Raw genomic sequence first — 283,287 nt, 5'->3', positions numbered from 1 at the left:
GGCTTTGCCTGCGGCTCGCAGCGTGGCTGGCCGTGAAGGGAGAGGCAGGAGGAGGAGATCCGCAAGGGGAGGAAGGTCGCCGAACGGCAGAGAGGAGGTGGAGATGCTGCCGGGCCCGCCTCCCCCCCCCACCCCCCGCCCCGTTTGCAGAAGCTCCCAAGCGCTGTCTGAGTTGGATTTGATTCTGACGAGTCGGAGAGTCGCTGAGGAGAAGGGTCTCGGCAAGGAGAGGGGGTCCCGGGGCACCTCCCGACCGCGGCGGCTTCGCTCCCACGGCCGCCTCTCCCCCGGCTGGTTCTCCCCTGCGAGGAGGGGAGCCGTGCGGCGGCCGTGCTACGCAGCCTCCCCCTGCGCGCTGCTGAGTCAGGAGTTTCATTACGGCTGATTTTAATTCTCCTTTTTCCTCCTAAGCTTGTGTTTCCTCCTTGAGCTTTTAATCGGGGGGGCGAGGGGGAGGTTTCCTCGTCGCTATCGCGATAACATCTCTTGTCAACGACAAATCTGCCACACACTGTAGATGTTAGTAACTAGTCTCCTCGTCTCCTCCACCTGAGAAAGTAGCTGGGCAGAGCTTTGCCAGCCATACAGCATCCGTATCCGTTTGGTAATTGGCAATTGTAGCGACTGTCCCCCCGTTTAAATCTGTAGCAGAAGCGGCGGTCACTCCCAGTACACGTTGTTATGGCCACCGTTTTAACCCTGTCTACTAATAAAAAAATCTGTAGTTTGAGCTAAAGAGCTGCTCTGTGTAATTTGAGACTGCGTGATTCTTTGTGCAGAGAAGGGTCATGTAGCACTCAGGACACAGCCCACAGCAGTCTGAGCTGACAAAAACTGTCGCATTTGCGGTATTTTCATACTGTTACAAACCACTCTGCTCATTTCCTGAGCAAACAATTTTGCTCTTCTTTTTTTTTTTTTTTTCGGTTTAACCATCTAGTTTATGCATTCTGGTTTATCGGTTGTAATTTTTAATTTTATATTGTTGTTTCGTAAGACCTCAAATATGTTCTCTCATGGCATTCTACAATGTCCCTTAAGACAGGGGAGCTAATGCCCCTTTTTGTCTTCTGCAGGCTGAGTATGTTCATATGAATATGAACCAGCTTTAATATGTACTACAGTGGTACAAGTTAAAGCCAGACTGGACTTGCTTTCCCAAATTGACTGTTTTCATACTTGATCATCTGAACTACATTGTTGTACGGTAGATTTTACAACCAGGGTAATTAGAAGTATAATGGCCAAATCTTGTGGCTCACAAACCTAAAAAAAATTCTTCTCTCTCACTCCTCACAGTTAGTATTAACCCTTTGGCTGAGAATGGTACTTAAGATTTTGTGCAACAGCATTGTGGAATGACAATTTGTGAGCCTCTCACCAGTGCTCCTGGAAGAAGAACTGTTTGGTTTATGGCAGCAGCACTGGCACTGGTTTAATGCTGCTCCTTTCCTGCCAGTTCAGTTCTGTGAGCCGCCTCTAATTTAAGTGACAGCGCTTATAGAGAGAGTGCTGTTGGCACAAAGGGAGCGGGAATGATTGCTCGGGGGTGAAGGGAGCACCAAGGCTACTTGCCCCTTTTGGCTACGTTTGGTTAGACAATTCATCTAGAGCGTGAAGCTGCAGTTCAGTCACTTGAGCGCAAAGACCAATTTAACCTGGGAAGTGAACTACACATTGGGCTTGCCCTAGAACATAGACAAAACCCCCTCATACATTCTTCTGCAATTGTTTCAGATGGGATAATCATTAAATGATTCCAATGTAGCAGCCTAAGCAGGAGGCTGCAACATACTGAATAGATGCAGCTGCTTACCACCACCATCTCTGCAACTAGAGATTCCTTCTGGTTTATGTTTGTATATGAACTACCAAAACCAGTTTGTGGACCGCCACCTAGGCTTTTAGGTGCTATGGCAATACAAATATTTAATAATAATCAGGCAACTTGAAGATAATCATGCAAACACATTAAAATAGCAAAAAAAAAAAAATTAAGCTATTACAGATACCTTGATGTTCTCACATCATACAAATGGAACAAGAAATCTTCACTTGAAGATGTTACAGAGCTGTGTTTTTAGCTGATAAGGATGCAGTTCAATTACTGCAAATTATCAGGTAGAAATGAAATTCTAAAATGTGAAAAATGAATGTGAAATTCTTCAATTGTCACCATTTGTGCCTGTTTTGTAAAGCTATTTGGTTTTTCCTTATTGGGTGATTTGCATAATATGGTATGAGATCTGGTTATTTTGACTTATTTTTATTACTGAATTCTTAATACAAATCCTTTAGAACATGGAATTGATTTATATAAATGCTACCACTAATATTTTAACTATCTTCAAAATCAAATTCAGATGTTAATCCGAAGTTTTCATGCTTTCTTCTTGCTTCAGCTTTTTATGTCTCTATGAATCAATTCTTCATAGTAATCCCTTTTAGCTGTCCATTACTTTTATCCATTTACTTCATCATTTCTTATCCTTTAATCTGCCTAACACTTTTTATCCCCTCACCTCATTAACAGTGTTTTGGTAGTGCGGCGTTGCTTGTTTTTCCCCGGTCCCGGGCAGCTCCAGAGTGCCCGGCTTGGGCGCTGCTTCTCGGCGGGACTGGGGCTGCCGCGATTCCTGGGCGCTTCTGCTTTCTGCACACCGGGGCAGGCTGGCCAGGTTCTGCCATCAACGCGAGGGGCGAGACAAAGAGGCAAAGGAATTGTCCACTCCATCCGTGTGGTTGGCTGGAAAGCTTTAATGGCTGCGGGGAGCTGTGGTGGAGAAGCCACAACTCGCTCCCAATGCCACGTGGATGAAAATGGCGCCGGGACCAGGGGGGTGTGGGATTTTATAGGGGGCAGGACAGTGGTGACGTGGACCACGGCAACCAACGGGAACGCAGCAGGGGTGGACACGGGGCTCTGGGGCGAATGGGGATGTGGGGATGGGGTAACTGACAGGGAAGTTTCAGGAAGGGACGGGGGGTGGTTACTGGAGTGATGTGGAGAAGCTCCAATGGCAGACAGCCTGGAGCGAACCATCGCGGGGGGAACGGGAATGTACAAAGGGATACACAGAACCGGCTAACTAAGACATATCAGAACCCCTAATCTGATCCCAACCCGGGATACAACACAGTAGGAAGTCAGTCCTTTTGTTATTTTACTTTTCTTTTTAAAGTTGGTCCCCTTTTCTCATTTCTTCTCATTTGTAAGATTTCATGTACCTTTAAGCTAAAAATTCCAATTTTTCTCATATTGAGAACAGTGCTCCTTTGCCCATGACATCTGACATGCCTCGCATGTAATTTCTGGTGTTTAAACTATAATGATAACAAAAGTATCTTTCTCTTAATTATTTGCACAATGTAGTTAGGAATTAGCATAAAATATATAATCCTTATAGCTCAGTTAATGGGAATCAAAAACTTTGGGACAGAGAAGAAAGCAACTTTCCACAGTCTGTATCCACAGAGCTTTGAAAATACATGTCTGCTCTTGATGAAAGAACAGTTTCTCTCCAGATCATCCAAAACAGAAGTGTAAATGCAGCACCCATGCCAGAGACATGACAGATAAAGTCTCTGGTGAGGAGCCACAATTTTATAACAATTCCTTTTTTATTATTATCATTAGCATTAGCCTTGGCCAAGCTTCTTGAAACAAATTGTAAAATCTGAAGGGAGCACTCTATTGAAAGATCTGAAGTACATAAAGTACTATGGGCAATAATTGCCATAAGCATGTGCTGCAAGTGAAACCAACCACAGACCAAATAAGACTTTTTTGAATTGTTGATAACTTGCCATTATTTTTTGTTCCAAACATAGACATTAGATGCAAAACCTCTTAAAGTAAGGGATATTATTGAAGTGACCCAAACTAGATAAAGTTCACTAAATATAAGTGCCTCTGAACACCTCAGATTTGATATGCTTGTCAATGGAGTACTACATGTAAAGGTTATTTTTCCACATAAAATGGAGAATGTATTTTCTTTCTGTTTATTAGAGGAAGCATGTTTAGTTCTCTAAGACCATACCTTGATAATATATGCTTTTACTGCACATGGCACCACAGCAGCCATTTCATATATTATATCTGGGTCTTCAGTTCATACTCAGTGTTAAAGGATTTAGACCTGCAGAATGTTAAGCAACCATAGCTCTCAGTAATTTCTTAAGCAGCAAAGAGACCTCAGCATCTCATATGATCAGACTGTTAATTGCTAGTAATTATCCATCCCCTTAAGCTTTCTAGCCACAATTTTAATTGCAGAAAAAATATTATTAGAGGAGCTGTAGGCTTACTTCAGTCACCTTGGATTATTATTTCAGTAACATGCCCTGAAGATAGAATTGCTTCTAATTCAATTGCTTTTCTAAGAATTATCTCACTTAACTGTCTGGGAATTCAAGGTCCATTTCCATATTTGCTATATTGTTTTAGTTTAAACTAGTAATATTTTATTTTACTTTCAGAACACCTTTTTTTTACTTTCAGATTTTATTTTACTTTCAGATCACCTATATCTGAGATATAGGCATTTTTACTTTAGAAGCCATTTAATTGATTTAAACTACCTGGTCTTATTTGAAGACTGTAATGAAATAACTTCTGGAAATACAACTGAAGTACTAGAAAGTTCAGCAGACTGGATATATTTCCAGGGCTTTAAGCTTTAGCTGCTAGAGAAACTCTGGTGCCTCTTTTTTTAAAGTACATAAAAAACCTCACTAGAAATAATGAAAATTGAATTTTGCAGGATGTATAGTTTAAAATGCAATGCCAAAGTTTTGAGTAAGACATATTGGTCTTGCAGAGATATGTCAATAGCAGAGGACAATTGCTGCAACTTGTAAACAATAAAAATGATGAAAAATTATTCTGATAAGAGGTGGGTTGGTTTTAGCGTTTTCTTCCTAAGTGGCACTAATCTTTTTTGATCAAAATGAGACTGAATTTGTTCTGCCAACAAGACACACTCCAAAACAGATTTAGGGGAACTGGAATGAGCAAAGTTCATAAGAGAATAATCCCTAGGTAGAAATTTTATAAACATCTCTAGAACTTAAAGCAACCTGGCACATTTTATGTCTGTGTTCAGTGTATTGTTATTTTATTTAATGTAGCACTGATTTGGAGAAACAATTCATTAAATTATTATATTGCTCTTCAAAGAGAAATTCGACTGGGGAAAGATTTTTACTTAAGTAATTTTTTCATATCACAGTCGTCCCATGAAACTTTACAGTACAGCAAACTTAGAATCCAGTGAAGAACCACAACACATTTTATTTAAAACTAAGTTTTAATCTGGAGTCCTGTGTGATCACAGCATCTTTCCATGTAGAAGTATGTGAAATTTGTTGGAGTTTTTAGTTTTGGGGTTTTTTTTAATAGGGCCCCTGCCCCCCTAAACTGCATCACATTAACTTACTAGAATCCCTGTTGTTGAGGTTTGGCAGCTGTCAGCTGAGTTTGGCAGCTGTCAGCAGCTCAGATCAGCTGCAAAGCTAGTTACTGCAGGAGATAGAGCAACTTCTGCAACAAGAACTTCCATATTCCCTATTACTTATTTTGTAAAAAAGGAGCCATTTATTTCTCTACTATTCCCCAGCCACTGCAGTAACAGCAACTTACAAAAAATGAAGAAAAAGAGATGAAGTGCTGCAACTGCTGCAGTCTACTTCTCTCCCTAACAATGACTGCTACATCTACCTCATTTGTGATTTGGAAGGGATCCTGGCCCGCTCCAATTCTCTAGCAATGGAAACTAAGACAGAATTTCTTGTCATTGCCAAAGCTGAAAGGAACATATTGATATTATTTCACATATATATTATTACAAAGGATGAACCACAAGCTAGAAAGGTTAGCAAATGTGGAGTAGAGTGTAGAAATAACACAGAAGAGAGATGCTTTGGAAGGCAAGAGTACTCCAAAGGACACAAATAATGTCTCTTCAAGAGGAAAATGCAAATACCATTATGACTTCAAGTGTACCACTACTGAAGTGTTATTGCAGCTTCTCTACTTCGTACTATATGTGTGGTAAAAGAAGGTACAGCTTAGCATGAACAGCAGGGCAGTAGTAGGCCCAACACAATACTAAGAATGGTGCCAGTGTAGCTGCTAACATTAAAAAAAAGAAGAGATGGGAACTCCTTATAATCCTCTTTCTCATCGTCCTTGACTCTCTCCTAGGTAAATCGACATCTGTTGTCTTGACTCTCTTGACTGCTGAGTTATCTCTCATCTCCCCACATTCCCAACTGCAAGAAGCAGTGTGACACAGCACACCAGCGATTCATGCCAGACATGCACTTACATTCCTCATTTAAAATGTACCATTCTCAAGCTTCATGTCTGGTTGCAGTATCCAGGACTTCCCTGCTCAGAAGCATCACTGGGAAGGAAGCCTGTCTTGCTTTAATGTGGGCAAGATCTCAGATGAGTATTTTTTATAAACACCTGTAAAGTGCCAAAGACTCAGCGGGGATAACATTAATGGGGAACAGAAAAATTCTTTTCAACTTCAATAATACCAAGAACATCTGAAAATTACTTTTCCAATTCAGAGGTAATTCACAGGGGAATTCAGCACCCAGGCCACTTTCAGTGGCAGAGAAGTGAATTGCCAAATGTGTCACAAAGACACTGACAACTAGACTGCATAACAGAATAATATGGAGGAAGAATTTTAGAGTGGTCAAATGGCATGAAAACCTTGGACAGAGAAATGCAAATGCTTTTTTTCTGATCAATATACAGATCTAGAAAAATCTCCATGAGAGATGTATAAACAGGGAAAAGAGTAAAATGAGAACAGGCCCCAAATGCAAAATGATATTATTTGAAGAGCAAGTAATAATGCAGAAATGTTAGTATAATTAAGTTACAGACTTAAACTGCTGCAAACATGCAGTGTATGGTATGTATTCTATTAACATGCTGAATGTTGTTTATGTAACTGGGAATCTTTGTGCTCATCTTGATAATAATTTAAAAATAAGTTAGTTTGTTTCTCTACAATGTAAGAAGTGGGATGGAAGTTATGGAGACATAAATTCCTAGTTCCAGATCAAACTACAGAGGGGAAGAAGACAGAAGTCCTTATCCTGTAGCCAGACGTGCTGTCAAAGTATTGCTGTTAGGCAAGACTGTATGTGGCAGTGCCACCTGGTGACTGATGCTGGGACAAAGTCCTCTGGAATTATTATCTAGCACAGAGACTTATTGTATGAAATAATAAATTTTCCTTACTTTTCCAAAGCTCATTATGTGAAGTGCAAAACTGACATTGAAACTTCCAATTTATATAAACGTAACAATATTTGTAATGTAAACACTGACAGAGTATTTGGAAACTACAGTGCTTACACATATGAAACAGAAAGGGTTCTTGAAGTAAGGCAGCATTTTAATTAGCCATAGCAGATAAATGCAGTTTAGGGAAGAGAAAACCCAGAAATACTAAAATTAGCCTTCCTTCGTGGAGAAGATCAGCCATCTCAGCTTCCTTATTTCCTTAATGACACAAAGTCATACATAATTAAGAGGCCTATCCCAGTAACTCAACTAGGTCATTTCTCCACCTTCCCTCAGAAAAGCCTTGGAAACAAGAATCAGGAAGACCTTCCAAGCATCCAGAACTGGGTATGAGGAATGCTGAGTATCATCCTTCTGACTCGTGTGCTGGTATTGGCTAGGGAAAAATTCTTTTTCTTTACAGAGCTTGTAGGGAGCTGGTTTGGATTTGTGCTGCAAACACTGTTAATAATAGCAGAGACGGTTTTTTTTTTGTTGCTGAGCAGTGCTTATACAGAGCCAAGGCCTTTTCTTCTTCTCACACCACTCCAGTGACGGGGCTGGCAGTGCATGAGTAGTTAGGAAGGGACAGTTGGGACAGCTGATCCCAGCTGACCCAAGGGATATCCAATACCATATGACATCATGCTCAGTATATAAAGCAGGGGGAAAAAGGCGGGAACAGTTGGAGTGATAGTTGGAGTGATACTTGTCTTCCCAAGTAACCATTACACAGGATGAGACCCTGCTTCCCTGGAGATGGCTGAACACCTGCCCATCCTTGGCAAGTGGGGAATGAATTCCTTGGTTTGCTTTGCTTGCCTGTGCAGCTTCTGCTTTACCTATTGAACTGTCTTTATCTCAACCCATGAGTTTTCTCACTTTTACCCTTCCAATTCCCCCTGTCATCCCTCAGCAGGGGGACTGAGTGAGCAGCTGTGGGGTGCTTGGCTGCCAGGTGGGGTTAAACCACAGCACCTCATACACTAAAGAGCCAAGAGATCTGCATGAGTGAGTATGGACACTGTGCAATAAAAAGTAAAGGAGGTATTTGGCCAACATTTCACAGTGACAAGCAAATCCAGTTATGAGCTGGCTGAACCTCAGGAAGGAAGCATTGCAACAGCATACCAGGCACTCAGGTCAGGTACTGACCTGCACCAATCCAGCTTCCTAATGAAGCAAACGCCTGGCAGGTTATCAGCCCAACCAACAGGTATGTAACTGTATTCAAAATCCATCTGGAAAAGGAGCTCTACCATGATCAACCACAGAATCTTGGAGAGGACAGAGACGGCTCAGTTTATTGTGTTTCCCCCCCACAGTCCCAACAAGGAGCAGCAGTTCTTCAGAGATATGACATTTTTTTCTCTGCAAGTAGATCAAATTACTCAAGACACGTTTTTGTGGTATTCTAGTACCCACAAGGTCTTAACAGAACCACCCTGCATGCATGCCTCTGCAAAGGAGTGGAAATTACCTCTCATTACACCTAAGTCCAAGAGGGTAATAAAACATTCAAACAGGAAAAAGAAACATTCTTCCCCAGTTTATCACCTCTGTACTTTTGTTTTCAATTCATCCTAGGCAACTTGTCTTCAAGTGCTCTAATAGAGTGCAAAGGCTTAAAAGGGGGAAGGTAAAAACAAAGTGGGTGGGCTCACAATGAACCGGTAGGTCATATATGTGGTTAAAGGAAGGCAGTACAAATTTATGGAAGCAGAAACAGAGACATACTTTTACTTGGCCTAAGTATGCAGAAGCTAAATATATAAAACACTAATGCACAGACATCATCCAGCTATTTGTGCACTCTTTCTGTGGAGCTTTCTACAAAATAGCTTTCTACAAGTGTGCTGGTGTATTTGAACTGTATGGGGAAAAAAAAAAGTCATGTAAAGAAGACAAGAGTCATAGCTAGGACATTCCTTCATTATTCTCTCCCCTGAATTTGTTGACTGTGCAAGACCCTACTCCCCCCCTTCCTTCCTCCTGCTCTGTTCTAGGCAAATGTTGAAAAAATTAAAATGTTTACTTGTCTCCTAAATACAGCTAAGGAAAGAAAATCACTTGAATGTAATTTCATGCAAAATTTCATTAATCTCACATGTCCTCTGTCTTTTCCTGGTTCAATACAACATTTTGTCTAGCTTTAAGTAATTGATACAAAGAGTCCTTGCAGCCTGCAGTTACCCATTAACTCCTTGGTACCTCATCACAGAGAAAGACTGCATATGTCTGAACTTCATCTTAATTTAATAAGGAAAGAAATTTAGTCATTGTCTAGTCCTGAACTTTACTCATTGCAATATTTACAAGACAGACTTCCATGCAGTAGGCTTAAACCAAAACACAGATCAGCTTTGTCTTTATTACCTACATGTTTAATGACTATTTGTGGACTTACAAAAATATTCATGTTATACAATTTCTGTTAATCAACAATTAGAATTAGGAACACATAAGGACTCCTGATTTTCTTTGAAAAGATCTGGTTTCTGCACATATAGACAAACAAATCACCAGCTTGTTTGGACATATTAATATTGCTACCCTTAAAACTGTTAAGTTTTTTGTTTGGTTTCCTTTTAATAAAATACTTAATTCTTCCATTACTCAGTAGATGAACTCCTGCTAATAGTGATCAGGGCACATTTCAAAAGTTTGAATACATAGCCAACTTTAAATCATAGCTCTTCTGAAAATTCTCAAGACAGTAAATTAGTGTAGTACACATGGCCAAGCATCTTCCAGCCAGAATTACAACATGCTGGAGTTCAGGGACATTTTAAAAAATATTCATCAATACTTCTAGAATATCTGACTTGGCAAAATAAAAGTCTTTACAAAGGCTGACAACTTGCTGCTTTTGCTGATGGGGCAAGCAAAAATGGTAACTGGGAGTTTCCTCATTACCTTCCAACATCTACTGAATTGTTAAGACATGATTAATTAAATCTTCTTTTCCATGCAGTTCCAATGAAGGCACAAGTATTTCCAGCTATATGAAGAATGTATGTGCATTGGAACACATAGGAAGTTATTTGTAAGGCTCCAGCTTTACTAAAAAAAAATTACAACCATATTTTTTCTGGAACTCTTGCATTGATGTAAAACAATTAATTCACTAGGCCAAAGCATGACAATGTTTTCCAGTTATAGCAGCCTTACACTCCCACTTCTGCAAAGTAAAAACAACAAAAGAAATCAGCTGCTCACATCCCTTTTCCATACACATTTGTTTGCTCTATCATTCAGCCCTGAGCCCTTGCAGACAGACAAGGGAAGAGACAAATGGGAAGTGTGCTCCCAAGAGCATTTGGTGACACTACACGAGGAGGGTCCCAGAAAGACCAATCTCCTCTCCCCAGCCACAAAGCAAACACCTCAGACTTCAACCAGCATAAACAAAGTATCATCCAGATCCATGGTCATGGCCAAAAACTTTCCTCAAAGTCAACACTATTTCACTTATTTGGGCTTCTAATCAAGTCCAAGTACTGTTTTTACGCATCATGCATAATGCTTAAAATAGGGGCATTCCTGAAAGGATTGTAGCGTATGCAGCACGCACAATGTGCTACAGTTTATTTTTATAGCACAAAAAGGCAGGCATAACCTGTATCAATGACTTTCAGTCAGCTCGTAAAAAATGTTAATTTAAAAAACAGATTTGAGTTAGAAAGGTAGAGTAGGTGTTCACACTTTAAGTGGGCCTGAAATAATTTGAGGATCTGTCCCAGCAAAGCTGGTACTCAGTCCCTGCCAGCCCAAAGTTGAAGCAGAAACTTCAATCTGCTTATCAGTGTGAATTATCTCTCCTCAAATTTACTTGTTCTACTACACCACCAGCACATCTGGAGATGCAACAGTATTGCTTTTTTTACATCCCACAATATTTGCAGTGTGTTTTGTTTTACGGAAAATTCAAGAAAAAAAAATTAAGAGGAGAGCATGCAAGCACATTGGATTAATCACTCCCCTTTAGAAATGCCCCCATTCTTCAACATCAAAGTCAATATTTTGTTGGTTAGGACACCTTCTTAGGACAAGCATGCACAACACAGTCCAGTGGCTGCCTGTTACAATGCAACACGCAAAGAAATCTTTTAGTGTGGTCCTTTCTCTGACGTGCTTGGCTACCTCTCCAGCCTGAATTTTCAAGTTTTTGCTTGACTTTTCTAGTTCAGAGGTTGAAGTGAGGTATCTAAATGAATATTTAATTAGAAAGAAGACTGCTGACCAAAACATCAAGCAGAATGCCACAGATTAACAATGGATGAAATGAAAAAACAGAAACCCATTAAAATACTTTTGAATTAATTTGCCTTTCTACCTTTATGTAAAATTAGCCTCTGGGCTTCATTTGAGAGAATTTTGGGTCTCTGAAAAAACTTAATGCATTAATTCAGTCTTTATAAGCCTAGGTGGTGGGAAACAAATATTTGAAATAAACAAGCTGTCAGGACAAGTACGTTCTCCAGTTATTAAAAGACTGGAAGCCAGATATGCAAATAGCTGCAATCAACTACCTGACAATGCTATTCTTCAAGAGTATCTGTATGCTTGTAAGTTCATATTCTCCTTATATGTAATACTACTGTTGAGTCCAAGCCCATCCTAATTTTACAAATAAAAATATTAACGTGGGATTTACACTTCTCTCAGTATCTTCCCAGTCAACATTTTCAGGTATCTTTATGCACTACAGAATTTAGTGTGTAGTTCCTTACTTGTGGGTATTAGGAAGTCTATAGAGATGCTTCTCCATATACATCCTGATCTTTTGTCTACCAGGATGAGCAAAGCTGGACACGTTTTCACAAACACTGCAGAGCTGACTTCAAGTAATCAAAAGTAAAGCAATCTTCACAGCAATGCAAGGGTGATGCTGACCAACTCCTGTCAAGAGGACAAGGATACATACCTGGCTGAACAATGGCACTTTATTCCCTATGCAGAATGGAAAGTTTACTTGATCTTCCTCCAACATGTCACTGAAAATAAAAGTTCCCTTCAAACTGTTTCAAGAACAGATGCCATTTCCTTGAACTGTCTGAAGAAGTTCTAAAAAGCAAGAATTGGGACAAATTTCAGTTGCTTGAAGAAAAGCTCGAACTGCAGTTCAAACTAGTGTGTTAGACAAAAAACACTGTCCATATTTCTCTCTTTCAATGTACAGCTTGAACTGAAAGTTTCTGCTTTTCTTTCTGTAGACTGGTTGCCATTTGAACACATTAACTATGAAACCTATAAAGGTGACGCCTTATTAGCATGGGCTTGCTTATTAATAGAAAAAGATGATACAAAAGAAAAAAATAAAAGTAACTCTTGTGCCATAAAAAAAAAAACAACCTTTCTCACACAAATATTTCTACTCCCAGCTGAAATAATCCAGACTTCTCAGATGTGGCATTCATTTCGTGAAGTAGCTGAACAACAAATTATTAAATAGGCTTCAACCAGAATAAATAGAACATTTTACAACACCCAAGGTTTCAGAATAGCCTTCTCAAATTTCTGCCAACCAAATTCCAAGGATCTATTTAAATTTGTATGATATTCTAGGTGATGTATTGACCCTTTAAACAGGAATGACAATACAAGGGTGATGTTTATGCAGAATTAAAGTTACATAAATTCATAGATGGAGACATAGCAATTAAGAGTCAGTGGTGATAAAGCAGACTGATCTCCATTCCTAATCATTAGCAAGTGTTAGGCTTAAGCTAAGTTTTAGATTTTGAGGCTGGGGAACAATTCTGTAGATCAAAAACACTCTATGAACTTTTAATACGGCAGAATGATAGCTGTCAAGCTCTGAAAGATTTCATGTCTTTGGTTGTTAGTTTATTTGTAAGAGAAATTATCAATTACTGTTAAATTAACATTTTCAGGTAAGTGAGGTAGAACTAAATACTATGAAGTAAGTATTCTGTGTTTTAAATAGTTATTTAATGCTTCCTGTTTGCATGAATATACAAGTAAACAAGCAGCACAAACATATGCATCAGGGTATACAGCTGACCCTCACAACAATGGCACTGTTGTTTTTAGGAGACTGAACATTCAAGTAACACTTAGGACAGACCTTGAACTGTGGTATCGTCATTTCAAAAGATTTGTCTGTTATTTGTCCTGAAGGGTCTGCCACTGTTAGTGTCACTGTGACATATGGGTACTTCAGAGACCTGCAGGTGTCAGAACTCATCGCAACTCCCAGTTTCCATTTCATATCTACAAACTACAGAGATGAAAATTATTGGAAATAGTGTCACAGACAGAGATCTACCCCCACATTGCTATTCGCTTGGAAGGATAGTTCACAGACAATACACGACATCTAGAGATCTTATCCAAATGGAAAACTAACATTCAGGTATTATTGTGACTACAAATCATCTGCCCTTCCCTTTAATGGTGAATAAATAAGTAATTTAGTAAGTTATTTCACTTTATCTGTTTTCCTTATTCAAGTACAATCAACAGGCAAGTACACTTTTCTTAAAATTCTAGTAAGAGGAGCTTAAGCCACAGAATTCGCCCAGCTTGTATATTATGCTTGTGGGTTTTTGTCATGTTTTCTTTTTTTTTAGAAGTATCTAAATCTAATCAAATAATTCAGAATAGCAATAACAGAGAAAAATTATGTCATTTCATAACTACATTTTAGATAAATCAAAGCACATAACAGATACATTTCAGACAAGTAAGTTATAATTTTTAGCCTTTTGTAAAGAAGAGCCTTTAGAAGTTTATATCATACCTCAGAAGAAGATTCTCCTCTCCTAATTCTATACTCTTCTAAACTCAGAAAAAAATCTTGAAATATAAACAGATTGCTACTTTTTCAAGGAAAAAGGAAATGCTGGAAACTGACAGAAAGTATCTTTAAAAATAATGTTTAAATTTAAGGGAGACAAAGAATATGCTGAGGAGGGAAACAAAGGAAGTCAAGTGCTGGTGTTAACAACTTTAAAGAACAATTTACACTTAAAACAGATTTACATAATGAGCCAATTCAACAGTCTGCCAGACTGACTGCCATTCATCTTCCCTAAGAGTACTGCAAACATGAATTTTTAAAAAGGTAGAAAATGTGACTTTATCATCCAAACAATAATATTAGAAAATTCTCCAGCATGTAGACAACCTTTATTGTATATGCTGCTTTATCTGAGTAGGTATTTGGCAACACATAAATGTGCACACAGGTAGGAAAGCTTTCTGCAGACTATCTACCACTGCCTGCCTGACAACACAATACAACACACACAGTGAGACACTGACATTTCTGAAATGTTCAACATCAGCTCAGCTGCACTTTGTCCTTTAGTTACCTGCCCCACTGTGGCCGTATTTCTTGCATCTTCTGACACAGCAATGGCTTTGCCCTGCTCATTCCACACGTGACGAATAACTTGAACTGCATGTTTTGGCAGTGTGCTGATGCCACTACCCAAGGTGGTGACAAGTTCTTCTGTAGAGAGGTTGTTTCTGGCTGCTGTGCTATAATAGATACATCCAGAGACCACTGCATCAATTTCATTCTCCACCAGTTTAATACAATGCCTCATTTCACCTCAAAGAGACAGCTTTTATTTCTACTTTACATGTACTTTAAAACAATTCATTAGCCCGTGATTACTTTTGTTACCAGAATGTTAATGATCTTTTGTATCCATGTGTAAAAAACAACATGACCTTAATATGTCTTAATATGCAGAGGCCTAGCTTCGCTGGGCTCCCACAACATCCAACATCAAGCCAAAAGTAATCACAGCCTCCAAGTGCGGTAGCAACTGGAAGAAGGCTGAAGTCAGTGAGGGGTCTGTGCATAGAGCAGTTAAACAGTATCATTACTTTAGAAACTCATTTAATTAAACACCCAGCAGGTGGAATTGAAGTACCACCATAAGTAAGGACTTCTAGGTCACAGTATAATGGTTACTAACAGAAGTCAAATGATGCCTAATTCAACTGAAAAGGCAGCAAGTTCAAAAAATTGCCACTTGATTTCCTCTACAGAAACAAGTAAACAAAAAAATCCTGCTCTATGTTTGCTCATGCAGCTTCACTCCTCTTAAAGAGGCATTAATACAAGAGAAAGTGAGTTGGTCCTCCAAGTAGCATGGTTGAATATAACTCCAGACGTTCTATTTGGTAGTTGGAAAAATAGTACTTTAAATTTCTATTTGTATATTTTCCTGAATTGTATTAAAATTACATAAAATGTTTAGAAACTAGATATTAAAAGAACTAGCAAGATCTTGAAAATTTTATCTTTCTAAAAATATAAAAATTTATCAACGAAAAATACTACCTAAAAACTCAACTCATGGCAGAATGCAATATTATAAGCTCTATATACTTCAAAAAGACACCAATGCTGTTTTCTGATCTCAAAGAAACAAGAAGTTTTTAAAACACACTTTTTCCAGGCAAAGGCCCAGCTGACTTAGCTTTAAAAGTGAGCTTAACTTCCTCTATCTGGCCACTAGTTCTAGAGCTTGCAGACAGCATCTCAGAACAACTTCCTATTTGTATTTTTTAATTCTAAAAAGTGATACTATATATTAAGTAACTACACTTTTTAATGACACAAACTAAGCCCAGATGTTCTTTTCCGTGTACTGAGACTTACAAACTTTTGCCCTTTTCCCAAATCAGTTCATTTTATATTGACATTTGATATAACTTTTCAATACCACCATTAAGTTGTGATGGAAGGAAAAAGAAATGGTGCAAAGTAAATTATTTTGTGCTTACCTAAATAGAAATGAAAGAGTGTTAGCTACTTTTGCCAGGTCACCAATAGTAATGTCAACCCCCAATGTCTGAATTCTCTAGAAACAGAATGTTCAAATAATTACAAATAATAAATTATGCATTAGTGAAAGCATCTTTGTATATACAAACACACAAGAAACACACACAAGAAACCCCACATCAAGTTGGGAATTCTATCCTTAACAGCAGATACACCTACTATTCTTGTCACAAGGGCTGGTGTGCCAACTTACCTGACACAATTCAGCTGTATTTACACCTGGGATCTTATGGTTCAGATGTTGAATTATTTGTTCACACTGTGAAAAAAACATGTTTGAAGACATTGTTGATACAAAAATGGACAAAATGAGTGAAGAGTGCAGAGTAAAGACTGAAGTAATTGAAATGACTGATTTTAAAATTCCATCAAATCCAAGGAAAGAAAATGAACCAAATCAAGACTTTAGTTTCTACCTCACTATTGCTCATGTGCACACTGCAGTAAACAACCCAAATGTTTTTTAGACCAGTTACCTTGATATATCATTTAGACAAAATAAGGTTTTTAGAAGTCTTCTGTGATAAAAACATAAATTTAAATCAAACCCATTGCTCTTAGTAGGACTGATCTGTTTTATGAGTCAAGTCAAGGTACCACATACCTAAGGTTCCCTTTGCATCACACAAAATCCAAAAGAGCTTAAAAAAAAGGCTTCCTGGAGTGCTAAAAGCCCTTCCCCATCCCATTTATCGCCCTACTTACCAGCTCAGCAAAAAAGTCTTGAGGTATTAAACGAATCTTATCTGCTGCACCACCATCATCTGAAAAACAGTAGCGATCAGAAGCAAATACCTAAATAAAGTGTTACAGCAATAAATCAAATCTTTCTCTGAAAAATGCCTAGGCCATCACGCATGCACTTACCGTCATTTAACTCAATTAATTTTAACCCACACGTTCCTAAAGAAAGCCCCGGCTGCCCGAGCTCCCCACTCCCTCACCCCGAGTCCCCCCGCCTCACCCAGCGCCACCAGCGCGAGCGCGAGCGCGCCCGCGGAGCCAGCGGCCATGGCGCCGCGCGCCCGCCGAGCCCCGGCTTCCGCCACACAGCGCTCGCCGCGCTGATTGGCTCCGAGCGCCCCCAGAGCGAGGCAGCGGCAGCGGCGCCGCGCTGATTGGCTGCCGCGTGGGGAGCATGCGCTCCTCCCGCCCCGCTGCTGCTGCTCCCGCCCTCACGGAGCGGAATGCGGGACCCGCCACGGGAGGCTTGGGAAGGGCACAACAACCGCCACGGAGCGAGGCACGCTCGCTGGGCGCAACGACTTGTTCGCCGAGAGTGGTTTGCTGACAGGGTTTTCTTGGTGCTCGTTGTCAAAGGCTCAGGTACGCAGATCATAGAACCATAGAATGCTAAGGGATTGGAAGTGGCCGTAGAGATCATACAGCCCCAATCCCCTGCCATGGGCAGGGACACCTTCCATTAGACCAGATTGTCCCGTCCAACCTGATCTCGAGCACATCACGGATGGGACATCCACAGCCTCTCTGGGCAACGCATTCCAGTGCCTCACCACCTTCGCAGTAAAGAATTTCTTCCTAATATCTAACCTAAGTTTCCCCACTTTCAGTTTGTACCCACCCATTCCCCCTCGCCCTGTCACTACATTTCCTGACGAAGAGTCCCTCTCCGGCTTCTTTGTAGGTGCCTTTCAGACACGGGAAGGTTGCCATGAGGTTTCCACACGACCTTTTGTTCTTCGGGCTGAACAGCTCCAGCTTCCTCAGCCTGTCTTCGCAGGGGAGCTGATGCCTGTTCGGTGTGCGTGTTCCACAGACGGTAACTTGGTACCGAATGACTGTGCTTTGTACAGGTGGACTGTGGAATCAGCCCATACGCCTTCAAATAAACTCTGCGGTTTGGGGGCCACTTGTGTAGGTAAACTTCAGCTTTATAGGGAAATAACCACCTTTTGTAAAACTACAAACAGAACTCTGTTGAATAAGCATTTCAAAACGATATTAATTAAGTTTGAACTGTGGCTGGAGTACTAAGGCAACACTGACCCTTCAGCAGTTTCACTTGTCAAAATAATATTTTTACACTTCTCTAGTATCAGTTTTACCTTTGCTTTTAACTTTTTAATATATATAGAGATAATAATGTTATAATCTCAGTAGATCTCTTCTGAGACAGTGACAGTAGTAAAACATAACTCATCCCACAGTAGTGCTAACTAAACCTATGTATTTTCAGTAAGTGTTAATGAAAGATTTGATGCCTATATAACTTAGATCAAAGTTACAAGGTGCTTATATAGCTTGAGTTATATCAATATAACCTAAATCATGACTTTTTGTATATCTATATAACCTGATATATCAATATAACCTAAATCATGACTTTTTATGTATCTATATAAACTGATACATATATAACCTGAATTATAGCTTTTCTTTACAATGTAATGGCCAGTATATGGTTAACTAGTTACTTAATGCTGAATATGCAAAAAGAAAAAACTCACCAGGTGGATAGCTTTAGAGATGGATAAATATAGTACTAGTGAAAAATTGGCAAGTGCAAAGCCAATTAGCCACAAAACAAAGAATTTAGGCCAGTTAAGACCAGACAGACCAAGGAACACCATTAACTGCGCATGCTATAAAGACAAAGTTGAAAAGTTCACATGTGAAGAAGACCTTGGAAGCCTTCATCAAAGACCCCTGATGACCCCCAAATTGGGGAGACACAAGCGCAGTGCAAAAGAACGATCTAACAACCATGAGATCATACGGTGTAAATTAGTTCTGGTGTGTATGTGATGATGCTGTAGTGACACAGTGACACTAAACAATACTTACTGTATAAATATACCACAGCACTTGACAAAGGTCAGTGAGTTAGTTGGAGAAATCCCCCTCACCACCAGCACTGCAACAAACAAATAACTGCTCTGTATACATTGGTCTGTGGGGATTTATTTCCAGCCTATCTTTCAGGCATCAGAATCTGTAATATATTTCAGGAAAAGACTAATCATTATGGAACATGGTGTGTTTTTATAAGCTTTATACATTTATGACCTGTCTGATCTTGGCCTCTCCCTTCTAAAGTATCTAATTAAGTGTGCAAATTATTTTGAGTAGTCTATGTTTTTATGACCTCATGGTTGTCAAAACACTGACAATGTATGCATCACTGAGCTATGTCTCTGATGCTGAGGATTTAACAATCCCTTTGTTCTTAACTTACCTAACTCTGATACATGCTTTATTATCTAGAGACCTTTAAATGTATTACAATTTCATTAAGTCTCTCAGTAGTGCCCTTAGCACTATGACTAATATTCATTATGGTACTTTTCTTTCTTACTTTCTATCTCCAAAATGTGGAGATAGGAGCTGAAGTTTAATATCTTGGTGATTACGTAATTACAAAATCATTTGCTGAAATTTTAAAATATTTTGGGTTTATTTTCATAGGCAAATAAATGTGCATTAAATTTTAAAATTTGGAACAGAAGGTGGTGAAATATGAATGCATTTTAGCTTATCTGCCTATCTGTGGAAAAGAGGCTGACTCCAACCTGTCTACAATCTCTTTCCAAATAGCTGTAGAGAGTGATAAGGTCCCCCCAAGCCTCCTTTTTTTTCCAGGTTAAGCAACCCCAGCTCCCTCAGCTGTGCCTCATAGGATGTGCTCTCCAGACCCTTCACCAGCTTTGTTGCCCTTCTCTGGATTCACTCCAGCACTGCTGAACTGCAGATTCCAGGATGGACACAGTACTGGAGGTGTGCTCTCACTCACCAATGCCACGATGTGTTCCTTTATTTTGAGCCTTTCTGAAATAACTTGAAAGAAGGCATAACACTAAAGGCACAACATCTGGTATGTGTATGTCTATAAAATGTAATCACACTGTATATGCTATGTATGAATGAGATTGTGCTTCATTTTAGTCAAAAGGCCAAGAAATGCCATGTTTAAAGGTCCTGAGATGGGAACTATGATGGGATTTGTAGCTATAGAAGATAAATGTTGTTTTTAATCGTGTTTAACACATCTTGCAGTAATTTTCAGCAAGACATATGGGGACCTCACCAACCAAGTCCTTCCTGCTACACTGAGGTCTTCTCAGGCAAGATGAAGCCAGGGAGCCAGGCACCCATCTTTTCTCTCTGGCAAACAGTGCCAGGACCTGTGGGAACGGCCTGAAGTTGTGTCAGGGGAGGTTTAGGTTAGATAACACAACAAGTTTCTTCATCCAGGCGGAGGTTGGGCACTGGAAGAGGCTCTGCAGGGAAGCGGTCACAGCACCAGCTTCGCAGTGTTCAAGAATCGTTTGAATACTTTCAGGCACACGGTGTGATTCTTGGGGACGTCCTGTGCAGGGTCGGGAGTTGGACTCCATGATCCCTGTGGGTCCTTCCAGCTCAGAATATTCTGTGATTCTGTGGTGTGGGGGTAATTTACTGCCACTGCTGCTCAGCAGTTGCCCTGACTCCCTTTGTCCCGCCTCGGCCCGCGGCCTGCCCCGTCCCCCGTGAGCGTTATTTCGCTGAGCGCTGCCCATGCCTTCCCGCCGCGGTTCAGCTTAGCTGCTGGAGGCCGCTTCGGAGGGGCCGGTGCTGGAGCGCTTGGCGGGCTCTCCCCGCGGCTCCGCCGGATCGTCTCCAGCCCCGCCGTGCCCCGACACCGAGCGGCCGCGCCCCCCGGCGGCTGCGGTGCGCCCCGCAGGCCCCGGCGGCGGCGCGGGAGAGGAACCGCCCGTTGCCCCGCTGGGAGAGTCCATTGCCGGGGGAGCCAAGAGGGCGGGGAGAGGGGAATCTCCCGGGTCTCGCCGCCCGCAGCACTCCGGGGACAGACGGCGGCCCCTGCCGGGCGCGCCGCCTCGACCATCTGTGCGAAGCGGCGCGGCGGTGCGAGCGGGCGCTGGGCGGGAGTTTCCTCCTTCGCCCGCCCCCCCTGAGAGGCGCGGCGCGGTGACGCGGCCCCGGGTCAGGGCTGAGGCGCGGCGGCACCGTGAGGCGCTGTCAGAGCCGCGCTGAGAGGGTCCGCCCAGCTCCGCACCGGGATCCGCCGCCGCTGCCATGGAGCCCCATCGCTGGCTGCCCCTGGAGGCCAACCCCGACGTGAGTGCCCGGCCTGGGCGGTGGGGCGCTGCGTGTGCGCGGGGGGCTGCCCGCCCGACAGCCTGCCTGCTGTGGGGTTGGCGGGAGGATGGCGGAGGGGACAGGGCAGAGGGCTCCGGGCCGCGCCGGACCTCATCGCCTCTTAAGGGATGGCTGGTTAGTGGCAGGAATGGAGGAAGGTCTTATCCCGTGGATTCGATTGGGTCTTAACTACCTTCTGTTTTCTGCTTTCTTTTCAGGTCACGAATCAGGTAAGAAGCTTTTATTTGAGGTAACCTTTAGTCTCTGCAGCTTTGGGCCCATCTCCTCTCGTTTTCGTGTAGTAAAGACTCCTTCTTCTCCGAGGAGAGTGCCCCCTTCCTTCACCACGCGTGTCTGCGCTCAGTCGTCTCATGTCAGACCGTACTGGCACCTCTCCCGTAAAAATACTATATAAAAGAAAAACGAACAGTAAAAAGATAATAGTTGTGGCCTAGCTATTACTGTAATAATATAATAACTGAAATCTCTGATGTTTTTCAAGGTGGGTTTTAATTCACTAATTAGTGGTTAAAACATTAATTTATATGTAACATGTGCCAGGTGTGGACCTGTACATGATGGCTTTGGGCACATGTATGGATCTGCTTGCATTACTGTGTTGTAGTCTCATTCTTCTTTGGCTGACCATAAAAATAATGTAATTTTACCGTATTTGCACTTATCTGCTTATTAATGACAATATGTGCATGACTGGTTGTTGCTGTTTTTGTTAGTGTGGTAGAACCCACGCTAGAGAAAGGAAGCTTGTTTTAGTACACAAAACAATGCTCCCACTAAATAAGCTCTAGCTGAAAGGAAATCACACATACTCTAACCCTGCATCATGTTCTCAGTGACAATTTTGAGCATAGCATTAATGGTCAGCTGTTGATTTCAGCAGACTTGTTGATAATGTTAAAGATGGTTTTTAAGCCAAAGGGCTCTGAAACTTCAAGCAGCAAAGTTGTATATTGAACGATTTCAACAACTATATTGTTGAAATATTTTGAAAACTGGGAATTTCTGTGTGTGAACAATGTTTCATTTGGGTTTTTTGTTGTGGTTGCTGTAATATACAAGCTACAGGAGAATGAAGGGTTATTTGATGCTGGGTCATTTTGTGTTTTATATTTTCCTAGGGCAAATAATTTTACAATTCTTACAGTGTTGCTGCTGTGGAATGATTTGAGAAGTCTATAATCCCAGTCTCCTGAGTTAAAATTGACAACCTTTCCTGGGGGCCCATTTTGAACACGTGCTATAGTTTCCTATTTTTTTTTTTTTTTTAATTTATTTTTTTTTTAATTTTGAATTTCAGAGACTAAATTCCAGTTTGGAAGAAAATAAGTGAATAAATAACGTGTAAGAATTTCCAATTATCTAACTTTTTCTTCTGACTTTCCAGATGGTGAGATGAGCTCATCATGGTACAAATTAAGACCACCTTTAAAGTAGAAATTGAGGAGAAAAAAAGTGACTTTTTTAATCTGAAGTATCTTGTATCTCTATGTGTTTATGTTGTTTGGAGAAAATCTTAGAGGAATATCAAATGTACAATTTTAGGTGTGTTTAAAATCCATCTCTTATGCCCATTGGTTTTGCATTGGTGATGGATGTAGCAGTGTAGATGATCATGGATAGTAAGAATTTGTACTTACAAGGATTTTCTTGTTACTGTTTCTGTGTAGAAAAGGCCACTTGAAACCAATTCGACTTCCTCCTTCACTACCGGTCTTGACTGAGCAGGGATTGTTATTATCTAGGCTGAGAGATGTATATAAAAAAAAAAAAAAAAAAACCAAAAAAACAAAGGTGGGTGTTGAATATGAATGCACCTTGCATTATTAATTGTTGTTCTTTTAATCTCATCAGTACAGTGGTGAACTGTGTAGCAACAGGGTTGTTAGTCATAAGTTATTCATATCCTGCTTGTGTTTAAAACAACAATAATAGTAATTTGAAATTCTAATGAAGTTGTTAACTAATTTTTTGAAAATCCTATTGAGGTAATTGCAAGGATGGGCATTTCTTTTAGTACTCTGTACTGTGCTCTGTAAAATATTCAGAAGTCTTTAGCATTAGAAAACCCCAATGGTGTGTCTCTACAAACTAATATTTTTGTCTGGTAGTCATTTAATACATGTATTTGGACAGACATCTAGCCAAGTGTTTCTTATTGGGGTTGTTTGTTTTTTGTTATGTGGCTTGTTTTAGTTGAGTGTTAGACTATCCCTAATGCATACTATTTTTGTTAATGTTAAAGTTATTGCTAGGTATAGTAGTGGAGTCTTAAACCAAAAAAAAAAATTCCAATGACCTGTAAGATGCATAGATTCTTAGTGTTAGATTATAATTAGAATTATCATCAACTGCTTACGCTGTTTTGATTATTTTACCAATCATTTTATTCCCCCTGTTAAGAGTAACTAGTAAGGAAGTGTACTAAGTGCAGGTTCCTTTGCTTTTAGTAGGTTCTGTGTCTTCTCTGGTTTTGAATTATAGGCTGCAATTTTGAGGCTTTCAATCTTTGTGGTAGAAAGTCAGAAAATAATGGAAAAAAAGGGTATTTCTCAATTAGAGATAAGTGAAGTCTTTCAAAAGTATTCCAGAAGTTTTTCTCTATCTGGAAATGTTTATATTATAATACAAGTCCAGGAATTTCTAAATCCTTAATCTATATAGAACCTCTCTTTGTGCATATGTGTTAAAATTATTTGAAGATTCAGAAACTGGCGGCTGAGGGTAAACAGGAATATTCTTTCTTAGCTTTAAAGATTTCCAGTGGCAGTGGAAATGTGCCACGTGTCTGTAGTGATGTTTTCAAGAGAGAAGACAGTCATTCAATGCAGCACACAGTGCTGGTTGTATGAGTGAAGTCAGGAGTTAAATGTACCATACAGTGCTAACTTACTGTCACAGTACTTTTTTTTCTCCTTCACTTCTACAATCTGACAGAATGAATTGTTGTCTACCTCTGATACAGAAAGAATTGATGATTCAGCATTTACAAAGCTCCATTTTGTGTACAGTGATGACAGGGAATGGTTTCTTCTCTTTGACCTTCCTTTGGGGGGGCCTGACATGACCGGCACTACCCTCCTTCCTGGGTACCTTATGGGATTTTCCTGAGAGAGAGAGCAAGAAAATCGTGTTTGTCAATTACCATATATATGATGTTTGTATATCTTGTTCCCAATTTCTTCTGAAAATATTAAAAAAAAAAAAAGAGACTGCATGTAAATTTTTTGGAGTGAAACAAGCTGATTGTTCTTCCTTATAATGTTGCTTCAGTCTGGCTTGCAACCACAATTGATTGTCTAGGAAGTGTAGATAAACAAAAAGTATGGGTAGATATTTTTCTTGATGTCCCACCTTTTTTCAGTCTCTCGTCTCTTCATCTTACACATTCTAAGAAATATCCCTGCTTCCTGGATAAGATAACATTTCAACTTGTGCCTTCATTGTATCCAGATAAGGGTAGAGTAATTGACTGTATCTGATTATGAAACTCAAGCACTGCCTTCAGAGTTTGACTGCTGAGTGTCGGCTGTGGCTTGAGTTTCTTTTGCCCCATAGGGCTTAGTTGCTGGTTCTTAGTTACCTTCCAGCATTATTTGTAAGTCTTTGATCCTACTTTTTTGGGGGGGGTTGGGGTTTTGAGTTTTTTAAGCCATTAAAGTGTTGAGAGTCAGCTGCGTAAAGAAAAATTTTTTAGCTCATGAACACTGTTGACAGCTGTGACTTGAAAGTTACAGGGACAATAAAGCTCACAAAGCATAGAATAAAATGGCAGAAACTGGATACAGCCAGTCTTTATCCATGTATGGAACACCTCTCTTTAGGGTGTCAGGCAGATACAGAGAAGAATTAAGTATCTTGGAAGCAGGCCTTAGTCTTCCTAAAAGGTCTTTTAATTTCCTGAACTCTGAAACAAACTATCCCACAAGCTTTCCCAAAGAAAAGCCGTAGTGATCAAAATAATTGAAAGTGCAGTGCACACAATTCCTGAAGTGCATTGGGAGGTAGCGCTCATAGATGAAGTACTGAGGTACTGTCTTGGTGTGAAAGGATGTTGGATGTGGAGAAACACAGATGTTCTTCTAAAATGCCTAGCTAAGCTTACTTTTTTTTTTTTTTTCAGGTGAGGGAGTGGAGTTTAACTCTTCTGTGCTAAGCAGAGGGAAAAATAGTGGAGATAGTGTACATACTTGGAAAACAGCCTATTATTCCTTATGTAGCTTCAGAAAGTGGAAAACCAGGATTAGAGTTTGTCTTTCTGTAAAGACAATATCCCAGAAACTCTTCCACAGAGCCAGCAAAGGGGGAATGTTGAGCCTGTGATGTTGTACAGCAAAGCATAAGCACAAGGATAAATATGAAGGAATTCTAAGTGACCATTGTGAGAGCACTTCCTGAATGGCTCCTTCTACTTTAAAATACCTCCAACTATGTAACCCTCTTACTGAGTTTAAATAGGTAAATATGTTGCACAGGGAAAATTGTCACTTGTTTTGGGGTTTAGAATACTATTTATATGAATTATCAAAAGATTGCCTTAGCTCAGTCTTTGTATGTTCTTCAGTAATTGAAAGCTAAGAAAACCATGTCTTTCATTCCTCTACTTGTACTTGCCACTTCTGGTCTTTCTTATGATCATTTTTGCTCAGTTTCTTAGTTTTTGTTATGAGGAAACCCTTACTGTCTTGAAGACCAAGTGGAAAACAAGTGACAGTTATTTTTGCATTATAAGATATCTTGCTGCACTGAAATGCTGTTTCCCACTTCAACATTTTTCTTGCTTAAAGGACCAGCAGAGACAGTAGAATCCAATGGTTGTTTCAGTAAACTGTTAAAAAAGAAATGTGTATAACAGCTTATTTAGAAGAGTGGATTGATTCAGCTCATTCCTGTTACGAGTAACGTTTTAGATCATGGAAGCAGGTCTGTTAAGTGTTTTTCACAGAATAACACAGTATTCTGTTTTGAATCAGTGTCTCAGTATCAGGACTCTGCTGGAAGCATTTTAAAGCTCTTGCTCACTGGTTTCAGAGGAAGCCTGGGTCAACTGGTTCATCCAGATTTCTGAGTGCTTTTTTTTGCAAGGCTGCCTGTGGGATGCCCTACTTGAATATGTACAGCAGTGCTTGGGCATACTGAGTGTTAAATTTCAAAGCTGTTTTAGTGATATGTGAAAAATATATACCTCTCATTTTGAAGAACAGGAACACTAACTGTGAGTCAGTGTTTCCCTTTTAGACATCATAAAGTAATGAACACAACTGGAAGGATAAGAATTTTGGGGATGTAAGTTTTCTCACGTTTTTGAAAAAAAAAATTTGCAATGGGCTGTATTGTTTGAACTTTATTATGGCGTCCTAAAGTACAGAACCTGACGATACTAAAGAATTTGTATTAAATTTTGATTTTCCCAAGGAAGTCTATTATAATGGGTCATCTCTTGTTTAAACAAGATCATACTGTGGCCATTCTAAGTGAGGAGTAGTTGGTAAAGAAGAATAATGCATCTTATGTAAGTTCCAGCTATCTCTTTGCTTGTGGTGTGCCTTTTGACCTGCTGTACAGAACTAAAGTTTTTACAGCTGCTACATATGACTGAAATGATGCTGTCTCTAAAATGTACTGAAAAATTACTCCTTCATTTTAATTCTGTAAATGTCATGATGAAAGAATGAAGAAATATCCAACAGTGATCCAATGTAATGATCCAATAATAAAATATTGTTTAGGTGGTTCCCTTATTTCTGAAATAGACTTGTTTTTGTTGCATGCTTCTAGAAATGATGTGTAAGGAATTAAAAGCAAAATATTGTGCATTTGTATTTTTAATATAGATTAATAAGAATTGGATACTTTAAGAAATGAATAATTTTCCCTTTCTTGATGATGATTCAGTTACATTTTATTCAGAGCCTTACTACTATTTAGGGAAAAAATTACCTTCAATTCAATAAACTGCCAAAAATTCTTCTGCTTTAATGAAAAAGTTAGAAAATATTGATTGTCTTAATTGCTTTATTTATATGTTGTCCTGCCAGTTTCCTAAAGCCATAGGAACACTTCATTTTTGCAGAGGAGAGTCTTAGATATAGATGATATAGAGATGCTTTAATGCATTCAGCAGAAATACAATAAAATGTAGATGCTGTGGGTGTTTGGTTTATATTTGTGCTTAGAAGAGGATGGCAGCAGTTGGTTCTTCTCACAGAAGCTCTCTTGACTTCTGCATCTGAGAGTTTTGTTTCTGCGTTTTGCCAGTTTTATGTTTTCATGGTTCCAACTTTTATATAAATACCACAGAAAAATGTGGAAAAATCCAGGTCTTGCCTATAATGCCTTAGTATTTAAAATGTGATGTTCCTGAACTATTTGCAGAAGCTGTCCACCTTTAATTGCACTTAAATGTCAAGCTCCTATTTTGTTTAAGTTTTTGTCCTCACTTTGTTTTTACATGCAAGTGACAGCAGAAAAGCACATTGCTGCATAGACAATATTTCAATTGTGCATTTATTACATAAGTTTATAACAAATTTCACCCTTATGTTGTCTTATCCCCCTTACCCTTTCTGCAAATCCATAAACCTGATAGATCAAATCTTCCTACTGTCTGTAACTGTGTTGGCAGAAGTAGGATTCTAAACTCACATTACAGATAACTGCTTTGCTTTTTTCAGTTAATAGGCTGAATTAGTGGTACCAGCAATGAAAACAGAATAGCTTATACCACATGCTGCGTAGGTAGAGTGCCTAGAAGTGCCTATTATAATGTTTTTGCTATTAACCAACATTTAGACATACAGATTTACAATTTATGGTCATTTAGAATAGAATGAGGTAGTCTGGAAGGGGCTTTTGAGTTCTGCAGACCAACCATACTCTGTTAAAAACAAGTTGCTCAGCAACTTGTCAAGTTCTGAATTTCTCAAGACATAAACTCCACAGTCTCCTGGACAGTTTGTGCTAGTGTTTTACTATGTTTGTTATTTTTTAAATTTATTTTTAAATGCCTTCCTTATCAAGTTACATTTCCCCATGTTTCAGCCTCTTGTTTCTTACGGTGTTACTGTGTGCTGCTGAGATGAGTCTGTCTCCATCTTCTCTGTGCTCTCCCTTAGTTATAGACAGTAGTAGTCAGGTGAGAAAGAAGGGCCTTCTGGAATACTGGGGCAAAAAAGACAAATTCATAGGAAGTGCAGATAAGGGTGAGGGTATAAAGCAGTTTCTAAAGTGGCTTTTTGTTTACTAGTTAGCTGGACCAGTGAAAAACCATAAAGTGTTTTTCAGCAAGGTCTTTTAAGATAAGAAGAAAAGAGACAACCAAAACAATGACAACAATCTGTAAAAATAATGTTGTGAAAAAGTGAATACTAGATACAGATGCATGGGGGGTTTTGTGCTGCTGTTGTGCTGCTTCCTGAGCTCCTCTAAGACTACTGTAATATAGCCAAGTATTTTTATTTTTTTCTTTTATAAGGTGAAGGCTCAAAGACCTATAAATTAAGAATTGTCAGCGGTGTGATAAGCAGTGTCTGAGAAAAAGATTCTGATACTCTCTTGTTCAGATCCAGAGAAATATGAAGCTGCTATTTTATGTTATCTTGCGTACACAGTATCAATAAGTTAAGAGAAAGTGAACAGCTGAAAATGAATGAGCCCTCAAAGAACCTTAACTGTTCTTTACAGTAGGTATTTGTAGAATAAAATTGCTTGGATAATCCCTAAATAATTGGAAAAGAAAACAGCCAAGATCTCTCACCTTTTTAGTCAGTGACGTCTAAAAAGCGTAGTGAAAATTCCTGCTGTCCTAAAACAGGAATGAATTTGTCTTCCCATTCGACCATCTATTGTTCATCTGTTACCCATCTGTCACTCTGTCTTACACAAGACTTATTCAGCATAGTTTTAAAAATCTACTTAATAATTTTCAGAAGAATATTTCTATCTTTTTCCAGGCCTGAATGAAACCCTCTTGATGCACAGAGAGATATCTTCTTTGCCTATTTTGAATCTGTCCTTAGTATTTTATTTTTGGTTTATGATTCTACAGTAGACTTAGAATGGTTGTGTGTTAACATTGCTGCCTGTCATACTAAGCCTATGCTCTTGCTGTTCTCTGTAGTGCTGACCATCATTTTTCATTGTCACTCTCATTGTTTACTGTAAGTTAAAATTTCTCAGATTGTAAAGTTTTTAGGTGGTATGGTAATGTGAATAATGAAAGGTGTCCTGTATCAATGGAGTTTTAGTTATCTTAAATCTTAATTAAGGAGTTTGAGTAAACCATTCCTGGGTTTAGCTTAGCATTTTGTGGACTTTAAGTTTAAAGGGGTTGGTTTTATTTTTGTTATTTGGTTGTTTGGTGATTATTTTTCCCCAGTGGTGTAGGAAAGGACAAGACAATCTAAACCACTTACTTGTCCAGTAACTTAATGGGATTCTTTATCATTGTCTTTTCTGGTTTGTGGGGTCTTTTTCTAGGTGAGTGTTGTCTTTGTTATTTTTGGGTGTTTATACCCTTATTTCATGTAATATTGCAACATATCAAATGATACTGGAATGGAAAATGGAATTTTTTTCAGTTATGATACTTTTCCTGCAATAAAAATAATAGATTAATCACTAGATTAATAAGAGAAGTACTGGAATTTTTTTTTTTTTTTTTTTGCTATTCACAAAGTAGTAATTATCTTCACAATATAGATGGTTAGAATAGAAGTTCAAAATACACTGTCTTTTGTTTCATCAGTTACTAAATGCTTAACACTTCCCCTTTTCCTCTTGTTCATTCATAGATCAATATATGCCACAATTAGTGTACAATTAGTTTTTTCATGTAATTGTGAATGGTCACTGTGTGTGTATAGTAGCAGCAGTTCCTGAATTCAGTTAGGTTCTTCCAGACTGACAATAAAAAGATTTCAGATTGTCTTTGACCATCTCTGTGGTTATTAATTCTGCAGCTGTTGTTGTGATGCCTAGTTTACTTGAGTATAAGAATATCCAATTAAAAAATGAGCATCCTTCAAAATATATTACTCCATCATAGTTTGAAGGGATTTTTCTTGTAGAAGCTACACTTACTAAAGTGTGTATCTTATGGTTTTGCTCCTAACGTCTTTTTGCTTGTAGGAACTCCAATATGAGCACTGGTGCCAGGTATTCTGAAGTCATGGAGTCAAATAATATCGTATGGAGTCAAATAAAGTTTGTTCATATGTGCTCTGACTAATGGCTCTGATGATTTCTAGTTAACATGAATATTCAGTAAAAATAGATTCACAAAATCTTCTGTTTTGTGATAGAACACTTAAAATGGTTGAAATGCTTTGATGCTTCAGTAAATAGTGCTGGGAGTGTTTCCACTTCCCTTCCGTAAAGACTATCTAAATAAGTAAAACATGGGGGTTTTGTGTGTGTTTGTGTGTGATTTATTCAGCCTTATTTAATAAAACATGTATCTCTTTTATTCTCCTTAAATTTTAAAAAGCATGGGTGGTTTTAATGTATTTCACATTGTGGATACTCTGTTATGCTTCTGAAAAGATGAGTGTTCTTGTTTAATATTACGCTTTTTTTTTTTTTTTTCTTTTCCAGTTCCTGAAACAGTTGGGTATACATCCTGACTGGCAATTTGTAGATGTTTATGGTATGGAACCAGAACTGCTTAGCATGGTACCAAGACCTGTATGTGCAGTACTACTTCTCTTTCCAATAACAGAAAAGGTAAATGTTTATTTAATAATCAGTTAATTGCTTTTGTCATAAGTGAAATGGGAATGAAAGCTTAAATCTTGTACTTTGGTGTCATACTAGAATCAAGATGAGACTCAAGCTTTATCCAAGAGACTTCTTCATTAAAAATAGCACAAAAAATGCTTGTTTCAGAACCTTCTTTTGATAACCTTGCATGTATATTTCTGATTTCAAATCAGAATGTGATGGGAAAAGTTAATTTAGAAGCAAAGAGAAATATGCCTCACACTTTTCTATTACAGCAGTTTATAATAAGCACTGTGAAATGGCTTGATTTGCTAATTTTAGCAGAAAGCTCCAATAGCATAAGGAAAATAAGAAATAAGGGGTAGGACAATATGCAACTCCTTTTTGAGTTTTTGTCCTGTTACAATGACAATCCTTCAGACTTAATCCACTTTCGTTTTGGTCATCAGTATTGATGTGGCTTTCACTTGGACAGATGGGACATACTATTAAGGTGAAAAACAATTTCCCCCCTGTCTTTCACTATGTTGGACTTTGCTTAAATCTTCAATGTGCTTATTTTGTGTCATCACATGCTTTTATATAGTGTGATTCATATTGATCTTTCAATTTATAACAGTATTACATGATTGTGATAAGGTCAGCCAAAAAGATTGAAAAGAATCTGTCCACAATTCATTCTTTTAATATGTCTCTTAAAAAGAATGTGTAGCTTATAAGGACAAATCATTTAGCTATTGAAGCTTAACTTCTAAACAAAAGGTCTTTAAATAGATAGGAGTGACAGGTCAGTCTTCCTACACATTATGTCCTATAAATCTCTGCATTCTCAGTTTTTCCAAAACAGCTATGCAGGCAGTACTTTTCAAGCTTGATTTCAGCCACCTTGATAGTTTTGAGCCTAATCAAACTTTGAACTCACCTGTCCTCAGGAAATGTCCTTTCTGTCACCTTTGAAGCATTGTTTTCTGTGTGCTGTCATTTCTGTCTGGCAGTTTGAGGTACAGGTCTGACTGTCACTTTTCTTTTGACTCCCTGCTTGTGCAAACCTTTTTTTGAATCATGCTATGGGAGCATTATCCCATGGGAAAGAACCTTGCTCTTGTTCCAGAAGGTGTATCTGATTTCATCCTAAAGAAACGTATGACAAACAAAACCAGAGAAACAACATTTGCCCTGTTGCATCAACCAGTCACATCTGAGCACCAGCCAAGTGTTAAGCATGTTAATCCTTCTGAAACATCAGGGACACAAGTGTTTCTATGAACTGTTTAGCCTGGCTGTGTGAACGATGAATGTTTCATGGGAGCTCCCAATGTTCTAAAGCTTTTGTTGGTCAATGTGAACTCCACAAGACCCTTGAGCATTATTTTGTATTTATAGAGTAGCTTTTTCCTCCTCAGCTCCTTTTCAAAATGGCCTGTAAAATTACACTTTTATTTAATTTATGATTTATTTGTTTCTTGGCTGTGTCTACATTTATGAAAGTGCCTATTAGCTTTGCTGCCTTTGTAAACACTTTTCTCACATGTCTGTCTGTTCTGTCTGGAAGTTCAGTGGTTTTTGTGGTTCCTGTATATCAATTTCCTAGAACTTGCTTTTAGGAAAAGCTATTCTTGTTAGCATTCAGATAATTTTAGGATTGTTGTACACTTTAAAGGTCAATGGCTTTCTTACTCTGCATAGTATGTTGTAGACAAAGGGAATATTGTGGGTGTCAGCATTTTGGGCCTAATGAATTAATAGATCCAAATTAATCTAAATTATGGGATATAGCTTAGGTTAGGAGGAATCTGTTGAGATGATCTGGTCTATCCCTTGCTCAAAATTGTATTTTTGATATTCTCAGCACTTATTTTTTCACTTATATTTATTTTTTCTGTGGATTTTATTTTGGTTGGGAGGGAATGAATGGCAACTGTATTGTTCACCGCTCTAGTCTGAACTTTTTGTCCAATTAAACTCTATGAAACTTTTATCTCAATGAAGGCTATTTTTTGTTAGAATGGTTTAGAATGCTCTTGCTATTACTTAGCCTATTTAGAACATTGACACAACCTACAGAAGTGGAATATGATGCTGGAAGTTTTTTGGTTTTGTTTGTCACTGACAGTAAAGACAGCCCAAGGGAAATTTCTCAGGAGTCTGTAGGAAGAGTTCCTTGGTAACATTCCGCGTTCTTACTTTACTTTCATCATACTTGTATAAAAAGCACATCTACTTCAGAATTCTTTTTTTTTTTTTTTTTTTTTGTCCGCAAACCTACCTAGTAAAAGAGGCAAAGGGGGAAGCAATGACTGGAACATTTGTGGATTTATTTCTTTCTTTTTCTGTCTGAAATTAAAATTTAACAAAAGAAAATAAACAAAAACCTCAAATCCAGTAAAAAAAAAAAAAAAAACATAACAACACCCCCCCACACACAAAAGAACCAACAAATCACAGCCAGCAACAAAAAATAAAAGCACAAAATCAACACGCTATTGCACAGTATAACAGGTTTTAGTCAAATATGATCTTTATAAAACAAGTACTTTAGATTGTTCAGTCAAAGTAAATTCTCTTTTTGCTACAGCATATAAAAGTTTACTTTGTGAATATTACTTCAGAAGGGCCTGTTTTGATGCCTTGGGTGTTACATAGATCTTATTTTATATTCCTGGGAAAAATGAAATGTAACAGTGTAATTTTTAAAGAATGCTTCATGATGATTAGTCACCTGAAGTATTATGGTTTTCTTGATAGCACTTTGACACCTCTGTCCTTAAAAAGCCTTTAGTTGCATTGAAGAGAGATGGTGACATGAGCTCAGATCAAGGAAATACTTAAAAAAAATTAAAGTTGTTTTAGATAACACATATTCAAAATGATGTTTCAAGTGTGAAGGCACTGGGTTAAGAAACAGTATAGGGCAGTTCAGGTAAATTTACATATACTTATTGGACCACGTGTTAAACATTTCAAATGGCAGTGTTAATTAGCTGTTGTATTCTATAAGTTGTTTTGTCTTGAATGATGTTATGTTCATAATATTTGTGAAATAACTGCAGCTATTTGTCTATTTGTGTCTTTAACTTTCCTTTTAGTATGAAACCTTCAGAACAGAAGAAGAAGAGAGGATAAAAGCTAAGGGACAAGATGTCAAATCATCAGTGTATTTCATGAAGCAGACCATTAACAATGCTTGTGGGACAATTGGGCTAATTCATGCTATTGCAAACAACAGAGATAAAATGAACTTTGGTAAGATTTTCTTGGTTTGGTTTTTGTTGGCTTTTCCCTTTTTTTCCTCAACTGTGGGAAGCCATGGAGGGAAGGGTATGTTTTGTACTATTCTCTCTAAATATAACCATTCTTAAAGGCTGAAGGAGTGCATTTTTACCTATAATTACAAAATTATTATTTTATACTAATTTTTGAACTAAAGTACTTGAAACATTGCAAAGTGCAGTCAACTCTCTGTGTCTTAAAAATACAGTGCATTTCTATCTTCAGATCTTTCATTGGATTCTGTAAGGTGTGAATGAAGTTGGAATTAAAACATGACACTAATTATGTCTTTTAAATTTTTTTTTAAGAAACTAATTCTTCATTGAAAAAGTTCCTAGAAGATTCATTATCTATGACTCCTGAAGAGAGGGCCAAATACCTAGAAACCTATGAAGTTAGTATCATGTGTTTTTATTTTTATTTAAAATGGTGTAAGAATTACTTGCATGAGCAGGTACTGTCCTTGGGGGTTGACTTGGTGAAGCAGCTAAACAAATTTGATTTTACAGTGAGCTTGTGATCAGACAGTTGCTACAAAGGAAACTCTGCTTTGGTATTCTAGAGTATTCCTGCCTGCCCATAGCTCAGTCAGCAGAACAGATTTTGTCAACGTTCTCATCCATATTATCCCTATTATCTCATCCCTGGCTTAGTTTAAAATTACTTTGAAATGCATGGGAAATGTGTGCATAATCTTTTCTTTTTATGGGTTCAGGATATAGTTTAATGGTCAATTTAAGCTGATCTGGGGCTATTGCTGAAAGGATAGTCCTTTTGCTGCTTCTTTTAAATTTGTGCCTTCTAGTCATATCTCCATGCCTTTAGCAGTTGAGGCACACAAAGAGCTGATTTGGCTGAAATATGATCTCCTTCCCCTACCATCCTAAACCATGAGATGAGCTAGCTGATAATGTGATAAGCCACATCATTAGTGCTGTTTGAAAGGATGTGGCAGAAACATCTGGCCAGTGGTGGATGGAGAACAGTGCTGTTGTCCTGATGGTAATGATGATCCTCTCTCAAAATTAAAACCTTGATGATTTTTAAGTCAGAGTTCATTTTAGTATATTGTGAAGCCCTCAGGAATATGAGTGTTAACATCTGGTTAAAGGAAGTAGTAACAAACAAACAGCAGAGATTTATGACATTTCTATGGAAATGTTGGACACAAAATGACTGATGAGAGCTTCTATCTAAATTATTTTTTTGTGCTCAAAATGATAGGTAAAAAAATGATTGTAGTGTTTTCTGTGTGCAAAAGTGCCATTACAAACTCTCAGATATTTGACCTGAATTGACTGTTATGAAACTGAAACAGTGGTCTTCTGAGATCCTTGAAGGTGAAGATGATTTGTTTATTTTCTTTATTTATTATAAGCACTGAACAAAAATAGTTACATCTATGTAATTGATAAAATGAAGTGCAAAAATGGTTCTTACAGCACTGAAAGTCTCTCATTTAATGTCTGATTGAAATATATTTTAATTTTAGGCTATTCGTGTCACTCATGAATCCAGTGCCCATGAAGGTCAGACTGAGGTATCCATTTTTTAAAAAAGTCTTTTTTATAACTACTTTGAGTTGAATATAATTGACATGAAAGCAATCACATATTAAAGGTTTACAGTGAAATTGAGATTATTGCTTGGTTTTCAGAATGGTCATTAGTGTCATTAGTCCAAAATTAAGTGGCATTGCAGTGGGGAAAACCAAACTTGAAGCTTGGGGGCTTTTTGTTTGTTTGTTTGTGGGTTTTGGTGGTGGGGGTTGTTTGCATTAGGTTTTTTTAGCTCTTATCTAATATGAAAGATTTTTCTAAGCTTCATTTCAGAGTAAAACAGACAGAAACTTGAGGTTTTCATGTTGCACATTTGTAGGTAAGACTGTAAGATTCATAGTAACCATACAAGTGTATCGAACATTTTATGAGCGTTTGGAAAGTTATAATTCAGGAAAAGAAATAGTCCAGTAGTTAGTTTGCAGCTGTGTGTGTGCTGTTTGTATACAATACAAATTTGGATTAATTCTCATTCATATATACATTTAGAAGTATTTATGCCCTAACAGATTGTGTGATATGGAAAAAAACAACCTGATAGCTGACAAAAGAACCCTGAAATAACCATAAACTTGAACATTCAAGCATTTTTCTGCTTCAATGATACTAAGTCAGTTTTCCATCTTTCTGGTTCAGATTTCAGTATCTGACAAAAAAAAATAGACTGTATTGTTGCTAGCATTGCTTTGATTGACAAAAAGAGAAACACTTCTATGTTTGGCTGTGGCTCCAGTGACTCATCCATTTTCTCTTTTTGAAGTGCAGTAGGTAACATTTTCTTTTTTTTGGGGGGGTTTTTTTTGGGGTTTTTTTGGTTTTTTTTTTTTTTTTTTTTTTTTTTGTGCAGTGACTTCTGTACAATGTAGGAGAAAGCAAAGCAGTCCTTTCTGTTCCCCCTTGCCCTGTCTGGAAATGGAAATGATGAGAATTGCTTTAACTATTTCTGTTACAGATACTCAACGTCCTTTGTAATATTTTATTTTAAAAACCACACCACTCTCTCTTCTTATCTTGTTCCCTAAATTAGCCAAGGTTCTATATTTCAAGAAGAAGCATCAGAACAAATTTGTGGGTTTTTTTCCTTTTCTAAGTAAAATACTCCAAAAATCTGGTCTGTTTTTTTTTTTCCCCAAATGAGTCCATTTCTAGATATTCCTGGCCAGCTCAGAAAGAGTGATTATCCCAACAAATTGCTGAAGACTGAATCTTTTCCTAAGATCCTTGTGAAAGAGAAGCTTCTTTAGTTATTTTGATGGGACTGTGAGGTTCATGTAGGGAAGGATCTGTCTCTGCATTTTTCTGGCAGATATTATGGAATGACTGAGAAAGAAAATACAAGGGCTATGTGTTTTGAGAGTCTTCATGAAGATTCAGGAAGCACCTAAGTGATGATAGAATCTCCTAATAATGGACACTTAACTTCTTGAACTTCCACTAATTAATTTGTTTCCTGATCAAGATAACCACAATACAAAAGATTAATAATTGTGTGGAAAGATGAAGACTTCTCTTCATAATAAAAAACTACGATTGTCTTAGCAACCATGCCTAAACACAGATATTGAATAGCTAGTTTTCTTGTCAATAATTTATTATTCCATTTTTTATAACTCTATCTGTAAGCAATTCAATATGGCTATTCCTTAGACTAGTGAAATAACTTTTTCCTGTCTTTTTGTTTCCAAAGTTGAAATAGTACAAAGACTGTATACATTTCCCAGGATCATTTTTTCAGAATGCTTCTCATCCATCAACCAAGGAGGGAAGAAACAAACAAGTTTTGTTACTGGAACATCAAATTGCCTGGAAATCCTGTCCTACCAGATGGTAGTTAAACAAGGCAGCAAGGCCTCCCCTTTCATTGGTACCTAAGGACTTGCTTTATTTTAAAGTAAAATTCTTCTTAAGTGAAACCAAATATGAAATACGAATATGCTGAGAAGTGTAATTGAGCAGTAGAGTGAGTTAATCTCTTCTTCCTTCCATGGGTACATTTTAAATGTCACTGTGTACTCTCCATGTAGGGGTTGAAGGAACTGATAAACAGCATGATCTTGCAGGTGCTGAAGTTCACCATATGCAGGTCATATGAGGTTGTTAACTTGTCCTGTGGGGTGAGTTGAGGATTTCTAGCACCTTTTGGGAAAGAAAGAAGAGAATCCTATTTGTCTTGCATATCCATTACTTGTTACGATTACTTTCCTGAGAATTTAAAGTTTCTTTAAGAGCACTGAAAAGGAACAAGGTTGCCTTCCTATGACTGGGGTTTTTGACCTCCATGCACCCCCTCCACTGCCCAAATACTCAAGGCATATTCTATAGAAATCATTCCTTTGAGTAAAGTGGCTTATTTAGTTCCTTAATGATAGTAAGTGCTGTATAGTTAGTGCTTTGTGAACACAAGCACTTTCTAGGTCTTTACAGATCCTTTCTAGGTCTCTTACAGATGTAAAGATTAAAAAAACATGCAGGCCTACTTTTTCTTAGTATGATTAACTTGGCTTGTGTTCTTCATGAGAAAAGCCCGCTCTATGGGTAGTTCTGTCCCTTAGATAGGTATTGCATACTACTGTCCACTCACGTTTTTACAAAGTCTTGCTAAAACTTACCTGTGTTAGACAGAATAACTTCCAAAAGTCAGATGGATAGCAGTCAGTTCCACTGATTTGTTTAGGAAAGAAGGATGTTTCCTTTCACCATAAAAAACACACCATCATACGGTCAAGATAAAGTTAAATTTTCTGGATTCATGAGCTGCAGAAGGTTGAAAAATAGCACAGTGTGCAGAGAGTATTATCTTCTGATTATACTGTTTGGTGGGTTTGGTTGGTTTTTTTCTGGGTTCTGATGTTTCAGATATTTGAGGATTCGGTCTTTAATACTTCTGTAAAGTCTCTATTTGTTGATTGCCCTTGACAGTCATGCTATGTCTTCACAGACTTTTTTATAATCTCAGTGGCTGCTTAGTTTTTACAGTATGCTAATGCATTTTCTGCTTTTTTCTGTTTCATGTGCATAAGTGTTTCTAACCTCAAAATAAATCAAGCCTAGCTAGAAATAAAAATCAGAAGTAATAGCATAAAGCAGTACTATCTTCCTAATATCTGTATATTCTGTCATCTTGTCTGGTAGGTAGGATTTGTTTCTGTTTTACTATAATCTGTAATCAGATTTTTTTTTTCCTCCTAAATTTCATGTGTTTTAGAGAGCTATTCTTGGGGAGAAAATACCCCACATTAGGCAAGATATTACTTGTAATGGGCTTCGAGATTCCACATGATGACTGCTGGAATTTACAGTCATCAGTTTGCTTCTGGGATGTATCATTACTGTGGGATCTATTTGGCTGAACATGAGGATGAATTGCTAAGCAAATGGATTGAAGCTGAAAACTATAGAATGTTCTGCCTTGATGGGTGCTTTAACAGGCTTTCCAAGTTTGATAGGTGTGTTTAATTTATTTATTTAAAAAAAACCCCAACCACTTTTCTTAAAAATCAAAGAGACTGTTTTCCTTCAAGGAAATTAAACTTTCAAGAACTGTTAAGCAGTTTTCATTTTGATAATTCATTTCAAGTGTGCTAATTAAAAGGGTTGTAAATTTGCACTCAATCCTCCAGGCCAGGTTTTGGACCAGGTTGTGTTAATACTTCTGGGCTGTGTGGCTCCATGTCTCACTTTATTGCTACAGTAGAGCTAATAAATAGCAAAAGCAGTCTTATGGGTACTTTTTATGGATACTTCCATGTAAATAATGTAGGTCTGTTTAAAATTACTTAGGTAGCAAGTAGTAAGATCTGGGAATGGTTCCGCTGAAGTGGCTTGTTGTCTTCAAGGGTGGTTTGTTTCTGGTCGTGTGTTCAAATACCATAATGAGGGCAATTAATGTAAGATTCCTGTAACAGTATTTCTGTTGAAGTTTATGATGATGAAGCTTACACCTTCTTAAATGGCAGGTATTTCATATCCAAAGCTACCAAAAAAAAAAAAAAACCAAAAAAAAACTCTAGCTCTTTACCTTAAAGCTTCATCGATCCAGTGTACTTTTTTCTGTGTAACAGTTCCTGAACTGCAGCTATTGTTGAGAGTAGAATAGGTGCCAGATACTCAAGATCCTCTTTATTCTTCCATGAGTCTTCTGCTGAGCATAGACTTCTATTTATAATATCTAGGATGTTTTAAGATGTGGAAAATAGAACTGGCTTCTTTGCAGAACTGTACATACTTTTAAGCCGATCCTTATTTTATTGCTTTGTGCTGAGCTGTCTTTGAGTTTTTCCTTTTGTTTTGCATTTGGGGTTTTTTACCAACTTGTTCTTCTGATGCCTTCTTGAGCAGTTCGTAAGCTTTGAAACTCTGTACTGCCACACACCTTAGCATTTCGGGTACCTTCTTACAAGAAAACAAAACCACCCTCTCCCTTTGAAAAACCACAACCCTTCAAAAATATTAAAATGACAAACGATTTGTGGATCTGCGTTAGCTGGCAAATCAACAATGATCAATTATAACTAAGTTATGGCAATATTTGAGGGAGGAAAAGTACCAATTTATAGCAGTGATCAGCATGAGGCTTTCAAAACAATTGTAGTAACTATTTGCAAGTAACAGAGCAGAAAATATGAGGGGAACATTTTTGAAAACAGGAAAACATGTTATTAAATGAGAGAAACCTCCAGGTCTAGAGTCTTTTGCAGAGTAAATAAATTTTGAAATTGGAGTTGGGGAAAAAACTTACTTTTTATCCTACCCTCTCATCGGCAATAATAATACAAAGTTACTATATAGTTGCCTGGGAGAGTAGGAGAGGAGGAAAATGCAAAGGCACGCCTTGTGTAGAAATAAGCCAGTAGAAATTGTTTAGCTCAATTAAACAATTACATGCTTCAGGGAAGTTATTCCAGGAATGAAATATTACCTGATTCTTTAAATAAATTACCTTTTTAATATGTGAAAATAATAATGTAGAAGATACTTTCATTCTGCTGGCATCTGTATTACTGGCAACTGTATCCAGTACTTTTGCAACTGTGCTTCATTACAGCTCAATTCTACAGTAAGGAAAATGGCAATCTATGCCACAGAAATCTTTTAAAAAGATTAATTAGCCTTTAGGCAAGGAACTAGATCTGGAGAATAATTTGTATTCAATTTCTGCATTTCTCAAGGCTTTGAGATGCTTAACTCCTGTTCAAGTGTTATTTTGGTAATAGTATCTGAAATTTTAGCCAGCTGTGTGTATCTGTGGCTGTTAAAATCATTTTGGATTAGCAGGTTTCCTACAATATCTTCATGGGCTTCCCAAACAGCTTCCTGGAACAGCTGATCCTGTAGCCATGTAGGAACTAATGCTGGCACAGAGGGGTTACAGGCACACTCCTGGAAAGAGAGGAGAAAGTTTAACAGACTAGACTTAGATCAGCTTTTGGGAACCGCAAATACTCAAATAATTGTGCTGTTAAGTGATTGGAAGGCTGTTTGTGTAACATCAAGGTATCACTAACTGCTGCCAATGGCTTTCCATATCACTTTTTGATGTGAAGTACAAGTGATGGGGTGAACTTTATGTTATGTCATGTGGTACTTGTGGCATATGGAATCACTTTTGTGATGAAGGTAAAACTTATTTTGGACAGGGCAGTTTTAGCAACATTTATGCACTACTGCTTAGCAGAATGCGATTTGTGGTCATTGGGAGGTTTACTTGTTTAAGTGTTACTACAGCGTGGCTCAAAATGCTGTTTCAATCAAGAAATAAACACAAGTGATATAGCCACTTAAAATACCTATTCTGGATATTGGTTAGAGAGTAGTAAGAACTGTGTTGGATATTAGCTAGAGAGTAATAAGAGTTTTTGATTTTGTTCATGACTGAAATTATTAGGAGAAAATTAAGGGCTCTTACATTCATGTATTTTCTTTCCTCTTCCTTAGAGTCTGATGAGAATGTCCATCTAAACAAACTTTAATATACAGTATTTAAGATTAGTTGTTAAGAAGAGGAAGATAGAAGAAAACAGAACTGCAGAATAAAATATGTCAACTATTAAGGGAGGGCAGAGAAAACATTTTGTTCTGTAACTCCTCCTGTTTGGGTTATTTTAGTACACTTTGTACATCTATTTCCCAGCTGACAGCTTTGGCTACTAGAATTATGTTGAGTGAAATAGGGCTCAGAATTGAATGGACTGAGGTGCAGCATCTGAGCTGCTACTTCAAATGGAAACAACATTCTTACACCTCATTAGACCCTTTTCAAAAATATTGATTAAAAAATCAGCCTTTAAAAACCAAAACGGGTGTTTATACAGAGAGAGTCAAGAATCACAAGTAAGAACATGTCTCAGATGTTCACAAAAAGCTGAAATACTGGTGCACATCAGTGTGTTTACTTAGATACACTTTTTGTTCACAAGTATGATCAGGAATGTTTTTAACATGGATTGAAGTTGGCAGCCTCTAAAAACACTACCACAGCTTGATTTCTTCTTTAACTCAAAACATAACTGCAAACTGTAGTCTGTAAACTTGTTTCATGTGCCTGGAGAACCATAATCTTGCTTGGAATGCACAAAGTTAGACTTTGATCACAGTAACAGTCGTTAACATTGGCAAGAGCTAAGTAGAATCAATGCACTCTGTTCCCAACTGCTATAAAACTTGAACTTTCAAAGATCTCTGGTTCCCTGGGGCATTACAATTTATTGTTAGAGAAGAAACATAAAGAGCTTCCCTTTTGCTCCTGCCAAGAGCATATGGTAGGATTTTTTTCTTGAATCACCCATATTCCTTGATGTTTCTTCTGAATAGTCCATAGTCTTCCAAAGAAACATTTGCATCTTGAGAGAATATAAAATAAATTCTGTAACTGTTTCATCCATGATTTTTAACTTAGCATTAGAGAACAAGCATATAATCTCTCCTGTAAAGGTGGTGAAGTTGCCTAAAAATTTTAGGTATGGCTTTTTTTCTTTTACAGTCTACAAAGTAAAAGTGTAAAAAAAGAGCTTACAAGAATCATGTTAAATGTTTTAGAAATTGTGCTTGGTTAGTCTGTGGTTTTTTGCATTGCCATGTTATCTAACATGTTAATGTTTGAGACATGCATTAATCTTATTTCTATACTGAGCAAATTGCTAAAAAGGTATTAATACAGTAGAATTGTTATCCTGGATCTTTTGCTTAACCATAAAATCTGCATGAAGGAATTCTGATTCCTAGGATGAAACATAACTATAGAGGATATTCGCACCCATAAAGCCACCCATGGATTTAAATAACAAATCTATAAGAAACAAATAACACAAATGAAAAAAATGTTTCTACAGTTTTGCATCCAACACCTCTACCAATCAACTGCCATAAGTTTGTTTGGTTTTCTTTTTTTTTTTTTTTTTTTTTTTTTTTTTTTTTGTTTGTTTGTTTTTTTTCATCTCTCCAATCCATAATGCCTCCTGTGCTGTTCTTGAACCATCTGTAAGAGACAGCAAGCACCAGGGTATAGCCAAGTGTGACAGGTGATGGCTGAGTTCACAGTCAGCCTCTTGCCCTTAGGCAGAAGAGAAAATTATTTGGCTCTCTCCTTTTTTTTTTTTTTTTTCCTTTATCAAACCACTAATTTGGAAGGAGAAAATTAAAAGAATTTACAACTCTTAAGACTTGCAACATTTTACCAATATGGCTGAAGCTAGACGGTGGGCTAAAACCACTCAGAGAATTGATGTTGCATCAACTGACTTTGCTCAAGGAAGCACTCCAAAAATACAGTATTTGGTGTGCAACAGTGTTGTTCAATTTATTTCAGAAAAAAATATTGTGAAGGAAAAACTATTGGGAAAAAAAGTAGCTTTTGAAGAGCTCCCTAACCTTTGAAATTTTATTCTATTTTTTGTGATTAAACTTTTTTTTTTGGTCACAGAAGTCACCATTGTGATAATCTAGCTTGACTTTTGCCTAACATAGACCATAGAACTTTAAGTCTTCAGGGTGAGATAAAATTACCAATAATTTTGGAAAGATTTTTTTGGGGTGCTCTGATCTCACCATTTTTCTTGTCTTTACCCATATTTCTAGCTAAGTAATGCTCTTGGGATATTGTCCATATTTGATCATGTGTTAAACTGGACTAACTAAACTGAATGATGCAGATGTTGATCTGCTAGCAGATGCAGCCCAGTTTGATCTGTAAACTCAGTCTCAAATAATATTGATGTTGATAATTGTTGGCAAAACGAGTAGATCTGTGAGGACTGGAGTTTATGAATCTTAACTTTTTAAGAATTTGCATGTTGGTCAGGTTTTTGTTGCATGTAAGGAATATCTAGTTTGGAACGAGCTTTTCTTGCAGTTGAAATATACACAATGTCTCTAGTTCATGTGAATTCTGTGGTGTAATGTTGGAGATGAGCTCATGAAGCATCTTCTGCCTCTGTGTAATTCTTCCTTTCAGACTTCTCTCCTCTCTCTGTCTGCTTATCTTTTTATAAAAACTTGAAGGAACTTAATGTCTCTCAAGATTTCACCACCACCATCAACACAGGCTTGAAATGCTATTGAGAAGTTTAAAACCCTTGTGAAGGAAAGATGAAGAAGAGGGTTTTTTTCAGATAGTGGAATACATAGATTTAATTTGCATGTAAAAAACTCAGTAATGGTAATGACTAAGGAAGAAGAACACTTAGTTTTAACTGTAATACAGACCCTTTAAAATATTGTGTTTAATTCAATAATAAGCAATTATTTAAGAAAAACAAATCTTCAAAAGGTGGTGGGGGAAAGTGATTGATAGATACTAAGTACACCCTCTCAGAGAATAATCTTAAACCCTTATATTGCCCATTTGGCTGGAAAAGTTGTACATTTTGTTGTTGCTTCAACCATCTCCCATCTCTGCTTCAGGGATTACTGTATGGGAACTGTATAATGACCAGTATATTGGGAGGAGTCCCTGCACGCTTATGGAACAATGCAACTGGGCAGATGCAGAACGTGTGCCAGGGCCTCTGATCCCAGGCTTGTGCCTATGAAACAATGACCAGGACTGAAAGTATGCTGTCTCCTTCTGTTTCTCAAGCTTCCAGACATGTTGTTATGCAGTTAAAGCTCATTTTATGTCTGTCCCATGTCCCAGTGCAGCTGGCATTTCTTTATTCACAGTGACACAACCTCAAAACGGAGGAAAGGAGAAAAGCCCCTGTCCCAGCACAGGTTGTGAGCTGATAGGCAGGGAGGCTTCCAAAGAGGAAGGTAGCATGGGCTTGAACTTTCCACTGCAAGGATGCTTTAAACCTGAGTTTCCAGATAGGTGAATTTTTGTAGCCACTAGCAAGTTAATAATACGTATTTCTGTTCAGAAATGGTCATGCAATACCAGATGCTGCTTTGTCCTGTTAGGTCTTCAGTGCGTTACACGTGGACTGAAATAATTTGCTGGATTGAGTTCCACAAACAAGATGAGCAACAGATCCCTGTTTCTAGAACCTGACAGGTTTGGGTGTGAACCAAGCCATGAGCTCCTCGGCACTATCAAACTTAGGCACTTTTAGGTATGAGCAAAAGCACAGCTCTTGGTGCCTGACAAACTTTGTATGTGATTCCTTTTAGATCTTAGATTTTAGTAACAGCTGTATATAGGAGTGAATTTTGGATTGGGGCAGATGGTAATTGCCTGAACGTTTTCTGGACCTACTCCATGCAGCTTTGAACTTTTTTATAATGTATTTTTTTGCATTTCAGACAATAAACTTGATGTGCTTACTGGTTTATATGACAATAACATTCAATTCTATTTCAGGGCTTTTGTTCTACCACTTCAGATATTTAACCTATTATAATTTTCAGCACAGGAATATGCTCCTGTGATCTTTTCTTCGTGTGAAGTTAGACTAATTCTCTCTTTTCTGCAGTTTCTAGCTGTTAATAAATTTTGTTTGAATAGAGTGTTTCAAGTTAGGATTTGTCTTCCATATTTTAAATTAAATATGAAATGTATGACTGGTATTCTTTATTGGAGATGTGTATCTAACATTAATTTCATAGTAATACTGACATGTAATTTTAATTTAATTTTTTTTAATATCCATTTGAAAACAACCTCCATTCACATAGCTTAATTTGTGCTTATAATAATGCATAGAATTTTCTGGTTATTACAGCCTTGTTAATTAGCCATAATCTAGTATTAAGATTGCTTTTCCAGAATTCCTATATATTGTGTGCTGAAATTCTGCTCTTACAGATGCAAAAGTATATTTTCAATGGAGAGGAAGTTTCTTGTTCTCTTAGTTGATCTCACTAGGGGACCCACTAGTACAGGAAATAAAGGATAAAAAGATTCAATGAATGGAAGTAAAAATCAGGACAAATACCTATTAGAAATACTAAAATATTAGTTGCCCTAAATGGCATTCTATGCTGTAAATTCAGTTTTGGAAAGCTGAAGTATTTCTTAGTTTTGTTACATTCAGGCAAAGGGTATTTTAAATATTTTCTCATTATTTTAGCAATATTGGCCAGAAAACAAGTGCAATGAAGAAGAATGGTAGAAGTATAGACTTGTGGTAAAAATTGTAACAAAATTAAAACAAGGCTCTCTAAAGAAAATCTTTCAATGTTGTGGCTATCCCTGTACTGTTAAGCAATTCTTAAATTTGGTATTGTTCAAAATCTTATAAACGGTTTCACAGTAATTATACAGGAGTCCTAAAAAATAGGATTTTTTTTCAGAGCAAAAGTATAGAGTTTAACAGTTTCTAGTAATTTTTTTAACTGTTTCTCACTAAAAAGATACTACAATTCAGATTCTTGGAAGACTTATCAATCCTATCTGTTATGATGGCAGCAGCTTACAAAATTGTAAAACATACAAGTGTCTCTTGCCTTTTATCATGAACTGTCTAGTCAGCAAAGGTCTTAAATTTCTGCCTGACAGCAGGTTCTAATCTTATAGGTTCCTCCTTCCATTGGAAGGTCTGTGCACTATGAGGAATTCTAGAAGCAGTCTTTTATTTAGTCATCTTTTAAAATTTTCTTAAGCAAGCTGAGAACAGATAATTTTTAAAGCCATCTGATACGTTATCTAAACATAAAGTGACTCATTTTAGATCAGTTCTTCAAGTGAAGAATATGAAACAACCCCAGTCAGTAGTACAGTTAAACTGTAATAGCCATTAAGCTATTGTAAGCCTTTCTGTCTTGTAGCTGTTTTGCCATTTCTTAATTCCTTTTTATTCATGTAGTTCCATTTTTGGATTTTAGGTTTTTTAGTTTTGTCCTCTTTTATGAGGAGCTGCTGAGATGTAGGAGGTGGATCAGAATGCTTGAAATTAAAGAAAAAAACCCAAACTCTGACAAACCTGTGGAAAACTGTGTTCTCTTGACAGGTTATGAGACTTGGTAACATTCCATGTCTTTGAGCTTTACAGTTAAGTTTTACTGTACTTGATGCTTGTTCTTCATTAAGAATTGCTAACCCTATCTTCCTTCTTTAAGGTCAGCAATATGGGAGGAGAAAGAACCAATTCATTGTCCCACTCTTGATAGGAAAAAGAAGAAAAGAGAATTAAGATTAGTTGCTTCAAAAATAATAAATAATGCAAAAAAAAAGTAAATAGTTTTGACTGGCACTACAGTGACTTATTTTGATTAATAAGAGTGAAAATAATTTTTTTTCAGAGAAGCTATCTAATGCTTGGTTTTCACAGTCCCTTCTGGAGTCATTCCACTGAATGCGTAATTTGGGACATACCTTAAGGAACTGCAGTATCTGTTCTGCCTACCCTAACCTGGCAGGTCTCAGGGCAGATAAAGTGGGGTGTCAGTGATGAGTTACTTTGTTAGCTTGTGGGTCTCTGCAGAGAGGGGTTGTAAAACCTGTACTAATAAGTAGTCTGCCAGTGACATGGAAGACAATAGCAAGTGACCAGATTGCAGCCTTCCAGGTACCTGAGGGGAACCTGCAAGATAGCTTGAGAGAGACTATGCAAGGGCATGTCTTGACACGACTGAGGGGAATGGCTTCAAACTGAAAGACAGTGAGCTTAGATTAGACATTAGGAAGAAATTCCTTACTGTGAGGGTGGTCAGGCAATGGAAAAGGTTCGCCAGAGAAGTTGTGGATGACTCATGCCTGGAAATGTCCAAGGCCAATTTGGGTGTGGCTCTGAGCAACCTGGTGTAATGGAAGGTGTCCCTGCCCTTGTGGGAATTGTAACTAGATGATCTTTAAAGTGGGCCCTTCCAATCCAAAGCATTCCATGATTCTTTTATTAAAATACACCTCAAAGCTTACAGGCAGTGGAAAAAGATCAAGAGATAGTAAAGCACAAGACATCAACACAGGACAATCTGGATCGCCCTTTAGATTAGCTTCAAACAAAGGAGTGTTTTTCTGAGGCCAAATAAAAGCTATGTAATTAGCACAAAAGATTAACTTCATTTCTTGAGAGAAGGCAAGGAGTTCTCTGAGAGGCTCTAAATAACACTGGGAATTTTTATATATTCCAAGATAATAGGGGATGAAATGCTGAAGATGAGCTTCTGGTTTGGCATTGTGGCCAGATGAGTAATGTAATCTATTGTTCATGTTATGTCATCGTTGAACAGGACTAAGAAGGTTGCATTTTCATTTATTATGACTTCTAGTAAACTGTATGAATATGCTGCTTATCATCTCTGTAGCTATAGACAGGATTGATTTATTTTTTTTATTTGTTCTGATTTTTTTCAGTAGTAAAAATTGTTAAGCTTGAATGTTTGTTCTTGTTTTATGAGTATGCTCTGATCCAAGCAAAACTTAAACTTGTTTGGTCCTGTGGCCTGTGTGGTACAGAAGATCAAAACTAAATCATCACAATGGTCCTTTCTGGTCTTAATATATTTACTATAACTTTGTCAGTTGGAGCTGAGAGTCATTTTTAATACTTCTATGGTCTTTCTTCTAATAGTAACAATTTGAATGGTTTAACATAGTCCTACTGCTTCCACGGATACTAAAGGGATCCTGAGTGTTAATGGCAGTACTGCCACTGGCCTGCTATTTTAGAAGAATAGGTGAAAAACTTAGGAAGTTGCATACCTCACCACGGTAAGCTTCCCTTTTCCTTTGCTTTCCTTTTATGTTAGACATGGAACAGTAAAGAAACTCTGGGTTCTGTTAACATAGTTACTTGATTCATCTTAAATCCCAGAGCAGCACAATCTAGCTTTCCCAAATTGCCAAAGAGCTGTTGCTCACAGCTTTTTTAGCTGTAGGTAAAACTAATTATTTCTCTGTTCTTAACTATTTCTTCTATTAAATGATGCTTAAAGCCCTTCCCTCCTCACTTTCCAACACTCTGTCTCTTGAATGAGTCAGTTAATTTGTGTTCATATTGTGAAGTTCCCTGGGTGTGAATAACCTCTAACTTATCTGACTATAAACTTCAGGTTTGAACAATGTCTTTGCTTATTTGCAATGTTCTTTCATCTTCTCATTCGAATTCAACACATTCTTGATTATTATCTTTGTGATTTGAGCAGTTAAAGGACAGTATACTCAATAGTGGGCACTTTTGCAGTTGCTATTTGCTGCAGTTGCAGGGATGCTATTTCAAGTTTAAGTGGGCTAAGTATGTTCTTTTTTAATGTTTATGTAGTCGTCATCGTCCTCGCTGTCTTCACCACCATGCTCATCGCAGCCTCAGGTTAGCCACAGCAGAACGAAGGCCTCACCATTGTGTCACTCTGCATCCCTCTCCTGGGCCAAACGTAATCATGTAGGTCCTGCAAAGGCTCCCAGTCCGTCAATCCGTCTGCGTCGGTGGCGGCCCTTGATACGCCTTCCATCTGTCGGGCTTCATTCTGTTGTAAGTGTAGTCCATCTTCAGTCTTTTCTTACTCTGACACCACAGGCCTTCTGCCATGTAGCTTCAGTCTTCAAGGCATCATGTTTTGTTGGGGTCTTTTGTCGATCATTCTTAAGATTTCTTTCTTCCTGGTTTATTTTTTCCCTTTCCACCACATCAGACAGCAAAAGTACATCATTCTGTGCTTTGCTGTCCAGGTGTTTTTTGATTCCATACATATGCCAAATCATTTTCAAAGCATAGAAGAAGTTTACCTTTCATGAACCGGCGCGCTTTTTTGCCATAGGTTCCACATCCAGCCTCTTCTTTTCACCTCATCTTCATGATCTTTCATTTGGATCTGCTAAACCAAGGGGCTTCTAATTTTTTGCCATGTGGTATTATTTCTTCTGTGTTTGAGACCTGGCTTTAAGTTCTCATATCCTAAACCTAGTCTCCTTTTCTTTCATTAACTCTTGGTTAATGGTCCCTGGGTATTTCAGTAATGATAAAGTGTTTCCTTTAATCCCAAGAGGCTGGTTACTTCCGCACTTGACATCTTATTTCTTCATATAGTTTGTACGCAAACATTGTAGTTGAAAGGGAAGATGTTCCATTAAGAAAAGCTTGTCATCCAATATGTAAACGTTTTTCCTCCTTCACTCACAGACAACAAATGTATCTTGAAAATCTGGAAAAAAATTGTATATGCAGAGTAGCCAGTACTTCTAAATGGCCTGATGGCCACCAGCAGAAACACTGAACTGAAAGAGTCTTTTAGTGCTATTTCGTCCTGCTTTTAAGGAGTGATCACACTTTTAGTGCACACATGAATAGCAAAATAAATCTTGGTATGTAGAAGTTAATGGTCTTAAATGCAAAATTGGGACATTGATTTTGTTTTTATCTTTCTTTGATACTCATCACATTTCACCTATGTTCCTAGAAATTCTTCTTTGACATATGTGGATATTTTACAGAGGTTAAATAACTACTCTAGCTGTGGTCCAAATAATTTTCTTTTTCATTCAGATGTGTCTTTGCACATATGGAAATCCCTAATGTTTTGCTGCTATTAAATTTGGTGTCAAATGCTTCCACTTCTTTATAGCTTTTTTATTTTTGTCCTGATAAATATCTCAAGATGAGGCCTTTTCCCAGACTCCTTTCTCTTCATGTGAATAGTAATTGCTTTTATTAAGTATCTAGCTCTCATGTAATATTCAGAATTATGGACCATTCTTGATGTTATCATTTGGAGCTAGTTAAATCTTCTGGGATCTGAGGAGGTGTGAAGTTAAGTAGAGACTTAAATTCTTCCCAACTCATGCTTCTTACCCTTCATTTGTTTCGCTGACATTGAGAAACATCTGACATTTTACCTGGGGATTTTATTGTCTAGCAAACCTTGGAAAATTTTGTGTCATGTTTCTGTAATTTGAAACTTGGATCTTGTTTGAATTTGACTTATCTATGCTTGTTGTTAAGAAAATACTTATTGAAGGAGACTTGAGCTTGAGTGTGCCTGCCTAGAGCAAAAGCATTCATTGAACATGAGTTTACTTCAACAGTAAACACAGTGACTTATCTAAGACATTACAGCATAGCCTGTTGTCATTATAGCAGAAAACCAAGCTGAGAGTTTTGTTTACTTCAGAAAATATCTGAAAATGAGTCCTCATCTACTAGTAGTGAGCATTTGCTTTAAAAATGTTCAGAAAATTAGTTTAGCTTTCAATACATCTCTATTTGGCAAAGCAGAAGCTTGCTGCTAAAAGATTTTAAAATATTATACCTCAATTCCCCTTATGTCCTGTCTTCATTCAACAGATTAAAATTGCAAGGCCTATACACAAAGATTTATCAGTGAATACTATATAGTCTGGTGTGTATTGGTAACTAAACGTTGTTCTCATCTTTACACTTTTGTATAACATCCCTTACAAGAAAATTAAGAACACACAACCTATTTGTAAATTAGTTCAATATGCAAGAAACCAGACAGCCTTTTGGCATTAAAGTTGTCTCTGTTGGCTTGGTAAAATTTGTATGACAAGGTAGTATTTAATGTCATGTCAACAAGTAGTATTAGTACAGCTCTTGATATTCTGCTAGGTGTACAAAGAGACTGAACTGCTCAGTGTTGCATAAGGCCAGTGTATGAGAAATGTATGAGCATTTTAGTATTGCTTTTATTAAGGAACCTATGCTCTTGAATTTAAGGGAGGGGAACATCTTGTATATTGTGTTTAAAATAGAGTTGAACTTTCTTGTAGTTCTGAGTACATTTCTACTACTAAAACATTGACAAACAGAAAAAAGATTGTTTGAAAATTTAGAGCAAAAGTTTTGATGCTGGGAGACTTTTTCTAGGCTCCTTAAATACAAGCACTTTTCCTAGTTGAAAACTTTTCTTGACTTCAATAGTGGTTGACCTTAGCTGAACACCAGAGGCCCATCAAGCTGCTCTGTCTCTCCCCTCCTTTGCAGGCCAGTGCAGGGAGAAAATAAGAAAAAAAAATTCATATGTTAAGATAAAGGCAGTTCAGTAAGGCAAAAGCTTCACATGAAAGCAGGGGAAAACAAAAGATTTATTCTGTACTTCCCATCAGCAGGGGATGTCCAGACACTTCCGGGGAAGCCAGTCTTCAGTGTGTGTAGTGGTTGGCCAGGAAGACAAATGTTGCAATAACTAATGCCTGCCCCTTTTTCTTCCTCCTTTCTCTTAGCTTTTATTGCTGAGCAGACCTCATATGGTACAGAATATCCCTTTGGTCATTTTGGGCCACCTGTCCTGGCTGTGTGCCCTCACAGGATTTTGCCCACCCCTCTCCTACTGGTGAGGGTGAAACGTTGGAGAGAGGGCACCGATGTGGTGCCAGCACTGCTCAGCAGTGACCAAAGCACTGGGGTGTTACCAGCCCCTTTCCAGCTACCAAAGCAAAGCTCAGCGCTGGGAGGGCTGCTCTGGGAAGCTCCATCTCAGCCAGACCCAATACATCTTTTTAGAGTAAGTCTCTAGATGAGTTAAGAATAAATATTAGGAGGGGGGAAAAAATGAAAATACTGTCCTAAAGCATTCTGTACAAATCTGATAAATTGCAGTAGATGTGGCAAATTTTTAAGATAAGCTAACAGCATGCTTGTTTAGTAATGTTGACTTTTCCTCCATCCTTGTAACTTTCTTTTCCAGATCATCTAGTCTTTTAGTGTTTCTGTTTGCCTTAGGTTTTGCTGCCTTTTATATGTCAAACTCACCGCAGTGTATTGATTATGAATAGAGATGTCACTGTTTTGTGAGAAAAAGCCAGAAATAGTCTTGCTAAAAGCTTGTGACCATCATTCCAATGGTCTTTGTTTCAGTTGCAGTACTTTAACTGAGGCCCAAATGCCTTTCACAGTCCTACACACTATATTTGCCCAAGCACATCCCATGCGGCAAAACAGAAGTTACAGATGTCTGATGTACTCAACAGCAATTGCATCACTTTTTTCCCTTTTACTTTAGAATTTATTGAATCTAAACCATATCCAGTAGTCTTTTTTGGATCTGTTTTTCTTTGGCTTCTTGTAATACCTTGTGAGTGAACTTGGATAGATAAACCTCTACGTTTTTTTCTTCTCTTAAAACCATAGGTGCTTTTGTCATGATCTTTCAATTGGATGTATCTGATTTTTTTTATTCCTGAAGGTTCTTTAAAGTTGTCTCTTCCCTATCAGTCTTCAGTACTCTTCCGTAACTTAACAGACTCCTGAGGTCAGTTTCTTGACTTAACACCAAATGACTTCTTTTTCCTTTCCCAGTCACAACCTGTATTGCAAAGCATTCTACTAAACTGGTTTGTGAGGCTTCTTGCTTTGCTTCTTCCTTTCAAAAGCAAGTCATGTAACACTGAATCTGCTCTTATAATGTGGTCTTTCATAAATACATTTTAAGCAGGGTGTGGTAAGGCTTGTTCAGTGGGGATCCATGAGAGCAAGACCATTTTTTTTCTCAGTTGTAAGTTTGTCCTGGAAATTATGCTTTTAGGAAAAGAAACCAGATGCACATAAATTTGACAAACAGTTATGTTTTTACTTAGCAACATTTGAAGATCAAAGGATTTCAAATGCAAAATTGAAATACCAGCTTTTAGATTGGGATAATGGTCTAAGTGCATTTCAAGATAAACTGTGGAGGTGATGAACTATATTCTATTAGGCTGATATGATTGGGCAAACAGTGATATGGGATGTACAATTGAGTTTCTGAAGGTTAATGCAACAACTAGAAAGACTGGTTTAGTTCATGAGGAGAGGACAGTATGCACTGGTGAAAGGTAAAACTAAAGGAATTTCTTAGTACGAGAAGGCATAGGAAGGGTTATCATTTATATTGTAAAATCTTTGGGAAACACAGTTTTAATTACAGATTTGATACCTGCTAGTGAAGAGAGGAAGAAATGTAGAGGTTCTGTTTCAATAGCATGAACTAATGGGTATTGACGTGAGACAAGTCAATTCAATTGATTTCTTACAAAGGTCAGCACTTGTTTATTATTCAATTTGAATGTCCAGGTTAGCAGAGAAGGCAGTCAAATCCTCTGAAAAACTGGGACTCTGATATTTAAGTGCTTTTAATGTGGTATCCAGAATTAGAGGGCAGACAACCTTGTCTGTCTCTTTTGTGTGTGTGACTGAGCATTCATGAAAATATTCTGTATTATTATCATTGAATGTTGCCTTAGTTCCTTGGGAAAAAGTTACATTTGAGATGATGTTCTCAGAACTGTCACTGAGCACTGAACCTGTATTTTTCTTCTTTAAATCAGTTTTGAGTCTTCTGCCTTTTTTTTTTTTCAGCATGTTTTTAGTTTGGAGAAATAAATTGGAAAAATTACGTCTACTGCCCCAAATAACCAAAACTTACTTCTTATACTATGATTGCAACCATAATGTAAGCTTTGTAAGGTACTCGAGATGCTGGTATTCGTCCTCTTTCTGTCTTTCCTGGGTAGGAGAGGAGTATAAATTTCCTGTACTCAGCATGACAGCTCTTCAGAAGACTTGAAAAATGAGTCTTGAATCCCACAGGTTAGTTCCAAATTCTGATTAGACAATCACATAATTTAGACTCTCGTGTCTTTCTCCTTGTGGTCCTTCAAATGTGCTTTTTCCTTTTTCACACTGACTGGGGTTTTAAGTGAAAAAATCTAGAGGAACAGATCATCTGAGCACTTGATTGATGTCTGTGTTACTGTGGTTTTTGACAAGAAGAGCAATCAAGAGAAAATCATCTGTGACTGTTCTAAGCAATACTATGTCGTGATAAATGTGCGGGAAGACTTTTTAAAGCTCTGCTCCTTGTTCTTTTAAGCATTGACATAGACACTTTATTAGAAACTTGAAAACTTAGCCAAAGGTGTAGCTTTTTGAGGAGACCACAAAAGGCATCTCCCTGGAGCTGACATTCCCATTTTTTTTCATTCCTTTGAAATTTAAAATCTTCTGGTTCAAGAGTTAGAATTTCTAGGGCTTCCCAGTGAAGTGGAAATTGGCCTGACTAGACTTTTCATGTGGTGTCTATGTGTGTGTGAGTGTGCTTGCACACATATGGATGTGTTGGGGGTTTTTTCCCGAAGGAGGGGAGAGGTGGAGGGATTTTGAATCAGATTTGTCACATTGGGAAAAACTAATCCAGTTACTTGTTTGCTTAAGTTATAAGCAACAGATTTTTATAATACAAAGTTTTTAGGTGACTATTCAGACCCTATTGTTTCACTGTGCTTATGATTATGTAAATATTTTTCTGTCAAAAATTATTGAAATCCTAATTTTTCAAGAAATGTAACAATCAACTCTACTGCTATCTAGATTAGATGAAAAGAAATCTCAATAGAAGGAGACTTCTTACATTAGAACATATGGTAGAAAACTTACTAATGGCATAGCATTTTCATTCTCTCTCTGAGGTTGGGGAATTAAAAATGTAAAAACACAACATTTCTCACAGTTTATGGCAATAGCACAATGAAAGCATGTTATTTAGTTTAGTCTTCTACAAAAACTCAGCAGGATTCTGTGGGAGTCCATCTCTAAGTAAACTTTATGAAAAAGTCAATCATGCTTTTTTTGATGGCTTCCTTATTAATCTTTTTTCTATATATAGACTCAGCATTCCAAGCATGCCATGGTGTCTCTCTAGAGAAAGGGTATTTATTAGAATTTGACAATGAACTTAACACCCAAAAAGGTCAAAAGGGCAACTATATCTTTTTCTAAATGTGGTCAAAATCAACTCCTGAACATCTCAAAGTCCTCTGAAATAATGATGTACTCTCCTACTTCGTGTCACCTTGAACCCAGGTAGAGAATGTTCAGATGTAGGCATCAAATTGTTAAGCCACCTCCTTCCTAAAGTGACACTAACTGGCAGTGGTCTTCCCCCTAACCCAGAAATTTCTTAAACCCAGATTTCTTAGTTGATATGTTTAATTTATAAGTGAACAGCTGTGAAGTGATACGTCTCTGAAGGGAATTAGGTGACAATTAGGTGAGAAGCATGCTCAGCCTAGCCTGCCTGCAAACTTTTGTAGCACTACAGTTTAGATGTCTGTTGGGTGGTCAATAGCAATAACAAGATGCCATTGGGCGTTACTTACTGTATTGTGTGGTTTTATGGAACCTGTGGTCCTTTGAAATTTGCAACTGGAGTAGTCAAGTTCCTGGGGCTGTTTGGTTTTGCTAAGTCCTAGCTCTGTTAGACCTTCTGTGAAACAAATTATTGAAGGCCATTTCACTTAAGACTGCTTGAATTTCTGGTGGAAAGATCCGTTTGCCCCTTTGATAGATGTCTCATCTTCAATGGCCAGAATGCCTTTTCTCCATTCTAGGCTCTCTGAAACAGTGATGAAACAGTGTGTTTGTGCCTTTCACACTTCTAACTGGTCATGGAGATAAATGAGAGTGAGGGCAAGTTGTGTGGGTTTTTTGTTTTCTTTTTCTTTTTTTCTCATCTTTGAGTTTGCTATACAGAGTTTCTGTAAGCTGTTGGCAGTTGCTCCACTGCATTCTTTGGCCTTCTTGATGTATTTGAAGGACTTGTGGTGACTTCTTGTCCTTCACTCTGTTTTTCTGGTTGTTTGCCAAATTTCTTCAACTTATATCATCTTTTCAAGTCTTTGTTCATGGCCATCATCAAAAAGGAAATTTTGAACCCAGTCTTTAAAAGACTTTGAGGTTCTACAACTTATTTTACACTGTAATTTTTAGCAAGTTTTTACATTTCTGGAGTAGTTTAGAAAACTCATGTAAGCCTAGCATTAATTAAAAGATGAAAGAAAATTACATTAAATACATTTTCACACAAGTCAGATTCTTGATAGTGAAGAAAACCTGAAGTCCTTTTTCCCATTTGCTCAAAACAGTATCACCTTAAAATGTGTTCAGATGCAGACTGGAGAGACTGATGAGGAATTAATGCCATCAGTTGCTATTGAGCACAACAGTGGCAATAGAGCTTTTGGCTCAGAAATGATGATAGATCTTCTGGCTCACAGGTTCCAACACCACTGCTCAGCGGGTGCTGGGAATGTGTGTTGGTGGAACACCATGCTGTGCATGCCCACAAACTTCTGCAAAAGCTTTTGCTGCTCGCTGTAGTTGTCATTACAGTACTGAGCTAGGTAGATCTTTACGAACTAAACATTTTTTTATGTTGTGTCACCTGGTGCTGTCACTGCACTTCAATCCTTACTGAGTGTGATGAGTATGATGCCACTTAGAAAATGCAGTCTGGGCACCTCTGGTTATTACTTTCCTCCCTACCTAAGATGTGTATGTTTTGACTGCCTGTGAAGAGGAAACTGGTTACCTGGGTTTCACTTATGAGGAAAATATTATTTTGATCAAGTGAATATTTTCAGCTCTAAAATATTACAGGTTCTGAGTTGAGTCCTGCATCACTTTGTTATGGGAGATAGGTTACTGAAGGATTTGTTATTTATAAGAAAGTCTATTTTTGATGTTTATGTATTTGAGCTGATTTTACTTCTAATTCAGTAATGAAAAATAGAGCTTATATAGAGTTATAATCAGAAATACTTCCAGATACTTTACTGCATGGATTCTTACTGATATAGCCATTGCAGACAGTTTCTTTGTATTCCAAAATGTTCCTCACTTGACTTCTGCCATTCTGTATAGATCCAGAATGTGCTTCCCAACTGTGATTTCTTTTGTCCAGGTATTTTGCATATTATGATCATACATGCTCATTAATCATATAGCAGTAAGAATTTAATAAACACACTTTCTTTTTGTCTTGTTTTGTCTTGCAGGCGCCAAGTATAGATGAAAAAGTAGATCTTCACTTTATTGCATTAGTTAATGTAGGTGGTCATCTCTATGAATTGGGTAAGAACACTTTTTATCCACTCTCTCCATTTGTTAGAAACAAATGCAAGTAGTGATGCTGTTAACTGTCAAAGTTTCAGAGAGATTTCTTGATATTATGTAGGGCTTAGGTTCACTTCAGCTGCATCTTAGGGGTCTGGGGATTTCTTTCAAACAACTGCAGCCTTCTTCTTGGTTTTTGGGGGGTGTTTGTTTTTTGGGGGTTTTTTTTGTTGGTTTTTTGGGTCTTTTTGTTTTCCTTCCCTTAACTCTATCCTGTTAAGATAAAATGGTACAGAATACTAGACTGCATCCAAACTTCTTTTATAAGAACAGGAAGCAAGAAAAATGGATAAAAACTCAACATTTCACAGGAATCTGTGTTATTTATGTTCCTGAACTGCTTGTGGAAGTATTAAATTAACTGTGTGCCACTTCAGAAATGTTAGCTATATTATTTAAGCAGTGTGATACTGTTTGAACTCAAATTAGGTAGTCAGGATACTAAGAGATGTTAACACTCTGCAACTTCTTTGTAATAGTCTGATATTTTTTCTTCTAGTTTTTGTGGTCAGTAGACAGTTAACTGTGCAACAGTAGTCCTTATTCTTTGAAATACAGCTATTTTTTCCCTGTTCAGATTGTGTAGCACTTAGTTTTGCTCAGATATTCTCTAATGACTCCAATCTTAAATATGTTGCTGGGCAACTAGGTTTTCCAGCAGGCTCTTCAGAAATCCAGCAAGCAGATCAGCATTTAAAATCTGCAAGTCACTGATCTTTCCTAACCTAATTTTTGCAGTATTTTATGGTGATAAGACATTAATCTTTTGAAAATCAGCATGTAATTAAGCAATGCCCTTAACAGGTGATAAGCAATCACAACATGGGGCATAAGCAATATATAAGAAGTGCTTATGTTAATATTAAGTTGATCTAAGGGTATTACCAGGGATAAGTCATAACCAATAGGCACACATTTTTGTATTTTATGATGCTGTGTATCTGTCAGTGGACTAGATCAAAAAGGTAAGTACTGTAGGATGCACTAAATATTTAATGGCTCTAAATTTCAAGGCATAAGGGATGACTTTCACTTTTTTTTTGGTTTTGTGCTACTGTTTCCTTGATGCATTTTCATTGTCCATAAATTTATGTTGCTTAAAAAGGCAGACTACATACTATGATGACCATGTTTACCCATTTTCTGTAAGTATGATGCAAGAGAAACCCATTTGAATTTTTCCTAAAAAGAAAAAATGAGAAGAAGAGGCATTTAGTTCTGCTGTACAGTGGAATGTCAATAGTACTCTTTCTTTTGTTCTTAAAATAACTTCTCTCTGTACCAGTATAAGGAAGCAAAAAAACCCCAACTTAAAAGTAGGGAAATGGAAGGTTTTTCAATTGATTGGAAGAAGGTTATTCAATTGACTCACTGGCTTCAGATAGTGTGGGCAGCATGTGGGCTTTGGCATGCAGAAAATGCTAAGGAAGCACATGGATATTAAATATATGTGATTTTTCTGTCATAGAAAACACATTATTTATAGCCACATGAAATTAAAATGTTGTTCTGCCAATATGGACAAAAGAAAAAGCGCCAAAATTAAGGTAAACTTAGCTTAGAACAGTGCATTGCAGTTCTGTTTCCCTGGCATTTTCTGAGGGTTTTGCCTTGTATCTTCAGCCATGGTAGTTACAATAATGAACAACATCTTGTTCACATAAATCCAAAAGTTTTCTAACATCAAATCTATTTTTAGTTATGGAAAATGTAGTTTGGAATTGTTGTCAACTTTGGTGGCATCTTTGGGGAGGGAAAAGCCTTTTACAGGGAAGACAGAGCCAGAAGTGATTTTGGTTTAGCAAATATTTAAGATACCCTGAAGTAAGTTTTCATACTGTTAACTCGTTACAAGTAACCTGAAGCATATTTATATGAATGAAATTCTTTTTCAAATGCTGAGAATGACAAGCATTATTCTATTGGAAATGCAAGGGGAAAAAAAACTATAAAAGAAAAACAGCCCTGTTTAAATAGCAACCCTGTGTAAAAGCTGTGAAAATACTTAATACTTAGAGCTGTTGGGTTTGTTTGCTAATTTATTTTAAATGACAGAAACATTTTCAGTGATGCCAGACTCTTCAGAATGGTGGGTTTGCTACTCTGGTCTGTGTGGAGTCCCTGATCACAGCTGTCAAACAGCACAGACATACAGCTGTCTTGTCTGCATAAATCTATCAAGCGTAGCTGAAATTTTGCTACTCTACTTGAAAAACTGAAGTACTATACCAGCACTAAACCAACAGCAACTTACAGCTTTGAAGTTTTTAAATTAAATATTGAAAAATATTTCATAATTTTGATTGGATTATTTTTTAAAAGCAACAGACTGTATATAATGATACTGGTAGAAGCAGTCAACAGTGGAGAGACCAGCAAACAGCAAGCTGCATGTGTGAACTTTATGAAAAATGAGTTAGCATTTTTGAAAGGGAAGTACAAAAAATCTGTTTAAATAGTTTTAACTGGAAAAATGAAGCTTTTATAATTTTATAAATGTGTTATTCAACCCACTTTGTCTTTCAACAGATGGGCGCAAGCCATTTCCAATAAACCATGGGGAAACCAGCGATGATTCTTTTTTAGAGGTAGGGATACAGAAACTTCTTAAGTGGTGTTATATGAAATTCTTGCTGTATTTCCACAAAATTTATAAAATAGATATATGAAAATACCTATACAAGTTTAGCTATATTTATAGTTGGATGAGGAATACAGCAAGTGGGATGGTGAGGCCGAATTAGGTTTGAAAAGAGATATTTTGTAACACTTTTTATTATAACATAAATATCAGAAGGGTTGACTATAACACAAGATCAGACTGTCTTATCTTCTGTTCTTAGATTTTCATATACTCCTGCTCCTTTCAATTAGTACATCTAACAAGAAGTTAGCAGATTGAAAACTTATAAGTTTTCATTCTCTTTCCTTTGGTTTATATTTTAATAGGTGTCATGCTAGACAGAAGTTGATTTCTTTTCTGACCCTTGTTCTTCTCCACTTTCACAGCTTCTTTTGGGTGCTTCTTTGTGTCATGAGCTGAGAAATTAATTGGGAAGGGATACACTGAGTTGGGAGGATAAACTGTCATCCCCACAGAATGCTGCAGAGTTGAAGTTGAGAGAAGGCAATGCATAGATCTGAGTTTTATGATATCCAGATTGGATTAGCATTACAAAAGGAAGAAACCAGAGAAACTAAAACAAACAAAATACAAAATTATTTTATAGTTTAGAAGCATAGACTAATGTCTGTAAAGTTTGCAGATAATTTGTGCTTGCTTGGACAGGGGAACAAATTGGATAAAGCTTTCCTTATTCCATATGTATCTTTTTCCTGTTTTTGCTGATAACATGTGTTCACCAGATTGCACCCTAAAGCTAGATGAAGGAATTACTTAAAATCTTCCAATTACCCCACCCAGCTTAGATTCATCTTGAAACAAAGGAAAAATTTTTGAAGGCAGCAGTACTAGTTAAGGCAAACTTCAGAGATGCATTTAGTAAGTCAGATAAGCAGCACATCTGCTGCACAAAGTAATATTCAGTCACAAAAATCATCATTGCTAAGGTCCTTCGTAAAACTTTTGCTCTTTTAGGCTGCCTATATGAGCACTGTAAGTAATCTTGAGTAATGATAACTCAACCCAAAACCCAGGATGCAACAACTCACATCAGAAATACCATTTATGTAGGTTTGTCACACTATTTAGTAAACCTTTATGGTTTATAAGCATAGTTTGGATAAAGCATATCTTTGTATTTCAGTTGTATTTTGTTTGTTTTTTTGTAAGAAATACGATTTAGAGTGTTCTTCATTTTGGTTTACTTTGTACTTCTTTCCCCCCTAGGATGCAATAGAAGTTTGCAAGAAATTCATGGAACGTGACCCAGAAGAATTAAGATTTAATGCAATTGCACTGTCTGCAGCTTAAAAGTCTTTTCCAGTGAAGCAACTTTATTGCAATGGATTGTAAGAATAAAACTGTTGCCATATGTTAATAGTACAAATTTTGATACTTCCCTAACATCTTGACTAATTGTAGCATACGTGGAATAAACTTTGCATTTGTCCTTGCTATATTTTGCTGCTTGTTCCTACAGCAACTTTGGGTATTTCTATACAGGCATGCATTTTGTGCAAGATTTCTATGTGGTGGGTTTTTTTCCTTCCACCCCCTTAAAAGTTTTGGGACTTACTGTCTGTGATATTTCTTCGTAATAATGATGAGCTGCTTCAGAGCAGGATTATAATTTGTATCATGCACAGGTAACATTCTGAGTGGAGTATGTGGTATGGTGATGGCTGAAAACTTGGAGTATGAGGCTATCTCTATCTTTTATTTATAATGGTGCAAGAACACTATAAGAACTTCTTCAGGTGACTCAAGTGACAAAAACATTTTTCAGTGCATTATTTATAAATAAATATGTGGAAGAAAATAGGCAGAAAAAGGACTATTACTGTTGGTGAGCACTAACATTTTTAAATTATCTTAATGTTTACATTTTGAATAAAACTTCACTTTGTTTCTCAAGTATAATAATGTTAATAAATTGTCAAAAAACTTTAGTTAAACCAATGTTTGCTATTTATATATGTGGAAAAATGACATGGATTTTTCCCCAAAAAAAGGCACATTAAGTAATTCAAATGGTAGGACTGTGGAAGGCACACACAGGTGAATACGGCAATGTGAAGTACCTCACCTAACTGAAATAAATGATAGAAAAGTGATGATTGTTGTCATGAAGTTTTGTTTAGCAACAACAAACACACTGGAGAATTTAAGGCAGGCATGATAGTCATATACTTTTCTCCTCTGTAGGAACATCTATTGCAAGTTTGTCAGGTGGCATTACTGAATGCTATCTGATAGCCTTCCCCCCTGCCATCCCTCTCACTCCACCCACTGATCTTAAGGTACTATTGACTAATTTCTGTACCTGAATTAGTAACATCATGGTTCTTTTGAGTTTGATCTTCTTGTTTGGTTTTGGGTTTGGGTTTGGTTTTGGTTTTTTAGCTAAGCAATTTTAACACATTAGGATTCTTGTGAAGCTTAGGGTTAATGTGTGTGGTTTTGACAGTCCAGAGAAATATTCCTTATTCACTCCTTTGAAGTGGAATAATTTAGATTTGCTTCCAATCAAACCCGCTGCCAAAGGAAACTGAACCCTCCACATCCCAGAGGGTGCTTTCATTCTCTATCAATTGTCATTGCAGGAAAAATGAATGGGGTTATGCCAGAAGCACTCTGGCAGAGTTTTCCTTCTTTATAGAAAAGAAAGAGGCCTGTGAGTCTGTCTTATCACTTAAGAACATCTTTTGCACTCTAAAGAAAAAGTTGGAGTGTCTGTCTAAAACATGTCACCTGGAGAGTCCAGTAACAACAATAGTCTGTTTTCTATAAGTGAGCTGGTTGGAAAAACGAAGGAGAATAATAACACTAATGAGCTTCTATTTTTGAAGTTTTTGCTTTTTCACCCTAATAAAATGCAGTTTATGTTAACTTGGTTTATGTTGCTATGCTCATTAATGAAGCCCTGAAACTCGCTTTTAAATAAAAATCAGAGGCTTTAGTAACCAAACCATCTGTGTTGTCTTCTTGCTAATATCAGCAAATAAAGGTTGTCACCACTGAATTGGGATATTGCATATTTTAAGCTAATGGTGACTTGGATGATTGCCTCTCAAGTAAGCCATAGTTCATCTAGATAAGGCCCTTTTAGGATAGGGGAGAGGGTGAGGAGAGAGAGGACATGCAGTTCAAAGCTGTTAAACAAGCTACATCAGTTGTTTACTCTAGGGAAATGGTCTCTTCATATATGATCTTCAGTGTTCAGAAGATTTCAGTGGGTTTAAGTAATAAATGGTGTGTCTCTGTTTTTGTGCAGCTGTTTACTGCAAATTCCCTTCAGAAATGGACCTCCTTGTTGGGTTCAAGGACTGACTAGACAAATTCAGGTCAAAAATAATAAGGTTAGAATAGTAAATTTGGGGTGGGATTTTCTGTGGTCACGCTGAAAAATACATCTTGAATCTTAAGTAAAAACCTATAAATAAGAATTCTTAATATTTTGGCAATATTGTAGTTTTGCTTAGCATCTACATAGTCTTCAAATCAGTTGTTCTGCAGGGTAAGGTTTCCTTTTATTTGCAGTGTTAATTTGAGTTTATTAATATGTAAGATGGTACATTGTAGTGAGCACTCTGTGAGGTGCCAAAGGAAGAGCAATGCACTAGTTTTTATGCTGAACTGTATGTATTCACTGCATGGTCTCTTGGTAGAAACTGTGAAAGACTGCACTGCAGAAATTCATGTCACCCAACATGTACAGTGTAACAGCTTTCCAGAGCTTGTGAGACCATGCTTTGGCACAGGCTTTGGCACTATCTTGAGGAGCACAGGAAGTAAAGGGATCTACAAGCTGCTGGAATATCTCTGTCATTGACATAACCTGTATAACATGGATAAAAAAGTGAGGTATCAACATTGGCTGACTTGTAAAGTCAAGCAAGGTCCTACTTAGAGGCTGATAAACCCAGCGGACCCCATGGTGCTTTTGGCTCTGCGACACCCCAATGTCTGCATCATCACCTGAGCTGTACGATCTGCTTATTAGCTCAAGCTCTGTGGGAAAATAACACTGTATTTTCTAACTTGTGCAGATCTGCCAGAGCCTCAACACCTTTGTGTGGAGGAGCATGGCTTGGCCACGAGCATGCAGTGCCAGGAAATTCCTCTTCAGCCTCTGCAGTCTGCACTGGCTGTACACACCATCTTATGGAAATGGTGTGTGTAGGAGTGAGGAGGTGATGCATGCTCCACACTTACATTAATTTTAGCTGAGTGGAGCTGGTGTGCTATTAAGCACTCAGGATTGTTCAAGCTCTTTTAAGTATATTGGTGCAAGTTTTCTTGTGTTATTTACAGATATTTTGTTAAGAACCAGTACAATGCCCTTTCCTTTCAATTGTGGCTGCATGATTCAGTTAAGGGAAGATGAAAGTTGTTTTCTGACATTGAAATGTATGTTTTGGAAAAAAAAGAGACTTAACAGCCCACACTTACAAAATAAATACGGTCTTTCCTTAAAGAAAGAAGCCTGCCTTGGTAGAAAATATTGTGTCAAATATTTGTAGAACTCTCCTTGAAAAGCATATGACGTAAGCTGTTGCTTGACTTATCCCTAGGAGCACACACATTGAAAGGGTTTATTTTTGTCAAGTAGAACAATATTACGTTTGCTACTTTTGACAGCAACAATTAGCAGTCATATCTGGTATATGTAATCTTTCTCTGATCTAGGACTCTGGTGACTTACATTGTTAGTGCAAAGGAATAATAAAACTATTTTGGTTGCTCAGGCTTACATAAATAATTTATCTGTGACAGTTGATTTAAAATTCACTTTGAGGATGAGATTTACATGTTGGAACTTTTTTTACTTAGTGAGGAACTTAGACTTAAAAGTTGCTGTGATCCATGCAGTCTACTTAAACACTTAATCAAATTACATGATTACTCAAATTACTTGAATTACTTGATATAAAACATTAAACACTTAATTTGTAAGAAAAGTAATTTGATTTGTTATGAAGTGAAATAAAGCAACCAGAAATAAGCGAGAAATGTCTTTTTTTTTTTTTTAACATTACCTCTTTTGGAAGCCTATTTTATAGAATTCTTAGTTACTGTCTCCTACTTAGGGACAAGCACTGTACTCTTAGATAAAGTGAAAGTCCTTAAAAACTGGAGAAAGGTTGCTGTAGTTCTCCAGAAAAATGTTTGGTAACCTCAGGTAATGCAAATTGATGTGAGCCAGCAGTGGCAGCTGATACATGTTTTATTTAGACATTTTTAACCTTTGTAATCATGGATGTTAAATAGTGAGATGAGAGGGTTGTTTTCTGATGTTCAGACTTCCCACTCAAGAAAAATGTAGATTCTTAATTTGTATTTGGTCTTGTGGCTGATCTGGCTTGGAACAGGAAAAAAGGGTAAGGAAAAAAACCCTCAAAATTACAGCTTTTATATTATTCCTTGCTGGCTTCATAGTATAGATGTCTCAAATTATACCGTGGTGAGGAGCTAACTACATAACTTCTATACATTTGTAACTTTAATAAATGTCAGATATCTCCCATGGAACTTATTTCAGCCAGAGTCACTGCATTTTCCCTCCTGAGTCTAACACCAGCAACACTGATTTCCATATACTGCAGAAACTGATGGCTCACAGCTTCTTGGCTTATTGATCTCCTAAAATTCTCCTTCCCGATTCTGAGGTTTTCTGTAACAGATGATGTGTTCTCAAGTCAACATCTCAGAAGTGAATGTAGTACAAAAGCTTTAAGTTATCTTTTCTCAGTAGTACTTTAAAAATTACGTATGTTGTGCCATGGGCTATAAAAGCAAAAGATGTGTGCAGCAACTGAGTTTTACTTACAGAGAAGACATAGAAAGAAAAAACGCTACAAAAAGTTCAAGCAGGAAAAGATCATAGAATCATGAAGGCTGGAAAACACCTCTAAGATCATTGACTGCAACGTTAAACTAACATTGCCATATTCACCACTAAACCATGTCCCCAAGTACCACATCCACACATTTTGAACACTTCCAGGGATGGTGATTCCCCATTATCCCTGGGTAGCTTGTGCCAACGCCTGACCGTGCTTGCATTGAAGGAATTTATCCTTATATCCAATCTAATCCTCCTGAACTTGAGGCCATTCCCTCTTGTCCTGTTGTTTGTTACATGGGAGAAGAGATTGAGCTCCACCTCACCACAGTCTCCTTTCAGGTAGAGAGACAGCTTAAATACAATGTCAGAATGAAATCTAGTAGTCAAAAAATCCCAAATAAACCAAAGCCAAAACACAACAACTTAATGCTGTGGATTAGTATTACAGGAAACGGCTCTTTTCCCTGATACTTAATTTTTCTGCTTAGCACTTGTCCACCCCTGTATTGGAAGAAAGGATTCCAGTGTGTTCAGCCAGGAAACCATCTCCCTCCTGCGCCCCGTGCTTCTGTCAGGGTGGATGACCCTTTGCTGCAGCGTGATCCCAACCTGCCGCACGTTTGTGGTCACTGCAGTTGGCAGAGCCCAGCGCAGCTCCCACCCAGGCCCACGGTCTCAGCCGTACTGAGACCGGGCTTTAGCTCTCAGCCTGGGATAGCGTCTGGGGTGGACGAGTCGCAACAAATCTGTTGCAGTGAGCCGGGCACAGGGACACGAATGAGCCAGATCAATAGGCACTATTGGGTAGCGTGAGCTCAACCAGAGTTGAGGCCAGCGAAGCTGGGGAGGGAAGCAAGAAAGCCGAGCCGTGTGGCTCGAGTTCAGCCGGGGCACCTCCGCCTCGGTCACTTTGTACGAAAAGCGCTCGAAACAAAGTGTGGGTCTCATGTCTCCCGTAGGTGAGGAAAAGGCTCCTAACTTCGTCCCCAGACGGGACAACGCTGCAGAGTGTGGAGCCGCTTCCCCGGGATCGCGGAGCTGCCTATGGCTGGCCGGGGAAGCCCCTTCGCTGCGGAGGTGAGGGAGGCGGCCCGGGCTCCCTCGGCTCCCTCGGCCCCGCCGGAGGGAGGGAGGCGGCGGCACGCTGGGCAGTCCCGGCCGGGCGGGGCGGCAGGTGGCGGGGGCCGGGCGGCGGGACCGGCCCTGAAAGGTGCGATTGTCCCCAGCTATTCCTGGTATGCGCCGGGGCGGGAGCCGCCGGGGGCGGCCTCCACCGGCCGGGAGCGCGAGGGGCGCCGCGTCCCGGCGGGAGAGAGCCGCCACCACCGCGGGGGTGCGGCCCCTCCCGGGCCTCCGGCTGCCCCGGGGGTCCCGGCGCTGCCACACGGCCCGCGGCTCTTGGGATTCCTGCGGCCGCGGAGCGCCAGCGAGCTCCCGGGAGGGGGAGTTCCGCGGGGAGGAGGCGGAGGGGGAGGAGACGGCGCGGGCAGCGTTAAAAGGAGGCAGCTGAATGACAGCGGCCGCTGCCGCGCCCCCGCCCCGCCGAGCACCGGCCGCCCCCCGCTCGCTCGCTGCTGGCCATGGACGGGAGAGAGGACGCGGAGTACGACTTCCAGGCGGCGTTCGCCGAAGCCCGGCGATGGCTGGAGGTGAGGCGTCTCTCGGTGCTGCTGGGTGCCAGCCCCTCGTTACCCCCGGTCCCTGCCCGAGGCAGGGGTCCCGCCGCAGCCTCCGCAGGGCGGAGCGCGCAGCGCGCTCCCGCGGGGCTGCCCCGCCGTCCGGCAGCAGCTCCCGGGACGCGGCCCCAAACCTTGATTCTTTGTCGGCAGCTGCGGACTGCTATTTTTAGAAAGTATCGTGGCAACTTGCAGAAATCTGTCTGTGCAGTATCGCCACCGCCCCCTCCTCGCAATCCAAATTAAAGGCTGTCTTCGTTGCCCTCCTGTCGTTAAGGCTTATAATTTCTTGCCATCTTGTAAATTACTTCTGTAGCGCTTGCTCCGAGACAGTCTGAATTAAAGACACTCCTTCCTGTCTTGAAAGAGTGCAGGACAGAGAGCAACCTGAAATTAACACTCATTTTCTTCTCTCCTATTTTTAAACGTGATTGTCTGACTGCACATAGCGCTTGATGTAAATATCCGTGTTTCTGTATGATTACCCGAGTCACACCGGTGCGGTACGTGCTAAAGCATGGGGAGAGAGGTTGTTCCTGGATGTACCTAAGTATTGACCAGGGCAGCATCGGCTGAGCGAACGAGGCTGATGGCTTGGAAGCTGAGAAATGTTAGGAATACTCACAGCCTCCCTTAGAGTCGTGGTGTGCTTTTGAAGAGGAGCTTTAGAGTGCTGGTTTAGATGTATTTTAACATATTAAGCTTATTTCCTTGTGCATAGTCACTTAACATTAAACTTAGTGTTGTTAGAACCACTATCACAGTAACTTCGGAAGGAGAGAATATTCAAAAAAAGATGTTTGCTACTTTTTACCCCTCATCTTTACAAGCTTGTCGAGACCTGAGTTCAGGTTTCTTTGTTTCCTCTGTAAAACAATGACATCTAGTGCTTAAAATCTATTGAGAATGTTGAACTGAGTGCACCAAAGGCAAGGGTATCGTAAATGACCTCTACAAGTGTCAGTTTTGTGTCCTCTGTGAATGTAGGTAATTACAGCAGTGCTGGATTCCCCATGTGTCAATTTTGTAAGAGCTAGCTGTGAGTTTAAGTAATTAAACCATTCCTCTCTCACGTATACCTTTCTTGCATTGCTTTCTTTAAATTGGTAAAGCTAACTTTAAAAAGTAAGCTTTTTACTACGGTGATGTAATGTTGTCTTTGAAAATCCTATTTTAAGGGTTTGGGGATTTGTTTTAATTATTATTAGACTTCATGTTATACTGGCTGGTTGTACCATTCCTACAAAAGGTTTTGTATCTCTGCCTGCCAGTAGCATGTGGGAGCTCTAGCGAAGAAATGTGAGTATATAGTGTGCACTGTTTGTGTAGGGGGAAAAATATGCTCAGCTTCCCCCTTGCCCAGTCTAATTTGTGTGGCTGTCCTTTGATACGTGAAAGCTGTTCTCATTTTAAAGTAACTTTTAAACTTACCCCTTGGAGAAGCATTTTACTGCAAAGCAAATAACTTGCAAACCTTAAGGTACTGACAAACAGGATGCTTGGAATTCCATAATGTTAAAGGAAGATGTAAATATTTATTTCCTTATGAAATGAGGTTTGTGTTTCAGAAGAACTGTTGTGTTTCTCTGCTCTTTAGAGCCAGATGGATTTAAAATCCAAGACTAACCATTTCCGTTGTTGTATGGAAGAGTAATGACATTTTTAGGGTAATGAGGCATGTCCCAAGGTTTTGTGACTCTTGGTGAAACAAAGTGGTGTATACATGATAGCAGAACTTGGTGAGTCCTAATGATTAAACAATTAGTTTTGAAGATGAGGCAGTTTTTAAATATTTACACACTTGAACTTCTGATGTTTTGGTAAGGTTTTGTGTACCAGCTTCTCCCTAACATTAGAGGAGATGAAAGCACACAGACACTAGCTACTATGTATTTAAAGGAACAAGCCAAAATATCTTTGTAAACTGTTACTCTTTCCCTTTGCTAATGAAAGCTTTGTTAACATATTTCTGTATTTCAATGGAGAACTCTATGGACTCTGAGACTTAAAAAAAACCCTCCAACCTTGAAACTGAGGGCTTTTTAGTAACTGGAATGAGCAGCTGTATTTGTCAGATCCCAAGAGGAGTAAAAAATACCCCAAACCCATGAAAAAATATTACCCTGTATTTTTTTTGAATTTTTTTGGTGAGAGAAAACTGTGTCCTGGTCAGGTTCCTTTTCTTCCTGTTCCCAGCAGAATTCTCCATGCTGTATGGCAGCCACTGGCTCATGGCAGCTTAAATATTTGTTCCTAGTTCTTATGCTACCAAAAAAAACAAACCAATAATAAAAAAAAAACCACCCCCCCCCAAAACAAACAAAAAAAAAACCAAAAAAACCCCCAAAAAAACCCACCCCAAAACCAAATAAGCCCTCACTCCCAACAACCCAAACCTCCAAACAACTCAAACCAAAAAAGTGCAAGAGCTTGATTAAGAATAATAACAACAAAAAATTGCATCTGATATCTGGTGTTACTTAAAGGAAGACTTTGTTCTTTAATTCAGGTTCATGTTGAGGCATATTTTATGATAATGCAGACAAGGAATGTCTGTAGTCTTCACAGTGCAAAGACCTCTTAAAGTGTGGTCCCCAACCTCTTGTGTTTCATGTGTTGGGAGCTGGGAGGGGATGTTGCTTGTTAAAAGAGTTGGAGTCACTGGGAGAGCTGTCTGTTGAGGATGTCTACTTCTTTGGGGGAAGGAATGGTCATTTTCTGTACAAAACTCGAGCTCTTCTCAGCTCTTTGTTTAGTGGTGTTGGCTTCTTGCATCTGAGACTTTTGGCACTTTCTGAGCTCTGCCTGGAGCAAGTGGTGCTGATCAAACTCACCCAGCCTTCATTTGGCACCTCAGCTGGGCAAATGGTGCATGCTGAGAATAAAACACTGGACTACCACAACTTGGCAATAGTTTTTCAAAGAAAGAGAGACCTCATAGCAATCTACAACTTCCTCATGAGGGGAAACACAGGGCAGACATTGATTTCTCTCTAGTGATTAGTGATGGGACTCCAGAGAATAGCATGAAGTTGTGTCAGGAAGATTTAGGCTGGATTTCAGGAAAAGGTTTTTCACCCAAAGGTGGTTGGATGCTGGAACAGGCTCCCCAGGGAAGTAGCACCAAGCTTGGCAGAGTTCAAGAAATGTTGGGACAATATTCTCAGGCATGTGGTGTGCCTCTTGAGACTATCCTGTCCAGGGTCAGGAGCTGGACTTAATTCCTGTGGGTCCCTTCCAGCTCAGGATTTTCTCTCATTCTATGAAAGGTAGAGCTTGTTTGCCAAAGCTAGAAATAGCTGGCTTAAATTGTTTTACTGTGTTCTGTTCCATATTATAACTTAAGCAAGCCAAAAGCTGTTCCTCCAAACCAAAGCATTCTTCCCCCAGCTATTAAATATCCCAGACTGCCGAGTCTGCTCTCCCACATCTCGAGGCAGAAAACCAGTCTGGCTCTCCCTTTCTGCAATCCACCACTAAGTTCACCCTTGTGAATGGAGACACAGTCCCTCTCCCCCAGCATGTTTCACTGTTTTAGGAGTGATGCCCCTTGAAGAGTTTGAGAGGAAAGAAGTGTGTGCTGTTTTCTTGTAAAATGTCTCAGCTTTTGATTCTACTTCTGTGTTTTAAACAAATTCTAATCTTCTGGTGAATGTCTATGGTTTAAAATTATTTGCTAAAGCAATTTGAAACCTGACCCATGAAGTCTGTAAATCTTTAGTTAAAGTGCCTTGAGGCAAATAACGCTTGAATTTTTTTCCCCCTGAAGTAGTCAAATGTACAGATCCAGTCTGCGGCAGGGTGGCCAGCGAGCGTGTGCCTGAATGAATTGTTGGAGTGAAGCAGCAAAGCTGTAGGAAAGCATGTGGAGCAACTTCAACAAATCCACTGAAGTGAAAAATGGGTGTTCAGCCAAGTAACTATTAATATTACAAATTATTACAGCTCTTCCTATGAGCTAATATAATAACTCCTCTCTAATAACTCCTATGGAGTTGTAAGTCAGGTATTCTGAGAGGTACTGATTTCATCAGAGTGTGTTGAGAGTGTCAGAGGACTCTGGAATCCTGGAATTGTTCCTCACGCAGGGACACTGCAGCAGAAGTTCTTCCTGGTTCTAACACTACCCAGTGATGATGGAGAGAGCTGTTTTACCGTGAGGATTTCTATAGCAAGATAATGTTTTTATCAATTTTAATAGACAGTGTTAGGAAAAGAAAGCCCAGCTAATGTGGACAGCAACTAAAGATACCTCTGCTACTCTTGTCTGTCATGACCATTAAATAGGTAGTGAAATTGTCTAATTATTTTGAATGCTGATGTGTATTGACATCCACAATAATGCATTGTTATATTACAGTGGAGGTTGGAAAATTATTTTGGGCCTTTTTTTCCTTCTTTTTCCAGGAGAAAACAAATATGTATATATATGTGTATGCACCCCCTGCCCCCACCCTCTCAAACCTGCTCAGAAGATTGAAAAAGCAGATTTGCAAAGTAACTTGGTAGAAAGAGTCTGCTTGAGGATAAAACTTGAGAATCAGGACAACTTATTGAAATCTTTTTGGCTTGAACCAACAGTATAGCAATCAAATTCAGGGAATGGTCTCTGACATATGGTCACCAAATGTTTCTTTTTATTGAAGCTGTTTGGAGTTTGCATATCTACTGTATATTTTTTATGGCTTCTGCAAATGCATCTAGAGGTCTAGCAGTGATGTTTTCCCTGTATTTGCATAGAGATCTTACCTTAGTGATGATTTTTTGTTTCTCCCTCTTTCATCCTGTAGCATGAATCTAATGCATACAGTCTGGTATGGGAAGAATAACTGTGGAGATAGAAGACTAATTTCACTGTTCAAATCCTCTTCTTGTAGGTACCTTTATTTAAGTTGAACTAATAATTATGAAAAAAAAAATTCTTAGTTCTGGGTTATATATTCTTGGATAGTCTGTAGAGAGCCACTCGGCATCCTAAATAGTGCTAGAATGAAAAGGCAAAATCTATATATTCTGTTCCCTAAACCATGTTTAATACTGGGTAATTCTGTCAAGTCATAAAACCTGGGTGGGCTGGTTTCTGGAGAACTTCTTACAGCACAGCTGCCAAAGTCCTGGCTCACGTTTACGTAAGGGGTGTATTTAACCCTGCTTTAGGTGGATGCATCAATATTTTATTACTGTGTGTATATTCTTGGCAATGAGTATTTCATGGAATAAACCTAAGTGTTGATCAATAAATCAGAAGTTGATGTATAAATATTAATTGATGTATAAATGTACATGTTGTGAAGTAAAAACTGTGGGAATTTTAATTCTGGAAATATTATTCTCTCTATTACCTGCAGACTATGAAAGTGCTGTGGTTAAACGCCATATAATAGGGTTGGCAACAATGTGTTAGAGAGAGAGGGTGCCAGTAATACCCTTTGATCTGGCTGAATACTTTTCTCTCTGTTTCTTTCTTTCTGTCCCCTTGCTTCTAGATCTCAGGAAAAGTGTAATATGCTTGAGAGAAAAATGGGACTAATTTTTGCTTGAGAGTAAAGTCTGTTTCCTGGTTTCTGTAAGGTGGGTTTATATATTTTCAAGTCTATATTTGGAAATTCTCGGGGAAAATCAAAAATCTGTCTTCACATAGTCCTGTGTGCATAGCTTTGAGCCAAGTTCACAATGTAGTTTCCTTTATGAAGCTTCTCTTTGTAGTTTTGAGCATTGTATTGAAATTTTGCATGAAAGCAGCATCTGCAGGCACTTTGAGAAAGAATTAACTTGTTGATTGTAGAAGTGGGTATGTCTTCTATACTGGGGAAATGCATTGCAGCTTAAGGGGAGCTACAGGCAATTCTGACCAGGCTTTTTTCTTCTGGTCTGTATTTTGTGGTTAGCAACTAGAGTTAGTTGTGGCATTACTTTTTGTTATTTTTCTCCTGTCCTTTTGTTTGTTTGTTTTCTGAACTGTGTCCTGATCTTTCTGCAGTTTTGTGAGGCCAACCATTATTTTCTGCCCATAGTTTCAGGAGAAGATGAGATGAAAATGATTTCCATGTTTAGCATGCCTTGCCCCCCCCCCCCCCCCCCACTATGGACTCACTTTTAGCACCTTTTCTTTGTCAGGCACTTTTTTTGGTCAAAATTTTAAAGTTTATAATGAGCACTTGTGCCCTTGCTGAGCTTTGGAAAACACTTGGGTTTTATTGTGTTGTAAGAACCAGATACATTCCAGCTGTTTCTTGTACCTACCACTCCTCCACTTTAAAGTTCCTTTATCCACTCCTGCAGGACATTTTTTAAAAACAAAACAAACCCCGACCTTTTCTGCTTTCACAAACCTAATATAACTCTTAACTATCATTTTCTAAACGGGCTTTCCAGCTACAGCAGTTTAATGAAAAACAGCATGTGCTCTCAGACTCAGTGTACTAGAAATGCTTCTGCTGGTCTAAGGTGTGCTTGACACACCTCACTTATTATCCAGATTATCTTGGGAGGAGTGTTTTGGTTTTGCTGTTTTTCACATTTCTGAATTCTGTCAATCCAAGTGAAAATCTAACTTTAAAGGAATGTAGTGAATAAGTTACTTTAAAATAGGACAGGTTCTGTTGCTCTTCATGCTGTGAGCTTCTGCAAGGTGTTGTGAATTTAGCATTTATTATTAGTGCTAATTTTTTATTTTTCCAGTGAAAAGAAGGATGTGTGGATCTGACTCAGAGCATGCTAGCTTCCAATTGGATACTTAACTGTAAAACTTTCATTTATGTTATATTGAGTAGAGAAACCTAATTTCAACAGTGTTTTCCATTTGCAGTACAAAACATCTGGGATTATCTTAGAAGGGCATGAAGATTATAAGACTTGCTTTATATTTTTTTGACAGTGTTGGCACATGTTGTGCAAATGTTGGCACATTTTTTTGGTACCAGCTCATGTGAAAGTTCTCAGTTTTGTTTCTGGATGTGATTCAGCTTTCAGTTGTTACTATTAGCAAAGAACACAATATACTAACTTTGGGAAATAGTTATTACTGTGTTGGCCAAAAAAGTCAAAATCCTTGTAATGTATCACAGATTTAAAGGAGTTAGTGTAGCTGAGATCAGTTCAGCTAGCACAAACAGTGAAATCTGTTGTTTGAGCCAAGTTGTCCTCCTACAGTAGATCCCACGACAATGTGGTTTTGTGTTAGTGCTGAGATGTTATCCCAGCAGGGTGTCATTGAAACTCCCGTGCTTGGCTTGTGCTTCCCCTGCCTCCTTTTGCTGTGTCAGTGGTGTTTGTCTGATGCTCTGGTGAGTTGGCTCAGGGGAAAATCAGTGTTTTGTGGTATTTGGTATTTGCTTGGCTCCTGAAAGGCAAGAAGGGCACCAGTGCTCCAGCCAGGGAAGAGGTAGTGTTGATGGAGGTGGTCTTTTGGCAGCAGCTTGCTGTTGGGTTGCAGCTGACTAGTGGGATGAAGAGAGGCAGACACCTGAACTCAATGAGCCATCTCTTTCCCTGGAGGTTTCTCAAGTCACCTGCTTCTGCCCATTGCCTGGCTCTCTTCTTTACATGACTCAGGAGCTGTTTGCTAGGTGCCCAGGGTTGAGGTATAAGCTAGACACCTGGATTAGGGAGGCTGGCTTCTAGCCATAAATAACTTCTTCAGGATGAATTTCATAAGGTTTATAAATACAGTTGGAGCTGTTTTAAATAGAAACTCTGCCAGGAGTTTCTGAGCCAGAGCATTTGAAAGTATTTGATATGCTTATGCACTGACTTCTACTATGGAAGAAGCAGCCGTTGCGTCTCACTGAGGCTGTGTTGGCTGGGAGATGGTCCTGCAGAGGTATTGGGATATCTTGCCCAGAACTTCAGCAGTCATCATCACCTGCCCTTCGCAGGGACAATCTAATCCTGAAACCCAGTTCCAGTGTTATTTATAAATTATTTCCTGGAATTGCTTTATTGACCCTGCTATTTGTTATTTATTTATTACTTTTTTCCTTCAGGAAGGAATGGAGAAGTCTAGCTTCTGGAGTTTGATCTGAGATTTTCTGTGTGGTCAAATTACCATGTTAGCTAATAAATCAAGATGTGATAAAGAACAGAAACAAGTGTGGGATTCTTTTCTTCTTACTTTAAGGAAGTGGATGGAAAACCAGCTAGTACACCACGGGCTCCAACGTGCCTTTTGTGCAGCTGGTGTCAGAATTTGGGGATGCTGGAAGAGGTGGATGGGTGCACCGTGTCAAGTCTTTTTGCAAGAGGAAACCACATAGCCTGGGTCAGTTATGGCAGTACTGTCCCATTTGCTGCTGCCTCCAAAAATAAGGGTCCTATTAGTTAGTATCTGTTTGGCATTGAAAGAAAGAGAATGTTAGACTTGATGATCTTTAAAAATGTTTTCTGACTTTAATGATTCTGTGAAGCCAGATGTCAAAGTGGTTGTGGAGGAGGAAAAAATAAAGATCCAGGTTTGACATTACAGCATTGGAGGAGTTGTGTAGCATTACCTGTTGCACTGCCTTGAAATGCTTCTTTGGAAACTATTTAAGATCAGGTGAAGCAGGGGACAAAGGCATTACTGCATTTTTGCTCTAGGAAAAACATTTTCTTCCCTGTGTCACCATGCTCTGTTTGCCTAAACAGCACCATTGACACTTGATGCACCTGAAAATGTAATCCTAAATGAAGCGGGGCCAGACATTTGGTTGCAAGTTCTTTTACAAATATAAGGGGTTGTAAAGAAGTGACATTGACTGTCTTAACTAACTACAAGGGTCTCACCTTGGTGTGAGTGATATATGTGTATGGAGGGGGGTGGTTTTGGTTTGTTGTTTTTTTTTTTGAATGTCAGGTGGGCATCTTCATAGTGAGTTCTCATCATTCAATAAAAAGGTTGCTTGTAGTTGATCTTATTCAGACTGAATGGAAATGGAGTGAGGATGAAGGTGTGAGCTCCAGGTAGAGATGGATATCTTTCACAGACATTTGCCTGATGCTGTGGAGGCAAAAAAAATCCCTGATATAATAAACATCAACTCGATGATTATTCAAGAGGGTATTGCTTCACAGCTACAAGTCTTATGTATGGATGAAGTTTTCAAAGACAAATCCCCATTAAAATGCACAGACTGGGTTGCTCACTAATGACCTAGCTTTCATGTGTCTGATAAAATCCCAAAGTCCTCTGTAACTTTGGGGTAAGTCTGGCAAAGTGATCTCAGACTCCAGGAAGGTCTGCATGTCAGGTGTCAGTGGAATAGGGCTGGGAGCTGTGCACTCTGAAGAAATGACAGAGAAGAGAGGCTTGAAAAGGGACGAGGAGAAATGTGCACCTAAAGTTATTTGTAAATAGCTACCTTTTCCTTCATGAGTTTCTTACCTTGTAAGTATTTAAATTGTGAAATTTCGTAGAATGTGCCAACTTTTAAAATCTGTTGTTTTCTGGGTTTTTGCATTTGTTTTGCATTTAGCTATTTAAAAGATTGGAGGAATGCAGTCTCAGACTATTCTAAATTTCTGAATGTGCTACTACACTTATTTGAATTCTTTCACATATTTTAAAATTAGTATCTCATCTGCTTTACTTACCATGGAACATAGAAGCCTATTGTTATACCTGAATGAAAAATGCTTATATGTTCATGCTTACAGTTCCTTTTTTGTTTTCTTCTCTTTTTCCTCCACAGCTAAGAATTTCTAAAATAGTTTTTTTTCTTTACAGTGGCAGCTAAAATCTTGTGTCATTTCATTTTCCAGTGGAATCTTTGATCTTTCCTTGTGAAAACTCTCTTCCTTTGGAAATGATAGTAAAAATGTGAATGTTCTTTCCCTAAACATATTTAGATATACCATAGTTAAGAAGAACAATGCTGTTAAACCTTGTGGGATTCTCAGCGTAATGGTTAATTTTTTATCAGAACACAGAATATTTACCATGTGCATTTCAGCAACAGGGTTTGGTGTGTGCATGCAGGCAGGTCTCTTGCAAGACCCAAGCTGCCTGGTTGTGGTAAAGAAGTGGACAGCTGGAGCAGCGGCTCCTGGCACCTCGGCAGATGTGGCTGGGAAGCTGGCAGTAATTCGGTTTCCTGTGTCTGGTGCATTGATGGCTTAGATGAGATCCGGCCATGCAGATTTCCAGTGGTGACTCATCTGATTATTTTCTCTTCCCTCTGTGATTAGCTGAGGAGGCAGGATAGAGGAGGATGTCTCTCTGGAGGTAGAAGACTTCTCTGTCACGCTACATTTCCAATATGGGGGAATGGAATGTGGAAAGGATATTGGTGTGTCTTGGATGTTTATAAAGGTATTCCAGCCTTCCTTGCTCATCCTTATTTTGTGTTGTTTCCTTAGGGTGTTATCTCTAACCCAGCTGTGCCATGGCTGTAGCTTGGCCATGTCTTACCTTTATTTTTGCACTGTTCTGGAATATGGGAACAGGTGACTCTTGTGCACACTCAGCTGAACACACACTGATCCTGGGGGTAGGATGTGGAGATGTAATCTGGATTTCCAGGTTCTTCTCATCTCAACCTCAGTGTTTCTGCACTCAAGTAAAGTAATGTAGTTGTCTTTTTTTTTTTTTTTTTTTTTTTTTTTTTTTTTTCTCCTCTGGAGGCAGGAAATATGTATTCCCATATGGGCAGGGGCACTTTTCTGCAGATTGCTAGTGGAGGCAATGTGAAGTGCACCAATTTTACCAATTTTTTAATCTATCAATACATAAAATGTTGTTTAGGTTGCATGTAGTGGTACTAATTTTTGACAGAGATGAAGACTGAGACTTCTACATGCTTTGACTGTGTCTGCCTACTTGATTTAGGCTGGCAATTGGAAGCAGCATGACTGCTGTCACACAGAAGTCCATGTGAGCCAGTATAGGTCTGGCAAGTATACCCACAGCATTATGCAATATAAATATCCTTTGAGATTAGGTTGCTATGCATTAATTGCAGCCAGACATAGCTCATTGTTCTTTTCATCTAAAAAGCCTGGATCTTGCTCATTTTTTTTTTTTTAAATGTTTTGTGAGAGAAGATTTGAAGTATGAAACTTGCTTCAGTGCTTTTATCTGTCAGGAAGACCTGCTTACCCAAGTACTAGTATATAGGTGCCTGTAAAAATACAATGGCTCTTCATTCTTTCAAGAGCTTTATAGTCTTATATAGAGAATGCATCATCCTTATCATGAGAATTGTCTGTTGTAAAAGCTCTTCTTGAGAAAGTTGCTTCAAACCCTCTCATGTTTAGGGATTTGTGGATTTCATATGCCCTTTCCTTTGTTAGATGTTAATGCCATATTATAAGAATTAAAATCTCTGTATAAATGTTAGTATTATATATCCCCTCCTGTCTACTTTTAAAGTAGTTTTAATCCTGGGATTTGGAAGGAAAATAGGAACATAAGGGACATGCAGCTAAAAATCCATCCCATGCCTGGGACCACTCTGATAGACAGTGTGGTGTATTGATGATTGTTGTGTACAATGAGGAAGATTTTGGGGATTGAATGTTATTGTAACACCAGCAATCAAGTAGTGAACACAGCTGCCCATTACATTATGGTGTTGTGTTCCTCAACTTAGTAAGAGAAGTTTTTGTCATCTTCTCAACTTCTACAAGCAGCTCCTGTTTACTGGTTCCTAAAAGATCATGTCTTTCTTAGCATGGGTTTTATGGTAATGATGCTCTCTGGTTTTCTGCTAAGAAAAATCTGATTTGATATTGAATTCTGAGTTGTGGGGTTTTGGGAGATGCTTAGAAGTAGGCATGAGGTTTCAGTATGAAATAGAAGTTCAATTGTTTCCCAGTTATAAATTCCAGGATGCTTTCTACTTTACACTAAATTTGACCAAGATCTGTTGCAGTAGCTCCCAGTGGTCACTAAAACATTGCCTCTGCTGTTATTTCATTGCTATGTGGAATTTAAGTGACGTGGTTTGGAATATTTGCACAGTGCACTTCTCTGTATTTAGCTTTTTAGAATAATTGGGCTACAGCAGTGTCACAGGAACACAGTTTTGATAATGTGGGATTTTTAATGACCTCTGGAACATTGCGTAAGTACTGTTAAGTCATAGCTGTCAGGCTGCAGTTGTGAAAAAATCTCTGAAGCAATGGCTAGTTTCAGGGAGAGAGTTCCCCAGCAGTCAGAAAATTGGTATAATGCTATTTTAGGCCTTAAAACCCCTTGCTTCTATTAATATTTTAGGGTCAGTGGAAGCTTGCTGATGATGCTTGTTGCAGATATCACATGCTGCAGTCACAGACGATGGGGAAACTGCTGCATAGAGCAAATGAGCAGCTCATGTTCTCCCTCTGCATAGATTCATTACTTGAACCAAGTTACATATATGCAGTCTGGAAATACTAGAGGTCTTTGATCTTTAAAACTTAATGTTTGAAAATGTAAATGATGTGCTGCTTTTGATCTGCTTCTTAAATTAAATGGTAATTGTGAAAATTACATTTGGCAGTTTTCCACTTAAGGGCTTGTACTTCTCATTTCACCCTATGTTAATTTTAAGCTGTAGGTCCTTGCTGGTTTTCTGTCAGTGAATTCTGGTAGGGGGGTGATCCTATGTTTCTGCATGGCCTAATTATCAGCAGCATGTGTATTTGGTGCTACGACTTTAACATGCAATTCCTCTAAACACAGATGCCAGGGACTGCCAGTTCTGCCTGTGTGTCCATGGCTAGGGTAATGAGAATCACTAAGGCTGATCAGAACACTATGAGAGTTTGAGCTGTGTGTGCCCAGGATGGGAGGCCCTGGCTTGTTCACCTAAGGTGTGAGGAAATGCTTGGGCACGTGCTCCACTGCAGTCTGGGGATGGGTACATCTGCTGATAGCAAAGTAGCAGAAGCTTTTTATCTGTGTGCTTCTGTGCTCCTGGACTACTTGCCTTTCCAAATTACTGGCATCATCTAATCAAAAAACTACTGGATAATTTAGGGCTCCTAAAATGTTGATGAAACTCATGCAAAGTTCAGTCTTTTCCTTGCATCAGCTTTCTAGTGTGTAGAGGATTTGTCTCTTATTTACCATAAAAGATGATAAAGACCTCTCTGTCTTTGTCCTGTTTTCTTATGAAAGGGGCCTTTGAAGTCTGAGGGCCACATCAAACTGCAGCAAGTAACTCACAAGTTTATTCAGAAACTTTTCCATGTAATAGGTTCTTTTAAGCTCCTGTTGGTTTAAAGCCAACTCAAAATCAGCAGCTGAACTGAAATGAAGCCGCTAATTACCCCCTTAGCAAAATCACTTTGCGTACTTTTCAATTATTAATATTTGTTTCACTCTGCAGAGATTAAATTTGTGGGGGAGAAGGTTCAATGTTGTTAGTACTGAATGTTTGCCACAACAACTTTAAGATGTACTCGTGGCTGGAGGAGGTTTTCTGTGGGTTTTTGTTTTATTGGGTCTTTTTAGGAAGAGGTAAAGATTCTTTGTTTCAGATCCTAAACAGTCTGTAGAGTGAGGTTTTCTGTTTTGAATATCATCATGTGGACCTTCTGCTGTAAATCCTGCTACAGTCCCTGACTTTGTCTTGCTTCCCATCTCCTGTTGATTACCTTTAGGGATGTTTGCATTGAGTTCAGCATCATGCTGAATTAACATATTGCTGATTTTGCTGATTCTGTTTGTCTGTGTGCTGGCAGATTTGAGCATTCATCTCCAGGAATTTGCATAGGATGTTAAACAATCTGAGTGCTTTAGTGGCGCCCATCAGAGTGAGGAAATTGCCCAGCTGAGGTGAACAGGAACATTGCAGCAGCCTGCCTCTGAATTTGAATTTTTTCTTTTAAGCCCAAAATAGAAAATATTTCCAACTGACAGTAAAAATAGTTGCCAGGGAAAGTAAATTTTAAGTATCTTGCTGAGGTTATGGAAAGCATTTACCTTGTCTTTGTGCTTCAGAGTAACCTTTCTTTATTAATTTTTCTCTTTTAGTAAGTAATGACTTGAAAAACCTTCCAGATAAGTTTTCAGAATGAAAAGGAGCTCTCTTACATTTTTTTTAAGTTGGAAATTGGATGCTTAAATTTTACTTCTCTTTGTTGAGATGTCGAGGGTTTGGGATTGTACTTTTTCTAAATTTCTCTCTCCCAAAATGTTCATTTGGCTTCTGCAACCTTTTAGGTAAGGAAGACTTGTAGAATTATTAAACCCCCTTCCCCTCCCCCACCTCCCCACTTCACTTTTACATGTGAATTAAAATTATCTGATGGAAATATTTGTGTTGGGGGCACAGGGTGCCACAGAGGCCATCTATCCCTTCCTGCTGTTAGGACAGAGAACCCCACCAGAGAAAGCTGGCTAGGAGTGGGACCATGCAGTCTGTGCAGCACCATTTTAAAGATGTTATTTTAAAATATCATGTGATGCTGAACTTTTTGTTTTCACTGTTCCTTTGTAGTGATTAAACTAATTTGAGGTCTAATTAAAGCAAGTCATTAATTAAAGCAAGGAATTTTTGAAGTCCAGATTTTTTTCCTCAAACTTGAAGAGCTTGAAACAAGTGAATTCCATAGGTGCCTAAGAGCAGAAAACTTGTATTTCTGGTGAATGATGTAGCCAGTTTTAAACCTCTCTCACTGCTCCTTTAAGGCTAGCCCAGAAGTAAATAAAGTAAAATAGAAGACCTTAAGCTTCAGACCAAAGATTTGACTTTGAATGAATTGCTCAGGATGAAAAAAGAAGTTGTGGGTGTGTTCTGTTTCATGGAATTTAAAAAACAAACAAACACAAAGTAGTGTCTGCAGTCAGGAGAGCTTCTTTCCTGGAGCCAGACATTCATAAGCATTCTGGAGGTCTTCACTTATCCCAGTGTAATTTCACTTTTAGCCCTGTTTGGGGGGTCTCACAACCTCTGCAGAGTGGAAGGTTTTTCTAGAGACCAAGGCTACAGAGCTGCCATGGCTCTGTAACCCTTCGTGCAGCCTTCTCTGTCAGAGCATGAGAGCCGAGGGCTTGCTATTTCCTGTAAAACTGGGTAGGAACAGGAATCTGATAGTACAAGTCTCCTTCCTTTTTAAGGTGTGAGGATCCCATTTCTCTTGTAACCAGAAAAATAGATAGTTAAAACAGCATTATGCCTAGTTGTATTCTTCTTTCCCTCCCCTCCTACTGACACTATAGGAAAAGGCTTGACGGTGACATCTCAAGCTAAACTTGCCCCTCAGGGGCTTGGTTACCAGCAGAAATGTAGGTACTTGTTTGAAATCTTAGGGAACTGAAAGGGCCAAGATTTAGGCTTACAGAAAAATAAGTTCTTATATGATATGTACCTACAGGAAGCCATCAGATGTTGTCCTTCTCAATTTTATGGTAAGTAATATATGCTGGGGTTTGGCATTAGAGGTTAAATGATGTTTAAATTAAACACTCATGGTTGGATAAAATGGGCTTAGACAGGCTCTACTTTGTTTTGGTGCTCTAGAGATAATTATTTACAAATTGCTGAGCTAAGGGGCACAAATTAATGACACTCCAACATCTTAAAATATCCCTTACTTTGTCATACTGAAAAAAGTGTATTATGTGTTCAGATGCCATGAATTTCACAGATGCTTCATATATGTGAAACAAGACAGAAGGGGAGTTGCTGTTTTGTGTCAGTTGCTCTCAGTTATTCTGAACTGCTGTGTATTTTTGAGTAGCACAGAGATCTTTACAATGTTTGCAAAATTACTTTCTAGGAAAAAGCTGCAAAGAATTTTCTAACATAGTATTTTCCCCATGTAGGGTTTTGTAATGTTTTTAATGGAGGTATGGGTATCACAAGTTTACTTGCAAAAAAATTAGCTTGATGTCAAAATGTTTACTTCTTAACCCAGTTTCACTTTGTGCTAACTTTTCAGATTTTTTAAAGTAACAATGTCTTCTATTGCAGAGTGTTGCAACTTTCCAAGGATTCAGAAGAAATTTTGCAGGGATTCTCAACTTACCATCACACTGTTTATGAAGGAAATATTTTGTTTCATAATAGGATGTTTTCAAATAATGTTGAATATATGTTTCAGATTTGTTTTATTGTACCCCTTTGTTTTTGGTAAAATGTGTTTTGGATAGTTACATTGTAGCCTTCTTCCTTCATGGAGGTAAGAATATTAACAAGCCTTTTGATTGTTTTTTGGATGTTATTTAATTTTGGTTTTTTTTTCAAAGTAATTAAATGGAAGATGGGTAATTTACTTTATTGATTCCAGATCTGTCCTTTGACATCTATTGATAAATGTAATACAAAGACTGATAGTGACTTTTCACACACATTTCTTTTGATCGAGATATATATTGGTATGAATTTTGTACATTTTAAAGTGTGGGCTTGACTAGTGCAAATCTTTGTCCAAAAAAAACCTTGAAGGGCTGCCTCTAATTTACTAACTTTTGACTTTCCTATTTGATTTTTTTTTGAGGTTCTGGTGCCAAGTGTCATTACCATGGAACATTTAGGCCTTGGGGCTGTTTCAGTTTGCCAGGTTTCTGTGTAATCATCCTGAATTCAGCAGCAATGTTGCACAGGATTGCTGGAAGCAGCAGTGGAACTGGAATTACCCAGGCTCGCAACTTTTCCAGCGTATATGGGTATGGATGAAGGCAGGAGATCAAGGTGCAGCAAATATCATGTCCCTGTTGCAGACCTGAGGCAGGGTTATGCAAAGGCTGTGCTAGATATTCTGCCAGTGTGGGCTGGAGGGGCTGGGGCAGAAATAAAAGTGGCTCTTCTCATCTTCCCACCTCCCTGTTTCTCATAGGCACACATGAACAGCACATCTTCTAGGGTTCTCTACTTTTGTCCTGTTTTTCTTCTGTTTGCACCTCTGGCAGCAAGGCTGTGTTGAGGTTTGTGCGTTCTTCCTTGAGGTGGCAAAAACATGATTTTTTTGTTCAATTTTTTTTTTTAATATGCATCTTAAGTAATACCTTGAGCAGGTGGATTCATGTGCCTGTGACCAAAAGCTATATAATGAAGTCCAGACCTGCTTTTACTTTGAATATTTCCTTCCAAAAAAAAAAAAAAAGTTATTATGTGGTTACTGGAGGTTCTTCAAAGAAAACCCTGCTGTGGTTGTAACTATTCTCTCCACTGGTACCCGCCTTATTCCCACATCACTCTGTCATTGCAGGTGCCCAGGAGGAGCCCTTTCTCCTTCAGAACTTGTAGGTCAGTCATTTTTTCTAGTTGAAGACATCTTCCATCAAGGAAAGGGAAAACAGATTTTTTTATTGGTTATCTGACTATCATGTAGTCTCTGTGGAAGTATAGAAAATGCCAGTGGTGCATAGGTCTCCTTGGCACCACCACCCTGCACTCTCTCATCTCTGCAGGCATCTCCAGTGTTTCCAGGGTCACTAGAGAAGCACAGGTGGGCCATCTCTAAGCAGTGTAATGCTAAAAACCTTGCACATATAGACCAATCAGTTTCTTCCTCCCTACCCCCTAGCAAGTGATAAGATTCAATACAAAATAATCAATACAAAAGTATTAATTGGATGTACCCTTCAAATTCTTGTAAATCCTATCTCTCTTTGTATGTCTTCTACCACAACATTAGAGTTACAGAGCCTGGTGTTTGGGTTATATGTGGTAGTGTAAGCGCTGCTTAAATGTTGTGCCCTCAGAGCTGGCAATTATCCTGATCTGAATAATTAAAGGTACTTGTGGGGGTAGTACTTGTGTTAGTCCCCTCCACCATGCATATACTGTCTTTCTTTTCTGTTGCTTTAACAATGCCGTGTCATAGTAGGCACTACAGGTTTAAATTTCTGCTTTGGCACTTAAAGTGTATGTCCTAAAATAAACTGATTTATTTGTAGAGATTTTTTGCATCTAGGTTATTGTGTGTGTTGAGCAGTTGCTGTGAAGTACCTAATTTCCAAAACACCACCCAAACTCTCCCTGAAACTCACTTTGTTCTCTCTTGTGCCTTAAATCATGGAGATACATACATGCTTAACTAAGAACTTTTACTGGGTTTGGTATTTAGATGATGAGACCAAGTGAGTAATAAGTTCTTTTATGTAGAAATTGCATATATGGCTCAAGGAAGCTTAGGGTCACGTAGTTCACGACTACTCTTTTGTAAAATTGGATTTTCTTATACCTAGACCATTCCTAGCATATCTACCTATCTCCATATATTTTAACCTCTTAAAAACTGGTACTTAACTTTCCTGGTTAACTTTTCCTCCCTAATGCATGACAATCTTCTTTGCTGTGAAGTAAATCGATTAGTGCAAATTTTGCTTTGATACATTTGGAAAAGATGTGTTCCCTCTCGTCTCTTCTTTGCAATAACTAGTCCTCGTACTCCTAAGTGTCTTTTCTTGGAGCACAATATATGAAATAGCATGAACCAAACTAAGAGTAGGATACCTACTCCACCAGTGCAGACTGGTGAATAACCACTTAAAGCAGTGTCATTACATAAAAGGGTATGAGGGGGACTGACTACAAACTGACACTGAGTGTTAAAAAAAAAGTTAACGTTGTGAGATGTACAGGAGTATCCTATTCATGTGTTTGGTTGCCCTGTTTTAAGAACAAGAATTTGTAGCCAACCCTGAATTTCTCTTGCTGAGCTTTGCACCAGTGCTCCAGCTTAGGACTTGAACATGGAATTTTTGTCCCATGCAATTATTCAGTTTGAGTTTGTAAATAATATGGTGGTTGTCCATCACCTAATTCTGTCAAGAACACACTAGAGTTATTTAAAGTAACTTGTCTTGGCTCCAGTTTAGTACCTTATCCCTTATACCTTTCACTGATGTTAATGTATGGCATATTTAGAATATGATTTCTTTCCTATATAAAGGAAAGAAATACTGTCAAAATTCAGTGTAGAGTCCTAGACTTGTACATAATTTAGAGCTGGCACAGTAGAAACTTGCTCTTGACATGTGTGGTCTTCTGATTTTCATGTCATGGCCTTTTAATCACCTTACCTAGATTACATTTCCACAGTCTGTCTTTAAATAAAATAACAAGGCTTTTTTTCCAGTTGCATAACTTCAGTTCATCTATAGCACACTTGCTGCTTTTCTTGTGTCAAACCAGTTTATTTGCCAAGGCAAGGAAAAAAAAAAATCTTTTCAGGCCAAAGTGTTCCTCTCTTTCAAAAAGTTATGTCCTTGTGTTGGTGTTAAGTCAGCAATATTTAATACCCTTCTAGAAGCTAAAGTTGGGGAGAATAGTCTAAATGTTTTTCTAATCCTTTTTCTGTTTTCTTTCTCATGTCATCACACCTCAAAAGGGGATTTTTAATTTTTTTTTTTCAGTTAGTGAGACTTTTCCAGACCTTTGAGTTGAAGGCAATTGTTAATGGCTTACAACATGCTCTAGAACAGACAAGAACTTCAATTATGCAAATTCTTCCAGGCTTTGCCATCTCAACACTTATACTCTCAGTGCTTGTTTTCCCAGTCCTATGCTTCTCTGAAGCATCTGCCAGCTCTTTAACTGAACATCATAACCATCTTTTCATTATGTTTATTTACTTCCATCAGGCCTGCTCTGTCCTTTCTGTTTCCTCTAGAAGGACCATAGAATTTCTTCTGTACTTTGTCTTTATTTACTTTTTAACCTAAATTTGCCAGACTCTTTTTTTTTTTTTTTACTAGTTGTGTGAATTTTATTAACTTCTATTTTTGTGAATTGGTTTTTCAAACTTCCTGTTTAATCATGTTATACTTTGGTTTAGGCTATTCAATTTCTCATCATATTTTTTTTGACAAAATACAAAATTAAACTAACCCCATAGTGCTTTATTTATTCTTTTTGAGGGTATTACAGAATCTGACAGATGTTCAATCAAACCAATAAAGCCTTGAAACCACTTGCAGGATACTGCTGGGTGGTCTCTATAAAAAGAGACCACAACTAAGGCTTCCTCCTTATATAATTCAAAACTTCTATATTTATTAATAAAATTTTTAGGTGGGAAGCTGAGGTGGTTTAAAATGTCTTATTTGAAGTAGTTCCATATTTAGTAGTTCCATATTTTTAAAAAGTCAATTGTAATTTAAATCCTGCAGGACACTTGTGGTAGTTTATATGACTCATTGTTTACCATCCTTGCTAGCAGTCTAGGTATCAGTTACTGGAGGTGCAGCAACATTTTGGGGGGTCCACTCTGGTTTGGTTTCCAGCAGATGATGGTTTTAACTGGGGCAAAATAGAATGTGTGGGGATGCTTATTGAAAGAGGGAGTGTGTGTAAACTAGCAGGCTGTCTTGGGACATCTGTATGGTGGAATAAGGTGCTATGCTGGGTGTTAATGGCTGCTTGTTTTGTAGCTGTAGCTGAGGATCCTTTAAGATTCAGTGGTTTATCTACCTTATATGGTTGCATTTCCTGTATTTACTCCAGTAAAGGTGTGAAGGCAAATTTCTATATGTTTCTCTCAGCAGAAGTAAAGTATTCAAAGATTAAAAAAAAAAAAAACTATACATGAAGGTGAAAATAAAATTAGCTATGCATGAAGGTGAAAATAAAGTTGTTGCATGCAGAACAATAAAAAAAACTGCATTAATTTTAGTATTGCTTAGAAAGAGCACAGTTAATGGTGAAAACATACTGAGAAGAACTGAACAAGACTATTTCTTATGTTTAGAACTACAAGAGGTAGGTTCTTGGCATAAAAGTGGACTAGCTGATTTTAGATTAGGGTCTCTTCCCTAGTTAGACATAAAGACAAAATTAGCATTTAGTGCTGAAACACGTATTGTTCACTGTGTTCCTTAATCAGAAGAGTTTTCTGTCTGGGAGATAGTCTGAATTCATACTGCTGATAAATATTTGATCAAGTACTTTATCATCTCTCGAGCCATGGGGAATCAGCAAGTCTGGTGGAAATCATATAAGCTGTACATGCAATTTTATTTTGAAGTGTGACAGGTGTTATGACGGCAAAGGGAGAGAAAATGTTCTTTGAGCATTTGTGATAAGTACAGTACAGGTTCAAATGTTAATCTTCAAGATAAGGTCTGAGAAGAGACTTCTTACCTAAAAGGGAAAGAAGTTTGGCAGAGAATCATGATGGACACCTTCTCTTTCTTCTTTTCCCTTCAAAGTGTAGCTATAACTTAAAAAGTGATGTTTTGCTGCTTTCAAGAGTTTGCCAAGCAATATACCATCCTTCATTCACATTCACACTTTCACTGATGTTGAAGGGCATATTTAGAATATGATTTCTTTCCTATATAAAGGAAAGAAATACTGTCAAAATTCAGTGTAGGGTCCTAGGCTTGTACATAATTTAGAGCTTGCTAGGCTACTGTAGAATGTTTTGAAAGTGCAGCTGACTGGAAAAAAATAAGTGCTGTCTAAAATGAGTATGAATAATTTCATATCAGTGGTAGTCTCTGTTTTGGTATGTGCTGGGTGTTTTTGCTGGTATCTGTCACAAAAACCTAAACCAATTAATTCTCAGAGATGATTTGGAACATACAGAGTGTCTAGATCCCCCAAAAAAACCTAGAGTGTGTGTATTTATGTAATAGTCAAATGATGCAGGTTATAATAAATGACAGGATGGTAGAAACATGATGGGGGGAAAGTGTGGAAACTTTGTGTATGTTTCATGGTGTAAAATAAAAGTGATTTTCCCATCATTTCTTTTCCCTGGATAATTGCAGATATTGAAAATTCTTATTCAGCTGAGGGCAGTGTTTTAAAGAAAAAAATTATTGTCAAAATAAATGCCACTTTATAACAGCAGAGGTCAGAATATGTCAAGAGATATGAGATCAGTTTTGCAGTGATTCCCAGCTGGTGTATGAATTCTCACTTGCTATCAATGCAGGCTCTCTATCTGAGGCACCAGGCTTGGAGAATACTGTCCTGCATAAGATGCATGAGTTTTTAGGAGCATATTCATGGGTACATGCCTTAGTTAAAAGGCATTGCATGCATTTATCACTTTGGATTTATCACAAGTTAGACTTGTGTTCAAGTTCTTCTGGATGCACACCTTCATATGTTGTGTAGTGCAAACAAAGACATCTTTACGCAGCCAAGTATTTTAAAAAGCTTGGAATATAGGCTCAGGAGGAAGTGGTGGGTGACATTTCGCCTTTCTGTAATGATTTCTGATGCAAGAGAAGTCTTTATGAAAAGATATGTTGCTCTCCCTATCTCTGTTTTTTACCATTTAATTATAGAGAAGGCTGGAACACCTCTGCTCTAAATATGAAAGTACTGGTATCCTCCCTCCCCACCCTGCAAACGCGCTGACATACCTGGTACGTGTCACTACGAGGCTGAGGATGATGGGTGGGATGGACAACTAGTTTAACTCAGTGGGATAATTCCTTTGTTAGTCTTTAAATGTTGTGCAAGTCATGTTTGAATGCCTCAAGTTGAAATGATATTCAACTTCTTGTTCTAACAAATTATCTGAGTATGTATGACCAATAAAACACGTGATTTTGTGATGCCCCCAAAACCAGAATTAAATCTTGCATCTGAAATAGCATCAGAGCTATGAAGTATCATTCCTTTCTCTCTGGAATTTTGAATTTAAAAAATCCCCAGAGACATCATTCTGCTTTGATAAAGCAGTGGGCCTAATGTTAAAAGCACTTCCCAGTTGCATGTGTTTTTTTTTTTTTTTTTTTTTACGGTAGAAGAAACATCTTTGTTATGAGCATCAAATAAAATGGTAAAAATTTTCAGGTAAATCCCAACCACTTACTAGATCAAGCAGCAGAAATTGGCATAACTTCTTGCAACATGTATGGAGTAAAATGTTGAAATTGGGGGCAGTCTGTGCTTTGTCTGTTGCTAGGCAAAATTTCAGACATTCTTGGTGTCTGCATGCCCTGGAAGACAGCTGGCCACATAAACCATTGTGGCTCAAACCCGAAATGCTTGAGGCATCTTGTCTATCGTGGAAGAATATCTGTCTTCCAGGGCATAGATAATTCTGTCTATGAAAAACTCTATGGATTACTGATGGTATTTCTCCATTTAATGCCTTGTTATTTTCAAAGACAAAATCAAGTTAAGGTGAAGACAAAAAATGCTCAAAGAACATGCATCTGCTCATAATCTAAAAAGTAGTTTCAAGGTACAAACATACTAAATGTGTAGAAAAGAGTAGTCTTTCAAGACTGTTTTTATAGCTCTGGTTATGTTTTCTAGTGCAATTTGCCTGCTTGTGTGTCACAGCTTTTTTGTGTGTGTTTTGTGGCGCTTTTTTAATCACTGTAGATGTATCATTAGGGGAGATTATGTGAATATCTGTGAACTAGCTGATTGAAAACTGTTTCTTCTACACAGGACTTAAGGTCAGAGTGTATCTTTGAGAAAGGATGTATCTACCATATGCAAATAAATTGTTTAGTACACTGCTGACATGTTTTCCTCTGAATAAGAACAAAAAAAATTTCAGCATGGAATTTTCTAAGGATATAAAAAGGTGGATATCAAAGATTCACATTTTAAATGCTTAATGGGTTGAATATGGAGACTGTGATGTAAATTTTTGCCTCTCCCTTGCAGAATATGGAATTGTTTACAAAGAGTCATGAACATTTCTGCAAGGATGTCATAATAAATACAAGCAAAGTATAACTTTATGTAATCAGGGGGAGATGGACTGCTTTTGATTAGTAATTAAATCCTACCTCTGGGCAGTGTACGTAGCAACTCTGTGTAGCTGCCATGATAGTCAATCTTATCTTGGGCTCCTCTTCACACCCAGGCAAGGAGGCAAGCACTCTGTCAAACCAGTCTGGCTCCTCAAATAATTAAATAAATAAAGCTGCATTTGCAGAGGAGCAGTAAAATGGCTGGAGGAAGTGTCATGCTGGAGGTGGTTGAGTAACACCTGGGTCATGTGCAATGTTCACCCTGGATCAGAAGTGGAGTGATGAGTGATGATGTTGAAGAAGAAAGGGGGATGGGAAGGGGGAAGTCTTATAAGAGTTGGGAGAGCAGCAGTTGCCAGTCATGGCTTTCCTTCTGGACCTCCGTGCTCTTCACCTTAACTCTTTAATTGTAGTGCAGCAATTATCCCTGTGTGGGACTGCGTGTGACTGGCAGCTGATAGTGCATCTACTATCTGTGGTTTTGCAAACCATGCATCAGAGATCCCTGGAGAATAGGAGTTGGCTGGTGATACTTGGCTTAATAAATCAGCTTTACCAAAATGTTCAGATAGGAAGGACATGTGACAGGGTAATATGGTGCTTAAAGAGGGACCTTCTCAAGTCATGTTAAATTGTTAAATAGGGTGAAGTCCTTATTTTGAGGTCATTAGTAGCCTGATCCCCGATTTCTGCTAGCAATGACCATTGATTTCTTTTGTAAAGGCAAATGTATCTCAAACAGTGAAAGAGTTTTGATTTTTTTGGAGAGTGGGGAAATATATCTATAATTATTCATAATGTGTGGTTACTGTTCAGGGTGGCACTGTGCCTGCTGAGAGATGATGGAAGGGTCTTGAAGGAGGTGTAGCTACAACAGGATCCTCTGAAAAGCTGAAAGCTGTGTGTTCCAAGCCCAAGAATATATTAATTTCAGAGTTCTCAAAGTATAAAAACACTTGACTATCTTGCTACTTATTCACCAAATATTCCCTTTTATTTAAATGCTCTGAAAGGGCAGCATTCATATTTTGGAACTCTGCAAACACCTAATCAGTGACAAGCATTGGTCAGCAAAACTTGCTGAGCCTAAACTTCTTTATTCCTTTGCCCAGACTGATACTCTGCCTCATCTAGTTGTTCTCCTGTCATCTTTTCAAATGCACGCCATCCTTTTGTGGCTCCCTTGGACTTCAATTTCCTCCACAGCCATTTTTCCTCCTCTAACTGCATTTATTTAATTTCTGTGCCAGAGGCGATTTCTTTCATCTCCTGCCAAGGAGAAAGGCTGCACATAAGCACAGGGCCTGTGGTCATGTGTCGTACGGGATGTCTCCCATTAGATGGTGCTGTGCAGCAGCGGCACTGGCATCTGCTGGGATATAGGAGCTCACACCTGGAGGACATCATCCCCACGAGCCTTGGGAAGGGAGCATTTGAGAGTCTTGCTCCCAGTGTAGTAACTCTTCCATGCACAGTGCTTTCCAAATAGCCCAAGATAATTATTTGTATGTGTTTGTATTTCTTTCAACTCTGTGTTTTAAAAGTTTCTAAAAAAACAGCTAGGAAAACCCTGAAATAACTTTTTTCTTGGTGTCACTGTTCTATGTAGCTTCTCTCACTGCTTACCTACTATCATATTATATAAAATGTAAATGTAGTTAAGAAAACCCCCAGCTACCAAACAGGAGCTTTTCAATCTTGCTTTTATTTTTATTTAGACAGGTCAAATCAGTGGAGTTATTTTAAGCTAACCCTTCCCCCTGAGTTATTCAAATTCCAGAGAAGAGCGTAGTATTTCTCCACCTGAAGTCAGCATTAATTTCAGTGACTTCCACCTGATTGTTTATTTCTACATAACTGCTGCTAGGTAATACTGGAATTTCCAAACTGTGTTGTTTAAGATCTGCAGTTAATGCCAAGTGCCATAATTTACTGGGAAGTGATGTTGTGACTGCTTTTCCCGGGTCTGGACATGCCACTAATTGCCTTTACGGAGTCATTGACCCTGTTAAATGTTCATTTCTGCACAATTTCTTTTTTCACTGTTCATCTGTTTCCTTCTTAATGAGCTAAGAGAACCTGGTGAAATGGCTTGGAAAGCAGAGTGTGTAGTAGAGAGAGCTATAAAAGTGAGGGGATGTGGGGATAGGAGGGAAGATGCGCATAGAAGGCTGTTGGTTTCCCTAACCCCGTGTGCAAGCAAATGGGCATAGTGAGAGAGAGAGAGAGCAGGGGGGAGTGTTGGTGAATGCTTTGGGCTGAAGTGGACTCAATGCACGTCTCAGTATGTATGCTGCTCAAAGTACTGCTTCCAGTAAAGGCTGAAAATTTTGAAAGGATTGAAAATTCTCTAGTAGTAACAAGAAACTACTTTCATGCATGAATAACCTTGCTAAACATGGGAAAACAATTGTATCTAAAGGATTTCCCCTTTGTGTGCATTTTTTTTTTATCTAATGACTTTTTTCCTCCTCCTGCTGAATGCCATTTCAAGACCTTGTGGTTAGCTCTCTGGTTTGCTCATGGTTTGCTCCAGAGACCAGTGCTGGTCTCTGGAGAAGTATTTAAAATATATGAAAAATCAAAGTATTGAATACACCCAGGATCAAGGCAGTAAATTTGTAAGAGATAACTGTAATCTAGAGCAGAAGCATGCTCTGCTCTTGGTCATTTCAGCTGGTATCTCTATATGTCTCTGCCAGTTATCTAAATAATCCCAAAAGGGACCCACTTGCAGATAGCACCAGAGTTTTAGCATGTTTTTCTTAATCAGCGTAAGCAAAGATATTGTTTTCTTTAAGGTCGTTCCTGTAAAAATAGATGCCAGTGGATTGAGAGCCTGTATTGAAATTTGCAGCATAGACTCCAACCTGGAATTATAATAGTAGTAAAACTGAACTTAGAAAATACAAACATCCAAAGGCTTTTATAGTTTGCATTTATCTTTTGTTCTAAATGAGCAATACCACATATTTAGAAATTCAATTACAGTGAAATGGAGACATTATTTAAAATACTAAATATAAAATAATAGATTAAAATGTTAGACAAATGTTATTTTATTACATCTACAGATAAAAAAATTCTAATCTGGTATTTGCTTTAGTCCTTTTTTATGTTTGCCCTAGACAAATATGATTTTTATTATCATAACATTTTATCTGTTAAGATTGCAAGTAATGCCTCTATTTGCCTTGAAGCTTTTAAAGACAATTTTATTTTTTTTCTTGTTCCTCTGAAAGAAAACTGCTACAGTTGTCATAGGCCCTTTTTTTTTTCTCCTTTAGCAAAAGAAATTATACAGACAGATTTTGCATAGAGGCTTTTGGGGCAGAAGTCTTTACTACTGCTGTCTGAACTTGAAGTTTTTTATGAGGGCAAGTGACTCCCTATCCCATCAGTCACATACAGCCTGACTGCCAGGGCACTGAATCACTGGATCTTTGGGTATGCTGAGCCTCTCAAGAATGTGCATAAAGTCTGAATCTTGTCCTTCCATTATCCTCCAGCATGCTGTGGCTCCAGCCCTTCTCTGATGCTTGGCCTTCCTGTTTCAGTTGATTTGCCTTATGTTTCAGTTGATATGCTTATTTTTGGGGAGGGGGGAGAGGTGGTGGGATGTGTGTGAGAGACTTATATGGAGTTGGGTTTATTTACTATATATTTAGTACTATATTGAAGCATAAATAGCCTGGATGATTGCAGAACACTTCATAAATGCAGACCCTTCACATGGGTATGAAGAAAAGAGTGGGAATAGAGGCTCTGGTGCAATTTCAGGATAACAGGAAAATCATGTGACTGGACTGCTCAGCCAGCCATACAAAGCCTTGTGCATCTTAAGTCTGGAGAAAGATATTGAGAACATACTGATATTCTGTCCAGGACAAGCTTTTTTTTTATGGCCCTGGTGGACACTACGCAGGATGTAGCTGTGCATGTATTCATTTATCCAGCTACAGCAGCTATGAATGGATTTGTCTCTTGATTTCTTAATCCCCCAGTTTGGAAAGGTGTTAACAACTTGAGGACCAGTGCAGTGCTGAACATGTAGATGTTTCAGAAAAAAGAATAAGAGATGGTGTATGGAGTTACTGATTTTTACAATGGCGAGTTCAAAATCTGTCTAGCTTGAGAGTGCATATATTATAAAACATGGTCATTAAAATAAGTAGTGAAATTGGAATTTCTCCTTGTAATTTCTTCTGTTATCTCAGCTGATGACTTTTATGGAAACCATTCCTTCATAATTCTTGTTCCTTGGGTATGTTTAACTATTTTCTCTGTCAGAAAGAAGCACTGAAGTCTAGTACACTACTGTTTTACTGTGAATTACTTGAAAAAGACAACTTTCAATAAACCAGGTTTTTACATACTTATGGAATTCAGTGCTTGCTTTTTGCTTTTTTCAAGGGTGAGCAGAATGTTTAGATGTATTTTTCTTCATGACTGCTTTATCCTTTTCTCTGTCTAAGGAACATTTATGGTTAAGGGGCCTAATACCACCATTCCTTTACCACAAACTATTATATTAGTATGGAGCTCAACTGGCAAATTTTAAAATACTAATGTTACTATTCTGTTGCCTTGGGAAGGTGAATAAATGCCTACTCTTATTTAACTGAAAGTAATTGTAAATATATATAAGAAACTGAATGTGTGGTTAAAGTTGAAATCATCACGCATCACTTAAGGTGGCAGCTTTAGAGCTTGTGTGCATTTAAATGGTGTTTACAGAATTAATAGTTTCCCAAGAAATCAGGTGTAGCTAGGTAATTAAAAATAAAATGTCAATGATTTCTTTTTTTTTCAGAGATGTCTAGTCATTCAGATTTCACTTTGCATTGGCAAACTTTGCATTACTGGAACACCTACCTCCATCTAGTTGATGCTGCCCATATCTACACATACAGTAACATTTTTTTGTCACACAAAGTAATGCATGGTGGTTTTCCTAGTTTGATAACTGTCAGTGCAGTCATCAGGATAAACAGCAGTAGGCTTATTCATCTTGTTTTCCTTTGTGGGATGATCTTGTTTGTGGGGGGAAAAGCTTGACTGAATGGATTGATCCCAAATGTTTATCCCTGCTCTCTTTGCAGCATTGTTTCACCAAGCCAAGCATTCCACGAACCATTGAAAGGAAAACTTTGCATTCATCCTTCAGATTGGGTTTCTATGTGTGATTTGACAGAAAAGCTGAAACAAGCAGAGTATAAGCATCTGATGAGCGTAAATCTGTGCTTTTCACACCTACTACACCAGTAATGTTTTCCCTTCTTGCTCACCCCTTATTGTTTTTCTTCATCTTTTTTTAAGAATGTAGCTGTGTGTTATTTCAGGAGTCTTGGTATGTTTGTCCAGAAGGCATACCACAATAGGACCCCATCATTATGTTGATGATAGAAAATAACAGTTAAGAATTTTTTTCCAATAATGAACCATTTCCTTTTATAAATATCTGTTCTGGTTTGCTATCAAAGGCAGTTTGGACTGAAGACTGAAAAATATCTACATTCTTTGAAATGCAATGATGCCTAGGGATTTGGGGTATGGGGTTAAACAGGGGAGTACAGCCTTGCACTGAGCCACAGAGAGTGAATTATTCCAATTGAAAAACATTACTGTTCTGGAGATAGAGGGACATTCACATGGTCCAGCATAAGTGATCAATGGCAAAAATATTCATCTCCTTCCCCCTTCTTATTTTTGCCATTCAGTTAGATTATACAACACATTTATTTGTAGATATTTTTCTTAATCCAGCCATCACAGTTCTTTTCCTCAGTGGAATCATGCCTGTCATGGGTTTTAGCTGTGGGAATTTTAAATTAAGAGGTTTTTTTTTTTTTGTAGAAACCTAGGTCTTGCTCTTGACCCTTGTGCAGGTTAGGTTGGGCAGTGTCATCCTTTCATTGCTGGAGAGCTGAGTGGGAGAGCCTCTGTGGGTACCAGATTCTTGAGTGCTTGTTGCCTGACCCCTCAGGAGTTTGTTGGACTGTGAATTAAATTGTTGATCAGAAGGAAGATAGCAGCATATTTCCCACAACAGCAGCATTTTTCCCACAGTGATCTTGCCTGCTTTGGGCCTGGCATCCCTGCTGCTACTAGAAATGAAATGCCAATAGTATTTTCCTGTGGATGGGAGCTGTGAATGCCCATTCTTTCTGTGCATTTTTTCTGGGGCTCAAAATTCAGGGAGACAGATCCTGCTCTCCTCAAAAATGAGCTGCTCTTTTCTACTGCTTGACCTTGAGAAATCTAGTCATTGCTATGATTGGGCTGCAACACCAAAAGTTTTCTACCCAAACGGCTGATTTTTCAACTTGTGTTCAAGACTGTGTACAGCAACCCTCTAAATATGGCTCCTACCACCCTATGCCCTCTGGGAGGGATTTGGAGAAAGAAAATTACTACAGGAGAAAATTGAGGCAATGCTATGGGGTTTTTGGTTTTTTTTTTTTTTTTTTTTTTTTTTTTTGTTTTTTTTTTTTTTTTTTTTTTTTTTTTTTTGTTTGTTTTTAAAAAAAAGAGGGAGGAGATTTAAAAATTTGGGAGGAGATGACTGGATAGGAAGACTGCAAATGCCAGGCAGCACAAGCTATTTACTTCAAAGCATAATGACAGCATTTTCTGGTAGCTACCACAGAAGCTATTCAAACACAAGCTTATGTACTGCATGGCATTTAAATTGAACTGCAAATAGCCATGAAAAGGGAAGGTAGTGAATCTGAATGTAGGAGAGGGAAAAAGTCCTTACTGCCTTTTTTACTTCTTTTTTTTGATATTGCTCTTCTTTTGTGATGGACTATAAAAATCTCTCAAGCTGAGGTATGACATGTTTTGACAATTGGATATAAAATGCAGTGGACTCAAAACACTGTTTGAAAACGTGGTGTGAATCTACTTCCAGACCTGGTCACGCTGTACAGATGCCAGCACACTGGGAGTTGCCTGCATGCTTGCTTGCTGGCTGGGGTGTTGCCAATGTATCTCCTTATGCACCTTGCAGGACCAGTACCATTCTTTACTGCATGAAGGCATTTATAGCCAAAGGAGTTCTGTAAATGGAGGAATGCAGTGCTGGGGTTATTTAAAGATGGAGCCATTTGCCATGTAGTTTGATCCAGATTTTTGGTAATGGGCAGGGAGAAGAAAGGCCATTGGAAAGGTAGGAATTCAGACATTCATATGTATGTGGGGTGATTTGCTCAGGCAGGCATTGTGACAGGAACTGGCAGGTGTAGCCAGAATTCTGTACTGGGGATGGCACCATTGCATCACTGTTGCATCACTGTCCCACTTCCCTGCAAAAGACAGCCAGTCCTCTCTTCAGCACGCAAAATTTGTCTTTTCTTGCTGCAGATCATGCTGGGGACCTGAAATTGATCTGATCAGTGTTGATCTGATTAATTGCCCTCTGAGTAATTGTTTCCCCAATGAGATTCTGATTTAAGCCTTTCTTCAGACAGTTGCTACTATCTGTAGTTCAGTATCTTGCATATTCCTTCCATCCCTAACCTACATCCTTGTATTAGGGAGCTGTGTGCTTCAAGCTGATGCAAGCAGCATTTCTCTCAAATTGGCACACAGGGACCTTGCATGGTGTGAGGTGCTGTAGTCTAAAGGCAGGGTGGCAGAGGAGCTCTGACTGAGGTGGAGAGAGCAGGCTGGATGGCGAATACCTGTGCCAAGGTTTCGCTGAGATTGCAGGCTGGGTGTGGTACAGCACTGCCTCCTTGTCTCTGGGCAGCTAATGCTGTTGAGATGGAGAACTGGTCAGCCAGCATGCCTGGGTATGTGATAGGATTCTTGCATTGGATGGGGAGAGTCCAGCTTGGCTGTTTCCATCACAGCAAAGTTAAATTGAGAAACCTTCCAGTCCCTTTGCTTTGAGTTACGTGTGGTGGTAAACATCGGCTGGCCTGTGGTAGAGCTGCATTTTTGCTAAAGCCATTCAAAGCTGTGTAAACCATGGAAACAGCTTGATATGGACTCCCTTAGTATTTTTTTTATATTAACACTGAAAGAATCTTTCAGCTTGGGATAAATTGTAAGGCAAAGGAGCCCTGCCTTATGATCAGCTATATTTGGCCTCCAGTATAGCAAGCCAAAGAAATGTACTCAATGATTATTTTGGTACTTGGGCATATAATCAGCATATTCGGTGCTATGTGCTTTTTTGTTCAGTCCATGATGATTTTGATGTCGTGCCATGCTCAGAAGTGTTGATCTTTGGTTATTTCTTCTTGATTTGTCTCCTGCTACAGGAATCACAGCAAAACTGAAAACAAACTAGCCCTCTGCGTGTAAGCATTTTTAAAATGTCTACATTTAAATAGAGACTTGATATGCATACTCTGAAGAAAATTAGTTGGACCTGGCAATTGCAAATTACCAAAGTATTCGGGGACTCTGTCTTTCAAAAACAAAATTAAACTGGTTTATAGCAGTAATTAAATTTGATTTTATGATATAGACTTTAATTATGTCATTGCTCTCATTCTATCAAAAAAGCAGTGATAGAAGCAGAATATATTCAGCTGAATGGAGGCAAGAAAAGAGACGTATCATTTGGAAAGCAATGTTGTTCAAAGATATATAGAAATCACTCTTGTAAGGTATTTTCTTTTTTATTTGGTGGCTTACATGGCTAAGTGGTTGAAGAATTGTTCAAAATCAATTCTGCCTATTACATAAGAGTACCACTCCCAGTATAAGCAGTTTTAATGAACAAACAGTGACTCAGAAATCATAGACATAGTTTGAAGATGTAGTATCTTAGGGTGGAATTCACTTTGTCTTATTTAGGTTCTTAAAAGCCAGGGAACTCTGAGGCAGTCTGTGTCTTTGCATTTTTTTTATGATACCTGTTTCCTGGGTAGACTATCATAGTTACAGCTGAGCTTGAAGCTCTGCACTGGGTATAAGCCAGATGAAAGTCCATAATGAGAAAAGTCCTCAGTCTTTGTACAAAAGCAGATTTTAAAATGGAGCACTTACTTTTGTGACATCAACAAATTCAAGTTGTTGTGCAACTTGGAAAATGTTTTGGTTTCATGCACCAGTGTTAAATTGTTCTTTGAGAATACCTTCTAATTACTTAATTATTAGTTATCCTTTGAAAGTCAATATTAATGAAACCTAACTTGGCAGAACCAATGCTTTTATTTTAATATCAACAAACCATGTAGTTGTCAAAATCAGTGGGTCACAAGATTGTTCTGACAGTTCCATCCTGTATAGCAAATCAGTGTTGATTGCTGCAGCAGCTGCACAAATAGCTTAGTCAAAATGCTTCCAGTGTAATGTCTTCTAATGTAATTTTAAGAGGTCTGCAAGTCTAATAGCAGCATTTACAGCCTTGTACTCAAATTGGACTCTGGCTGTTCAAGGAAACAGGATTATGCTTTGCAGTGTGGCATTCTTGTGTTCTAGAGGTGCTACTCTGAAGTGTAATTTGTCTTCAGTTCTTCAGTAGCAGATGTTCCTTGTCTTCCTCTGAAAGATTTTTGAGGAGTTTGGGCCTTAGCTACATACTGCAATTCTAGAACTTTTATTTTTTTTTTAAAGGATGGATTTCACTGTGAAGGTTGATTGTGGGTATATAAGACATTGGAGGATTTTGGGATGGGTCCAACTCTTGTTGAGGGAATACCTCATCATCTATTGCATGTGTGACTTGCCGGTAAACTCTCTATAAACACAAACACTTTGACTGTGTAGTCCTGTAGATGTCAGTGACAACTCCAAAATAAGAATAACTTTAGTATTCTTAAAATTTGATTGGAGTTTGAAACATAGCTGTAAAGTTAGATTCCAGACCTACAGCCCTTACTACAATACAGTTCTAATGTATGACATGTAAATGTTAAATTTCTAACTTGCAGAATGAAAGGCATAATATTAAACTAGGTATTCCTATTTCTCGTATTCTCTATAACCTAGGGAACATAAATATTTATTTTTAAGGTTTCCATGCTGTTATGTTACATTGGCTAGCTTCCTAAAATTTATTATCACTAAATATAAAGGTTTGGAAACAAAATACCATACCATATATGAGATAAGGGTAGTTTTCAGATTCTGTGTTTTTTAAGTGATTATAGACGATTATATTTCTAAGATACAGCTTCTAGTTTTCTGTAGGAACAGACTGTTATATGAATATTGTATAAAGTGCAGTTCTCCTAGGGGAATCACTATCATCCTTTCTTTCCCTGAATTTTGAATTTTTTCTTATCTTGAGTTGGTGTGCCATCATTAATTTTCTATTTGTTACTAATTGTTATATTTTAGAAAAAAAACGTTAAACACAGAAGAAGATTTGTCATACCTAATTTTCTTCTCAATAGCATCATAGCATTTTAACTTATAGCATTTGAATGAAAAGAAAACCTATGTTAAAGCTAATTACTTAATTTGTAGGATTTCTGGTGTTAGTGTGCATCCCTCTTGGAATTTAGAAAAAAAAATATTAGGCTGATAATGTAATAAATCAACAGATTCTAAAAGAACTTCATCCTTTCCTTTGCACTTTTTACCAAGCACAAATAATTTTTTTTTTAGTACTAATTTCCTTAATTGTTGTGGTAACCAGTAGCTTTGCTCTGGATGCATGCAGGTTCCACAGCACTTTAAACTGTGTGTCTGAACTCCTGCACAGGATTAAGGATGGTCAGGATCCCCAAAGGGCAGTTCATAAATAGCTGGTGGCTGAGCATGGTGACCTCTAAGCTCAAATAAATACAATTCCTAGTATGTGATTTCTGTTTCCAGCTGGCATAAAACCTCTCTTTTGGACTGATGGCAGAATAATATGTCCTTTTTTGACTTGCATGTGGGTTATTAATCTGGGTTTTTAGAAGAAAACTGTCAAATTTCATCCCTGCAGGGAGTGTATGCACAGGGGGGATCTAGTAGTGGCTCCAAGTGAGTATAGGCTTGAGCAAATACTTTGTTTTTTTGGGTTTTGGGGTATTTTTTGAAAACTACTTTGCTGAAAACTTGTAGTCAAGTCTTTTGTTTTTGGCTGTTTTAAGTCCTTTATTCACCATTGTTCTTATTCACTGCTTTTTCACTCTGAATATACAAATGAGTCCCATTAGTATAGTCCTGCCACTTGCCAAGGAGTGGGAATTGATGTGCACGTGGTAATGCAGACTTGGAGTGGTTCTTTAGTCACACTGCCTTAGGTGCAAGTGGCATGAAAAAGACCCGCTATTAAAATACTTTGTGCTAGATATCATGAGTATACACGCTGTAACATGAAGTAGGAGATAAAAGACTTTCTCTCTCTTTTGCATTTTTGTTTGAAATTTCTTTTATGCTTCTCAATGTCACTGGTATTGCTTTAGAAAATAATAAGTATTCCCACTGAATTTAGCTGAAGATTGACTTATACTAGAGGAAACTATTTTAAGATGTTGGATCTGACTTCTTTTGAGGCATGAAGAACTGGCTTTTAAATACTTGCATCTTTGAAATCAATGTAAGAAAATAATAATATGAACTAAGTGTTAAATCAGGGTTTTTTTTTTGTTTGCTTATAAAACTACTACTAAGATTCTCTTGCTAGTCCTGTTTTTGTCTGTGTGTCCAATTAATTCTCAACTCTCATTCTTATAGGTGGTTACCAGGCAAAGCTTTGAAACTGAAGACTTTCGAGCAGCTCTAGAAAATGGAGTCCTATTGTGCGAGTGAGTATTGACATACCTATATAAAAACCCTTCAGGTTAACATCAGCTGACCTCTTTCCTTCCTGGCCTCTGAATTTTTTTGGTTTTTTTGGAGTGCCAGAAGTATTTTGTAGTAAATATTTTTTTTTTTTCAATAACTATTGTTTTTCATGGGAAGTAAAAGCAGCTTTTGGACATATTCTTTCCAGATCCACATGTTCTGTGCTTTGTTCCACACACTTCTTTGTGGAATACTGAGAGGATCATGCTGTTGTTGATTGATGGTTTTGGTTATAATGCCCAGGATATCTCTGGGCTTTCCCTTCAGCTCCTGCAAGCTGGTGTGGCTGTGGCTGGGATCAAAGCACTCTGTTACCCCTATACCCACTGTTGTTGTTTGGGTTTGGATTTCTGTCCTCCATCCCTGCCCTTTAGTGTTGATTCTATAAATCCTGAAACTACCTATTCCTTTCACAGAACTTCACACTCAGCTTGTTTTGGAGCACTTTCTGTAAGAAACTTTGTTGTGCTTATACATTGTAGGCTTGGCAATGATGAGACTTGCCTGGTTTCGTTGCTACTGAGTCAGAGGTGTAAAATGTCCACTCAACAGGTCTCATCCGCATATCTTGGTACTTATTGGAACAGGTTTCCAGGACTGAAAGTGGTGCTAATCCCTTAATATTTTAAGGAACAGCAGTTGTAAATGTCATTAGAACACAAGTGCAAGAGAAATCTCATTAGAGAACTACCTGGGATGCTAAAAACAACAACAAAAAAACCCCCACAAAAACCAACCAAACAAAAAAACCCACAAATCTCAGAGCCACTCTAAAATCAGTTCAGCAAAGCTAACTTTCAGAAAATATTTGTGAAACTTCAGTTCTCTGAGCTTCTTCTCCTCTATATAATTTTTTTTCTTTCTGTGAGTATTGCCATACTTTCTGTCCCTGCCTTCATTTTGCTTTGGACCCTTTGTCTTCCCATCTTACCTTGCTAGTTGATTCTGAAGTTATCTGTGATATGGGGCATGAATTAATTTTCAATAATATTGTACAGCTGGATGCTTTATTTTCATTACTTACGTAATTAAATGTTAATGAGAGTGAATGTGGTAATAAAAATAGTTTCTACTTTTAATAAGAATGTATATGTGTAGTGGGATGTATATATTGTATTCAGATGTTTAAGAATTGGCTATTGACTGATACATACTAATCTTGATATCTTCATTGTTGACACTTACTTGGCAAGAGAATGAGGATCCATCTGCCAAATGCAAGTCAGTAAAATTTATCTGTAATTAATAATAATGCAAGAAAAATATCCTGTAATTTCTTCAGTATCTTGGTTTGAAAAGACAGGTGTATGCTAAGGAAGGCAGGAGCCTCTCTTGAAATTGAAACTGTAAACCCCCTTTATCCAAATTATTATAATTTTTAAATTAAGGGGCTCTCAGGCAAAGATATGGGCGTAAGAATAACAGTTCTTTATTAGGAAAATTAAAATGGAGTAACAGAAAACAACACTGACAGAGTCAGAATATAACCTGACACCCTGTGGGTCAGGGTGTTGGTAGCAGTCTGATTAAATTGTGGCTGCAGTCCTCCTGCAGTGACAGGTGTGGTTCTGTTGAAGCAGTGTTCCTGTAGAAGGGTGGAGTTTTCCTCTGAAGATCCAGTGGTGGTGTAGATGGGCCTGGTCTTCCTCTGGGAATCCAGTGGTAAAGAAAGCTGCCCCTCTGGGAATCTGGTGGGAAAAAGCTGCCTGTGTTCCATGTCTCAGATTTTATCCAGGTAGGAATGCTTGGCTCCTCCCTCTGGGCAGGGCTTCTCACAATGGAATGATGTAATTTTATCAATCATGCAGTGACACTCAGTGGCCCATTAACAGAAGATAACTGCCCCACCTGGTTCTAGCAGATGGCAGTAGAATACACACCCCCAGCCACATCTTGCATTGCAACCCAAGACATTCAGCTGAGCAGCTTGCCTTAGGAGGCATGCAACTTTCTTTAAAGGAAAAGATGCCCTATTATGTTGTACTAAAATAGCTGTTCTCCTGTGCCATAATTTTAAATCTGACATACTTGAAGTCCAAGGAGGAGTGATTTTCATAGAAATTCTGTAGAAACAGGAAAGAGCAGATGGCAAAAATGTTCACATGTCCAGTTTTCACCAACAGCAATATAGTGCAAGATCTCAAGTAATTGAGACAATCTAGAAATTACATTGTCCATTTCCTTGGTTCACCTGTGGCATGGCTGATTTAGGTGGATATATTATCTCTGTAGATTGTAGATCTGACTTAAACAATAGCTGATAAGACCTCTACTTGCACCACATATTCCTATAGCATCCAGTCAGTTTGTTTGTCCTTCTCAATGAGTAAGTGTACATGTTGACTGAGTGATCAGTAGTTGACGAAATAAAGCCTTTTACATTTTGCCAATTCTAGTGTGCATACACTAGAGAAAGAAATTCACTGCAATTTTTCTGGTAACATGCTACTTCGTGTTCTTCAGTAAAACAAATCAAAAATTATGCATTTGGAAGATTTAAAAATTAAAAAAAAAAACAGGGGAGGAATGCAAATAGTTTTTTAATTACACCTCAACAGACCACTTTTTTGTGTGGGAAAAGTAATCAAATGTGTCTTGTTTGCTAAATAACTCAGTGTTGTTGAAAAATCTCAGGACCTGCAGTTCTTTTTTTTTTTTTTTTTTTTTTTTTTTTTTTTTTTTTTTTTTTTTCTGCATAGATTTAGAAATGTATCCTTCATTCCAGTGTATAGGGGTAAACTGTTCTTTGTGTTTATTTCCCAAATATATTTGCTGCTTGAGCAAAAGACACTTTTCCCCCATACAGAGTTTTAAGTTCCAGTTCTTGTTTCTGCACTGCTGTGGGTAGATCACAAAGCCTTGCTAATGCTTTGTGTGGGGTAAAGGGTCTGGCCAGACAAGCAGCAACAAGAAGTGAAAGCAAATAAAAAAATCTTCGAAGGTATAGAGGCAGGTGAAGTCTGCAGGGTGTCCCGAAGTCCCTGTTCTCCACTGACCGTCTTGTCCAATGTGTAATTTGGTGAACTACAATATTTCCCTACCTCCATTATTGAAAACCTGGGTATAAATTTGAAAGGAATCCTGTGCCTCATCTTCACTGCAGGATAAGGTATGCATTTGGGCTTATGTATTCAACAATGATGTGTTAGCCTGTCCTATCTTCTCAGCTTAATTATTAATTTTATGTGAAGAGCGATATCAGGTACAGTCTCTTCTGACTGAGATGGAAAATGACTTGTGCACGTAAATTTTACGTGCCAAAATGATTGCTGCACACGGCATACTGGACTTGGTAGCATTATGAAAACTGAGTTCCTTACAGGAATATTAGTGCTATCACACTGAACTCTGAAAATCAACATTCTGGTACATTTTTAACATCTGCTCAGAACCTTTATGAGAAGAAAATCTATAAATAGGAAATTTGAGTCTATTTAACATCACCACCCTTGTAGTAGAAACACAGATCCTTTTCTGCCCACGCCTCCTCAGGCATTTTCTTTTCTTTCTCGCTTTGCTGTTTCCAGAAACCTCTTTGTGTGTGACTTGTTTAATTTTTGCTTCTACAATCTGTTCTTACTTGTCACTTCTTGGGAGTGTTAATAGATTCAGCTCAAACTCATTCAAATCATGTTTCGTGAAGACCACATGCAAAGTATTTCTTAATAAGCATTGATGCTCATGCTTAAGTACAGTAAATTATTTAACAGAAAATAATATGACTTCTTTTTTTTAGTTTGATTAACAAGATCAAACCTGGCATTGTTAAGAAGATCAATCGTCTGCCAACTCCAATAGCTGGCTTGGTAAGTAATGGCATTGAATCTAACATCTGGTGTATAAACCAAGTGATCTTTGTTTTTAACGAGTTTTCAAAATTTTAGCTCAATTTTCATTTTTTTATTCAAAATTGTACCATTTCTATGTTATCTTAGACCACAAAGGAAACCTAATCTGTCATTTGGATCTGTAACTTCGGTCATTCTGTCACTGCATCAAGCTTCATCATCCCCAGATGTATCAAGCACTGGCTCCTGTGCACAAACCTCTGTGGCATTACTTGTCTCTATTTAAAGGCCACCATCCTATTTTACATTTAGAAGCCACTTCCGATATCCCTTTCTTAGGGAATGGGCAAAGTAGGAAATGTTCTGTGTAGTTAAAGTATTTTTAGAACCTGTTTCACTCCACCCACAGCAAAGCTTCAGCTGCATTAAAATAACTCTGATGATGCAAAGATCTCTCTTCAGGCTTCAGCTGAGGGATTTGCCAATGTTTTGGCTGTAAATCACATTGCTGGGGGTAGAGGTGGGAGATGTATGTCATAATTTTCACAGGAAATGTAAAAGATTTTCTCTATGCTGTTTGGAAAATTTGCTGCCCAGAGACTAGATTAAGTTTTGTAGCCATTTAGTATCAGAAACCCTTCTGTGGGCAAACGAGTTCAAAGGATTCCTTAATCTCTTTTTTCACTATGACAACCTTGTTGGCTATTCATGTCATTTAGGGTATCAAGGCTATTTAGTCCTGTCACAAATGCCATTGGTCCCATATTAAAAGATCCAGGGTGAATAGGGACATATGCATGATTCCTGTGACAAATGGAAGATCCCACCTTATGACAAACATGCAACATCAACATTAGGGAAGATTACCTGGTTTCTTAGTAGGAGTAGAATGCAAAACTTTTCTAGATACTTTTATTTATATGTTTTAATGGGATGAGCCAAAAAAACATTGGCTTTTGCTGGTCACCCATGTTGCTCATTAGAAAATAAGTGTAGTTAACTTGGCTGGAGGTCATAAGATCAGGTTAAATTGCCATAAGTTATTGCACAAGCTGAGAATGTGCATTTCCACATCAAATGAATGTAGAAAGTATTAATTGCCTTTGTTTCAGACAAGCTCAGGTATTTAGGCTTGCGAATAAGACTGCTGCACATTCTTTTGCTGTGAGGCATACAAAAGAATTAAAATTAAACCAAAATAATTCTGGGGAGGACAGCACAGTTATTTGATCAGTGGTTTGATTGTCTACACAGCCTCTGAAGTAGCCATTAGATTCAAACCAGAAAACCATAAGCTAGATTTCATTTTTGTGGTGATTTAAGTGTTGTCTTGAATAATAACTTCAGGCACTCTTGTTTTTATATGCATTTTTTATTTCCAGATGTAAAAATGCAGAGTATTCATTTGGTGTGTAATTTATATCTTACTTGTAATGTATTACTGTTTCTTGAAGTTGTTTCTAGTTCCTACAAATCCTCAAAAATAAAGAGGTGGAAAGGTGAATGCTTCTTGTAAATCAGGCTCACCTAGTGTTATTGTTAAAACACAAAGATAGTAATTGAGAAAGCTGATGTTTTGTGTTAACCTGTGGAAAAGGTTTTACATAAACACTTCAGTTTCAGAAGACAACAATTAAGAAGATCATATTGTGATGGTTTCAGAAGATGGTGGTTATGGTGACAATAGTTGAAGACTGGTTTTCACAGACTTGAGAGGAACCTTCTCAGTTATACCAGCTTTGAAGAGCCCAGGTTTCATCCCAGCATGTAAAACTCAAAAAAAAAAAAAAAAAAAAAAAAAAAAAAAAAAAACAAACAAAAAAAAAAAAAACCCTAAAAAATATGTGGATTTGCATTTATAAGAAAGCAGACATTGATACCTGACAGGCTCAGGATACTGTGATTGAAAGATAGGTTTTAGAGATAGAAAAAGCTTACTAGGAGATTCGATGGTAGGCTTGCTTGACATGTTCTGGAAATATTTTCATTGCTTGTAGGTTGCTTCTCCCACAAATTTGCTTCTAGTATTTTCTGTGGCTTCATAAATGTTACATATCCTTCTGTGGCTCTCACTTCTGCTGTCTTCAAAGCCTTTGAGTCTCACATTAATTGGTCCCCAGCAAGCTTTCTTGAGATCTAGAAATCGCTGTTGGAAGGGGTGAATTTCTGTTTCTCATTTTTCTCTCTTTTTTTTTTCTGTCTTTTTCTTTAAATCCAGATGGAAATTTTAATATTGAGAGATGTCAAGGTTTTTTTCTAAAACAAAAGGAGATCTGATCATGTTCTTTCTACAGCTTCTTCATGCTCCTCTAGACTTATATCCTTTAGTCCATTTCCAAAACATTTTATGCCTTTATCGCCTAATTAGCATCCATTTCTCTCCTGACTTTTCTGATTCAAAGGAAACAAACCCCCAATGATGTTGAGGGTTTTGTGGCAGTCTGATTATCAGAAGGAAACAAATGGTTTGAAAGACATCTTGTTTCTCCTCCCCCCCCCCCCCCCTTCCCTCCCCTTTGTTTTTCTTCCCCTCCAGGAATTCCTTGAATTTTGGTTTTGTTCCCTAGGGAGTTAATATATTTTATTTCCATATAAGTGTGATGTTTAAGCATTGTATTCATGTCAACTATTTGACAGGGTTTTTCAGCAGTACAGAAATATGGTGTTGAATAGATGTCTTTGGTTGATTCTCCAGAAGGGTTTTGTTATCTCACTTCTATATCACACTTTATCTCACTATCTCACGTTCATGGTTATTTTGAAAACAAACTGTTTCAGTAAAATAGTAAGTGAAGACCTATAGGAATAATGAAACATTCTGTTCTATATGGGATATTGTGTGCTAGAGTTTTTTTGCTTTGAGTTAGTGTGAGATGCTGCTTTTAATGAAGTCAATGCGTTATTGATTTGTTATGTCTTGTTTTCTTTTATGACACCTTACTTATCATAAGGTCTAATAGGGACTTTATGTTAATAGGAACATTTTACACAACTCAGATTCAGCCTTAGCTTTTACCTTTGATTATACTGCTGCCTAGTGATTTTTAGGTGTGGATTGCAGTGGTTCATGTCTAATCATGATGGAATGGAAAAATAAACATATGTGTTTTGAGGATTAAATACTGAAATTAAACTTGGTATTCAGTTAATGAAAAATGCTTAATTGGTACCAGGAAAGCTCAAAAATTGTTTTAACTTCTCCCCAGCTTGGCATGGCATGGGAAATCTGGGCTGCACTTTGTGTTGGGAGGGTTTGTAAGAACTCTTTGGGAAGAAGAGTTGGATCTGGCTATAATTTGGTATCCCTAAAACAACTTTTTGCTTTAGCCTCACTGTTCCAGTTCTCTCCTGAGGCATATGTGTGAGATGTAGCCATCATCTTAGCTGCATTTGCCTGTTCACTTCTGTTCCAGTTTGGAAAATGGAACTTCTGGGGGTAAGACAAGTACCAGAGTGGGTGTAGGGAAGCTGTGGTCAGGACAGGTGACTGAAGAAATGTCCATGCAGCTTTTATGGTGGTTTCCTGGACAGTGAGGTGTACCAGCTGCAGGGTGCTAAATACTAACTCTAGCAGTAGTGTAGAAAGTTGCCACTTGCAGCAAGTTGATTTTTAACAGCACGTGGCAGACTTTGGAGCCACTGATGTTCCCATAGATTTCCTGAAGGGAGTTAACTGGGATGTAGTTGTTGGGTTTTTGTGCTTTAATTTTGACTATTTTTTTTTAAATGCCATTTAGGATCTTTGCACTAAAATAGTTTCTGGAATATTAAAATTTAATTTCTGATTATATTTCAGACTGTCTAAAATACAGTTTGTATAAAGAGCAGTGCACATACTTTTTCCCAGTATAGCAGAGGGGCAAGCAAACCAGTAGAATAGCAGGTCCTGAAGAGCTCAGGTGTTTCTGGTGGGTATGGGAAGAGTAACAGAAAGGTCAGAGGATTGTGGAAGCTGAGATTTCATTATGAGCAGTAGAAAAAGTGCAAACTGCACTTTCTTACTTTAAAGATCCACTTTTTTTTTTTTTTTTGTGAACCAGAGATGGTGTTTAAAGAAAATTACTCAAATTGATAAATCTTGCTGTGTTCAGATCCTGCAAAATTATTTTGATTACAGTTCTTTCGTAGTAGGAGCGGTAAAAATAAAATGAATATTTAACAAAAGCAAACAGAGAGGAAAGCTTTTTTCTCAAAAAATACAGAGTTTTCAGCTTGAATCCCAGCATGTGAAGATGGTTTGAATATAATCACAAGGGGGAAGATTTTGTGGTTTGGCAGCATATTTTCCAACAAGGCTTTGCTGAACAATTTCAGAGATGTATCTCTGGCTGCAGCACCATTGCTCCCCAAAAACCTCCTGTTTCCAACTCAGTTGGCTAAACACAGAGAATCATAACCTGGAATGAAAGTCACAAGATGCCATTAGACAGTTGGAAGATGAATGAGTTATGTATAGTTTATGCAAACTGAACATATCTGTCAGAATAATACATTGGTTTTTGCTCAGGAGGAATAAGTGTACACTCTTCAGCAAGGCAGAATTTTAGTGAAGGTAGGCTTCCAGCTGAGACCAGGTGGTGAAGCAAATTCTGAGGTAGGAGCCAGTGTCTCTTTTGGAGAGGGGTAGCAAATGGAAATCTTGCTTTTACCCATTTTTGCCTTGCAATATCCCAATCTGGTCTTCTAAGACCATCTATTTTTTCTTGCAGCTCCTGTGAATAAGGTGGAAGTGCAATGCTTTGCACTATGTTTGGGAAGCTTTTTCTCACATTTGAGACATGAGGGTTGTGATCATACAACAGGGCAGAATAGAAAGCTATGGGGTTTTTCAGAGCTGTAAATGAAATGACATTAGCACTTTGGTTTCAAGTTGATCTGTGATTTCAAACAAGGTGAGATGTTGCTAGCTCAGTTTTCAGTGTGTGTGCTGGATGAAAATGAGCAAAAAATGTCATCTTCATAAAGTTCTTCAGCTTTGGAAAAGGGATTTTTAAATGAATTTTTGTTTCCTTTTCACACATACAAAAAAAGCTGTGCATCTCTAGGCAGTCCTAGGTTTGAAAATGTTTATCTGAAATACTGTAGAGTGGGATTTTTTTTTTCTAGTCAGGAATTAGGGTTCCTTTAGGGTGGAGAGCATCTTGATGCTTTGCCATGCAGCTTTTTTCAAACATTTATTTTCCTGATTCAACAGGAAACATATCCTTCTGACAGCTGCTACTCCAACATCATTGCTTCTCTTTAATGCAATGTAATATGGCACTATTCTAAAATGTGCTTATTGAATGCATCAGGAGGTATTAATACCATTTGCACCAAAGCAACCACTGAAACAGTGTTCCTTAGGTCACTGGCATATACCTTCTAAACCAGGAAAGTAGGGAATAATAAAGGTAAAAAGAGAGAAATATGATAGAAAGCTAAACTAAAATGAAAGGGAAGATAAAGAAAGGGGTGGAGAACATAAAAAAGAAAAATGTTTTTCTGTGCTTTTGTGCCTAACATTTTGCAAGCCATGGAACCGCCCTGGTATTTCCTTATCTTTTGTCATCAAGGAGAGCTGGCCAAAATTTCCTTTTCTGTGGGAAAATTTTCTCAACAGGGTGATGGGGTTTTCTTGGTGTTCTGTTTTTTTTTTCTTTTTTCCTTGTGTAGCAGGGGAATGGTATGCAGGCGACATTTTTACTTTATTATAGGACACTTTCAAAACAATTTTTCAGGCAAAGTTCATACTTGTATATATTAGTTCAGGTGTATGTTTTATTTAGGACTTAGCTACAAACTTCCTTCTCTAGATTACCTAGAATCAAATGAGTTGTCTTTTCCACTTAAATTTAAGAAATCTGATGATATATGAGAGGCTTAATTTTATTTAAATTATTTTTTTTCAAAGCACCTCTGCTTTCAAAGTTCATTCCTTCATGCTGATTTTCTCTTGCTGTTCACCTTCTAGTCTTTAGTATAGCCTTTATACTTTATATTGGTACAACTTTTCTATCTTCTTGCATTATCTATTTTTTTAAATTACTATTTTTTCATCTTAAACTCCTGCTCTGTGAATTTTGACTAGTATGGGCTACAATAGTAATAATGGTATCTTGTCTGCTATGAGAAATTGATTTAAAGAAACGTCTCATTTCCATTCCTCGTGAAAAATGAGGAAGGGCAAGTACACAAATGCATGGAGTAATTTATATAAAAGCTGCTGTTGTTTGCTTTGCTTCACTACCAAACACCAGAAAATATAGACTTAAATTTTCTGGTTGTGTGGCAATTAAATCCAAAAATGCTTATAAGAAATAGCCTCATAAATTTTGGTCAAGATCTGACTAATGAGCTGATAAGCATTTGATGTGCTCTGTTTGCTTTTCTGACCTTTTTCTTGGTTTTTTCAGTGATGAGGGAGTAATACTGAGTGATGTAGTGTTGCTATTTCTTCTGAAGATTTTAAGTCACCTTTTTGTAGACTAACAGAACACATCACAGCCAGTGTGGTAGCTATGGGCTCTGTTTCCAGGCCAGGTTCTATGGCCCTCTCTTGTGGCTGATCTGGGTCATGGGATTTTGATTTGTCAGTGGCATGTACATTCAGAAGTACAGGGTGAGTGCATATGCAGCCCTGCTAAAAGTGAAGCTGAGCAAGTCCTATTTGATATCATTCACCAGGAAGGTGATTAGTTTGGTATTGTTTTTCATAAGGCACGGCACAAGGTGATACCTGTATTTTTTTTTTTTTTTAATTTAAATGTGTAAACAAAAAGAAAGAGGCATCATTACCTGTTTTCTGGATGACTATGCCCAGCAAGTTGTTGGGAAATTCAGAAAGACAAGTATTTTAAGAGACTTATTACTTGGCATAATCCTTACATGAGGAAAAACTTCTGTTTTGCAATAGCAGTTGGTGTTTCTTATGCATGAACTTCAATAAATATAAAACCAAAGAGGAAGAAAGTGAAAGTGGGTATGACCTACCCAAACTCATGCTCTGCATCCTATGTGCTCTCCTTTATAATGCAGTTTATATGTTTAATACAGGCTCAGGGACACTTTGGATAGTAGGAATGAGGCCAGGTTCCTCTTTATAGTAGTAGTTTTCTTGTTCAGTGTTCTTATGCTGCACATAAAAAAAAGTCTCAAAATTGTTATTTTCCTTTTTCTTGTGGGGAAAGGGACACACTATACCCATCTTTGAAAAAGTAGGAAGGAGGACCGTGGGAACCATCGACCCATCAGCCTCATCTCTGTGCCTGTTTAGATCATGGAACAGCTGCTCCTAAAAGCTCTGCTAAGGAACATAGTGAACAGAGACATGATTTGGGACAGCCAAGGGTAGGTCCCACTTGAACCAACCTATTGGCTTTCTGTTATGGAGTGACTGCATCAATGGACAAGGGAAGGAATGCAGACATGTCCTAACATCCTTCTGTCTGAACAACACATCCTTCTGTCTGAACTGGAGAGAGAGATTTGTGGATTGTTTGGTGGATAGGGAATTGGTTTGACGGCTGCATGGAGAGGGTAGTGGTCATAATTGATGTCCAGAGGAAGATTAGGGACAAGTGACATTCCTTGGGGATTCTTGCTTGGACAAGTTCTATTTAATGTCTTCATCAATGACACGAAGGGATTGAGAACACTGTCACCAAATCTGCAGATGACTCCTAGCTCAGTGGTGCAGTTGACACACCTAAAGCATGGGATGCAATCCAGGGGGACCTGGACAAGCTTGAGAAGTGGGCCCATGGGAATCTCAGGAGGTTCAACAAGGACAAAGTGCTGCACCTGGGTTGGGGCAACCCCCCAGTATTAATATAAGAAATGAGAGCAGCTGTGCAGAGAAGGATTTGAGGTGCTGGTAGGTGAGAGGCTGGGCATGACCCAGCTAAGGGCACTCATAGCCCAGAAACCAAATGTGTCCTGGGCTGCATCCAAAGCAGTGTGGGGAGCCATGCCAGGGAAGGGATTCTGCTCCTCTGCTCTGTTCTGGTGAGACCCCACCTTCAGGGCTGTACCCAGCTATAAGGACATGGACCTGTTGGAGCAGGTTCAGAGAAGGAGCACAAAAATGGTAAGTGGCTGGAACACCTCTCCCATGAAGACAGGCTTAGAGAGTTGGGGTTATTCAGCCTGGGAAGAGAAGACTCTAGGTTTCAATATTTATAGGAAGGTTATAAGAAAGATAAGGACAAACTTTTTAGAAGGCACTCTGTTGTGATAGGACAAGGGGTAATGGTTTTAAATAAAAAGATTTAGATTAGATGTGAGGCAGAAATTCTTTACTGTCAGGGTGTGAGGCATTGGAACAGCTTTTCCAGAGAGATGGTGGATGCTTCATCCCTGGGAACATTCAAAATCAGGTTGGATGAGGCTCTGAGTAATCTGATCTAGATTAAGATGTCACTATTCACTGCAGGGAGGTTGGTCTAAGTTTATATTTAAAGTCTTTTTCAACCCAGACTATTCTATGATCTTGTGTTATTAGTATGAGAAAAAAATGTTTTCACCTGGGAATTGACACAGCACTGTATTTCAAATGTGGCCATCAAATAAAGTGTTAAATTTCTTACATAATGTATTTTAGTGAGATTTTGTCAGTGCTCAGAAAATTGCAGTTGGAAATTAGTAACTGTGTTTCCATTGGCAACTGAAACTTCTGAATTTTACATTACTTCAAACTCCTAAGCAGATGTTTCTTCAAGTTTGGGAACACGATGGCCACTGGGATGAAAATTCTGTTTAAATAGAAAACCAAAACCAGTTTTGTTTTTTTAAAATGCTTTTGTAAATTTATGAAGCATTGCAGAAACCTTATTTTTAAATAGTTAAGTTTAAGAAAAGTCTTGCTTCTTCTTATCTAAGACGTTTTTAATGTGTCAAATCTTGGAGTACTTCACAAAGAGTTCTTTACCATTGCTTCAGTGCTACACCTAAAGATAGTAGAGTGTGGTTAGTGAGAGTTTTAGTGGCTTTTGTGCTGAGTCATAGTAAGTCATAAGCAAGTCGTAGTAGGATGGGAATGAAATCTTGACTTTCAATCCAGTTCTCTCATTAATCTCACTGTAAACCAAAAAAGGGGTAAATTAGCAAATGTCAGGAGTGATGCCAGACCTGATGGGAATGTATATGGAACTATAAATCATTTTTGGTACTCTTTCTGCTGTGTTATGGGAAAGAGAAATGTGGCCTCTATGGAAAAACCTCTAGCAGACAATTAATAGAAAAGGATTGTGTGCTAGAAAGGAAGTATGGTTATTAATAGTTAGAGATGACATTGTTCTGTAGTCTTTCAATGCCTGATAGTGGGAGTATGTAATCTCAGCACTGGTTTACTGATGTTTTGTGCCCCTCTGCTTGAAAACATATGGTACATTTCAGCCTTAGCTCTGAATTTCCTTTAATTGTTTTCTGTTGCTGCCTAAACACTTTGAAATGTAGGGTGTGGAGAAAGAGGAGATTGATGCAAACTCTTTGTGAAAATTTTAGTAGCTGCTCAAGACATCAATCAGGCAGAGTGAAGCCCAGACATGGGGTTGAACTTGACAGGTTTTTAGGTGAGTGATGGTGAAGTGAAATGTGTCTAGGAGACATAAGTAAGGAGGAAGTGTATGGATGCAGACCCCAAGAAATGGTGGTTCAGGTACTTGTCTTGGCCTCTTGTCACGGAGTTAGTTGTGCCTGCTGGTTGCTTTCTGAATCAAAAGCAGTATTTTGGGATGCTTTAAATGAGATCAAGTCTTTCAAACCAATGCTTTTAGTCTGTTACTGGGATGAAATATCAAAATGCTAACTAATTAATTACTTTTAAAAAATCTTGTCAACTCACTATAAAGTAATATGATTGGCAGCAAGAACTTTCTAATGTGGAAAATTGTCACCCTTTTTCCTGCTCTAAACCAAAGCTCTGAAAAAGTATTACCCTTTTTGCATCAGCTTGCCGTCACTTAACAAAATAGATAAATATGGTTGCCAAATGAATTCCAAGAAATTTCCATTTATCCATTCAGTCAGCTGTAGTCTGTGGTATACTCTGTTGTTTGTATGCTGGTTTTATTTCTGAAGTAACTGATGACTGTGTCTGTTTGTCAAGAAACATTCTTTCCTAACTGGAAAAAAAATGTCAACCATGTAGAAGAAGTACACACCTTAACTCATACTTGTGATATTCATAATCTGATTTCTCCTTCCTTTGTGAAGGAAGTGCAGATTTGACATTCCTTTCACCACTCAGTGTTTATTTGTGTTAAATCTTCAAAAGGTGGACACTGGAGTACCTTTCCCCCCCACCACCTCTGGCTTGTCAGGTATTTATCAGTGGGAGGTGTTTAAAATTTATGGCAGTTTTCAAAGAAAGTAGATGTTAACTGCAGTGGTGATAACTTTCTCTGCGGTATCCATGGTGGAGTGGTGCAGCTATGCTATTTACCCTTCTGCTTGGTACAAAATCCTCATACCACATCTCCCAACGCCTGCCTGAACACCTCCACACCCATGTGTCTGTGCTGAATCACCCTCCTCCAGTGAGGTGTGTGAAAGAATTATTAACAACAACACCAGCAACAAGTGCTGCCAAATGCAGGGCGCTGACCGAGTTTGCTGTCTGTGTGGCAGGAGGATGGGGAGGGGCATGAGGAAGCCTGGCACTGATGCAGGAGTTCAGGTGGGTTCCAAGGGAGGTCATCTCCAAACCCACTCATTGACAGCTTCTCAACAGCATGGGATAAGCCCACGTAGGGCAGGAAGAATTAGATGCAGTACTAGGATGCTACTCCTGTTAAGAAATAAAAGATGCCTGGCTCTTGAAGGAAGCAAAGTTAAAGGAAGTTTCCAAATGCTCTCTTATGAAGAATGAAGTACTAAATAATTGTCCAAAAATCAGGGACTACATGAATTGAGGATCTGAGGCTCTGTTTCAAGTCCTGTGTATGAAGAAGCTGAATTTCACCTATATCAAGTTGTTAACCTGTGTGAGCAAAACAAAAAAACCTTATGTATACAAATAAAAAAAAAAAGGGGGGGGGGTGGAGGAGGAAAGCAAGCTCTGCCAAAAAACTTTGTGTTTCATGAACAAGAGGTCTTTACTTCTTTTATTACTCATTAGGCTTCAGGGGAGTTTCACCTTTAAGTGGATTACTGTCATTCCAGTTCTGTGTAGTGGGGTGACTTGGCATTGGAGTATTTAGCACACTTCGCTTGCAGAGTCTGTTTTGTATAAACTGTTCCGGGTGTAAAGCATATCACTTGAATTATTTTTTTTTTCCCTTGACTTTTGTTGGAATGCAACTAACTGGTGGGAAAGTTAAGTCTTGTCTAAACAAGGAAATAGCCCAGGCTAGTTCTTCCATACTGGCTTTCCAAATCTATACTTTCGTTACAGTATGAATGCCTCTGAGTGGATTAGCTCTATTAACAAGGCTTGTCTGCCAACATGCTGTACTTTAGCCCTTCTCCATTCCAGGTAGCCTTATTTGGTAGCAGTGACATCCCAGAAACACACCTGCAGTTTACAACCTGATATTCACTCTCTTATCAATAAAAGGCTCATTTGGTACACATTGTTACTGTGATTTATGTCTTAATGTCATAGTGAAGGTTATGCTGTAGCACGGTTAGAGATATGAGCCTGGGAGGCATTTTGAGTCATTGCAGACAGTTGGTCCTTTCTTATGTTAAACACCTTAAAGGCTGTCAACTCAGAAGTCCTGTTTAAAAAACCCAACAACCAACATTAATTTCTCTTGTGTGTTTTCCTTAATCCAGTTATTCCCATTGTGAAGAAACTCTGGAGCTCAATGCTGCAAGAGGTTGCAGGCAATGAGGTGGGCTGAGCAGAGGTGTCTTCTGCTGGCCATTACACATGGTGGTGGGCAGTGCCAGGACCTGAATAACAAGTTTTGGGGAGGATCCTTCAATACGCACCTTGGTCTTACAGAGATCCGTAACCTGCTCTCGTCACTGCAGGTGGAATTGAGGTTTGGGAGACGGACCTTTTTGTCCGAAACCAGAATTATTCATTCCCCAAGGGTGCTTCAAAATGTGGTTTCCATAATGGTTGCAATGGTAAAAGGGAATGTTCCTTCTCTTCCTGTCTGATCTACAGTTATTGATACTGGCAACACCAAGGTAACTGCAAAGTTTGTGCACAAAGTTCCATTCCTGCATTCTCGCAGCAGGAGCACCTGCTTTCTGAGAGGAAAGCTGGCAGTGAATCATTAAAGATTTTATATCTCATGCATAGAGCTGGAGCAGGGAATCCCTGTGTCAAGGATCACAGTAATTTATTGCTTTACCCAGCGTGGAAAAGCAATGAAGGACGCGCAGAGGGGAGTGGCAAAGCAATTAACGCAGTTTCTGATCTTTGGCCAACGCAGTGCTCTGTGCACTCTGTTATAGGTGGGATAATTTACTGAACAGAAGCCCTGAGGTCACTGTAAGTCAAATTATGTCTGCAGGATGATTTGTTTTAATTACTATTTTTAGTTTCGGGGCCAAAAAGGGAGGAAAAAGGCAGTTCAGGTATCCTATCCACTCCTCCTTCTGCATTCAGTTCAAGGTTGAAACTGTTGACCTTGAGAGAAACACAGAGAGCTGTAGGAGCTGGGATCACACACTACAGATGAGATGGGTGGTTAATGGGCAATAAACATCCTGACATTCAAGGCCAAGGTGGTAATGGGGAGTTCCTGGCTCCCAGGCCTGTGGTCAGAACACAAACAGGGTTTGTGTTCAGTCCTTTTCCCTCCTATCTTCCCACCCCTTCTGCCCCCACCTGCACCCATAGCCGGAGCTAATAACCGAAACGTACCTCCGAGGAAGAGCAAGTCACCCAACTTGTTCAGCGAGCTCCTGCTGTAGGTTCTTTCCTTTTACCCCACCTCTGAATATAAACAATGTGTAGCTGTATGGTGATGCTGCTGCCAAACGCAGCTCTAAATTCTTCATTAAACTGATTTGAGACAACTTGAGTGGACTGTATAATGCTGTGCCTATGAAAGTTATTTTTTTTGAAAAAATACCAGGTTTGTGTGATGGAAATTGCCCTTACTTAAGGGAATGAGGGTGCTAATAAAGAGGGTTTGTCATGGATGCAGAGTTGAAAGCTGTGTCTCCTTCAAGATGACTAAATGTCTTGATAAATGTTATACTAAGGAAAAATGCTTGTTAAATGTGATCTACTCAAATGACTTTCAGAATTCTGTAGCCAAAAAAATGCATCAGTCTCACTTAAAATGTCAAAAGCTTTTGTTGCTAGGCACTATAGGTACTTGGTGGTGTTTTTGGTTTTTTTTTTTTTTTTTTGAAAGCCTGGAAACTGAAAACAACTTCTGATGCCAAATCACGGTCTGGATAACGGTGTACCACTTAGTGCAAATACTCTTCATGGCCTTGCAAGCATAGAGTACCATCCCCTTCATACACTGAAAATAACTGCTTAAAATCCTCCCCAAAGCCCACAGAAAACCCACCCAAGCATGCTCCTCCCCAAGTCTCCCGTCCAAACTAGAGCTTGAATAGCAGTAGAAGTAAGCAGTTTGATTGAAACAATGGGTATTTGTATCAGAATAGGAGACAAGCTGGAGTACTGTCTTTTATTGGCTGATACACTCAGGAAAAACATTAAAGCAACATGTTAATTAAATTGTTTTTCTCCCTGTTGCCAAGTGATTTGAAAGATGTGCCATAACTTGTATGCCTACAAGATTTCATTGTGTTTTGGTGCATATGCAGGGGTTCAGACAAACAGTTAACTAAGGAGAAGAACAGGTTTACCACACAGCATGACTGCACCCTAAAGAAAGCAAATGTATTTGCACACTTGTTTCAATTAATATTCCTGTCTCACCCAGATAATCATGATAATGAGGATTTTTTTTCAAAATAAAATTGCAGTTCTATTACACAAGCTGAATTTAGTGTGATGTCACGTTGCATGTAAGTAGTCAAAATAGTATTTACATGCTCTTATGAGGAGACCTCATTTGATTAGCTTTTACTTTAGACATTTTAAATTTTTTTCTGTTTTATACACTCCACACTCTATGCCTCTTCTCAGGTAGGTGACTTTGGGGTTTTCTTCCTACTTAAGGTCAACCTCTTTTTGATCTTTTCTGCATCTTTTGTCTTTTCTCTTACTTTACTGTTGCTCATGCTGACTTTTTTTTGTCTGATTTAGAAGTGCTCTTTGGTTTTTTAGGTGTTGAGGAACCTCTGCATTTCCTCACTGCCAGCACCTCACCAGCGCTCTGTCTTTCTTTTCAAATTCTTGCAAAGGTGACACATATTAGGAGCTGATCACAGGTGCAACACAGAACCGGTGCCCAGTGCCTCAATTTTTTTTTTCTTTTTTTTTTTAAGTTGCTCTTTAAAATTGTTATTTTTAAAGGAAGGTGTCCATATTCTTGTGTTTCCCCACAGAGTTACCGGCATCTTTCTTTGTGGTCTAGAGGATAGTGGCAATGAGGAGCCCTGCAGCAATGGCCCCACTTTCCCCCTCACATTCACCTGCTCTGGCACAGCCTCCCTGCCCTTGGCCTAGGAGCAGAAGCAGCACTGAGGACCAGCAAGTGAAGGAGAGGAAAGACTCAGCTCTTTCCTCTCCTCAAGTCCATGGAGTTGCAGGAGTGAGAGCTAGTCCTGCTCTGCTTGGATACTGGAGGGAGGGTGTGGACCACAGTCTCATTTTCAGTGTAGAGATGATATCTTGGCTCGTTCAAAGCATTGGTTAGAGGGCAATGCTTTAACAACAGGCTAAGGGAAGGGTTTGTGTCTAGTGATGCCCCATGGGGACCAGAAAGTCAGGTACAGAGCTGGAAGTGTACAGTATTGTTTGCCTTTTCCCAACAGCAATATTTAAAAGCCTGCTTGCGAATGACCTGCTTCCCACTGGCAGCTCCATCTTTCCAGTATTATGACTTTGCAGAGCTTTTGGGTGCGGTTCACTTTGAAGTTTGAGGCAAAAATGGAATACTGAAGGGTAATAGCTCTATCTAGTCAGTGTTGTATGTTGTGCATTTAATATAAGTCTGTACAGAATGTGGAAAACTCAAGCCGTGCTAGGAACATTTGAAATGCTCTGCTGTTCCATCTTGCCCACCATTTGGGGATAAAACCACAGTCTCATTCAAACCTCCCCACCCCTTCTCACTAAGACACTTAGAAGTAGGAATAGCATACCAGAAATGAATTACACTTGAATTTTGTGGTTTAGACTTCAGGCTTTATTTTTGTTGTGATTTAAAACCTGTAATTCTGTGATGCTTATTCCAACTTCAGATGCTCAGGGAAATGTATTAATTTAATTCTCTTAAAAACATGAACAAAAATTAACTTGATGATTTTATCCCTGTTAGTTCAAGAGCTTTCTCTAATAATGATCAGAACCTTATGTTTTCTGCAAAAAAAGTATTTGATCTATCTAATAATGAATCCTTGCTTTTGAAATGGGCAGCTCTTCTCTCTGGTTTTGCTTCTTTTGTGCTCATAGGTAGCACCAGTATTGCCTCTCATAATCCACTTTATTAGTATAATGGAATCAAAATCTCCAGTTTGTCTTAAGTCCCTCCCCTTCCCTTATCCTCATAATCCTTTTTCTCTGCTAACTTGTTTCTTTCATAAATTTAAATGGTCTGCTTGTGTTTACAGAGATTGAGAACACCTTAGTGGCAGAGGAGGGTGGTGGATGCAAGTGTGAACCTTTTTCCCTTAAGCACATCTTGTCAGTGACTTTTGTCACCTGGAGATAAGTCCAGGATTTTGAGGTCTGGTTGTTTAAATAGAACTATTTTTGTGAAGTATGATGAGATTCAGATTCCAGTATGTCCTTTGCAGCTGCAGTGGCAATGACCATTAGTCCTGTTAAAGTACAGTTACATTGGTAAAAGGAACGGTGTAATGGTTTCTATATTTGAGTGGATTAATCACTGAAAAATGTTCCTGTTCACATTTCTAATGTTAAATTTAATTGCAAGGTTGATAACTTGTCTTTTTTTTTTCCTACTTATTTCTGTGGTGTTATTTAAAATTCATCTTCCCATTCATTATTCTGGTAGCATTTAAAATGGCTGCTAGCTATTTTGAGATCTGTGGCTTTGCTGATTAACTGTGATGATTAGTGATGGTCAGGAATAACTTGGCAAAGACAGTATTTAGAAGTGCTGATTTGCTTAAATGATACCTTTCTGTGTCGATATCCAAACCTGATAAATACCCTACTGGGTGTGTCATCTCTTGGTGCTGTGAGGGCCATTTCCAGGCCCTGACTGCAGAACAGCTGGTGTTGGGGCAGTAACTGTGAGATAGCAGGCGTGATCAAACTTCTGGCTTGGGGGCTGAGGGAAGGAAGATTTTGAACCATGTTTTATCCTGCATGTGTGCACTGTAATGAACGATGTTCTGCCTTCTGTTATTTCTCCCTGCTTCTGACCCCATTCCTGACAGTCTTGACTCCTGTCAGTGGGATGTTCTCAGGGGCTGTATGTGTTATTTATCAGGAGGTTGATGCTTGATAGGTTTAATTGCTGAAACACCTTCAAAATTAATTCTCTCATGTTCCAGAAATTTGGTGGTTGTGCAGCCAAGCATCCACTGATGAGCAATTCCTCTGCTTTGTTTTTGTTGCTCTCAGGGTGTAGACGACATCTATTTTTCTAAATCTGACTCTTCTTCCTTGTTTACTTGCACAGTGTGCTCATTTTCAGCCTTGTGGTTGACATAACCCATTGGTTTGGGAGTTTGCTCTGAGTTGCTGTGGTGACTGGGCAGACCAAGCAGACCATGTTGCCTTCACTGATGTTGGTATCAGTTCATTACCTTGGAGTTACTCATTCTTTCTGCTCTGCTGCTTTCTTCTTGTGCCTTACTTGCCAGTTTCATAGACTCCCTAGTCCCCTGAACACTGACCTGATGGTTGTTTAGCAAGTAGTTCCTCTTCTTGCAATGGGACTGTAGTCTGTGGCTTCTTCCACGCAGAGGAAACAATGCCTTTTTCAAGTCCTTGCCAGTTTGGTACTCATGTGACACTCAAATATTAATTTAATAAAGTTGACACATCTAGACAGCTTTCCCCATATTGCATGGAAAGAAAAGAGGGGCATTGCATGGAAAGGAGAAACAAATGCCCCTCCTGAGACTGCATCTCGCAGCATGAAGCTCTTCCTTGGGCAAATGTGCAGGGACCTGGGCATAGGTGAGGCTGCCTGTCCTCCATCCTTCCCAGCTTCCTCCTCTCATCTTGCCACCACATTGTGTCCCCCATGTTGGCCATCATGTTGCACCCCCGTGCAGCAGAGCAGCCCCCACCATGGCACATCACATTGGGCCTTGGGGCATAACCTTCACGGTATGAGACACCTGGGATCTTTCAGATGTGGTAAGGCAGAGCCCGCAGCCTGCATGGGGAATACCTTGTTCAAATATTTTCCTTGAATTAAGCCATGTTTACAGACTGATAAGAAATACTAGAATCCCAGGGACCTTCAAAACAGAAGGTTGTGGGGATTCTTGGGTTTGTTTTACTTTCTTTATTAGAAGCAGCTGTTATTTCCTTTGTAGATTGTTTTTTAATGAATTTTAAATGAAGGAATAACTGTTACATCCAGTGATTATGTGTCAAAAAAATGTAAAGCATATTAAATTGCTAAAGCAGAGCTTCTCTATACTATGAAATTCTGATACCAGCACCTTGACTTACAAACTCTTAATGACAGGACTGTGTGTAGCTTATGAATTAAGTAACTTCGTGTACCTTTTCCTTTGGCTTGCAGCTGAAGGAAGCAAGTGCACAAGAGGGCACATTCTTTTGTTGTTGATAGCATTCCGCTTTAACGAGAAGGAATTTCTTGCCTATTGCCCACTGTTCATGAAGTGGAAAAAGATCTCAAGTTGTATAATCTCTGTATATATCATTAGATTTATTCTTCTTTAACATTTCTGTCATGGGTCAGTCCGTCTTGCAGCAGGTGCAGAGAGTGGGTGCTGCACCTATATTTTATAACAGATCGGTGTGAAGTTCAGGAGGGGGTGTGGGAAGGGGAGGGACTCAGAAAGAAACCCCCCCTCCAAGTGAGACAGCAGCAGCAGCTCTGAATACAGTTTGGTTTCTGTCTCTCCCGAGCTTTGCTCAGCAACCAAAGCCAGACTCCAGGTGCAGTATTCCCTCATCAGTCTGTGAGCATAGAAACGGAGAGTCCCTCCTCTTCTTCCTTCCCTGCCAAGAGTTTCTGGGTGGTGAATGTCAGTAGCTGGAGTTATTTTTAAAGGCAATAGGTGAGGCTTGTCGTGCAAAGCTAGGAAGAGGGCGTTTGTTTGCTGAGCAGAGCTGACATCAAAGTGGAGATTGCTGCCTACTGGCTCACTGCTGCCTTATGCCAGGTAATCTTTAACGTACCCCTCAGTCCCTGCCATCACAGCCCAGCCTGCCTGTGTGCATGAGAAACGACCAGCGTTTATGATCCAGAAGATTGCTTTTCCAATTTCATTTATGTGAGCTGGACTTTGACATTTAAAGGCTAGTACTAATCATCTTGCAAAACCTGCTTAGTGCTCTTAACTGAGCAACTGCTTTCTACTTCTCTTTGCAGGATAATATAAATGTTTTTCTGAAAGCGTGCGAAAACATTGGACTGAAAGAAGCTCAGCTTTTTCACCCAGGAGATCTTCAGGATTTGTCCAATCGAGTTACAGTCAAGTGAGTTTTGTGGTTTTGTTTTCTCCTTTCCTTTCTCCCTCTAAGCTCTTTCATAGTCTATTTTTTTAATGTTTGCCTATGGAAAATTCTTATTTTAATCTGGTATGAGCAGTTCTGAATACTGTGGTGAGGGTTTAAGCCTTGTTAAAGCTAAAGGATTAGACTTGCAGAAATGTAATTTAAAAAATGAAGTAGTATTATAATAGTTACATTACAAGGAAACTAATTGTTAATGAATATTTACAGCATTTAATCTGAGATGGAAACTGTTCATCTTATTTTAGACTTGGAGCAAAATTGTTAAATGATAGCAAAAGCATCACTTTTTTTTTATGATTTTGATTACCGGTGTAAATCTGAAAGGCTGAGGTGGTACTTCTGATACTTATCCAAATGGATTTGAGGCATAGCTATAGTGTTCCTAAAGGACTGCTGGTCTTGCCACTCCAAGTATTAATTAGATGTTTGTCTCTGAGTGTCACATGCCCTGTCAAGGGGTGTATGTGTGTGTGTGAGTAGAAATTAAGTACTGAATTGCATGTAATTGGCATGTTTATGGAGATGGGACTTTTCCTGTGAAATAGCAGAGGCTTGGTTCTAAAATATATTTAGTGGATTTTCATATTTTAAGACTCCTAGTAAGAATTTTATTACCAGTTTCTGAGAGATTAAGGTGAAACTTTACTGTACAGACAGGTGTTTTAAGATAAATGAGTCGAGGCAAAAAATCATCCTAGGGCACACTGACTTGTTACAGTGTTAACTTTTTATTATACTGGGACAAAAGGGTGAATTTATTGTCTCCAAAAAAATAAAATCTTTAGTGGGTTTTGCTGGAAACCTGTCAGGTTAAATGTGAAGGATTGATTCCTGTCTTACATTACCAGTTTTATCAAAGAGGAACAGGCAGTAATCCTTCTGTAAATACAAGGAAAAAAATACCGTGAAATGACATGTAGCTGCTTTAATTAGAAAGAAATCTCTTATAGGTTGGTCGAGTGGTAGCCTGTTGATGTTTTCTCTGCCTGGTTTCAGAATGAAAGTTCATACTGTTTTAAGGTCTGATATGTGAGATGGCAATGTGTTTTCAGTCTTTGACTCATACCCGAAACGTAGTTTCTCACTAATCTGCTGTTTAGGGACTTGGCACACTTCCAGGACGTTGGTATTCTGTCTGCCAGTTCCTACGTCATGCCAAAAGCTGGAGGGTTGGTAACCTCTGCCGTGCTTAAATTACTTACAAAGCCCTAGCAAAAGTTGTTTTGGTGGAGGTTTGCTCCAAGGGTATGGCTGGGAAGGGTTGGAGGCGGGCAGGAGCTGGTGTTCAGCGTCAATAGAGACAAGCTGGAACCCCAGGGAGGTCGAGGTAGTGAACTGTTGTGCAAGGTATGTTGTCCAACTCGTCCCGATGTTAAACCGCGGCACCCAGGAGAGGTCAGCCGTGAAATCCATCCAGTGGGTCTGTAACCGAGGCTTTTTTTGGGTCTTTGAGCACCGCCAGTTCCCTTCCCAGCTTTGTGAGCAGAAAGTAAGGCTGGAATTTGAAGTTGTCACGAGGCAACAGTGGTTTTATATCATACCTTCTCAGCAATGGTTTAATTAGTGTTTTCCAAAAAAGCAGATTTAACTACTGAGTGCTTCTTATGGACAGCAGTGTGGGGGGTCTGGGTTAGAGTCAAAAGAGCTGCCAGCCATACAACCATGTTCTTGTAATTTGTTTCAGTATGAGTTTTCTTCTCCACACATTATATATCATATGACAGTCCCACAGTGTGTATTAAATGCTTCCAGAGTAATTCAAAACTTCTGTATCTGAGCATGCTGTAAAGTGGTGTCCTAAATATACTAGTACTTTTGATGTATTTAGGAGGTTGGAGAGGGATGGGAGGCAAGTTTTATTCCAAGAAATGAAGGAAATAAGTTACACAAAGATAACTCTCTCCATTGAAAAGTTAATTACAGAAATAATTTTATTACCCAGAGAGCAAGCTATTCTTCAGAGGATTTTCAGATTTATATTTGTGTCAGGAGAGAAATGCTGTCTGATCAGGAATTTTATCTGATGTGTCTTTTTTATTATTTAATAGAAATAAATAATTTCATACATTCAAGATGAATTACAAAGGTCTTCAAAACTTGTAGGATGCCAGGCCACAGAAAAGGGATACTATTTCATGTCTTGCTTTTGTCTTATCCACTGTTAACTCTAGTTTCATAATTAGAAGTAAATAATTTCTTGTCACCAGGAAGGAAAACTTTTCATCTGCTGACTTATTAAAAAGATTACGTTTAACTTTTGGATTTCTAACATTCCTAAGCAAATTCATTTTGCTGCTATCACCTGAGGCTAATTGCCCACATCTTAAAGCAGCTGTGATGTGTTGTATGGGATAACATTAATGTGTGCCTGAAGCAGTGTATATTTTGACACCACAAGAGGACTGCTGTGTTCTGCTGTTGCACCACTGTTAGCACAGGTTTTTTTATCTACTCAAAACAGATTAAATAAACTGTTGCTTAGAAAAGTCAGCTTAACAGGCTGGGGTGGCAGAGAACAGGGTGCTGGTAGGACATGCATGTACTGGCAGGTATGACAAGGTGCTTGATTTGCCTTGGATGTTGAAAACTGGTGAGAGGAAGGTACCATTAAAAGGGTGGGTCTGCTTCTGCTGCTAAGAGGACACGAGAGCTGTCATTTTATGTAAGAGCAAAACCAGTCTTTCACACTGGCTGGGAGGTTGCATCTGTGTCCCTGTTACCCTTGTTCAGCTGATCTGACACATCTGGTGCTGAGCAGGTCCTCAGAAGGAACACCTCCCTTTTGAAGTGGATTAGCTCTGTGAAGTGGTGTTCCATGTGCTCCTGCCTGGCAGTTATGTGTGGTATCTCCTTTTTACCTTGTGGGAAGTCATATGCCCTCAGGCTGTTGCCATCTCAGACTGCCATCCTGTGCCATCTGGGCAGTCTCCCTTCCCAACAGGAAGAGTTATTTTCTCCTTGTACTTTATTTCTGAGTGTGCTTGCTGCCTTTTGCTGTACCTTTGCTGACAGCACTCTGATGAACACCGCCGCAAAACCATTCAGAGTTACTAAACTGTTACGTGGTGCAGTGTTCTTGTGTCACCTGAGTTAAGGTCAAGACCCTCAGTTCCTCAAGAACAGAATCTGTTCTGAGAAAATAATCTATCTATCTGGTGAGGAGACTACAACTTTCACTTGTATTTTGTTTTCTTTTGCAACTGAGATGATGCACAGGCATGATGTGAAATCCTCCTCTATAATTACTAGAAGTAATCTGGGACAAGAGAAGCAAGAATCCTCTTACATACCCAGACTTCCAGTTCCAAGTGATTATCTTTTTTGCAAAGAAAAACTCCTTAAAATGTTATTGTTTAGAAGTTTGTGATAAAAAGCCTGGCTAAAATTACCGGTTGCTGCTCCAACCCTTGCAAACTTTATGCTTTGCCAGATCAGCAAGATTAGTAGTTGGGTGGTGTGGAAAAATGGTCCTGGCATGGGTGATTTCTTCTCTGCTAGTAAAAACTGGAGTATGGATTAATGCCTGAGATTTATAGTTCAGTCTTTCTGTAAATCTGCAGAAGTTATTGCTCAGTGGTATAGTACAGCAATATGTCATGCATTCCAAGAAGGATCATCCAGATGGACTTATTCCTCACATACCCTGTCTGCCAGTCATATGCATATCATCTTGTTCAGTGGCTAGTTATTTGTTTAAATGCATGTGAGTCCCTCTTCAGTTCTTTCGGTATATTTGATTTTTGGTTTATTAGCGTAGTGTTTTATTATTTCTAATTGGAGCTGTTGTTTTAAAACCCAGCACTTAGTGAAGGTTTTTAAAATTTATTTATACGAATGCCAGATTGTCTTAATGCTTCATTTGATTCTTTTTTGGTTCTGTCAAAGTAAGAATGTAATACAAGCTTAGTGACTCTCAGTTGTCAGAGTGGTTACTATTTAAAAATGTTAAGCACTTCCTCACCCAGCTCTTTAGGGGTGACACACCCAGTTGTACCCAGCTGTGGAAGGGTTCTTAATAAAATCATACCAAGGAGTTATAAGAGAGAGTTCACATAATCAGACACCAAGTATCAATTCTGATGGAGTTTGTTATCTAAAATATCAGTTTTAAAGGAGGCAGCCTGAATGCTCAGAGTGAGAGTGTAAATTCAAATTTGTCTTTGAAGAAAATTAATTCTTCTACATGAAAAAATTTATCATTCTATAACATGAGATCTCCAGTTAAAGAATATAATTAAATTCTAATATTAAATTAAAAAAATGATGAGTGAATAGATTAAAATATTAAACTGAGGAGAAAAAAAAAAAAAAAGAAAATTTACTGCAAAATCCTAAATAGCTAACTTTTTTAAAGCTACCACAGCCCTGACTTCTAATGTTGAAGTTTTACTATACTAATTTCATTTTTCAATAATAGAGCAAATTAAAATACTTGGCTGCCACTAATATTTTTTACTACATTGTTATATTTAGAGTATGTCTTGAATGAAACTAAAAACTGAGGCCCCACCTGGACCACTGTGTCCAGCTCTTAGGCACCCACCACAGGAAGTATGTGGACCTGCTGGAGTGACTCTGGAGGAGGGCCATGAAGATGAGCAGGGAGCACCTCTCGTATGAAGACAGGCTGAGAGAGCTGGGGTTGTTCAGCCTGGAGGAGAGAAGGCTCCAAGGAGACCTTCCAGCACCTAAAAGGGGCCTAAAAGAAAGGAGAGGGACTCATCACGAAAACGCATAAGACAAGGGTAATAGTTTTAAACTGAAATAGGGTGGGTTTAATTTTACATATTGGGAAGAAATTCTTCACTGTGAGGGTGGTGTGGCACTGGAATAAATGGAGATGTGGATGCCCCATCCCTGGAAGTGTTTGAGGCCAGGTTGGATGGGGCTTTGAGTAATCTGGTCTGGTGTGGAAGGTGTCCCTGCCCATAGCAGGAGGATTGGAAGTAGATTGTCTTTAAGGTCTCTTGCGACCCAAACCATTTGGTGTTTTTTTCCCAAGATAGCTGGAAGTATCTCATCACTTTGCAGAACCTGGTATTTGGATAAAGCCTTGATCTTTTTGCTGGCCTTCACTTTTCCCACATATTCATCTTCAATCTTGTAATATGTTAATTATGTAAAGCAAACAGAAAACCCTGTTGGAGAAGTTTTGCTGATGTGGGACTAAGTGCATACATGAGATGAAATAACAGAGCTATGACTTTGGTACTGGCATTTCAAAATTCTGAGTAGTTTTTAACTTAATCCATTTAATGTTTCTTTGGTATAATCTTTTTTCATGAATTCCTAAACAAAAAACAATCCTTGAAAAATTAAAATGCCATGCTTTCTGTAGCATAAAGCTCTATATAACTAAAGCCAACTGGAGAGAAGTAACAACTGTTACATGCCATGTTCATCCTTGTGTTCCTGCATTTCAGCTGAGCTTTTGAGCCAGGCTCTCTATTTCAGTTCAGAGATAACACTTTCTGAATTTAAAATACCACCCAAAAAAGTGGTTCAGAGAATAGATGCTTTCAAAATAAAACCCGAGAAAATTAAATAGTTGCTGTGTGGTATGGCTGTAAGCACATATTCTGCACCTGTTCTATTTGGAACAGGATATATTTCATGGGGTGCTCTTCTGATTATATAAGAGTGAACTATTATACCAACCATAAGTATTTTAAGCCTATGTACAGAATCATTACCTTGCATATCACAACTCTTGTCTCTTATTAAGAAACCCTCTCCTTTTAGGGGTTGTCAGAAGGGAAGCCTTCTACCAGTGAGTTAAGCTAAACACAGTGCCTTCTAGTACCTATCTCCTTTAGCCTGTAATTTAAATTACAATACTGCCAGTGCAAATTACTGGTTTTGTGGTAGGAAGTAGCTGTACACTATTTCCTGATATAGTAGATACTGAATTAAAAAATATTCTTTTTTAATAGTAGTTGATGTTTCTTCTGACTTGAATGTTCTTCCTGTCTAGTCCTGGGGAATATGCTGCATTTCCTGATTCCACTTCTGTTTCCTGCTCAGGGTGCTTTTTTTTTTTTTTTTGCTGGGTGAACAAAGGCAAAGTGAAATTTGTATTCTATGGGATGAACGTTAACACTATTGGGCAGACCACTGAAGAAAGCAATCTACACAGAAATTCCTGAAAAGATGATCTTTTGAGTGGAAAACTGTTGTCCAGGCTCTTGGAAATTTGTTTTTTTGGAGAGCTTTAATTGTAAAAGCAATACCACATCTCAGTCTTTGGAGGAATTTTTTAGGTTTGCTTTACCACTGTCACTCAACTCTTTAAACTGTTTGGCAAATCAGCTACCTGAAAGTTCGAGGTGTGATGATGAGACACTCTTTTGGTACTTGTATCTTATTTTGCCCTTCAGGAAGAGCTGTCATATTTTGCTCAAATGAGACAGAGTCAAATACCTTAAAAATGGATACTTGAAAAACCAACCAAACAAGACCCCAAACCAACCTCAAAAACAACAATGAAAGGAGAGAGAAAGCAGATAAGTTTGTGGATAGATAGTTCAGAGCTGGTGTTTTTTGCCAATAATACTGAATTTGTGGTCTTCTTTCATATCTAATACATTTGCTTAGTTACTATATCATCTGGAACTTTTTTTTTTTTGCTCAAGAATTGAATGCTTGTAATAAGAGAGTATGATAGAGCTGAACCCGAACTTGCTGTGTTGATTTTCCCAAGAAACATGCATTTTAATGAATTGAAAAACTTATTTTCTAATTTGGCCTCAAAATAAAAAAAAAACCCAACCAACTCAAAACACTCACACAACATAGAACCACCCTTTCCTGCCTTTTTATTTTGCGTAGAATAGAAAGTGGTGAGATGGATGAAAGCCAAGTGCTTCAGTGCATGAAGTATGAAAATGATTGGACCAAAACTTGTACCTGCTTAATTTCTCTTGCTTATACCTATGTGACTGAAGAGTCAATCATCCCAAAGGCTTCAGCATTTTAGAAACTATCTTTGAATTCAAGCTGAGGTGAAACAAATAAGAGACAGCTTTTTGTGGGTCTTGAAAACTGAAATGCAAAAACCATTTAACCAAAATTTAATTAGTTCAATGGATGTGGCTCTTCCCCCATTTATATTCAGGGAAATAACATTTTTTACACATATGGTTGTAATAGGCCTTTATTGTAGTAACTAAGTTTCCTAGTGGCAGTTCCATTGAAATGGAAAAGTGCAGCACTTCAGATTGACTCTAGAAATGTTTCTACAACTTTGTAAGTGTGTAAATTCTCTTTTTGCTATGGGCATTGTCATAGAAATGTATTTGATTCCTGTGTGTAGCTATATTCTAAATATTGAAATTGCTATATTTTTTTTAATGATATAACTAATTTCAAGATCAGTCATTTCACATGTCTTACTTCTCTTAGTACTTAGGACAATTATGCAGAGATAAAGAAGAAATTGGTTTTCTTCAGTCTTGTGAAACTGATGTGCTTAGGTCTAAAATATTCATGCTCATGTCACTAATCTGCACAAACTGTAAATCATTCCAGTAAAAACATCGTAGGCAATAAAATATGTTCCAGACTTTGGACCATACCTAGAAATTTACCTCCAATTCTTAGGTTTAAAGTCTATAAGATGTTGGGTGTGGTGCTATTTAATCTGTCTGCTTTATTTTCTGGTCATTATGAATAATATTTGAGATAGATCACTTTTGCTGTTGAGTAATTTAACAGTTAATAATTTACACTTCCTTTATCAGATTATACTTTCGATAGCATTTGCTTTTTTGTGAAGATGATTCTGCTCTAGGAATGAAGAACTCTGGAGTTCTGTACCTATATCTACACATGCACAGGAGGAGTTTGAGCAATTCAGAATGACAATACATGTAGTGTGTGTTAGTTGTATCAAAACCAATTCAGGTATCTAGTGACACAGATCCATAGGATTATATTGGAATTCAGGTAGTTCTGCTACAGAAGTGAATGATTCCCTGAAGAGAATTGCAGTAGCTTGCAGTAGCTTTCTGCTGAATTGCATTGGTTTCTTCAAAGTCATCATATTTGATCCTATTACATTTCAAAAGTATCTCTGGGATAACTTTTTGGAGGGGAGGGGCTACAAACCCATTATTACTGGAGGCCTTTACCAATGCTTTTTCAATGTTTGTTTGTATTAACAGAAGTGTCTCTAGCATTTTAGGATTCCCATGGGAATCCATCTAAATCTTAAATACCTGTATTCATTTTAATCCCCTAACTTCCCAGGATTAAATGCACTTTATGAAACAATGCATGAGAGGGAAGACAGCATTTTTGATGAGTAGCATTGAGTTCCTTATAAAAGAAGGTAAAGAGAAAGCCTGCATTTTTTGGTGGTGGCTCTTTTTTCCTCCATAAAAAAAAGTGTTTGTGTCTGATGTTGGAAATTGAATGACTTAACTAACACAAGCTTATTCTTTTTATAACATCAATTACACAGAAACATGTATGCAAGTTCACTACTGTATTATTCTAAATTGTATTTTACTGCTAAATTGCTGAAATTCAATTAGTTTTTCTGCAGACAACTCAACAGGAAGAGCTGCTATATTTAAATAGTGGGGGAAGCTGACTTCTTGAAGTTTTCCATGGATACCGGAGTTTGCCAGTTAACCATACTCTGTAAATAGAGAAAGTAAAGCTGAACAGGGTATCGACAATTTTTGATTGTACTTCTGGCCATTTTTATTCCATTCAGAGATTTCAGTTTCAATTATTATTACTACTTAATTGGAGCACTTATTGTATCCTTTAAAGTGACATTAATGCTTTTTTTTTTTTTTTTTTTTGCTGTGACTGTTAGAGAATGCAATTGGCAATGAAATAACAATTTAAAATATTCTCATAAACTGCATTTAAAGGGTTGTTTTCATGCCGTCACTGAAACCAATTAAACAAAATAATGTCTCACCACATGGTTAGATGATAAGAAGGGGCGGAGGGTTGGAAATAAAGAGCCCTAGATAGCAGCCAAGCTTAACCACACAAAGGCATGTTTCTTTTAAACGATAGAGATCTGTTGTCTTTAAGAAACAAAAGGAAAAAAACCCCAACAACAAAAACAAAAAGAAAACCCAACAGGAGAACTGTTCTCCAGACTGAACAAGCTGGATGATCAAGCTCAGGATCTCCAGCTGTGAACTTCCTGGTGATCTCCACTCAGTTTGCTCCAGTTTATCAATGTCTTTCCTGTACTGTGAGACACCAAACTGGAGACAGCAGCATTGTAGAGGTGGCATAATAAGTGCTGAGGAAAGGGGGGGTGGTGGGGTCTGTCAGCCTTCTGAAATGCTCCATTTTGCACACCCATGCACCATCTCCTTCAGCCGTGGGTGCTGTTGGTCAGTGTTGCCAGAATTGGCTGCTGGCTGAGGCTCGGCCCAGCAGGACTGCCAGGCCCACCTCTCCACCCCACTCTGCAGTTACAGGAGTTAGGTCTATCCACAGGGCAGGACTTGGACTTTGTGATATTGGATGTCATATGAGGTTCCTGCAGAGCTAGTCCTCCTGACAGCCCTGCCCTCCAGCATATGTACCCCCTCCCTACAATTCTGTCTGCCCAGGGAGGGAGCGTGGTATCAGAACCTGACTCAGAAAGCAAAATTTTGAAAGCTGCTGCAACTGGTTTCTGGGACTAGAGTAAGAAGGTTGACTAATGCTGATGATATTTCCTCTTTCCTTTCCCTTCCAGAAAAAACGTCCTGCAAATGTAAACACGCACACACCTTTGAACCCAGTATGTACAGATATGCATCAACTGACGTGGATTCCAATGCGTTATATGATAAAATATTTAACTGGGGTGGGGAAAGGGAGTCCAAAATACTTCTGCTCTTGCAAAGGCTATTAAATTGCAGACAGCCACTTTTTCCCTGTGAATAACCACTGAAATACACTTGTCAGATTTATGATGCAGTAATGTATTCTTTTTAACTCTGTGACCTGATGTTGTAAGATGCCCTCAACTGTGATAATTTTCGGGGGTGAGTCATGTACATGGTAAAGCACTAGCTAAAAATGCCTGAGCTAATAGAAGGCAGTTTATTTATGTGTGGTTTGACTTGAAGCTGTCATTTATTTTCAACACGGATCTGTGCAGTTAGAGAATTACTGTACAATTCCACAATTGAGTCCTAATCTATCCAAATATACCAGTGTTAACTCCTCTTGTAAACAGCTTTTAGTAGTAGTTTTCAGGTTATTTTTTTCAGAAACTGTGCTCCCTTTATGTATATAATAGAAGGAAATTTGAGTTACTTTAATGAAAACAAGAAAATCAGAACAATTTCAGTTTTGTGTATGAAATGATGACTTCTTGAATAACTGATACTGCTCAGACCTGAGATAAAGGGACCAAAAGTTTTATCAAGGCAGTGCTCAGTGCCAGTCAAAAAAACCCCAAAAAAGCAAAAGTACAAACAACCAAGCAAAAAAAGAAAAGGACCCAACCTTATTCCAGAAACAAGTATCAGGAATAGGAAAAACAATTGCTCTACTGTGCTGCTGTAGTTAATCTGGCATTTGCTGGTATTGCAATACCATATGAAGCTTTGGACTTGGATCATTTTCCTTTTTCTCACTTTCTCACTTGCCCAAATTCCTCCAAAAGCAGATCTATGGAACTGGAATATGTTCACCCTCATAGCATCTCTCTGACTAAAAGTAGAAATAATTTCCCCTGCAGGCTTAGTTAAGTACACTGAGTGAGAGGTGATGGCTGAACAGGAGAGCTGGACAAAGTTGCAAGCTTAAAGCAAACAAATAAACAAACAAACAAAAAAACCCACTAGCAGATGGTGTGGACAAGTGATTCAACTGGTCACTGCATGCCATGTTATATGAATAATCAATGAAGGGGAAGGAGGCTTCCTTGCCAACAGATGATGTGGATAATCAAAGTTTACTTGCATTCAAGGGATAGTGGCGAAATCTTAAAAGAAGGGAAATCTTTTAAGAGTTACATAGTATGTGGAAACCACATCTAGCTTAGAGAGTCCACAAGGGAGAAGCATCTTTCCTGTCTATTTTTGCTCTTCCTTAGGCAACCACTTGGGATTATAAGGGAGGATGAGATCTTTGGCTTGATACAGTTTTTTGATCTGGCCCCATGTGGATGTTCCTGTGTGTGGTTTTGGAAAGGTTGTATACAGTAAAAGCTGCTTTTAACTTCTGTAGCTCTATGGAAAACTCCAAGAAACAAAACTAAGGAAAAAATCAAACACAAATCATATGGAAGCAATTAATTTGATTTGATAAATCAATCAAGCAATCTGCCATTGTTAAGCTTTAGCAAATGTGGAACATTGTGTGTAAAGCTATCTGAGAAGATGAATAAAATCATGGTAGGTCTCTTAATCCAGACCAGTATTCTGTATGTGACCAGGTTGTGCAGGGAAAAAATGTTATCATTAATTATTAGCAATTTAACATATGACAGTTTTTCATTAAGCTGTTGGAAGTTTCATGGAAAGCTTCAGAAGAATAATGAATAAGAATGGCTGAAAGTCTGTTGAAATAAGCTGGTACGTGTATTTGCCTATGCTATATTCAGCATAGTTGCTTAAAAGCTACTTTTGCTCTCAGGAGATCAGTTAATTTAAGAGGTTTTGTTACTGATTTTGGCATGGGAAGCGTAACTGTAAAATCACACAAATCACACATCAGATGGTTATGTAGAAGGCACACCCACACAGGTTGAATAAGCACAGAATAAGATGCATTTGTAATGATACTCTGCTTGTCCTGCAAAACCCTCTCTCTCTGTGTACAGAACATTTTATTCTTTGAAATCTGAGCTTGCCTCTGGTATTGAATGTTGGCTGCTGTTGGGAAATCATGCAAAAGTCACTTAATGCTGGTGGTTTAGTAGTATTTGCTATTTCATTGTGATATTTTTATTCTGTCAAGAGGAACAGAATCTCTTGCAAAATGATAATTTTCTTTTTATAGACAACATTTTGTCTCTCTGAAGCATGATCCTCATAGAGCTGCAAGCAAAGTCCTTAGTTCAATTCTGTTTTCTCTAATGCCACCTGAATAATTTGTGAATGTATTCAACAAGCTAGTTTGATAAATAGCCTATATAGAAATCCCTAGTTATCCAGGTAATGTACTCAGTCTGGCATCATGATCACAACCTAAATGATGTGACTGCATTTGTAAATTACTTTTATTTTTTGCTCAGTATTGTGTGTTTCATTGCTAGGATACGATTTAAATCTAGAAATCCAGGGAATGGTGGCACCGAATAGGATGAGTCTGAGTGCTTGAGTTTTGCTTGCTTGGGTGCCATGTAAGCCCAGCAGCTGCTCTCAGCACGAGGCTGCCAGCACAGGAGGACTAAGGCAGGTGCTCTGTTCTCGTGCTGTGTCAGGTGTGGGCCAAAGTTGCTTGTTAAAATTCCTTCCTTTAATGAACAGTGTGAGTTTTATCAGGAGAAAAGCTGGAATGAAAGACTGGTACTCGGTTATCTCAGAAAGTGTGTTTACACAATGGGACACTGTAGTGAAAGGGCAGACAAGGCAGGGGGAAGGGAAGTTGCACGCTCAGTCAGTTTGCAGATGACACCAATCTAGGCAGGAACATTGGTCTGTGGAGGGTAGGAAGACTCTACAGAGGGATCTGGACAGGCTGGATGGATGGGCTGAGGCCAGTTGGATGAGATTCAACAAGGTGAAGTGCCAGGTCCTGCTCCTGGGTCTCAACATTCAATGCTTGTGGAAGAGTGGCTGGAAAGCTGCCCAGCGGAAAAAGACCTGGGGGGTGCTGGTTGACAGCCAGCTGAACATGAGCCAGCATGTGCTGAGGTGGCCAAGAAGGCCAATGGCATCCTGGCAAGAGTGTGGCCAGCAGGGCCAGGCAGTGATTGTCCCCCTGTACTGAGGACTGGTGAGGCCACACCTCAAATCCTGTGTTCAGTTGTGGGCCCCTCACTAGAGGACAGACATTGAGCTGCTGGAGTGTGTCCAGAGAAGGGCAGTGGAGCCCTAGTTTTGCTAGTGCTGCAGTTACTAAAGTAAACAACATATTTTACTTATGTTAGCAAGCTCAAAGCAGCACATTTCACCTAAATCTAAATAGATTTCTACCTTGTTAAATTTTTACTCTGTCTCAGGTCTGGAGCACAAGTCTGAGGAGCAGCTGAGGGAGCTGGGGATGTTTAGCCTGGAGAAAAGGAGGCCCAGGGGCAACCTTATTGATCTCCACAACTGCCAGGTGGGGGTCAGCCGCTTCTCCAAAGTAACAAGTGACAGACCAGGAAGAAATGGCCTCAAGTTGTGACAAATGGACAACCAATTGTGTGGTTTAGAATTGGGGTTTAGAAAAATTTTCTTCAATTAAACACTTGTGAAGCATTGGAACGGGCTGTCCAGGACAGTGGTAGAGTCACCATCCTTGGAGGTACTTAGGAGACTTGTCGATGTGGCGCTTTGGGACATGGTTTAGTGGTGAACATAAAAGTGCTGGGTTAACGGTCAGACTCAATGATCTTAAAGGTCTTTTCCAACCTAAACAATTCCATGATTCTATCTTAATTAGAGTTCAAGAGAGATGGAGAAGCAGTGAACACTCAAAATTTCTTCTTGTCACCTGTTGCCCAAGAATGTGTTTGTATAGATTCCCATCATTTAAACATGACTTATTACTGCCTGATCAGTCAGACGGGGGAGAGAGAAAAGAAGCCTGCTTTCATCTCCCAGGGCAGGAATCTTTTTGATGGACATGTACCAAAGGCACGTGTACATTACTTATAGAAGGAGCTTTTGTTTGCAGAATTTTTGTCAGGAAAGCAAATATTTTCAGGCTCCTAGAAACTGTTTGGTCAGGCTTAATTGCATGTAGGTTTTGGCATTCAACATTTAATGGAACATGTTACTGTTATTTGTGCATCTGCAGTCACAGGAGAGACCGTCCTCCTTAAAAGCTAAAGCAAGCAGCAGTAAGCACAGTGGAAGAAAACAACTAAACTTTGGAGTTTTTCCCTACCTTCACATATTAGAGGGTATTCGAGCTAATTAGTTCAGGTTACTTCAACTCTTGGTAATGTAACTTCTTTGTTAATGCAATTTTAAGTTATGAAGACTCCCTTCAGTTTCAAAACAAGTGCATTGAGATTTTTCTTAATTTATTTTTTACTTTACCTGTGAAAAATTTCATAATCTGCTTTTACTGTTCATGAAGAGGAGGTAGCATCTGCTTGGCTTCTAGTTCCTTCTAGTTTGTAGGCAGTCTGTGTGCCACTGCTGCTGTTATTTGGAATAACCTTCTGTAACTCTTCAGCTAATTTGGGATACCCAGTAAAGATGCTTTCCCGCTGTTTTCATTCTCTATTGCTCAGATGTCTCTGCCAGGCAACTCACAAAACAAACAGCAACACCAGGTCTGCTTCAAAGACTGCACGCTTTGAAGTAGAGAGCAGATGACAGTTATGAAAGGTTAGTCTTTAATGGTATTACAAAAGGTAGCTGTACAGGTTTCCAGGCATTTGCTTATTAAAGTGCGTAATGCCCCAGTCCTTATGTACAAAAAATACTAAGTGGGTAGTTTTTTGAAAACATTACCTTGTACTTTCCCTAGTGGTAGAGGATACAGCAGAAATTAGTTTATGGCCTGAATTTGAAAGTGTGTGACTCTTTTTTAAATGATGGTCAACACAGCAAGATACAAAGGAAAAAAGAGAAGAGTATTAGACAAACTGGGTATAGATGGTCAACTTAACACTTATAGAAGAGAGAGGGCAGAAAAAGTTTGTCACATTAAATACAGCAAGTTTCAATCCATTCTAATCTTAGTGCCTGCAATAAAATTAAAAATTACCTAAGAGAGTAAATACTGTGTTCATTGGATAATTATATGTGTGATTTTTCAAAGGGAATTGCTTTTTGTTTTAACTACAGCTCTGTTACTGCTGGTAGTGCTCACTGGCCAGTCTTTAGCTTGTGAAAACTTTGGCAAGCCTCGGTTGTACCCATGAAACACAGGATCCTCAATGCAAGCTAAAATTAGCAAAATAAAAGCCTTTGTGAAAGAAATAGAATTTAAAATAAATTTTTATTTCTGTAAGCTGCTCTGTAATCATGAATGTGTTAGTGAATTTATTTTTGAGGGGAATTGGTATGACACTCAAAATGAGTGCATATGAGATTTTACAAATTGAAAATCAGCACAGACTTAATTTAAATGTGCATTTCTGTATTTTAAATGGCCTGTTTACTTCACATCCAAGCTGTTGATTTCTATGCTATCAGCATTCATCAATTTTAATGTCATTGCTTAAAAGGAGAGGAAGTTTGAGAGTGCATTTGAGATGAGAGTTCATATTTTTCTCTTTGCAAAGAATGATATATCTGTGCTTTTAATTTATTACTCTTTTCCTCATGTCTTTCCTTTTTGAAGGAATGTACAGTTTTTGTTGGGAACTTTATTATGCAAAAAAAGTTCAAGTATACTCACCTGTGTACCTATCCTGTGTCAGGGTTTTTCCTTCAGGGCCTTAACTAATAACTATGTTACTTTTAATAATATTTCAAGTAATTACATGTTTGACATTCTGTCTGGAGTTCATGCAACAGTTCTGGATTTCTTTCCCTAGCATAAGCTTCCACAGATTCTTTCCTATCTGAAAAAAAACTTGGGGCACATATTTTTACATGTATTCAATGTGCTGTCTAAGGGAAGAGCTTTAAATGCAGTGTGGCAGAAGGCTTCGTATTTATCTTCTTTCTGAGCAGTAAACATCTATACTATTGGAGTGGTTCTGAATCAGTTTTTCTCAATAAATCAGCATTCAACAGATGGCTGATTTGTTATATCGTGAACTGCTTTTGATAGTACTGATTTCCTTTGCTAAATATGATGCTTGCATAACTTACATGGCAGAATGAGCTATTTTTTAGTATCTTAGGAAACTTGTGTACTGTTCTACCCTGCCATAAATGCATTTCTTTGATGATGAAGTCTGTTGTATATCTTTGTACTTTCATTTGCTTAAAAAAAACCCTGTCTACAAAAGAGATTCTATTAAATTTATTTTTAAAATATGTTACTGTAGCAGGTTAAGTGGACCACTAACTGCATCTAAACTGAAATGGGGAGAAGATAATACATTAAGAGCATTCAAGCTATTTTTTCATGGCATTTTCCACCTGTCTAACGTCATGCAGTAAGAAAGTGGTAGCCTACTGCAAAACACTTTCAGTGTTGTGTAGGTAATGCGGTCAACCGTTTGCTGGCAACCAAACTTGATGATAATGCTCAAGCTTATCATCCATGTGCACTATCTGTGGGTCAAAGGGTGAAGGTATGTTCATCCTGCTTTTTTCTCCTGTACTTTCCGAGATACCTTCCTGTCAAGGAATAGCTGTCTTTTGCTGCGATTTAGCAACTTATTCCTAAGCCATCCGCAGAGATTGGTGTATCCTCTCCTCATTGGAGGATACTACTGGGTATTCCTCCTCCACACTGAGTTAATTCCTTGTAGCTCTCTTAGCCTGGAGGTGAAAAGAAGAAGGGGAGATCTTGGTAATTATTGCGAGTCTCAATGTTGTAAGGTGCGTGTTGGTGATGAGACTGCTGAGATGACTTGTTGTGTGATTCTTCTGCAACTGTAATTTGTTTCAGGTAAAATTAGGTACAATCAAGAGGAGAAACATCCCATTAATTTTATTGAATTGCCTTTTAATTTTTCATTCTGTCTAGATTATCAGTCCTAACTGCAGGATGATGGTAAAGTCTTGGCTTTTCACTGAATTGTAAAACTATGAATATAGTGACAGCACTGTTGCTGTTGGGATTTCTGAATAAAACAGGGCCAAACACTTGAGACCCAAAAGGATACTTCCATAGACAATTCCAAGGTAAGAGATCTGGATGTAGCAGTTGCTAATGCAGTATGCATACTGTCCCATTGGAAGATGCAGCTTGTAGTAAATTAGTGCTACTGACATACTTTTGAGTTTAACAATTAGTTTGAGAATCTTTCCAGTGATTAAATGCAGTAATGATTGTGCTTCACAGAGGTTTTGAGACACCCTTAGTTTTCAAAAGCTGTGGATTCCTAGATGAGAGTCTCAAGGTTTTTGTTAATCTTCTCTTCTTGATAAAGAGTGTCTGTTTTTTGAGTAGAAATTATGAGGACTGTTGGACAAAGAATTTATAGAATAACCCTGTCAAGAGCCTGAGGGTTGCTTTTGTGTTATTTTGGCTCTGTGGTTTGATTGACTTCTGGGAAGGTTAACTTACAACCACCATGCGTGTTTTAAGGAGCCCACTTCTCCAGTGCTTCATCTGGCTGGGCAGCTGGTGAAATTCTGCAGATGGCTAACTGTAATTTCCAAGACTTGATGCATGTAGTATCTTCTTTCTCGTCAGAAGGAAGATTCCCAATTTAGCATTTACTCATGCACTCGTTCAAGATGTTGGGAATATTGCCATGGCCTCACTTGGAGCAGAATCTGATAGTTTTGTTCCACTCCTTCCCTACCAGCAGACTTAGTTGTAATAGCTTGTTGGAGCGTTTTGGTGATGTCTTAATTGGTGTATTAAGACTTTCTTTTCCCTCAGTCATCAGTTTTGTGATACAAATTGCATACTTCATTAGTACTGGTGAAAGAGCGGTGTGAGATCATCTATAGTTCCCTGGCTAGGATTGTTTTCCCATATCATTAATTTTCTTCAAGTTTTTATTCCCAGACTCCTCTAACTTTACAACAGAAACTCGTAAGTGGCTAATAGCACATTTGGTTTCAGTTGGTTAGGATAGTTAGACTATGTATGTAGACTAGAATGTAAACTCCAACTTCAGAGGTATACGGTCAGACTAGCTTAACTTTTCTCCTCCGCCCACCCCTCTTTTTTTGCCTCCCACACAAGTTTTCTAACATTCTGGCAAAGCAAATATTTGGACTTTTACCCATTCTGTCACTTTACAGTAAAGAAGCATTCATTTTTCCAACATTAAAAACTTGGCCAGAAAACGTGGCCCAAAAACTTTAATGTTTTGAGCAAATGTTTAAAATTACCCTCTGAGTTGGCTGCTCCAAGTAGCCTTAAAGCACTGTTTTCTTTTGGGGTGGAAAATTGATTTTTCACCCCAAAAAAAGCTAATTAAAAAAGGTAATATTTATCCAGTATTACTGATAGCAACAAATTGAATTTAGATATTTCAAATGTTATAGAAATAAATTTGAAGCTGTAAGAAACCTGAATCAGAATAGCTGAATACTTAAGGAGCTCCCTTAATTGCAGAGGTTTCAAGAGCTGAGGACGGGAGGTGAGATTTGCAGGAAATGTCGAAAATAATATATCCTTGTCTTAGATCTTGTCTGCTCCCTAAAAGAAAAGGGCACGTTTTTCCTTAAGCTACTTGGTGTAGCTTGATTTTTGTATCTTGTTTTTGGTTTAAATTTTGCTGCTACTTAACACCATGTCTTCTAGGAGAGATGGTTCAAGGCAATCATCCTCTTTCAGTATTTTTTTCTGTTAACCTTGCATAGATTAGTATTTGACTTTGCATTAATTGAGGAGCTCTTTCCTAGCTCTAAATATGTTTTTACAAATGCAGACAGATCAAGAAAACATGGGAAATAATAAAGTTCTGTTGTATCTGCAGATCTCATTCCTTTTGGATGTGTTTGATCACCTTAAGTTAATAGAGAACGGACTTTAATAGAGAGGAGTCAGGTTCAGTCTCTATTTCATACTCTTGTGCTCTGTGTGATGAGTGATGATTTTGTGCTCTGTGTTGCTAGGGTAACACAAAGAAACATAGAGAAAATATGGCAAAATTCCAAAAGGGAAGCATTATAATTTTTTTTCAGTGCTTCTTATTTGCTCATGAAATATTTTGCCAGAATATTACTGAGAAAACCCAGTGGTTTTTTAAAGCTTTTAGTCCAAGTGTAGAGACTAAATGAAATTATTCAGTCATACAGTAGTGATTTACTTCTACTTAAGGACAAATGCAGCATTACTTCATCTTTTTTCCAAAATCTTTATTATGGACTAAGCTGCTCTTACCTTGTACCTCCATTTCTTCATCTTTGCTCTGTATCTCTATCAATAAATGTAAATTTTTAAAGTCCTAGCTCTGTCACTCTTTCCCAAAAGCTGTGCTTTTAGTAGTCCCCCTTTGAACTGCAGAACAAAAAAGCATTTGTTTTTTAATAATGTAACAAAAGTTTAGAATGAAAAGAGGGTCTGGCATATATACTGCGCCTATTCTCTGTCCTCCTGTGTAACAGTTTGGCCAGCACTACATTGGAATTGCTCTAGAGGAAAAAAATGAGCTTTTGGAAATCTGTGAAGTGACTCCCAGATGCTGTAAGTTCCATGTATCCCCAAAATGCAGGGGGTCTGCCTCTTCTCCAGAAGCTATAAATATCCCTCATACATGTACGTGGCATTTATGGGTCTTGGCTTTCCTGAGGAGATGATGACTGGGGTGGACTGAATCCTGGATTACTTTTATGGGCTCAGAATAGGGCATCTGTAGCTTCTGCTGGTAACTCTGAGTCACCTGTGTTCTGAATTCTTTTCTGAGTATGTGTCATAACAACAGCAGCCAAGCAGATGCCTATTTGGACTGCTGAAACTCGATGTAAGCACAAGTGTGAACACAGCAATATCCAGTACAAGTTACTGTCAGTCATCCTTTTTTCTTTATCAGAGAATATGTTCATTGGTTCACTGCCAAATATCTGATATAAATTATGCAGCATAGACTTAAGTTCTGGGGTGGGTTTTTTTTGTTTTTGTTTTTATTTGCATACCCTGGGGAATTGAGTAAACCTTGCTTTTGAGTGTTCTAAGCTGTGGTAAACTGTTTTGCTTATGCACAAGGCGCCTCTGCATCATTGCTTGTTTGCTTGACATAAGGATAACAAAGGATTACATTTACTGGATCTTTCCCTGGGCATGGACTAAGGGAGGAGATTGAATGAACGAGGTTGTTGGGGTGTTTTTTTTCCTCTTCCCTGTATACAGAGGCTGTAAAAATATCTCTCTCTAAGCAAGCAATGTTGTATAATCTGCCAAATCCTAGCTCTTCCCAAGGGACCACCTCTAAATGCTTTATCCAAATTGAACAATTGTGTTAGTCCTGGGGGTTGAGTGTAAGAGAGTGCACATAGGCAGTTGCTAGGAGTAGTTGGTAGGTGGAAAATTTTTTACCCTAACTTACCTTGCAGTGATTTGTTTATTCATACCTGGAGTTGGTACAGACGTCTCATCTAGGCTTGGTGGGAATTAATGTGGTCAGTATTGAGGGCTAGTCTAAAAAATTACTTCTGGTGTTTATGTGGAAAGTGGGGATGTTGAAATATTCCAGTTAGGTGTGAGAGTTGGGAGTAAAAAGGACAATGGTTTTGGAAATAATAATGGCAAAGAGGCATCAGGCAGTAGAGAAAATGAGTTTTAGTCATGTCATGAAAAAAAATACTGTGAGTTGGCATGGCTGCTGCAGTTTAGCTGAAGCAAATAATAGACTTTTTACATAATTTTTTTTTATAATGCTCTTGAACTATTTTTGAGCAAGCTAGCAGCTGCATGTTTTTGTGGTTTTGAATATATTTCTAAAAACTTACATGATTGCTTTTAATTGTCTATTTTGATACATATTTTTAAGTGACTCCCCAGATATACCAACTATTTGTTTTGGAAAGATTGTTAGCAAAATGGTACATTCCCCATCTTGACTTCTCTTCAAATTAATCTACAAAATTTATACAATATGGTCTAGATTTGTATGGGGGGAATGAAGGTCAAGGATCTTTAAAACTGAATACAAGAGAAGTTAATGTAGATACTGATCCTGATGATCAACAAGAGGAGTTCAAGTATGTTGATTCTTGAGGTACAAGGAAGGAAAAAGGTAAAAGGGGGAGAACATTTAATGTAATCCTTATGCAAAGGTCAACTGAAATATGTACAGGTTTTTTAAAAAGAAAAAAAGGCAGCAGGGAGATAAAAGGAGAGATTCAGCAAAATCATACGCTCCAAATTCTAAATACCAAAACCTGGGAAGATATAAAAACCTATAACATATGTAAGTACTGATATTATAGCTATCTATAAATTTATCTAAAACCCTGTGTACATTGAAGTTTTGTTTTTTTCCTTGAGAAGGAATTAATTTCACCTGTGAAATTAAAAGGTCCTCTTGAGTGTGAACAAAGTGATTTGAGAACTCCTAACACTCTGAGCTGAGAGTCAACTGCACAACTTCTAATACTTTGTGCAGAGAGTCCATCTTTTCTCATAAAACTCAGTGGATGTTCTTATGTTTCTTGGCCAAAGTGTACGGCATGTGACCATTAGATTTCAGAAATAAAATACCTGCTGAGTTTTTTTCTTTTTTTGTAGGTGCCAGTCTAGATCTGGAATTGAAAGTACCCAATACAGATTGGCAAAGCATTCTAGTTTTGTCCTGGAAAAACCAAGCAAACAAAATAGTACAAGAAATACACAGTTTAATTGTCTGTAATTAGTGAAGCCGATGAGTTTTTAGAGAAGGTTAGGAATGGTGTAAGAAAAAGTCACAAAAAGGGACCAATCAACAAATCTATATTAATTATTATAAATTTTAGAACACTTTATTTTGGAAAAGATCTCAGAGATCATCCAGTCCAACTTTAATTTTCTTTAATAGAGCTTAATATTTGAGCAGGAAGATGCATAATCTTATCAGCCTCCTTTTTTTGCCACAGCAACTTGCAGTGAGTGCTCCATACCACTTGCCCTGCTCACCCCTCAGACAAGAGCCAAGGAGTGCTCAGGTTATCATTGAGGCTCTTCTGCTTGTTCTTCTGGGGAATTTATTTTTATTTTTTATTTGACAGGCGTGCCTTCTTCCCCACAGGATACTAGTTTTCTCTTTGGGAGAACCTCTAGATTAGACTGTAATATGAGGAAGCTGGCAGAGATGGACCACCCAGGGAGGGGTCGGAAAAGAGCATGAGGAAATGGATAATGTTATCATCTGGTGACTTACCAGGGTTGATGCACTTTTCTAGAAGTGCCTGTTTTTGTTTTGATAAGGGATTTCAGAATGGTGTGGAGGCATAATGGGTGAGATCAGCAAGGAAGCACCATGCTCAAGAGGCAGTGTGAGAAGACAGGCTCTGAAGCCATGGATGGTGATGTGTTTCCACAGAGGGTGTTGGCTGGCTCTAGTCCCTCTCTGCCTTTTCCTTCTTGAGCATTTCTCTTCCACCCCTCAACTTCAGTAGGTGGGGGCACGGGGTGGAGACAGGCTGCTCATTCATCAGGGCCCACGGAGTTCCTTGCTGTCAGCCAGGGGTTCCTTAGGGGCACAGAGAAATGCTTTCTGCTGTCATTTTTATACCTGACTCTGTGTGCTGTTGTGATGTGAGTGGCATTGGGTCGAGTGGATGTGTTGCTATGGAAAATGTATGTACTTTTTACAGTCAAATAGAAAGGTGTATTTCCAAACACTATTCTCTAACTCTGCAGCCCTAGCTTGGCTGATTTATTTCCAGCATTCTCAGCAGTGAACTGTGGCTCTCAGGGTTGAATATCAATTTGCTAAGAATCCAAGTGCTGGTGGAATGTCCTCATGTTTCTGTACCCATGCAGCAACCACATCTTCCACTGGAGCCTTTCTATTCTCAGCAGCACGTGGGAATTCAGTGAAATCCGATAACAGCAATATTAATAGCAGCTGAGTAGGTGGCCAAAGAGGTTGAAATTTAGCACAAGCCCACTGCTAGTTGGACAGGCAGCGTTCATCTCCTGCGCAGCAATATCCGGCAGGGGTGCAGGAGTCCTTCAAATCCTCAGAGATCTTCCTCAGAATCGTAAGTGAAGCTGGTCAGTGTGGGGCTAGAGGGCCTACAGTTGGCAAGGAGCTGGGGAGTGGGCTTTTCTGCGGTCAGCTGATCTGCTCCAGCTCCTGGGCCAGGGTATGGCTCTTCCGAGCCCTTCAAAGGGCGTCTTGGAGGTGTGACTGCTGCCTTGATGGACAGAAGCTCAAAGAGAGGGCACCAGTACTTATTTTCAAACAGCAATCTATTCAGGTCTTCTGTTTGTGAGATCTGTAGTTCAGAGGAAAGGACAGAAAACAGGGTTGGGAGCTGTTGGAGTTTCTGAAGTATTCGTCACCAAGGGATGGGTTTGGCACTGGGCAGGGAGCATTTGTCACTGCCACATTCCTTTCTATCAGTGGGAGTGTCTCTGTTCCTTCTTTCTCCCCGTAAATGGTTCAGATTTGTCTTATCTCTTTGGAATGGACCACATGTGTTCTTGGCAGCTAACCTTCATTTTGGGGAGGAGAAATCTCTGTTCAAACTTGCTTCTTTGTTTGTTGGTTTTGGTTTTTTTAAGTTTTAAATCATCAATTGATAACTATATTTAAATATGTTTCTATATGAGAAACAGACCCTTCTCTGAATGGGATGCTTTAAAATAATCTTCCAGAATTTTACTCAGATTTCTGGTATCTTGGATGTGGTCCTGAGCTCCACATTCTTCTTCCTGGAAAATAATAAAGTGAGGTGTTAAAGTAGATTTGACATCATGAGTTGCTAGTTGCTGGAATTTAATACATATTAGGATTTGGGGAAACAAAATTGTATCATGTGTCAGAAAAATAAAATCTTGAGAAAAATATTGAGTTCATCAATATTGAAAAATATTGAGTTTATTGTTTAAAACATTTTGAAATAAGTAAAAAAAATCTAGCTTCTTAAAATGCACTGCTCTTTTGTATGGAGGCACTGGAGAGGTGTCTATAGATACCAGTGGATGTGTTTTATAATCGGTTAAACTTTAGTTCATGCTTTCTTTAAAGTACTCTGTATGATTGTCTACAGTTTAAAAAAAAAATATTTTAAATGCCCCAAGATGTATTGAAATAATCCCAGCAAGCTTTCCTCACTCTATAAAAATGGGAAGCACGAAGCACCTCTGGCTCAGGGTCATCACATGGGGGTTCTCACGGTACTAATGTCTGGAGCAGAGTCCTCCTCCACCAAACCGCCAGCCTGCTCCTCTGCCACAGTGCTGATGCAATTGCTTGTATGAGCATGATCTAAAACAGATCAGCAAGCTAATTTGGGGGTTCAAAATGTATATTTGGAAAAACCCATAGAAACAGGTGTAGCCGTCTGGCAGCATGGAACAGCAGTGTGATTCAGGGTTGTGTTGGCATAACCACGGGGGCAGCAAACAGGAGTGGCTGGAAGAGAGAGGGGGACCAGGAAATCCTTAAGCTAGAGCTGCTGCCAAAGCCTTTGTATTGTCAGGCTAGGGCCTTGGTGACTAATTCTGCTGTTTAACCTTGAGCAAACAGTGGAGATGAGAATAAATTCCCTGTGCTGTGGCTCAGCCTTGTGCTGATCTGCCGTGTCACTTTGCTCTACTCTTGTAGAGTGGTCTTTGTTAGAGAAACATCTGTCGGTCTGTGCTGGCTGGAAGCAATGTTTGTCAATATGTGTTGTGTTCAAATGTACCAGAGGTGTTCCATCTCTAAGCGTATCACACACTGAAGAATGAGAGCTATTCCTGTCCCATTTGTCTTTCTTCTGTTTGCTCAAGGATTGACGTAGATGAGATGATTTACACAGAAGGTGTTATTTCTCCACAGGTGGTTATTCCACATCTTTTTTCATCAGTGTTCAATTCAGATTTATGCGGTTGTGCTTCACAATAACTATTGTAATATCCCCCACGTGTTGTTGTCTCATGGCCTTTAGACTTTCATGCAGTGATTAGGAGATCTTTTCCAGGGTGGCTAATCTTGAAGTTGTATGTAAACTTTTATTAATACCACTACCAACATTTAAGGTTCACACTTTGTGAATCAGGATTCTACTTTTACAATTTTGAGACCTCTTTGTTAGCTGGAATTTGGTATGGAGGTTAGGATAGGTGGATTGGTGGTGGGTTTTTTTTTTGAGCTTCAGAATGAATGCTTAAATGCTGAGACTGTGGCAAGAGCAGACAAAGTATTTATAATAAATTTTCTCCAGTAAGATCTTAACTGCTCTACTTAGCAGCTTTCTTTGCTTAGTTCAGACATCTTTAGCAAAGTTGTATTGTTAACAAAAGGAGATATAAAAAGCCTGTGGGAAGACAGAGAAGTTAATGTTTAAAAATACACAAAGTGATTTAATAAGTGTTGCATTATCATGTGGGGAGGAACTGAATTCTTTCAGCAGATTAGTTTTAAGATGCCTTAGCTGTGCCCTCCTGGGCAAAGCTGCAGCCCACATAAAACTTCATACTGAAAGTTATTTGCCTATTCAAACCAGAAATTGGGTTACACCAATATTCATAAAGAATATGATCAGCATCAACTGGGCTGGCTCTGTGACAGCTTTGGATGAAAACAGGAAAAAGCAGACTTCTTTCACAGTAACCAAATGTAGTATTGGCATTTAATTGCATTGACGAAGATACTTCAGCAAGTGAGCTATCCCATCAGTTCCTAAGTTAGCTGTTGTATGAGAAATGTCTCTGCAATCAGTTGTGCACACACTTCAGTGCTATAGGCTTATATTTGAAATAAGGTTGTAAGTGTCCCAGAGTGTTTAAAAAGCTTAAAAGTTACATTGCTGAAGTTCTTCTATTCCATCTTCTAAATGGTTTATTCAAATACAGTGTGAGAAACTGAGTGTTGAAGCCCTGTGTATTTAGAGCCAGGATTGCAAAGGGGAGTTGGAGGTGAGAGCAGGAGTTTGCTGTTAGGTAACAGTTTGTCAGAACAGTTGTAGGGTCATGCCTACACTTACAGCAGCAAAGAATCTGCTATGCTTGAGGCTGGTGCCTCTAGCTTGTCCCCTCCTATGAACCATAATTGTTCAGAGTTATACACAAAACCCTAGATGAATTATTTGCATAGATTGCACAGTAGTTATGTTGTTTTTATAACACTTCATGAAGAATTTCTGTGTGGTAGAACTATTCCATTTTGTTTTCATTTACTACAATTGAGTTAAAAGCCTTGTTTTTTTCTATTTTGATACTCACAAGAAAAATTAATTCCTCCTAAAAGCTCTTCAGTTTGTATCACACTTCTAACCAACAGGTATTTACACAATAGGTGTTTTAAATGGAGTGTCCTGGAAGGAAATCGGGCAATTGCATGTGCAACTAAACACAGATGAGCTTGGACAGGTTGTACACATAAAAGGCTTTAAAGGCTCTTATTTCACACAGAGAATGTTAGCAAGCAAACCCAAACTACATCTTCTGCAAGTTGCATGCCTCAGACAAGATGTAGCTGTGAAATTTGTAGGTCAGAAATTAATTTTAAGACCTTCCAGTAAGGTAACAACATTGCTTCTTTAATCAGGATTTTTTTGACCAAAACAAAAAAAATAATATACCTATTATTTAATACAGATTCTAGGACAGTACATTCATCATTCAGAATCATCCTTTTCCTTGGTTAAGCACCATCAAATAATGCAGGGTTTCTCTTGTTTTTTTCTTCTCCTCTTCTGCTCAGACTGTGCCTACTGTGACAAGTGGTTGAAAAGGTTTAGAAACCAATAGATGCAGTTCAGAGAAGGAGAGTAGTAATGCAAGTGAAGAAACTACATGAATGAAGAGTAAACAACTTGTCTGTTTGCTTCTGTTCTTAGCAGAGTAAACAGGAATGAAGCAGGGTCTGTCATTTGAGTCCGTGAAATATCTACCTGCCAGCATTTTTGGTCTCAGACTGTCTTGTTTACCTGAATGGCCTAAGTTTTGTGTTGGTTTTAGTCCAAATACACAGGCCTAGTGTATTTATGGTTATTCCAGTAAGGAAATTATATTGAAATATAAAGACAACTAAATATTGCTCCTGTTGCAAAATGGTTGACTGAAATTGTCTCAGAGAGCTCAAGGAAAGCAGAAGTGAACATTATTGTGTTCAGTCTTGTAGCTTTGGTCTACGTGAAGGCTGGCAGCCTTTTGGATACATGCTCCTGCCAGCTAAGGGCAGAGTCTTCCACTCCTCACTGGGCTGCTGAAGTTTGAGAGCAAACTTTAAGGCATCCTTAGCAAGGGTCTCTGCTTTTGTAATTGCAAACAAAAGCAGAAATTCTGCTAACAAAAGGCATTGAGGGTAAAGAATGCTAACCTTTAAAATGTTCTCTTCTGGGTATGAGAAATGTAATGTTGATATAAGAATAGTTTTGCATTTTCTGCTTGGGAAATCAGCTTGTCTCTAGTAGCACCTTAGGTCACAGCTATGGTGTGCCCTTGCAACATGGACACTGGCAAAAAAATTAGCCTACTGGAAAAAAGGGGGAATTTTTTTTTCTTCAAAAATAGTCTCCAGTGAATAACTAATAACAATGGGTTTTGGAAGGGATTAAAAAACAAACAAAAAAGTGTAAATATTTCACATTAAAGGAGGAGGGTTCTTCCTTATCTGTGCAAAAGAGGTCATTGGCTACAAAGCCAGAAGCATCTCTGGCATGAGATACAAAGGAAGCTTCAGGCAAGGACTGTGGAGGTCAGACTCATATCAGGACTTTGTGTTCCTGGTAGCCTGGTTTCTTTATGATGTGGGGATGGGCAAGGCAGTTGGAGCCACTGACTGGGAGCAGATGCTCTCAAAATAGGAAGAAAGAGGAGGAGGGAAGGGATGGTCTGTGTCCCTGATGGTTGTCACATCTCATTGACTATTCCATTTCCATGACGAGTGACCAAGCCCTTTCCTCATTACACTAACTCATAACTGTTTCCTGAATGGTTTATTCTCCTTTTTTTCCTGTAACCTTTGACTAGTGTGTTCCTAGACAAACAGAAATGGTATAAGTACCTTGACACATCGTTGGTCTGGCATGTTAGGGAGCTCTGAATAGGTTTTTCTGCTGCTGTATGTGAAGTCTCTGCTTTTCTGTTTGAACCCCTTTGCTGTGCTGTGTGTGAAGTTTGTAGCTGAACCAGCTCCAAACCAGCATCAGCGGCAGGTGAAGAATTGTTTTGGTGTATTTAAGCCAATTGCTCTTCCATAACTGTTGGCACTGCAGGCAGCAATGTTGTTCAACCACTATCTGCAGTCCAGCCCTGAATATTATTTACACCTGGGGATAGGAGGCTTTTGGAGCCTCCCATTCAAGAAGTTTCTTCTTTTTGCTCTTAAAAGAAGCAGAAGGAGAACAGGACCACTATGAGTGTCTGTTGGTACACTTCCAAGGTGTGCTATATATATATATATATATATATATATATATAAAGTTCCTATTGTTAGTGACTGCATATGTATTTAATATTTTTTTAAAAGTCTGTATTTGTATAAAAGAACCCAAAGCCATCCTTTGAGCCCTATGTCATCTCTCTCCAGATGTCCCAATTTCAGTTTCTCATTTTTTGGTCTGAAAAGTTTACTCCTGGCTAAAGTGTTCTCTGTTATCTAAGGCAAATACTTTAGAAAACAATACAATCGGGGAAAAGTTACAATTGAATCTCCTTTCATATGGAACTGAAAATCTGAGGTTATTCAGGCTAGAAAAGAGAAGGCTCAAGGGAGACCTTCTAGCAGCCTTACAGCAACTAAAGCAAGCCTACAAGAAATCTTGAGAGGGACTTTTTTTACAGGGATATGTAGTGATAGGACCAAGATGAAATTGGGAACTGAATCGGAACTGAACTGAGTGTCAGTTTATATTTGCTACTGGGAAAAAATTCTCTGCTCTGAGAGTGGGGAGGCACTGGCATGGATTGTCCAGACAGGTGGTGGATGCCCCATCCCTGTAAGGGTTCCAAAGCCAGGCTGGATGGGGCTTTCAGCAACGTGGTGTAATGGAAGGTGTCCCTGCCCATGGCAGAGGGGTAGGAAGTAGATGATCTTTAAGGGCCCTTCCAACCCAAATCATTCTATGATTCTGTGATCTCCCTGGCTAATAGAGGTTATATTTCCCAAAGTCAACAGCTTGTTTTCTACTTCTGTTTTGTTGGTAACTAAATGAGAGCTAATTAAAAATGCCTAGAACCTTTCTGTGTACCTCTCAAAACAGAAACTGTAATAGATTGGCTAGCTTCTCATTTTACATGTAACAATTGAAATAGTACAGAGTTATGACTGTATTTAATGTGAAATGCTTCTTATTTCTTTTGGAGCAGTCATACTTGTATATTTTATATTGACTGATAATTGGTCTTGAAACTTTTTACATCTTGAATAATAATTGAATTTTAAGTCAGCAATTTTAAAACGTTTTGTTTTCTTTTTCTCATTCTCTGCCCTGCTTCAGACCAGAGGAAACCAACAGAAGAGTGAAAAATGTAAGAGAGTTGCACATTAATTGTGATTTATTATTTTTAAATGCTTCTGTTTGTGGTACTATCATATTTACCTTATTCTTCAATTGTTGATTTATCTGATGCAAATTAATGCCATTTTATAATGATCTCTATGTGCAGCTTACTTTCCCAAATAATTGTAATAATTGAAAACTACTTACATCTACTTACTTGAGATATGAGACGCATCATGACACTCTTAGTTTTGGTGGCAATCATAGCTAATACTGTATGCAAGATTTTGCAGTTCATTGTGGAAAGATCTCTAACAGCTGAGATTCTTTTACACTGGTACATGGCATGAGAGGAAAGTAATTAAGTTTGTATTCAGGGTTTTTTTTCTGCTTGTTTTTAGGTTTTGATTACATTATACTGGCTTGGAAGAAAAGCTCAAAGTGACCCTGATTATAATGGTCCATACCTCAATCTTAAAGCATTTGAGAAGTTATTAGGGCAAGCACTGAGTAAGGTAAGGAATCCAAAAAAGGAAACTAAGTTTAAAGTAAAAGAAAACTGAAGTTTATCATTTGTTATACAGCAACATTTCTAAACAGTCTCTTGGAGGTTTCATTTTCTTAGTTTGGAGAATATAGTAATTTGTTTTGCTTGCTATCAAGTTCCATATGAAAGTAATTATTTTTAGCTTACATTGGTTCTTCTGCTACCCATATGAATTCCAGAATGCATCTGCTCTAATTGATGTGGTAGATTGTGAAGAGCGCTATCTCAATCCTCTTTGGCTGAGTTGAAAGAAATTTAAGACCTTTTATCAAGTCTCCTGTTCAAGCTGTTGCATGTGTTGTTGTATATGTGTTTTAGGGTTTTGCAGTAGTTGTAGAAGTTTGTTTGTGAATTCAAAATGCTCATGAGTAGCATTTGCACCCTAAATTATTGAAAAAGACCTTTCAAAACTTACTGTTGTAGGCACTTGAAGAGTCCAGCCAGCCAAGCAGAAGTGGCAGAGATAGTGGGTACGGCGATATTTGGTACGTTGACCGGGGAGAGCCCTTCTCATCTTCAGTTACTCATAAAAGAGACGATTCCTTTGATAGCTTGGACTCTTTTGGTTCAAGATCCTGCACAAGCTTTTCATCAGATATAACCTTGAAAGGTGGCAGTGAAGGTATGTTTTCCTCTCTAAAATCTTTTGTTGACATGTATCTTATGAGTGTGGGAGAAGACAAGGTATGGACCTGGTACTGGGGTACCCAGTACTTAAAGTCAGTTCTAGTTTTGCAACTGCTGCAGTTGCATTTTGTTTAAGCAAATATTCACCTCTAACAGTTGGTAGAAAAAAAGCACTGCTCACACAGATCTTCCTAGGAAGGGTTGTTGAAACTCTTGCTCTCACTGACACATTAAGGTGTGTGTATGTCCAGGGTATATTCCCAGAGTTCTGTAAGGGAAATTGCTAGAAATTAGATCTGGATGGGATCACCTAAAATTGACCAGTTGCACAAGTCTCTTGTCTTGTTCTTAGGGTGACATAAGGTCAAACTCTTATGTCTTTACTTCATTTGTGAATATTCAATAAGGTTTTTCCCACCTAGTTTAAATACTGAATAGTATTTGTTACTTTTAGTAGTTTGTCATGAAAATAAAGGTAACAAGAAGATAGTGACATTGGATCCCTAAAGCAGCCGTCTAGCCTGTGTTTCTCTGCTGAAAAGTTCAATGCCAACTTGTAGTCTGAAGTCACACAAATTGTGAGGTTTTGGATTTTGTTTCATGTGAATAACAAAATCATTGAGCAAAGGCTTCATGGAGCATTGCTGATCTGTGCAAGGCAACATTTAGCCATGTTATATATGTGATGTACCCTGGCGTTCTACTGGATGTTAATCTGGTGAAATGAGCACATTGCTATATTATTTGCTGTTAACTTGTCTTTGTTAGTAAATTTATCTTGCAGATACTATTTAATTAAAAAAATTCTGTGCTGGTTTTTTGTCTTCAGTCTGGAGGCCAGCACTTTGTTTCTTGCAGGGAGCAGAGATAATGAAAGAATGGAACAAATGCAGGAGGATCATGCAAACCAAATTGAATTTAATGGATCTTATCACAGCTTTGCCACAGACTTCTAAAAATACTTCTCCTACTGTCCTGTCAGTAGCTCAGCAAATTTGCAGCTGAAACATCTCAAATACAGACGTAAATTGATTTTAGAAGACTTTGATCCAAGTTTTAGCTACAAGCACATGTCTAGAGAATGATGTTTGTATCTTCTTTTATTTCCACTTTCTTCTAAGGTTGTGACAGTGACACAGACTCGGAACTGCCTTCCAAAATGCATGACTCCCATAAAGATGACAGGTCTTACCGTAGGATTTCTGTGATTGAACCAAAACCTACCACTGACTTCAATCGTTTCTTACCCAACAAAAACAAGCAGACAGCATATGTGCCAGCACCTTTAAGGAAGAGGAGGACAGAGAAGAATGAGGACAACAGGAGGAGCTGGGCAAGTCCTGTTTTCACTGAGTCAGATGGAGCATTTTCAAGGTACTGGTGTGTGGTCTTAGTAAAATGGGCTTTGATGTAGAATTTTTAAAATAAGTTACTTCTTTTTTAGTTAAAGAAAATCTGCTCTTGCTACAATAAAAAGTCAAGTATTTGATTTTCCATGTCTTATCAAGGGGGATGTTTTGGTGTGGTTGTGTGGTTTTGATTTTTTACATTGTTTTTTGATATTTGAGTAATGTTTTGAAGCTGGCCAGATTCCAGATGTATTTAAATGCAAGTTTGTGAGAGATAGACCTACAGTTTTAACTGCTTGTTAAAGCTTCTAAAATATAGTGATGAATTTCAGTTGTCCGGCTTCTTGATGCATACAGATGAGATTAGTGGGCAGTTCTTGAGTTTCACCATTATCTTCGTGACTTCACTGTCTTCATTCTATTCCTGTTTCGGTCAACCTCAGTGGACGTGAAACGAATCCTGTAGCTTCCTGCCAAAATAGCATAGCAGAGTGTGGGCTCACAAATCCAGCTTCCCTCCAGATCATCTATGAGTATGACAGTGGCTCTGATTCAGAAGATGAAAGAAGGCTGCCTGACGTTGTTTTGGATGACTTAGCAAATCGTAGATTTCTAGTCAAAAAGAGCCCTGTAAGCTCTGCTGCACCTGGACATCATTTCATGTTGCGCAATGACTCTCCTAAATCTTGCTCGCAAGAAAGTTATCCAGCTGGTCCACTAGCTGCAATGCTTGAACCACTGAGGTCAGATATACTAATCCAAGATCCAGTAACTATTGCGTTACCTAAATTGCAGCCCTTAAATAACTCCATAAAGTTTGTCTTCTAATTGGCATTTTAACACAGCTGATAATTTGATATGCTTTTTCTGTCAAATTTTGTATTTTTATCAGAGGAGATAGGATGCTGATATAACCATTTAACTGCTTTTTAAAATTTTTGTACTTAATCTATCTCATTGTTTCTGGTGCTGCAGTGATGAAATTGAGAACTAATATGCTTCATTCACAAGGATGAGTTCCTGAGCCAAAAAGCATGTCTTTTTGCATTCCTTATGTCAAGTTGCTCCTAAAATATCTTAACTGATTGGATATTTTGAACAGTAACCAGAGGAGGCAGAGGCAGTTGGATACTAAAGAGGAAAACAAACCAAGAGTTAACAATCCTTCACAGTTATCTGGGTATTGTGATGAGGACGAGGAAGAAGTAGGAATCCCAAACATTGAAAAAGATGATCTCTATTTTCGCAAGCTAAGTTCTTCAGCACCAAATACAGTTGTTGCTTTTGACAAATTTCTTCCTAAGTTTTGGACTCCAGAGGAGGAATTGCTATGGAAAAAAATCAAGAAATCCTCTTTCAAACCCTGGTATAAAGAGATTCAAGGGTTCAGGTGCGTTTTCATGCATGCCTGTTTCTCTCCTGTGTGCAAAGCCTAAATAAAGTGTAGTTCTATGACTCTGAATTTTTAAATTTTCATTGCCAATGTAGCAGCAGGATATGTTTTATTCTTTCTTTTTTCTCTTTTTTTAATAATGGAAATATTATTTTTGTTATACTGTTGCACCTGTTGCACTGTTGCCACTGTGCATTTTACTCACTGAGTACACTTCATGGGTTTTTTTTTCTTTCTCCTCTGCTCATTCTTTCTGCTGCTGCACAGTAGAAAGAGATCAGATTCTGAGAATGAGGAATTTGCTTACAAACAAAGCTGTACCATTGTTGCTCATCAACCAAGACCAAGTTTTGACTGGAACAGTAGCTGCAGAAGGGATCAGAATTATAAGCCAACTGCTGAATATGTGGGAAGCTCATTGTCACAGATTGCAGAAGGAAAAATTTTGGAGTCTTCTGATCAGCCCAGGTTGATACTGCTGCATGAGCTGTTCTCTTGATACATCAAAAAGAAATAGCTGGATATGCAACAGCTAAATGAAATTAAACCACGTCCCGTGATGCCGTGCTTTTTTGGTTATTACTATTTTGCTGGTTTGTTGGATTTTTTTTTTTTCTCTTTTAATGTAGCCGTAAGTTGCTGGCCTTCTGAAACATGTAAATGTGAAAGTGTAACATGCTGCATAGGGTTACTGGCTTTGTGTGTGAGCATGTAAGTGTGATGTTTCTGAGCAGGTTAGGATGTCGAGATACCTTTGCGTTGGTTGGCGTGTACTGCGCTACAGTCAGTGGTAGTGAATGCCAAGTGGTGTCGTCATTCTGCTTGGGATACTGCAAGTCTAAACCAAATGTATATTGCAATACGTTGTGATCTGCTTGTCTCTTGCTAGTTAATGATATTTTTACTTCCCTCCTTTTGTTTTATATGCTTCAGTCAGTTTTCGTTACTTCAGGCCCTGCAAAAATACACTGACTACGTGTCTTCTGAAATGGAGACCAGAATTGATCCTGCTTCTGGCCCTAGGCTAATAAAATGTAGAAAGAATGTTTCCTTTATACCAGGAGGCAAGCAAGGAGATGAGGAAAATGGATATCTATATCCAGATTTGGAAAACGATGATTTGTTTGTTCGGAAAACTGGGGCTTTCCATGTGAATCAAGTTGTTCTTCAAGACCCCCAGTATTTAAAGAAATTCTCTGAGCAGGAGCCTCCTCTAGAGGGTGAGATAATTCTGCAACCCAGAGAGGGCCAAACTGTGATTCCAGACTTGGAAAAGGATGACATGATTTTTCGTAAAGTCCTCTCTCAAAAAAAAGAGGTGCCTTTATCAGGTGCTCCCGACAAGTATCACCCAGCACTGTTTCCTGATCCATGGAGTCTTCCAGAAGAGATCCGGTCCAAATTTCTATGTTTACTTGAAAAAAATGCGATACCAGAGGAAAGGAAGAGCAATGGCAGAGTGCTGTCACCATCTTTACATCATAAAAAGGATGATATGCTGACCCGCAAGATTGAATCTTGGAAAGTGGGAAGCAACATCCAGCCAGTAAATTTTATCCCAGGTCCATGCAGTGAAGAAGACTGGAAGAAGTGGGAAGCAATCAGGGAAGCCAGCAAAGTTAGACACAAGAAACGGCAGATGGTGGAGAGGTCAGGTTGTGTCCTGCACAGATTGAGTGTCCTTGATCCCTTCCCATTCAAAAAAGCATCATCCTGTGCTGAACCATTTGTAGAGTGCCAGTCTATTTGTTTGTGTCATCCTTGAACAAGCTTTCTATTTGCTTTGAATAGAAGCTCATGACTGCAATACCATATTTTCAACAGAAGATTATAAGGTTTTCTAGTTTTAGGCTGCCATTTTGGAGAAAATATGTTATCATTCCCTCAGGCTCAATGTTCTGCATAGGTTTCTTTCCATGGTTGAACAGGAATAGTGATTATTCAAAAGACTATGGAGGCTAGAAATATTTTCTTCTATTCTACAGGATAATATGCAAAAACATTTCTGAAAAACATGAATGCTTTAAAGACAAATTCTGGAAACAGGCATTCTGATATTCTTGCTTGCACCTAAGTTTAAAGATGCTTGTAAACTGTCCTGCCACAGTTCTGAGATGATCAGATGAGGTGAAAAAAAAAAAAAAAGTTTTGCCTGCTTAAAGTCATGGTGCATGCAAGTTGTGTGTCTATGTAATATTAAAGTCCACCATGGCATATTTTATTCTGCCAATACTATCCCCCTACTTTCATACAGTCCCGATTCATTCTTCCCCCTAATTCTTTTCTGGTATCCTCAAAGTTTTTCTTGTCTGACTGAATACTGTTTCTTAAGTACTTCCTATCTCTCCTTTGAATTTTGTATTTACTGGGGGAGAGTAGGGTTCCAAATGTTTACTTGCCTCTGAAAATACGGCATTGCAAGTTGCAGATCTCCCAGCTGTGCATCATTATTTTGTGACTAAGACAATTCTGTGTTTCAGTTGATATTTTGATGTTGCTGCATTTAATTTTTAAGCTTAATACTGTTAACAAAGTTTGAGCTTCACTGAGAAATATTTCTGAAGTGCTTGGAAATAGTGCATGTTTTAAAAATTCTTTCAGTAGAATTAAATAGGTATATTATAAAATACTCATATTCAAGAATACTAAAAATCATCTTGAATTGCCCTGGATTAGTTGTGTTCAAGGATTAATGTGCTAATTTTCTATATAGGGTCTTTCATTCTGGTACACATCAAGTATTACTTTCAGTTAGTATCAGAAATGGTTGAAGCAAAGAGAGCAACCTCTGTAAGCCACACTTCGTCTTGGGACTCAAACTGGCATTAATTTTGGTTTCTTGAAATGAGTCTCTTTTGAGCATCATGCTGTTCAGCAGCACTGGAATAAGTAGTGTGGAAATAACACAAGGCTTTATTTGTGCAGTATTGCTAAATGAAAAGTGTTGGAAACTTGCAGGCAGCCTTGTTCTGACAGTTCTGCCCAACTTTGCCCATCATGCAAGTCCTGGTGTGTTTTTTGACTGGTGTCCAATTCCTGATGTGCTTTTCCATGCTGGCTGGTTCCCAAGCTTTCAGTTTCCCCATCACTTAGTGAGAGTGCTGGTCTACTAATGGTGTTAATGTTGTTATCAATATAAAGACACTGAATCTTTTCTTTTTTGGTTTCTGATTTCTCAGACTGTTTCAAAAGCTTTCTGATGAGCAAGGGTAAGTTTTATAAAAGCTTGAAAGATCATAATGCTATTTTTTGGCCTCTTTTCATCTTTATGCATGCACAGTAGCTAAAGACTCATGCTGAAAACTTGTGCATGATGCTTTGTTGTTCTGTTCTTTGCAATTTATGTAATGAATGTGAGATAAAAGCTATGTATATGGCAAAAGTTCTCTCTGCTGTCTCGTGTATTCAAGTTATGGTTATCAGGCACTTTGAAAATCAGCTCTAATGTTTTATTTCCTGCTGAAGTGAAAAAAATGTTGTTCTGTATTTAAATTAGGCTTTAAAGCATTCAAAAAGTGCAAAGGAATATTAACAAATATTTTATTTTGAAGGCTGTACAGCTAGAATCTGAAAATAACTAACAGCAGTGGTATTTATCATGGGATTGGTGAATGGACTGGGGTTATTTTATGTCTTCCAGGTTATTGAATGCTCAGTGGTAAACTTACAGATTTGTATCATGGGAACTTAGATGTTGTTTATGATGAACCGCGACTCAAAGAGAAATAATTTTTCCACTTATTGTGTGATGGCATCTTAAGTATTTGGGAATGTGTGGTGTTCTAATTATTTTTTCAAAATTTTTTAAAATTTATTTGCTTCCCTATTTTTACCCTGAGGCAAACCTGGTAAATGACTAAACACTTCCAGAAGTGTGAAATGTTTCAGAAGAAGTTAGGTGTTAGGAGAGGGAGACTCAGAAGACTCAAGTCACTAGTTAGGTTTTTCAGTTTAGACTGAAATTAAAACTAAGATCCAGTTCCATGATATGAGTATACCTTTTCTTAGGTTATATTTGCTTTAGGTCAAGGTTTTCCTGTTTTGTTGCAGGCAGATATAGTAAATCAAGAGAAAGAAGTGGAAATTGTAGTTATGTAAGTTTTCTTGAACTCATCTGGAACAAATTTGATACATCTTTACATAGTATTTGGTTATCCTAAAACAGTTCGACGTGTGATATAAGTTAAGTGTAAAAAATGAGGAAAAGAACTGTACGACAAAATAGTTTCTGCAATAGCGACCAGGTGATTTTTGTTGAATTTGGCACTCTTCTCTATTTTCTATTCAGAAAATAGATAAGTGAACAGATACAATGAGTTAATGCCCAAGCCTTAATTTCTAGAGGCCAGAGGCCAGTCTTATGTTACCAGTGAAAGTGAGTTCAGCCACTTGGGAGGAAGTGAGAGTCTGATTTGTTAGTTTAGAGATCGCTTGGAATGTAACAGGTTAGAGCAAGTCTCTGTGCTGAATCTGTTTTGATTTTAATCTGATTTTTCCATTGTATCAGAGGTGCCACATTTTCAAGTCCTGCTGGAACTTAATTACATCCCTCTATTCTCTATATAGCTCATACTTTGGATAAACAAAAACAAAGGTATTTTTGAATACTAAGAAATAAAACAAAACAAAAAAAAACACCAAAAAAACCCAACCACCCAAGCCCTACTAGAAACCTAGCGTTCCCTTTGCGTTACACCATTGAACCTTATGATGAAACACCTGCATTTTGCTTACTGTCTCAGAGGCTTGTGATCAAATCTCATCAGGAGCCTTGTCCTATGTCAAAACTAAATGTCCTGTTATGTTTATCACTGCGGTGTAAAAGAATAAAGGCAAAAATAGAATGTGGTGGGAGAGAGCATGAAAGGTGAGCTTTGAGGAATTTAGGTTAAAGGGAACTAGCAAGTAGGAGTTCCTGGGGGAAACTGTAGCCATGTTGAAGAAGTTAGCAGGAAGATGGCTGCATTAGTTATCCCAACTTTAATGGAAAGCATCTCAGAGGCTTGGGGAGGATCAGATTAGGCTAGTGGGGCCTGTGACATCCATGAACCAAGCATTTGCCTGTGTGTGACTCTTAATGTTTTGTGAATTTGCATCAATAACTGATTTGGAAGGAAGGAAAGAACAAGAGGTGATATGGAGGTTGTTACAGGAGAGAAGTCCAAGGGAAGGAATTTGGAATTGGGAATAGGGGATGCCTTTTGGGTCAAAGAAAGAAACAAGATCAATAAAGATAATATCAAGTTAAAACAGAAGTAGCAGTGTTCTATGAGGAGCTCAATGTGAATGATCAGCATGGAGATGTACAGAGCTGCTTATTCCCTTAACCTGATTGTATTTGCTCAAATACCCAACTAATGACTTGCGTGTTGACACTATAGCACATCCCAGTCTTTCCCATCAGCTGCCCATGTGTTTCCTGCTCCATTCAAAATAACACTCATGAGCATTCAGTTGTACTAATATAAATCTTTCTCTCTCTGAAGGTTTCACTCATGTAAATGAGGGTTAGGATGTTATAAAGCTGAGTTCTCTTTTCTCTTTCTAGGAGTAAATCTTTGAATGATGTCAGTGCAGAGGAGCTGCAGACACTGCGCAAAATCCGTTATGAAGAGCTGCAGAAGATAAAAGAGCAGTTACAAGAACAAGATCTAAAGTGGCAAGAAGTAAGGACTCCTTTTCACCTCTCCTTGTGCATCCTGCTTGAAGGAGCATGTCACCTGCCTTTAGTGTCTGTAGTAAAAAAGCTTCAGCATATGAGCAGCAATTCATGGGGCTGTCTTCTAAAACAATTCATCTCATGCAGCTACTAGAGTTTTTGGGGATGTCTGTTTAAGGCAGAACTGAAATTATTTTCTATCTCCTCCTAAGTTTCTGATTAATGCTTCAGGATAAGACTTGTATGTATTGTAATAAAGCCTTCAGGCTTGATTTCTGTGGACATAAAGAGAAGTTAGGGCATAGTTTTTTGTGTTATCTGCAAGTTTTGAATACTTTTTTTGGAGAAATGATTGGAATGTCTGAGTATTTGATCCTCTGGGAGAAAGGGGAATAAATAATACTTCCATGTGCAAATTCTTGAGGCTCCTATCCCCTAATAATACTGTCTTAAATCCAGCTTATAAACTGTATGGTAGCTTTGTACAACATCATAAGCATATCTAAAGACTTCTCAATTTATTAAAGTCTCTGCTGGACAATGAGTATCAACAAGCTGAAATTAAGAACAAAGCAAGAAGTTCAAAGTTGTTTGTTTAATGCATCTCAGTTCTAATATTCAGTACTTCCCTTAACTCAGCCCTGGTATTTCATGGACAATATTGCCAGTTCACATTGTGGTTTTACAGAAATGAAGAAACTACAGAAAAATCTGTTTTCAATTTAGAATTTAAGGCATATTTATTCTCAAGCTAGTGTATCAGTCTAACATAGTAGTGATTTGGAAAAATAATTATATCCCAAATTCTAAAGCCCTCAACAAAGAAATACAGAGGGCATTTGCATTAATTTTCAATCATGTGTGATTGGGTGAAATATTTTAGAATAAAACTGAAAATGTTAAGGGGAGAAAAAATGGGCCAAATAGCATATAGTCCAGTAATTACAATTGTTAACTTAAAGAGGCAGTGAGCCTGCAACCCTAACTAGAACATTACTATCCCTTTATCATTTAGGGGAAAGGTATATGAAAATGTGGCTGTGATGCAGACGTGCAAATAAAGTCAGGCCAATAAATAGCATGTAATGGCATCCCCATTACATGCTATTTATGCCTCTGTAAGTCTATGAGGCCTTGAGAAAATCTGATCATATGCATTCATGTTATTCTAAACAGGATCTAGCGAAATGGAAGAGTCGTAGAAAGAGTTACACTTCAGAATTGCAAAAGAAAAAGGAAGAGAGAGAAGAAATTGAAAGGAGAGCCTCTGAGGTGTCTGGAAGGAGTACCAAGTCACTGAAAGAAATGCAGCAGGAAAGGTAATGGGAGTATTATGTTTAAGAACATAAGTCTGAGCATTATTATTATTCCTTTCAATTTTTGAGCCACTTTTACCAACAAGTTGCAGTTGATTCTGCAGAGAACTTGACAATTTTAGTTGCAAAATAAAATGTAGAAATCTAGGCAATTGAAGGGCTGAATATGGTTTTCTAATGTGCTGTTTGCACAGAATGTTAAACAGTTCTCTCTATAAATGATATTTTACTCTGCTATCCATAAATAAAAATATTGAGAAATCAACATTTGCATTCTCTTTAAATTAGTTAAAACAATAGCACTGCACTGGATAGCTGCCTTTTTTACTCATGGATAAAGTTAATTATTTATCTTCCATCTACCACCACTGCATTTGCTATTTTTTTAGCCACTGTGGATAACTGCACCTAGAATTTTAATGTATGTCACAGAGCTGTAGCTTTTACTTGATTTTCCCTTCATCCCTAATCTTTCCTCTTGGTATATACTTTCTGAAGAGTAAAAAGTGTAAACTGCACAGTACCATCTCTAGTGGTGACAGTCTTATTTATTTATCTATTTATTTATTTCAAATGCACATATGACTGAGCTGAAGGTAACATGCACATCACATGTATTAATAAAAAAAACCCTAAGTCTAATATTTTGGATTTTAAAAATTTTTTGGTTATTTGTGAGGACGAAAATTAGTTGCTTGAAAAAAAGTATGGATGCTAATTGTATTGAATGTTCAGCATCAATAAGAATCCTATAACTGATGTTTTAAAGATTGTCCTTGTAGTGGTTGTTCATTTATGACAAAGGAATGAATTGCAAAAAGATAATACTTAGCTGAATTTCAGGGCACTGTCTTATGTAGGTATCTAAAATTCAGCATTGCATTTCAGAAACATTGAGCACCATTATACAGTTCAGGCAGTGTTATGGGACTATCTTATTCCTGTTCTTTCTTAAATAAATCTGGATTTCTGAGGATGTGTAACTTGAATGAGTGTCTGTATCATTTACAGCTATGTGTAGTTATATCATTTTCTTGGCAAAGATTTCTGTCATGGTGGCAGCCTGATAATGTGATAGTAGGATGTCTGAGTGCTATGAGAGTGCTGAACTGGGCAGGAGGTAGAAGAAGATAGATTAAAAATATATGAAAATACAAATATATTTAAATGATGCTATTAATTTTCATTTACTGTAGATGTATTATTTGGCATATGCTCTGCCTTAAGCATTTACTGGTTGAAAGACTTTAGGCCTACCTGTTTGTTGGGTCACTTTGGTATTTTAACAAGCTCTATTCCCATAGGGGAGAGAGAGATCAGGACTCCTATGAGCAGCAGAAACAGGAACACAGCTGGGCGTATTCACTGAATGATGATGTGTTCAGTGAAGAAAAAGCACCTTCCACAGCAGCAAAAGATTGGTCAGCAGCCAAAGATTACCATTTGGAAGAAGATACTTCCTACAGCACTAAGGACAGTAAAAGCATGTACACCACACAGCCGCCCAAAGACAACCTGCCGGAGAGCTCGGCTGCTCAAGAAGCTCCTGCGCCTCCAGAGGGCCTGGAGCGAGAGCAGAGCCCGGCTCTTTTGTCCACTCGTTACTCAGTGAATGCTCAAACTGGGTCAGCTCAGGTTTCAGCTTCTCTCCCGAGAACTTACCAGAAAACTGATACCTCTAGGTTAACATCTGTGGTTACACCAAGACCTTTTGGTGTCCACTCAAGAGGAATCTCATCACTTCCACGGTCGTTCACGGTAAAATTCCGTTTCATTCCTGAAGTTTGTAAATTTGGAGTCTTTAATAGCTGGGGGAACAGTAGTTTTAATGTTTTGGTTTTATTTAAATAAGTGCCTCCTGTGTGATAAGTCTGTGTTAATAGAGCAGGCAGTTCTGTTGTGGCTTTTGATGTTTACTTGTGTTTCTGTACTTAAACACACTCCTAGAATTAAAACTGGTAACTATATTTAGTAACATATTCTTTTTATTACTTGTGGTAAGTCTCCTTGTGTGCTTTATCAAAAAACTATTGTTGGAGGTAATTATCTGGAGCCAGGTTAACATAATTAAGTGTTAAAGATAAATTTTTCAGGTGATAAAAGTTTCCTCTTCTCTGCTGACTTTGTTGAAATTTTATGCTAGGCTAAATTTTATCTACACTCTAAAGCACTGAAACAATGAAACTGATTCCCCCCTGCCCCATTACTATGATAATTTTCATAGTTTTCTCCTATATCCTTATTTGTTTCAATTTAAAAAGTGGTAAGAATGTAAATAATTCTAGGCAGATGACTTTAACAAGTTTATCTTAAGAAGTCTGGACTGTTTGTTCTGCAAGTATTTCAAGAGAAAAAAAAATTCTAAGTAGGTAGTTAACAATGGATACAGGAACCAGAAATTGCTTCAAAGGGGGGAGATGGTTTTGTTAAACATAAAAATCACTGAAAGATTCAAGGTTTTCTTTTTTAAAGCACTTATTTACCAAGCTGTCATTTTTGTTCTAGATGGATGATGCTCAGAAATACAATGGAGAAGTAGAAAAAGCTAAAAGAACTCAAACTTTGTTCACCAGCATTTCCTTTTCACAACCAGACTCTGCACACCCTCTCTCCACTGGTGCAGTCAGAAGCAGAGGTGAGGAGGAAGAGGAGGAAAAAGGTGTTCAGTCAACACCTCCTCCTAGTTTGGCTTTACCTTTAAAGTCCCAAGACCAAGAAGCTGGAAGTAGTATCCCTAGGCCAGTGTATGGCATTCCTCCTGATTCTCTTTCACTTGCATCTTCTGCAGAAATTGCGAATCTGACAGAGCCTGAGGATTCAAAATCTATGGTAAGTGTGGAAATAATGTGATCATGTGGTGTAACTGAATGCCACAGCAGAATAAAAGAGAAAATAACTAAAAGTACATCTAATGCAAGTATTTTTCTGGTAGTAAGAGGGCATCTCAGAGACTTGCAATTTCCTTTGATTTAATTTAGGGGAAAGAGAGTATTTGGGGAAGAAAAAAAATATTCTTTTGCTGAATTTTTTCCTATCCATTTTGTCCTGTGCCTAATTTTATTTATCATTCCAATTCAGAATAGTTATTCTACATATGTTTAATGCTTGCAAAGTTTTTTTGCTATTCTCCAAATGAGCACACTGTCTCTATATAATCAGGTGTGACAGATGAATTATCTGAGCTGCTGTAGCATTCATTTGCACTTTTAAACTGGTGGTGGAAAATAAAGATCAGCTTTTCAAAGGCTGGCCATAAACATCAGTATCACACTATCCTTTTATCCTTTTTTCCATCTGTTTTGATTTGGACTTTTTTTTTTTAGCTATTTACTAGAATCGAATTAATGTTCATGTTATTTTGTGCATGTCTCTTTGTGCATGTGCTTATTGGACAAGGGGCTGGGTCTTTCAGTGTTCTTTTTGAAATATGTATCTTAAGTGCTGTTTCCTCCAATTGATTGCATGTTTCACCAACAATAGCTTTAATTTTTGATACCTTTCTGTACTCTCTGATTATTCAATTCATAACCCTTGACAGATTTGCTTTCCTGATCCTGCTGTAAAACTTAATTGTGCCAGTTGCTTGGTGAAGGTCGTAAGACCTTGGATGCTGATTTATGAAATCATTTCCCATACTATCTTTTTAGAAATTCATTAGCTTCCAAACATTCTTCTTCCTAATTACTTGTGGAAAAGAAATACATTGCAGTTTAGTACCCTTGATTGCCTCTTGGCCATTGTAATGAATTTATCATAATTTTTTGAAACTGATTGCTGTATAAGCAAAGAGATCATGATCTTTTTTTTTTTCCCTGTGTTCTAGCAAAAACAGGCAGAGGAATTTCTGTTTTAATCAGTGAAAACTGACAGATTCAATATGAGTTCTTAGTATCTGTTCAAGCAAGGCAAATGAGAATAGCATATACTAGGTCCATTTGTTTTTGTCCTGTCAGTTAAAAGGCTATAAATTTTTCTCCCTACAAGTGAATAATATGGGGGTATTTTAAAAATATTTTAAAAAGTTAAAAAAAAAAAATCCTTGGTCATATTATGTAAGTTAACAAGCTCCAAGTTAAGGAATGCAAGTTCCAGTTTATGTGTTTGTAAATCATTGCCAGAGAGATTGATATAGCTCACTAGTCATCAGGGCCATAACTCCAGGTCTGGAGCACTGTTTTAGAGATGACCTATAGAAATGTTAAAGTTCAGAGTACAAAGTCCCATTACTTCTCTGACAAGAGATAGAGCTGAAGAGTCACATTGGGATGGTGGAAAAAAAAAATTAAGACCTTTCCAGGAACACACTCAAACTCTAAAGGTTTGTATGTTCTCTAGCCCAGTGTGCTAACCTGTTTAGTAGATTCACTTCTAATATACTCACCTAAGGACTTGGGTTGTATGGGAGCATTTGCCAGCCAGTAGCTGTGTTGTGAAGAAAAGAATTAATTTCTACCCTGGGCTGTAACGAGGAGTGTTTTCCCAGGAACATTCCTGTAGCATGAGACGATACCTTGGGATGATGCTGTGCCATGTAGTTGTCTTCTCTATCCAGTACTCAGGTGCTGCTGAAACCACCTCTGGCTGCACCTCCCTGAGACTCCAGCTGGCTGCACCTGCTTCTGCAGTGCTCACTGTAGCTGCTTATTACATCTTACAACATAGGAGCTTGGAGGAATTGGCATAGGTTTCTAGACTTTTAAATATTTTAAGTTAGGGAAAATGAATCCGACTCTTCAGGAAGGCTGGGTCGCTAGGGAACTAAAATGTAGGCGCACATTTAATGCACGTGCAGGGTCCCTTCCATGCAAGAATGTGCAGAGACCCTTCCATTCACATTTTGCTGGAATATATCTATCTCAACATTGTTTGACAGAGAAATCTATTTTTTTTTTCCCTTTTATATTGATGTCAATGTCATGCTGATGAAGTGCGTAGCATGCATTTGGGTATTTTAGTAGTTTTTAATGAGCTCACCTTAGAATGTTAATGTATGCAACACATGCTCCTAATATAGCATGGGATTGAAAGCAAGTGTTACAAAATGTTTTCCCATTCAGTTATTCTTGTTGTTTAAAATGGTGATGTTAGATTTTGATTCAGATTTTGTAAGCATCCTGAATGTCCATTAAAATAAAATATCTGAATTTAGCTGATTTGGGGATTATTTTTATTATCTAAGGCTTCTGTTATAAAATCCATAGCAAGTTGGTAGTATTTCACACAAAGAAGATGATTGTGCACCCAAGTAAACCTAGTTGCAGCATGAGCCTAAACTGATGATTCTTATCGTAGGATATGCAAAAAAAAAACCAAAAAGATTGGTTATGGTTATCTAGCTTTTTCATGTTTCTGATGCTCTCTGAGGAGGCAGTACATGTGACAAATTCACAACACTGTCCACGAAGAATCATTTAGGGGTTTAATTCCCTCCAAGTTCTTAAATTTTTTAGCATTGTGTTCCAAAACATTTAAAATAACAGAAATGTGGAGTGAGACATATGTGTAGAGAAAATATAAATGTAACCTGAAAACACACCTGTTGGAAGAAAAAGCAAATGAGTTAGTTAACTGACTTTAATACTGTTTCCTTTGTCTGTGATGCTAATAATAGATGATTAAAGTGCACACTGTGAGCAGCCTCACTTATTTAGAGGGTAATCTTTCCCTCATTTAGATTCCTGTGATACCAGATACTGTAGTGTCATGTTTTATTTTTCAGTACAGTGAAATGAGAATCAGTATAAACCAGAGACCTGGCCACAGTCGCAGCTTTGGGTTTACAACAAATTGGAGTTCTTCAGGAGTCATTGTACAGACAGTTGAAGAAGGTAAATGTATATATATATATATATACAAAATTTTTGTTCTTATGTTTCGTTTGCAGAGGCTTCTAAATTAAGGCATTTGCTGCTAAGAATGCTGCAAACATTTTAAAACATCAGGTGTGGAACTGAAAAATCATTATTTAGTTTGCTAATGTATTTCTGTGAATCCTCATCTCTTGAAACAGGTTGAATTCAGAAATACCAAAATGCATTTCCCTAATCGAGGTGGGTATAAACATGAATATTTGTTCACGGAGCCTCTTACAGAACAGTATTTAGGGGCAAATACAGATTTCCAATATCCAGACTGTTTCTTTCAGCTAAGTTTGAAAGATTTCACTTCACATGGTTTGTAAACTCACGCAGAGGAAAATTAGGAGTTAATACTCTTTGTTCAATTTCTCCTTTCTTAGTCATGATGAATTTTGGAGTCAGCTCATATTCTTAAGTAGTTGCAACTTCTAAATTGATTTCCACTGCAGTTTTTTTCAGTTGTTTTAATACTGAGGGAAAGCAAACATTTTTGTCTTTAGATGACACATATATAAAGTTTATTTCTAACCTTTAATAGTCTTCTGCAGAGAACGAGCTTGATTTTCTTAAAAAAAAAGGCAACAAAACAACAAAAACCTAAGCAAATACATATGCTTGTTTTCTAAACGATGGTCTTTCCCATTGCCAGTAATACTTGAGGAATATTGAATTGCGCCCTTCTTTCCACCTAACACAAGATCATCCTGAGAAAGGAGAAATAACTGGAAACTTAACTTAGTTAGCCCTGTATTATGCCTTCCAGAGAGGAAACAATACTGTTTAACAACAGTTAACGAGCAGTCTTGGATGTTTTCTTTTCTTTTTCAAATTCAGTAAGTGAAATGGCCTTTTTTCACTATATCTGAGTAATTTTCATAATTAGATTTGCTCTAGGATAACCCTCCATGAGCAGGGAGGATGGACCAGATGAACCACTTGTGGTTCCTTCCAACCTGTTTCATTCTGTGATTCTGGAAATACTAATATTCACTTTGCCCAAAGAATAACTTTCCCTTTGCTTTTCAGGCTGCTAGGCTTTGGGTTTAATTTCCTTCCTTGGAGGCAGGGATCTGTCCATTTGCACTGCCTACTGAAAAGGAGAAATCTGAGGGCAGTAAATGTTCCTGCTGGTCATTCACAAAGCTCCTGTCCCAAGGAGAAGATGAAGGCCTTGTGGTTGTTATCTTGGTTATGCTTTATTACCATTCTCACAAGGAGGAGCACAAAGTATAGGCTGAACTGAGAATGGAGTGTATCTCAGTGTTCTCATTTGTAGCCTGTGTTCAGCACTTTTTTCTTCTAACAACTGTCTCATCTTGTATCCTTACTCAATAGCTGTAGCTCCCTTTGAAGAAATGAAGGATGAAAGAGTTGGATGACCCATTGAAAGAGTAATATATGCTTTCAGCTAGGCACTTGGAAATGTTGTATTTCCTATTTTTAAGGATAAGTCATAGGATAATTCAGCTTGGAAGATCACCTAGAGTGATACACTGCTCAAAAAAATGTCAACAATTCAAGATGGAATTCAGGCCAAGTGGCCTAGGGCTTTTACCCATGGGGGTTTGAGACCCTCTGAAGATGGAACCTGCACAGCCTCTCTGAGCATTATCCTTTCCAAGAAAATTTTCCCTACATATCCAGTAAGACGGGTCTTTGTTCTGGTTTATAGCCACTGTTCTGTGTTTTCCTGCCATAAATTTCAATAAAGAGTAGGCTTTTCCTTCACAGGGACCTCCTGGTACATACTGGGAGGGGGGCTACTATTAAGTTCTCCTGCAGCCTCTCTTCTCCAGACTGAACAAGCCCATACATACTTTCAGCCTTTCCTCAAGGTCGATTGCTCCAGCCCTAACCATCCCAGTACCTTCCTATTTAACTTGCCCCAGTTTATTGATGGTGTTCTTACAGAGGAACACCAAAACTGGACACAGTATTGTCCGTGTAGCATAAGAGGTGCTGAGTGAATTGAATGGTCACCTGTCTTGATTTGTTGGTCATGTTAGTGTTCATACAGCCCCACCACTGCCAGGGCCCACCCAGCCCATCAATGCCCAGCCTGTACCATCACTAAAAAGATTAGTCCTTTTCAGGAACAGGACCCTGCATGGCCTTGTTGAGTGTCAGGTTCCTGCTCTCAAGAGCAGCCCTGCCCTCCGGTGTATTGGCCACCCTCTCACTTTTGGCAAGGTTTGAAAACTTGATGAAGGTGTGTTTTACTTCCTTCTCCTGCTTATTGGCGAACACATTAAATGAGGGTAGGTCCCTGGATACATCCTGATGAGATCCGCTTATAAGCAGCCCACAGGCTGAGTAAGAGCCATTAACCACTTCCCACAGAGCCTGACAGCTCAGCCACTTTTTCATCATCTGGTCGTTCTGCCCTGTGGACAATACCATCCCACTTTTGATACCAGGAGACTGTGGAATATCATGTCAATGGTCTTGTTAAAGACAAGGTGGATTGTAACCATCTCTCTTCTGCCATCCACAGAGATCTAGTCAATTATTGAAGATAACCACATTGGTCATGTGTGATTTAGGCTGCCAAATCCAAACCAACCGTTCTAGTCACCTTTTTCTCTTTCTTGAGCCCAGAAAAAGCTTTTGGGAAGACGTTCTCTGATTGTGTTGTCTTCCTAACTAGCTGTATTAATTTTTTGAGATGATACCCAGCATGTATATTTTTTACTACTTATAGATGACTCTGTATTCTACATATGCTATTCCTTAAAAAAATCTGCCAAGAAAACTACTTGGTAGGCAATGTTAATTTATAAGTGTTCTTAAAAACCTAAGTAAGAGTTAAGCTTGTAACACAGTGAAACCCATTTACTACATATAAAAAAGGGCAGTTCTCGTTTTTAAAGGAGTTTTCAACCTTTACACTAAAAATTAGTTAAATAGAAAGCCAATTAGTTAAATAGAAAGTCAAGTCATTAATCTAGACATTAGTTCTGCCAACTTCCCCAGTGCCATATAATCTTTATTGTTTCAGTCCTTCCCTTTCACTTTCCCTTTGCAATATTTTTTTGAGATTGTGTTGATATAGAAGTGCATATCTGATCAAACACTTGCAGTCATGTAGGACATCCACATCCTTCAAGTTTTATTTTTTTTTCTGTCATTGAGATAGTGTTTATCTATTGTAATAACAACAGATGGGGATAGGTTAGAGATAACTTAGAACGTATGGAAAATGAGTATTTGGTTAGTTTTGTTTTTACTGGGGATTAGTAAGAAAGAAAAACCTTTTACCTTCATGGAAACCTATGAAAAATGTAAAAGCAGTACATATGTTATATAATGAAAACTAAATCCTCTATAGGAATATAAAGAAGTTATTGTTAATTCCTATAGTCTTGGAGGAGCTGTACAGAGAAAGACAGCTGGTAGCATACAACTTTTGGTGCCTGAATTTCTGTGGGCTTATCTGGATGTGAATCAGAGCAGAAGCCCACTGTAGGCACCCTGGTTTGCACTACTGAGAAGCCATTTTGTCCAGAAACTGTGGAGGAAGAGCTGGCAAAGTTATAGGCCAAAAATTGAGTAGTGTAAGTTGTTTTGGCTATTTTAGGTCCAGATCTAGAGACTGCTGTTGTTCATTCCATCTATATGGTGGGAATATGGTCTGGATGTGCCTTTCTACTAATACTATAGGAAGAACTGTGCAAACTTCAACTCCCTTCCTTTCCTAAAACTGAGTCGAGGTATACTGTTCACACCTCTGAGCCCAGTCTCATCCCTGACAAATCATTTTAATAAAATGAACATAACCTTTTTTTGATTACTGGGGGCTTATTCTGTCACAACTCAAGACAGAAATTTTGAGTTCTAATGGCTCTGCTGGAGCCTGAAGGTTTCCCGGTATCATGAGCATAAGGCTTTGTCCAGATGTGGTTAAACTAAATATCAGACATGATTCCAAGTGTTAAATGGTTTTGTTGAAATTAGTAACTTCAGTATTCATATTTTCAATAGTATTCTTAGTAGTACATTCCATAACAGACTTGAAAATCCATGATTCTTTAACATCTTCCTGACTCCTGGAGTCGCATGTTTTTTTCTGGTTAAACTATTGTCTATGTTTCTTCCTCCAGATGAAAACCCTACCTTTTCTTCTATAATACTGCTTAAAAGCAATTAGTACTGATAACTGCAAATGAAGTTTTTTGTCCATATTTTAAGAATGATGCAGAAAGATATAATATGGAGCCATGTTCTTCTAGCAGAGAAGCTAGTGTAGCTTTTTAGCTATGACGAATCATTATTTGGTGCAGTACTAGGAAGCATAGCATTTTTTAATTTCTTAACTTCCTCATGTGTGAAGCCATCTGAATCCTTAGTGGATGAGCCAGACTTACAGCAGCATTTTACTAATGAGTCAAAAGACACTCAGGATGAAGCATATGGTATCTAAATTTTTCTGTCATACTTGTCCACATTTTTGTAATAATGTAATAGGACACTGATCTTGGTATATTTTAAGTAAGATGTGTGGATTTCACTACTTACTTTGGAAAATGCTTCCATCCTTCCTTCCTTCTCAAACTTGTTTTATTAACATGAGGGTTTATTGTGCAATCCTTAACTATATTGTTACTTGGCTTTTCTATTTTCTATTCTGCTAAGGGAATAATTCTTAATGGAAGAACCATTTGTATGTAATCTGTAAAATCTTGCTTGGAGAGTCTGAGTTTCTCAACTCGTCCATTTTCTGAATTAAATAGAGAAAAAGTTCATGAACTGGTCTTCTATGTACTCTGTTCTCAGTCTAGTGAGATTGCCTGCCAATGTGTAGCAGATGAAAAAAGTATAAAGTGCAGCTTGTCTTGCAAAATATCAGTAGATTCAAAGTCCAACTTGCCATAAAGTTCACTCTTAATAGATAAAATAAGTGGAATCCAGAGAAGTCTAGTGGGACAGTACCCAGCAATATCTTGAGTCCAATTACCAAGCAATTCAGAGCTAACAAACTATTCTAGCAAAGCAATAAAGCAGCATGCTCTTGTCAGCAGAGCTCAGAAAATGTAAATGAGAATACGAGAAAGCCAGCTTCTACTGGACTTAACAAAGTGCAGGCTGGTGGTTTTTTTGGTTTTTTTTTTTTTTGTTTGTTTGTTTGTTTGTTTTGGTTTTATTTTTTTGGGGTTTTTTTTGACAAATAAGAGGATCACCCAAACTTTGGCTGAATTTCAGCTAATTGTTGGATATAGACATTGTGGTGCTGCCTCTCTCTCACTATCACAGATTATAAATGTGAGTTAGTGAAGGGAAGACTGAACACAGGGGTTGTTTATTAAATGGGCTAGCCATAATCTGAAGATTTACAAATCCAGAAGATGGATTTATTTATTGTTCCCCTAAGTTCTAAATTGAAAAGCTACTTTGATACTGAATTTACTGAGCTTGTGTTACAGTGTAGTGAATTTTTCTAAGACTTTCTAAATATCCACTGTTAAGCATTTCTTTGAATGATTCTCCAATCCACTCTTCCAATCACAGCTAAGATAAAAAGAAAAAATATGAATGGAGACATAATAACATTTTTCTTCTGTTTTCTGCAGGCAGCCCTGCAGCACTTTGTCAGCTGCATGTAGACGATGAGATCATTGCTGTCAACGGCACAAAGGTTTCACATATGGACTACAGTCAGTGGGAAGAAGCCATCAGCAGAGCACTAGAAACTGGAAACCTGGTGATGGATGTCAGACGATATGGAAAGAATGGTGAGTTGTTTCGTCAGGCAGATCCTGTATGCTCTGTAAGGCAAATAAGCTTTGTCTCTGCTGTACCTGACAGCTGAGAGTCCTTATTGCCCTTACAGCAGTAATACATATCTAAGCTAAGTAGTTTGCCAACGTGTCTGTTGCATTTTAACACAACTTGGCTTTTTTAACTGCTTGAGCATTAGAAATGTCTTGACAAGCAAATCTGCAAAACATTGAACTACTGACCTCACTCTTGTTCTCTGCCTGTTTCTTAGAGGATGGACAGGTAAAAAAGTGTGCAACCAGCACAAAAAGGAATCTAACATTTTCTTCCCTGCCATACCACAAGAATTAGAGGGTCTGATCACTAATTTTTAAAGGCCCCCTCTCTCAATCACCAGCTCCCTTTCTTCAGGGAAGGAGGATCTTTTGTTCCTTTCTTCAGGGACTCAAATGTTGTGGTGCTGTAATCTCTCCAGAATGGTACTACCCATTCTGGGTAGGGAAGGTTTCCATCCTGGCTTGACAGCCTTATAGCATGTCTTGATTTGCCATGGTTTTAATCAGGAAACCCTTTCAAAGTTCTAGAAGAATTTTTGCAGTGTTAGAAGTGTGACCAGTGACTTCTTTCACAGTATAAATACAAAACAGTATTTTAGTGGGAAGCTAGGTAAATAAGTTACCAGCAAACGGGGGTAAAAACAGTGGGGTTAGGAAGAGACAAGAAACAAATCACTTTATAGGATGTAATACAACTGAAGAGTGAGATTAGTGGCAAAAAACTAATTCATTAAATTTTCAGTAGAGAGGGGAGAAAGGATGGCATATGTGAGAAGTTCATTATTTGTCTTTGCCTCATCAATTTGCCAGTTTAGTTTAGGCTGCCTTTTCTTCCCCCTCTCTGTGCTTCCTGATGAGCATGGACATGAAAATGACCCTTCTCTGGATAATGTATGAGTCTCATTGTATCTAGAGTGAGTAAAGTTGGAAGAATTTTCTCAATCCTTACTAACACTAATGAAATAGTTTACAATGAATGCTAATTCGTCTCTAATGTTCAGCTGCTGTAGCACATATCAGCAAAACATCTTTTGTTTTGGCAAACTTTTATCTGGCTTATGACTAACACTTGCATTTTTGGGGAAGGCGGTCTGCTATAAATGCCCTTTTTCCCTGTCTTCACAAATTCCACCTGATTTGTGTGTCTCCCTCTTCTGTTTTTGTATTATTTTAATGTTTTCACTAGCTCTTGTTCTGTTCTTTGACGTTACTGTCTATATTAATTTCTTGATCCTCCACATACCAAAAAGACTGGGGCAAAGACCTGCCTTCCCTGCCACATGTAAGGCATAAAATCCTCAATCTCACCAGTATGGCTACCAACATTATAGGTACATCTGAAAATAAATGGATTGATGCAACTTCAGGAGAAAAAGTTTCAAATGCTTCCACCATATCCACAAAAAGAGATTTCTCCAGCAGCCTTCAAAGTTCTGTGAGTATATTTTTGAAGGTTCATGGGAGATGGGGGGGAGGAAGAAAAAATGTAATGTCTTGATAGTGGGAGGATGGAGAAAAGAACTGGTAAATCTTCTGTTCCTTACGCAATACAAGTACAAGTATCTGCATCTGAAATATGGAGATGTAGCTGTGTATGTATTAAGGTAAATAAGATGTTTTAAAGACTTGCTACTTGTCTATTCATGAGAGAACACTGCTGAATGATAAATATTAAAACACATGCAGAGTATCTTTTGACTAAAACTATATATAGTGTCTATTCTTCAGAGAAGACTTTGACCTGAATTATTAGCCTAAAGGGAAGTTGCAGCCCCAAAGAACAGGTGCATATGTGCTTTCAAATTACTCATAAATAAAAACCTGCCTGCCAAGGAGCTGAAATGGGAAGGTCTTGGCTTCTGGAATTTTCTTGCAAGCTAATGTGTTTTATTTCTGCAGCAGTTCACAGCTGGTTATTGATTCCCTCAAATACATACAGTAGCTTTATTATAAATTACACTGAGGAAGTCTTCGATTTTTTAATATCCTTTTATAAAATATTATAAAGTGTTTCATGACATATAGTTCCTGATAGGAAAGATGTGTAGTTGGATAAACTTCCACAAATCTAATAACCCTAAGAAATTTATTTATTTATTTGTTTATTCATTTATATATTTCAGGATACAGAAACAAAATTGATAAATGGAATGCAAGGAGACCCTGGCTCTAATGAACAAAGAGGTAAGCCACTGTTGCTTTTCATCTGCTAATTGTGTGGTTTGCACCAAGCGCAGACAGTAAACCTGTAATGACTGGAAGTGTTATACAGTGGGTGAAGTGAGACCTTAACGAACCAAAAGCCAGACAGATATCACAGAGATTGTGTTGCATCCAAACTGGGTTTAGCTTGCTTCCACAGTTTGCTAAGCAGTTTGAGAACTGACAACAAAGCTGCGACAAAGCCCCCCGTCTCTTCATTAGTGGTTGTAAATTTAATGTGTGGTAGGGGTGAAAGAGAAGAGGGCACGCGATTTATTGTAATTGCTACTGCATTGTATGGAGACTGAGTTAGTAAGAGTATTGACTTATTTCACTGCCCAGGAAGAGTGTAGAGTACTCAACTTTTTGCTATTTTTTCCTGCCTCTTTCAGTTGTAAGGTTTTGGGTTTGGTGGCTGTTTTCACTATTGTTACTTTACTTTTATTCCTGGAGAAAAATATTGATGATACTGATATGAATAAGAATTGCATGAGGCTATGAGCAGTTATAGCCTTATTTGACAGTAGTGGGAGAAACCAGGTATGTATACTTCCTAATGGAATAATAATTCTTGAATAGGAGCTTTGTATTTCATTTTAGCTTGAATACACATGGCAATTCATAGAAAAATTCCCCCAAGATACCACTCGCCATTTGTAGATGTTTTCTGGTGGCCTTGAATGGTCATTAGACTTCTCATTCCATTTTGGAATCCCAGTCAAGGATGGTTAAATTAGGGAGAATCTGAGTCCGAGTTTGGCACTTGTTCTTTTTTTATAGTTGGACATTGATACTGATGAAAACAAATCCTCATTAGTGTATGATGTAACCTCCTAAGGTTTTCCTTTGTGTTTCAGGGCCTTTTTGTTTTTCAGAAGTGATGTTGCAGTGTATGGGAGGTTTAACAGAAGTTTCTTATCCAGTGGCTATAGTAATTTAAAAAAGAGGCACCTCATTGACTTGTTTGTATTCTTTGTATTTTTCAAATAGCATCTGAGCCTATTTCTTTGAAAAACTTAAAAAGGCGGTCACAATTTTTTGAACAAGGTAAATCAAAGAGCTAACATTTCATGTACTTCCATGAAATTGTTCCTGCTGCAAACTCTCCCTAACAAGTCTGGTGCTGGGTGCTCTACCTCTTCAGTGTTGTTTCTACAGTTACAATGAAGCAACATAATTAATTTCCCTTCTTTCCCCAGGGTCATCAGGTTATTCTTACAATTCATGGGTCTACCTTTGTGGTAATGGGTCTTTGCGTGTTCTCTTATATCTATAGCTGTTTAAATCTTTTCTGTGTTGTTCATACTTTTTTTTTTTTTTTTTTCCCACTGGGTAGAAGTAAGAAGGGTGGCACTCTCTGTTCAGGTTTGCTACTACCTACAAAACAAGAATAACGGTGAATATTCCAGCAGGGTTTTAGAGAAGATCTCAGAGCTGTTGATGAAGTATTTAACTCTGGATTTGAGTTTGAGTTGCAGCTCTGTGATTTTGCATAAATTGGTTAAAAAGGCATCTGCTGGCTTTCCACTATGTGGTGATGTCACAAGATCCCAAGAAGACCAATATAAATTTTGAATTCAATATGCTAGCATTTTTTAAAAAGACAATGAACGAGGCACTCAATTTTGGTTTTGTAGGTTGCTTTTCAGCATTTTGCATGTCACAGCTCACATACTTCCACTAATGTTGTATGTCTTACGCTGTCCTCGGGCTATGTATGCCTTGCTGTTTTGCTATAGCCTGAAAGAGTGAAATTCTGGCCTGCTGGAAGCTTGGTTGAGTTTTGCCAATAATTTGAGTGGGGCCAGGATTTTGCTTTTAGAGGTGATGATTTCTGGTTTTTGCCAGAAACTATATGTGAAGTGCCACAGCATATATCTGTGTTCATGGTTCTGTTTGCTTTTAAATACTTCTGCTGTATCTGCAATATTGTATCTGCAATATGGTGGTATTTTGTTGGTGTTGGGGATTTGTTGTTGTTGTTTGATTTTTCTTTTATGGCTGCCAGAAATTTGTTTTTTCTTTTAATTATTTTTTATAACAATATTTGAGGTATTTCACTTGTGCTTGAGGGGGAGGACATGATTGTATTTCTAGAGTGCATGTTCAGTACAGCTTGTTAATTTTAAACTTTTGACACTTTAGCTTTGCAATTACATGAAGATTCCTGTGGAGTTCAGCATAAGCTTACAGGGGTGAGAGAAGAGGGGAGCAAAAAAGGTCTATGCTTCCCTTTAATATCTCCTGGCACAATTGTAATGGATTAAACTGATTTCCTGATTTTCACTGTGGCTGTTGTAATCTGACAGAGAGAACAAAATTGTGCATATATAGAAAAGATGCTAACCTGTGACTCATTAGAGTCTTTTGTATCCTAAATATGAACTTTTTTCCACTTCATGTGTTATACTTCAGAATAGTGTTGCAATCTTTTTCTTTTATTCTTTTTTAAAAAACTGAAATATGGACACCTAAGTACCAAGTACACTGTCAACAAACAAAAATAGTGATGGTGCTTAAGAAATGATTACATTTAAATTTGTGTTTCTCCCCGTTTTCTCAACTTTTAATAAATTAACATAATACACATCTCTCTCTAATAATCATTTTGTCACAGAATGACAAGGCCAAGTGTGGTAGCCTCAAATAGCAAATGGTTTGTGGTGAATGGTGACCAGTTCACTGAATTCAAGTGTGTTTTTGGAAGTATGAAAGAAGGAAAGTTGGAGAACAGAAATACATGGGTTTGTGGTAGAGAAGTAGCCAGTGGACGTCAGTTGCTCTTAATTCATGCCAGGGGCAGTAGATGAATAGCTTCTTTACCCTTGTGCAGTGTTCGGGGTATTGATCATGCTAAACAGTTGGGTTTAACAACAGTAATAATAGGGGAGGTATAGGTAAAGAACCTTTGTGTTGCTACAGTGGAAGGTATACTGCTAATTCAAGCAATTGCTGGTGGCACTTGTAAGCATGCAAAGCTTTGAAACAATTGTGCACATTAGAAAGCACCTAATAAATTCCACCCTTGAGAAAGTTCAGCAGGGCAAATGCAAGCATGTCTCACTAAGGAAGAAAAAATTAGTCTGAAGCTCAGACTTGCCACAGTTACACAAGTCTTGCAGTAGTTATATATGGATCTAATGATTTCTCTTTTTTGCCTTCCAAAACTCCCAGGAGGCCCAGAGCCTGCAATGCCTGATGTAAGTACTATTTGAGAACTACTAGTTGGTTGTATAATCCTAGTCTTTTCAAGAAGCTTTCTGCTTTCGATTACTTCTTATACTGCTTTACAATTTTGATCAAATCTGAGAGTACTGGCTAAGATTTGCTTTGTCATGGCATGGTTGCTTTCTGTCCATTCAAAGAAAAGCGTAATTTATGTCCTTGTCACTATAAAGCTCTAGCGTTGGTAATTGTTTCTATTTCTAACTCTAAAAAAAAAAGTTTTAAAATGTAGAATGTTGATTACATGGAAAGAAGGTAATACAACTTCATTTCTGTGCTGTATTAGCTCCCAGTCCCATCCATAAGCGCTCCCAGTCGTCGGGTTTGGGATCAAGAGGAAGAGCGAAAACGACAAGAAAAATGGCAAAAAGAGCAGGACCGTTTGTTGCAGGTATAATTAATCTTCATGATCGTAGGTCATCCCACGATCCTGTCACTCCCCTGTGTGTAGCAACAAAGAAAGAAAAGTAGCAGATGCCTTCTGTAGTTCTTCTTGCTGATGGCCTAGGGAGACTCTTAGGTGCATTTTCTGGCCTGCACAATTGCACACAGAAGGAGTACTCAGAAAAAAGAGGACAATCCTTTAGTGAGCATCATAAAATTAAGCACACAATGTGTATTCCCTACAGCCAGAAGTGCTCAATCTTCTGGGTCTGCAGGTATGTTCTTAATGACAACAGAATTTAAAGGATAAGTGAAGAACTAAGGTGTCTTCCTTTTTGAATATGAATTGTATTTTTTCCCCTTTAGGAAATTGTCCCTAGCCTGAGTTTTACCTTCAATTAGCGATATTACCTTGTATTCATATATGTGGAAGAGGCAGCCAGTACCTGCCTGCTAGCAATCAGCTAATCAGTTGGAATAATCTGGTTCCCAGAACCTCTGAGTCAGGAAGCTGAATCTGCTAATGCAAAACCATCTTGATAACCAGTAGCTAGAGCTGGAAAGGGGTGTTGCAGAGGGACGGGGCATTGTTTGAAGTCTTAGGATAGCACAAAAAAGCCAAGCATACATTTCTGCAAAGAGCTCACCTCAATGAAGTGTAAGCACATTCAACCATGTTCAGCAAGACACATCTCTGCAAATTAAAGTTTGTTGTCTGAAGTCTGATGGCTAGGAGAGACATCAGTGAATATCATTTATTCTGCGCAAGCACTCTTTGGCTGCATTCAGCAGAAAACTGTGATGTCAAAGTACAAGCATAGAATCTCTCTTGGTTTTTGAATGTTTCATCTTTTGTTATTCCTTGTAGCTTGCAAACTCTGCAGGGCAGCAGCTCTACCTTCCTAAACTTACCTGTGGTCTCTGTTATGGTTTGGATATTCCATTTGATACCTGAAGAGATGGCTTTAAAGAGTGTAAACGTTGGCTCCCCTTTCTTGAGAGCTGCCTCAGCCATCTGCCATCACTTTTCTTTGTTTCTCCTTTTTTAGTCCTGAAGTGATAAATTTGACCAGAGTAATAATGATCTTTCTCTTCCCCATGATTCTAGTAATGACTTTTCAAAAAAAGGAAGCAAAGTCTGTCTTTGCTTATTTCCAACATCTTAGAAGGAATACTTCTGACATCCTTAAATGTTTTGCTATTCCCAAGACAAAAATGGTGACTGACAAAACCACCAAAGCATTTACCATGTGCTTTAAGACAGTATATTGATTTCATACCAAATCTAGTCAAAAGACAAATTTCAAGGTCCAGAAATTGCGTTTTGTGTAAGGTAGCATTTCAAAAGAATGAGATATCTTGCTTACTACTTCACTTAGTGATCTCTTTATATTTACCATATTAATGTGCCTAATTCCAAGTTAAATACAACCACTGTGTTTTTCCAGAAATACCTTAGATAGCTGATGTGTTTTTTTTCAAATGGTAACTAAACTGGGGGACAGGGACTATGAGGTTGGCTTTTGTGAGACTTAGCATGTAATAAGCCTGGAGTCTCAAAAATAAATTACAGAACTCCTTTGGATTGTATTTGAGCTAGGATTTCATTTGTGGCAGACCTAATGTTCTAGTGGAGCTCAGGGATGTTTTTTGTCTGGTCTGTTTGGTCTGTTAAAAAAACACATTGAATTCCGGTGTACATTTCAATGAAAGTAGAAAATACCATGTTTCTTATTTGCATGTTTAACTTCAATCTAACCTAACAGGAGAAATACCAACGAGAACAAGAGAAACTGAGGGAAGAATGGCTACGAGCTAAGCAAGAAGCAGAAAAAGAGAGCTCCAAGTATTTTGATGAGGTAGGCTGTGAATAAAGCTTTGACTAGTTTCATGAGGGCTTTTTTTCCCTTATACTAGAAGCATGCAAGCAGGCAAATAATTAGGTTTTTTATGTCATTTATTTTCTCATTTCGGAAAATAAATTCTTGTCCATGACGTGGTAGAAAGAGATTGCAAAAATGGGATGGAAAGAGTAGGTGGGGTATATTGAGATAGGTTGAATTTGTGTCTTTTCCTTATGAGCTGGTTAGGTAACTAACATGAAAAATATGTTGGCAAAAAGTCACAGCATGTATTAATTATTGTGATCATAAATAGAGATTTTTGCTGTTTATTTACCACCTGATGCTACTTGTTGGAGTTCTGCTTCAATACTTTATCAGGAAGCATGTTCGTAAGTGTCTGGCTTGTTACTGGCAGACAGTTCATTTGATAAATTTACATACCAAATCAACTTTAGATTTCCAGTTATATATTTTAAAACACTGAATGTGTGTAGTTTCTGTAGATGCTGACTTCTGTGGCTGTTGTTTATGTGAAGATGAACATGTTTTTTCCTGAGTATGGGAACTGTCTGAGGTATCTCTACTGCTAAGTGAGTGCTGCTTCAGACATCCAAAATAGATCAGTTGTGTTTACACAGTCATGAATAATAAGTAGACCATAATTTAAGGCTTGGAACTTTAATAAGTAAGATTTTGAGCTGTTGGAGGACTTTGTTGTACAAGAATCTAAACCATTTCATATTTTATTTGTCGTTAGAGGTTTTGATGGACCCATAAACATTATTTTTTTCCCTGCAAACAAAACATCTTTTGACCACTGAAAGGCCTTTTCTCATTTTTGAGAAAAGAGTCATAGAGTGATAAGTCTGAGGCTTGACTTTGAAATGGTAGGAGAATGGAAGAGACTGGGAGATTCCTCCACATGAGGATTCATGTGAAATTCATCGGTCTGATATAGATTGCAGTGTATATCTTTGTGTATACACTCTTAAGTAGGTCTCAGGTTTCTGAGTCAAAACAGTAGGGAGAAATGCTGGGTATCATGGAAGGGTTTGTTTTCCATGGGTATTTAAGTGGGGAAGGGAGGGCTTGACATGTAAGTGATACTTTGGAAAGCAGAATGTTTACCATTCTGCCATGCTGCCTGTGGTGCTTGCTAAGGCTGGTGTGTGGATTGAAGCTCTTGAGTAAGGAGAATGTGAAACCAAACTGTGCCCTGCATCTTGCAGTGGAAGTGCTGGGTATGATTTTTATACATTCTTACCTTATAGAGTAAATTACCTTTTCTAAGCGAGCAATCTATTTAAAAAACAGATCCCTTCCCTAAAACATTTTTTTTTTCCTTTGCTACAGGAGCAGACTGTTCTAACACTAAATACAACATCCGTCACTTCTCAGGCTCCACCTGTGTCCAGCTGGAGAGCAAGCCCTGAAGCAAATGCTCCCGAGGAGCCAGAACGAGATGGAGAAAACGAGATGGCAGGGAGCTTGCTGCATGAAGAAGGAGGAAGGAGAAGGCTTCAGGAGGAATGGAGGATCCAGGAAGAAGCAACCAGGCATTTTGAGCAAGAACGGGAACTCCAAGAGCTGGAGCTTGAGAGACAACGTAAAGAGAGGGAGCAGCAGCATGCTGAGGAGCAGCAGCGGCAGGCAGAGGTGGAGGAGCAGAGGCAGCAGGCTGAAAAACAGAGGGAGGTGTCAGTGGAGGTGCCTCAGTACCAAAGGTGTGCATTTGTGCTAGGATGTACTTTCTCTTCCTTCTGCAAATTCAAACCCATTTCTACCGGGGCTGTGTCTGTCCTGAATGTATAAAGATGTTCATGTAAGATTCATGCTGCAACCGGTAGATGCAAAATACCATAGGATAGTCTTTCTTTCCAAAGACAGAAGGATCAGGCATAACACAAAGTCCTTCCCCAAGAATCAAGTGCTACATTACCCTACTTCAGCAATTTTTTTTTAATGGGATGTGTAAATACAGTAATTACAGCCAAATGAAAGAAGCTCAGAAGGATTTAATGAGAAAATTTTGTAAGAACTGTGCATAAGCCAGTGACTCAACTTGGGAACCAGTGACTCAACGTACAAGGCTTCCAGAAGAAATACCAAGTTAGCACTTTTCCAACAAATGTGTGGCTGATTTTTACAGATTTCTCTCTCATTTTAATTCAACAGTGTAACAATAAAGCTTAATTGCAATTTAACTACTGGGTTAATTTGTCAGTGAGGGATATCATGGTATATGAGTATATATCATAGCCTGTTATCAACTGCAGATATATTTTTTTCTCTGATTACCTTCTTCAGCAGCTTGATTTAAAAACCAACCAAGCAAACAAATACTCACCTATTAGTTCTCAAGTTTGTGTTCTTGCCCAGAAGTTTTCAGACTACTGTTACAGGAGATTAATCTGTCTGAAACAGATTAAACCAGTAACCTTTCCTTATTTTGTCTCCATTTATCTTATTGCCTTGTGTGTGACTTGTGGCTTCTCTTGAGGTTTTTCTCCTTCTTATGTAAGTAATAAGAAATAACTTAAGAGAACACATGGTATCAAGCTAAATCTTAGGAGAAAGTAATATGATTTTAAAAACCTCATATATTTGCAGAGGAGGTTGTGAGACCCAGAGTTACTTTAGTTTAACCTAAATGACTGGTGCTCGATATGCCTGCTGAGCAAAGCAGAGACACAATGCTACAATGGCTGAACAGGTTCTTCCTGGCAGCAGAGCTAGGATAATTTTACAATTTTAGCTTGTCCCAGTTCCAAGATGATAGGACTTTGTGTGGTAACTTATTAAGCTGCTGTAATATCTGCATATCTAAATCCCTGGTGCATTCTTTAGTCCACGGGGATTTCATTGCTCCTGAGGTTGCTGCCAAAGGATGTGTTTTGCTAAACGCGGGTGGTTTTGCTTAATAGTAAAGGAGCAAGATTAGTGGAACTGGGCTTTAAAATATCTGGTGTTAAATATTTGCTATAAGATGATATCCAAAGATAAGACTTGAAATCTGAAATATATAAACACCTGCAAAGGCGTGATACTTGCTGCAAAGTACACTGAAGGAGGGGACAGGCTAAAGAGTGTTTTCTGTGGAACTTTGTGAATTTATAAACTTCACCTGTACACTTTTCTAGAATAAAAATGTAATTTTTAGAGAACTGCTGTGCTTGGACAAAATTTTCCTCCTGGCTTTGAAATGGATGAGATAATCACTGTTGTATACTGATGCTTGTAATTTTTGCAGCACCTTAGTCTTTGGAATTCTTTTAATACATCTGAACTTTCTCCGTTTTCTCTGAGGATACTTACTGTTTGCTCAATTTCTAGATATTTTTAATATGTATTTTGTCTTTATTTTGCTTCTAGACATTACGAGCGCTATGAAATATCTAAAACAATAGAGGATCGAGCTGGCCATCCTGTCATTGACAGGTAATAAGAAATTGAATCAATATGTAGTTGAAACATCTTTAGCAATAACCATTCTGGTATGCTAATGTTTGGTTTCCTTGTCACTTCACAAAAATGTAATTTCAGACAGTTTTTCTGGCAACTCTTCTTTTTCTGCCTTCTTTTATCAGTTGTATTTCTGACTGTTAAATTAAGACTCCTCAGAACTTGTCTTGTTTGGGGGGTTTAATTTAAACTGTGGTTTGTTTTTTTTTTTTTTTTTTTCCCTTAAGGATCTATTTTGAGTATTTCCCTTAGGAACTATTTATGTCTATGTGTGTCTTTTTCTGTATATGAACATAATGTTTCTTTTTTTTCCAACAGGCATTATGAGCGTTATGAAGTTTCTAAAACCATTGAGGAGCAACCTGGCCAAGCATTTGCTGACAGGTATGTCCAATATTGAATCTCAACACTGACTGTAACATGACCATTTCTTTGTTATAAAACTTTTAAAATTCTACTAAACTTTAATCACAGCAGCTAAATGGATATGTTGGATTGCTGCTGTGTTTTGCAGTTTTTATGGCATATTTTCATATTGAAAAAACAAGTGGCCAAGCTTTTGTCAAATTATACACTGTGTTGTAAGCAACAGTTAGTCAGTGGGATTCTACAGGGAGAAACAAAACTGTGACGAGGTAAATATGTGGGTGGTACTAAACTTACCTGGCTGGAAAACAATTTCAGATATCTTGTGGTTGTGTCATAGCGTGCTCTACAATCTAAGGTGCAGTCATCCCAATTCAGGTTCTGCAACTTGAGAGAGTAAACAAGAAGGGACGTAAGGGCAGCAGTGGCATATTTATCAAGGAGATAGTGCCTGTTACTCCTGTAATTTACACAAGTTAATTTTAAGGTACCATCTCTTGCTTTACAAATCAAGCCTTTGTTTTGCATTGCATCTCACAGTAGTTCTGAAAGATGACTTCTGCTGTGTATTTGATCACTTCTTGTAGTTGAAGTGAGCATACCTCTTTTATATAAAGAGGAACTCCAAAAATTACAAGGTATAATTAATGGATCTGTTCCTAATGATCTGTTACTAAGATCTAGATCTAACTTCAGAAGGAGCATGCACTAAATAGTTACATCTTGGATATATGTGTGAGGAGGACACCACTTTTTTCTTCACTACAGGCAACTGTGAGACTGTTGCTTCTTCTTAAATAGATAATAAAATAGGTCCACATCATAGGACAAACAGTAAGAACTTAAGGAAGCAAGATGTGATATAGTTTATGCTTCATTTATCTCCAAATAAAAGACAAGACTCTTTCAAAATGCGGCTGCACAACCAATGCTGTATGTGTAAAACCATTAATGTAGCAGCTTTGAGTTAGGACCAACCAAAGGATTTCTTTTAAAATCTTTGTGAGTTATTTTGTGCTACTTGAGGCTAATAATACAGCAGAGGTGTTGCTGAAGCTTCACCTCTGTACTGTCAGAAAACCAACTTCTTGCATTTGTCTTCCTGTATATGGCATTTGTTGAATGCCATTACTTGGCTAAAACGCATTAAAAAATTATGCTGCTAGGTATAATCAGTGAACAGTAATTTTTTCCAAAAACAATCTGCATGCAGGGTTTTGATAAGGTCTTTTTCTTACAGTTGAGTAACAGTGCTGAAATATCATTTCAGTTTCTCCTTAAGCCAAATCAATTGTAAATCTGCTCTGAATGTTCTTGCTTCTTCGTCTGACTGTAGTTTTCACAAAGCTTCTACAGGGAAGGATATGGTTTTTTTGAAACAAGTACAATGATCAGTTCCTTATACCTGAAGCATTGACAACTTTCAGTACAGAATTTTAACTTTTAATTGGTGATTATCTATTGAGATCTAAATATTGACTTTTTTCCCCCCTTAGTATCCTCTTGGTCTTTAGGTTTTTTTTGCGTCTTGTTTTAAATATAGCATAAATGGTTGATGGGAGGGATGGTGAAAAAAGAGGACTGGTTTTCTCATCTGCAATGGTAAGAGCTTTGCCTGTAATGAGATCTTGTAATTAAGATAGAGAAATTAATGTTTTTATATCCTTAGGAATAAGTCAAAGTCAACTACAGAGCTGAATGAATTCAACACAATCAGAAATGGTAAGTAATGTATAATTTCCATTATATTTAATTGTTTTGGGGCAGGTAGGGAGAAGAGTAGGAAAAAAAAATAAGATGTGTACATATAGTCATCCTAAGAAAATTAATTTTTAGAGTGCTTTTTGATAGCTGCATTGTAAATTCATACTATGCCCCAATTTAATGAACTTTAAACAGCAAGAGCAAATCATAAAATCAACATAAAAGCTGAGGAGAAATATGATTAACTACCCTCTTGAAGGCAGTGATTACAAATGTCTCTTAGATGCCTAAATTTTAATGACTGATTTTTGCATGAGATTAAATCAATCATGCAGTTATATCATTGAATATATGTGTAGTTTTGATGCATTGACTCTGTAAAAAAAAAAAGAAAAAACCTGCACATACCAAGATGATGAATGTATTTAATACAACTTTTTGTCTTCTTAATTTCAGTTAGTGTAGTAATAACAGAGCAAGAAGTCAGCTCTTGATATGTCACAATGACTTGTCTCCTGGACTCCCGTTCAGTTTTATGACTTTGGTCATATTAGAGGAATTATGTGCAAAGCAAACAAACCAATTTTATAAATATGTTACAGTCAAAAATGCCTGCAAACTACTTTTGTAAAAAACAGTTTTACATTTGTAAAACACAGTTTAAAAAAGTAATCACAACTAATCAAAGAAAAGTAGACATATTAGGGGATATATTGCAGATTAAAAATGTTGCTTTCATACATTAAAGCACTGTCATTGAAACTAAAGAGAAAGTAAACTTCCACAGTATTTTACAATTATAATCTATACCAATAAATCCAAGAGTAAATCTACAGCCAGAGCAGCATTTAAAAGGATTGAAATTTCAATTGAATGACTTATTTCTGAGTAATTGTCTCAATTATTTTTACTATAAAGAATACGTACTGGATCTAGGAAATAAAAAATTGTTCCCTTCCGATGTGTCAACAGCTATTGGAGAAATATTGCTTATTTCTTTCCCCTTCCTCATTTTCAAAGACAATCTATACCATATCTTTCATTTCAACTCAGTAGGTAACACATAATCCAAATAACTGAAAGATTTCCCTCTCCCCTTTAATATCTATATAAAGCAATATAAAGCAGTGTGTTTAGTGCCTTGAAGAAAGAAAGAAACTCTTGTAAACAGAGACAGCTTACAGAAGAGTATGAACTCTTAAAGAGAAAGAATGTATCCTGTTATTTAACTATGTATTCTATGCATGGTTCAGTTTGTATTGGAGGAAGAGTCCAAATTATGGCTCTAAAAAAGGTGATACCATTTTAAAAAAGGGGGTGTGTATGCACAAATGTCTATGCATATACACTTAGGAAGTGAAGGAGAATGTATTTAAATTAAGCATTATGTAAAAGGCTACATTAATGGAAATACAAACAAAAAAATTTCAGTAGTGCTGTATTGGTAAATTTTACTCAGCTGTAAGAGGGAACTGGAATAAGTTGTGAATGGAGTGATGAACAATAGCTCTTGTAATTATAGCCAGAGTGCTGACAGGATGGTAACTGCTTTTGTGCCTTGAGGTGTCTAGCTCATGTTTGCACATGCTGTCTGCACAGGCACCCAGAGCAAGTATTCTGAGAGGTCCTGGAACATGGGTGAGTCACAGAAGAAATCTCAGAAGGAGCAAAACCTGTCTGCAGCAGAGTTGGAGAGACAGCAAATCCTTCAGGAAATGAGAAAGAAAACATCTCTACACACGGACAGCAGCTGGATTAGGCAGCGCAGTGCCAGTATACATAAGGAGCCCGTTAGTCTGTACAGCAGTAGTATGAGGAGGTAGGAATCGCATTAACAATTAACTCTGTCTCCCATCATACATTTTTCTTTGGTTATTCTGAACTTTAGCTTGTATTACAGAGCATAGAAACAATTTGAGTCTGTGAAATGCCGTAAGGTAGACAGTATAGCAGCACAGATAGAAGAAAGTAGCTGTATTCCAGCTGGGATTGAATGGGTTTTTTTACAAGTAATGAATGTGGATGTGACCTGTAAATAACTCAGCTGCTTATTTCTTGATTGGTATAGCAGCAATGGAAATCAATAATGTGCCTTGTCGTCAACAGATACTTTCAGAATATCAGCATGGCAACCTGTTTTGGAAATGAATTATTGTGGCTAAGAAGTATACCTTTTTCAGCACAGAAATATGTCATAAAGTTGAGATAGTTTATTTTTGCTTTATTTGATATATGAATGTTGGATTTGTCACTTAGGAAACAGCTGAGTTATCAGTCAGGAGAGTGTTTGGTTATTGGGCCAACGCCTTGTACCTGGGTGAAGCCATCCTGTCTGGGTGGATTGTTATTTTTGATCTGGTATCCCTTGGAGAAAACATAAACAAAGCTGTCATCTGAGGTCTGTTGCTGTGCTGTGGATTTTGATACAGTTCACCCTGATAAGGCTGCAGTGAAGTGTTTTGCTTTTATTAAGTAGCTGTAAAGAGCTGCCTCTTTTGCCTCGCCTGTTTTTTACCATGAGAACTACATCTGCACACAAAGGATAATTTGCTACTCGTATGTTTTCAATCAGTACATGAAGAATATTGCTCCTATTAATCCCAGAAAATATTAAAAATGTGAGGATAATGGCTTTCTCTTAAAAAAAATCAGGATGATCCATCCGTACTGCCGTTTGCATTTGAGGTGCTTGTATCTCTGTTGCAGAGGGGAGTCTTTGGACAATCTTGATTCTTCAGGAATGAGGTCATGGAGGCACCACTCATGGCTGAACCAGTCTGCATCCTCTTCATCTCTATCTTCTAGTCAAGATTTTAGTCGCCCGGTATCCACTTCAAACCGAGCCTACATGTGCACTCCTTCCTCCAGCAAAGCACCTCCTGTGGCCACCTCTGTGAGAGCCCCCTCCACATCCCAGACAGCTCCCCGGGCTCAGTCTCCCCTCTCTGCTTCCCAGTCAGGGTCCCAGACACGCAGCAGGTGAGTGGGTGCCCTTTTTCCGGGAAGGTAAAAATGTTGAATAGCACTAAAGGGCAGACTTTGTGTGTCTGCTTACCAGCAATATTCTTGCCCATAACATTGATTAACAAGTACCTGGAGTGTCCCCTGGAGGGGACAGTGGAAATATGGGCTGATATTACCTCCCTGCTCCAGTCACTCAGAAAATTCCACAGGTTTGTCATCACTGCTTGATATTGGTTAAAAAAACAAAGGAACTTGAATAATCAATCTGCAGTCTCCAAGTTGTGTGTTGGTTACCAAAATGATTAGCAAAAGCCTGTTCCAGATGGCATTTCTGACATTTATTTTCCCTGGTTTGTTTTAACAAAAGATTCCTGAAACCCACGCTTTATGACCCTCATCTTTGTCTCTCCTCCTCACTTCCTGGCATGTGGTCAATATCATCTTGAGGAGCACTCAGGAATGCTCATAACCCATGACCCTGGAGAATTACAGAGTAGGATGTTGATTTTAATCTAGGAGGAGAAAGCAAGAATTGCAACATATTTTGAAACAAAAATGGAATTCAACTGTGGTAGGGTAGATAACTCTGCTGTTTTATGTACTTAAAACATTTTAAAAATACCTTGGGATAGTACTCCAGAGAATCATCCCACACAGAATAACATGTGTTATAAATAACAACAGTGAATACTACTTCACTAGCTCTTACACTCTCAGGCACTTAATGATAAATTGGCCCCAATTTTTTTTTTAAGCTATTCTTCTACGTTCTTTATGATGTAAGAAAATTACCTTCTTAACCATATTTGCTTATCTTGTTCTCACTTCCATTTGCTAACACCTTGACAGATCTATGGAAACTGACCTCCATATAGCTTACGTTCAAAGAGTTAACATAGTATTTTATATCCAGGACTAGCCTTCTTTTATCTAACAAGGTGCAGATGGTGGGACTTGGAAGGGGTGCTTGCTAAAACTTAGCCTTCTGGATAGTTCCCCACAACTAAAGAGACAGGAGCACAAAACCTCTGTTCTTACTCTCCAAACTTAACAGTACACTTTTTATTTGTAGAAGGTATTTTATACAATGAAATATGTGCCAAGAATGTGACAGAATTTCTTAACTTGTTCCTATGTAAATTTGATCTAAATTATAACACTTCAGCTTTCCACAGCTTTCAGATCTACTGTAAATAATATTAATTTTCAGTTTACTTTCCCCAAGCAGCTTAATAGTCCAGTTTTTACCCATGTGTTTTTTTATTTTTAATCTCAAAAAGTATTTGATAACTCTTCTTTGTCTTTTAAACATTTTCAAGCTGGTTTTAAGGTTTTTCATTCTATATTTAGGTCAGTCAGTGGGAAGAAAATCTGTTCATACTGTAATAACATTCTGGGCAAAGGAGCAGCCATGATCATTGAATCTCTTGGTCTTTGTTATCATTTACATTGCTTTAAGGTGAGAGCTGGGAGTCACATCATGAAGGAGGAGGAACTAATCAGGAGCACGCATGGCTACTCAGTGTTATGCTCACAGGGGTTCTTACTAATCACCTGCTTTGCCTTCTACTCTTGACAGCTGTTGCATGCATATTTCCATGAGGCAGTCCCATTGCAGGCATTTAGCACTCGACTCTAGAAGTGTTTTTTAAATTCCAGAGTTAACAAGCAGGACTTTGAAAAGCAAGATGAGCACATGGATCGTGAGATCAAAGATTTCCTTCTTCTTAAAAAAATCTTTAAAAAATCTCCTCTTAAAAAAAAAAAAATCTCAGCCTGGACCCTGGCAATTAAATCATTTAAGATGTCCCATCCTTTCTAAGCTAACTTTAGCAGACAGTGTTCATGTGGTGTTTTCCAACTAAAGGCATGTTGGAAGAGTTCAAAGGGGCAGGATAAAACCCAGAAAAAAACCAAAAGGTGTCTTTAATACTACTCAGCCCTAGTCACCAACTAAGTGTACTAGCTCATGCCCAGCACTGAGACCTAGACCTACTTACATGATTTCCCATCAGCTTGGGGCATTTGCAGAGCTGAAAGAATAAATATTTGCCTGCAAAAGACAGCAAAGCTGTCCCATTTCCCTGCCCTCAGACTAGATGTGGAATTAGACTATGACTTGGAGGTGCTGTTGGACCCTACTTCTTCCCTGACTTTAAGAGATTTCTGTGTGTAGCTCAGAACACTTGTCTTCTGTGCTCAGCTCAAGTGCATTACCTGGAGCATTACTAGGGATTGACTCCAAGCTCTTCCTGGTTCTGCCTTCCTGAGCAGGAGAGACAAGACTAATCCATAGTGATCAATCACCATTCCCTTTTCTGCAGGACATGTATTCTGAGTGAGACAATCCACGTGTAGCTCATAACCTACATAAGAAAATGCCAAGTTTCTGTTTTTCAAATTTCTGAAAATTAATGAGCTGTTGAACAGACTGCCATCCAAAAGATTCATTACTTGGTTAAGCAGGGAAACTATCTGTCCTTCATAAATTCAGTAAGGGGACTATTATGTTTTGGATTACATTCCTTCCAGATGTGTTTCATATTCACAGCAAGTACATGTTTAGCTACCATAGCTAAATAGTTTAATGTTAGCACAGCAGTGGTCAAGCCCCTTATGTGTTCATGCAAGAAAAATTAAATCAGCCCCATCTCTCCAAATCAGAACTTGTTTCGATGATGAAAACCCAGGAAACTGGGAGTACCTGAGTATTTTCTGCTTTGAGTGCCAAGGGACTGAGGACACCAGCAGCATGTAGTGCCACATGGAAATCTGCAAGTAGCACACCCAGGTGTTCTGTGCCAAAATTCCTGTTGCCATCTAAAGAACAATTTTTTTTTTTGTGCCAAACCAGTTTTAGTTTTCAGATAAACCAAAGTTCACATTAGATTTAATGAACTAATCTCTAAAAACCGTCTGCTTTATGTTTGCTTACTTGGTGTATCTCTGCTATTCATTGTCCAGTCGTCGCCTTAAAATACTTCCTCAGGGGTGGTTGCATTTTGATCTACTAATTGTTGTACATTTGCTTCTAGTGATTGTGGGGTTATGGTTCAGGCTTTGTTGAGCTTAATCTGAGCTGCTTTTGAATAGAATTTTTGTTTCTTAGTATTTCGGAAGGAGTTGCTAATTATTCATGTGTGATACAGTGTGTTGCCTGTGGATGCGACCTTGGTGGATCCCGCTCTGGAGCTGAAGTCAGGATCCGAAACAACAAACTCTTCTGCAACGACTGCTATATCAGATTTAAAAGTAAGGCAATCCAGTTGCAGTGTGCATGACTGTAGTTCTTCTCTGTGCTGTACAACCTAAAATGTTTGCACAGCTGAGCCACTTGATAGCTTTCATGTTTAGCTTTAAATTAGTGAATAGGTTCAGCACGGTTTGATTGCCAGTTTCTGTCTTTTGTAGGGTAGTCATTCCTTACTTCTAACTCGCTGGTAGCTGATTTTACCAACTTGTTATTACGCAGTTTCAAGCAGACAGCATGGTATAGTCATCTTCCCTCCTTTATAGATCTGAGAAAGTGGTGTCAGGGAGCTGTCAGGTGCTAAACAGGCTTGTCTTTATAACAGAGAAGCCTTTTTGAAAAAGCGTCTACATTTTCTTAAAAACTAAGCTAAAATATGTATTTAATTCAGTCCTAATACATACCTGGAAAGTAATTAGTTTATCTTGTGCAGGTGGCACAAATGCTGGTTTCTTTTTGTGATGCTATTATTATTGGAATTATAGGTCTGTAATTGATTATTCATTTAGGTACAAGTTCAGGAGGAATTGATTTACTTACAGATCTTAATTAAAAGGTGCAGTATAATTTTTTTCCTTCTTATGGTTTGCAGAATTCTGATTTACTGGGGCATGATGTTAAGGCTTTCTGTAGTGGTATTTAGGTCTTTTCTGCTGTCATACATTATGGTAGACAACTTCCTAATTTTGATAAGTGTTAGGAGTTTTATATGGCTCCTTTTTTATGTACCAAATGTGGAATTCTATAGGATGATAAAAATCAGGGAAGGGAAATATTTTCTGAATTACTTCCTGGAAAAATGTCCGTGTTTCTTTATGAGCCCGGCACATTTTTTCGTGGTGGATCAGAAGGCAGTGAAGGGAACAGGATATTCATGCTACAGTGTTTGAGCAGGAACTGGGCAGCTGCTGGCTGTGAAATCTAGCTCAGGAAAGAGAAGCTCTGCAACTGACGCTGTTGCTATTTGCAGGCTCTTTTTGACTTCCATGAAGAGAAGTCACAGAAATGATGATCTGGTACTCAAGCTAAAGCCAGAAAGCGCAACACCTCGTGAGGGTAATAGCGCATTCACAGAGGCTAATGTGGTCAGTGGAAGGAGGAAGAGAATCACTCCCTTCCATCTGGAGGTGATCCAGGTCACTGGGTCATACCATGTCTAATTTAATGTTTGGAGAATGTATCTCCTTGTTGATGACAAGACTACACTGAAATGACTGTGTTCCTATTTGAAGCACCCAAATGTGTGAGAGATTCACTCTGGAGCTTGCTCACATTTTTTTCTCTGTCTTTTCTTTTGGGGGGAAATATTGCTGGGTGAGTTGGATAAGTAATTTTATTATGGATGAATTGCTATTTAGTCTCTCTTTGACATTACAGCCCATAAAGTCACAGCAGTGCCTTTCAGAAGCAGAGCTGATCTGTGAGAAACGTTTCTATTCCCTTCCCTTCAGACTGCATCTACTTGGGCCAGTGGGCACCTCAAAACATAATTGTATGAGATACAAGTAAAATCAGGAGTTGTAAGAACTTGTAGGTACAGAACAAAGTATTCAAACTAGTGATTAGTAATTGAAATCAGCTATTTGAATAATACAAAAACCAGCTATGCAGTTACTGCAGTGAAAATGTATTGGCAGCACAGCACTGGCCTGTAATGTGAATTACTATTTTTTGCAGTTGGCATTTGACATCAACCTGGCTAATTATTTGTTAGTTTGGAATGTACGTTGGCTAAAAGGTTTGATAAAGCATAGGGTTATTAATATTCACTTTGCAATTTGATGTAATGTTATGTGATATTTTTGCACACTTTTGTGTTAATTCTGTGGTTTAAACTTGGAACATTCTAGTGAAACACCACTGTATTGGCAGATACAAAGATATGCAGAGAGGATAAAAAAGTTCTTTATATTGTTACAGTTATTTAACAAATTTTAATTTCATTATTGAAGGGTAAATTTAGAAAAACTATCACTCTGTCTCTGTGCTAATACTAAAAATAAATAAATTAAAAATAAAGAATGTGGTAAGGTGCATGTTCTGTGGAATATGACTTGGCCTGAAATACTTGCAATGCTATAATTGGATTCAACTCAAATTTGTATTGTTCATATTTGGATTGCTTGATTCAGAATGTATACATTAGTACGTTACCATTTTCAATAAGTATTTGAAACTTTAAAATGTTTTTTGACTATTAAGTGACTTTTAAACTTTAATATATTAATTGTTGTCACAAAAGTTCTTCAGTAACTAGGCTTTACTTACAGTTTCTTTTGTCTCTCCCTAACAGCTGGACAACCAACCTCCATGTGAAGCAAATGAAGATATGAAACCACTGTTGCAGATACAAGAAGAGGTGATTGCTGCTGATGTAGATCTATAAATATATATATTGTGTGTATGTGTGGTTTTTTTTCTAAGAGTAACTCTTGCTTGTCTAGTCTTCATTGCAATACCTTGTATTCTTCATGTAACTATTTTTATTTATAAGAAAGTAATTGCAGTAAGGAAATAGCCAGGAAAAATGCTTTCACATTTTCAGCTTCAAGTACCAAGAGCACAAGAGAGAATAAGTATATTTTCCATAATAACTTCAAAATATTTTTGAGGCTTATAATCAACTAGTTGACTTTCCAATGGTATATGAAGAGGGTATTTTGTTTCTAAGCTCTTGAAATGAGCGTTAGAGAAATAGCTAATATAAATATATATTTGCCATTGCTGTCTTTATTTTTGACATAACCTAGAGAATTCACTTCCAGTATAAAATGAAGCTGCATTTAAATGCACACAAATGTGTTTGTTTTCCATATGCTGGTTTCTAAAATCATGTGCTTTTTTGAAACCTAAATACAAAGAATAATCTGTTTGCTCAGTGGTGTTGGCGTAATATTCTGTGGAATCCATTTAAGAGAGAGAGTTTTCTTTTCCTGTTTGGAAATGTAACTATCACTCTTTCCTCTGCAGACTGAGTGGAGAATGGTTGTTGAATTACCATATATTTGTAAATAAAAAATCTGATGTTGCATTTATTAGAAGTTTTTGTCCTTTCTGTTCAGCTAAACATGTCTAAGATAGTGTGTGTAAATATAAAATTGTTTGATTTTCATCTTGGGAAAAATATTTGTTCTGGCAGGATGAAGTTGTTCACATAAATATATGCAAGAACAGTTCTTCCTTTTCTCTCTTCCTTTCTAGTCAATGTCAATGTCTCTGTACAGATTTCCATCCAGCTCCTCATGCTCTTTCCCTTGAGCATTCAGAACAAGTGGTGAGACTATATGCCTATTCCTGAAAAAAAAATTAAAGAGGTGGATGTTCCTCAAAATTTCTCTGCTATTGCTAGAAATTCAGTGCTGAAAATGTTTTTGCATTAGGTTCTGCTCCTCTTGAAAACACAGCTGGAATGTGCACAATGTCTCAGTGGTGGCTTCCAGATTGTTCTGGTCAGTGGCTTCCCCAAATCCTTTCATATTTGGTTATGTACCTTTCTGTGTCCATATCCTTGGAAGCAGTGAAAAAAAATAGGTTGTGGATCAGAGGAATCTGGGGGAGCATTTTGTGGGTAAAACTGAGGAAGAGGAAGCTGGCAGGTGCAGGAGGGCTCTTGAGTGTGAGCTTGTATATGGTACCATGAAGAGCTGCAGTGAGGCTGCAAAGCAGCTTAGGGTGCTCCTTGCTCTCAGGGGATTTGGCAGGGGGCAGTGTGTAGGAAAGCTCACAGATTGGGAAGAGAGATTGTGGCTGTGATAGCTGGGGGTAACAAGGGAAGATCATGATGTTTTGGTACAGTGGGAGAACTTCACCTGCGCCCCTGTAATTTCTCCTGCTTGTAACTGAATGCTGCTTGTTGAATTACAAAGTGCCAAACATTATTTCTACTTTTTGCTTTAAAAATTAACATATAAAATCTAAAATGTCTCATCAGCCAAAGTTGACTCTGGTTATTGGTATTCAGTTAAAGACTGGTAAAGGTATTTAATTTGGTTTTTACTGTTGTGGTAAGTAATTACATGGTAGACCACACATGACAGCACTGTGATATGAAGACCCTAGTCATCAAGTACAGACTATGGAGGAATAGTGCTTGCTCACACAGCTCTCTGGAGTACTCTCTGCTGCTTTTGGAAGAAGATTGCTTCCTGAAAGCTGTTCAGAATCTGATTTAGGTACTGTGCAAATACGGCTTTTTGTAAAGGCACATACCTTGGGTGGATATGGTATGGATAGCCCTCAACATGGTAGTTTTCATTTATTGTAGACAGCATCTGCAATAATGAACCAATGAAGCACTGTCCCCCTGGCCTCCAAATTCCAGATACCTACAGTCTCCACTACCAGCCCTGAAATACACTGAGAGACACTTTTTTTTTTGGTCACAAGTCAAAGTTTCTCAACCTCTATCCAATGAATTTATCTTAGCCTGTCCATGACTCCCCCTCTCCCAACACTGTGTTATGCAGTAAAACTGTGAGAAAATTTAGGGATGCTGTTTTTTGCATCTTGAGCCCAGTCACGTTTCCCTGTCTGTGGGAATCATTTTGGCATGGAAATTGGCTGGTGGTGAAAAATGGAAGGAAAGAAAATTCAGCAGCCTGTGGTCTGCAATGCTGCCTGACTCATGTCCCACAGCCTGGAGTGGTACGCACTGAGTCAGGCTGGCTTCTCCTAGATGGTGTCAAGTACTTCCATTCAGGGTCCAATTTCATTTTCCCACAAAATATCTGCAAAAAGTTGGGGTTATTTCATTAGCTTGCTTGTGCACAAATAGATGGGATTTCAAATTTAGTGGGCCTCAAAGAGCTGAAATTTAAACTCTTGAAGAGTTGAAGCTGAGTTTCCACCTGTGATAAAGTCCTGGTTTTTAAACAAGGCTCCTTCAAATCTGCATTTGTTAATTCACATTGGCAAATGTTAGTAACAAAAAATCCTTTGTCCCCTCCTTCCCTTGGAGGGGAACAGGCATTACAACCTAATGAATGTTGTATTTGTCTGTTTTGATCCTTGCTGAAGTATTTGGAGCATATTGGGCTCTCAAGTTCAGCAAACCTGGTTATTGACACAAGATGGCAGTGTGGAAGTGCACCTTGCACATTAAAAAGCCATTTCCATGATTGTAATCTCATATAAAGTGGGTTGTGTTTGCCAAATGATGCTAAAGTTGTGATGTAAGAGAACTTTGTCTTAATCTTGGCCCTTTCTTCCCACATGGCATCATGGAGATGTGCAGCTGAATCTGAGACATATTCTTGGGTTCTTTTTGTTTGTGGTTTTTTTTTTTTTCCCTATTTCATTAATTAGCTGCTGCTTAAAGCAGTACAAGGTAGGGATAGTGGTAAAGAGAACAATTCCAGTGGAGAACAACGAACTAGATGATTTCTAGTGGAGGTTTTTGCTGTATTTTGTTGGATTCTTTTTTAAGGTAATGTTCAAGGAAGAAGAACCAATTGCTCTCCCTCAGAAGAATTGCTGCAGAATTGCTGTTTAAAGTTACAGCCCTCAAATGCATGGGTGTACAGGAGAGCTGGAACTCTGCACTGCTGCTAAACTCTGAGTACATTTAGGGCTGTGTGCTCTGTTCAATGCTCCCAGGTGCAGGGTGCTGCTTGGGTTGTTTTTGTCTGGGACATCTACCCAGGGCTAGTCTGGATATGGTGCAAGCCTGGGAGATACTCATGCAGCTGCCAGGGCAGGTTTTGCAGGATGCTGTAGTACTGTGCTGTTGAGAGAGCAGCAGAGATGTACGAGTTAACAACTGAATGAACATCAGCTCCTTATAGCCAGTGGTGCAAAGGTGTGATGCCATGGGCTGGTGAGAACATGCCCACTGTTAGGTGAGGTGTTTGGCTGGCTAAGCTTCACTGACATCAACAGACATGCAGACTGTGGCTCACCTGTAGACACCTGCATTATTGTACACCTGTTTACTTAATGCTTTTTTGGCTTAAAAAAATGTCTGGAATTACCTGAGAACTCTTGGAATCTCCCCTCTCTTTAGGCTTGCAGGCTGTCAGCTAACTAACTTCAGTGTATGTTTGAATGCAGCTTTGGAACTGAGTGGTCTATGGGTAACAACTCTGTCACAGATCAAGGTTTAAATAGAGTGGCACTTCAAAAATAGAAAATGTTTTCACTGTGGGCTATGTCTAATACATAAGAACAAATCAAGTATCTTGGAGTACAATTCAAGGTATTGCATATGTTCTTAGTTTTTATGAGAGTTTCTTTTAAAGTTTTTATAACAAGAGATTTGTCAGAAATTTCAGCATGAATTACCTATGTGTTCACCTGTTCAGGCAAGCTGTGACACCACAGGCAGTGCTGATAAGTGGCAGGATTTATGCAGCAAAGCCCATTTTTTGAACTTGATGTCTGAGTTTGGAGTTTACACTGACATCAGAAACGGTCAGAGCCAGCCTCGTTATTTTCAGTAAAATATTTTTCAGGTGAATCCCAAGGGAAAGTTCAAGTGATAAGTTCAACACTTCCCTTAGGTAATAGCTGTTGTTGCATGGCCCAACCTTGTCACTTATGGAGGGGGAAAATGTTTGAAATCTGACAACGTGAGCTCAATGTGAAAGGTGGTATGCTTGCAGCAGTGTTTTAAATTCCAACCAATCATTTGTAATGGATTAGCAAAACCTGTGTTATGGGTGTAATGGAAGGCTTATTAGCAGCAGGAATAATTACACAAAAGAGTAGCTTCATGCTGGAAGCACTTTAGCATTTTCATTTTAGCTCCATGCTTCTTGGTAGCTAGGGGCACCAACATAAAACAACATATGAGGATGATGTAAAGTGCTTCCTCTCAAAAGGGATGTTCTATGGTGAACAGTGGAGTATCAGTTTATTAAAACTGCAGTATTTTTTTAATTGGTTCAACCAACTTGAAACAAACTTGCCAGTTAATTTCCTGCTGTAGGCAACAAACTCTCCAAAGACCTGCCTTATTGTGCAGTGGAATTACTGGGTTCTCCTTAACAGTTGATATTGTATAAAGAACAAAAACACTTTTTAAAAAACATGTACAAGTGTGTATGTACCTACAGTTTCTCTTTATTGTTTGCAATAGAAGAAAGAAAAAGCTCAGGCCATCAAATGGGCAGTTCATGAGCACAACCCTGTGAGAGCAGGCCTGTGTTTGGCACAGTGTGCCTTCCTAAATGGCCTTCTGCAAGTACCTGGCCCAGAGCAAGTGTTTCTGATTCCCTGAACTGGAATTTGCTCTTGTCCTCAGGCATTTTACCAGATGTGCCATTTATTGCTGCTTCAACTGCATATGACCCTTGTGTGCTGGAAATTCAGAGATTTCAGGGTCAGACCAGGCTACTGCAATATTTGGTCTGCCTGTATCGCTACAAAGTTCAGAATCTCTTATCCAACAATTACCATATTGAACACAACTGTGTGAACAGTGGTGTTCTTTGCTGGAAAGAAGCTCTGTGTAAATCTGAAGTATGCAAATGATGGAAAGTGTCAACATAAATTGTTCCAGTGGTTAATTAGCACTCTTATAAATGTTGATTTTATTTTTACTTATCTTAATGAGCTTTCTAGCTTATGATCGTATTTTTCTTCATTTAAGTTGATTTGGACTTCTAGAGCTAGATTAATTCTCTTTCTTCTTTGTTAGATTGTACATATGTCCTTTTTTTTGGTTTTGTTGGGGTTTTGGTTTGTTTTGTTTCTCATACCTGTACATAAAGCCTTATTGCTCACATTAAACACAAAATGCAAGATCACCTCCATGGGTGGACATTTTGGATTGAAAGATGTCTCTCAGTGAACTGCAACTCAAAACTTTCCCAGGAGAAGATTTATAACACAGGAGTAATACCCCTGAAGAGCATTAAAAAAAATCTGAGGCTGTATAAGGATTTATTTGCATAAGGCAAATATTCAAATAAGAGCTAATGTCCATAAGGGAATTTTGCTGCATAGCTTTTCTGGCATAATTACTAAGGTTTTGATTTGCCTTTGTTGGAATGACCATGCCCAAAGTCCTGTGTAGTTCTGCTAAATTTTCCTGTCTCGGGGAAGCACCTGTAAGAGATTTCCATGCTGATGTGCCTTGACAGACAAGGGGACAAGACTACATTCCATTTTTATTTCTCAGCATAAAGTGTCAGTTGCAAAAAATACAATTAGTGCCTGCTATGTTTGGCAGATACTGATGTGAGGGGTCCGGTTTGTGGCCTTTCATCGAACTCTAGCTCTGCAACAACTGCTGTCTTTTGATGCCCATGTAAACAAGATTTCTGCAGAGAAACACTAGTTATACTTTCATGTGATACTTGAAATAAAATTAGTTCCTGCCAAGGTAACTGTTATGTCTGTGAGATATATATGTACTGCTCGCTATTAAAGCCACGGGTTAGACCAGCATACTCCTATCTGCATACATTAGAGGAAAATCCCAAGACAGTTTAGGAAAAGCCCCACTGCAGTGGAGGACGTTGGTGAGCAAGCAGCCTTCAGCCAGGCACAGCTCCTGTCTGTGAATAAACCACAGCCATTGAGCACGGTGCGCTGCAGAATGGCAGTCATGAGTTGTGCAATTCACAATACTCTGTGCAAAATGCATATTACAAATGTGCATGTGTTTCTATCAGCAATTTCAATGCATACAAGTACTTTTGGATCTCAGCAAGTAAACAAAAAAGTGACAAATCACTTCTTTGCTCTTTGCTATTGAAATAGTTGGATGGTTTTGGCTTTTTACTGGTGGACTCAGTGTTCTGTTGCCTGTGATAGTTCATGGAACATCTAGCACCTGCTAAATGCAGTATTTTGTGTTCCCCTCCCTCAGTACTGTGTCAACTCTGCCATAAAAGAGAGGTAATTCTGAACTGGGGGTTACCCCTGTCAATGTACAAATATGTTTAGGTTGTTCAGACCTTCTGTGTTACACCAACACCTAACCCTTTCCAGTTCATCTGCTTCTTCTAGTGATATTGTATTAAATGGAAAGCAAAAAGTGGGCTGATTAACGCCAGTTTGGTACTGAAAATATGGGTAGATGATAAGCAGGGAGGGATACACAGGCTGCACAATCCATTTAGTTTTATTACACTAATGCCCTTTCTGGTTACTCACTATAGCATTTCATAGCTGCATAGTGTTACCACATAGCATATTTCTGGTATCGTATACACTGAATGTCCTCTTAAATCCTATTTCTCTGTAACAGCTTTGACTTGAAGCCAAGAAAGTTGCCTATTCAGAAAAACTGTTTATATAATCTTTTAATCCTCATGTCTTTGCCAGATCGTGAGTTATTCATAAATCTGGATTGTGTAGAAAATGCCAACTGAAGGTGCTGACTTTGTTAAGCTTGTAAAACCAAAGTATCCCTTCACCTAGCACTAGAGAGCGTTTGAATTATTTTCTTCCCTTTATCAAGGCTATGATCTCTGAAATATGCCCATAGAAGTATCAAGAGATGTACAATCCCAGAAGATACAGGGCTAATGTGTATGTCTCAAACAGCAATAGCTGATGGCTGTGGAGCCAGCCAAGGATTGTTAGTAATAACCTGCTGTGAGAAAGAACAAAATGTGGCTGGAGAAGGGGCCATGAAGAGGTAGCGCAGCACTTTCCAGGATAAAATCCTTGTCCTAGTTCCTGAAGATAAGCACAACACAGTACAGTGCAGGAACGAGAATTGGGCATGGATTGTAGAGAGGGATTGAGGTCACCAAAGAACCCTGAAGCCCTTTGGCCCATTTCCAGAGGAAAGGGCTATGCATAATAAGAAATTTGCATAGAAAGTGAGAAATCTATCTTCAGGGCAGGGAAATCTATCTATAAGAAGGTACCCACACCAAACCCAGGCAGCATCCCTAGGACCCTGGACATCCTATCAGCTGGACTGACACTGAAACCAAGACTAGCTCTTTCTCCTCCTTCTCTCCTTTCTTTCCTCTCTCTTCCTTACTTACCACTTTTTTCAAAACCCACTGCCATATGCTTATATAGTAGGTCAGGGACTAACATACCATTTTCCATACCAAGTGTGTAATTTATTAATAAAACGTTGAGGTTTTGCAGACCGTCTGACTTCAGTCACTCTTTTCGACCACAGGCACCTAGGGTGCTAGATAGGAATCACAGGAATCTTGAGTGCTCCATTCCCCACACGGCTGCGACATCACAATAGACAAGGGCAAAAATGCTCTTTGGTCATCCCTTAAGAAGCAGATATTTACACTCATTGGCTTTTGCAATCAATGTAATATTTTTTTTCTCTCATCTGTTCTGCTTGACTGTGTTTTTTTCCACAATAACAATGGTTACACTATTCTGCAAGTGCATTTATCTTCTGATCAGGCTCAATGCTGAGGCAGCAAAACAGATGTGTTTGTAATCCTGTTCTCTTGCATGTAGATTGACTGCAACTCTGATTCCCACAGAGCCTTGCTGGTTTTATGCAGAGCACTCAAAGAACATGAGCCTGGGAGTCAGCTGCCTATCTCTTACCTCCCATGATGGAACAAGCTCTTTGCAACACCACTGCTGTTCTCTAGCGTGGGAAAAAGGTTTCCCATGCAGCCCATGGGTGTGTTCTGATGTTCAGTAAACTCCAGCAGCATGTGTGAAAGGAGAGCCTGCACTGCTGGAGATTCATTTCACTGCTGTCCAGAGAGAGCAGGAATATGACCAAGATCAGCAAGGCCCATTAGTGAGGTTGCAAAGACATAACCTTGGCTGAGCTGGATACAGTGAGGACTATGCTGCTGTAGAGCAGATAAGAAAGATTAGCAGAGCTATGCTGGCTTGCTTCATCTGGGAATGGTGTGCATGGTGCAGGTTAAATTACAATTACCTTGGCATTCTGGCCTATAAGTTTTTGTATGGGTGCTGAAGAGGTCTTGTACAGGGGTTTTTCTGGAAGCTTGAGAGAGAAGCTGGAGATTCAAGAAAGTGATGAAAACAATGCACTGTAGTGCTGGGAAGATGTTCAATGCTCTTGTATTTTGTTGGACTGGAAATTTGCATTGTGATGTTCCTGAAGCCTCTGATTTCCAACTAAGTAAATGGTATTTTTAATAAAACTGGTGACTATTTTCTTCCTAAAACAAAACAAAACAAAAACAACAACAACAACAACAAAAAAGCGAGAGACCAGAAGAAATAGTTTTAAAAAAGTTAACTTCTGTCTCTTCAGCTGAGTGGGAAGAGTCTGTTTGTCCCTGAGATTAGCTCAGTTGGTTAGAGCCCAGTGCTAACAATGTGAAGGTTTGGGTTCAATCCCTGTATAAGCTATGCACTTAAGAGTTGGACTTGAAGATGCTTAAGGGTCCCTTCCATCACAGAATATATTTTGTGACAGATGATTACTTCACCAAAAGATATTCTGAGGTTGAATTCTTTGTTAAATTATAAAATTGAATTTCAAGATATCAGCTGGTCCTGGACTCTTGAGTGATGGGTTTGTGATCCCACACAACTTTTAAAAAGAGGCTGTGAGTAGTATTTTCTAATTTTTTCTACTTGGATATTTGTAAAATGGATCTGTGCAGCTCTATGATTAATTATTTTCCACATGAGGACTTTGAGTTTTCCACACGTATTTGTAGCACATGTGAACTTCAGTGTTCAGCCTAGCAACCTGTGAGCAGAATTCTTAAAAGGATGATACATGTTTCAGTTTAGTTTTAGATCTAAGTTTGACCAAAATCTGAACTTTTTTTTCTTCAGCACTCAGTTTGTCTATCTGGAAGATACTCACTTCCACACAGATAGGGATGGGGAGGTTGCACTGCAATACATCATCTCCACCAGTTCTAAAAGGTTTAATGTGTCAAACTTCTTTCCAGACTAATCCGTTGCTACCGAATTAAGTTAGATTGAAAGGACTAGTGTTTTTTCTCTGCCCATGTACTAAGTCCTGAACCTCTGAGACATGTTTCAATGCTTAGAATGGGTAGAAAGTGGCCTTCATCTGCCAGCTCTTCAAAACAAGACTGGGCAAATTCAGCCAGTGCAAATAAATGTTGGACAAGTTCTGTTGTCCCAGTTCCTCTGGCACTGGAGTATGAACTTTCTTCATTCTGCCAGTATGGGATTGGTCCTGTGGGTTGCAGCATTTGATGTGCTTACCTAGTTACCTTCTGACCGGAACAGCACCCTCCTGTGCATTTTCTTCACTGGTGGTTCTGGCCAAGAGAACACACCCTGTAGTGTGGGTATTGGTTTTATCTTCTCCACACTCGCATTCCAGCACTGAAGTTAGGTTTTTGTATTCCTGACAACTGGAAGAAAACTGATGTTGAGCCTCTATCAGCCTTTCCCTGTAATGTCAGTAATTTATGGCAGTGTTTCACTTGCCAAGCAGCAAGCCTTGGGCTTGTTGCAGCCATGTTGGAGAGTGAAATGTGGCAGTCTTCTCACTTTCCTACACACTGTCAGGCTGGCTCAGTGATTATTTACTGCCAGACATGTTGCTGGCAGAAGAAGTGATATCTCTTTGGCAGCTAACCCACAAGTGACTTGATACTTATCACTTCTTTCCTTCTGCCCTGCTTCAGCAACTACAGATTCAGACCAGGGCCAGGTCCCTTTTCTGTGTTCACTGTGCTGAGTGGAACTTTTCCCCATTGACCTTATAATTAAGTCAAGTTGTAGGTTTTTTAAGTCACTGGCTTTAAATGCAAAGAATTTTTTAATTTTCCTGATTTCCACTGGCTGTGGGGTCTTCCACCATGCGAAGGAAATGATTTATTTTCAGCAAAATCCACTTCTTCTGTCAGAGACTTCCAGGGGGCATTTAGAGTAATTTAGAGAAAAGGAAGTACAAACATATACCTGTTCAAACTGAAAGTGGATAGATTTTGATAGGAGGTGTTCTTTATTGTGAGGGCAGTGATGCACTGGAACAGGTTGCCCAGAGAAGCTGTGAATGACCCATCCTTGGAAGTGTTCAAGGTCAGACTGGATGAGTCCCTGAGCAGCCTGATCCAGTGGGTGGCACCCCTGCCCATGGCAGGGGCGTTGGAGCCAAATAGTCTTTAAAGTCCCTTCCGACCCTGACCATTCCATGATTCTATGAACTGCTTAGCAGGAGAGCTGTTCATCCCTTGTAGCCCATCTCCAAGAAGAACAGAAATATGGGAAACTGTATGAAGGGTTACTTCCTGGTTTTAGGTGGTACTGTGGTTAGTGTGTTGGTTTATGTGAGAGTGTGGTATGATAGTATATGCTGACTGCAGGAATTTGAATAGCAGAGATCACAGCAGGAAAGGGCTGGACCCATAGTAGTGAAAGGCAGCTTTCAATGTCTCTGGTTGCAGTCATTAAAAAAATATTTTCCTAATCATACCTTGAGCTGTGCTTTTGGTCATTAAGGAAAATAAGAGATAATGATACAATGCAAATTAATGTTTTTGTGCTTTCTGACAGATAAATTGTCCTGGTTCTTGCCAGGACAAAGTTAACTTTTGTAATAGGAGAGGGCATGGCTATGACCTGGATGACCTCCTTGCTTCAGACAGGGGACAGGCACACTCTTCAAGGGAGAAGGGGTTCTTTCAAACAGGGAAAAAATGGCAGCCATTTGGTGCAGTTTATTGTTGGGGGCTTTCTGTGTAAATTGTTTTTCATATTACTTGAGAAATCAAGAAATTGCTAGAAATGGAAAGACAGGAAATGAAACATAAATGAAACATTAAATGAAATTTTAAAAAAAAAAAATTCTAAAATTAAGTGAAACCAATGAAAAGATCTGGCTCAATTCAATGCACTTCCTTTCCGTTCCATTCCATTTCATTGGGTTCACTTCATTTCACAATTACATGGATTTTCTCACTAAGCTTTGACCAAGCTAGATGTTGAGGCTGAAGTTCCCTTCCCTATGCATGCCCCTAATGTGAAAGATGTTGTGGCCTTGCCATGATCCTTTTGGCATGCATATTCCAGCCACAGTGTGCCTGAAGCTCTAGGCTGTCTTGCTGTCTCCAACCTAACTGGAACCCAAATGGCATCTTGTCGCTGGGGCTGAAGAGCCCAGAGCCCATAGCCCATGGGTGGTCCAAATTTGAAAGATGCAGAAAGAGCAGCGTTGTGGCCCTGCCAGAATGGCCTTGGCATGCCTGTTCCAGACCTGGTGTTCTTAGAGCTGTTGGCTCTTTCATTCACTCAACCCTAAGCCTAGCTGTAACCCTAACCCTAGCTCAGCCCCAACTCCAATGGCAGCTTGGCACTTTGGCAGAGATCCTCCTTGCCATAGGTGGCACAGCTTAAAAAGTGTGGAGTTGGCAATGTTGGCACCCTGCCCTGATGCCCATCACTGCCTTTTAGAGTGACAGTGTCCCAGGAGCTGGAGGCTCTGCAGCTCTCTGAACCCTAAGCAGAACCCTAAGGGCAGCTTGTGGCTGCTGCTGAGATCCCCATCACCATGGCTGACCTGGATTCAATAAGTGTAGATTTTCTCCCAAGTTTCATATTTAAGCTCTCTGTTTCACTTTGCATTCCCTGTGGCATTTGAGGCAATGCCTCAGGCTTTGCAGACACGTAGAATGATTAAAGAGTTAGAAATGCCTTTTAATTAATTTTTAATATTTTTTAGTTTATAGGAGGAAGGGAAGAATAAACACAGAGAAGCAGTACTAAAAAGGTGAAATCCTCATTCTCCTTTCACTTAGCTTCAGCTGTTGTTATGTTTTAGAATTTCAATTGCTTCAGCCTTTCTAGTTCTGTTAAGAACTGGCTTTGATACTCAGCTTTTTTCTCGCATGGGTCCTTCAAAACTAAGAGTCTTTCCCCTGTGTGTTCTGGTCTGATCCGAAACTCAGAACTTGTGGCTAAGAAATCCCAGCCCAGAGTGGCTCACAGAGTGTACTGGCCACTTATGAAAATATTTAATATTAAAATAATTTTACAAGACTTCATAGATTAACACAAACTGATACAATTTTTTTTTGACATAGCATCACCTCTTCTTCGCCTCTTCTTCACCCTCAAAAATCTTGTCAGCCAGCATGAGTCTCCCCTGTTCAGGTTAAATTCATTAAAACCATTCAATGAAAGGTCATTTTCTTTTTCACAAATGCCATTTAAATATATTTACTGAATGAGCTTAAAGGTTGTTCTTTAAAACTGCAATACTTAATCAATATTTTATGCTGAGAAATGGTAGTGGAGTCAATTAACAGCTCAGTGTTATATTCAGTTAAGTGAATATACCAGTTTCTCTTTTATTTGCTACCAGTCTAACTGAAGTTTTGTTTTCCTTATAGGCTGAATTAATGTAATCTTCAATTGTATTTTCTTTACATACACTTAGAATACTAATAAAGGAAGCAAACTAAGTTATTCTCAATTATATTCAAAATGCAAGTTGTAGCTCTAATGTGGTTGCTATAATATACATAGATGCCATGTGAGGCTGCCCAACTGTCACATAATTTTTGTAAATAATTCAAAATTCTCTGTGCATGTCTTAATAGGATTGATTTTTCTGAGGGGTGAGGAAGTGCAGAGTTGCTCTTTAGTAGGACCAGAATTATCTTCTTCCTTTTCTTGTTGGTTTCTGAGCCACATTAGTTTGGCTACAGCTAATGGCATTAATAGAGTCTGCTGGTCCTTTTAAAGGCATTTGTGTATTTTGCAGGTCTGAGGTTTATCTGCTGTCATCACTCACAGGATTGACTGGATTGCTACTCTTGGAACTGGGACAGAGCCCTTCCCAGGCAGGATGCCTGGGGTTTTGCCCACATGTGGGATCCACTAGAAGAAAAAGGGAACTTTACAAGGCAAATTCCCTGTCCCTAGCTGGGTTAACGACTGTGGCAATTCTCTTGATCTTTTTTGATATATTTCTATGGCATGTTACATAAATTCAGCTACTGGCTGAATTTGGGTGTTAGATACCTATGCAATAGCTCTTTTTCACTTTTTTTTTTTTTTCACTTTTTCTGTTTAGTTGAGACCTACTTCTTGTAGTCAGTTTTGTCACACCTGCCCCTGCCTGTGGCAGTTTGCTGCCCTCTCTGTAATGCAGTTGACTTGACTTTTCTATGACCAGTCAGTCATATTTGCCCCTCATTACTTGAGGCCACCTGAATACTTCTCCAAAATATGTGTAATTGTGCTCAGATTTAATCTACTCTGAAGTGGCAAATTATACTGACCTATAAGCCAGTGAAGTCTATATATGTACATAAATATACTCTTTTATATTTTTCCTGTGCCATATTAATGAAATGCCTGGGTCAAATCATCAGCTTGCTTCCTGACATATTTAAAAGTGGAGGGCAGTGACTGTTTCTTACCTTTAGGGAATTATCCTAATAATTCAATTTAATTATTTGCTCTATTAGAGATAATTGACAATGAGCATATATTAAAAATAAAAATACCTGTTCTTATATTTTATAATTTGCTTATTACACAGGGCAGTTAAAATAGTCAGTCAGTGAGATTCATTCTTCAAGTATTTTGTCATGGAAACAATTGAAATGCTGTTTCCTAAAAAATTTACACTTGCCAAATTGTTGCATGCACATCACAAAGAGGGAAACCAGGAGCTCAGTATTAAAAACAAAAAAGGCCAGCAGCTTCTGCTTAAAAAGAGCCTACTTTTTGTTTTCTTCATACACAATTAAAAGATCTGCTATAAAAACTGATGGATGTGGATTTTTCAGAAAGGATCTGGTCTTTTATTAATTTCAACACAGAGAGATTTTGGAAGGACAGTCTTGAGGATTTTCCAAAAGCTTCTTTTTCTTTAACAGTTTGACGTAAAACAGGAAATCAGCCCAAATGCTGATGTTTTATGCTATTTTATGAGTAGCATATTAAGCCGTCCATCAGCTTTTTGTAAAATGTTGCAATTTTATGTATGAATCCCTGCATTTCAACTTTTAACTTGCCTATTATTTGATGATGCATCTGATGTTCACTGAGATTCCTTTGTATTTCTTTGGAAGCAGCTGACCTACTCTTCCCTCTTCATCCTGACAGCTGTTGCAGAAACAACTCTACTGGGCAATAGGATTCTTTTTTAAAATTCTGCTGGTTGACTTTCAGGCAAAGTAAACATCTGTGCCACCCAAGTTTATCACAGAGCATCTCATTAAGTCTTGAGGAGGAGTTGAACCTGTGGAAAGAACAGATGATTTCTTTACAATGTGTAACCACCGTGCAGATAACATATAAATTTGTGCCCTCAGATGTTGCCAGGCTTTCTTTTATCCTCCAGCTGTACTTAGGGAAAGATAACAATCATGCTTAGGTATGGACTCCTCTTGAAATGGGAATTCACCCATGTCAAAAACTTTTTTGCTTTGAAGATGACAGAGGAAGGGAACAGATGGCCCAGAGAGGTTGTGGAGACTCCTGTGGAAATATTTAGATGCAATCTGGACACAACCCTGAGTAAGGTAGTCTATTGGTCCCTCCTTGAGCAAGGAGGTTGGACTAGGCTGGTTGGATCTTCACCGGTCCTTTCCAATCTTACCCATTCTGTGATTCTGTGAGCTACCTGAAGTGCCTTTCTCAAAATACTCAGTGCTTAAATGGCTCGATATTATTCTCTGTGGAGTAGTAAATCCACATGACAGTCTTTCTGAAGGAGAAATGCATGACTCCAGTGAAATATTTAGTGAGTAAAGAAAGAATGCTATAAAGTGTCTCTAGCCTAAATCTCCAGGTCAGCCTCTCTGCTGGCAGAAATCTGACAGCTGTTTGGAAAGTCTGTTGCTGAAGACACTCCAGCAGTCAGATGTCAGTGGGTTGCAGCTTTTGTGCACAGATTCAGGTGTTGTGCTGTGTTGTACTGAATGGAGACTTAGAAAATGGGAGTCATAGAGTTTCCGTGGGTGTAGGAGGAAACCTCTCAGAGGGACCACAATGGAGAAAACTGCAATTTCTCCATTACCAAAAAAGAAGAAGAAAAAGAAAGCTGGTAGTTTGTTTGCTGCCCTTTTTTTTTTTTTTTTTTTTTGACTAATTTATCTGCTAAACACAACTGTATTTTCACAGCATTTTTCTACCTGCAGTGCAGGCCCACGTGCATCTTTGCTGTGCAAATCCAGACATTCCTGGCTACAATACTACTGCCAACATCCCCTTGAAAGAGATGGTTAACTGTGACAAAGAAAAGCTCTGCAAGCTCACAGTCAGTTAGTTCAGCTAACCTCTGTTATATCCACTTGATGCTGCCTGGTTCTCTTCATATAAAGGTGGGCTGCAGCAATAACTTGAAGAAGTATATACTTTCATGACAGATATTCTCCCAAACAGTTCTCTGCTCACAAAGTCATTATCCTATTAGTAAGTAAACCACATCTTGGCTGATCACTCTCTTGATATGGTTTTTGTGGTTTGTTGTGCAGAGTGATCCCAGAGTTTGATAATTAATTTGTTTTTTCTTTTCTATTTAAAGGTTTTATTTAAAGATTATTGCCATATAGTTCTTTGTAGATCTTGGAAATAAGAAAAAAAATTAGGGTATGAAACTACATCTTAGGATAGATGTATTAATAGAAATTTAATTTAATAGAAAACATATTGTCTGAGGGAAAGAGTGGGGAAAACATGTTTGTAATTGCAAAAATTCTTTGTTGCTTATTTTGGTTTGTAAAAGTCTTGTTTTAGCTTTACCTCAAACCTGACACAAGCAAATCACTTGATGACATGTTCGTAAAAGGAGTGCAATTGAAGAGATGGTGAAACTTTCATTTATGGTGTTCAAAATCTGTGAAAAGAGTTTCCCTCTTTTCCTGTGTAAGGCAAAAAGAAAGGGAAAGAAAAAAAACAAATAAAAAGAGTTATAAGGTCATAATTTCTGCTTGTGCTGAAAATTTGTGCAACTCTGAGTAAAAAATTGGGCTGTTTGTGGCATTTTTTTAAGATCTCTAACTCACATGGTGAAAAGCATCTACCTTATTCTGTATCTTCCTCCATTTCCATGTCATTTGGTCAGTGTCTCCTTGCTGCCCCCACTGCTGTCTAGGTGTTAAGGAGAGTGACATGCGAAGGTCCTTTTTGGCATTACTGAGGAAAGATGTGCATGTGTGGGTGAAAACAGGAGAGACAGCTTAAAGTCAGACCTAGGCCCAGTGATGTAGTCTTGAGAAAAGCCTAGACAGAATTGTTCTGGGCGAAAAAAAGGGCTGGGTCTGTAAGTAAAGAAATGACACATGGGGTTTTTTTAGTCTGAAGAAAACCCCAAAACCCAAAACCAACAGAAAAGTACTAATATTTTAAAAGCACATTTCGAAAGGAATTTCAGTGAAATTTCAGGTAGGAGCATTTTGTGTCTACACTGATTGTTAAAAAATGTGGAGAGACAAATGCTGGAAGGGTTTGTCTCAGAGGTGTGGTAGGAGGGAACCCACAGAGTGCTACCAACCCCTGAATTTTCTTTATCTGACACAAGCACTGTGATCACAGAGCCACTGAATATTCATGGTATTTGCTGGCTCTTGCAATTTTTTTAGAGGTCATGGCACTATTCTCCCTTAGAAAGGAACAACTGCTGAGAAAAAAAACTTTCCCATAATTGAGAATTGTTGTCTGATGAGCCAGGCTGCTGCTTATTGTTGTCTGACTCCTGTTGTATCCAGGGAAACTGCCTTTTCTCTTCTTTGCTAATACACAGCAAGTATAGTGATACTAGATGTTGACACTAATTTCTCCTTAGTGACTGTGACTCCACTTTAAATTTTAGCTGCCAGCCTACAAGAGGATTATTTTTCTCTATTTCTCTTTCTTTGTGTCTTTTACTGTTTGCTTTCTATTTGTATGTATTTTTCTTCTTGAATCCATGGTTGGGTATGGTAGATGTCCTTGCCTTTTCCTATGGAAAAATCTGGAAAATCCTGGATGACCTATGAGGATTTACAAAGGTAAATCTGGGCAATGCTTAGCAGACAAAACCCAGCAAACAGCATTGATGTTGACGCCATTTATTTTGACATGGCCCTTACTCTTTCTCTGTGACATCAGTGCACCAACAAACACAATTTTTGCTTCAGAATGTATACAAAATAAATATTTTTACTGAGGGAAGTATTCTACTTCAATTCACACGTCCTCCAGAATCAGTGGAATAGGAGTTACTCCCCATTGACTCGGGAAATACCTTGGAAATTGGTTTTTTAATGCTTTCCTGTGAGTAACAGGTTTCTATGACTGCATTGTTTCTGTCTGTCAGGCTTTTGTTGGCTGACATGTGCTTAATATGGCAGAGATGTGGAAATCTCAAAACAGACACATTCCTGGGGATTCCGTGAAAATGCCGAGTGGATGGAAAGGACCCAAATCAGTGCCTGAGCTGAAAGCTTTAGATAAATTGAGATGGATCCAGGCTCAGCTGTCACATGCCTTGACTGACCTGTGTTAACTGTGTGGATCTCAGCCATCTCGGTCTCTTTATGGAGATGTTGCAGGGCTGGTGGGTAATAGAGGTGTGACTCTGGAGAGGTTTTGGGGGCAGAAGGGCAGCCAGCAGCGGGACCCTTCTGCTGCTTATGGAAACAGTAATTTTTGAACAGACATGGAAATAGCTTTGCAGTGTATTGTAAAGTCTTGTCACATTGTTAATGCTTTGCTGTCCATTTGTTCAGTTTTGGGTTTTTTTTTTCCATTGTTTTCCCCTGCCTTACACTCCAGTTCTTGTTTAAACCTGCAAATATTGTTTCTCCCTTCTTCACCTTAAACAGTCTTGAAGCCAGATGAGATAATGTGGAAAGCAAACTCCTTTCAAATAACCTGTGAAGGTGTGTCTGGAAAGGATCAGTGGCTATAGCTGGCTAGTGTCACAGCACAGCTGATGTCAAGCAGAGAGGATAGCAACTGTATTTAATCATGGATGTGAACACTTATTTAGACAGGTGTTCCAGATTTTTAGGTGACATTAACCTGTGTTAAAAGTGCCTATATATATATATATATATATATGCATAAAATGTATGTTAACAAAGAGGACACATGACCTATATCAACAGGGTCCAAAAGAAGGGGAACAAAAAAGGAAAATATATATGGGGGTGCTTTTCTTAATGCCCTGCCTGTAAATACTTCTTTTATGTTCCTCGCTAAAGTAACAAGTAGGTGACTGTCATAAATACTAGCAATGCAAATGCAAACACATTTTGGAAAGGATCTTGGATACACAGAGGTTTAATTCACTTTGGACTGAAAAAAAGCAGTTCAGAATTTGGGACCATCTCTTCTTCAAACAGATGTTTGGTGTATGTGAACGCCCTACCAAGCACTGACACATGCTCACCTGTATGTTACTTGTCTGTGCTCCCACTACAGTCCAAGGAGAGCTAATCAATACAGCTTTTGGGACTAATCAAGAGGGGTAACCATGTGTTTCATTCTATACCAAATAGTTGGGGCCCCAATTCTGTTGTTGCAATATATGTACCTTATACTGCTTGAACCAATCCTGAGAATCTGAGGCACCAGCTTGGACCTTATAGATGTGAGATGACTGACTTGAGACAACTGGATTGCATCCCTACAGCTGCTTGCTGAACTGCTCTTCTGCTGCCCTTGGCTACACTGATTAGATTTCCACTAATACCAAGTGTGGCAACTTCTGCAGGTTTCTACATTGCAATGTCTGAATCTGGAGCTGATTCCTACTTTCAAATCACAGCACCCTAATTAAGCACCAAAGGCTTAATTAATTTACTCCAGAGTCATATAAGCTTTATGACTACAGAAGAAGTTCTCAAATTAGTGGGTCTCAAAGCCAACACTTCAAACAATACCTATGTAGCACTCAAATATTTGTAGAAATTAAGTAATATGATCTGCTGAGAGCCAGTAAGCTTCACATGTGAGCACTCAGAGGTTCTGCCAGTAAGAGCCAAATTTAAGAGCTGTTAGATGGATCAGTTCTGCACATAAAATAGTTTGCACTTAAGCACTATTTTGATGGTTTCTGTGGAATTGACTTTGGTTAATTACCATTTCTCTGCCATACGCTTCTGCTGTTGCTGTGTATACCCGTTCTCTGACATTAGCTCACTCATTTCCATCTCATTTTTCTTACAACCATAGAATTTGCTTCCTGCTTTGTTATCCTGGAGATGCTCTACATAACATAGCTGCCTTAAGCCATTTCAGCTAAGATTAAAACGTTATGCTATAGCAAACTGTCAGAGTGAGAATGAAAGGAATGAGCTTTTAATGGCAAGCATTAAAAACTCCCACAAGAATATACAAGGCTTACTTGTGGGGACATGAGATAGTACTAAAGTATCAATGCTGGCTTTGGGATTTAAAAAATTTCTAGTCTTTTTTACTCACAAAGGATAAAATTGAGACCTGGGCAGCACTTAAACCTGGTCTTTGTGTACATGCTATGAAATCCTGTCACCGGCAAAGTCAATGGGCACCTTACCACTTATTTTTAAAGAAAACATGACAGCACCCTACTGCCATGGCCTTTATGTATCATGTACTTCCTAGGAGGCTTTGTGTTTTCTAATTCTAAGGCACTTCTGGCACAAACTGCTTGTAACAGGGCCACCAGCAAGGCAAAGAGCTGCCTTACAAAGAAATCAAAGTACATGGAGACTCCCAGCATCTGGAACCAAAGAAAATCAGCAAAATCCATTGGCAGTCTTCAGAAGGTTTAGCAGGTGAGACATATTTAAGGGACACTTGTAAAGATTGATTTGTTCAGTATTTTCACCCTTTTCCTTTTATCTCTGATGCTTTTCTATCTTGCATGGGATGGAGAGAAAGAATAACTGGCACATCTCTGTATGGGAAGTAGATGTTCATTATTAAAATTGTCAGACTGACAATCAAAGTCTGGATGCCTCCATGCTTTTTTGTGTGTTTTTTTTTTTTACATTGCTGCTTGGTGGGTGAGATACTTAAATAATTGGCTGTACAATCCAAGTGTTGGAATATGTTACTTTCAGAGAAAAGCCCTTTTAAGTAAGCTAGACAAAGGTCAAGGAGCCTAATATCACTAGATGCTTTTGAAAACAAAGACCTTTACCCTTTAGAAAAAATGTCTGAAAACAACTGGTAGGAATGGAGACCAGTGGTCCTGACATGTGAGGAACCTGGTGCTTCCATCCCTTTTGCGCTTAGTGTGACCAGTTAGAAAGCAAGGGCAAGAAGAGACGTGGTGTAGTTTTATTCCTTTAGCAGCTGCTGTATGAAGCCTGTCCTCTCTCTACCTCCATAGGAGAGACAGAGATGCTGGGGAGCCCGGGGTAATCTCAGGGCAGCTGCTCCCTCTGCAGGAAAAAGGCTGGAGGGATCCAGTCCTCAGGGCTGGGTGAGAAACAGTGCAGCATGCACCGAAACACGAGTGAACATGGGGGGACATAGCACCGAGTGACGAGTGACGATGACATGACCAAATGTTTTACATGCAGGTTGTCCATGCAACCTCAGAATTTGCTGGAGGTGAGGTCTGAAGCCTCTGTGAACAGCAAGTCTGTCTGAAGGGGCAGCAAGCAGAGACAGCTGTATTCAAAAAGCATCCTAACACAGATTATTAAGTGCTGCTCTGCTCCTTTCTGCTTAGCCCAACCACACAGGTCCCTGAAGTCTGCTGAATGGTATTTTATCTGTCTGGGAAAGATTTTCTTAGAGCATTTCAAGTGTTGATGACTTTGGCTGTTAAGTCAGGGTGATCTGTGTTTTACTGAACTCAGGCATCATGTTTGGCTCTTAATCTCTGAATGTGGTCTCATGCCTTCCACCCCAATCTGCTAAAAATAATTCAGAGTTGGCCCAGTCCGACAATTTTAAATCAGTTGTTGGACATAAGCATTTTTCTCTCTTTTATAGAGATTGTCTAGGCAGAAGTCTGTGCTTTTTATATTGTCTATGTAAAAATAATTAATGGGTGTTTTATGGTCCATTTGATTCTAAAATGATATTTATTATAGAATTTTAATTTTACACCATGGAACAAAAGCTTTGCATCTCCTCAGTTTTGTAAATAAACATTTTATGAATGTCATTAATGTATCTTTAGAGTGGATACTAAAAGTTCAAACATATAAATGAACCAGGTTTTAAAAAATCCCTAAATACTTGTTTGCCTAATTTACTATTTAAGTAGTACACATACAACCTTCCGTACAAACCAAGATAGAAATAAGTTTTGTCTACAGATTTGCTTCCAATCTTTTGGTCTTGTCGGATATTAGGAATTTTTCCATATGATTTGCTGAATAGTAGCTGTTCTAGATTCTGTTCTGTTCTATATTCTCCTATTCCTCATGAAAGTAGACTAAATAAATGCAATCATGGTTTGGCTATATGAATCGCTTTTAAAAAAATACAGCAAACCAGAACACACCAATGACCCCAAATGTTTGTCTATTAAAAAAAGGATTTTACAAAAAGGATTATATGTCTTATTAGTTTCTGATTATAACATACTGAATAATTATACATATTAACTCACTGGTGGTTAGTTTTTTTTTTTACAGAAAAAAAAAAGGAGCAATTTAACTGGCTTATCTGATCTTAAGCAGGAAGGGATGCTGAGAACTGATGTTTGGGATCTTGTGAACGTATTCCCAACATTAAGAGTGAGAATATTTTAGTTACTCAATTTAGGTTAAAAGCTGAAATTCCCTGTAGAGCCATGGGAAGAGTTAACTCCAGAGAGTAATTTAAAGCACTGGGATGACATATACATTTGCCTCCCTCTTTAGATGCTTTCCAGATGCTTTTCTTCCTTCACTGATTAAGGAGTCAGGAGTCTTCAGCTCAGCCTTTAAAATTAGATGATATGTCAGGAGACATTTCTGAGGGACAGTGGACAGTTTCAGTATCACTCTACTCATGATTCAAAAGGTCAGGCTGCTACTGCTCCTTCTCCCCTTGAAAAAAAGAAATATAAATAAAATAAATTGTGTTTAAAAAGCTTTTAAAAGAATATGTATGTATATAATTATGCATACATGGAACTACTCCTGCAGAAATATGTGGGAGGATGGATTGTAGGAGAATAGAGATAGTGCTGAAGGCAATCTCGCCCCTGAGGAGTTGCAGCTGTACTAATTACCAAAGAGTAGGAACAGCGCTGCCCTTAACAGGGCACAGCTATGTCCAATAAGGCCTGCCCTTAATAGGGTGCAGCTGTGTCCAATAAGGATGGGCCAATAAGGATGAGTGTTATAAAAGAGTGGGTCAGTTAGTTGAGAAGAGGGTTGGAGAGCTGGAGTTGGTTGGTTGTGCTGCTGTGTGGTGTAAGGGTTAGTATGTGCTGTGAGGGACTGGAAGGGTGATAGGGACAGGTAGGAGTGAGTCAGTGTTGTGAGGAGCTGCCCATGAGAATTCACAGAGAGAAGGTATGAAAGTCCTACAGTAAAATAACAAACTGGCAATGACAGTTTGCATCCACTGTTGATTGGTGCCAAGCACTGATGCCAACAGCTGGTGGCCCATATGGGGATGGATCCTGACAGAAATATTTGACTGGAGGGAAAATGAGTAGTAGCATTCTTGAAGTAATCCACAACATGGAATTCTTTTCACAAACTATCCAGACTCCAATGTGCAATGAATATGGGAAAAAAGCCTTTTCCTCTTGGAGAGATTTCTTTCATTACATGAGGGAGATAAATTAAGAAGCAACTTTTCTGTTGCTGGTTCATTTCCCTCTTTAGTACAGAGCACTGAAGAATGCCTCAAGCAATCCCAACCTCAGCAAAGCCCAGCAGCTGAATGAATGGCATCACTGCAAGTTACTGCTTTAGTGTTAGGACACTTGAAAATGGATGGAAAGCACAAAAGGATTTGCTCTATTTGTGAACATGCAGATGGCACTGCTTACAGTGGTGGGTTGGAGCACTTGTTTCTGATTTTACTTTTCCACTTCAAAGTACTTATCACCAGTGTTAAACACAATGATTTCAATTGCTGCTTTGGTTGTAAGATCCTGGATATCTCCTTTGTCTCCTTCCCAATCTCTTTTTTGAGATTGCTCCTGTTATGGGCTTAGGTACTGAGGTTTTTTGAGGTATAGCAAATGTACTGAGATGGCAGACCAGAGGAATCTTTGCACATGTTTTGAACCAGGTAATAGCTAATCTCTTTGGGGTGGAACTGAAGAATTTTTTACTTTTTAATTGTTACTTACTATTTTGTCATTATTAATCAAACTATCCAGACTCATTAATAATCTTTTCTGTTATTTGAGAATAGCCTACCCTCTTAAATCTTCATGTTTGGAGCAAGCAATTCCATTTGGTATATATGATTTATATTAAATTCTGTACTGGTTTATCAGCAAAAGACACCTTCTCTGGCAAAACCAGGAGTTACTGTGAAGTTTTTAGAGGGATGTTAGAAATTAATGTTTTGTTTGTTTGTCTTTACATGGATATATCCTAGAAAAATTTATAATTCATGAATAAGGTACTAATCATTGTTAAACACACATGAGATTGTATGCTGTAATAAAGGAAAGCTTAATGCACAACTCCCTCAAATGACTGCAAATCTTTTCATTGATTTGAGTAAGGCTGAAATTAACATCTTACCTCAGCAAGACTGAAGATATCAAACAGCTCTTTACTCTCCAGCTTGTGGACAGCTTGTTTTCCGTACCTCTGTTTTAGGTATTAAGGTTACTTGTCTTTTTGTTTAATATAAGTTTTATTTTCATGTCCTGTGTCTGAGGAAGCTTAGGCTTCCATATGCTCAGTTATTATTTAATAACTTACATATGTTATTAAATAACATATTTAAGAAAATAAGTGATTTGCTTAAAACCTGTCTCTTTCTGTAGATGTCTTAAAGCAAAGCTGACCATACACTTCCCTTTTTTATGAAGTCTAAATTCTGAGTGACAGAATTCTGAGGGAGTAAATCTGAGTTAAAAAGTTTCCTTTAAATCCTTGCCATAACCCATCTTATCCCATTTTCAACAAATTTGATTTTTTGAATTTGTCCTTGTTTAGGCACTGGCTGTCTATGGGAGAACTTTCTGACAGCTGATGGGGAATAATGGGATATCTCTACTGTGAGTCTTCTTGAAAACAGCTTTGCAGGAGAAACAATCTTTTTTGTCTTGCTGCTTTTTCAGGCTGATTTTAAGTCAATCTGTCTCTGCATGTTTTTTTGTCCAGCCTTAGTAACAGTGTGTTTATTTTCCTCAATTTTTTTGCTTTATTTGCAGTGGTAGTGTTTAAACTGTGTCTGGGGTGAGGGAGGACCTCCATGCAAGGTTTGCAAATGGAAACTAAGAAAAGGAGTGGGTTTAAATCTAGGCTGTGATTGTCTGTCACTTCTTTGGAATCTTTTCACAATCAACATAAGAAGAAAATTTCAAAGCACTGCTCAGTGTAATACTCATGTTCTATGCATGCCTTTTGCTTGGGTAAGGATGACATAAAAAGCCTAACAAGCAACAACCTATGCTCTGAATTTTTCTGCACAGAGCTGGACTCTGATCCTACTGTCCTAGATGGGCCTGCAACAATTCATATCTGCCAAGCACTTCTACCAAGTAACTGCCAGGGATTCATTTCTGCTGGATACAGATGTGGGGGAAACATAAACATGAAAACAGCTATCCTGATCCTGCGGAGTATACATTGGCTTCTTATTATAGTAGATTTTAGGATGTGAAGAGTATACTGGCACTTTTTTTTGAGAATCACCTGCAAAACTAATCTCACCCATATTCAGCATTCTTAATCTCCACTGGATTGCTTTCAACACAATAAATTGACCATAGCTGCACTAACCCTAAGAATCATTTAAGAACCTCTTCAGTATGTAAAATAACTCACACTGGTGTTAGGTTTCATATGGTTTTGTAAATGATTTGGATGGTTTGGATTTCTGATGTGTCCTTGGCTATTACTGAGAACTGAATACAGGATGATTTAAACTGCTCTTGTAATGAATGCATTGTAATATCTGGGTTTTTATTCATGCCACTGATCATTCTGCATTATGTAAAAACACAAAATAATGTGCAGGATCAGAGCTGGCAGTTGAAGATGTGCGAGAAAGTGTATTCACAGGCTGCCAGACAAGAGCCTAGTGTCAAAATTGTACTATCCTGTTCTGTTGGCTTGTCTATTGCTTTGCTTAATTTAAATATATTGAAGGTGCTTTCCTTTTGCTCTGCATGGGATCAAAAGGCAGGAGAGACTAGAAAAGCAAGATCATCACTGTGCACCTTTTGGTTTTGCAGAGCTCCAAAGCTCTTAAAAAAAGATGCTGTCAGAGCAGAGAAGGACCATTTGTTAAATATCTGTATGTCTCAGCTGCTATCATAATTACTGCAAATATCAGTACTATGGCCTAGGTGACAAGGCAGCAAAGATTGAAAGGTATTTTATGAAATTATTTCTTTTCACTGAGCTGGGCCCATGTCATGTTCTTTTTCTGAGAATGAACCACAACATCCAGAACAGCACTTCTCTAAATTAAAATAAGGCTACCAGCAGAATAATTTCCTAACTTTGTACTGCAAAACCTAGGTTGATAAAGTATGTACTGCTTTTGAGTTATTTTGCTCAGTATATAGCCCTTGCATTTTTTGATTTGCTTATGGTTCATTAGTATGACATTTAAACCAGTAGATTTAATGAATTAGGGGCTAAGGCCTGCAACTTCATTGAGAAGTAACACTTTCACAGTACTTGCCATAATGTATGATGTACTAGCCTACATTAAACTGTGAGCAGAAAAGTGTTGAGGAGAGATCTGGGAAGCTTCAAAAGTTTTCTGCATACGATTTTATGTCTACATTAATCCATTTGAAAGTTGTCTTTTTCTAATCCCAGTCTTAAAGTAGGGAAAGATTATGAAGTTTCATGCAATTTCAAAACTATCACTGAAAAGAGCTTTATTTCATTTCCTTTCAGTGTTTGCATTGCAAAACATAACTGTCTCTTGAGAGGAAAAAAAGAGTACAAGTACCCAGTTACGTATTCTTCTCCACTCAGCCTTTTGATCTCGTCTGCCTTTACCATTTTCAAAGTGCTCCAAGCAGCACTGGGATCTCAGTTCTTCTCGCATTTAAAACAACTTTTCTCCATTTAAGTAATTTAGTATGTATAGACATAGCAGAACAGAGTTTAGTCCTTTGGGTATCTGTTTCTTTTTGGGTTTCTGTTAAATCAAGAGTTGGCATGATGAGAATCTAAGTTGCTTCACTAAGAAAAAAAAAAAGGAAGTGGATTGAAGTAAATGACAGATGAGAGAGATAAGTCAGAAATAGCAGTTTAAGTGAGTGACAGGGGAAGATTAAAAGATATAACTGAAGGTAACTGCCAACAGCCCATAGAATCTAGGACACAAGATGGTGCAGAATAAAGGAATTATGGAGTAGTAATCAATTCAGACAAGGTGAGAGTGAAAGGGGATCTGCTATAGTATTTCAGTATTTTTTCCAATAGGAAAAAAAAAATTAATACTTGATGGGGAAAGAGAGAAGAGAATAAATAGGCTTCTCTGACAAACGAACAAGAAAAGTGAGAAGGAAGAACAGTGAAGTCTTTGCAATAAAAAGGAGAGTTCAAAGGGTTAAATGTTTATTCACAATAAGATGGAATTATAGTTGATAGTGTTTGAGGAGGCAGGATTAGGTGTAGTTCAGATGCAGAGGCCTTGGAAGCAACCTTTCCATTGAGCAGTCTGTTTCATAAATCCAAATGTAGGATTATATATATACTTCTGGTAATATACTTGGGAAGGAAACATTCCACTGACACAAGTGTAAGAATTGCTAGAAAAAAAGGGTGACACATTTGAGGGACAACCCTATCCTCCAGCCCTGCTTCTTCCTTCCTTTCTGCCTAGGCCTGACAGCAAATTCTAGTTAGACATTGAATGAACTCTTCCTGGAAGTTGTTGACAGAAGGTGGAGATGATGGACTACTTATTGACACACTCACTTAGGCAATTTTCTCAACACACATCTGGGCACAGCTGGTGGAGTGCCCACACTGGAGCAAGGCAATCCTGAAGGACTGCCACTCATGGAGAGGACCCATGTCTGTGCAGTTTTTAAAGGACTGGATCGCATGGAAGGGACTCCATGCTGGAGTAGGGGAAAAGTGTGGGGAGGAAGGAGCAGCAGAGAGATGTTATGGACTGACTGCAAGCCACATATCCTTCCTCCTGCCCTGTCTGGAGAGGTGGAAGAGGTAGAGATATTGGAATGAATAAATAAAGCTTAGCCTGGGAAAACAGGGGCACAAGGGTAAGGTGCTGGTTTAATTTTGTCTCTGTTTCTCACCATCCAACTCTATATTAATTGGCAATGAATGAAATTAATCTTCCTCAAGTCTGTTTTGGTCATGGTGGTATTTGTTAAGTGATCTTCCTGTCTTTATCTCAGCACATGGGCTTTTCTATCTCATTTTCTTCTCCATCCTGTTGGGGAGAGGTGGAGTGAGAGAGCAGTTGCAGGTGTGCCTGGCAGCCAGCCAAGATCAATCCACTACAGCTATATTGCCTGCAAATGTGGCGAGCCAAGAGAAGACACAGGGTCAGATCCTTACCTGATGAGACTTGGCAGAGGTTGCTGGATTTCAAGAGTGATTCTGTTGACAGAGATCCCAACTTGTGATTTTTAAGTCTTGCACACCATGCAAACAGTGATATTTAGTTGTTTGGAACAAGCTACATGTAAAAGTACTCAGGAGATGCAAGTCTGGGGTGTTTTGGTAGTTTATTTGCCTTGAAATAGAGATGTAGTAGAAGGCTAGGCCTATTTTTGTTTGCACAGCAAACAATCTCAGCTCTTCCCTGTGACCTCCTGTCCGAGATTGAGAAGCAGGATGTTTTCTATTACCATCTGTGTAGCATTTGTCTTCTGAACAGTTTTCCTTATCACCTGTTAATGGGCCCATCAATGTCTTGCCACATGACTCAGAGATAACTCCCTCCAGGAGCCGTTTCTGTTTAACAGGTGATCAAGGACTCACCACATGACTCAGAACGACATCAGTCCATTGTGAGATGCTCCGCCCAGGGGGGAAGAGCTAAGCATTCCCACCTAGATATATTCTGGGATTTTTGGGCAGAGAGGCAGCCTTCCCACAGGTTCCCAAGAGGACATAGCTGGGATTTCCACTGGACCGCCTACACCTTTTCTACAGGACCACTGCTCCAACAGAACCACATCTGCCACTCCAGGAGCACTGCAGCCACTCCAATTTGGACTGCTACCAACATGCTGGCCAAAGTGGTGTCAGGTTGCATTCTGACCTTGTCAGTACTTTTCCTTTTGTATTATTGCATGTATTTTGTTTCTTTTCCCTTTTCCCAATAAATTTTATTTCTGACTTGGAGTCTCTTACTGGTTTTGCTTTCAAACCAGAACACCTCCCCCACTGTGGTTATTAAATTCCCTGAACCATTCTTATGACTAAAACCTAATACTATTCTGGAATTTTCTCTTTTCTGTTTGAGCTCAGAATCAACATAGTAGGATACTACTTTTCAAAATGAAATGCAAACACAAAAGTGAGGAGCAATAATTTTTTATTGTTCAGAAAGAATATCTCTGCTTCCCACCTGCCTCCTTTCAACTTCTCAGTGTGTTCTTTTCCCCTGGGGATTTATGATACCATAAATAGTAACCTTTTGTTAGCTGGCATTGTAATTTTGTTATTGCTTGGTTTCTGTATGTGTTGAACAAGTTAATGGATATTTTTTTCTAGTAGGGACCTCTGTGAACTTGAAAGGGGATATATAATATAAAGGGGAGTGGAAAACAGGCCAGTCAAATGCAGAGCATATGCTCTGCACTCAGCCATTTTAGAAGACTGCTGCAGAAAAGAGCAGCAGCATTAACTAAGAATCACCTCTTCCTTCTCTGCAATCACCAACCTCATGTGTTGCTTTTGAGAGCTGTGCAGGCTCAGGGTGGATTTTCATGAGCAGCAGTTCCATTTTGAATGGGGAAAGCTGCATTTCTTAGTTTGCCTCTGGAAGTTGTACCACCAAATCTCCTCTACACACATGTGAGAAGGTAGTGTGAAATCCAGGTTCACCTAAAACTGAACTTCAGTCACCAATTAGCTTCTGAAATTTCTGATCATTGCCTTTCTGATTTTCTTTGGTGTGCTCAGCCAACAGTTATGAAAACATTAACTTTGATAAGTGAGGATCTGACACTTTTTTTTCATACTAAGGCAATAAAAAAAGGATTATGGGAGGATTATAATCAGAGGTGGAACATCTTATGGCAATAAGAAATCCAGATCTCCACTGTGTCCTCAGCTTAACAAGAATCATACAAAGGCCTCCAGGAGAGTACATGGTCCAAGTAATAGTAATGGATCTGGTCTATTGAACACAGCAAAATGTATGTGCTTTTAGCATTTGAGGGCTTTATACTTCCCCAACAACATTTTAATTTTTCCATCTGTCAACACTCTTTCTAGCTGTATGGATGTTACCCCCAAACTATTTGTTTTACAGTCAAGAAGAGCTGAAAAATGTAACTAGATCCTATTAAAAAGTGGGTTAAGGTAGGGTTTGACTTAGCCACTCTTTGTATGTTAAGCGACTAAACCAAAGGAAATGTTTTCAACTCATTGGAATGAGCGTTTCTTAATTTGTGGTTGCAGCCTAATGGTGATAGGGGTTGTAAATATTACAGTGTTACTTATTTCTGGAGTAACCCATGGGATCACTGACCGAATACTGAACTTTTAAATTATGGAAATACCTTTTGAAAAATACAATTAATGCAAATCTATGTAAATTAGAGTGGAAGTTTAGCCCGAGATATAAGAATTCATTTACAACCTCTTGGTTAATTGATTGGATTATCCTCTCAGTTACATTGCGGTAACTCAAGTTTCCTTTCAGTAACTTAAAGCAGGTGTTTGTCTCTGACATGGATGGACCTCCTGTGTGAACAACAGACTCAGATCTTGAGTCCCTGATTTTACTAATCAATCCAAGCCTGAACTCTAATTTACCATGCTGAAGCAAAACCAAATCCACCAGAGATAACTCTAGATAATGCTCAGGCTTTTTTGTTGTTGTTTTTGCTGAAGAGATGAAAGAGCTCCATGAATTTCTTTAATGAATAGGAGATTTTTTCAATAAATGCAAGTCCTGAGTAATTGAACTCAATCAGGGCCTCTTTATAATAGACTTTTCTTATAAATATACAATCTACATATGGTGCACTCAAAAATTATTAGCTCAGGGAGAGTCTTAAAATCACATTTCACTATCATAAGACCGGAGCACACAATTCAGAAATTACCACAATGGACCATAGATAGTAGTTAAAACCTCTCCGCAAAAACAATTTTTAAAAAAATTTTATTCACTCTGTGAGATTATCTGACTGCTATTAAAAGTATGCTTGAATCTATTTGTATGTTCAGGCTTTGCAGCCTCACCTCATTGCTGTGTTTTGGTCAGAATGAAATTTACCTGATGGTCTTTGGTGGTGGTTGACCTTGGCTAGACTCCAGGTGCCCATTAAGCCACTCTATCATCCCCTCAGCAGAATAGGGTGGGGAGATTATAAAATGAGAAAAAAAAAACCCTTCTGGGTCAAAATAAAGGCAGTTTGCTAACACAAAATTTAAGGTCGTGCTCTCCAAAGGAAAAAACCCAAAGGTTTTATTATTTAATAACATAATAAATTGTTTTATTATTTTTATGTAGTATATATCCCTGCTTCAGCACACTTTGCAGTTGCTCCAAAAGACAATTGTAATTGGTATCAAATGTTGGCCTTTCCTTCTCCTTTCCCCTTAGCTTTTATATCTGAGCAGACACCATGTGGTATGGAATACTCCTTTGGTCAGTTTGGGCCACCTCTCCTGGCTGTGTCCCCTCACAGGATTTTGCCCACCCCTCTCCTACTGGTGAGGGTGAAACGTTGGAGAGAGGGCACCGATGTGGTGCCAGCACTGCTCAGCAGTGACCAAAGCACTGGGGTGTTACCAGCCCCTTTCCAGCTACCAAAGCAAAGCTCAGCGCTGGGAGGGCTGCTCTGGGGAAATGAGCTCCATCTCAGCCAGACCCAATACAATCTTATTGATATTCCAGCTGGAAAAAACATATAGAGAGGAGATTCATGCGGAAGTACCTCTTTCCAGAAAAGTTTATCTGGGTTTCTCAGGCTTAGCAACCAAGGTCATGCTTATAACCTTAGCACCAGGACCATGTTAATACCAGTGTTGTGGTAGTCCTGTGACTTACTGTATCTTGATTGAAACAAATGAAAGATTCCTGTGGTTATAGTTCCAAAATGGCTATTCTTACATATACCAGACATATACTCTCAATTTAATAGGACCTGAAATCATAGTACTATTTCTTCATAACAAGATATCTGTCAAAAATACATCACTCACTACAAAAAAGTTTTTATCTGTCTTCAAGAAAAACATAAGGTACAATGCCTAGAAAAGAATTATGCAGAACTAAAGGGGGAGAACAACAGGTATTCAGTCCTCTGGGAGGATCTTTCTAGATCTCAGATGATACTCAATATTTTTCCATTCCAAGTAAATATTAAGATTAGAATATGACTGACAGTGCCAGGTGCTATCCAAATAAGTGTGAAAACATAGTTTGTACTTGCACACGTTTAGAGACAAGCTGCTAAAAAACCTGGAGTGGGAAGGTGTCAAAGCTTTGGTTTTGTGACACTTGAGAACTACAGGATTTACCAGCCAGGGGCAACAATGAAGCACTGCTAAATTAACAAATAGATGTATCCCCAGGTCACTTCAGTTCAGTCAGGAGTGATAAAGCATCCAGGGAACATGTTTCTCCAACAGCCTCCTGCTGCCCTCCTTGCCTGCTCTCGAGTTGCCCAATGGGCAGGATTAGTAGCCAGTGAATACTAAAAGGAACCCTGTTGATACAGAGCCACCTCACAATGTGAGACAATGGAACTAAGTACAGGTGGATTGACTTTTTGAAGGATCCTACCCCAAACCTTTTAGCAGCAACATTTTGGGTTTAAGTGGCCCTCAGCAACTTAAGGGTAGCTAAGAAATAAATGCATGTGTGCATCTGTGCATTAAAATAACTTTCTTACACTCTTCTTCAACTTCTGTGCTTTGTCAGTGTAAAAAAAATCCCCACATTTAGGAGCTTTGTGTCATGAACAAGACAAGTGTATTCTTCCCCTGAGCTTTCCTCCAACATTAGCTTGTGCAAGTATGTAAAAAAGTTTTTTGCTAGGATGCTAGAAACCATACAGTTAGGATTCCAATACAGATCCAAAGATTTCACCTGTTCCTCTTTGTATTCATTTGAAGGATTACCATCATATTTATAATCCAGAGCACCTAGGGGTTAAATCTTGCTTTATTTATTGAGAGAGTCATGTGAAATAGACATACTTGAAGATACAGAGGATTCTGGCATATATTTCATGTGCTCATCATATATAATTAAGTTAATGGTATTCTTTTCCTTCTGCATTTTAACTAATAAGACATCTCTGGGCTGTATTGCCAATATTTAAGATGATTTTGGGACAGAATTTTGTCTTCTGCATAAATTCCCAATTAATGCAGGTTTTTGTGTTAAAAATCCACAGAACATTACAGAACTTAAAGGACTCTTCTTGTTCCGTAGGCCCTAGTCAGATTGTGCTGGGATTGAATCCTTTGATAAACATTTCCTTTTCCGGCAAGGCTTCATACCCCTGGGCGCAGAAACCTCAAAACTGGACACCCAACTGTGAGTTATACATCCTACCAGCTCCTTTTAATTTCTGTGGAGTGAAACAGATTTTTTAAGAGGGAAAATTGTAAGATCTGTGTTATATATTCCCAGGAGACATTCTATGTCATCCTAATGAAGATATAAGAGGGCATTTGGAAGAAACCTTGTTTTTCTCCAAAAACTACAGAGATAGTTGATTTATAAACTACTGTTTGCTCTTCCTTCAAACATTTCAAAGTGAAAAAAACTGTGTGAACAGTTATGGACACTTGCAAATTTTGCTTGATTTAACCCATAGTGTAAGGTACAGTGTAAAATAAGTATTCAGGGGCTGAATGGTAGCTATTTCATGCAGGAATCTTCATCCATGAACCTCACAAAAACAAACCTGTACCCAAACCTTCCATCTTAAGAAAGACATTAATTTTTTAACTTAACTGGTAATATTTTTACTGGTAAGGAAACAAGAGCAATTGGATGATGGTCATTCTCCTACCCATTTTTCCCCCAGATATGAGTACAGAATAAGTTCAAAGAGGGTGCAAATGCTGTAATATGTATCTCTACTGTTGTGCTGGAACTTACACATTATCCTGGGAGTCCTTTATTAGAAGTCTTTTAAAAGATTGAAGAAATTAATTTCCATACATCTGGTAGAACTCAGCATTTATTCCAGGCCAGATATGATCTGTGATTCATAAAAATACTTCTACAAAACAGTTTTCTTTCTTTGGGACAGAATCAGTTTGCCTAGGAACAACAATAGAAATACACAAACAACAGGAATTTCAATAGTTAACTGTATGCATTAACTATTATAACATAGCTCTGTGTTTAAGTAATAACTGAAATTGTGTTGCTCATTCAAATATTGCTAATGTGTTCTCATTAGCCATGTAGCTGCAGTGCATTTTCTTTCATTGGTGGATGATGATGAGAATGTACTTCATCAGCTGGAAAAAATTGTTGACAGCTGTAGGATCTGTGGAAGAATACAAATATGCATCAATCAAATTTAGATTCACAGGCTTGAATATTATGCCAAAAAAAAAAGCCCATACCGAGGAATAAAATGAGACTGAAAGAAATTCTAAAGTGAGAGTGAGATTACCAAATGAGTTTTGCCCATTCTAGTTTTCCTTTCAGAGTGTGAACAAAAAAAAAAAAAAAAAATTGGAAAATAACAAAAAAAGGGTTTTTTCCCCCCAAAATAATATTCAAGGATTCCTTTTACTATGATGCACCAGTATGGAACTTATTCATGGGTGAAGAATTAAATAAAGAGAAGTGTGAGCAATTCAATTTTCCTTTTTTTGATGAGATATGAACAATGTGAAGATATTTCCCATCTTTCACTATTTTGAACTCTGCTTGTTTCCATGAGATCATCTATTTATGAAACCAAAATGAGCAGGTGAGAGAAACTGGGAAGTTTTCCACTGCAGTTCCAGATGGCTGACCAAGATATAGACACTGTGGCATGGATTTCGTGAAGATGATTTTCAAATTAGGGTTGGGGATCCTAGAAATTTTAAGTTGGGATTTTTCTGCATTAAAGTTCATGGGTGTTTATGGAAGTTTGCTGTACATGTGTACTACAGAGAGAAAGCTGCTTTATTATGAGTTGCCACAGCATTAGCTGACACATCTTTACAACCTCTTTTGTTACCAATGCCACAGATGTTTATTATGTTCTTTGGGATCAATTAAATGTACAGAAGTTCTAAAGGTGCAATGTATGATACTATAGATGGAAGAAACAGCTGTTTAATATTGGCTGTAGGATTTTCTCCATTGATGTGCAGGCTGTCAAGAAGGGGTGCTCAGGGAAAGAAAGTGAACATTTTTTTGAGAAATATTAAGCTAACATTAGAAAAAACTCTTGTGAATCTTCAAAGTATCAGAACAAGAAAAGACACAGCTGAAGTTGTGTCAAGAGACAGAGCTTCATTGTCTTACATAATTCTGTGTGTGAATGCATAAAGAAAATAAGTAAAGAAAACTATAAAAAGATGAAATCATCAGAGTTGATCCTGGAAATGGTAGGAGAAGTATTACAATTGTACATGCATAGACGTTCTAAAAGCTGCCCTCTAGTCCTTTGGCAGGTGGAGACAAAATATCACCTTATCCTATTTATTTTGTGTCTTTGTGGTGCCTCTACTTGCCTTCAGGTGTTCCCTACTGAGGTCTGTTATTTCTGAACAGACACCAAACCTAGGTGCAGTCAGAGTGAGTAAATGAAAAAGATAAACAGATGGGTAATTATTTGAAAACATATGCTCTATTTTTTCTGATAATGGCAGTTTTACTGTTCTGGCATGCTGCAGAGGGCACAATGGTGCATGTCCTCCATAGAACTGTCTCACTCCAAGCTGAGCACTCAACTCATTTTAACCTCAGCATTTTCAATGCACTTTTATATTGATTCATTTTTTTTATATTGCTGCAAGAACTAGTAGTGGTCTGTTTGCTCATTCATACAGAGAAAATAGAGCTCCAGTTTTTTAAGGGAAGGTCTTTTGAGTTTGATTTTAATAACAGTCTGTTATATCCCTACCCCAGCCCCAAACTCTGAAACATAAATATCAAAGGTAAGCCTTATTATAGTCCTTCTTACTTAATGTTAAGCTTCTTCTCTCCACCATTTGTATACCCCATCTCCCAATAACTTACTCTTGATTTTAGTAGGAGGATTACAATCATGTTCCTTAGAGAATCTTTGCTCAGTATAATTCAGATGTGAAGAAATTAAAACATTCTGTAAGAAGTTATCCCTTTTTGAAGAGTAGTGGATAGAGCTCAAACTGATCATTAAAATATTGTGTTAAAAATAATTATGGAATATTCATCAGTAAATGTGCACTATTGATGCTGAGATCTTTGGCAATTTTTATACAAATTTACAATTCAGTACCTGTTATTTCAATGGAAAATCTAAAACAGAAAAAGGTCATATGAAAATGTTAAAACAAAATTTACAGTGCATATGCTGTCATTAAATAGATAATTTTTTTTAAAGGGAATTCTTGGGTTTCTTAAGCCTGTAATTGTGATCAAAATACACAGGCCTGGTTATCTGAGATAAACAGGAAATTAACTAACTTGGAGACCTTGTAAAAGAGCAAGGAGATTTTTTTTTCCAAACAAAGACAGACATTCATGGTCATTCCCACATAGATTTCACTCAGCCTCAGAGCCCTTTGAAGGTCCCTTCCTACCCAAACAATTCTGTGATTCTGTGACTCACCACCACAAAGCACAAGGACTTGTGTCTTAATGGTCTGTCCAGGGTCACTTGTGTATGACAGGGAAAAGGTACACCAGCAGCTGAGTCCTCATCATTTCACAATGTTCTTTTCTGGCACTGATGAAATATTTTTACCTCTTTTTACAAGGCTTAGCGTAATTATTTTGCCTCAGAATTTTTTTCTTAAGCCTACCTAAAGCACAGCAAATTTTCATCAATATTTCTTCATTTGGGTCTCCTCACAGCATTACTCAATCTTCCTGCTGGGATAAGAGAACTGGACTAGCACACACACTGTGGTATCACCGTATTGTCACCTGCCTGTTGTTAGCATGCAGATCTTCTGCTGAAAGATAATATGTGCAGTGGTTTTATCAGATTATAGACCTGCAGATCTTGATGAGAGTAATGAGAGTTATTCCTGAGTTTTAACTTGTCCGTTGTTGTCATCCATGTCTTTGGCTATTAACGCATGCTTTTATTTTGACCTTAGTTCTATATTAAGTTCTTTGGTACTTTCAGATATTTCTATCACTCCTTCCTTCAGACCAATCAATATTTCTCTTAAAATTTCTGTGAGTGAATGGTTTGGATCATTCTCTCTAGTTTTGATCTTCAGTGTGTTTTTGCAATATTCACTTTCCCTGTTTCCATTTCCTCTGAAATTCCTTGACCCTCACTATTTACCTAGTCTTTAAAAAAGCCCACCTAAATACATGGTTCCAAGCAGCCTCTTTATTCCAGTAATTGATAATTTTCCACACTTCCATCTAGCAGGCTCACCTGATGTCTTGGAATTTTTTGCCCGGGGTAAACTGCAAAAAGCTGAAGTTAGCATGGAAGTCAGCTTTTCAAGGTACTTACCATCTTGTTTTTTATAGGTGTATAATAAAATGTGAGGTGTATAATAACTTGGCAGCAAAAGCTTCCAAAGTAATTATATTTTCTGCAAATTAACAAAATACAAATAGCATGTATTAACAACTGGATCATTAATTACTTAAATTTATCTTAAATTTTTTAGTAAAACAACATTTTTTCTACCATATCACTGTTTGGAGGATGTTCATGTTTGTTCAAAATAAGGTGTTGATTCAGTGCTCATGTAATATTGCTTGCTAGGGCTCTCTTGTTCTGGATCATTACACAGGAACAGGAACAGTTTATTTTGTTGAACAGCATTCTAACACCACACGGTGTGTTTATCCTATGTCTTCTCCAGTGGCTACTCCAATATGGACCATAAGGTAAAAAATATCCCATGCATTGTGCAGTGTTTGGGGTTTATATTTGCAATTCCAGTTCTTCAAAGAAGTTCCAGTTTAATATTTCAAAAAGGATCCTGCTCTGGAATCATGGATTTAGTCACATATTTCAGCAAATTGTCTGTTAATTGTGGATCTTGAAATGTCAACACAGGCATGCCAAAGATATTGTGGTTAAAATGAAAGCAGAGATGATGAAGGGAAAGCTAAAATAATTTAAAATTTTAAGACTTTGTTCGTCTCTAACATTGCTATTGCACACATCCCACCAGTAGTTCTATATACAACCCACTCAACTGCACAAATAATTCAAAATAACTGAAAATAAGGGAAGAAAGTTAGAAACTTTATGTGAAATCACATTGAGTTAAACCAGCTGTGTCTATGTCCTTTTCAGTTTAATTTATATGCAAAACATTGAAAAGGCATAAAGTCACTGAACTACAAAGCAAATGAAGACTCTAATATATTGCCAAGGAAAGCTGGATGCAATATTTTTGATGGAAAGCTTTTGCTTCAGCAAAACAGAAAGAGTTGCTGAAGGTGTATGAATTTTACAAAACTTTACGTGAGGAAGTAATTGATAGAGAATGAAAAGCAAACTAAGTAGTTAGGTGGAGTGCAGTACTTCTATTTTTGACAGCAAAAAGTTGGACATGTTCGGATGACTGGAAAAAAATGGCAAATGGAATTTTGCATAGACAAGTGTAAAGAAATCTACATGGAGAAAACATGGTCTTATAAATGTGTAAAATGCCAGTTATTACTGCTGCAGAGAAAACCTCTGGAGTTCTGATAGATAAATGAAAACATCCTAGTAGCAGTCAAAAAACCAGATTAAACACTAGGAATCATTAAGAAAGAAAAATAAATCAATTTTAAAAATCCCATCATTTTGCTGCAGTACAAACATCTGTTTTTTTCACAGCTGATGCTCTAAGCAGAGTTCTGATCACCACGTCTTCTGAGGGAGACATTACAACTGGAAAAGGGTGTGAGAAATGAGAATAATTAAAGGATGGAGAGTGCCAGTACAGCTTGGCAGAGATCTGCAACCCTTGAATGGCACAGAAAGTAGAAGTCTGTTTGCTTCCTCTTCTATTGTGGGGCCAAAGAACCATGAAATGCAGCCAGTGGTAGCCAGACTAAAAGCAACTGTAAGGAGCGGGTTCTTTGTGCCATGAGTAGAATTGTACCTGTGCATCAGCTGATCTTTGCACAGATAAATGTGCATCTTGCCATCATTATGAACATTTACTCAGCCTGTCCTCATTACTGCAAATGCTGCCATTTGGCTTTTCTTGAATCAGGTCCTTTATTTTTCAAACTGGAAATCCCATTTATGATTGATTACCTATTCCAACCCTTTTTAGTATTACAGTGGAGTTATTCAAAAGTATTATTCAATACTTTCTGTTTCCACAGTGAGATGTCACACACATGACTTGTATTTTCAAGTCTGTATGAGCAGTTAATGATTATAGTGGTGGCTTTAAAGCAGAGTCAGGATGTCAGGGTGGTTGGCTTCTGTTTACAATCTAATCACTGAGCTAAGGCAGTCAAATTACTCTCTTACCTGCACTTGCAGTTAGCCTATTTGTAGATAGATGTAAGAATAATCCTCAAAGTGGGAGAACAGAGGTATGCTATGTGCTCAGGTTTTCCCCTGTTTTCCCAAGATGTGCTCACTACTTCTAGGGAAGGAGGATTTTATTTAAAGTCCATACAGAAGCTATGTGGAAAATGCTGCTCCCTCACTAAGCAGGAGCTGTGAGATCAACTGGATCTCAATTGATGAGATGCTGTGCCCTGTTGCCTCAGGAAGGCTGTATGTCCCCTGAGTTGTGCATCCACAATCCCTGGGCATCAAGAGCAGGTCACAGAGCTCCATTGTTCTACAGCTCCCAGTACCCCATGTCAGCTGGATCAGGAATACCCTCCTGTGGTGAACCTCTTGTGGGTCCTGGGTAATTGCTCGAGTTTCATGGATTTGAGAGTCTCTCTGTCTATAACAATGCCAGCATTCTGCTCCCATGAAAGTGAGCCATGCCCAGGGCCTGCTGAGCTTTAACCCATTTTATTCCCCTGAAATAGCACTGAACTCACACAAGCAGAACAGTAACAAGTCTCCCACATGAAAGCTTAAAACTCTACTGTAATAATTCCACATATAAAAGGTGGATTTGATCCAATAACCCAAAGTAGAACCAGTTAAATGGGAAGTCCTTTCATGATTATCAGAGCCCCAAGGATACAACTGACAACTTTCTGTTTTCCTTTCTTTCTCTTTCTGTCTTTGCCAGTAAGCTATAAACCTCTTGCTGTGCGGTAAAAAAAAAATCGGCAAAGGCTGAAATGAAATGGGGACTGCCACTGCAAAGCAATTTAAAGAGTGCCCTTGGTTTCCACAGCTAACCCATTACAAATTCCCTGGATTTTTTTCACTCCATTCTTGCAAAACCACACAAAGAAATTTACCAATATAAATATTAACTAATTGTTACAATTTCTTAAAGCAAATGGACCTTCCTGGCTAACTAGGTCTGCCCTCTAAAAGGGTAAATAGAGCTGAGTCAATAGGACATTAAAAACTTCAAGGACAAGAAAAGGCTTCTTCAAGCCTGAGAAAAGTTTTGCTCTGAACAAAGGAGTAGTAGGAGGTACTGTATGTGGGTCTTCCAGCTGAAGATATACTGAAACAACACTCCAATACTTTAGCTGATTTCTACTTCCTGAACTCCTTACATGATCGCACTGAGCTGTTTGAAGGCCCCACTGATCATTACTCCTAATATGCCCCAAGTCTTTCTTACAGGGAGATACGAAATTTGTTCTAAGACAGCATTCAACATGCTTAAATGTTATTTTCTTCTTTTTTTCTCCTTTCTTTTTTTATAAGTATGAACTTTTCCTCATGTTTCATTTTTTTCTCTCCTATGATGAAAATTCCTGCCACACAAAGCTGTGTGTGACTCACCAGGTATTTGCAATAGTGGAGGTGCTGACAGCCAAGAAGTCTCAATCTTGACAAAAAGTGTCATAGTGAAATCAAACCTTATATCTTACAGAATTTCTTTAGAAAGATGAGGTCCCTGCAGTAACTAAATCTGAATTGTGCTGTTCACAGCTCTAAACCAATATTTCTCAAATAAGTGTTTTTCCTCAATTATTTAAACAAAACTCCTCAGGAAACTCATGATATACCAGACAGTGTCTCATCTGGGAGCAGAAGATTCAGAATTGCTTATTAGTGGTGGCAAAGGAGTCTAAAAGGCTTATTCTTGGTCAGTTTTGAAATGTTTGGCAAGCACAGGGAAATTACATGTATTGTGGTCTTGAAGCATTTTGATTTTGGTGGTTATCATCGTCCACATGGCTTCAATTTAGTGCTGTTCAATTCTAGTGATCTGCTGAATTCAGTTCCAAGACAAAAGAGTAATAGCCTTGCTTCTGATCTAGAAAAGTCCTGTAGCACATCTCAAGGCTAGTACCTAATCACATTATCAAGACCATATTACATGCACAATATTACTGAGGAGTGAATGTTTTGCCTATGAAATAAATCAGACTGAACTGTAGTAAGCCTGTTTTCAGATAAATTCTCAACAAGAACAGCTAGGAGTGCTCTCAGACCACAGGGTATCAAGGTGGAGACCATCCTTTAGGTGTCTCTGAAAGTAACAAATGAGTAAAACCAAAGCAACAGATAAATCTGGAGCCAATGCATTTTCACTTGAGGTGTCTTCAAACATACATGTTTTTTAAGCAACGTTGAAGTCATTCATTAAACAACCCGTGGGCAAGAATTATGCGATAGTTCTCATGGTCTTTGTGCTGTTTCTGAAGCAATGAATTTTAAAATAACTCGTGGACAAAGCTCAAAGTATTGGTTTTAATCAGACTGATTAAAGAATGAGAGCAAATAGTAACATTAAAGAATAGGAGCAAATACTGCAAGTTCTTGCAAGGTCTTTGTGTACACCCTGTCAGCTCAGAGAGACTCTGATTGTAATTAAGCCAGTCTCAAGAATACATAGGAAATAAACTTCAATCTCTCTTTCCTTTGAGATGTGACTTAAGTAGTGAGTTCTCTATAGAAATTTGGAGTAGAGTCTGAGGAGAGAATGCAGCAACAGCTGTGTAACATAGCTGTGGGTTTATGACAGTTGTTGTCAGTGTGCACTTACTGACTGGAAATGATTACTAGATACTGGTAGGGGAACAGATAATTTCTAGATCCTGAGTGGTGCTGGACATTAGTCAATTGATGAGAAACTCTCGCTTTGAAAACAGTGATGTCTCCAGGACTAGGCAGCAGATAAACAGACACTTGAAAACTGCAATTTTGAGCTTAGGGGGCCTAAATTTTGCCTAGGTTCTGGCTTCTTTCATTTTCAAATTAAGTTCATGTCAAATGATAGCTATTCATGCTCTTAGGAAGTCCCTAGTGTGAAAGTCCACTCTCCTGGACAGTTCTGGTGAGCCAGAAGTCTTTAAGATGTGAAGAATGATGGCTTAAAACTTCCTGGTCTGAATTTCAGCTAAACCTTCATTCTCTGTGTAAATGGCATCAGAAGACTGAGACAAGTACCTACCCCTAGTTTATCCTGTCTGTGCCTTGAATTATCATTTCTGTTCTTGTCCACAGAACAAGAATCATTTATACCGATCCATATTTCAGGACACAACATAAAAATCCCCAGCAAAAGCTAATTTTAAATGACTGTCCCCCTTTTTGTCTTTTCATATTTTCTGTAAGTCTAATAGAGAATTTTTGAAAAATGAAATGAAAAAGTTTTACAACTTGCTTTCTGTGTCAAGAAAGCAAGTTTAGCATGAGTAAAGGAAGGACCTTTTTTATTGTTAGAGCTCTTTGTTAAAATATTGGCAGCACATCACGAGACAGCATGTATTTTTCATTGATCTTTGCAGTTTATTTGTAAAAACAGTGCTTATTATTGTAACAGAGTTGTAGGCCAAATTTCTATATTCAACTGTAAAGTTTTCCCTATAGGGTAGAATAGATGAACAAGTTAAAATGTTATTTCTAGGACTTTTGTTGCTGAGGAGAAAAGGTCTTCCAGACCTCAGTCAACTCTTAGTATGGTTTCTATATATAATTGCCTTTAATATTCATCTTGAATGAAAAACTCTCAGGCAGTGTGTGGTGCCACCAAAGGATCTGTTTATGAATTGAAACTTTACTGGGAGAATTCAATCCTGAAGGATGAATTATTGTGGCTCAGAGGAGAGCATTGTGATAGGCAGATAAAAGGGAATCAGTATATATGGTTTCAGCAGAGAAAAGAAAGTCTGATTGCTTTGCTTGTTTGAACCACAACAATTTATTTAGGAGTATTATTACTAGAATAGCAGTCCAGTTTATTTCAAGCTGATTGGAGCTGTTTCAAAGGTTTAGAATTTCTTTTCTTCATAAGTTTTATGTGGGTTCCAGTTCACACTTAGGCTGGTGCTCTTGCTTTCTGCTTGTTCCATATGCTGCCTCACTTTCTTGTTTTATTGGGATAGCTTTCATAGTTTTTTTTCTCATGGAAGCATCATCTTTTTCATCCAGCAAATAAAGTATCCCTGTATGTTTCCTGACAGCTATAAAAGACAAAAATCTCCTACTGATGCATTTTCAGACACGGTCCCTGAGAGAGTTTTTCTACCTTAATGGAACAAGTAAGGTCATGATTACACCAGGGCTGAAAGGTCAGCCTGATGTTTCCATACTGGTACAATTATATTTCTTACAAGAAAGAGATTGTTTTAATGAACTAGTACATACGGAGACAAAATAAGCTTAATTAGGAAGCAATAAAGAAGTTAAATAGTCTGTCTAACTTTCTCTTTTGTATGGTCTTTGTCATTATTTGATTGACTAATTATATTGTTACAGAGTATGTCAGAAAAGAAAACCCCATTTTTCCAATTGGCGTTCTGTAAATAGGTCAAAGAAATGGTTTTCAGCTGTAAGCTTAATAGGAAAACAGAAAAAGTGTGCACGCAGCCAAAACTCCCATTGTTTTGGGCAAATATTTTCAAGTGGTCACAAGAACAATTTTTATGCTTTTGTTTTTTTGGGGTTGGGGATTTTTCCTGTTGTTCTTATTTAAGTACCTGTCAGCTTTCCACTAGCACCAACATTCTTTCTTAAAACATTTTTTTCTTCCAAAAAGCATTTATCTCATACTGTGGCTACCTCTAAATATCGATTGATCTCAGAGCCTCTCCTGATGGCCGTAATAGGTTTCTGTAGAGTAGTCTGATCTTCTTCTCTCTTGGTGAGAATTAGGTCCATCACTTTTATTGCTTTAAATGCTGTAGGGAAATCCACACTTCAATTTCCTTTATTCACTCCATCAGCTTTCTGGGGCAAACCATGCATTGCAATTTGCTTGCAATGCCAGTATCAAAGTGATAGTTGCCATGAACAAATTTGTTTGCTGCCCCTGTGGCAAAAATGCTTTCTATCTGGGGGAAAAACAAAAATTACAATTACAAAAACAAACCCAAAATATCCAATGTCTTCCATGCTATGTTTACTTGGTGCTGCTCTCAAGAGCATAGATCAGTATGTAGAGTATCCTAGTTGCAGAGATTGACTCAGCTGAGAGATCAGCAGTGATTGGTCCTCCCTGATGGAGAAGGTGCAGAGGAACAGGAGAAGGAAGTTAACATCATGCATGAGAATGAAAAGAAAGGTAAGTGACTTGAACTGCGTCAGATCAGAGCAAGAGTTTAGAGGTGAGAAAAAGATAAGACTAAAGGGCAAGGATGGTGACTATCTGTGTGGATGTATAGATAGTTGGACAGTTGATATGTTTTGCATGAACTGTGAGAACTGTGAATGCTGAAAGAGACCAAGGAACAGTAAGGAGCAGTCAGCTAAGTGGCAAGCCAATTTACCTAAAAGCACTGCTTGGTGGGTTGGATGGGTTTTTTTTTCCTTTCTTTGTCTCACTGCCTTTAAATAATCTGTCTGACTTTGAAATCATGTTTCTGTTTGCCTTACATTAATATTCATGTTGTGTTCCTCTGTGTTATGTTACCTTTGAAGTGCCTAAGCGTTTGTGCTTCTCATAGAAAGACTTAGCCCTGAGAAACCTTGGTATTAGATACCCTTGAGAAACTGCCAGTTCCCTTATTTGCCACTTTGTTTATGACAAAATATCACTCCAGTTCTTTTTTTTTTTTTTTTCTTTTTTCCCAGCTAAATAGCCAGGTCTTCGTTTGTGTCCTAGAATCAGGTCACTCTTTTTTTTACCCGATGCATCCAGTGTCTCTGGCCTTTATGTACCATGCCCTGTCATGCATCTCCTGAACTGTTCTTTTGCCTTTTGCTGTTTGAAGTGACTGTGTCACCTTGCTCTTAACACAGTGAACATACATAAAATATCTTGGCTCCTTATGATGAAGAGAAGCAGACATGCCCATGCCCTGGCAACAGGCTTCCTGCAGCAGTGCTGGCAGCTTGTTTTCTCCCAGTGAAGGGAACTGCAGGGTGCAGAGGAGCAGTACAGCACTGGAAAAATAAACTTGGGATGAAAAAAAGATCTACCTGTGACAAAGGACATCAGAGAAATAAGACAATGGATAAGCAGGCAGCCATTCAAAACATTCCAAACAAACATCATCCCATCCTTTAAAGCAGACAAGTTACCACATGACGTGGATACGAGAGCAGTGTCTGAACACAGCAGTGCTCAACAGGGCTCCAAATCCAAAACCTGGGGACTACAACCCAAAATGTTCAGAGGGGGTTACTTTATAAACAGCTACTCATCTAGGTGTTTATGGCAAGCATCAAAGGAATGTGCTCCTTTTCTTTCACTCCTGCCATTCATGATTCATGGAAAAGACACTCTCCTTCAGGAGATCAGAGTAGTGCTTGCTACCAGATACCTTGCTCACATAGGAGGCAACAGGAGAGCTTGGAAAATCACCAGTTTTCTTATGTCCTGCCTAGATGCTTTCTTTTATATTTTTTTTTTCCAGGACAAAGAATTGATGACTTAAAAAGCTGAGAGCTCAGTAGTATGTTGAACACCAGAGACATTTTTACAGGAATGAACACTATTAAAATTTGAAAGGCTTACAATAAATGGATCTGGTGTTGCCTGTTTCCTCTCTGTGTATATATTTGTTAGAAATAGTTACTTGAGAAGATAGCCAACAAGCAAGGCAAGACTTAGACACTATGAAATAAAGACAGAACACCTGCCTGAAATAAGTGTCTTTACTGTACTACTACTTCAGTAAGAAATACTGCAAATGTAAGTCCCAGGTGCTGTATTTCTCCACAGAGGAGTCAATATTTTTATAGATAAAGGCTGTTGGAAAGCACTTGTAATACCCTTTGAAGCCTGTATATGTAAAAAGAAACTGTCATACTTCATACTCCATAAAATTTACTGCTTTCCTGCAATTTCAGACCCAATGGAGTCAGTGCTACATTTAAGAAACTCCAAATATGATTAGCAATCATCATTAACTCATACATTATTTATAGGGCTGTCATTACTTGTGACAATTTCAGGCATTGATACTCAGTTTCAAATGTTCTTCTCAACTGGCAACTGATTTTAAATTATAACCCTTAATTTTGCACTCCAGGAGGTGAAATGAAAAAAAAAAAATCTTGTCCAAGATCTGTAATTTATGACTTTTTGCCAACAGAGGTCATCCTAAAATCTGTTTTATCCACTGGTACCAATGGAGTTTGCACAGCAAATACAAATGATGTTAAATTCCCCAGGACTTAATAGATAAATCTGTCAGGTGACATGCTCAGTTTAACAATCTGAAGATGGATGTTCAAAATAGAACTAGGGTTTGATTTATCACGACAACAGATGTGAAGTATTTTTCTTAGTATTTCCATTAACTATAGTAAAAAAAAAAAAAAGCCTAGATATTTGAATATAGGAATTACTTTATTACAAAAATTAGTTTTACATTTTTTGCATGCAATAATACTGTGTATCTGAGGATGGATTTTTGTTTAACCTGACAGTAATACTGGAAACTATAACTTGCAACCTTGTTTTTTAGGAATAGAAGTCTTCACAATGCCCCTCAAATTCTCCTGTCCTTCAGATTGGCTCAGTAGGCTGCCAAAAATTCCCTTCCCAATGTGTTTATGGGCCAGGAAAAGAAGAGGGCACTTTAGGCCAGCGTATTTGCAGTACACACCAGACTCAGTGAGACCTACAGTTTTTTATAAAACACGCCTCTCGGATTGTAAATGGGGATGTTCTACTTAGAAATAACCAGTCTGCTTATTTATTTAAGGTGAGATTTGCATCTGATTAGCAGTAGACCATACTAACTGGAGTGACATGGGAGTTTCTTAATTGCTTTCCACTACCTGGGAAATAACTAGCTGTTCACTCTATCTGCTAATGTGACAGCTCGTTGTTGTTGTGCTGTTAGGCTGGCAAACTCATTTACAGATGAGGTCAAACCTCAGCATTTAAATAACAGAAAGGGAGCTGTTTCCCCAACACACATAGGGGAAACAAACCTTTTATAATGGAGCTTTGGTAGGAATTGTCTCATTGCGTGCACATAGAGCTGATGCCTTGGACAGCTTCGAGTGAATATTCTGTTACAGTGTCATGGGCTGTTTCTTCCTCAGCTGCTGAAGTGCCTGAGAGCCAGTAGAGAATTCCTGTATCATGTTGTTACTGCTGTGTGAACAAGAAAATTCTTCAGAAGGTAAAGAAGAGAATCTGACAGGCCAGAAGGCACCTTCTAGATGTGTTTCATCCAACTCCCCTGCTCAAAGCCAGAGTCGGGATTTGCTCAGAGCCACATCCAGCTATCTTTTAAGTATTTCTATGGATGGAAATCCCACAGCCTCCTGAGACAACCTCTGCTGAGCACTCAGTGCTCTGAGTGTTTGAGCACTCTCATACTGAAAAACCTTTTTTATAGTTTTCTATAAAACTACACATTTTCCTGTGTTTCAATTTATGCTTGTTGTCTCTTCATAGATAACCATGCACCTACTAGAAAAATATGACTCCACTTTATCTATGCCTTCTTATCTGGTATTGTTCACAGCAGCAAGATACCCCCACCAAAAGTCCTCCCTTCTGCAGGCTGAACATGCTCAGAGCTGACATGATATCCTTCTACATCATGTTATCCAGCCACAAAGCTGCCTGCTGGCATCTGTTGCACTTTCACCTGCCTGTCAGTGTCTTCTACTGTGGACTCCAAAACTGGACACAGTATTTCAGATGTTGTCTCACAAGTGCTGAATACAATCTCTTCCCTTAACCTGCTGGTTTAACTTCTTCTAATATAGTCAGGAGACCTTGGTGTGGTGCAAAGGTGCATTGGTGGGTCATGTTCCAACCTTCCAGCTGAATCACGGAGTCGTTTCCTTCAAAGCTGATCTCTAGTCTGCCCCACCACATGAGGTTATCCCATCCCACATGCAGGACTCTGTATTTACCTTTTGGCTGAACTTGAGGAGACTCCTGTCAGCTCAAGCAATTGAGAAGAATCATGCTAAATTTTAATTGATTTGGTGTATTTAAGAAGAGACACTAGAACTAAGAAGTCAGCTCCAGCAGAGATTGCATAAGTCTTGAAGACTCTTATTTGGTGTATGCTGAAAGCCACAGGAAAATTCACAATGCTGTTAGTTTCAAAAAAACTTCACTTGAAATTCTATTCTCTTTTGTGGAGTTGTCTTTTTAGGTTCCACTGTATGTATGTTCAAAATGGTTTATCCCTCTGTACCCCCCTTGTGTCCTTTTTGTTCATCCCAGGTTTTCCCATCAGCACCTGTGTGTCCATCAACCCCAAAAACCCTGACTCATGCCCCTGACCCCTCCCACGTGACTTGTCCATCCTTCCCCTTTGTCTGGAGGCTTCTGCCAGGGTCACTGGGTGACTGGACAATGGCCCGGGGTCCCTCCCCTCCTCCCTCCTAAGTGGATACCCCCATTGTCCTTCCCTCGGAAGGCCACTCCCATGTCTTCTCCCATTGCCTGATCGGGTTTCCCCGCCCACCCTATATCAGAGCCTGTTCGAAGCCCAGAGCTCACTCTCTTCTGGGACTTCTTTGAGTGCTGTTGGGCTCTGGGGCTCTCCTCGGAGTCATAATAAATCTTGGACCTATCCCCAGAAGAGTGTTGCCTCCTTCCTTGCTGGTGGGATCAGCAGTGTCCTCGGACCCATGAAGGCACTCTCTAAACCCCAGCTGGGTTCAGCAGAGAGTGCCTCTCACTGCCCTATCACCCTGTGGAGCTAGCTGGGGCTAGCAAGAGATCTGCTCTTGCGAAGTTGGGACGAGACGCAGCACTCTTTTTCTGAGATATTGCAAAATATGTGCATGCAAATGCAAACATCTACTTACAAATGCATATGCATAATAATACCACCAACTTATCTACTTTGCCCTGAGATCCATTAGAACACTCAAGCCAGCTAGCAAGGGAAGACCCTTTCACATTATAAAGAATTATATCCATTCTGCAAAGGGCTGTAGAGAACACAAAAGTAAGTTAGTATAAGTTCTGTTAATCTTAACACTATCCTCTTGATTACAGCATCATAATAGTGAGGCTCAGTTATTGCAAAATCCAACTGTGTTGTTGGCTCATTTGATAGTCAGTTACTCTGCTGTGTCTCTTTTGGAACAAAAAAAGTTTAACATGGCTTGCAACAGGGGCTCATGAGACTTTTTAAAAAGCTGGTGAACAATTCAGATGAAAACTTGAAGTGTTAATAAGATTGTCTCTGAAAAGTAACAGCCACAAGATGGAGGCCCGCACTACAACTGGAATGATACTAGAGAATTTTTCTGAGAATACGGTCAATATGGAGAGAGTTCTGAGTCCCTTACTTTCCATTGCAAAACTAGTGGCACTATCCTCAGTCTGAACTCACTGTGGAGAATATGTGGAGCTCATTGCAGGCTGAGGAATTTGTGTACCAACACCAAGATATATTGCTTGAAATCTTGAACCCAGTGAAGGCAGGCAAAAATACTACTGAGTCACACAAACCTGGCTTTTATTTCTAGAATATTTTACGAGTACTTGTCTTGCACATGTTTGCATAAATGTCAGCTCAATAAAAGACCCAATATCTCTTCATCAGCACAGGTTCATTTAACTTACACGCTGCCATTGAACCCAATAAAATGTTGGTGTTCTGAGCTGTAATAAGTCATTAACTGATGTTAAGAGCTCAGGAAAACAGATGTAGAACCTTTAGGGCATGTCAACTGGTGAAAAAAAAACTATAATCCTACTGCAAGAAAGTGATGTACAGGTTGTACAATGATATGAAGTTACACAAAAACTAGAATTTGCATATTAGCATGGCTTCAAGAGGATTTAACATGTGTTTGTGTATTTGTGTGTCTGAAAGATTCATAACCTGACTGAGAGCATTGAAGTATATTAATTTAAAATTTGTGTCAATACAGAAACAATATCTGTGCAAAGCAATGTCCTTTTAAAGTGTTCTGGGGACCTGTAAGTCAGGTTCAGGAAACCCACTGGCTTCCAGAAACTTCCATCGGCTGCCACTGGTGGAAATAGGATGCCCCCATGCCCCCAGCCTTCCATGGGTAAGCATTTGTCATGCTGTTTGCATTGTTAAGGCAAAATCTGCCAAAATCTGCTGGTAAGTGACCTTTCATCACAAAACCCGGCAGATGGCAGCCTACATCCAGTATTCTTTACTGTGCTGTTTGCTGCTGTAATAACAGAAACTCCTCATGAGAGGTGTTTGTAGGAAAGCTATGATATATTTACGTGCATGGAAATATGAAAATGGGTATTTGTACTGTTCCCTCCTGCCTTGCCTCTGTGGCACAATTGTGCTCAATTGTAATTTTTGTGTGGAAGGAATTCTCCATTTTTTCCCCATCCAGCTGGTGAAATTTACTGCTGCAATGTAGTCAGCTCCTCAAAGAAACTAAGCAGAAGCAGATGATCTGGGGATAGCAGGAATGGAAGTTTTAAGCTGTTGGATACTGCTGATTACAAATTTTTATGAAGTCAAGAAGGTCTTTATGACATTTTTTTACTTTCCATTGAGCAGTCAGATTTAAAAAAAAAGAAATGTGAAATTACAGAAGTAGTATCTCCCCTCCCCTGCTGCTGTGCTAGAACACTGTACTGTGAAAGGCTAAAAATGGGTGTGTACTCCTGCAACTTCAGGATCTCCATCCTGCATTTTTAGCCTAAATGAAGCTACATTAGGCTAGCTAAGGGTGTATTAGGTAGGTACATTAATATACCTACCCTAAGGCATTAGGGTAAGCTATACTTACATTCCAAATGGCAGAGAGTCTGACAAATTTATTTACTGGTCACAGAGCTCTTTGAAAGCTGCTTTGAAAGCACTTTGAGCTATGTGCAGGGAGAGCAGAAAGCTGCATGTATCCGTGGCTCGTGTTTATCCATACACATGAAGTAGTGGCCTGCAATGCAAACACAGTTGCTCAGTCTAGAAAATAGGATCCCAGATCTTTGCTTTTTAAGGTTTCAAATTGCTTCTATTTCAAGTGTCTGGTCCTTTCTTCTTAACTTCTAATATAGTCAGGACACCTTAGTCCCAGTCTTTTCTGGTCTCCTTTGCCATCCCCAGGTCCAAGCAGGGGCTTCAGAGGAATTAGATGTCAGGTTTAGATTAGTTGTTAGGAAGATGTTCTTTACTGTGAGGGTATTGAGCCCACTGGAACAGGTTGTCCAAAGAAGTTGTGGGTTTCATATACCTGAAGCTATTCAAAGCCTGGTTGGATGGGGCCCTGAGCAATATGATCTGGTGGGTGGCACAACTGCCCATGGTGGGGAATTTGGAACTAGATGATCTTTAAGGTCCCTTCTGACTCAAATCATTCTTTGATTCTGTGATTCTGTGAAATGCCCGCATGGGGCTGCCTCTGCCCACAGAGACATGCACATCTTTGTGCCCTGTAGCACTTTGCAGTGATTCCTTGCCTTGCAATTCTTGCTTTGGTGTAGTAATTGGGTTCTGCAGATTACAGATGTCTTTTGTGCAAAAATATTTGCAAAAGCAGCTAATACAGTAGTTTTTCTTCTAATACTCAACTGACCAGAATTACTTATAAGTCATCACCTAAGGATATCAGAGTAGGATGACAGTCAATTTGTAAAGGATTTTCTTTGGATCAATAGAGAGAAAAACAGAATGTTTTAAAATATGATCTTTCACCACAATTCAATTTTATAGATGTGAAGAGGAGTTTTATGTATATTTATTAGGTGAACTATGAGCCAACTTCTTTCTTTAATTTGCTGAAGAAAAATCTGACCACAGAGAGGTTTTTAACAGTATTAAAAAAGCCATCAAGAATATTGCCAAAAGGATATTTCATCAATAATTCAGGATATCCTTTAGAAAATACAGAAATATTTCTAGGACTTCTAAAATGGAAAAACACAAAGTTTCTAAATCCTGTTTCATAGGGGAAGTCTAGTCTCATCTCAGTTGTTATCCATACAGAAAAATGTGGTGGAAGTCACCTTCCATGACTACTACTCATGGAACAGAATCTGTTTTTAATGTGAGCTCTCACATGCACTTTTCAACCTTGGGATTTGCCTCCTTTTATCAGGAAATACAAAAAAATATCATCTTGGAGTCTCAGTTTTGTCCCCCTCTTCCATATTCTTGTGGTGATTAAGTCCTGGCCCCACCCAGTCACTCAGTCATGCCCCAGCAGGATGGGAGAGAGAATCACAAGAGCAAAAGCAAGAAGACTGTGCTCAAGATAAAGGCATTTAATAGGTGAAGCAAAGCTGTGCAAGCACAGCAAAATGGGGCATTCATTTACTACTTCCCATTGGCAGAGAGATGTTGAGCCACTTCCCTGAAAGTCCTGCCTCAGCACACGTAATACTTACTTGGAAAGACAACTACCATAATCACAACTGTCCCTGCATCATCCTCCTTCTCCTGAGCTTTTATGTCTGAGCATAGCATTAAAAAGCATGGAATATCCCTTTGCTCAGCGGTCACCTGTCTCAGCTCTGTCAACTCCCAGACTGTTGTGCTCCCCCCAGTCTCTTTGCTGGGGCAGAGTGGGAAAAATAAAACCCTGATGCTGGACAAGCGCTGCTCAGCAATAGCCAAAACACTGCTGTCTTACTGACTCTGTTTTAGTCACAATCCAAATCCAAAATGGGGTGCTATAAAGAAAATCAGCACCAATTAGTCCAACTGGACTCAATACATCTTGTATTCTTTCCTTCTTTTGACATTGGATCAGCATTACATAGACAAGAGAAGATCAATAAATTCAACCTTTCTGGTTTCTCTAAACATGCAGGCTATTCAGACACATACAGGATAAACTTTCTTATTTTAACTGCTTGATGGTATCTCCTGTTCTGTAAGATTCTTATTGGGGAAAAAGGAATTAGTCTGCATTTGAGAGGGGCTTGGGGCTGGGGTGGGGGGTGTTGGGATTTTTTGGGTGGTAGTTGGTTGGGGATTTTTGGTTCCTTTTCACCTGCAAGGTAGAGACATGACACCAGTTGTCATGTTTCAGGAGCAGGGTGGAAGTTGAGAGTATAATCAACATCTTTACTGGAGACTAATTTTTCCCTTAATTGTTCTTAAAACTATAAAAAATAGAATCAGAAACAAGGAGTATTAACATATTGCTGTTAACTTCTGTTAGTGGAAGGTGGCTGAAGTGTGATTACAATACAGAAACAAATATTTTCTAAAATCTAGTCCTGCAAAAGCAACAACTCAAATCCCGACCCTCTTCTTGAGTGGCATGGTAAAGCTGTCAATCCCCTTCAAAGAGCAGTCATGTATGAAATAAATGATCTCACAACCCTATCTTTGGATGTCCCCTGTCCTCCAATGTGTAGAATCCCAATCTTCATGTATGTGTTGTGTATTAGGTATCAGATTGTTAAGGCTTGGGAAAATACTAAAATTATTTGATTGCATCCTTCCTCATTCTTCACTCTCTTTCTCAAGTCGTGATTGTTGTCTTTCATGTTGCTGTAATAAACTTTAGCTAGCAGGACACTGTGTTCCCTAATTGGCAACATATCCAGTAATGAAGAACTTAATTCCAAGCAAATATGGTTGAAATTATTAGAGCAGAGGTATTTACAAGAAGGTTTTTAGTTTGTACTGGCTAACCTCTTTGTCAAAGCAGACAAGTCAGTGTGCAAGAAATATCAGGAGGAAAAACAGGGAAGAGAAGGAAGAATGAGGAATGAGAGGGGTGGGCTGAGAATGGCAGATATTATTAAAGTTGAAAGGGATAATTTTGAACATTTGTAATTTTGTTGACTATTCAGAGTTTTAAATTGTCTCATGTCAGTGCTGATGCTAAATTTTTTGTGTAAGGGAAAAAAAAACCACAAGTACACACACCCCTGCCTCACTGCACAGATCTTCATATAAAGTTTCACCTTTTGCATAGTGGCTGTAGAGGCTGAGCTTTTTCAATGTGGTCGAGCAGAGTAGAAACTTGTTTTTATAGCCGTTGACAAAGCTGTTTGATAAAGGCAAAGAGCTTCTTATTTACCTTGGGGAACAAACAGTAACAGCATAATGGTATTTAACCTTATAACTCAGAAAATAGATGTGCTAGAAAAACAGCTCTAGCAATTACAGGTTCTGCCTAAGTGTTGCTGTAGATGTTGTGGTGCTGCACTCTTTGTTAAATGTTACCTTTCAGGAAGTACTGTTTTCATGTTTAAGAATATTTGTTTAACGTGGGTGAGCAACAAATATATAGCAGCAATTTATTAAAACTTATTTTTGTTTCCAAAAATTGAACAAAAATTATTATTTTTTCATTTGAATGGCATCTAGGCACAGCCTGTTTTTAGATTTGTACAGTCAGTAAAGTGAGAGTTTACATGTCAGACATAGATGTGCGTCAGTGAGATCAGTCCTTTAATGTAATAATGAGGTTTTGTTTCTGATGTCTGTATTAATCTATTCCGCGTTTCATGATTTAATGACAGTGCTTCTTTCATTACCTGTGTTTCTGTGGTAACCAAATATCCCATAATGGCTCTGTTATGATGCCAAAAAATGTTTCAATTTAAGCTAATCTATTCAATCTCAGATCATTATGCTGCACTACTAGCAGGGATGACATTACAGCCCTTTTGGTTTTTTCAGGCTTATTTTGGTGCTGAGAAAAGGAAAAAAAGAACAACTCTAAACAGACTGTTGTAAGAAGCCCTGGGATGTCCATGAATTCAGAAAAGCATTTATAGCTGTCTGGCATCTAACTCAAATATATTTTGTGATCTTGTGGTCCTCACAGCTGTATCCAACAATTGATTTTTACTTTGAAAAAACAGCAAAGTCCTTCTTTGATTCTTGTGTTCTGCTTTGATTCTTGTGTCCTTGCTCCATCCCGTATGGATTTTGGATATCTTAAGTTTCCTCTACAAGAAACAACCATGCTAGCTTTTTGTAGCATATGGTCTTTTATGTTTAAAAATATTTTTTTTTATTCTTATTGATTAAATAATGTGATACTGGTTACAACAGTTTGATTGTGATAATTTAATCAATAGACAGACCTCCACTTCTAGTGGCATAATTAAAGAATGTAGGATTATGTATTTGTGGTCTTAATACTGAAGGGCTTAACAGACACGTGAGCTTGACTCACCAGGGCTCTCGCAATCACCTGTAATTAAGCATCTGCATAACAGTTTGAAGAATCAGGTACCACATGTAATTTTTTCATTCTTTTTTGTCAAATCAGTGAGTGAAACAATGGGCTTGTGAAGCACAGTTCCCTCTGGTGCAAAAAGAAGTAGCTAGTATTTCAGCAGAGTGCCTTGAAATCAGTAAGTTATTATGCCTATTTTTTCACTGTCTATCTGCTCTGTATTCCTCCTAATTTCCCCTGAGATTCTCTCACACTGAAAAACTTCTGCCCTGATATGAACAAACTGATGCAGGAGTTATTTCATTGTTGTCTCCCTCCAAATTCCTGCTATGAAGGTACAACCAAGCCTCCTGATTTGATGAAATTAAGCAAAGCAAGAAACCCATTTATAATTCTTGCAACTGCAGCTAGTAAGTGTGTTTTGCTACTAGAACACGACAAGATAAACACCAGCAACAGAACTGAAACCCAAAAACTGAGAGAAATTGAATGATTTTGCCTACATTGAATTAAGGAGATATATATTTTTTATAGGAACAGAAGATGAAATAAACTGTGTGGATATATGAAACATACTGAGTGCTGTAACTACAGTAAGAGCATAGGATACCCAGCAGATTGATTGTGAGTGTGCAATGAAGGCAGACTAAGTCACACTTGGGGAGTGTGGCTGATGGATAGACAGTGTCACTTGCTCTACCGAGAATGGGTGAGGCAGCACGTCTGAAGTTGCTCAGTCTCACTAATGCTGCAGCTCAGCTGCAATGCTCAGCTGGAGTCTCTGGCCTGGTAGCTGAGCACAGACAAATGGAGGCAAGTGGTGGCTGAGATTTTTTTTGGAAGTGGAAGGAAATGGAAGGGAGGAAGCTTTCTGCACATACTCCTTGCAGCAGGAAGTAGGTAAGTAAGTAGTTTGTATTTTTTCTCTTCTAGATCCCATGCCTAAAAACCCGGTCTAATGCTCCTGACCTTTCCATTATTCCATCCAAACTGTCCTTTCTGTCCCTTTCCTGCTCCTTTCCTACCCTCAGGGATGACTGAGCTAGCTAAAGAGACACTACGTCCTGCACCATTGTCCATCTCTTTCTCCATGAGGCTGCAGAATTGCTCCTCTCCACCAATGGTGATAGCCATCAGTTGTGGAGGCATCAAATCACAGCAAGAGTGTCCAGACACCAGGAAGACAAATTCTGATTCCTGTCCCTAAATGACACAGCAGAAAGAACTGAACTGATAAAACTACTTGCCTCAAATATCCCCATTCATTAACTACCCTACAATTGTATTAAGTTACAGAGAACTGATTAAAAAAAAACAGGAAAAGACCCACACTATAATATTGAGCTTTATATGCCACTATTGTTTTTATACGTGCCAGGGACTGGTACCAAGCTTTTTTGTATGTAATAATCAGCAATGACATACTGATCTTAAGCAATAGAGATGTTACATGTCACATACTATAGCTAGCTCTTCTTCAAAGTTCAATGGTGAAAGAAACCAAGGAGATGGAAACAATTGTGTTTTGTTGACATTGCAGCATATTGCAGGATTTTATTGCTGTAGTATCTGCAAATATTAGGAGTCAGGAATGCTTAGCTGTTTATTATTGGATGTCTGAAAATGAACTTAAATTCATGATCAGTAGTTAAAGAATGTCATCACAGAACAGAGTCTGATTTCCTGTAAACCTTGTTCTGTCCAGCTCTATTCAGTAAAACAGCCACAGTTTCTATCAGCTGAGCATATAAGCAAGGGCCTTCACATAGCTCATCAATACTGTGCCATTTTCAATCTGTTTTGAGAGTACTTTTCTAAAACAGAACATTGTTATTCTTGCATTGAGCATTTCTTGTGACTCAATGGGATGCTATGTTTTTCCTGGAAAGAGCACTGGTAATGCAACATTACAAAAGACAACTGCAGAAGATTCACCCATTCACAATCCTTTGAGACCCGTCCAAGTGCAAAATTAACTAGGATGTGCAGAACAAGATAATGAAAGATTAAATTTGTATTCTTCACTATCCATGACAATTAAATACTGGCCTATTTATTGAGAGAAGAATGCTGTTAGTAGAGCAGAAGCTTATCCTTCAAAGGCTGCCTTCTTTTGGCCAGCATCCCCTTGTTCATCAAGAGAAAACAGGCAGAGCTCTCCCTGTCTCTCCCTTTTTGGCTGGACATTCATCTTCTGTTTATGCCCTTAAGACACAAAATTTAATATTGTCAAAGTTCACTGCTTTCTTTACAAGACAGCATGATGCAACATGTAAAAATACTTTCAGTTTTAAAATCTGACAAAAACATGCAGGCAACTCAAGCAGTGCCTACACAATGACCTGAACATGTCAAAAATGTGTGCTAAGGAATATTCACCTCTCCTGCAATTAGTAGCACATGGTCTGCTATTTTTAAAAGTATAGCTTTGCAACAGTTATACCATTTCCCTCATGACTTTACACTGTCTCATGCACTATTTGGATGTAGTGTGGAAATTTAAAGTGCAGTAAATGGGTAATTTCAATTGTTAGACTCCTATGCTCATCACAAGTGTAAGAGTGAAGAGCTTACACTGAGGTTCACAACACAGAACACAGTTTCCTTCTTCAACTGAATTATTTTGCTGCTTTAATAGTAAAACTAACAGGAGGAGCTGAAACTTCTATAAATGCACAAAAATATCACTGAAGGTGTTTCTCAACACACACTGAAGTATTTTGGTTCAAATTTGTTTCTCTTTTTGTAGTCCGGGATAGAAAAGGAAGGTGACAAAGAAGCTGGTTTGATCCGTATTCTGTAAGTGATAAAAGCAGATGTCCAGATCAGCAGCAAAAGACTGTGCACTTAACTATACTGTAGAGGTGAAAAATAGGCATAAACAAGCTGCTGCCTGATCCACACATTTTCTGTTTGTCCTGTGAGCTACTGTCACAGCTGCAGCTGAGGCTCAAAGCACCAAGCAGCTTAGAAAGAGGCAAACTTAAGATGATGGAGGATTTTGCTGTACCTTGATCAGTCCCACCATACCTAATCATTTTACATTGTACGAACACAAACTATTATGAGACCATAATACAATCTTTGACTGCACTTGCAACAAATATTCAGGGGGACGAGTGACCAGGGTCAACAGTGGGCTTAGTCCACTGTGTAGTTGACATACTACAGACATATACAGGATCACATGGAAAATTGTGGTTTAGAAAGGAAAGAGGCCACCAGAAAGAGCATGAACCTTATGTTCACTGCTCCCAGCTGCAGTATAATACAGGGTTTGCAATGAGTCATGAAAGTTGACTCACAAAGTGAAGAAGTACTTGCAGTAGTATCTGTACATTTTGCTCCTGCAACTTGCTAAAGTTTCTACCTTATACAAAGCATTGTTTTATTCCTGCAGAAGATTATGACAAAATTGAATAATGTATTAAAAAAAAAATACATTGCAAAGTCATTGATTGCAGTATTGCATTAATGGGAAGTGCCTGACCAGGTGTCAGGCACCACCAGTGTGGTGTCAATCTTACTGAATCAATTCCATGTAAATATGCCCCAAACCACTGCTTCACTCTCTTTTCTGGCAAACAGCCTTCCTTAAGCCTTATCTTTGTCATTCTCAGAGAAAATTCACAATAGTTAATCTGACTCCTTGGGATTCATCTCTTATTTTAGACAGGTGTAAGGTAGATATCTGGTTCTCAAATTCCCAGATTCCATTTATAGTTGCTAGAGAGGAAGGGTCATTTTGGAGACCACTGTCCACTTCATTCTCAAGTCAATGTATATTTTTAGAGTGACTACTTTACTGCCCATCATTCCTTCTGGCATAACCTAAGCATCACCCTGTATCTCTCTATAATCTCTTGTTGCGGTCATATACTGCTATGGCCAGAGACCATCTTTTGTTTTTGTGTTGGTAGAGGCATTATCTGAATGGGATCAAAATTGAGGCTCTGTATGTTCCAGTCATGGACATAAGAACAATAAAAGAACAAAGTACAGAATATACTTCCAGATAATTATATATCTCCTATCCGATGTCATCTAGTAATTTAAGGGTGTTTGTGTTTCCAGATGTAAGATGTACGAAAATAGGCAGAATTCAAACACCCAGTGCTCCAAGTCCTTCATTGCTGTGACATGGCCACCACAATTGCAAATCTGTGAGCAGGGAGAGGAGACTCGTTTATAACCTGCTCTGCTATGGTTGATGAAAATAGCTGTAAGGTACAAATTCCTGAAACTCAGAGAAGAAATAGTGGCATAAAAGGGTTTTTTAATTTTCTGGGTAGACTGTAGCGACTAATCATATGTCAGTCTGGCTAAATAATGGAAAAACTTTCTTCTCCTCAGGAAATTTGAATTTTTAGCCTGTCCAGGAGAAGTTTTATGAGCATGCTTTAAAAACATTAAAATGCATTTCTGCAATCCATACCCAATATTACATTCAGTCATTCATTTTAGTTTTATAGCATTCTTCATACAAGTGCCACAGAGGGTTTGACTGCAAAGCACATTTAATTAAAATACAGCTAAGTAAATAGGATTGGATTTTATAAACCACAAGACACCTATCATTTTAATCACATATGGAAATGTAGTCCATACACAAGAGGCATGCTCGAGGTTGCTATCTAGAGAAACTACAAAAACAATCCTGATTTTATTTTTACTGAATTTCACCAGAGATACTAAAAAAAAAAACCAGATTTACTATAAAATATAGAGTGTTGAGCATCTGGTGCTTAATGCTCAGATATCTAAATACTGAAAAATTATTTTATGTGTGTAATAAAACAGCTGTAATAGTGGAGGGTTAATGCCAAATGTCTATTCCTCTTTCAGAAAAAAGAAAGAAAGAAATGTTCCAAAAAATATATGCTTTTCAACTTGGAACCTTTATCAGTGCAGTAATATTGCCTTCTACTTTTTTTTTGTTTCCATAGGAATTATGTTGGTGTTTTATCTTTGCTACTTCTCTGGATATTACATTTATATATTCAGTGATGCACAAGAAATGAGACAGATAATTATGAGTAAGCTGAACCAGCTGCAAGTACAGATAAAGTAAATTCATTATGCCATAATGAGAAGGCTGTACATTTATAAAGGTTTATGTTGTATTGTGTTTTTATATCTTTGTAACAGTTCTGTAATGGTTTGCCCCTTCACCCCCATTTTCTCCTGGTGGTTCCACCCCGGGCTTTCCCGCCTTTCCCTCAATGCCAATCTCCCTGAAAATGCTCAGTCACTCCCCTGTCCCTTCCCTGGTACCCTGTCCATCACTCAGCTCCTCATCCCACTCTCCCAGAATCTTCCACCTTGGGCATCGAGTGAGTGGACGAGGGCCAGGGGTCCCTCCCTTAAACTTCCCCCATTGGTTTATGTATCTGTCTGTCCTTTCGCCTTCCAGTCCCCCAGATCCCCCAGATCCTTCCCCCTGGTTACCGCCCTGGTACTTAAGATGTTGCAAAGGCCTCGAGGGCGCTTTTGGCTGTCGGGTACAATGGCATTTGGGGCTCCTCAGAGCTCGGATTAAACCGGAGACTGTTTCCCCAGCCTTGAGTCTCTTATTACCTCCTCGGATGTCACCTGTCCTCCATACAAGGCAGACAGTGTAGCGCTCTCTCTTAGCCGCTCCCCAACTCTCCTTGAGAAACAGGGGAGTGTCCCCTGCTGCTGACCGTGCCTCTGCCAGGCAGGCAAAGCCAGGGAGCTCCAGGGTGGACACAGCGGCAGTTTGGTGGCCAGTGCAAGGTCTGAGGACATCACCAGACCCTGTGGAGGAGATGGCCGGACGTCCTGTTGGATTTATTCTGCAGTGGCATTTGGACTCCGTCTCACGGCCAGCAAGCTACCCCAGGAGTAGCAGACCCCTTTTTGGTGGGTAGCACTCCTGGGGAAGGAACTGGTAGCCAGTTGGCACCACATGGTCAGTTCCACGAGGAGGGCACTACTCAGGACTTTTCTTTCCCTGCTGCCAGCATCGGAGTGGTGAGTATCTTCTCTCCCTCCTTTGTTCTCCCTTCGGGTGGGGTGGGGAGCTTTCTTTGCCTGCTTTTCTTTGGTACTTTCTTTCCCTATATGTTTCTGGGAAGAGAGTCAACTTTTCTCCCTCTTTGGAGGATTTCGCTACTTCAGTAGCTGTTACTTTGCTGTGCAGCACATTTTAGCAGGTGGCCAGCAGAAGGAGTTTCTCTTTTCCTCTTGCTTTTTCCCTGAGTAGTGTGTTTTTAAGAGACAGATTTAACATCAGCCACGATGGGTACTCGGCTTTCTGTCTTGCAAAAGGGAGTCTATTATCAAGTTGTGGGTGTCCTTTTTAGGAATGGGATTCCGTTTCATAAAACAGAAGAGTTTGTTCAGTGGTTGTTCATACATTTTTCTAATGTTTCGGCTGACCAAATTCATAATTTGGAGTTTTGGGATCTAGTAGATAGTGAGTTGTTGCGGCTAGGGGATTCCTCCCTTTCTAGGTTCGCTTTCCTAGCCATGAAAATTAAAAATAATTTCAGAGCCTCTTCTAAAATGCAGGAACAACCACCCAGGAGCAAACTCAACCCCAGTTCTCCCCATCCTAGCCCTCTTCCCTCTCCTGTCTGCCCCAAACCGGGAATTCTAAAGGGAACAGCGCGGCAAGAGCTGCAGGGCTGCCTTTGTCTCCCTGGTTCCCCACAGAATCCCCGAGACCCCCACCCGAGCAGTCCTGGCCAGACTGCTCAAGATCTTTCCTGTCCCCCTACTTCTCCACGTTGTACAGCCCCATCCCAAAAGTCCACCGTTTGTTTTAGTATCCCAGACCCTACCTTCCCTCAAGAAGTCTCCCCTGAAGCGCAAAATGGCGGATGCCACGTGGCGGTCGCCACCACATACCCTTCTTCTTCCCATGATCCTTTTCCTGCTCCTCCCCTAAACCTTTTCCTCCCATCAACCAACCCCTTCCTGTCTTCTGACTCCTCCCCTCTTTCCAGCGACCTACCTTCCCTTCCAGCTCCTCCTATCTCCCCCCAAACCACACCCCCCCAGTTCTGCCCACTCCGGGATGTGTCAGTCATGTCTCTCCTCCCTGTGTCCTAGCCACACCCCCTCTGATGTAATCTCTTTTTCCCACGGTTCCCATGACCCCTCCTGTTCCCACGCTTGGGCTTCCGGGGAAGGGGGGTGCCTGGGAACCAGAACCCTGATTCTATCCTCACTCTCAGTGCTGCTCCAGTCACCTGTATCCCCAGGTGGGGCATGGGGCGGGTTCCCCGGCCCCAGTGGTCGCCACTTGATTACCAGACCAAGAAGGAGCTCCACAAAGCTCAAAAAAATTTTGGTAGGGATGGCGAATATTTCAAGGGACTGTTGAAGGCCACTCTTTCGGGAAATGTTTTAACTTCTGTGGATCTCCGTACACTTTTCTCGTGCTTGCTATCCTCAACAGAGTTTTTAATATGGGAAGCAGTGTGGGAAAAGGAAGCACGGTCTGCTTTACCAATACTATGGGCTGACCATGACGTAGTGATGGATGTGGACAAGTTGGTGTTACCCATTGATCACCTTTGTGGGGAGGGGGAATGGGTGGAGGGGGAAAAACAAGCCATAAAAATACCTAGGGAGGCGCTCCGGGAGAGCGTGAAGGCAGTGGAAAAGGCATTTCCCATTGATAATTACCTGTCTATAACTCAGTTTCCCTCTGAATCTTTCCTTAAGTTCATAGTTCGTTGAGCGACTTTGCAGGGCAGTGGACCTTCAAGTACAGGATACGGGAGTGCGGCAGGGAATCCTTATGGAGATTGCTTGACAAAATGCCAATGAAAAGTGTAAAGCTGCAATCCTGAGCCTGCCCCTCAACCCACCACCGACCCTGCAGTCCGTGCTAGAAGTGTGCTCAAGGAAGTTCACAATCACATCCGTGGATCAACGTCACAAACAGAGGGAACTGAGGAGGGTGGTGGCTGTCGACATCCCTGACCTGCCATCCAGCAGCCAGCCGCCACGCACTCCACGGACATTTAAGAGACCTCCCCCAGCAAACCCGCGGTGTCATCTTTGCAGGAATCCAGGGCATTGGATGCCCAACTGCCCATTGAGGCAACAGTTTTTTTAACTTCAGGAAGGCCCAACAAAAACAAAAGGTTGCCTCCAAAGGAGGGCCATCAAAAAATTAAAAACTAAGTGCAGTGCCTCCCTGCACGATGATAGAAATGGGGCGGGGCCAAGAACATCTGCAGAGTGGGGGGGAAACCAAATATTAACATTGCTTCTTCACCAGACTTGACTCACTCATACCAACCAAGACCTGTTTTAACCACTGATTCTCATAATGTGCCTTTCAGGTTGGCTCTGACAGAGCCCCTCCATCTTCGTAATACCAAGTGGCATTTTGTGTCTATGAACCCCAAGGAACCTGGTACTTGGGGAGACAACTGTAGTAAGTATGTCGTCCTTGGGGACACCAAATATACACCTTTAGATATTCACATCCTCCCAGGTCTCGTGTCATCAGACCCGGGGAAACTCGTCCTTTGGCTGCGTTGTACTCACCCACCAGTGTACCTGCCCAAAGGCCAGGTCATCGCCCAGGCCATCCCAGTGCCTGAGCCTTCATGGAACCAGGGACAGAGGAAAAACACATATCATACCATTGCCTGGACTCAGATACTGGGGGCCGAAAAACCAAAGACCTCATGCGGGTTATACCGGGGGGGGAGTACAAAACCTTAGTTGGACTCCTAGACACGGGGGCAGATGTGACTGTCATTCCCTCCCAGGAATGGCCATCACATTGGGAGTTGCAAGATGTGGCTGGACATGTACAAGGTGTTGGGGGCATTCAATTAGCAAAACAAAGAGTGTCTGCGGCGTTCTCTCTTTCTCCCCAGTCCGGGGCAGCTCCAACGCCCTCTGACGCCGCCTCCCCCCGGACTTCCGGGTTCGCCGCTTCTCTCCCGTGTGCCGCTGGCACCGGCACGTGGGTTGGGGTCTGCTGGGTTCTGTCACCCGCGCTACGGGATCCGAGGCAAAGAGGGAAGGAATGTCCAAATCACCCATGAGGAGAGCAGGAAGGTTTTATTGTCGCTGAGAGTTGAAGTGGGGGGTAGCGACCCGCGCTTCCCACTCCACGTGGGGGAAATGGCACTGAACCTGGGAGGGAGCGGGATGATATAGGGGATGTGATAGGGAGGGCAGACGCCACCCCCCCAATCCATGCGGGTGACACGATGATGACGTAGGACAGCGACCAACCAGAGAACCCCGCAAGGGCGGGCACCGAGCCTCGGGCTGAGTGGGATTGTGGGGATGGGGCGGTGGACACGGGGTTTCCCGGGGCCGGACAGGGGAGTGGTTACAGGAGCGGCAGAGGGGATGGCCCCCAACAGCAGGCAGCATGGGGCCAGACACCATGGTGGGGGGGAACGACATGGGGGAAGCGCGGGGGTGCACAGGACTCGGCTAGCTAACACAAATAAGAACCCCTAAAACCCAATTCCAGGATGCAACAAGCGTCGTCCAAATTGAGAGGCTGAATGGGCAATTGGCCTCTGTAAGCCCATTCGTTTTACATTATACGGAACCTTTGTGGGGGAGAGACCTGATGGCGCAGTGGGGGGGTCAGAATTGACATCCCAGAGACCCCCCAGATTTTTCAGGCAATGGTCACTGAAAAGCACGCTACCCAGAAACTCAATTGGAAAACAGATTCACCAGTCTGGATAGAGCAATGGCCGCTCAATAAATAAAAATTAAAGGCGCTTGAGGAGGTCGTAGACAAGCAGCTAAAAAAGGGGAATATCCAGGAAACAACATCTCCCTGTAATTCCCCCATCTTTGTAATTAAAAAGCCAGGCAAAGATGAATAGTGGCTCCTCCATGACCTCCGTCAAATCAACAATGTAATAGAAGACATGGGCTCTCTCCAGCCAGGAATGCCATCCCCGACAATGCTCCCCCAAACCTGGAATCTGGCCGTGATTAAGAACTGCTTCTTTCAAATTCCCCTTCACCCTGACGATGCCCCATGCTTTGCCTTCTCAGTTCCCACCATTAACTGAGAACCCCCAAGGAAGAGATACCACTGGAAAGTTCTTCCTCAGGGAATGAAAAACAGCCCATGTATTTGTCAGTGGTACGTCTCTTCCTTGCTGTCCCCAGTCCGTGCAGCTGTGAAGGATGTCATCATCCTTCATTACATGGACGACATCCTCATGTGTGCCCCAAATGAAGACATACTTACCCACACGCTTAACCTAACAATCAATTCTTTGGTTGTTGCAGGGTTTGAGCTCCGTGAAGACAAGGTTCAGAGGATGCCACCTTGGAAGTCCCTGGGCCTGGAGATTGAGAAGCGGACCATTGCTCTGCAAAAATTGGCTATCAAGATTAACATCAGGACTTTGGCTGATGTCCAGCAACTGTGTGGCTCTTTGAACTGGGTGAGGCCTTGGCTGGGTATTTCCACTGAAGACCTAGCCCCCCTTTTCAATTTATTAAAAGGGGGAGAGGAGCCTAGTTCTCCTAGGACCCTTACCCAGGAAGTGGGGGCTGCACTGGAGAAAGTGCAGGACACGATGTCTGCCAGGCAGGCCCACTGTTACCAACCAGGCCTGACCTTTAAATTCATCATTCTCAGTAAGCTACCACACCTCCATGGGGTGATCTTCCAATGAGAGGTCACCCAAGTAGGAAGAAGGACCAGGACTGGAGGGACCCACTCTTAATCATAGAGTGGGTCTTCCTCAGTCACAACAGGTCCAAAAGGATGACACGGCCACAAGAGCTGGTGGCAGAGCTGATCCAGAAAGCAAGGGTCCAGATCAGGCAGTTGGCAGGGTGTGACTGTGACTGCATCCACATTTCGTTAAAATTAGAATCAGGCCATCTATCCAAAGCAATGTTGGAACATCTGCTTCAGGTAAACGAAGCACTGCAGTTTGCATTGGGCAGTTACACTGGTCAAATTTCAATTCATCGACCAGCCCACAAAATTTTCAATTTGGATATCCAACTTACATTGTCACTAAAACCTATTCAGAGCAAAACACCTCTAAAGGCACTGACAGTGTTTACAGATGCGTCAGGGGCATCTCACAAGTCAGTCGTGACCTGGAAAGATCCTCAGACTCAGCAGTGGGAGGCAGATGTTGCCGAGGTGGAAGGATCACCTCAAGTAACTGAGTTGGCTGCTGTTGTCAGAGCTTTTGAGAGGTTCTCTGAACCATTTAATTTGGTCACAGATTCGGCCTATGTAGCAGGTGTAGTGTCCAGAGCAGAGAATGCAATCTTACAGGAAGTCTCCAACATGGCATTGTATGAGTTGCTCTCAAAACTAGTAAAATTGGTCTCCCACCGAGAGCAACCATTTTAGGTGATGCATGTCAGGTCACACACCGACCTGCCAGGGTTCATCGCTGAGGGTAATCGAAGAGCTGATGCCCTCACAGTACCTGTACAGGTGGCCCCACTTCCAGATGTGTTCAGTCAGGCCAAAACCAGCCACCAGCTCTTCCATCAAAATGCACATGGCCTGGTTCATCAGTTCCATCTGACCCACGAACAGGCCAGGGCCATTGTGACCACATGTCCCAGCTGTCAACAAAATTCTCTCCATTCCCTTCGCTGAGGAACAAACCCTAGGGGTTTGAAAAGCTGTGAAGTGTGGCAAATGGATGTAACACACATCCAGTCATTTGGCAGATTCAAATATGTCCATGTCTTAGTAGATACTTTCTCTAGTGCAGTCTACGCTTCAGGCCACACAGGAGAGAAGGTTTCTGACACCAAAAAACACCTGATGCAGGCCTTTTCCATGCTGGGCATCCCCAAAATCATCAAAACAGACAACAGCCCAGCGTACAAGTTCAAGGAGTTTCGGAGCTTCCTGCAACAATGGGGAATAGAGCACAAAACTGGCATCCCCTATTCCCTGACAGGCAAAGCCGTGATGAGAGGGCCCACCAGAGCCTAAAAAGGCTTCTTCATCAACAGCAACAGGCAGTGAAGGTGGAATCCCCTCAAGTGCAGTTGTCCAAAGCACCGTTTACCATCAATTTCTTAAACTGCACATACGAGAACTTGAATCCACCTATTACCGGGCATTTCCTGGAAAGTAGTCAGACCAGCCTAAAGGCTTGTCCACCAGTCCTGGTAAAAAACCCAGAAACATGGGAGAGGGAGGGACCCTACAAAATGATAACCTGGGGGAGGGGATACGCCTGCGTGTCCACCTCCTCAGGTTTGAAGTGGGTCCCTTCGAAGTGGGTGAAACCTTAAGTTCCCAAAGTATCCAGGTCCAGGACCACGGCACAGGTGGCCAGCGCTTGCTGGAGGAGGATGAGACGTCGCACCCTTTAAATCCCTAACTCCTCCCTCTATCCTAATGTCTTTTGTTTACAAGATTCCTTTCAGATTTCGCTGATCTGGACCCAGCCAGCATGAACATCAAGTTGAGCCCCATCCTTCAGCTGCTGCTCCTGCTCAGCACATTCCATCTCAGCGAGACTGTAGATTCAGACTGGCTGACTGGACTCTTTAAAGGATGGGACTCTCGGGCTGGGTCGGGTCAATTTTAAAAACTGAACCTTTAGTTTTGCTTGTTAAGTTTCCCCTCCTTCCTTTTTAAAACAAAAGGAGGAATTGTATTGTGTTTTTATATCTCTGTAACAGTTCTGTAATGGTTTGCCCCTTCACCCCCCATTTTCTCCCAGTGGTTCCACCCTGAGCTTTCCCGCCTTTCCCTCAATGCCAGTCTCCCTGGAAATGCTCAGTCATTCCCCTGTCCCCTCCCTGGTACCCTGTCCATCACTCGGCTCCTCATCCCACTCTCCCAGAATCTTCCACCTTGGGCATCGAGTGAGTGGACGAGGGCCACGGGTCCCTCCCTTAAACTTCCGCCATTGGTTTATGTATCTGTCTGTCCTTCCGCCTTCCAGTCCCACAGGGAGCTTCAGGGTGGGCACAGCGACAGGTTTGTATACTGTGTTTGTGTCTGGGGTTTTTAAGCTGTGATGCCTGCACTGTGAGACATGCAACAAGGTTTTCATGCCTGTCAGACTCCTATTGCCACTCTGGACTCCAGAGTGCAGCCTGCTAGTGGACTTCATGGCAGGGCTTTGTGACTTCAGCTGAAAATCTGCTTGGAGTAGTGAATATCTCACAGCAAGACAATGAGTGCTTAGCCACTGTAGCCCTGATCCTAAGAAAATTCATCTTGCTAGGAATAATAATTAACACAATTTATTAAATGGATGTTTCATGGTACGAATGACACTTTGAATATGAATTACAAACCCTATAAACAAAACATAGCCCCTTGTCTGTGAAGGGAAAAGTATTAAAACTACTGATTAAATTGCTTCTTGAAAGGTAAATGGAAAGCTCAGTGCATTTGCACTTGACAGCTACTCTCGTTGCCATAAAATAATTTTGACATTTAAATGTCAAAAGATATGGTATTCTTACAAGACTTTAATTGTCTTTGATCATTCTGGTATTTCTGTCTGTGTCTTTCAGTGCTTTAATTTCACTGTGGATTTATATCTGATGCACTAAGTCCAACATTAACCCAATATACTTTGCAACATATTGGAAAAATGGTGATCCTTGCAACTTCTTTCCTTGCATGCATTTTAGTCACTTCCTTCTTCCTTCCCTGACTTCCTGTCCACCACAGCTCTTTCATTCTGTTTCCATGAGCTTTGAAGTGAGAGTTGTGGATCACCTCAGATCATGAGTGTTATCACACCCTTCTGCCTTGTCTATTTAGGGTGTGTTTTTTTGGTAAGGACTCTGTTTCATCCTTACACTTTATTCCAATAACCAGAATTATGAATGCTAATTACTTTTCAGGGCTAAATATAGCATAATACTGTTTTGACAGAGATGGGTTTATGCATTCGTGTGGGGGGAAAAGGTCTGACTTCAGTTCATGGAATGCTTTATAAGTTCCTTAAAGTGAAATTGGGTGAATTCTTCCTCCCATGTAACTTAGGCATCTAAACAGTCAACAAAGATGTGCTTACCTTCACGAGTGAAAAAAAGGCTAAAGGTTACCCTGAATGCCTGGAGACAGGTGAGAGGAATGTGACCCAAGGTCCCCATCCAAAAAGTTTTTTTGGCTGGTTTTCTGTTTTTTGTTTGGTGGTTTTTTTTTTTTTTTTTGTTTTTTTTTTTTTTTTTTGTTTTGTTTTTTTTTTTGTTTTTTTTTTTTTTTTTTTTTTTTTTTGTTTTTTTTTTTTTTTTTTTTTTTTTTTTTTTGTTTTGTTTTTGTTTTTTTTTTTTTCCAGAAAGAATTCAAGAGCGACTAGCTCTATCACAAATGAACTTTACGTGTACTGTTTGGTACACATTCAGGGAAAGTAAATTTCTGTCTGAGCTAGACCTGGGGTCTCAGATACTCAGGAGGGTGCTCTATTTCTTCGTACTTTTTCTTTCAGTACTTTTAAAAACCCTTAATCCAAGGGCCTAAAAGGGAAATATATCCCCTCTAGTGTGTTCTCTCATTAGTACTACTTATACAGCTTTCACCATCATTTTATTCCACTTCATTTAAATAAAATATGGCCTCTGTAACCAAGAAGATAATTAGTAGCTGGTGGAAGCTCATTTGTAATTATATTGAGTTGAAACTGATAATTATTACATTACTTTATATGTGCAATGTTTTCCTTCCAAATCCCCTCTGCTTCCCTCAAATTTTGCAGCACATTTGCAATCACTGTTGTGGGAAATGGATGAGATTCCAGCAGATCCTTGTTACCTTTCTTTCACTGCACAAAAAGGAAATAGTTCCTCAGCTTGTGAGGAGACCATCCTCTAAATTATACTGTTTAATCAGAGACAGTTTATTACTGGGTTTCATCCTAGAGCATCTTGCTTTGATACTGACAGAACTTACTTAAATGATACAGGTTTGTTTTAACTTTGTGGTAATGAAATGGAATTTTTTTAGTAATGGAATGTTTCCTCTGGTCCCCTAAAGGAAACCTTAAGTCTTATTAACAATTTCTGGTGACAAACACTGGGATGTGCTACTAGTTGTACTTCTTATATGGCTTTGGGGGAGACTGGCTATTTAGTGAAAGATGAAAGGAAAGCACGGCCACCAAGATGCACCTCAGCGAATCTCTGTACTAATTGACACAGTGTACTCTCTTTTAAAAGGCAGACTTTGCCTCTCCTCTCTCAGTGCATTCCCTAAGGTCTCTGAGGTTTCATGCAGAGCCTGGGGACATTTCTGGGGGTTACACTTTGATGTGTTAGCACCACTAAATAGTGTCCTAAGTATCACAGCTACAGGGGGGGATTCACTCTTCTGCGCTGACCTCCTGCAGGAAACTGCTTGTTCAGCAGCAGAATGAATCAACCTAGGGCATCTCTGTGAAACAGCCAGGCAAGCCTAGGCTTGAAATTCCCTGCCTCTATGTGCTAACTTCTCTTTATTAAGGGAAAACAGAAATTATCAGTCCTTAAACATGGCAGCTCTCTGAATGTTTTCCTGATACTTTTGCTGCCAGAAATTTCCATGTGAACAGGTGTGGAAATTGACAGCAATGCATGAGAATATCTCCCATGCCTTTTATTATGTTTTTCTAGACTGTGACCAGATCTCTACAAATAGCTCTCTACAAAGTTCTTCCCCACTTGTCACTACCTTCTTTAAAAATGTTGACAACAGAGCTCCAAAAGCTTTTGCAGATGGTATGTGGAGAGGCAACAGCACCTTCCTCCTCCTGTTTGATACCATTTGCCCTACAAGTTATCACATTGCACTCATTCATTACCATGATGCACAATGTTTTTTTTCTGTGTCTTTACATTGAAGAAAAAAAATGGCTTAGTGTAACTGCGGCATCAGTTTCTCCTTGAATGTTTCTGACAGATGGGATTCATTTTGAGATTAAGATGGATCAATCTAGACTGATAAATTTAGTGCCCAGTGGTGTCTGCGGAGGAGAATTCAGTTAGTGGAGATGTGAGATGAAATTCAGGTGACCATCATGAAGGATACAATTCATTCACAATACAGGACATTAATGCCACTTCCCATGTCCTCAGGAATCTTGTCTGGTGCTGCTCTACAAGGGCAGTAGTCTCCCAGCAGTCCATATGACATCAAGCATGCCTAGAGACATATCAAATGCCTCTGCAAGCCCACGTGTGGGCAGCTGACTCATCCTCTAGAAGTCTGTTTTACCATGAGCTGAAGTGCTTTCTGGGCTTCCTTGCCTGTAATAGGATTTTAGACATCTATAGACACCTACATGGAGACATTTAAAGTTTCCTAGTCTGAGATTGACTTGGGCCTGAAGGCTCCGTTTAGTTGCCTGAAAACAGATATTTACCAATTCTTCAGTCTTAGGTCAGCTTGCCCTACTTTTTTCTCTAATTGCTGTTAGGGCCACATGATGGGAGACTGTGCAGGGAGAGAGACTCTAATGGTTTTGATACCCTGAGGTGCAAGATGCCCGCAGTTCTCTCAGTTTAAGAACTTCTAGCTTTTAACAGTTAAAAAGTTTAAATTTTTCAGACTTGCCAAGGAGCTAGGAGCTATTCCATGAAGGCTGGAAGATTTAAGTACATGTTTCAGTTTTCTCCCAAGACAAGGACCTCATGTATCTGTTGAATGCAGCTGCCTTCAGATCTTCATTGGCTATGGTGTCAGCAGTGTCTGGTGTCAGGACCAGTGCTGGGACTTCCCTTGCACATGGTATGCTGCATAAATAATGTGTCTTGGGTATTTTAACATTCCAGGTACATGACTCCGATTTTCAGGAATACCAGTATGATCATCTTTCTTTTGAAACGAACAATGCTGATTCCTTGTGTCTATATCTGGGGCCACTACTGTTGGTCTGTACAATAGAAACCAACTTCATATCTCTCTACCAAATGCTGCCATAATCTTTGGTCTTTGTGGTCTTATTAAATAGTGCAAAATTACATTATACTCCTCTCTCAAAGTTCCTTTCAAAATAATGGCAGTAAGATTCTTAAGATTAATACTAAGATATATGTCAATCTTTTAATTTTTGCTTGGACTATGAAATATTTTTATTTAGATGTAGAATTAGAATTAGGATTAATTTTGAATTCAGAATTACATGCAGAAGAAACACAGAACTTGAGAACTATAGGATTTGGATTACAACTCCCTTTTCTAGGTTTTGAGATAATGTTCTGTAATGTTTTACAGACAATTTAATATATTACATGCTTTCCTTTTAATTTCTACAGTTTATTTGTTGACATTTATTTATGAATGTCTAAAACCAAGATGCTTGAGTGCAGGGAAGATAAAAGCCATTGTCATTAAAGCTGCCACACATTCTTTTCCACATTGTATTATAGGCTCTTTAGGCCATAGAAGCATGCTAAAAGGGGCTGTAAAGATGTTGTATCTGATGCTTCTACCATTTCATATAAAAGCTTATGGGCTGCACAGCTCAGCTGGTGGTCCCAGGTGCATGTGCACTTCATTTCAGGAGGTATCATTAGGAAAAATGTATTATGGGTATAATAATTGCAGGAGAAAAAACATTGGTATAATGGGAACTGTAGTATTATTCACTTTTTAAAATTATTTTTTATCCAAGTTGTTGTCTTAATAGTGCCTTTCATAGATACATTAGATTAGCATACTCACGATGGGATCCATCTGCCAAAATGTAAGACTAAAAATCAGACATACAATTCCAAGTTAGTCATCCTAAACTATACTGCCCTTTGAGAGATATACACAGCTACAGAGGAATATTCAGATTTAACTCTTATTTTATGATAGGCTGAATTGCTTTTTAAATGTAGCTATCCCTCATTTCTTCAAAGGGAATATAAAAGTACAAGTTTACGTTCAGGTATGCACTCTTAAGTTAACTGGAATATTAAATTTGGACAAATGAATTCTTGGTTGACTGTAACTAATGATTATTTTGTTTTTATAAAAACTTTCCCCAAATAATCCATTTTTATTTATATAGCACCATAGAAATTAAATTTTATCATTTAACCCAGGAAAAGTGGCAAAATACAAGAGTTTTACGGCATGGCAGCACAATGGCAAATGACCTGATCTCAAGGATTTTTTCCTTGATCAATGTCACAAGGGAACAGAAGGAAGCAAGGCATCCTCTTTTCAAAGGTTTGGAATTGGCTATGCTTCTCCCTAGGGTTACGGCTTTGGGAGAAAGCCCAGCCCAGAGCTGCTTATTTGACTTCATAGTTCTGCTGGGGTGCATGGTGGCTTTGCAGGACTAAATGCCATTTCCTGTCCCTGTGGCTGTTCTTGTGTTTCTCTCACTCTTCTGATGAACATGCAAACTGTTTTCAAGAACATGAGGCTGGGGAGCACATGCTGCTGTGCCAGGCATACAGTGTAACAAAGAAAAGGAGTCATTTCCTTAGACAGAGAGGAGAGATGTGAAATTCTGGCAGAATAAGTGCTCTCTTGCACTGATAAAAATCAGACTGTCTTTGTCCTCTGTGGTTTTACATATTTATGGAGACAAGGATCTTGGTTTATTCCTTTGCACTGTCAGCTACAGTTAGCATCCCTAACTGATATTATCTTATTTTGTTTTCATGCAAATAGACAAAAGCGTGTTCCTTCCTAATAAGCAGAAGCAATTATACTTTAGATGAACCATGAATGCTGCAAATTTTTTTTCTGTGTGGTTTTTAGGTAGAGGTCACAAATAGGCTAAAGAAGTTTGGCATTGGTTTTGAGACCTGCAGGTGGGACCAGAGAGTAAATACAGACACCTATGGCATGTCTTAGGGTAGGGAGTGAGCTAGCCTGGGCCCTGCTGAATTACAATGTCTGCTATAGAAAGCCTGAATTCTGCTCTTTTTCAAAATAGTTTATAGGAATACTGGTTTATTTTCAGTCATTTGAAGTGTGTTGTCATAGTTGTGTAGTGAATCATGCTGCCTAAAAATACTTCCTCTGTATTAATGTAATGTAGTTTCAATCTTATATAATGTTATATAAGGCAGTTGAACCAACACATCTTCAAAGTCATTAGTTCTTCAACTAGTTATAGATAAGCTTTTTGGAAAAAAAAATCTTTTCTCATAGTTTTTAAAATTTTTTTAAGCAAAAATATTAGGATGGGGTGCTGGCTTACTGCTGCCTGAAGAGGCCTGTGCTCTGCTCTGCCTTTGCCAACACCATAGCATTTCAGTTGCAAAACTGAAGTCAAATGCTCGCTTGGCTCAGCGAACCAGGAGCAGTTCCAAATGCCCAGGCTGTGTAGCATTCAATTTATGCAAAGTGTTAGTGATGGTATCTAAGATATTACAACCTTTGCTTTCATTTTCCAGAGAAATGTCATCAATTTTCTCTGGAAGACAGAATGCCTTTAATTACCATTTCAGTATCTGTGCAATATTTGGTCCATGTCACCCAGGAGGTAGAATGTATAAATTAAGCCATGTCTCTTTTATCCCAAACTAATATGTTTGAACTGAGCTAGCCTGCTATCCTTGAAGACATATTTTATGGTCCCTTCTGTGAAAGCCTTAGAGACAATTGCAATCCAATACTATACCTATATCTTTAAATAAATCTTACTCTGGTTTACAGCTATAAAAGGATGGAAACAGAAGTTCTGTTAGTGTGAGAAGGTATATTTACCTTGAGATTAAAAAATATTTTCACCTGAATAAAATGCACTAAAATTCAGGAGCTACCAGTTTTGGTACCCTACATTAGGGACACGGCTGTAGCCAGTGACAAAAAACCAGCTGTTTAAATGGGTGCCTCCAACAGCTGGTTTGCCATGCTGTTGTGAAAACTGTTATTTGCCACCTTACTGATGTATTTCTTTTTCTTCCTTTTGAAAAACGGTGATGGCCCTGTCCATGCTGATGCATCCTTTTCCATAGGCAGATGATTCATTCATCTGATTTCCCCTCTGAATACTGCTTTTAAATCCAAGTGCTCTGATCTCTCTGAATCAACCTTCCCTAGGCTTCAGGCTCTACAAGGAGGACAGTTATGGTCCCTTTATGGTATAATACTTCTGATTTATTTTTAATTTTTTTTCTGAAGATAAATATATCTTTTATGATATAAATAACTCTTTAGAGTTGAAGTTTGGATAAAAAATCCTAGCTGAAAAAACCTTCAAGTAGATCCAGGAATTTTTATAAAGTAGGAAGTAAAAGTGCTTGTAAAGTAATTTTTAGAACCAGCTAGTCCAAACAAATTTGGCCTCCTTTTGTTCAAGTCCACAAAGCAGTTTTTTGGGGTTTTTTTAAACAGTATCCCATTAGTAAAATATTGAAAACTATGTTCCTGGACACTGTTCTCTCAAGAGCTTGATACCTTGAAGTGAGGCCAGCATCATTTGTCTAAGAAGCTCAGATCTGGTGCTAATAGCAGTGCTACTTCTGTGATAGATTCTGCTTTTCTGTTGCTTCCTGCTGTTTTATGTTACTTTAATCAAAATCTTTTGCCTTTTTTTTTACTCTAGATTCTGATAAAAACCCTGTTTTTATCTATGATGGAACTACTCATGTTTTGGTCTTGGCTGGGGAATGGCCTGAAGTTGTGTCAGGGGAGGTTTAGGTTAGGTATCAGAAAAAGTTTCTTCACCCAGAGGGTGGCTGGGCACTGGAAGAGGCTCCCCAGGGAAGTGGCCACAGCACCAGCCTGGCAGAGTTCAAGAAGCACTTGGACAATACTCCCAGGCACAGGGTGTGACTCTTGGGGACATCTTGTGCAGGGCCAGAAACTGGACTCAGTGATCCTTGAGGGTCCCTTCCAACTCATTTCATTCCATGATTATGGGATTTTTCAATGATATGTGACTTTTACTTCCCAGCACAAACCTCCTGCCTCCCAGAAGAACGATGTCTGCTATCAGGTTCTTTCTTTTTTGGCATTACTATTGCAGTCAGTTTACCAGAAAGGGCACACATCATCTCAAATATGATGATGCAGAGAATTGTCAAGTGTGCATAATCCAGAGGTACCTACCTGTCCCAGTGTGACACATACCCATCATTCAGAACAAATGAAAGAAAATGTGCCTGGCTGTATGCAAGAATAGCAGAAAAGTAGGATTTTGGGCAGAGGGAAATATTTGCAATGCTGTATGAGAAACCCACTCTTAATTTCTGGAGTTCAACTTGAGTGATAGCTGCAAGTCCAGCTTGAATCTTTCAAGACTTACCATGTCTGAATGCAATGATCACAGAAGCTGAGCTCCTAACTAGTATAAACCAATGCCATTTGTCCCAAAGCTTCATTAGATATTGAGGCAAGTAAAGGCCATCTGAATACAGCATAGGCTTCTTCAGACAGGGAAGTGGGATTTTTAACATCTCACCCAGCATGGCTCTGTGCAGCAGATCATGTCCTGGATACAGCTGTGCAGCGATCTGCCACTTCTCCCAGCCACTCACAGGGACTCATTCGTTCAGCTAGCATGCCTGGGAAATCTCATTTTGGGCCCTACAAATGCCTCCTCACTGCCTGCTGCAATACACATTAAAGGGTCCCACCAGGAACTCTGCAAGGATTGTCCTGATCTCTCTATACTACTGGGAATTCACGCCTGCTACTTTGTCAGGGAATAAGAATTCAAGTTATTCGGTCAGGTTTGTTGATATGAAAAACTTTGCAGGATCACACTTCAGTGAGATACTAAGAGCAAGAAAGTGGAACTAGATAGTTTTAAATGCATACCCTTTTGTCGTGGTATCTCTGTCTGGGGTACTTGCTGTGTCCCAGACATTGCAACATGATTCATAGGCTGACTAAGCAAGATGCCTTACAATTCACTGAAACTATTGCTTTCTCTCTAGAGAGATTATTTTCATATTATAAATAATTAAACTGCATGATTCATTGTCACATGATATTGTGGAGGCCAAAATCCCTCATCATCTGTTAAAATGGTTATTTGGATGCAGTCTCTGATGTAGGAAGTACACTCTTATAGCCAAATGGGAGGTTTGTCAAGGTCCATTCAGATCTGTCAAAGTTACAGGACATCATACTCTGTGACTTAAACATTGTAGTTCATTCAAATCCTTCAGATCCCTATGCATACCCATTTTCCCAAGCATCTTTTCAAGCCACTTTTCAAGACAGGCACCTGAGCAGAATTGATCTTTGGTATTACTTAATTTGGCTGATTTTGGGTTCTTATCATTACAGGATCAAGACAGACATTATCTAACAAAAAATTCTTACTGACATCAGGCAGAGTTTACTTTTCCCAGCAATTGTATTTTATGTGTTGCAAGGCCTACATAGAGTGAAATGGCTTAAGGCTTGGATGAGCTTCAGCTGAATTTCTTGACATAAATCAATATATTTCAGAGATCTGAGCACTTTCTTTGGTTTGTTTCTGAGCTCCTAATTTCCTCTGTTCTTTGACATTATCATGGAAGAAAATATTTTGGAGGACATTTCCCAGCCCCCATCAGGGGAATGAAGTTCTGTCATGACACAAAGCAGCAGTTGGTCAGATAAAGATTTTAGCTGAATTCCTGACTGTTTGCTTGGTTTCAGAAGACAAAGAGAAAATGATGGTTAATTTCAATGAACTGATCATTTAATCATTATTTTCCAGGAACATCTCTTCTACTACTCTCCTATCTTTGACCTTGCAAACATAGATAAGTGGTTCAATGATTAGGAATTTCTTAACTTCATTATGTTTCAGCTTCCCATCTTGTTAAGAAGAAGAGATAGAAAGTTTGCCTCGGTAACAAATTTTGGATCCTCAAATGAAAGTTGAGGTAGGAAGTGCAATATAATCCCCTAGAGGAATGCTTGGCCAGGTGTATTGTATATGCCTGCTTTAGACATTGTGAGAATTTCATTTACATTAGGCAGCATGGGGGAACTTCCCAGTTCCAAGTGTGAGTTTCTGCCCTGATTACAGCTCCTCACCCTTTTTCTTCCCATCATCTTCTTTTCTATGTGCTTTCTCACAGGAAGGTTGAACAAACACAGCTGTCCAAGGAAGAAAGAGGAAAAGTCAAGGAGAGACAAGGTCTGTTTTTTCTCTTTGCTTTATGTGTGTATTTTTCTAAATCTTAAGATGTTACAGTATTTAACAGAACATTTGAAATTCCTTGTCTATTCTTTGAGTTTAGGACATACGATGTATTCATTTCTGACACAAAATGATCTGCAGAAGTCTCTTTCTATCTGGCATATAGGATAACAGGACACCAGTAACACAGGTATACTGGGAATTCTTGTATTAGGCAATGAATCCAACAAATATGAATAGGGTGATGGGGTTTTTGCCTTCATTATTTTTATTGTGGGAACATAACTAAGCTAACACTAGAGCCTTTTCTTTTGTCATTCCTGTTCTTGTTCTTTACAGCCAGCCTCTAATCCTCTTTTGATCTTCTCTCTATTTATTCCAAATCACCCACAGGGCTCTGTGATTTAGAGCCAGAGTTTCTAGGGTTTAGTTTCCCTGAAGGGTCCTCTCCAAGGTTATGAGTAGAAGACCTTTTTTGGAGAGGAGACTAAATGTAATTGTGTTGCAGGCAAATTTCTGAAAAGCAAGAAAGAGAACAGAAAATATGTTTTCTTTCCCACATTTTATTAAAGTGAAGGAATTTCCTGTTTTTTCCAGACTAAATTTTTTTTCTTCAACAAAGGTGACAGATGGAGGACTTGAAGAGTGTTTATTGATGGCATATATAGAAAGTATTTTCTGAGGAACTAGTGAGTCAAAAGAGGCCTCTTAGGCAACTTCCACCAAAAAGCCATCTGATAGATGGAAACATGCAGCTAAACAAGCTCTGAAACCAAGTTTGCTGCCCTTGGCCATTCTGTGATAGACACATCAGTCACATTTTTATTTTTGCATCATTACCTTCTAGAAAACCTTTGCTACACTTGCAGATGCCTGCTCACAAAATCTTTTAATCAGAGAAGATTACATGACAGATTGATAGGTCCTGTTTCAGTGGAAGCTCTTGCTCTTGCACAGAGTTTCAGCTCTGTATCTGTGCAGTATGTACCGGCTGTATGACTGTACTTTCGGGTTGACAGCATCAGTCTCGCCTGACAACCTCTGTTAGCTTCACTGCCAAATAACTCTTCAAATAATAACTTGAATATAAGATATTCTCACAGCAAAATGGTAATTTATAAAGCTTTAAGGAACTGGTGACTTGTTGAAGAACAGCATTTAGAGCTGGGCATTTTGATTGTTAGAGTATGGGCTGAGAGTGGAGAATATGACAATTGTATTTATTTTGAAGTGTATTGCAATTTTATTGTTATAGTTCAGGTAGATACTCTGCTGAGGTATTTGAAAAGACACAATTTGCATGTTGAAAAGATCCAATTTGCAAGTTTATGAGGAGGTTTTTTATTGAAATGACATGGATAATGGCTTAACTCTTTATGTTATCAAAAAATACAAAGGGAATGTCATGAGAGTACCTTGAAAAAGAAGAAAATAGCATAGTGAATCACTCAGCACCATTTCCACAATCCACTGATCAGTTTCTACTGCTCAAGTTCACCTGAATTAAAAAAAAAAAAAAAATTGAAAGGTATTGTATACCTATCCCAACTAAAATAAAGGAATTCTAAAGCTATTTACTTCCTAAATAAAGGAACTATAAGGCTAAAATAATTATAAGGCAACGGGTTTTTTAGCTCATAATTAACATAAGATATGGGTAGAATATATAAACTACTGCCATGTACAGTTCCACACTTTCAGTCTTAGTAGCTTCTGTGGGCAAAACAATTAACACAAAGGTCATTGTTCTCATTTTTCCAGTAACAACAGAACATTAAAGCAGTACATCTGTGATTATGTTGGTAGACAAGGGATGCTACAGATGAGATGAAATTTCAATTTCACAAAGGCTAAGACCAAAGTGCATGAATTTAGTAAATAATATACTGTGCACTAAACTTTTCTGAAAGAAGACAAAAAGAACCATGAAACCACACAAGCAAGGAAAGTGAAAATGGGGATGGCCTTTTCATTTTGATCAAAGATGCATCTAATAATAATAATATAATTTCTGTGTGAGAAGTTGTCGTGGTTTGACATGGAAGTGAATTTTTTCCAGGAAGTTGGGTCAAACCAATCAGTGGTCAGGTTTGGATATTGGCACCTGGAGTGACCACTGAAAGTATGGACACGCCTCTGAGAACACAGGGGGTTAAAAGCAAGAACTCCCAGGGGAACTGTCTCCTTGGTTCCGGTTGTCAGAGAGTGCAGACTCTCCCCTGCCCAGCCATGGGCTGGGTGGGGGAGGGGAAGCCACGCGACCTTGTCCAGGTAGGCCGAGGGGCTGAAGGTCTGGAACAGAGCCAGCTCCTGTGGACGGAAGGGTGGAGAGAAGCGGAGATGCCTTTGTTCCCGCCCCCCTCCCCCACAGAGGGAAAGTGACAGAGAGCCTGGCGGCACCTGGAAATTTGCCGGCAGAGGAGAAGGAGAAAGGGGAGGGGGATAGTGCCCAGCGTGGGAGACGGAACGCTGGACCGAGATATCAGCCGTCCAGGGAGTCTGAACTTTTAACCCTTTCCAGGAAATGAGGGCTTTGTAAAATATTACTCCTCCTTGATTTGTAGTGGAAGAGAGACAGTCTGGGACCTGGGATGTTAGAAGAAGAAATATTTAGGTGGGAGGAGATGATGAAGTAGCTTTTGGCTGGACTTTTCTTGTTAGCCATGGACTGGACCAAAATCTCCTGCAATAGAGACTGCATTTTAGGGGGATGCAGTGGTGACCCAAGGAGACCTGCTTCAGCAACTAACAGCACAGGAATGGCAAGAGCAGAAGAAAGCTGAGGAGGGAATGGTGATGCCCTCTGTCTTCGGGAAGAAGATGATTTCTGTTCTTGGACCCTTGGCCCCAGGGGAAAATGGGGGGGGCTGTAGTCCCAGGATGAGAAGCTGAACTGTTGTATCTTTGGGTCCGTGGCAAAGCATCCTTAAAGGAGCCCTATGAGCAGTCTGTCCATGCACGGTGGTGAGAGCACTGTGACATGGAAAGGAGAGTGTCACACTGGCAGATTTTCTCCGGGTGGTTGCCATGTGTGACAGGGAAAGACAGGGTGGCAACTGTGTTTCCTGGGGGGTCTGTGGCGCAAGAGAGACTTCTCTCTCCCTTGATAGCTTGAGTATTGATTATCTGAAGGGTGGTAATTTGATCAGGAATCCCGGGTGATGTTTCATGGTGGGTGTTTTTGGAAATTGGGATGAGGAGGGGTGTTTTAAAAGGTCTTCATCCTGGATTTAGTTATGTGTTTTCTGTAGTAGTAGTAGTTTAATAAAGTTTTTTTCCCTTTGTTATTAAGCTTGGGCCTGCTCTGCTCTGTTCCTGATAACATCTCACAGCATTTATTTGGGGAAGGTGCATTTTCATGGGGGCGCTGGCATTGCACCAGTGTCAAACCATGACAGAAGTTAATAGCATGAGTCTAGTGCCAAATGTTGCAACAATAATGTGTAGATGCAACCAGGTAAGCTGGTTTTCTGTTGTGTTGCTCTCTACAACTACCTGAAAGGAGCTTGTGGGGAGATGGGTGTCAGTCTCTTCTCCTGGGTAACAAGTGTCAGGATGAGAGGAAATGGCCTCAAGTTGTGCCAGAGAGGGTTTATACTAGATTTTAGGATTTTTTTTTTTCATGGAAGGGGTTGTAAATCGTTGGAACAGACTAAACAGGGAAGTGGTGGAAGCACCATTCCTGGAAGTGTTCAAAAAAACGTGTGGATAGGGCACTTGAGGACATGGTTTAATGGTGAATATGGATGTGGTGATGGGTTCATGGCTGGGCTAGGTGATCCTAAAGGTCTTTTACAGCCTTAATAGTTCTGTGATTCTATATGACCGCTGTGTTGTTGATACTTATCTTAACTGGGAATGTGTCCTTTTGGACAATGTGTCCTTTTGGACAATGCTAGCAGGAGAACTATATTCCTTTACATTTTGCTCTCTTTGTCATAGAATCCTAGAATGGTTTGGGTTGGAAGGGACCTTGAAGATCATCCAGTTCCAGCCCCCTTGCCATGGGCAGGAACACCTTCCACTAGACCACATTGCTCAAAGTCCCATCCAAACTGGCCTCAAACACTTCCAAGAATTGGGCATCCACAACTTCTAGGGACTATAGCTGGGTTAAGACACACACTCAATAATGCAGAGGATTGTGTGAGAGCACAAAAGTTTTTCTCAGGTTTCTGACTGCCTCTGTTTGCATCAGAAATATGAGACAGAGTCATTTTTTTTTTATAACAAAATGATAACTTTTCTTTAGATTTCATCAAGAATAAGGCAGTGCTGATATTAAAGAAAATGAAGAATTTTTTTTATTTCACTTGAGTTTGGTCTTGAATAATGACAGAAGGCCAAAAAGATTCTTATTTTAACTAAATAATTTCTTTGTGTCCTCCATGTAATTGACTTCTAATGCCATAAGGTATGATCCTTCTCACCTAATTTGATTTCTCATTAACACCGTGTAATGCAGACTTTCATTTCTAGGAATTACTGCATCAAATGTAATTTTGATTGGGTGGAATCATAACTCAAAAACTGACATTATGCATAAACATACAAGCCAAAGAATTCAATGAGGAAATCTGATGCTCCAAGTTAGGTCCTGCATAAGGATGGCTAAAGACAACTTCAGATGTGTTTGAAATAGAAAGAAGAGAGGTGAATGAAGGTACTCCTGAGTTATCTATTGTTAGGAGAAGGAATGAGTGCTAGAAACAAGTCAAGGGGTCTACAGATTTGTGACATGGGTGCTGGATGAACTAAACGTCAAGGAGACAATGGTTCAAAGTTTAACAGGTAGCCAATGGAATAAGGTGTTTGCTGTGTTTGTTATGGGGCCCAATGCCCTTCATGACCAATCTGGACTATGTTAAGGAACATACCCTCAAAAATTTATAGGTAGACACACACTTGGAGTAAATCGCGGGTGAGAACATCTGCCATTTTTAGAGTCCTTGACCAGCTGGAGGAAAGGGCTGACAAGGACCTCTAGAAGTTCATTAAAGAAGGATGCAAAATTCTGGAGCTGGAGCACAACTACGTTGAGCAGTGCAGACTGTGAACTGACTGGTTGGGTCACAGCTTTGCTGAGAAGGGCCTGAGGTTCTCATAGACAGCAAAATGATCATGAGTCAGAGCCATGTCTGTGTGACAGTGAAGGCTGCCCATCTGGGCCATGCTGGCGAGAGCATGAACAGGAGATTCTCAGAGTGTCTGTACCCCTTTGCTTGACATTTGCCAGACCACACCTGGAGTTCAATTTGCTTTTGGACTAGATGGTCTTCAGGGTATTCTTCTGAC

At 38.8% G+C, this 283,287-nt stretch overlaps 3 protein-coding genes and 1 long non-coding RNA gene across 9 annotated transcripts; 2 read left to right on the top strand and 2 right to left on the bottom strand.

Moving 5' to 3' along the window:
* Nucleotides 1-9,583: 9,583 nt before the first annotated feature.
* Nucleotides 9,584-17,166, bottom strand: COMMD6 (COMM domain containing 6). Its single transcript, XM_053933788.1, has 8 exons — nucleotides 17,107-17,166; nucleotides 16,848-16,906; nucleotides 16,336-16,401; nucleotides 16,082-16,158; nucleotides 14,653-14,821; nucleotides 13,404-13,556; nucleotides 12,240-12,379; nucleotides 9,584-11,519 (listed from the first exon to the last, which is right to left on the bottom strand). The coding sequence occupies exons 1-7, from the start codon at nucleotides 17,153-17,155 to the stop codon at nucleotides 12,329-12,331; spliced, it is 624 nt and encodes a 207-aa protein (XP_053789763.1). The 5' UTR covers nucleotides 17,156-17,166; the 3' UTR covers nucleotides 9,584-11,519; nucleotides 12,240-12,328.
* Nucleotides 17,167-17,580: 414 nt separating this feature from the next.
* UCHL3 (ubiquitin C-terminal hydrolase L3) lies at nucleotides 17,581-62,802 on the top strand. 4 transcript variants are annotated; one of them, XM_053933768.1, is made up of 10 exons: nucleotides 17,581-17,666; nucleotides 17,788-18,021; nucleotides 19,743-19,974; nucleotides 30,852-30,980; nucleotides 34,064-34,220; nucleotides 34,556-34,641; nucleotides 35,740-35,787; nucleotides 57,948-58,023; nucleotides 60,595-60,653; nucleotides 61,916-62,802. In XM_053933768.1, the coding sequence occupies exons 4-10, from the start codon at nucleotides 30,906-30,908 to the stop codon at nucleotides 61,997-61,999; spliced, it is 585 nt and encodes a 194-aa protein (XP_053789743.1). In that variant the 5' UTR covers nucleotides 17,581-17,666; nucleotides 17,788-18,021; nucleotides 19,743-19,974; nucleotides 30,852-30,905; the 3' UTR covers nucleotides 62,000-62,802. The 4 variants fall into 4 exon arrangements, with proteins under 4 accessions (XP_053789743.1, XP_053789731.1, XP_053789738.1 ...); XM_053933756.1 differs by lacking the exons at nucleotides 17,581-17,666; nucleotides 17,788-18,021; nucleotides 19,743-19,974 and adding exons at nucleotides 20,932-21,218; nucleotides 21,458-21,469; XM_053933763.1 differs by lacking the exons at nucleotides 17,581-17,666; nucleotides 17,788-18,021; nucleotides 19,743-19,974 and adding an exon at nucleotides 20,933-21,218.
* Nucleotides 62,803-68,091: 5,289 nt separating this feature from the next.
* On the top strand, nucleotides 68,092-200,228 carry LMO7 (LIM domain 7). Of its 3 annotated transcripts, XM_053935442.1 has the most exons (32): nucleotides 68,092-68,185; nucleotides 103,422-103,492; nucleotides 107,269-107,338; nucleotides 125,896-126,002; nucleotides 155,270-155,300; nucleotides 155,674-155,787; nucleotides 156,243-156,441; nucleotides 157,568-157,820; nucleotides 158,898-159,185; nucleotides 160,122-160,838; nucleotides 162,368-162,397; nucleotides 164,737-164,854; nucleotides 166,024-166,166; nucleotides 167,468-167,921; nucleotides 168,669-168,998; nucleotides 171,883-171,991; nucleotides 177,589-177,750; nucleotides 179,124-179,227; nucleotides 179,916-179,976; nucleotides 180,985-181,041; nucleotides 183,169-183,194; nucleotides 183,506-183,610; nucleotides 185,370-185,462; nucleotides 186,801-187,171; nucleotides 188,820-188,885; nucleotides 189,228-189,293; nucleotides 190,945-191,001; nucleotides 192,589-192,798; nucleotides 193,686-193,958; nucleotides 195,294-195,402; nucleotides 197,093-197,195; nucleotides 199,487-200,228. In XM_053935442.1, exons 1-32 carry the CDS (start codon nucleotides 68,117-68,119, stop codon nucleotides 199,507-199,509), a joined length of 4,989 nt encoding a protein of 1,662 aa, XP_053791417.1. In that variant the 5' UTR covers nucleotides 68,092-68,116; the 3' UTR covers nucleotides 199,510-200,228. The 3 variants fall into 3 exon arrangements, with proteins under 3 accessions (XP_053791417.1, XP_053791416.1, XP_053791418.1); XM_053935441.1 differs by lacking the exons at nucleotides 158,898-159,185; nucleotides 160,122-160,838 and adding an exon at nucleotides 197,703-197,749 and having other exon boundaries at nucleotides 68,098-68,185; nucleotides 179,043-179,227; nucleotides 190,945-190,997; nucleotides 192,579-192,798; nucleotides 199,487-199,574; XM_053935443.1 differs by lacking the exons at nucleotides 158,898-159,185; nucleotides 160,122-160,838 and having other exon boundaries at nucleotides 68,099-68,185; nucleotides 190,945-190,997; nucleotides 192,579-192,798.
* A 60,487-nt stretch (nucleotides 200,229-260,715) lies between these two features.
* On the bottom strand, nucleotides 260,716-266,501 carry LOC128784046 (uncharacterized). Its single transcript, XR_008429345.1, has 4 exons — nucleotides 266,376-266,501; nucleotides 265,218-265,314; nucleotides 262,655-262,779; nucleotides 260,716-260,776 (listed from the first exon to the last, which is right to left on the bottom strand). It is a non-coding gene; the product is annotated as an uncharacterized LOC128784046 (long non-coding RNA).
* Nucleotides 266,502-283,287: the final 16,786 nt, after the last annotated feature.

This window comes from Vidua chalybeata, chromosome 2 (genome assembly GCF_026979565.1).
Source record: "Vidua chalybeata isolate OUT-0048 chromosome 2, bVidCha1 merged haplotype, whole genome shotgun sequence".
NCBI lineage: Eukaryota > Metazoa > Chordata > Aves > Passeriformes > Viduidae > Vidua > Vidua chalybeata.
The sequence above is the reverse complement of the archived record's forward strand: the minus strand, read 5'-3'. Positions and strand labels throughout refer to the sequence as shown.

What these genes read in the sequence shown, in the direction of transcription:
- COMMD6 (XM_053933788.1), bottom strand. Translation starts at nt 17,155, where the DNA reads ATGGCCGCTGGCTCCGCGGGCGCGCTCGCGCTCGCGCTGGTGGCGCTG. An exon ending in AAGACTTTTTTGCTGAGCTG is followed by an intron (nt 16,402 to 16,847) that starts GTAAGTAGGGCG and finishes TTTTTTTCACAG; the next exon opens with TGTGAACAAATAATTCAACA. An exon ending in ATACAGCTGAATTGTGTCAG is followed by an intron (nt 16,159 to 16,335) that starts GTAAGTTGGCAC and finishes TTCTGTTTCTAG; the next exon opens with AGAATTCAGACATTGGGGGT.
- UCHL3 (XM_053933756.1), top strand. Translation starts at nt 21,177, where the DNA reads ATGGAGCCCCATCGCTGGCTGCCCCTGGAGGCCAACCCCGAC. An exon ending in TCTTTCCAATAACAGAAAAG is followed by an intron (nt 30,981 to 34,063) that starts GTAAATGTTTAT and finishes CTTTCCTTTTAG; the next exon opens with TATGAAACCTTCAGAACAGA. An exon ending in CCCATGAAGGTCAGACTGAG is followed by an intron (nt 35,788 to 57,947) that starts GTATCCATTTTT and finishes TTTGTCTTGCAG; the next exon opens with GCGCCAAGTATAGATGAAAA.
- LMO7 (XM_053935442.1), top strand. Translation starts at nt 68,117, where the DNA reads ATGGACGGGAGAGAGGACGCGGAGTACGACTTCCAGGCGGCGTTCGCC. An exon ending in CCAACAGAAGAGTGAAAAAT is followed by an intron (nt 155,301 to 155,673) that starts GTAAGAGAGTTG and finishes GCTTGTTTTTAG; the next exon opens with GTTTTGATTACATTATACTG. An exon ending in ATTCAAAATCTATGGTAAGT is followed by an intron (nt 168,999 to 171,882) that starts GTGGAAATAATG and finishes TTTATTTTTCAG; the next exon opens with TACAGTGAAATGAGAATCAG.